This window comes from Sylvia atricapilla, chromosome 12 (assembly GCF_009819655.1).
Source record: "Sylvia atricapilla isolate bSylAtr1 chromosome 12, bSylAtr1.pri, whole genome shotgun sequence".
In the NCBI taxonomy this organism is placed as follows: Eukaryota; Metazoa; Chordata; class Aves; order Passeriformes; family Sylviidae; genus Sylvia; species Sylvia atricapilla.
Window position 1 is genome coordinate 8,961,462 of NC_089151.1, and position 282,921 is coordinate 9,244,382.

The window sequence follows — 282,921 nt, forward strand, 5'->3', positions numbered from 1 at the left end:
TCAGGGGTTTTGAGGGCCACTGCAGCTCTGACTCATCTCCCTTTAAATGGTAAAACCCCAAGCACCAGGGCTGGAGCAGGCTCGTCTAGGGGCCTGACCCTCCTTCTCATACCATGCCCCATGGCCTTTCCTAATCATCAGCTCTGACAATCAAATATCCCTTTTGGAAATATATCTGGGAGTGAAACAGCCCAGGTGAAAGCCCTGCCACATGTGCAGCACTCCAGGATCCGTAAACCCTGGATCCGTAAACACTTGCAATAAGGGGTACAGAATCCCCAAATCAAAAATATTTTTTAAAATAAAACCTGTGCTTTAAATCATTTTATTTTTACAGAATCCCTGTGCTTTTCCCCAGGGTAAATTTTCCCACCGGTTTTCAACGCACGATTAAAACCCCAAGTGCCTGGCTGTGCAGCAGCCGAAGGCAGGATGCAGCGGCCAGTGGCTCCTGGAAGGACAGACGGACGGTCCCTGGCAGCAGCTGATGCCGCCGTGGCTCCGTGCTGAGCGATCCGGGCAGGGACCGGATCCACCGGGACCATCCCCTGTGCCGGTGCCCGTGTCCTCCCTACCCGGCACCGCTTCGCGCCCTGCCCACGCCTGGCAAAGAGAAACCAGAGCATCTGTTTCTAATGAAGCCGAAGCCAGTTTAGATCTAGCCCTGCACGAATCGGAGCTTTAAAAACATATCTGGAGTTCTGTGAAATGCACGTAAAGCGTGCCGGGGCCGGGCGCGGGGCGATGCAGGGAGCTGCTGCCTTGTGGTGAGCAGCTCCTCCCGCGGCCAGCTTTTACTGCTGCTCCCTTTCCTTGCCGGGAGTGCTCCGTGCCCATCCACCCGGCCCTGCTGCTCAGCCCCAGCCCTGGGAAATGCCCTGTGCGGTGGGGCAGGGGCTGTGCCGGCTGTCCCTCTGCTTGGTCAGCGTTTAAGGTGCCATCTCAGCGCCCTCGGGTGAGCGCTGGGACGCTCCCGTTTGTGCCCATCTCCAGGCACCAAGCACGGTGTAAAAACTCAGGAGAGCTTTTGCAGCTGCCAGAAGCCCAAATGTGGGATGTGAGAAGTGATCACCGTGGTCCTGACTAAGGACGAGCTGGAGCGTTTCCATGCTCCCCACAGCCCATTCCAGGCACACGTCACCTCCCTGGGCAGGCACAGAATCACCTCCAGAATCTCTGTTGTCGGCGGGCTGCACAGCCGGCAGTCCAGCACGCCCAGCAGGGAGGGGGATGCTGTCCTGGGGCATGCGAACCGCAGCCCAGGGAGGCTCTGGACAAGGCTCAGGACAGGCTGCAGGCTGTGGGTGTGCAGGCAAGCGGCGCGGTAGGAAAAGGCACTTTGTGCCCCACCAGCCCTGGGGGTGCCGAGCAGCGGGGCCGCTCCCCGCACCGCGCTGGGTGCTGATGCTGCACGTCTGCCCGTGCTAACCCTGGCCCCAGCGGGGCTCAGGGTGGTTGAAAAGCATCTCGACAGAGCAGGGCAGGACGTGCTCAGCGCAGGCGAGGAGGGGAGAAATGCTGAGACAGGGAAGAAGGGAGCCAGCGGTCTCCCCTGGGAAGGTCCCTGCCCGCCCCGGCACCCCAACCTGGCAGTGATGGAGCACTGCCCACATCTCTGGGACACAGCACCCCTGGCTGTGGGATAAATCCATCCGAAGAGGTGCGATAATCCCTCCATTGGAGAGTGCAAGGTTCCCTCCTGGAGCTGCCAACCCTGTTTGGATCCATTCCGATCCATTCCGAAGTGCCAACCCGGAGCCCCGCAGCCGGAAAAGTGCCTCCGAGAAATCAGAGCAACTCCAGAGCTCTACAGCAAATATCTTTCCTCCAACTGAATCAGTGCTGCCAAGGCTGGGATCTGCTTCCAACCCATTTTTACGAGCAGCCACAGGGCAGATTTCCTTACAGAGCTGATCCGTGCTGCTCTTGAATGCGATCGGGAGAGGGCAGCTCTCCTTCGCTCAGCGTACGGCTGCATCCCACGCCCGCCAGCCCTGGGGAGTTTCTGTCCCTCCTGGTGCCTCGTGCAATTTTTTGCCCGGCTCTTCTCAGCCAACCTCTCCCCGCAGACGTGTTGAATTTAGAAAAAAACTTACATTAAAAAAAAATCAGAGAAATTTTAGAAAAAATCGGTAAAAATCCATTAATCCCCTACAGCTGCTGATCTCACGCCAAAATGTGATGGCATCACAAGGCTTTGGTAGAAGCATCTCCGATGGATGCACCCACTGCCATTCATTCAGTCAGAAACCTTAAAAACAGAGCCAGGCTTTAAAAAATGATTACGATTTTCAGAAAGCTGTGCCTTGCTTCCTGAGCCCTAGGGCTGAATTTTCCAAGTGCTCCATAATCTGGAGAGTAAGAAGGGTAATTTTATTCTTTTAAAATTTAAGTTTTGCGTGTCACAAGTGGTTGCCAAAATGATGGTGTTTTGTCCAATCTGCCTCAAAAAATCTGCCTCCACCTTGCCTGGAGTCACTGGGGAGCCCGAGGGGTTTGATTTCAGCTGCCCACATTGGTCACCCCTTTGGACCTTTAGCAGCCTGGTTTTGTGTTGAAGACACACAAAGAATCTCCATCCCAGCACCCCTGGATGGATACTGGCTGCTCCTGGGCCCTGTGTCTACGGAGGAAAACATCCCTGTGCCCATGAGCAGCTCATGGGGGCCTGCTGGATTTGGGGAAGAAGACATGTTGGGGGATCTGGGAATTTTCATAACTGGGAATTTTCATACCTGTTGGCTCAGCTGTGGAAAAAAAAAATAAAATCCAGCTTGTAGCTGGATTTCCAGGCAGGAGAGGTTCTCCAGGAGATAGGAGCAAGCCAGTGCTTAGTGGAGATGGGGCTGACTCTGGGCGTGTGCAGCTTCTCTCTGGAGCTGGTGATCACCTGTGTAAACCACTCACTGCTACTGAAGCCAGGGGCTCAGAAGCAACCCTGGAGCTGTTCTCCTTTGATACAACCAGACAGCAGCCATGCAAACAGCCTTGGGTGGGTTTTCTGCCTTCTGTGACTTGGGATTTGGTTTCTTCTTTACTTGTTTTGGCTGATAGAATGAGGAATGTGTTCTGAAAGGAAACCAGCTGCTCTGGGAATCCAGGGAGGATGCCTTAGGTGCACAGGGGAGTTTTTCTTCACGCAGAGAAGGAGAGGGTTTGGGCTCCGTGGTGGGCATGGGTGCAAGGAGGGGCTCCATCTCAGCTGTGCCTGCACTTGCCCTCCTTCAGGATGCTGTGGTGGGATTTTCAGCCAGCTGGGATTTATTGCTGGTCTGTGCTCCTCACCTTGGGGATCGCTGTACTTCACCAGAAAACACCCAGCCTTGTGGGGTGCCACTGCCCTTTCCTGCCCAGGGCAATTGTGCTCTGCCCTCCTGGGAATGTCAGGAGTGTGTTTAAAGCTCGGGGAGGAGGTGACAGCCCCTTGTTAATGCACTGCTGAATAGTTTAAAGGACAAAGTCCCAGATCCGGCAGAGCCCAGCCCTTCTGCACTTCGCCTGGAGTTTGTGTTGATGTGTGAAAACGAGTGGCAGAGTAGAGGTACACTCAGAAATAATTTCTTTTTTTTCTGCCATTATATTTGGACTTTATTCTCCTTGGTGAATTTGGCTTGTACTTGTGATACTCTCTTACAAGGGATGCTGAATCTTTTTTAATGAAAGCCCAGACTGTTGTATTCACCAGTTTGCAGCACTGGGCATTCAAAGGGAACCACCAAACACAAGAATGATGTGGAGAAGGGTTTCTGCAAAGCCCAATAGTATCTGTACCCACTTGTTTTCTACTCAGCACCTCAACGTGAGGGCTGCACATGCAATGGACCTGCTTAAAAGTAGGGGCTGTGCTTTGTGTTCTGTTAAGCGAATGAGGTATGCAAAATTTCTAGTGACATATTTATTCCCTCAAGTACCTTCCTTATGGATGTCACAATATGAATTTACACATAAATAATACACAAATAATACACAAATTTGTATATCTACAAATATATCTATATTTCATATATCTATAGTGAGCTGGAGAGAGGCAAGTGGCTCATAAGGATTAGCCCTGCTCCCAGGAGAGGAAAGGCTAATTTCTGTTTTTGAGCCAATAAAGATGTGTCAGAGGGCTGGAGTGAAGGGGAAACATTGGCAGCACCTCTGTGCTTTTCAGCATATTAAGATGTCACCATGCTTGGATTAAAAAAAAAAAAAAGCACGGCATGAATAATAAATAGAGCAACATGCAGCTGACTTCAAGGGAAAACTGATTTCCCTGGGGCTTGCTCCACGCCATATACATTAAAATCTCACCTGCTTTGACAGCTCTGTGACCTGAAGAGAGATGCTGAGAAATGTGGTGTTCAGAGCAGAGCCTGCCTGAGGTCCTGCTCCCAAACATGACTGAGACTTCTTTTTAGTGCTTTGATCCCTCCTGCCAGTGATGGCTTGCTCTGCCTGTGGGAAGGAGCCACAGTGCAAACCTAGCTGAAATTATGTTTGACTTTGTTTTTTTCAAAATATGCAACCTCCAATTTCTGTGTTGGGCTGCCTGAAGGGTGTGCTTTACCGATGTTTTCTGTCCTGCTGTGGGACAGTCCATGTGATGGGGCTGCCCTGCTGCAGACCTTGCTGGGACGTGGTGGGCACAGGGAAGGGGCCTGGGGTCAGGCTGGGACTGAGCATCACCACCTGGAGGGATGCAGCAGAGGGGAGGGGACAGAAGATGGATATCACCCAAGATGTTATTCTACTACCACCTTCAGATAAATATGGAAAAATGCATTTCTCCCCACTCTCTGCTCCCCTTGGAGCCTCAACCTGCCAACAGAAGGACTTACAGCTGCTTCCACATCCTTTGCACCCTCTTGAATTTCCATCACTTGTGTGGCCCAGCTCCAGAGGAGGTGTGAGCATGGCAAAGGTCCATATCCTTGGTTTTTCTCTTTTAGTTCTCTGCTTATTTGGGTAATGCTTGACCTGGTGCCTTTCATTTTGGATCGAGTTTCCACCATAAAAACGAGGGCTGCTCTGATGTGGGTTGTCCCAGGTGGTGGCACATCCTGGCATACGGGGAGAGCTCACTTTCCTCCTCAGCTCTGTGGATATTTCTGGCACTTCTGGTTCTGGGTGTAACCAAAGCAGGTTCCTGCGTGGTGAGCCCTGTCCCAAGGGAAATGTGGGCTTTCCTGGGGTCAGAACTCCTGGGTGGCAGCGCCCTGTTTGCTCAGACAACACTGCAAAGCCAATGACCTCGTTACTCCTTTCTTCCTTACTGAGTCACTCCCGAGCTCGTTCCGGTAACTTTGCTCGTGCCACTGACTAATTTCTCTTTAACTCTTCTTGCCTCCACTCTGGCCTTTCAACTGGAAAAACTGGATGGCCCTGGGTTGTGGTTTGGGCCGGTTATTCTGTTTTGCATCCCGAGGTTATCGCGTCGGCTGTAACTGGGGCTGCTGCTGTAGGTCCGCCGACCGGGCCGGGCCGAGACTCGAACCCGGATCTCTCCCACGCCAAGCCGCCGCCTTCCCGCTTCGCCCACGGCCGGGGGGCGGGGCGCACCGCCCTGGCCCCGCCCTGGCCCCGCCCCCGCGCGGGCGCGCCTGACGACAGCTGCAAAGCACTTTTTCAGCAGCCGCAAGTGAGGTGAGTCGCGGCCCCGCGGCGCGGGGGGGGTCGGAGCCCCCCCGTCCCCTCAGGCCGGGCCGGGGCCGCTCCCCTGCCCCGCCGGGGCCGCCCGCGCTCCGGGACCGGGCGGGGCGAGCGGGTGGGGGGCGCGGGCGGCGGGGCCGTGGGGCGGGGAGGGCGGCCGGTTGCTGTAGCGGCGGAGCCCGCGCCTCCCCCCTCGCAGCCCGGCGCGGGGGCCCCGCTGTGAGGCAGCGCTGCCCCCGGGGCTTGGGGCGGCGAGTCCCCTCAGGGGGCGGTGGCGGGGCCGGGCTCGGGCTGCGAGCTTCCCTCCCGCTTCCCTCCCGCTTCCCTCCCGCAGGGGTCCGGCGCAGCGACCCGGTGACCCGCCGTGCTAGCCCGCGGCCTCCGCGCTACCTGAGCCAATGCTAGATCTGGAGGTGGTGCCCGAGCGGTCTCTGGGGAACGAGCAATGGGAGTTCACCTTAGGTAAGTGTGTGCCTTCCCCCGGCCCTGGGCGTCAGCGGGGCGATGTGGGTCCGCTCGGCATCCGGCGTCCGTAGGCGCTCTCCCAGCGCTTTCGGGGAGTTGGAGAGAGAAAGGGAGCGAGAGCCAAAACTCACCTTTCGCTGTCGCTAAAGTACAAGTTTTTAAGGATTTCCTTGTAGCTTATAGTTTATCTTTAGCCTTTGAGTGCCAACTTGTGCTTTGTTTATCTGATTGTGTGCATTCATCTGCTCGTTTGCTTTCTTTTGTCTTGCCATCTAAGACTAGTCATTCTTTTAAATAACTTCTAAAAGAGGAAGCATGAATGTGCTGATTGTCACCTGAATATGTGTCAGGTGATATTGGCAGCTTCAGCTGTGCACTGATACTTACTAGAAATGCTGTGCTTTTCTGTACAAACCCTTCATAAATGTGAGTCGAGTTTCACAATTTCTTTGTGTTGCTGTTGGGTTGCGAAATAGGAGAGAAAGTAAACTTTGGAGATATTTTCTCAGGGTTAGATAACAAGTGTTTTTCTCCCCAATCATTTGTATTTTTCATCTCTCTGAGTAGTCCTTCCTTACCAGTTATTGCTCTACTTACTGTGACGAGAAAGAACTTTCCCCCAGCTGATGCAAATTTGGCTGGTGCTCGGGCAGGACACTTAAATGTGCAGTTGCAAGGAGATGTGGATTCTTCGGGTGACCTGCGCCTTCAAGCGGATACTGATAGTCCTTGAAACTCTCAGAAAATACTGTCGATGTCACCTTTGCTGAGTGGTTGTGTGACCTATCAGTGGTGGCCTCTTTTATTTCCATTCTCCGTGGTTGCTGTAGCTCTGTGTGAAGTTAATGGTGGTTGGAGTTCGGTAGATGTAAACAAGGCACTGTGTGTCAGCCCTCTGTGTCTGCCCGAACTTGAGTTACACTTGGGCTGCTGCTCTTGTCACCTGTGACAGCCAGGGGACAGACTGTTCCTAAAGACACCGTTACACAGTTGCCCTGAACTAGGTTGGACCTAAGGAGTGGTGCTGTGCCTTGGAGTTATTTATATGAAACCCATCAGACACAAAGGGCTGTTTTTGCTGCTGTGACTTCAGTCAAGTACAACTTGATGGTTACAGACGGGGCTAAATGGCTTTTGGAGGCTAATTATAGCACCTCAGGTCCCTCCCTTTGAAATCTTGGTGAACTCCTTGTACCCTAAATGTTCTGTGCTCTCAGCTTTGTGTGACCTTCTGCCATCCTTTAATGCTTGTGTTACCTGGGGAAAAGCAACCTCCAGCTGCATACACTGTCTTCATAAATACAGAGTACCAGCTCCCCTCCATTCTCCATATCAAAAACAAGAAAAGGAAAGAGAAAATGTTTTTCCTTTTCCCAAGGAAAGCCTGTTAAAGCAGTCTCGTGGCTAAAATTTTACAGTGTCTGTCTTTGTGCACGCACACACACATGCATAGATGTGAGAGGGAGGAAACTCAGCTGTATTTCTTGGAGTAAACATAGCCACCACGTGATGTGTCTAATATATAATTAGCATGACCTGCTGGTGCAGAGCAGGAGGCTGACTAGGTATTAGGATCCTTAACTTTGTCGTGCACCAGCAATGTTGTGTGAAGATTGTCCCTGCTGACAAAGCTGCTTCAGCTGTGTTAGTGGCAGCAGGGTTGGTAGTGCTGCTGTAAATGGGGCTCTCACTGCCAGCACTGTTCTACTCATTATTTGTTTAGCTCTGCTCTTAGCAGAACTAATGGCAGTATTCCTGAACTGCTGCTGACTCTGGCTTCCAGTGCTGTGCCCACAATGAAGATGACTGAGGGGAAATGCCAGGAAAATTTTGTACATGACTTTTTGGATTCTGTTTCTGGCTCCAGTGTTGACTCACTATGTGACTAGAGCATAAAAAATTTAACTGAGACTGAGTTTAGAGACCTGTGCCACTGCACCTCTCAGGCTACATTCCTGCTATTTTAAAGGAGAGCAATTAAATACTAATTCTGTACTGCCTATAGCTATATTGTTGGTGTTTGAGATGTGTAATTTCTAAGGAATACTTGCGTTTCTCTTGTGCTTTATTTTTCTTTTTCTACCAAGTTCCATGTATTTTTATTTAATACTTTATGATTCATCTTAGATTTTCTTGTATTTTTCTCCTAATCTTTATTCACTTCTGTGTCCCCATCCCTTCAAGCCACACAGTCTTAGCACAGGCTGATGCTTCAAGCCATGATGTTCCTGACCAGTGTATGTGAGAGAACTGCCTTGTGCTGTTTGTATCACTCCAGCATTTAGGAGAGGGAAAGGTCTGTGACAGAAGAGCCCTGGCACTGGTCTTTGTGGGCATTACTGCCATGGCTCAGTTTGGTTGACTGTCTGATGTGCTGGAAACCATGTTTGCTTCCCTGTTCCCCCTGACTGATGAGCAAAGGGAAAAAGAATTCTTTGTTTTCCCCTTTGACTGCAAAGGCTGACGAATGTTGAGGAAAAAGGGGATGTTGTGTGTGAGAAGACTGGAGAAAAATAACCCATTTTTTTATTCCTCCTTTGACTTTCTGCAAATGGAGGCAAAGGGAGGATCCTGGCTGTTCAACACATTTTGGGTCCTGTAAGCTGTTCTTGGAGAATTTGGGTTGCTCACTGTAGCTCTGCTAAGCAGCTGCATGGCCAAATCTGTTTGATTCTCAGTTGCTGAAAACTGAACCAAACCAGTCCATGTCCATTCGCTTGCAGCCTGAGAAAGCTGTGAGTAAGAGAGTCACATGAGGCATCTGTTTGCACACTTACCAGCTCAGGATTGCATCAGTTTACACGGAACTGCTCCCAGCTCCGTGTGTCTGCACTTCTTCAGCCGGGTGCTTTGTGCCCGAGTCCTCACGGGCTGCTGGCACTGTCAGCTCTGCTGGCTGGGCTTCAGCCTGTGCCACTGGTTGAGTTTTTTAAATGAGCTCATGGTCTTAGCTCTGCAAGTCTTTATGAGTGCTGACTTAGGACATGGGGTTTATATTCTTCAGTCAACCCTACTTTTTTTCAGGTTTCATACTTTTTACTAGGTTGAGAAATGTGGAACTTTTATAGCAGCATCTTTGATCTTAGCTTCTTTTCTGTTCCATTTTGAAAATATTATCTAATGCATAATAACTGTCATCTTCAAACTCTGCTGCCTAGACTACAAGGCAACTGCTATTTCCTAGATAATAGGAAACAGTGCTGCTTTATTGTGTGGTTCTGCATTTTAATTTCATTACTGTTATTAAAATAATAACTCTTCTTTTTTACTTAACATCATCTACTGATGTATAATCTTCAGCTGCAAACAAAATTGTCCCCAGGATTATGGGCTAAGGTGAAAACCAGTTTTGCAGACATGTTTGTATATGGTATTTGCAAATTGAATCACTGTAGTTTTAATCTGTACATCTATTTTGCCAAAACTTGATTTTGTCATTTCAGCAAAGCTGCAATATATGGGCACAGCAATGAGAATGATAATTTTGGGCTTTTTTTTAGTGTTATGCCATTATTACTTTAAAGCAGTACCCATGCTGAGCTGGGTGTGTATGTTATAGATAAATATATATGGAGGGAGAGAGGGTTTTCTCACTTTGATACTGTAGATAATGTCTAAAGGTGCTTTAAAACGTGACATACTGTCTGTGAGTTTGAGAGGTGTAGCTAGTAACTAGAAGTTTTGAAGCATAGGTTCTGAGGTAAATTATTCCTAATCAGGCCAACTTTCTTAACATTTAAAAACTAGAAATAGAAAAGGACAGGGCAAGGACTGGAAATAAAATGTCAGCTAACTAATCTAAATTGACTTGCAGCAGTTAGTAGAAAAATAAAACTTCACAATTATGAGCTCATAACCTCACTTTATAAATGCCTGCTTTGAATCCAGGAATGTGATCACATTTCATTTGGAAAGGCAACAAAGGTTTTTAATGTGATAAATGATGAGATGCTGTGGTGCTGGTTTTTTCTGCAGAATCAGCTGTTCCATTCTGCTTTCAAAAACATATAGTTGTAAAGATAAGATATACACTAAGGAAAGAAAAAAAGTCCTTGAAATTATATGAGAGGCTGGGTGACTGTAAGTGTATTGCCTCATTTGAACCGAATTTTTAGTATGTATATCCTCTCTGTAAACGAAGAAGATAAAGTTTCTTCCTTGTCACAAATAGAGCCATATCAGCAGCTAATGTGGCCTCTTAGGTCCAAGGAGAATCATTGCTCTGTGTTAGTATTTGTACGTGTCTGGTATGAATACCCAGCGCTTCATCAAGGTTAATAAAAAGTGTGTGCCGTAAAAAAGTGTTTCAGGAGCCTATTGAATGTGTATAGGAGTGCTCTAGGCAGCTCTGGAGGGGTTTGATATGGGCTGTTGGATCAGTTATTGGACTGATGACCCCAAAATCAGAAAATTTTGTGCATAGGCTGTGGCAAGCTCTTTGCTTTTTCTTCTTGAACTTTGCTGTTTAGAGATACTTTTTTCATATATGCCTAACAGCTGGTAGATAAACAAAGACATTTTTGTTTCCAAACACCAGGTCTGTGCTGATACCATGAGTCAAGTCACCTTGTTTGTTGACCACATACCTTTCTGTTGTAACTCAGTGTTTGCTGAGGGTGGTTTGGTTACCTCATGTGTAGCTTTGCTGTTAAAAATCTTTGTTAGCTGGTCTGTGCACTGAAGAAATCCCTGTTTTTATTTCCAGGAATGCCGTTGGCTCAGGCTGTAGCAATTCTTCAGAAACACTGTCGCATTATCAAAAACGTCCAGGTTCTCTACAGTGAGCAGGTGAGTCGTGCATGGGCTGGCCAGGAAATGCACCTCATGGTGAATTAAGGCATTGCTTTGTGCTCATGAACATATTGTGTGAGTTGTGGGGCTACTTGAAGTTGAGCTACACCAAATTATTGCCACCACATGAGAGATGCAGCTTTTATAAGTTTCATGACAGATGTAATAATCCTCAGCACAGCAGCACAGTGATTTAACATCTCTCAGTTGTGTATGTGCAGTGGAGGAGTGGCGTTGTTTTTCCTTTAGGAAGTGAAATGTTATGTAATTAGCTGGACAATTTAATTCTAGTCTATTTACTTTATCATTGTCAAGTGGTGTTGCAGTTTAAAGAACTGAATCACTCATTACTTTCTGCTTTTGTGTTTGCTCCAGTGGCGATGAACCCCACAAAAAGCCTTCTGCATCTGCAGGCTTGTCTGCAGAAAGTGGGTGCAGTCATTTAAGCCAGCTATAAATGTTTTAATCATTCTTCATAACTCAACATTAAATTCCTGATGTGTTTGGCTTCCATCAGAAAGGGGACTAGCAGTTAAACCGTTCTGCTAGATCAAGTAGAATGTGTTTTTCTGATGGAAGTGCAAGGGGAGATAGGACAAAAGAGTCTCAGATGTCTCAAAGGACTCTGCAGATGTTTTATGTGCAATGCACGTTAGTAAGAAGATGATATTCATATGGTGCAAATTACAGTTCTTTGCATCAGGAAAAAGAATGTTAGTTTGTATCAAAATAAGGATTCAGGCCTTGTGCATTTGTAGTGAATATTGAATATCTAAGAACAATGTTGGCTCTGGTGTTCAGTGCTGGATACATATTTCATGTCATTAAATGAATTATTTTTTCTCTTTATGTGGATTTATGGGTTTTCTGAGGACTGAATTGCAAATCTGGCTTCTTGTCATTAATGCATGGGAGCGTCCGCCTGGCAGTGAACACATTCCTTTTTTTTTTTTTGTATTCTTTGGAGGTTTTTAGTTTTTCTTACCACAGTGCATTTGAGTTATTTCTAGGGTTGTTTTAGACAAATGATGAGATTCCTGTTCCACTCAGATAGTAGAATCATGGAAGGATTAGTGGTCCACTGCTAGAGAGCAGAGGTGTAACTCACTTTGATTTTTTACAGCTCTTGCAAAGTTACATTGTTCTTGACTGCCTACACTGAACTTCTATTCTGGCTGCAGAGGGCAGGCTTAGTGCTTTGGGGTTTTTTTTCCCCCAAATGTAATAAATGTAAAGATGCTTTAGCATCTGCATAATCCAAGAAAATAGTTCTTCCCAACTTTTTGGAATAGTTCTGATGGTGTTTTTTTTCCTGTATATTATTGCAATTCAGTGCCTGATTTTTTTTTTTTTTTTCACACACCACTAAGGGCCTGCATTTGACTGTCTGGCTGTGTCCTCACCCTCATGCAGAGTGTCATGCATTTCATTAGCGGCTGAGCACAAAGAGCTCAGTTCTTAGAAGATGCAAAGCTTTAAATTAACTTTGCCATGCACAGCTTCCATCTAGAAAAACTGTACATGAACAGCCTTCATGTTTTCCCTCTTTGCCTTGTAAAAGAATGCCTTTGAGCACAGTGATCGTGTGTTATTTAAAGCTGTTGCGTCTAAAGCACTGAATTTCTGATCCTGGAACTCCAGCAGTGAGTATTTCCTTTCAAAAATTTATATGGCAATTAAATGCAATTAGATCTGCCCATGGTGCTCTCTTTAACTTGACATAAATGAGATGCCCAAACTGTGCCAAAAAACCTTGATGAATCCTTTTTTATGAATAAAAGAATTTTAACTCATTTTTGGTCAGTATAAGTGGGGTACTAATTGCCTTTGTTTTCCTGAGTTTCTTCCTCTGGATGTTGGTTGATGGGATTGTTCAGTGATAAGTTTTTGCTGCATCTTTATGTAGATTAGCAATATAACTGCACATCTGTGGTGCTTCCTTTAGGAAGATCTCTCCTGTTGCTTCTTGGCATCATCTTTCATACTTGAGGTTCTATTTTGTGTATTAAAAGTCACATGAGCTAAATTTGTGCCCTTGAATCTTTCCATGTATTAGAAAATATGCCAGCATAGAACAGAAGCTATTTGCTGTACTAATTATCAAGCTTTTTCTCAGATGTTTGGGGTTTTTTTTCCACCCACTCAAAAGTACTTGTAATGCTCTCATTAATTTTTGAAATAATCTTATGAAAACTGTTTAGAGACCAGTGAAATGCAGAGCATATCCCATAGCAGAACAACTCTGCTGGTGTATTTGAATGCCAGATTACAAAGGTTTTTTTGCTCTGTCTGTGGCCTTTCTAGATTGGATGTATAAGGGATTAGAAAAGGACTGATCAACATTAGGCCATCTTATCTCAAGCTCATAGTTCTGTTGCAATGCTGCTTCTGTTCTATGCAGAGCCATACAATTTTTCAGCAGGAGTGATGGCATTGTGTGAAATGTTGTCAAAGTTTCATTTAGGAGAGAATTGACACACCAGATCACTGGTGTTCAGAAAAGATGAGCACAAACTGGACCAGCTTTAGGAAAAGATGCTGCAGTGATCCAGAGGAACAGGAAATCTGCATCACAGGGGCTGGAAAGCCCCATGGCTTGTTTTGACCTCCTGATGTGAAGTCTGGGATCTGATTACTTGACTATATGGTTGGGAAGGGGTGGGACATGCACATGAAAATGCTCAGAAGGTATCAAGGCTCGAAGACAGTGCTGATGTGAGAAAATTGAGGATGAGAATTGGGCTTTTGGCAGTCAAACCCCAGAGCTCCTCTCAGTAAAGCAAAGTAAGATAGCTTATGCTTAATTCATGAAAGGGCTGTATGGTGTGGCTGTCCACTTTAGAAGCCTTTATTTGCCCCCAGCTGTCCATCCCCATTCTGTCTTTTGCTAGAAAACTGCCTGTTGTGGTTCTAAGGCACGAATCTTGCTGCCTGTCTGCCATTCAGCCTTTTTTGTCCTCTGAGGAGACAGCTGGGGGGGATAGAGCATTTTGAAGCAAATGTGCTTTAGATGGTACATGATCAAAAAGCTGAACTGGGGCCAAGTGACTGTCTCTGTGGATTGCACTGGTAGAGCAGAGAGCAGCTTCCCAGTGGCCCAGCAGCCTGAGAGGGCATAGAGCCTCTACAGACACTAGGAAAGCCAGTGGAATGTCTCCTATTGACTCCAGCAGACTGCAAATTAAGCCTTTAGTTGTTATGATTCACAGTAACTAAGGAAACCTAAATTCACAACATCAGTCTGAAGCCTTCCTTTTGAGGCCTGAAAAAGACTGACAGTTTGATTTTTGAAGTGGAAAACCATCTCTTTGTCAAGCACATGCCTGTTCTGATGTGAGACTTCGTATTTTTATGCACCAAGAATGCAACAGAGGCTGTCCCAAGATGAGACTTCTGATGCTAAACTGGGAATGTTAATTTTCAGGGTGGGGTTTTGTTGGTTTCTGTTTTGTTGGGGGTTTTTTGTTAGTTTTTTTTTTTGGGGGGGTTGGAGGTTATATTGTTTTGAGTTTTGTTTTTTGGTTTTCCCCCCCCCCCACTTACAGTAATGGGCAAAGTAGCCTTTTAGGAGTTTTTGCAGGGCACAAATATTATACAGGCACTTCTGTTTTTTTCATAAGGAAACTGAAGGGATTGAGAGGTTTGGCCAAATGTGTTTTAGTTATGCTTATTCATTGAACAAGTGATTGTTTTCTGAGGTGATTTTGTTTTCTTGAAGTAACCAATTCATACTTTTACAGTGATGTATATCTTAACAAAGTAGTCTTGAAATTAAAAGCCTAATGGTTTTTTTTTGTTTTACAGTCACCTCTTAGCCATGACCTCATCCTTAACCTGACTCAGGATGGAATCAAACTGCTGTTTGATGCTTTCAATCAGAGACTTAAGGTAATAAAACACCTCTCCTACAAACAGACAATGTACACCAAAACCCTGGGATCTCGTGATGCTTAACAGAGCATAAGTATGTGGCTCCTTTAGACATTTAATTTACTTACATAGAGTGCTCTCTTATGATTGTGAACTGTATTTCTTCAGTTTGGGATATAAATCTTTGTGGAAGTAAGACACCTTCCCTGTGTTCTGGGGACATACAGGTGCCACAGGAGTGTGATGATGCAGCTTGGCCTCACCCATCTTGTCTTGAGTGGCACACAAAGTGCACAAGGCCCTTATCAAAGCTAAGCCTTGGGTTTGAAATCAGATCATCATTAATGCAAACCAGACAGTGTTGTTTTCTGCCTAGGTTGTTCCTTTTTCTGGGCTGCCACTTTATTTATGAACTTAAACTTCCTCCTATTCATAGTCTTCATTTGAGCTAGCTTTGCAGAGTAGTTGTGTGGCTGTGTGTGAAAGCTAAATCCAGGGCTTCAGGAGCAGCTGGCTCCTGCACTGACTTCATTTTGTTCTGGATGAGTTTTGATTCTTGCAGTTGATGTATTCAATTTTGCTGTTGTGCAAAGAGCTTAGGTGACCAAGAGCTGATCTGCATCTCTCAAGGATGCTTAGTGTAATTAAGATGCAAAATAAAAGACAGTCACTGCCTTCCCATGGCATTTATCCTTGCAGAGTATCTGTAATGGAAGTGGTATTTTTTATTCATACAAAGTGGGCAACCGTGGTGCTGTAGAGGTAGGACTACATGAGTACAAAATTTTGAAAATCTCTTAACTGACACCTTTAAAATATCTGTGTGTAACTTCTTAGTTATTCAGAGTGATCCTTTCAGCCAGACCAGCTGTGCTGAACAATTGTCACTGATTCTCACCTGGTGGGTGTAAATTTCTCTGTGACAGAAGTGTTTAGGTGTTGATTTGGCTAATTGGGTGAAAGTGAACTGCTCTAACTGCTGTGCTGCTTAACATTTGAAAGCAGAAGTGTGGAGTTAAATGTGATACTAAAAAATTGAATGCTTACAGTTTAGGTAAGTCTGGAATATATTGCTCACATCTATACTTGCAGGGTTTGCAACAGTGGTAGGTGGAGCCCTCTGTGAGCCCTTTAACTCACATCTAAAATAAAACCAGTAGAAAAATACCACTGCAAAGTTCAGCCATTGCTTTATCCCAAAAATTACTGTAAGAGAGAAGCATGTGCTATCAGCTGAAACTCAAGCTCTTTGTGTACTTCATATATATGAAATTGTTGAATAGCAACCCAGATTAGTTGTTGGAAGTACTTATTTTTCTAAGAATACCCTGTAACACCATGGTATGGTAGTATTTTTTTTAAAAAATTTATATTAATTATAAAAATACACATTTTGAAGGAAATTTTCAGTTAAAATTGAGCTCAGCTGAGGGACAACTGAGCACTTTTTCCCCAGATTTCTGTTTGTAATTGCCTTATGGTAGTTTCTGTTCATGAAGTCATTCTATAACAATGGAATTCTTGTTTTTGATGAGTTTTTACTTACTCAGACTGTGTATGTGGATTTATAGTTTTTAAGAGGATATCTTTAAAGTTCTTTGTCTTCTGTATGAAACCTTTCTAACTGTATGTAATTCTGCAGGAGACTGAATTCAAAATTGGCATAATCATTTTAAGTACATGGCTTGCTGACTGACTTTTTTGGGGAATGTTGCAATCCTGTAGTGTTTTTGAGGTGCTGTAAGTAGTGTATATCCTGTTTCTGAGGGTTTGTTTTTTGTCACAGCCAGTGTGCTAAGAACCAAGCAAGAGCTTTTCTTGCTTTTCTGTACTTTTTGCTTTTCTGTATTTAAAACCAGTTTTAAAGAAAAAACCAAAACCCCCCCAAACTCTTCTGGTATGTGTTTCTAGGTTTGTTTCAAAAATAAAAAAAATACAGGAAAAACAATCTCTTCTGTTTTGTTGTGGTTCAGTGGTCTAGTGATACTTTTGTTTGTTTGAACTATGAATAGTTAAGCTGTGTAAACACATTCAGTGCTATGAAAACTTATACTTGTAAAAATGTTCAGAAAGCTTCCTAGAAGAAATTAGATGGGATCAGTTCAGAAGTGAGCAACAGGAGTTGTTAAAGGATATAGTAGGTGTAAAGGAATGCCTGTTTTTAAGATGGTGTGACTGTTTTCAGTGTTGCTCAGCAGCAGCAAAATTGGAAAAATCAGGAGACCTTTATTTTCTTTGTCTGTTTTTTTTTTTCAGTACACACTTGCTAATAAATTTGACTGTGAAAGAGATTGAAATACAGGCTACTAAGATGGAAATTCTTGACAATTCCAAGGAAGCTGGTGCAAGAATAAAGTCAGCAATAATTGTAAGAAGTTTCCTCCCTTTCTCAGGGAGAAGGAGGAGAGGCACCTTCAGTAGCCAAAGCATTGCAGGAGATGTTGCTGATGTGAATTGGTAGATCCTGGGCCAGGTTCTGAAAGCGATTTTAGCATTAACATCTCATTAAGGGAGCATTAAGCATGTGTGCTCCCTCTGAGGTGGAGAAAGAGTTGGGTTTCACAGCATTAGTCTGTTATTGCTGGTAATAGACATGTGAACATTTTTTAAAGTCTTAGTAGTAATTATCAAAACAGTGAGTGTGAGGAAACATCAGCTTTTACTCATTTAAAGCAACTGTCTTCTGACTGTGTGGTAAACCCATCACTAAGCAGTCCTTGGTCTTCTCAGGTTATGTTCTCTGCACGTAGAATCTCACTGATCCTTTTGTCAGTGGAGCTGCTGTAATTTAGAAAAAAAAAAAATTAAAGTGCCCTGGCCTATTCTTCATTATGACTTTCATGACTTATGAGATCCTTTGACTGCCATTAGTTTTTGCTAAGTTGCACTCATTTATTCCTACACTGTTGGTAAAAAGAAACGTTGACCTGAGTTGATCAGTTTGAGGCATGGGAAGAGGACTGTTGGCAAACTGCTGTCTGTTGGCTGCTGTCAGGGTGTTTCTCTTGGGGGGAACCACATCTGTGCCACTGCAATTCTTTGTGCACTGCCCCTGGTCGTTCAGCTCATCCTTTTGTTTTCTACTGTGCAGTTTCAGCAGAACTTCAGGAGGTGCCCAGTGCACACAGTAGTGGCTGCAAAACAAGGTCTGGGGTGGGGCTGATTCTCTCTATTTTCAGAAAAAATTTTGTGGAGGGAAAAGATGTGCAAGAGCATGAAAAAAATGGTAAAATAGTCCTAGCTTTTCATAAAAGTAGTCTTTGTTTTTTAATAGGCTTTAGCAGTAAGGGAAATCTGGGCATGCCAACTGCACTTGAATTAAAATACTAGATAACTAGATTTTTCCAAGAAGCATAATTCCAAGTGTGTTTAATAATACGTTTTATTAATGTTTGTTCTCTTGTTGGTTCTGCCAAAATGTTAATTGGTTACTTGCTTTGTGCCCTACTTGTTGCTTGTATTCTGAAATGTCATTAAATGTTGTTTTATTTTTTTTTTCCTAAATATATATTGAGCTAGTGGTTTAAACATTGCAAGTTGTTTTATTTAGGGTTATTTGCTGGGCATCTCCCAAAACCAAGATTTCCTTCTCAGCTGGTGATATTTTTAGGCTTTAAAGCCACACTTGGTAGCAAGCTCCCTGGGAAACTCTGCTTTATTCTCTTGCTAAAGAGTGCATCCTGTCAGAATCTGCCAATGTTGGAGGATTATGCAAAACAAAAAATGTGTTTTACCTTTGCTTTACAGCAGTTATGAGCTGTGTTTGTTTTGTTTTCCTGCTGACACAGGAACACATATGTAGAGTGGAAGAAGCTTGTGTTGGTCTGTGGCTACTTGCCAAAAATCATCTGCTTAAAGCCCAGTATAGTCTCAGAATCTGGTGACAGTCATAAAAATCATATGACATCAGTCTCAGCTGCATGTTTGCAGTAACGTATTCAGAACAAAGGATCCGTATCTAATATTTTCTGCAGAGTGGAAAGCTCCTTGGAATATTCAGTAAAGTCTAAAACATTTACCAAATACCAGAACTGAGTGTTAGGGTTTGCCCTGATTCCTTGTGGGCTGCTCTTCTGATTGTCTACTATAATGCTTGGCAAGGTTGCAAGATACCTTATGTATAATTGAAATGGGATATTACTGCTAAGTCTTGCCGTGTTTATCTTTTGCTTTAGAAGAGCTGGAAAGTTACAGCAGTTCAGTCAGTGTTGGGACTTTGTGCCCTGCACAGGCATTCTTCAGGATAATAGGAGCAACCCAAGGAATGGCCCATTGACATTCATCAGAGGATCCCCTAATTAGCTAATCCTTGCTGTTGCTTTCCTTTGAATTTGTTTGAGAGTAACCTTTGTAGAAATCAAGATGCTGATGTGTCAGTGACAGTATTTCTTCCTGCAGGCAGTACTGATGTACATGGGATATGGGGGTTCTCTCCTGAACCCAGAGTTGTTCAGTCCTTATTTCAGATGTGCAGTTGCTGAGTCAGTTTTTGGAGTTTGATCTCTGACACTGTGGTTTATCTTGGCAGAGTTCTGTAAGAAGGGGAGCAAGCAGTACTAGTCTTGCCTTTTGATAAGGATTTACCTCTGTAATGATTTTCAAGTGTCTGAACTGTGGCAATGTTTCTGGTGTTTCAGGTGATTGAAGTTTATGACTTGACTAAGGTGAAGTTAAAATATTGGTAAGTGATTTAAGACCTCCCATGATTTCCTCTTGGTTAAAGTGACTGGTTTTGCTCATCTTTTAAAATCCTGAATTCATTTTTTCAGTTGCTTGTTTTAAAAATCAAAAATAGCTGTCATAAAGGAGTGTGCATAATCATTGTTTCTTGATCATGGCACTCAGTTAAATTACCAGTTTGCTCTTTGGTCTTGGAGACTTCTTACAATTTAGATGTAGCATTGCCATTAGTAAATATTTGTAGCATCTGTTTGGTTTCCTTCAGGCAGATTAATTTTATTTTCTTTTTCAGTGGTGTCCATTTTAACTCTCAGGCAATTGCTCCAACCATAGAACAAATTGATCAGTCATTTGGAGCAACACATCCAGGAGGTAAGCCAAAAACTTTCTGAGAAGCACACCTAGCCTGACAGACTTCTTTCTAGGAAACCTTTCCAGTATGTCTGCCTAGAGCAATGTGTAGGCAGTTCAGTTGTCATATGATCTGGAGCTGTGCTCCAGAATGGTCATATTCTTACAGCTGGGAAATCATGTAAAATGTATTGTCAGTTCAATTGTGACTATTTTTTGAAAGTGAAATGATGAGGCAGAGAGTCACTGGCACAGACTGGTGTGTTCAGATGTCATTAATGATCTGTTTTGAGCTGTCAGTACCAGAAAACTGTGAGCTTTGTTGTTGATGCTGTTGTTGTTACAAGTCCTTATGCATGGTCAGCTCTCAAGCATCCTTAGGGATTGTGTACAGCATGAGCACAGAGATCTGGGCTGCTTTCTGTGCAGAGTCAGCTGGGGCTGTTTGCTCGATCTCGATGCCCTGTGAATGTGGTTGTACCCCTGCTGGGCCGGATCAAATAACTGGCTTACACCTCCCTGAGCCCCCCTCCTGTACTGGGAGCACTGGGGAGGTGTGAAGTCAGTCTACGTGCAGCATGAGCAGAACCAGGACAGGTTTGTTTAACCTGGCTGAACCCACTCTGACTCTTGCACAGCCGCTTGACTGTTCACCATCTCTGCAGCAGGAAAAAGACTATCTTTAAGCTCCTTGTTTATGTATGAAAATGAAAAGTGTGTTTCAGGGGGTTGTTAGGCTATGAAAATAAACCAGTAGTGGAACTTTGAAGAAGATATTTGTAATTAAAGTGCCCGGGAATGTTCAAGAAATGGAGCCACAAACTGGCACAACAAGGAAGAACATTAACTCCATGTAGTCAAGATACCATTTTCAGAGCCTCATTTTCTATTTTTAAATTAAGGCAGTCCATTTGCAGTAGTCAGGCTGATCCAAACAGGTGAGTGTTCTTTGTGATGGATGGTGATTGCATATCCAGCCTTTGTCTCTGCTCTCTGCAGACAATCTCTTCCTCATTACAGAACAGGATTTATTAACCAGGGAGGGCCATGTGGGTAGAGCAGTATCATTACATAAAAGCCTGCAGTAGTAGATGAATATCAGATTGAGATAAATGAAGCTTGGAGCATTTCTAGCCATAATACTCCAAGGATCAGAATTAGCCTTTTGAAATTTTGGTCCTGACACTAACAGTTCCTCTTAGGCAGAAGCTCTGAAATCTGTGGTTAGATCTATTATGGAAATGGTATGTACAAGAGACTGGGGAAGTAAAGAAAGGTAGAAGTGGGTGTCCTGGGTGGCTTATCATTTTTATTTGTTCTGTGATGATGGTTTATTTGCAAATATTTAGAGGTGGAGCATTTCCAAAATTGTGATAATATGAACTGTAAAAATACATACCTAGCCATAAGCATTGCCTGTGGAAGTGATAGCACGTTTTATTACTGCATAAAATTGTATGCAAGCACTTAAAAACATCATTTGGCACCACGTGTCCTTGTGCTGAATTGGCAGATCTTGTGCACCTGTCATATTCAATTAAGAAATCTTGCACAGTTGCTTCATCTGGTGATAGTTTTTTATAACCTCTTTTCATCTTATGACATGTAGATAAGAAAATGTATTTATTAAAATGCTTGCCTCTATTACTGTTTCACTGGAGCATTTGCTTATTCAAGTTTTCTCATTGGAAAAATACTTCTTCCATTAACAGCATTTACTTAGCAGAAGTAAATGCTCTGTATTAAGCTGCCTGTCACAAACAGCTTGAACTGTATTACGCAACACAAGTTTTTGATAACTCTTTATTTTCCTTTGTGTTTTCTGAAACAGAAAAGGTGAAGGACAAGAATGGTTTTTTCATCATGGGGGGAGGGATGGTGATGGTGTTTTCATGTCCCACAGAAATTGGGGCTGGAGTGGGAGGAAAACCCTTCCTCTTAATGTGACCAAATGCTAGTTTTTCATGAGGAAAGGAACATAACTATCCTTTTACTTCTCTGTGCTAATACTCCTCCAAACCCCCAGTGCAAACCCTTTAAATGTACTTTGTTTTCTATCTCTGTTAACCTCCACTAGAATTTCACTCAAAATGTCTTTCACTTAAAACCAAGGTGGTTGCAGAACCTTCCTGCAATGGGATACAGTGGTAGTTTCAAAATAAATTTTAAAAGGTTAGCAGCAGTTTTGTGTTGAAACCAACCTTCAGTGAGCATTTTTGGTTTTGCCAGAGCAGTGGTTTTAAAAAAGAAGAGTCATCAGAAAAATCAACCAGCTTCATTACTTTTTGGCTAATGTTAGTTTGAAACTGCAGTACCTTTGTCATGAGGCTTATTGAAATACAACCACTTTGGAGGTCAACAGCTTCATTGAAGCCAAGATTTTTATCCCACATATCCATGATTCTCTGACCTGACCTCCTGCTGGGAAGGGCTTGCTTTTTGCCAGTGGCTCTATTGAAACCACATCCTGTCCCGAGTCCTCATAGATGTGGCTTTGTGCCGAAGTGCCATTCAGCAAGGATCAGGGCTCTGGGGTTAAACTCAAGTCATAAGGTAGAAGAAAAAGTCCTCCTTCCCTCCTGCCACAGTGGCCTTGCAAGGGTGGATGGGGTTGCTGTGTTCTGGCTCTCTACCTCTCAGACTTCAGCAGGGGCCCACACTCCTCTAAGGTGCCAGAAAAGTTTTGTGCTTGATACCAGTTAGAATTGACTTTTGGATCTGCCTCTGCTTTTTACCAAAGCTGTGTCCATTTTGCAGCCTTGCTGGTGTTGGTGGCTTTGTCATGTCAGCTCTACAGAAATATTTCCCAGCTGGTCACACTCTGCTGCCTTCCTGGAAGGCAAACCTCCTCCCAGAGTGCAGCAGCAAAGAAGCAGTCTTTTTGCTCCTATCAGCATTTTTTAATGGAATTAGTAGGGTACCTGGGTGAAAAAAAAAATTAAAATAATAATTAAGAAATCCTTACCTTGTTCAGTCATGTGGTTGTGATCTATGGTTTTGAGAGAGACATGAGAGAATTTCCCAAGAATAAAAAAATTCCTTGCCCTTTAAACCTGAGCATCAACAAACATTGCAGGGGATGAGAACTGATGTGATTTGTATAATCAGATATCACACTTGGCATGACTAGGGGAAAAATAGTTCTCCAGCTGGCTGTGGGCTTTGGAAAAGATGTATCATAATTTATCACATGAGAGAGATTTGTGTAATTTTCCTGCCGATCAAAACATTTCCCTCTCTCCACACATTTTCCTTTCAGTGACAAGCGTGGAAAAGTCTCTTAACCAGCACATTCTGTAGAAAAGGCAAATGATGACTTTTGAAAGCTTAATGCTTACTGTTCAACTATTATTTTTCTATCCTGGGTGGCCTGGCATTGTCCAGCTACCTTGTGATATGTCTTTCAAGTTGAACATTTGAAAGACACTATGGGAGGGAGGGAATAAAATATTTCTTCATGTGCATTTTCTCTCTATGCTATGTCATTTTAAATACAACATGGTAAGAAAAAAGGGAATATTGAGCCTTTGGTATCCCTTTGGTAAAGTGGAAGAAAGCAACTTCTCCCATTAGAGGATTTCTTTATTGTTTTTAGACTCTGGTGTTTTCAAGCTGTCAGCTCCTGTGTGTTACTAGAACACTCTGTTCCCTCAGTGGCTACCGGGCACAGGTTGAAGTTTGTAAAATCAATCCCAAAACAGTTCCCAAGCTCTCAGTCTTCTGGGATTGTTTTTTTAATCTTTCCAGAGTCTCAGAAAACAGTATGTCTTGTTAGAGTAAGTACTGGGAGGGCATTTACTGTTGTTTGTAGTTGATGTTGTGCAATTGATTGCAATGAATCAGGACATCTCGTGATGTGGTGACAGCTGGAAGTCTGTGCCTGCTCTAATTTATTAGTGCTCTTTGTGGGAGCCGGCTGGTTGGCTGCTGTTTCTGGTGATGCTATTTTTAATTAGAATTGTAAATGGCCTAGGACCTGTGTGTCTGAAGCATTTCCTCCTTGGGCCGTGTTTCCTGGGAACACACGGAGCTGATCTGGGCACGGGAGCTCCTCTTGGGAGGAGAGGTGGAAGTGCAGGTCACAGAGTGAGCTCTCCTTGCAACTCCTGTTCCATGGTGTGAAAGAGGGAATTAGCAGTGTTCTGTGCACATCTCTCTCAAAGACTTTCTGGTTAATACTATAGAATGTTTTACATAACAATGAGAATTGTTTTATAGTAATAGTGGCTGTTTAAACTACTTTAGAGATATTAAGGTGTAATTGATTGTGTCATGTTGTATAATTGTATTGTTAGAGATGGGTTAGTGCCTGCAGGCTTGCAGGGGTAACTGTAATGAATCTATGATTTCTCTTATTGTTGTATTTTTACTGCATCAAATTAAAAGCAAAGCTGTTACAGTCCAGTGTAATTGTGTTCCTCCTGCATTCTGAGATGTAACAAATTCATTGAGGTGATGAAGTGCTGTTAGATATGAACTGGAGAATTCTTAGATTGTTTTGGTAACTCTGTTTTTACTTTTTTTTCCCTTTCAGTGTATAACTCAGCTGAGCAACTCTTTCACCTCAATTTCAGAGGACTGTCGTTTTCTTTTCAGTTAGACTCCTGGACTGAAACCCCGAAGTACGAGGTCAGCAATCATTCTTAGCTAATTGGATGGTCTTTTTGTCTCTATGGTACTTGCAAAGTTTCACTTTCATTGTGTCTTGCTGTCTTTTGCAAGCAAAAGAAACCAGTAATTCAGAAGGAATTGAACTCCTCAGTTGTGTTCTTATTAATGCTATGTAACCATGTCGAAGTTAAAAATTTACTTCCTGTTGACAAAAGGTGTGTGCTTAGGGATTTTGCTTACATCATGAGCTGGGGCTAGCAATTCTGATGGTGAAAGAAGTCTTCTAAAAATATCAGTTCTGTCTATGCAAATACATAAATATTAAGCAATCTATTGGGAGGCTGTTCTTTTGTCAGATATTTTTGAATCTCATCAAAGGGATTATGCAACTAAAGTAGGATAGACTTCATAAAATACATTTTCATCTTAAGTGTCCTTCAGTATGGGTCCTTTTAGCAAGCCAAATGAATGAGTTCTATATGTAATGCCTGTTTGCATATTCACCAAATGTTTGGATGAGTTACTGAATAATTAAATGCATTACTGCATTCTCTGAAATCTTTGGAAATCCCCGTCTAAAGTGGAAACTGGATCAGGTCCTCTGTGGTTTCCTTCTGTACTAACAAAAATCTATGTGTAACTTGTTTTGTGTGAGGAGGGAAATGCTCTCAGTTGTATTATCTGTCCTTACCAGTCAAAAAGCATTAAAATAAAGGAGCATATAAAGAGCCAAAACAAAGAAGAAATCAGCCAGCATGATGACACATGTTCTTTGTCACAGCCTAGTGCTTTAGTGGTTGTGGTTGACATGTCACAGGGGGTAGCCAGGGGAAGTTATTGTTTAGCATTAGTGAACGTCAGTTGGGTTTCAGATTGGAAGGTGAATAGAAACCTAATAAACCAAAGAAAAATAATGCCCCAACAAAGAATAGGGTTTTTTTCATGCAAGAGTTCCCAGGGCATTGATGAATGACATGGCCAGACTACTGAGGAAATTAATTGTTTTAACAAAGATTTGAAAAGATCATAAAATATCTCAAATTGGAAGGAATCTGTAGAGATCATTGAGACCAACTCCCTGCTCCTTGCAGGACTACCTGAAAGATGTTAAAATAAAACTGCTGGAACAGTGGAGAAAGTAATTTTGTATTCTCTAAGTGTCTCACTCGGTTGCTCTAGAGAGGTTAGTAAAATGTTCTTTGCACAGAGTATAATGCCATAGTCTCCCCAGGAACAGGTAGAAATAGGATTGTTTTGCAAGCAGAGTAGTATGAAACAGTCCACAGGGAAGACAAGTATTTGTGGAGATTTTTAGAGAGGAACATTGGAAAAGATTGTAGAGTGAAGTCAAATTTGAATCTGTCAAAATCTGTCAAGTTCAGGGAAGATTGTATAGGAATGCTAATTGACTTAGCAAAGCAGTGTATTCTGCTTATAGAAATGGAGAAGCTATGAAGAAAACTTTGGAGTTTATTGTGTAGCTAGAAACAAGCTGCTGGTGAAGATAACATGAAAACCTTTTCTCACTTCAATAATCTGAGGTCTGACTAAGAAGCAAAAGGTATTAATGTTCTAGGCAAGTTCAGGATGAGAATTGAAACTAGGTTATCTCTAGATTTGCTAAGTAGTGGAGGTTCCCTTCTTAATACCTGCAGCAGTGAAAGTCATTGTTCTAGGTTAATTTTTTTTCCTAAGAATTGTCTGTATGTGCTTACTTTATGTGATGTCCTGCTAAAGTAGACCAGGTAATAGTTTGCATATTGTGCATCTTGTTTTTGTTGACTGCTTGTGACAAATACAGGGTTTTTTTCTGTCTGGTGACAGCAAAGTGTATTACTGGTCTTGAATGTCCTGTCACATTCAGAATTGAAAGGAATTCCTTCTTCTAGTGCAGTAAGAGTCAATGTGACTTCCTCAGCATGCTTTCTATGTGATGAGAATGCTCCAATCCTTGTCAAAACAGTATGTGTAAGAATGTGGTGATAAGGAGAGCGGAAAATCCATTTAATGAACAAGTTTCTGTTCATCAGATAAAGCATCTTGGAAACCAGAAAAAATTTTAAAAGGCTGAAATTAAAACAGTGGGAGACAAAAAAGGGAAGACAGATGATTTCTTAAACCTTAAATACAGTGTATCAGTACAAATACTTGGGAATTGCTAGCTGCCAGTGGTCAAACCAAGGAAAAACTTGCATCCTCAGTACACACAGTAGCTAATTGTCAGACTAATGGCATCTTTGATGAACAAGCTTAATGAGTGTTTCACCCCAGCTCAGGAATCCAGGAGTAGTGGAATATAAAGAAACACCACCTTTAAGGTTGGGTTTTTCTGTTATTTTGCCCCCTTGTCTTTTGCTGGAGGCGTACTTGAATTGGTAAGCATATACTGCATCTCTAAAGCAGTTTCTAACCTTAAGCTGAAGTGTCTGCTGTGTTGTGTAACAAGGAGGATTTTGTGTTTCCACAGCCTAACTTTGCCCATGGTCTGGCCTCTCTTCAAATTCCGCATGGCGCGACTGTGAAACGCATGTACATCTACAATGGAAACAGTCTGCAGGACACCAAGTACGTACAGCTGCTCATGCTCTCCCATCGTTTATTTAGTGCTTTGCCATTGCTAAATAGAATTGTGTATTTTTTAGTTCAGTTTGGGTTTTCTATTAATTTGGTAGTATGCAGAATGCCTTTAGATACCAACCTCAGTCAGATTTCTGTAGGTGTTGTCCTCAGACCTTATAATCAAATGTTGGTTTGATTCATGTTGCTGTAAAACGAGCTTGGTTCAGCTGTAGTAAGCAAGTTCAATTGACCTGAAAATGAATTAATCAAAATAGGGAGCATTGTGAATTTAGTAACACATGTTTAGGCTATTCTTCCTCTAAATGTTTGTGCTGATAACCTCTTCCTAAGCAAATCAAGCTTGGTGTAGACAGTCAGTAAGCTTGTAGCATATTGATAATATGTATGTCATGGCAGGGCCCTTTCAAGGGTCTTAAACTCTCTTGCTAAACAAAACTAATAAAATATGCCATATGCATACTCTACCATATGTTCAGTGTATTTGCAGATACCTGACTGAACTTACTGTCTTAAAAGCCAGGCTGGATGAAGCTTTTGGCAACCTGGCCTAGTGGAAGGAGTCCCTGCTCTTGGCAGAGGGGCTGGAATTCGATGATCTTTAAGGTCCCTTCCAATCCAAACCCTTCTAGGATTCTGAGATACCTAATCTTAAAAATTCCCAAACTGATAAGATGGTATTTTTTGCAGAGACAGTTGAGTTTTAAGGCCAGGAGATAAACACATCCTTGGATTACTGCTCAGAAGGGAGGGAGCCTTGTTTATGCAGACATTGTCTCCTAATTAGAAATAAGTGCACTTGAGAAAAGTGCTGTTGTCTGTCCCCATCTGTGACATGGTGAGCTTTACTGAAAGCACTGATTGTTGCATGGGGCTCTGTTGTGTGTGAGAGAGAGAGCTGAAAGCCCAGTTTTCAGCTTGTTACTCACCCAGAGGAGGAACATAATAACATAAGAACAGGGAATTTTAGGGAGCATATACAAGCTGATACACAGAAAATATGCCTTACCATTAAAAATATCTCACTTGGGACTGTTACTATTTTCTGAAATAATATTGTTGTTGAAATAAATTGAGAACTTCCCCAGTAAAGCAGCACAGTTGCCTTTGGTGTACCCACACAAGCTGATTTCATGTTCTGGGCTATGAAGTAACTTCCCAAGAGCAGTGAAAGCATCACAGAGAAAGCTGTTCTGCTGCATTTGGGTGATATGTCTTGTTCACAGATTTAGTTAGCTCTAAAAACTCCACAACTTTTGTTTTCCCTGAGAGAAATCCGAGCTGACACGAGCTCATGTGAGATATCCAAAGGCTAGGTACTAGTTTCTGTAATTCCTTAATTCCTGGAGTCTTTGAAACTTGCTGGGTTTTTTTTTTCCTTAAATGGTAAAGATCTTGCATTTGAGTGCTGTTTTGTGCCTTTTCCCCCACGCTTTCTGATCCTTCTGTTTAATACAACTTTTAATCTTCAGTCACAGTTACATGCAGCTTTGTCAAAATTAATGCGCTCTGTTCCAGTGAACTGGTACCAGCTTATAACAGGAAAATTTGAAGGTGAAGCAAATCCTATGCCCATTTTGTGTGATTGGTTTCAGGGCTCCCTTGATGCCTCTCAGCTGTTTCCTTGGGAATGTGTACGCTGAGAACGTCGACGTTCTGCGAGATGGAACTGGACCCTCAGGTTTACGGCTTCGCCTCCTTACTGCAGGTATTGGAGACACTCAGAGCATTGCACTGGTTGTTGTCCTCGGGGGTAAACCTGTGAAAATTTAGCATAGGTTATATGTGATGATTTAATAAGTTATTTCAAAGTGTTCTATCTACCTTATTTTGAACTATTGGGAACAAAGCCCAGTTAAATCCTTTGGAAGGTGAACCTGCCTGTTACTGCATTTTCCTAACCCTGGAGAAATCACTGAGAACTGGAGCCCACACATGTTCCAAGTCTTTAGAATCTGTTTGCAGAAATGGAATTTGTCTTCAGGTGTATGTGTAGAAGAAAACAGATCACTGTTCTCAGTGCATCTCTAAAAAAAACCATGATAAGCTGAGAAACCTCATGTATGTAAGCATTTTCTGAGATTCCATGTAGCTGTATGATGTTGATATTTTTGTGATTAAATCTGGAAGGTTTTTGAAAATTCCAGCAAGTGACTACATTAATGCTGCAGCCTTAAACCACGCTTCCAATTCAGTTCTGTTTTTGTTTTCTGTAGGAGACAGTGGTGAAAGTGAAGAGAGGCTGATGAGTCTTTTTTTTGTATGTGCTTTTAGAGATGGGAGGGTGCTTAGAAATTAGGGAAATATATAACAACTGCAAAGGAGTATTGTTCACTCACCATAACTTAAGACTTGGCAACGTTTTTAAGAAATAATACTGAGTTGCTTTTAACAATTTTCGTTAGGAGGCTTATCTTTTGATCTGTCCTGATTGCTAGTTCTTTGTATACTGAGAAAACACTTGAAATACATTCACAATATGCAAAAGTTGAAAAAAAGAAAATTATAGATGAAGAATAAAAAAATATGAATAAAAATTGAGCAGATATTTTTAAGCTACTTTGCTTCTCTTATTACAGAGGAAGATAAGGTAGAGCTATGTAGTGCAGAGAACATATATCTCATGTACTGGGGAAAGACTTATCTATAGCATCATAGTTCTGTAAATGATTTTGAGAAATTGGACACTTCAAGTGTCAAGTTTTATTAAAAAGGTATATGCCTATGGCTTAAAGGAAATGTTGTCAGTGAGTAAAATAATTATTAAAATATCACTGATATTCAGACAGACTTGCAGGTAGGCAATCGGGACGTGTGCTGTTCTTATCTTGCAGAGTTTGTAGAAACTCATGTAGAATGTATTACACACCTGTTCTAGCTCAGGTTTCTCTGCCCATGTATTAATTTGAAATTACTGTTGCTTAAGAAATCAAGGCTGGCTGAACTGGATTTTTGAGTTATTTTAGTGGGTAACTAGCTACGTAAATAATGCATAGTGAGGAAAGCTAAGTATATATTTAGAGCACATCCTGTGTTTTGCAGTAACTGCTGCATATATGTACTTGCATTCTGGTAAATGTAAGATGCTGCTTTCCTGAAAGCAAATGTGCTCACACAGTGCAACGTCTTTCCATTTCCTAACGTCTGGTAACACGTGTCAGCAATTCATCTGTGTAACAGCTATTCAGTCAGATCTGGTTTTAACCTTGTTTGCACAGAGACGTACTTGCTATTGATTTAATAAGTTATGGGAATCATGAGTAAAGAATGTGTGTTTTGTGATACAGTTTGTGTGGATGAGGGATTTTACTTTATGTGCTTGATGTTTTTAGCTGGAGATAAATCTCTACCTGCTAAGGTAGAATATTCTAGGGATAGAAATAAGTTGTGGTATTTACTGCTAATAGCTACCTGATCAAACTGAGATGGGCTGGGAAACCAAGTCACATCCATGTGAAGTGAAGGTAGTATGGCTGAAAGTGGAGGCAAAAATGGGGAACCATGCAGCAGTCAGCACATGTACAGCTCTGATAAGAAATGTTTACAGTGCTGCAAAGTAAATGGTTAAATTTAGTTTGGCACTGTTGTCTGAGGAATGCAGCTGTTTGGTTTGTGATAAATAAAGGAATGCTAACCTTTTGGTGTTGATTTACTGATGTATTCTGTGATCAGGAAGGATGCATATAGAGTTGTTTTCCATTCCTCAGGCTGTGGCCCAGGTGTTTTAGCCGATGCCAAGATGCGGGTATTTGAGCGCTGTGTGTACTTCGGTGATTCCTGCCAGGATGTGCTCAGCACCTTGGGCTCTCCACACAAAGTCTTCTACAAGTCTGAAGACAAGGTAAGGGAATTCATTCAGGCACAGACTCTGTTCAGTGGTGCCTCAGTCTCACCATAGTGCTTGTGTTTGGCAAGGTCAGTGAAGTTGAACTGCCATGTAGCACAAATTACAAGTGCTCGATGTATTACTTCACATAATAGATGAGGCTGAACCATTATATAATAGCTTTTAAGAGGCTTTTTTAAAATCTAAATTGATGCAAATCTGTTTGAATTTATTAAAAAAATCGAATTGCATAATGTTAACTGTTTTTAGAATTGTTACAAAAGGGAGCACTTTTGTATCCAAATGTGCTGCCTTTTTTTTCTTTTTTCCACTTAGAGTGTATGTCAAATAACTTTAGCATATACTTTGATCTTTTCCTAATGTTTTTATACAGCATCATGTAAGTATCTAGGTAATTGGAATTTAAAGGTAAGTAAACCTTTAAATTCCAATTACTGAAAAAGCTGATGTGTCACTGTGCTGCTGCAAGCAGATGATGGTCCTGTCTTGAAGCACACTATCTTACGTAGTTGAACAAAGGGTTTAAATGAGATTCCATCAATTTGTTTGAATTAAGAGATGTTACTAGAGACATTTATCTTTGAGCATTATTGAATGCGTCTGAAAAGTGTGTTTCTTGCAGATGAAAATCCATTCACCCTCGCCCCACAAGCAGGTCCCATCAAAGTGCAATGACTACTTCTTCAATTATTTCACACTTGGAGTGGTGAGTGGGAAGCTTCCCTAAACAATTCCTGTAAACTTCTGATTTAGTTACACAGCAATCCTTTTGGGAGGCAAAAGGCTATGGGAAATGAGAGGCTACAAAATTCTTAATTGCTGCCTTAGGAATCTCCGGATATGAAAAGCTGCACTTGACTTTACTTTTAACGCTTGCAAATTTAATCAGCAGTGTTTTATCTCCACCAATGGATGAAGGGCTCTTAGCACTTTTGCAGTCTCAAGTTTTCTCCTTTTCCTGTTGTCCCTGATGCATAGGTAGCTAGTTCTTGTTCCTGAGATCATGCCACAGAACTGAGGCAGGTGTGCCATAACATTAGTTGTGGAAGTTTGCTGAGCTATGGGATATAGTTAAATCTTCATGTTCCTTCTTGCAGCTGTTTTGCTTTAGTCTACGTTACTGCAAATAATATGCAGAAAAACAAGACCTCCTTAGAAAACTTGCCAACATTAGCAAATGAAGCTGCAGTTGTGATTGAGTGCTGGAGGATGTGTTATTTGAATTTACAAGTAGTCTTATTTTCAAATGCTGCTTTTCATAGTTTGATTCAGTTCCAGAGAGATAAATATGTCACTCTATACAGGTGCTATTTTAAGTAATCTAGGGTTGGTTTGGGGAAGGCCACCTTCCTCTATTCAGATTGCTTCATCTGTCTTTTTTGTCTTCAACAGGATATTCTCTTTGATGCAAACACTCACAAGGTGAAGAAATTTGTCCTGCATACAAATTATCCTGGTCATTACAACTTCAACATGTGAGTGTACAGAGCTCATCTATTAAGGAGTACATTAAAACAACTGAAATCTCATGTTCTCTTTATAGATTTACTGTATTTCTTCATGAGTCTCTTTGATGTATCTAGTAACCTATGGAAGTTTCAGACAGCATTAGTAACATTTTCTCGTAATATTTTCTTTTTACTTTTAAATGCATTTATATATACTGGCAAATATGTCTTGGAGCAGTGAATGAGGTGAGGTAGTTCTTGGTCCAGGTATGATGTGCAAACTCATGATAGAGGCAAACTTTGTATTAGCAGGAGTGCCCATTTACTGGTAGCTATGTTGCTGGTTTTTTCCTAACACGATCTCAGTTAGCGGTTAAAAAACTCATGCTTCTGAACATGTTTTCAATACTTCCTAAGTGTAAACTCTTCAGAAGAGGAATATGAGTTAGTGATTGGATGTCTGATTAAAGCAGTTAGTAACAGAAGTCTGTAGTGCTGTTTCATAGCTAAATATTTCTCCATTCACTCTGTGTAGCAATAGAGTAATTTGTGCTGAAGGACTTCTTGTGTCCTCTAGAAAATTTTATTAGGACATTCCCAGGCTGCTGCCTTTTTTGATATGGAAAATCTAAGTGAGAACTTCATCTGCTATCATAGATTCTCACTTTCATTTTATTATTGATGTGACTTTTCATTAAAGGGCTTATTAAGAGCTGTCAGTCTGTGGCTGTGCAGTTTATCTTGGCTTCTCTGTTTTCTAATAGCTTTACGATTTCCACTTTCTAGTTACCATCGCTGTGAATTCAAGATTCCACTCGTCATTAAGAGAGGTGAGCATTTCCCTGCTGTCCTGCCTCAGGGGGCACAGAGTGCTCCAGGGGGAACTGGGAGCAGTTCTTATCTCTGTCCTTCATTATCAGAGGATGCTAACAGTGACAGTCATCGAGACAGAGAATAAATTTTGGGATTAGGTTTCTATTTAAGTGGAAAAGAGACTTCAGGGCAAGGTAGCAGTTCTCTGATTTTACTTGCACTACCTCTTCACTTACTTGGATCACACAAATACTTAGCTGCAATATCACAATACCCTGTAATACTACCACTCTGCTAAGATCAATTACCTTGTACCTGGAGGCTCAAAATCTGTAAGACAGTGTTAGTCTGAGCTCTTCTGTCCACTGGTATTTAATATAATCTGGTTTATCTGGGAATGAAAATAAACATCTAGAGTATGTTGGCTCTGTGTGCTACAGACAGAGTATGTCTGTTTGTGTTCACCTGAAAATCTCATACTTAGGAAAAAAAAAATCTATAATCACTAGGGCTGATTTGGCAAGGTAATACTAAGATATTCCCAGCTCTGTGCATGTAACTAATCTCAGCAAAGTAGGGTTTGTCTGAAGATCACAGTGATTGAAGTAGACTTCTTCAACCTAAGAAAAAATGTGTACTGGATTTGGATTATCCTGGGAATGCCAGATGCTGCTGAGGTTTTGGCCAGGGATGTTTTCCTCATTCTGATTGGTATTTACTGCAAGCATTTTGCTGTGTGAAGTGCAATCCTCCTGTGGCTGTCACAGCAGTTTGAGCATATGGAGGATTAAAAACCTGGAAAAACAATGTTTGGGTATACAGGCTTATATGAAAGTTGATTTGTACTTCAGCCCAGAGAAATGAGCATGAAATTCTCACTTCTAAAATTATTTTCCCTTAGGTTATTGTACTTCAAAGCATTAATTTATGATTAATTTTATTTACCTCAAGTAGAATTATGGATTTATTCTTAACGTGTCTGGTTTTTTGTTTATCTGGCATTTCTAACCAGCTTTACTGGTCTCTAGCTTATGTTCAAGACATGTAACAAGTTGTGAACAGATGTTATAACAGTTTTGAAGAGCCTGTCATCTTCCCTCTGGTGGCAGTGCCTGATACAGTTTTATTAGTTCCCCTTTGTAGTTCAAGTTCAGATGATAAATTAAGAGCCAGAGTTCAAGTTGCGCAGACACTGATCTCTCGGCACAGAGAGAGCATGTTTAGAGAGAAAAAATACAGAGGAGCAAATGGTCTTTAACTTTACTGAAAACTATGTTTGACATGTTTAGTGTCTAAATCCATTCCTACTGCTTTGGGAACATGCTTTCAGTATTTAGAGTACCCAAATATGTGTATGCAAGGATATATATGAAAGTACTTGAAACCACCAGCAAATAGTTTCTGTTTAAAGGCTGTAATTGTACATGCAATGCTGTCCTTTTATTATTTAATAGGTGGGCTGTGATTCCCAAGCTCTCTGCCATCTTTATTTTGGAAGTGATGTTTTAACTGATTTCAGGCCTGCCAGCTCCTGAGTCTCCAGATGTCAGTTTTAGCCATCTTTCCTTCCAAGTGCAGTGAAATGTTTTGGACTTAATGAGTGGCACATCATGTTACCTCCTCAAGTGGCTGTGCTAGGCCTGTTAGCTTAGTGCAGAGATGGAGTTTCTTTTACAGTGGTGTTCTTCCATCTAAGATTAAAGCTTTAAGCTTCTATGATTTTATCCTAAAGTTGGGAGTTCCTGTAAATAGGGATGTTTGCTTTATCACCTTAACTGGCATTTAGTCAGTGTTTACTGACAATTCTGATTGCTAGTGAATGCTGATGAATTTGTATACGACCTGATCTAATGCTCCTGTGTCTCCTGCTATCTGAATTAATGTGCCAAAATGCAGGACTATGTAGGGGACTGTTCAAGCTTGAGCTATAAAAGCTTTTCTGTTCCTGTTTCACAGATAGTGCTGACTCACAGACGGAAACATGTACAACATACAGCAAGGTAAGCCTGTGCAGATCTGAGTGTTTTCCTGATTTTCTTGAACCATCTAAATGATTCGTGCCAACTTTACAATACACTTCAAAGAAATTACAGCAGTGGTATCATGTTTTAAAGTGGAATAGTAGAAGGCCAACAGTTGGTGTGTATCTTGTTTTAAATATTTTGGTATGTTAAAAGATTGAATTCATTCGTAATAGCACATTTCAAGTAAATTAAATAGCTACATTATGGCATGGCTTGCATTTTAACACAGCTGCGGGTAGGAATAGTGAAATAAGTGATAGGGGAAAACAACAGCAGTTGTGGCTGAAGGTTAGCTGAAGACATCTCCCTAAACAAAATTCTCACAGAGCTATTGTACTAAACATAGCTCTTGAAGACATGTACTATTTAACAAGAGAATCCAGTGCCCTTCCACTTTCTTCTGAAGGGCACCAGTAATGGGATGTTTCTTTGGCAGCAGCCTTTCAAAAATGTCACTGCCAGTGTGACACCACCTGATGACAGCAGGCTCCTTAAAGACTCTACAGCCTTCCCACCTAAATGAACTTCCCAGCTGGGCAGTTGCTACTACATATTTGACAGCTGCATTAAGTTGAAAAACTTCTCAAAAACTGTTCATCAGTGTCTCTGCAGTCAACATTTAGCCAGTGTCAGTGCTGCTCTCTTGGTTCTTGTGGTGCCAAATGAAGGCATTCCTTGGTGAATTTGGAGTCCCATACTGGGAAGAAAAATTTGAGTCAGCAGTCTGGAAGATGCCATTCTATACTTTTTGATTTGAATTAACTTACTCCCTTCAGTGCTTTGATTTATTTCAGTCTTGTGTGTGAAACTGCAGTTTCTTGGAGTTTTGTTAAAGCGAGGAAAACTGTTGGACACTTTCCAGTCATTAAATAGTGCAGCTTTCCTCTTCTCCAATATTGTTGCTTAAATCAAAGAAAGACTTTTGGGAGAGGTAGCAGTGGGGCTATTTTTCCTCTCTGCAAAGATACATAAGAGGATATTTTGTTGAAGTTTCCCACAGCTGCTTTGGTCTTTGAGGTTCCCCTAAAATGCCACAGGACTTTCCAGCTACATTTTATCTGTAAGACCCCTAGAAATTTTTATATTAATAATTCTAATTCCAAACTATTTTTAGACAAAAATGAGACTATGCCTTAAGAGAACTTACTAGCCCTAGCAGTGGATAGTTCTATTACTGAGTATGGCTCCAGTCACAAAATACTTCTGTAAATACAACCTGAGGTTTATTTGACAAATAGGTTTATCACAAACAAATGTGCATGGCAGTCTTTCTAGATAAAAGGAGAGTTTTCTTCTGCCTCATTATAACACAAATTCACTCATGTATTTACAGTGGGACAGTATTCAGGATCTGCTGGGGCACCCTGTAGAGAAGCCAGTGGTACTTCACAGGTAAAAATCTCTTTATTTGCTCGGCAAGGATTGGGCTGACAACAGGGGGCAAGGAAGAGTGTTGATGGCACTGGTTACTTTTATACTGCTTTGCTGGTTAAAGTTTCAGGGTTTTTTGGCCACTAACAAGACCAGATAGCTGCTCTCAGAGGAAATAAACTGACATGCTAAGTGAAAGCATTTCCAAAATTCCTTGAAATGCAAAATCCAGAGAAGATCTCAGAGAAAACAGTGCCTTAAAAACTCTCTTTCTTCATGAGTAATAAATAGTGCAGAATTTTTTAAGAGTATTTCAATAACATGACACTATACAGCACAGTATATATGTATATGATGATATATATAGCAGCAGTCTGTCTGAACAAGCTTGTCTTTTATGAACATACATGGCTCTGCAGTTCCTTTGGGCTGACTGAATTAAGAAGAGCCCTTAAATTTGCTGTGTTTCTGCAGGCCTTGAGGTGGATACTGGGTTAAATGGGCATTATCTGTTTGCAGAGTTATAATTTTGTGCTAGGAAACCATGATTTTTATCTCGGAACAAGTGTAAGTGACAGGTACTTTGCAAATACCACAGCAATTTCAGATAAATTAATGTATTTTTATCGGACTTTCATGTGATTTTTGACTTTGATTTTTTTTCCCCCTTTAATCATTGTGCCCTGTGTTCTTTTTACTCCTGTGTTATACCAGTGAGATGATTAGAGCAGAAGCCATGTGAATGAAGTAAAGCTAAGGTGAAATAGTGATGACATAGAGCCCTTCTATTTTTTCCATCTGTGTTGTAGAGAGTAGTTCAACCAGAGAGCGCTTTACTGAGCACATCTCAAATGGCTCAGACATGCAATTTGAAAAACTGACCAGTTTACAAGAAAGGACAAAAGGTAAATATTCATTAAGGGTTTTTTTGGCTGTAATCTAAAATTCATTGCGGTCAACAGAAGTTGTCAATGTACAAGCCAAAAATACCAGAAATAACTGGAAGAAAAGTGGTACATAGATCTTGAAAAATACTGTTTAATAAAACTTAGATTGTTCTGTTCTAGCATCATACAGGTTAATCTTCCTAATACGCTAAATCCAGTTGGTTAATAGACAGTATATAGTAAATATAAATAACAGACTATTATTATAGTAAGTTATTATTATAGTAAATACATATGGTAGAGGTTGAGGCACAAAAGGAAGGGTCTTGCAAAGAATGATGTGTAGTAAGTAACATAGTGCTTCTCTCTTCCTGTGTATCTGGGGGTTTTTTAGGGTTCTTCCTGTTCAAGTTAAGTGCAGGAGAGTTTTCCTGTAGAGGTCACTAGTGGCTTTTTGATTACTTTATTCCCAAGTGTTATTAATGGCTTTGCTGTGCCAAGCAGAGTTTCCTTTGGCTCACTTGGAGTCTAGCAATGGTGTTGCATAATGTAGAGGTACTTTGTTTTGATGAAAGCCATGATAAAGATGCTGTAATTCACCTTATGTTGCTGAATAGTTATTCCTCCTTAAGATGTTCCTGATCCTCACATATCCATTAAAATTTTTTTCCCCTCTTTTCTGTTCAGGTCATCATCTCCGAACAACACTAACCCATTTGGGTCAACCTTTTGCTTTGGACTGCAGCGAATGATCTTTGAGGTTAGGGAAAAAAACCTTTTATTTTTATCTGAGCATGGGAAGATGAGAGTTTGCTTCTTACTTCCTATTGCATTAAAAGTCAGTGCTTGGGATGGGTATAATTTTATTGCCTGTTGGCAGAAAGAGGGAACTTTGCAACCTCTTCTTTGAAGTTGTACATTTGCATGTTAAAGCTGAAACTTCAAGTTTGTCACCTGGAACTCATGCTAGCAGGAGATACACTCACATGGCTGGTTGGAGCAGATGGTGTTGTATCATGGAAATCTAAGAGACTGTTTTTAGGAGCTAGCCAAGAGCTTGTTGCTGTCATTTGTTGTTGGGATTTCTTTCTTCAGGCAGATTACTTCTGTATTCACCATTCTAATACTTTTGATTTTCTGTTTAGTGAAGCACTTCTTTTAATTTCCCTTTTCCCTGCTGTGCTTTTGCAGGTGATGCAGAATAATCACATAGCTTCTGTTACCCTGTATGGCCCCACACGGCCCAGCAGCCAGTTGAGAACGTCGGACCTTCCCCAGTGAGCATCCCCTGCAAAGTCAGCTAATCTCAATGCTACAGAATTAGTACAGCGTGCCTTGATTTGCTGCCACTTATAATATGGAAAGCACGTTATGATTTTTTTTTTTTTCAATAAGCCTTTCCACCCAGGAGTGGTGTGGAGAGGAAATTCTCTCAACCCTTCATCATGGGGCATGGAACTGTTGATGGAGGAAAGCAGCTTAGGTGCCTGTGCCGTCATTTATTCCTCTCCGTTGCCCTCATCCTATGCAGCACAGACCTGAAGAGACTGTCCCTCCTTCTCAGCTGGCAGAAGGGGGAAATGGAAGAGGGGCACGTAATGACTGCAAGAATTAGAAGCACAAACTTTCTGAGCCTTGGAGCATCTGGAAGCAGGTATTGATTTTAGTCTGTTTGTGTTACTGTATTGATGTGGTGGTCACATTTTAAGAAAACGTGTGTGTATATATATATAGATCTAAACACCTCGGTATTTCTGTGGCTTAGGACATTGTACCAAGTGTGACAAGGATGTATATATGTCCATGATTTCAGGCACCACATCTTTATGTAACTTTAAACCAAGCAAGTAGCATGTGCATAATACTTGGTTGTAACATTTGCACTACATACACTTTAATTACTTGATAAACGTTTATCTTCACTGAGGAGCATCTGTGTACTGGGTGTGAGTGGGGTGTGGTGGTTATTTAATGTACACTGCGCATAAAGCTTATTTATACAGTGGATCAAATTTATCCACCTTCCTGCACTAATATGTACTTGATATGCTGATACAATTTTTTTCTGTCATGGCTGGTTTACTAATTTTTTTCATATGCAATTTCAAAAGAAAAAAATTCTGGAAGGGGTTATTTCTATGACTGAATTATGTTTTAATGAAAAGATTTGATACAATTTTTCATACTAGTGAAAAATTTAACGAAGAAATAATGTTGCCTCATTTGCCTCTGTTCCAAAATCCTTTATTCCTACTCTGTTTCCTCAGAGAAAGAAAAGCTGTATATAATGGTATCTCAGAAAGAAATTCTGGAATTCCGCCATCACCAAGATAACCTTTTCTGTAACTTTTGATGTGTGATTTTAATTTATGCCAAAGGTTTAGCCAAAGACATCCTCGTTGTAGTTCCACCATTTCTGTACATAAATGCTAACTGCACACCCCACCCCAGCAGACAGGATATAGGCTTCTTTCTAGTTGGGAGATGCTGCTCGCGACATTTTATCCCAGGAGGATACTTTAGGTTTCTAGTTCTCTTACCAGTCTTATTTGGGAGAAATAGGTGGTCTGTCTTTGAAATAATGAACCCTTTTTAAAAATGGACAAGAGAAATGTATAATTTTATCCCATTTTTAATATTTTGGTGTCGCAACTTGTGATACATAGATGACAATTTTGTGAGTTTTACTATGTGTGTACAGATTTTTGTAAATATGACATTTTTGTAATTTTAACTCCATGTACAGTGTAATCCTGTATAGTTTATCAATGAATGAGAGATAGGAAATCGAATGTTAACTGAAGTTTTGGATTCTGGACCAGTAGCAGGGATAAATGTGTGTGTGTGTGTGAGACGTTCTTTGCCATTTAGTCTTCCTGTATACTGTGATACTCTAAACTGTTTTGCTAAAACAAACAAAAAAGCCCCATGGAGAATCTAATGGATAAGGAAAAAGTTACTGTTTACCTTTATCCCTAGGTGTCACTCCTGTTGAATCCCTGTTCAATCTGTGCTGTCTCCTGTGATCGTTGCTTGCTAAGAAAATTCTATGCCTCAATCTTCCTTTTTGTTTCCTCTCTAATTTTAATTTCATTTTACATAGCCCTTCTGTAAATTAAATGGAATAATAATGAGCATGTACACTGAAAGAAAAATAAAAAGAGACTCTCAGTTACTGTTTTTGTGTTAAATACAGTTGCTGGGTGTTTTTATAATAAAATCATGGATGTTCTTGGTTTTTCTTTTCTTACCCATTACTTCTTTTTATTTTACTGGTTTTCAGGCATTGTATTTGAAGTACCTGACTAGTCTATAGTGACTTTATAGCCAGATCAGTATGTTCTCCAAAGAAACAGTAACTAACATAACTTGGTAGATACATTAAAGCATTTTGTAAGGTTTTGCCCTGAAGTGGAGGGGGGAATCTTTAAACTGTAGTGGATAGCACCGTGGGCTCTGCATTGTGCTCAGAAATGAGATTGTTATGCTCCTGTGGGCCCTTGGGGATCATGAAAATCGATGGAGCTTCAAAGAGGGGGAATATGACACAGCAGCAGGGAGGAAATGCCTGCAGTGAAAGCAGCAAATGTGAATTCTCTGCTGCGTTTGTGTGCCCCAAGGGACTTCACAGAAAAGCTTTGGGAGTCTCCCTACCCTGAAGCAGCTCCAATGTTAATGCAGGGCACCAGGAATGGGACTCATTTCCAGTTGAGCTTCTCCTGCACTGGCTGTGTGGGGCAGGCAGAGCACTCGGCCCTCCTGCAGCATCCCTCAGTGCTGGAGTACAAACTGACCTGCCTGCCTCAGTGTGCTCTTGCAGAATTTTATGATCTCTCAACTGAGATGCTGTGCATGCTGATTCTTGTTACTAAAATGTGACAGCAATCCTGATGCTAACTTCAATTAATTTTAATTCATCCTTTTCTAATAAAGGCTCCAGACAAGCTGCAAGAGGAGATAAATCCTTGATGGGATGATTTGAGTAATGGCTATGCAGATGCCACCAATATCCTGCTCTCAAGCATATTGAGCTGAATTTCTTCAGAAGAGTGAGGTCAGTCCTGCTCCTGTAGCATGAACCCTGAGACTTAGGACAGGAGCGGCAGCTAGCCAAAGATACTTAATAGCTACAGTGACTCCCAGCTTGAATTGTAAAGGTCTCCGAGTCCAAGTGACTAAAATAGTATTGGTAATTAACAGTTCTCTCTTAACAATGCATACACTTCTCTAGGTCATCCCCTTGACAGTGAAAAATTCTCTGCACAGGCAAAAAATTAAAGGCAATTTTGCATCTTGGCTGTTGCTGCTGGGCTGAGCTCAAAGCATGTGACTTTTGGGAGAGGCAGATCTGAAGAAGCACCGGGAGAGATAATGTGGAGCTGCTCTTAGGGGTTTCCTCACCCACCCTTTGTGAATGCAGCTGTTCACAACTCTCTTGTCTGAGATGTTTTGATTTGTTTGCTCCTATTCGGACCAAGCCACGCTGTTCCTGAGTTGATGCATTAGAGAAGCACTGTGGAGCATTTAAGGACTTGCTGGCATAAGAGGTTTAGGAATGGGTAAAGGGGACTGATGGTGGGTTTGAATCAGAAAGAAGAGAGGAAGGAGTAGAGGAGCTCTGGGGGACAAGGCAAGGATGGCAGTCAGGAAGGAAGGCTAAGATGAAACAGTTCATCTGAACCAAGAGCTGTTCTGTGCAAAGGGCTGCTCAGAGGGGAGCAAGGGCCCAGCTCTGCCACCCACTCCCAGTGGAACTGAGAGATTTGGGCTGCATCAGATCCCATTTTGCCAGGTGGCCTTGTTCCTTGTAATAATCCTGTGTGGTTTGATGCAGATCCTGCATGTTGGCAACATGTGCGTTGGTCCTTCATTTTGGTTTCATATGATAAAACTGTTTGATACAAAGATAAGTACAATTGCATTTTTAATAAAACATGTAGTGCGTATGATTCCCTTCCGATGTGTGCTGTTTTCCTTTGTAAAGAAATGAGAAGTTTGTGTGTGTGTGCTTAACTTGAATATTGCAGTACTGTCCACAGTATTTCATTTGTTTACACTTAATATAACTGATTGTTGTGCCCTTCTTTAAGGAGGTGAAGCTGACGTTTCTTCCCATATTCTTCAGGCCTTCAAGCAGTCCCTGGGCTCCTGTGATGGCTCCAGGCAGTGCTGTATAAATGAGTGCTGCTGTGTAATACTAGAACCCTCTGTTCCCCAAAATGCAGTTCCTGACAAGAAAAAGCAATCTTCTGTTGCCAGGAACAGTCACATTTTTAATTCTAAACAGATTTTTTTTTTTTTTTTTCTGAGAGTAATCATATGGTGTGTGAGAACTGATTCATGTGATCATGATCATTCATATTCCAGAGCTCCCATCCAACCTGTTTAAAACAAAACCTTTCAGCACTACAGGAAGATGGTGATTCATCATTGCTTTTGGGGCTGGCTGGAGGTTAGGGGCCAGCTGCTGTCTTCCAGAAGGAAAGCAAGGGTGTTGTTGTCCCCTTCACACTGACTGTCTGCCTGCTGTTAGAACTTGTTAGTCACTTAACCACTCTATGCCAGAACTCCTGTTAGGGTTTTGTGTTTGGCGGCTCAAAATGTACATTGAGAGTAAATCTGCATGTGTGAGTCAGTGTGGCTCTTACTTTGAAAGAAATGTTATGTCCAAGCCTCTCTGCTTTCTTTCTCCAGAGTATTTGGGCAAAGACCAAGTAGTCAGATTTGGCACAGTTTCACATGGACTGATGATGTTCAGAATAATTTTTGATGTTATGATGCAAGAAACATTATTCCATGCGAATTACGATTGTTCTGTGCCAACTTTTACCCGATAAACACCTTTTTTAAAAACCTTGATTACACCAGTGCAAAGCCCCCCCCTCTCTGCCTGACTCTGTCAGACACAATCTGACACAGCACATGTAGCCAAATAAATACCTCACTGTGTGTCTGGAGTTAAAATACTGGTAAGTTCTGGTTGGTTCTTTTCATGTGAAGTGTGAACCAGGTTGTTTCAGAGAGAAGGTAAGGCTGAAGTAATACAGGGGAAAATGAAAGATGGAGCTTACTGCAGATAAAACTCTTAAGCATTAAAAATAGGGTCAGTGAAGCAGAGCTCATGAAGGAATTGTTTTTGTGGGGAGTGTATGTGTTAGAGGGCTCAAGTGCAACTTAAATACCATATTCTTTGCCTATGTGAATTTTTGCTGTAACTAATAAAGTCACTGTTAAAATGTTTCTCTGCCAAAGCTTACATCCCATCTCTTGTTTGTGGGGATGTCTGTTTTTCCAACAGGTAAAATTATTTCTCCTCATTATCTGGAAAAGCTGAGTGCTTGAAACAGCAGGAAAGGTAAGCTGGAGTTTGCAGAGTAGGGCACTCTGTGTGGTGTAAGATACCATTATTACACTAATTTTTGTTCTGGACTAGCTGTAATGCTTTAATGTAATCTTTCCTATTTCTTACATTAGTGAGTTCCCCTTTAAATTTTACTCCTTTAGGTATTTTAAAATACTGCATATTGCAATTCTGGAAGCTGGTTTTAAGTGCCTTAATGCTTTACACCTACGCTACATATATATATATTTTTTTCTCCCTGAGTGCATAAGTTTCAATCTCCTATTACCCTTCAGAGAGACATTTAGTTTAAATACCAATCACTAAAACCCCTGCATGATTATGGAATGTGTAGTCTAATCAGCTAAATCATCAAGTCAGCCTGATTTTCTGTATTCCCTTTCCCCCTCTGCTCCTCTCAGAAGAACTGCAGCCCTGAAATCCTGAATTTACCCTGTCCCTTGCTGTGTAGCTCTGCTGCACCCACAAGTAAGGGAGGATACAGAGATTATTCCACCCTTTTCTGCTTCTATGGCTGAAGACACCATTTGTCTTATTACCACTCCTTGATTCCCAACCAGCTCAGGCAGCCCCCCTGGGACAAGGCTGTCACTGCAAACCTGTTTTATGTTTTTTCCAAGGTTTTAGCACATGGATTGTCAACAGATGGGCTGGGAAAGGGAGGGGGAGAGAGAAGATCCGTGAGCTGAGTCTGAATGGTTTGGCGAGCATTGGGCTGGCCAGGAATGGTGGGGGAGCTGTTAGCCACTCTGGAAGGAACACAGCTGCCCTCTGCTTTGGATTTACTTTCCTCTTTACTTTCCCTCCTCATTCCTCAGTATGGTTTCCTTACTGATCATAAATGTAGAAAGTAATGAAAAATTGTATTTAAAAGTTTTACTGGTATTTGAAACTGTCACTGCAGTTTGTAGCATCATTAGGGAAAACATGGTGGGCTGATTGTCTGGGCTGCTGGGTGCTGAGACCTGCAAGTCCGGCTGGAAGAGGTACAGCTCAGGAGATCAGCAGTTTTTCATGCTGGGCTTCGGGACAGACTTTTTTTCCTCTCTGATCTAACGGTCTTTCAGCATTCCCCAGGGAATGTTCTCAGTGCTGATATTTAGTGAAGGTTCTCAGAGCTGTTTGATTATTTTGTACTGTTTGAGTTTGCAGTTGAAGGTTTGCTTCTGAGAACCTGCTGTAGAAAGATGAATAATTAAGCTGCAGACAGGAAGCACAAGGTTTTAATACTGAATTGCTTCAGAGTCCTCTTTGGCTTTCTTTTTTATGATGTCTGAGTCTGCAGTGGCTTGACCAAATGATGGATCTTGGCATTCACTACCAGTTCATATGTCCAGAGATGCACTTGGAGATGCTGAATGTGAGGCTCAAGCCAGCTCTGCTCGTTATAGTGACCAAATCTGGCTACTTATGTACAGCAGGAACAAAACTTGACTCTGTGTGGATCCTTGGGACTCAATAAAACTTACTGTACTCTATTAGTTTCAGAAGTTTATACTGAGAAAGTCTGCTTGCCTTGTTTGCTACTGGTAGAACCCACTTAGGATGTTTTTATGATGTTTTCTTTTCTTGTCCTGGGTTAGTCATGAAAAAAATTGCCAAGCAAAGATTTATAGCAAGCATGACTGGTGCACTCAATTAGCCAGATAATAAAACCTACTCAGAATGTCATTCTGAAAAGGATGGGTTTGGGTTTCTGCGATGCATCACAAAGGTTGGTAGAGGGCCCTTCCTGCCAGTTCTCATACATATCTGGGAGTTTAAGATTTTCTTAAACCTCATCCTTAAGGAAACAATCTTCAGCTTGGGTGAAGTCAAAGCCTTTGCCTACTGTAAGTAGAATTCAATAGACTGCAGGGGTTGCAGCACAGCTCCTCAGCATTTCCCCAGAGCATTATGCTCACATATGGCATCTGTGAACTTCCAGCTCAACTGCAGAGGCAAATGGAAACTTAAAGCCAGGTCAAACAGGCCATGCAGCAGAGGCTGGAGAACAAAACCAGATGGATCTGTCATCAAGAGAGACTGGTATTCACTGGATAAAAGAAATGAGCTTTTCTATAGACTAAGATAATGGAGTTTACTCTAGTTCTCTTTCTGCCATCGGGGCATGTGCTGGCACAGACTGTGTCAACACAGATGTTGAACAACAACTTTGATCTGGGACAAAACACACTCATTAATGCGATGCTGTGGATAGACTGCAGATCTGAAGGCATTATAGAGGGAGGAGCCAATCTCTGCATCTTCAAGTGTAAAAGGAAACACTTAAAAGGACTGCTGAACCTGACTAGCTACCTTATAGAGAATTGCAAGGTAAACTCTGTTTATTTTTCTGTTGTTGCTATTAAATTAAGTCCAGCATGAGGAAAGACTTACCAAGTTATCCAAAATAATGAATAATGTATTTTTCATGTTACTGTCTTATGAAAAATTCCTGTGGTTTTAGACTTACAACATGTGTGCAGGTGTACTTGACAAACTCACTCTGACAACTAGAGGCACGTCCGCATGCTGTCTTTTAATGGTGGTATAAATAATTTCCCAAACTGTGAACTACTCACAGGTAATACACTTCTGTACAATATCATAAATACACAAATATCACACATGTTAGCTGACAGGGGTGGGGGTGACTGTCCTACCAGTGAGGCTTTGGCTTAGTTCCACACCCTGCAAAGCTCCTTGTGAAGCTCACGTGAATATTTTGTATTTCAGGATTGCATCCTGAAAATATCCCAAATGTAGAAATCTTTCAATTTCTATACAACTGACCTTATCTTGGAGATACATTATTGTAGGGCTTGAGCTGATGATGGAGATTACTGATGTGTAAGGCTGTTTGTAGTCTGCCACAGACACTCCCAGCCTGCAGTTTTCTCTGTGCATTGTTAGTACCAGTACTGAGCCCAAACTGCTGCAGGCTGGGAGGGAGCTTACACACGGATATGAAATGCAGCTGTGCTGCAGGCTTTGTGCAAAAGAAAGGAGCTTTAGGCTTTTATGACTGTAGTTTCCTTTGAAGCTGTGTGGATGTGCCATCCTGAGAGATTCTCTGAAGGACATGAGTTTTGTTGAGGGAGTAAAAAGTTGTAAAAGAATTAACAAATACAGTATCAGAGGTGAAATCAGGCTCTTTGCCCCATGAATTTCATAGCTTTTTAACCCTGATATAGAGGAATTTACTTCTGCTTTGGTGTCTGATAAAAGTATATTCTTCTAAGGTAGTCTGCTGTTGGGAAAAACAAAATGCATCAAAGTCTGGACTATACTTTGAAAAATTGAGCAATTCAGTGTTCTTGTCTGATGCTTAAAATACTTATAAAGTTCCCAAGTGAACCTTGGAAAGTCCAACAGAAAGATTGCTGTGTGGTTTTGATTTCTTGCAGTAAGTTTAGATGGACTTTTATTCTGAAGTCCTTTTGTCTGAAAACTTTCTCCCTTCACATGACACCCACAGCAGTATGAAAGTCCTGGCTGCTCTCTGCAGCTGATTGTGCTAAGCAAGAGCACCAAAGTCTGTAAAAACCAGCTCAGTCCACTCTTTGGTTTGAAGCAGCTCCCACGTGTGATGCAAGCAGCAGCTCTGTGTGGGGTTACACAAAGGCCAAAGGATCTCTCCAGATGCAAACCTTCTGAAAATCTGGGTCAGATCATGAGAGCGATCAAATACTGTTGACGACTTTTGAATTTTCCCTGAATGTTAGTCAGTGTAGTGCAGAGAGCCTGAGCTCAGGGAAGTGCCAAAACCTCCTCCATTTGGTCCCCTGAATCCTGAGCATGTCAATAGAGCAGATACTTGAACTGAGAAGAATGATGAAAAATCAAAACTCAAAGTGATCGACTCGACGTTCTTGTCCTTTCTCTAAAAGCCCTTTGTAAGTCTGCTCCTTTCTAGTTGTCTACTTACCTGTCCTTTGCTCCACCAGCCATGCCAGCCTCAGCTTCCAGTTTGATTTCTTGTAATCCGCCTGAACTGCAACTGCAGGAGCTCATTTCAACAGCTGTTTGTTGTTCTCTTCTTAGGAACTTTTCCTGTGGAAAACCAACCAGGCAGCAATGATGTGATCTGAGCAGACACTAACGGGACTTGATTTCCTGTACTCTAGTTACTGTTTGGTCATTTTTCAATGAGTCCAAGTCAAGCAGCAAGTTGACAATGTTCCCTGTGCTCCCCGGTGTCTGTTCTTATCCTATGTCTTCTTTCATTTCTCACTCTTCTAACAATGCTGAAAAATCTCCAAGGACCTCATTTTTCAATGTGCTTTTACACATTGTCCCACTAAGCACTACTATAATCCTAATAAATAATAATAAATTATATAGATGTTACAATTATTTGGACTCATTAGTACAGAAGGACCCATATGATATGTATGTGCAAGTGTGGAATTTGGGCAAATTCCTGTTATTGTTTATTGTCCTCTCTTAACGTTGTAAATAAGATGTGCTAAAATACTCAGGAAGTTGGTTTGTTGGGCTGCTTCAGTTCCAGGCTCCCTTTCTTGGCTGGTGTGCTGTGTGTGCTGCACTCTGCCTGCATTATCTGAGGGGTGATGCTGGTGGTGTTATCTGAGCTTTCCTCTTCCATTGGAAGGGCTTCCTCACCTGCTTCTTCTGAGTGCAGGAAAGCCGTGGGCTGTGGAGCAGGTTCCACATTAGCCAGACCTCAGCAACTTTGAGGCTATGAACTACCATGAGATCTTTGTAAAAACAAGGATCAAACGTCTGTAGGTGTGGGGCAGCAGAAGGCTTAACAATGCCAAAGGTCTTGAATCCTTCGTGTAAAATGGGCTTGAGGTTGATTCTCTGTAAGCACATGCCCAAAAAGACATCATCAATGGGGAACAGCTCCACCTCTCTGCAAGCCCTGGAAAGCTTCCTCATGGTGCAGCTGGACAGCAAAAACCCTCCTCCTCCAGCGTAGGCGGGGTAGATGCTCAGCCCATACATGGTCTCTGGGATGTAGTATTTGCTCTTCTGCACGCGGATGGGACGGGCATTGTAGATGATGTCCCCAACAAAGAGGTCTTCAGTGGGATCGTGTCTCTTGAGGAAATCTACAATGTTCTCGACATTGACAAAAACATCGGCGTCACCTTTAAAAATAAATTTCACGTTATGGCAGAATTCGGCAGCCCAGCTCAGGAAGTGGATCTCCTTCAGAGTCAGGTTGAAGAAAGTGTCCATGAAGTCCCAGAGTAAAATGTCCCGGTATGTCTGACTCTCCTGGTGCATCAGGGTCTCCCACGTTGCCAGCGCTGTCCTGTTCTTTGGTGTTCCTAGGAGGAACACTCGCTGGATCTGCTCCCCATTCACCAAACCCTCCCGGCCCCAAGTCTTCCGGACAATCTCACGCCTGTCAAAGTCTTCAACTACTGATTTGATAGCAATGAGCAGAAAGGGACCTCCTGGTGTTTTTTGGCATTTCCTGGGCTGGTTAATGAGGAGATTGAAGTTCCTGTTATCCTTGTTTAGGAGGTAGAGCTTGAAGTTAAAGGCAGAATCAGTCAGCGGGGGTGCAGTGGTAGTGTGGACCCTGGTTTTGGCCACTTCTGTTTGTCTCATGACAGGGGTGACTTGGGGTCTAGGTGCAGTTGCCTCTGCTGGCATCAGCCTCTGAGGTGCTCTGGGACTGGAGATTATTTTTGGTGCTACTTGAGGCTTGTTCTGTGTTGGCTCCTTCTTTCCTGCCGGGACTAAATGTTCCAGTTGGGAGAAGAGCAAAGAACAAAGCGCTACCAGCAAGAAGAGGGTACAGATCACATCCCCTTTGAGGCGAACTCTCATTGTCTCTGCGGTGTTCCTGGGACTGTTAAAAGCTGTGTTTGAGCTGCCTGGCACCACTGTCCATCTGTGAATAAACACAGAGTGAGGATTTGGAAGGTCTGAAGGAAGCAGGCAAGGCTAACCGAAACATCATTTAAAATCCCAGCAGCAAAGCACATTTTACTCACACAAGCACAGAGATTTTGAGGAACTTGCCAAAGGCCCACAGGGTTGCAAACTTACTGCTGATCCCAGTGCCAGCTCTGTGACTTGGTTAGTTCAGTCACTAAGCAGTCATCCATCATCCTGAAAACCACTCTCTAAGCACAAAATCCTGCATCCCTCACTGCTGAACGTGTTTTGTCATGTCAGAGATTTCGTTGGGAAAAGCAAAGTGGAAAATGATGAATGATGCCATTCTCCAATAAATAATCACCTTTTTTTTTCTAGCTTGACAACCATTACTTGCTGCTTTTACCCTTTTTGACTCAAACCAGGGAGGCCCAGAGCTGACTGCTGAAGGGCAGACTCTTCATGGCAGTTGGTGTTTCCCTGCACACGGAGCCAGCTTTTGTTAAAGCAACTGTGATTTGTATTCAAAATGAATACATTGGGTACAATCTAGAATTCACACAGGACCATTCTCCTGCCAGTATTCCTTATAAAATATTAAACCATTGTAAGTAACTTCCATTAATAAGGTTAGAAGGGGCCATGGGTGTTTTTTCCTCTGCCAAACCACCCTAATCCCTAAGTGAGAGGTAGGGAAATAAATCCCAATATGCAGAAGCAAAACAGAACATGGCGTTAGGAAAATTTTGTTCATGTATGATAGATGAAGCTGCCTTTTGAAATACAGGATTTTTCCTCACTTACACTTTTCCTGGAGATCTTCTGTCTTATTTGATCAGTTCTTCATCTGCAAACGAAATGAGAATGAAAGATTAGTAAGAAGGCAGGAAGCAGCAGGTAACCATAGCTCAGAGAAAGAGCTGGTTTGGTGTCTGCAGCTCCAGCAAAGGCAGGTTCTCCCTGTAGGTGCAGCCACTCCCTGCAGCAGAGCTGGACAGAGGGACCCCACAGCTGCTCCAGGAGGAGGTGAGTGACCATCACCATTCCTACTAACCTCAGCAAGAGGGAAGTTAAGCCCAACCCAAAAGTTTTCCCACAAGTGCACATAAGTATTTTGTACACCCACTAATAATGTATCATGTTCATATGTGATTTGTGGCTCTCTTTTGCCTGTGCTGTACTAATAGAAGTTACCTGTGAAGCATTACACTTTTCTGTCTTGGATTAGCTGAGATCATATCCCAAGATGACTTCTGGGATAAAAAAGCTGGAGAGGAACTTTTGACAAGGGCATAAGTGGTAGGACAAGTGCAAATGCTTGGTAAGAATTTGGTGGTATTTGTTTTCAGCAAACCTCATTTTACTGTTCTGGATGGGATCACCTGCTAATTGTTCATTAACCATCAATTCTGTATCAGCCATAATGTTAAATTTTCGAACTCAAAATTAGATTGATGAGTCTGTAACTATGAAGTAATAAACCAGTGGCACCTGTTGTATCTAAGCAATACTTCAAGACCTATGAGGAAGAAAAGTTATTACTTGAATTATTACCAGCTGATTTCTTGGCCAAACCCTTTAAAATTCTTAGATGCACATCATTTGGACATCGTTACTTAAATACTGTGCTTTTTCATTACTGCTTAACTTCACCTTCAGTTACTGTTGAGAGTATTTCATCATCATGTACTACTGCATATCTTTTTCCCAAGTACAGCTCCAAAATGTTTACTGACATCATCTGCTTTGTCTCCATTATTTATGAAATCATTATTTTGGAAAACAGCATATCCATACCTTGCTGTAAGGCTCTTTGCATTCCTGGTAGATTTAAAATCACTTTGGCCTTGTCCTAATGACCATGTTTTTTCCTTAGGCCCTGTTTCTTGCCTTTTTCTGCCCTCTGATAGAGGCTTTTCTTAATTTGTCAGCTTTTTTTGTTTACTTTTCACTCCTCGCCTAGGCGAGGCAGATGTTTTCACTGGCATAACTTTGATACTAATAGCAGGGTTGAACAATTTTCTCAGACTTGTAAATTTTTGTTCAAGTGTTTAGGACATTCAGGACCTGTTTTCTGTTTATGTTCTTTCTGCCACGTGGCTTGGCTCATAACTATGTTCAGCCTCATGAGACAGTCCCTCCTGACACGTATAGGATGTTGGTTTGCATTTTACATCTGAAGTCCCGTCTCTTTCTTCACAGTAATAGCAAATTTCTTTTTCCTTCTCTATGCAAAAGTTTGATCTCATTTCAACTGCCAGGCTCCAGATGGTAATTAAGGAGCTGGATGAAAATCCTGGCTTTTTTTCTGTGTTTAATGTTATCAACAAGGGTTTGGAATAAAATGCGTGTGTCATGAAACTTGTAATTTCCATGGCTTGCAGATTTATACTGCCAGCATCTCAGAATTTGGCAATAAGTGCCCTTGGAAAAGCCAAGAAAAACCCTGAACTGTTACAAGCCCGGGCTGATAGCCCAGATTTTCCTCTGTGTTTTCTTTTATTGAAAGTAAAAGATCCGAAAGAGTGATTTCCATGCTGAAATAAAACAGTTCAGTGCTGAATATAGACCTCTCATTTTCGAAAAAAGTTGCCAGCCCTTGAAGTGATTCCTTGACCTAATTATATGGATTTTCCAGTCTTTGTTAGGTATTTCCTTCTTTGGAAGGAAAATACCCTTGATTATTACAGTGGTGTAAGGTCTGTCCATGGATGTCAGTGTGGGAAAAGCTGTTCGGCTCTTAAATACAGAGGGACTGATGATTCTGGCAGACCCTCTGGTATGTCCTAGAGCCAAAAAGATTATTCATCCACCTTGACACCACGGGAAAAGAATTACAGGGCTATCAAAGTGAGCAGGAAATATCTGATGCCAAACGAAAGAGATGAGAGCACAGCAGTGTTTCTCAGCACAGCCCATCCCTGAGTGTCTGCATCTGAGGCACCTCTGCTTCCTACGCTGCGGTGGGGAGCCTCCATCCACCTGTGAAATGGAGCTGGGCTTGCAAACTGCTGCATCACTCAGTGCCTTGAGGAATGGCCTGGCTGCCAGCACTGCCTCTTGTGTCCTCCAAGCTTGGAAAATCAGGCAGCTGTCCCTCTTTGTGCTGGCTGGCTGGGGATGGATACAGAGTGGTGCTGAGTCTGGCTTGGCTTGTCTGAACGGGATAATGGCGTTTGTCTCCCCAGGACAGCAGGTCCTGGGGAAGGCTGGGGATGTTGCATCCTGGGCTGAGCACCAGTATGTTAGAGGGCTGAGATGGGCAGCAGGAAGAGGTTGACAGGTCCCATATCCATGAAGTGGCAAGATGAGGAGCTCACAAATGGGGAATGAGTTGGAAGAACCAAGGGGGCACAGCCTGCACAGCCCAAGAGACAGCAAAAGGCTGGAGGGCTGGAAGTGGCCAGAGCTGGGCATGGCACCCTGATGAGCATCCAGGAAGGGAATTTGACCTGTGCTGTTGCACACTTGGGCAGAGGGCCCAGTCCTCTGCCTGGTTTTCATTTATTTGAGAGAAGGATTCTGAAATATGGCCAAGAACAACTGCAATGAAAGCAGTCAAATGACGATTATAAAAAAAAATTGTTAGCCCTTCATTCCCAGTTGAATGATGTGAAGCCTTGAGCTCACCCTGGAAATCTTCTTTTGCAGTACTCATCACATCTCCATCACTTGGCACTTCTGCTCAGGGCCAAAGTGGGAAAAAGTTCTCTGGATCCTGTCCTCAGATTCAATCAAGAAGCCTTGGTGATTCTGGCATGCTGCTTTGTGCCTTGAGGAATGGTTATTCAATCCAGCCAGCCCTGGGAAAAGCAGCTGAGATAATCAAGCTGCAAACATGATGCACTGAGCACAGGGGCACAAAATCAGCAGAGAGCTCTGCTGCCCACTCATCCCGGCCTGGCTCACAGAAACATCCCTCCCCACCCAACACAGCTCTGGGGTGTCCTCAAATCAGCTGCTCCCTGCTGCATGGGAAGTGCCTCCAGCTCCCTCCTCACTCCCCTCCTCACTCCTGACACTGGAGCTGCCACTCCAGTGTGTAGTTCCTCTGCCTCAGAAGAGTCCTAACACTGTTCAAGAAACAATAATGATATACCCTATGCCCATGCTGCAGCTGGGGCTGTGTGAAACATTTGTGCAGGTGAGCTTTATTCCAGCAGAGCAGGATGCTGACTCCAAGAAGCCTGCACTGCCTGAAGCCCTGGAGGCTGCAACTCCCCCCTGACACCCTTGGTCCCATCGTCTGAGCCCCTGAGGGCTGGCTGTGTTTGACTACTGTGTCTGCACCAGTTTAGTTCAAACGTCTTGCTGAACACATGGACATGGGAAGTGTTGTTTTGGGTGAGGAATCACACATTTTGCCCTCTTCAATCTGCATTGAGCTGCCATCCTTCTCCTACCCTTCTACAGGAACCTCAAGTGAAGTGCAAAGGCTTCAAGTTCTCAATCTAGTGCTGGCAAAACCTCATCTGGGCTCTTTGGGATACCCACTGGGAAATGTGTCAACTTCCAGCACTGACATATGTGGGGTCATGTAGGTTGGGTTTGTTCTGCCCCACATACAAAAACTTGCATGTAAAAACTTGAGTTTAATCATTTAAGCTGGGTTTGAAGTGCTTGAAAGGGAAAAGTGTGTTGGAGCAGGGGAAGGAGCCATGTTCTATTTCTGTGTTTGGGTGTCATGTAATGGGTTTTATTCCTGCATGATTTTGAGCTTTCTCTCTTTCTCTCTCTCTCTTTCCTCTATCTGCCCCCTCTAGGCAAAGCCAATAACCTCATCAAAGTTATGGCTTTAAGTGGCCCTGGTGAATGAACAACTCCTCTCTGCATTTCAGGGTATTTGTGAAGAGGTCTCAGTTGGAGTTAGAGGATTCTAAAGTGATGCTGAATTATTTGATCATCCTGATTAGAATTCAGAGGTGGCTGAAATAGAAAGACCCCTTTTGGCATGTGGGTAAGTGCAAAGCCCTAGAAAAATGAAGTAACCAGAAAACTCGCTGCGCTGCCTTACCAGGTAAAAACTCATCCTATTTAGCTGCTAACAAGTTCTGAAGTCTATAAAAAAACCGAGAGCAGGCTGTAGGATTTAATTAGCTGAGTGTCTTGAGAGCTATCCCAGGAACTGGGTTCATGAACCAGAACCAGGGGCCACAGTGAGAGAGGCAGAGGTGATGGCACAGCTCGGACACGGCTGGCCAGTGCCACAGTCACAGCACTGCAGCATCACTGCTGCTGTTATTTGCTGTAGCACCTGGAGGCAAAAGCTCTGTTGAGTCAAATACTGAGGAAGCAGGTAACAAAAATGCAGGCCCGGCTCCAAAGACAATTTCCAACTTTTCCTGTCACAGCTGCTTTTCATGGCATTTTAAATTTTTTTTTCAGGCCAGAGCAAACGAATGAATGAGATCCATGCAGTTACAGGACAGGGTGCCTTATTTATCTGCTTGCCTCAGTACTCAAATACGTGGCTTGATCAGCTTCCCAGCTGCCTGGTTCCATTTTATTGCAGTTTCTTCTGTTGGCACTGCCAGCTTTCCTTTTGCAATGCCAGTCACGTTGGATAACTGCTTGCAAATGGCTGCTGCGGTTGCCTTCTTTCACCTTCCACCCCAGTCATGAAGCTTTTATGAAATGTACAAACTTAAGCATAGAGGAACTGCGGAGCTGCTGTGTGAAGGCTGCTGAGATGGCTGTTCCCATGTGCACAGGTCCCAGAAAGGAACTTGCCCCTCCTCGCTGGGGACTGGTGCGGTCCCAGGGCAGCTGAGCAAGGGAGCCCTGCTGATGCTGGGCAGGACCAGCTGCCTGCAGGACTGAGATCCAGAAAGGCTGGCTGCCAGCACTCTGCTCCCCCTGCCCTGCTGGCCCAGTGTAAGTCACTCAGGCACAGTTTGGGGGCTGCAGCTCGTTTAAGCTTTCTGTCCCTTTTGGGGCAGCAGCCGTGGGGGCAGTGCCTGCGCAGGACTGGGCTGTGCCAGGCACCAGGGCTGGGCCCAGCAAACAGGGAAAATCCAGCTCCCCCAGAGCACAGCACCACATCTCTAACCAGAGTGCTCAGCCCCCTGCAAGGTAGGAGAAGGTAATGCTCAATGACCTTCTGCAGGCTCAAAAGCCTCCAGAGGTACTTTCCTACCGAGATGCAGTCTTGGTCATTAGGAGTCTGATTTTCAGAAAGGCAAAGGGCTCAGCAGCTCAGCTCACACCCTGAGTGCTTTGGGGGAGACAGGCCCCTTCTGAGTAGACACGGTGAGGAACCTGCCATCTCTCTTCCAAATATTAATTTCTCTGGGCCCCAGGAGGGGAATAAAGCCCTGTGAGGGGGTAAGTAACAGTCCCACTGAAACGAACACCTTCCTTTCCCAGCCCTCCCCAGGCTGCAGTGCTTGCCACCTCTTCAGCTCCCAGACCCTCTTCTGATAAATAATTGGCCCAATGCACCCCCAAACCCAAGCAATTGCAGTGCAGTAGCATGGATGTATTGTTACACCCAGGCTCACATGTGAGAGGAAGTACATGTTAATGTGCCCCACTAATTTCAAGATTATGCCTAACACATAAGTTTCTCAGAATCTGCCCAAAAGCTATTAAAAAATATGATCAGTAACTGCCTGTTTCACAGGGGCTAAATTATTTTCAATCCTTGTGGTGCTAGAGAGCTTGAAAATTCCCATGTTTTGCTCAAAGCATACCACAGCGTAACATGGGGAAGATCCATGTCCTTTTACTGATGAAAAATAGCTCGTAAATGTAACATCCCACCACTGGAACATGTTTGTGGTTGGGAGGAAACCCTGTCTCAGAGCACTGCAGGCATTGTCTGAAGAAGCCCCACACTTCTGTAAAAACAACCTGAACATTCAAAGAAAGTTCTTTGGAAAGTGAAGTGTAAAGTAGATGTTTCAGGGCTGGAGCCTGCGTGTTCAGAGCCTGCAGCCGCCCCTGCTGCGTGTTAACCATCACGGTCCAGGTTGCTGCATGTAGCAACATTCAAGAGCAACAAGGCAAAAAGAAAAGCTGGGAGAAAAGGGAAGCAGTAAGGACAGACTCCAGTCCACCCTGCTCGCTGCACAGCTCTCCCCAACCCACCCAGATCAAACACACTTAAAAGATACTTACATCCCATTTGATAGCGCTGATCCTGTGTCCCCTCGGTAATGTCTGTGCAGCGGGCTGCCAAGTAGGCACATCTGGATGTAGTTAGCGAGAGACATTCCTCAGCCTTCCAGCGAAGCCGAGGGAACCCTGGGGGCGCGGAGCAGCGCCGGCGGCTCGGGGCCCTTCCCCAATGGCAGCGAGCGGGGCTGGGAGCGGGCTGGAACTGGGCTGGAACAGGGATGGAACGGGACCGGGAGCCGGCTTGGGAACGGGGCTGGGAGCGGGCTGGAGCGGGCTGGAACTGGGCTGGGTGCAGGCTGGAACTGGGCTGGAACAGGGATGGAACGGGACCGGGAGCCGGCTTGGGAACGGGACTGGGTGCGGGGCTGGGAGCGGGCTGGAACTGGGCTGGATGCAGGCTGGAACTGGGCTGGAACAGGGATGGAACGGGATGGGAGCCGGCTTGGGAACGGGACTGGGTGCGAGCTGGAGCGGGGCTGGGTGCGGGCTGGAGCGGGGCTGGGAGCGGGCCGGAATTTGGCTGGGTGCGGGCTGGGAGCGGGCTGGTCCCCCGTGCGCGGCCCCGATCCCCGTGCGCGGCCCCGATCCCCCCGTGCGCGGCCCCGATCCCCCCGTGCGCGGCCCCGGTCCCCGTGCGCGGCCCCGGTCCCCGTGCGCGGCCCCGATCCCCCCGTGCGCGGCCCCGGTCCCCGTGCGCGGCCCCGGTCCCCGTGCGCGGCCCCGGTCCCCGTGCGCGGCCCCGATCCCCGTGCGCGGCCCCGGTCCCCGTGCGCGGCCCCGGGCCGCAGGCAGGGCAGCACGGCGGGCAGGGGAAGGAGCCGTGTCCCGTCCAAGCCCCGACACGTGATGGTGTCCCGCTCCAGCGGGACGGGGCGGAGGTGTCGAGAGAGACACCGCTCAGCCAGGTCGGGGACTGCACCATTTCTGCAAAAAGGCTGGTTTTTCCTTTTCCGTCCCCCGTAACTTTTTTCAATAGGAAATGTACTAATTTTTCTGAGTTTCTTTTTCTTTTCCTTTTATATCTTGGCTTTTTTCTTATAATTCCCTTGTGAGCATTTACCTCTGCAGAGAGTCAAATTGAAAACTAGAGGTTGGTTCCGAAGTTAAATCCACTTGGGGTGTTTTGTTTGGTTGGTTTTTGTTTTTTGGGTTTTTGGTTTGTTTTTGTTTTCCCTAGGAAAATGATGGGAGGAGGTGTGAGCCTAGCAGTGCAGACAGATTCAAGGGCCCCTCCAAAACCTGAAACAAACAAACAACAACAAAAAAAAAACAACCCACCCAAAACCCACTTTTTAAAAAATTTAATTTGAAATACTTCAAAACAATTTTTATTTGGAGCCAAATCTAACGTGCCATCAGTACTGATCTCCAGCTGCATGCAGCCATAGCACTTCCCATCCCCGCGGCTGTTTCTTTGTCTGTGCATTGGAAACAATGACCCTCATTCCTCTAGCAGAGGCCGAGCGCATGGAGAGTGCGCAGACCATGGCCACTTTAGGAAGCAAAGCTTTTCATTTACTCATCATAAGAGCAGGTTTTGATCTACTCTGTTGTTTTCACAAACACCTCTTTTTAAAACATAATATAAAAAAGCCCTTTTTGTAACCATCTGTGCTTTTTTTGATGTATTTTTTTATTTCAGCTCAAATATTGTGCTTTACTGAACATACTGTCTCATGAAGAGTGGGTTCTTGATGGGCCACCCTCGGACCCTGCACTCAGGTGCTGCAGGCTGGGAAAGTGCTTTCCTCATGATCAGGAGCTGCCTGAGCCACAGCAGGTCCCTTCTGAGCAGCACAGCTGATCAGACACCTCAGCCATAAACGTTACTTGCCTTCAGCTTTCCCTGTGCCAGCCCAAGGCACCTCTTCCTTTTCTTCTGCAGCAGCAGCCCCAGGTTATTTATCATCCCTGCCCTGTAAGGAGGCAGTTGATGGTCACAGAGGCAAGGACCAGCTCCTGCCTTTGCTCAGCAGGGCTGGTTGTGGAGGGAGGAGGACTGCTCCCTGAAACCACCTGGGACTCACAGTAGTTTTTCCACCGCAATCCCTCACCCAGGTTTTGGGACCTGCCACCCTGCCTCCCTTTTTGCTTGCTGTCATGGGGTGAGAGTGAAAACAGAGGCTTTCACTGATGTGTGGTGCCTTTGTGGCTGCCAGGGCTTGGAGAGTCACGCAGGGAGCTTGGAGGTGGAGGAGTTTCTCCATGGGTGCTTCTACTAGGTGGTTGTCTGATGTGGACCTTGCTCCCTGGGCACTGATCCATGGCTGGTTTATTCTTCTCACTGCCAGCAAAGGTGGCCTTGGTCCATCCTGTGCTGTGTCACTTAGAAGATTGGCTCAGTGACCTCACTGACCCTCCTCAGGTAAGCCCTGTTGACCCCAGGCTTGTGTGCCCTTCCAGCTGCTGTAGGGCAGAGCCCTGCTCTCCTCACTGTGCTCCTGCAGGCATCAACCCCTGCAGTTGGGAATACAGCTTTGTGGTAGATAAAGAAGGGCTGATCTTGTGATTTTCAAACAGTGTTTGAGATTTAAGGGATTCAGGGTAAAATACATCTCTGCTCAACTTCACGGCAAAAGGAATTCCCCTGGATTCAGCTGTCAGGTCAGCCTGTGGCTTCCTGTGCAAAGCTGCTGGAGATTTTACATCCCAGCTCCTTGTCTCTCCACCTTTGGGGCAGCCTTGTGAGAGAGCTCACTGGTGGTGAGGCACCTGGGATTACAGTGGTGCTGTGGCCTTAGAGGAGTCTCAGATACCCAACAGCACTGACAGAAACACCGTGAGCCCCTCCAGGTGCCAGGCGTGGGACAAACCTCCCCTTCTGGCTGTGCTGGCTGAAAAAGGCTCATCAAAGCACTAACTGGAAACTGAACAAACACAGAGGCTTGGCTGGGTTTTGTAATCAGAGCCATTCCCTTGAAGGTGGGACACCAGCCTTGGCACGTCAGGGGAAACGTGTGACTTTGGGCAGAACCCTGCTGTCCATCCACCCTCAGGCTGGATACTCCTCTGGAGCTGGTGATCACCAAATGTGGCCAGAACTGCAGTGACCCCTGTTCTTACTACTGCAGTTAAGTGTTCAGTGAATGTCTGAGGCAGTATTCATCAAAAGTATATATTTATTTATAAAAACAAATGGAGGAAAAAAATATACTTTAAAGCTTTTTTTTTGTAAAAGACAATTCGTTGGAGGCTGAATCTCCTAGACCCAAGTATGCCTGGCATTGCAGTCCATAGCTGTAGATGGCTGATCCAGATCTGATGCTGAATATCACGGGAATTTGGAATTAGAAGGTCAGCAAGGGATTTTTCCACTGAAAACTGAGACATTAACCACACATCTCATACAGGTTTTTGTCAGAGGTGTACAGCCAGCTCCCTTCAGTGGGTTTAAAATTCAATCCAGAATAGAAAAAAACCCCATATTTTTTTACTCTAGGCCTTAAATTGCTTCACTGTTTGAGTCCATCTCCATACAAAAGACACATAGCCAGTCTTCTGTCCAGTGTAAAGCACCAGTGCCATGCACACAGTCCAATATGTGGGTTAGACTCAACAAACCCTCTTGACTCCTCTTCATCCACATCCTTGGCTTAAGGATCCCAGGTACAATACCAGAGGTTCACCAGAATTTTCAGTTAAACTAAATCAGCAATTTAAGTGAATTTGAGGCTCCTTATTCTGCCCATGCTCACTTCTGGTTTCAGTCTGTGGGTAGCTGCTGGGGTGTGGTTCCTTTGAGAACAACAGAGGGAGGACAGTGACCCAGACAGCAGGACAGCTCCTCAATGCTGAACCTGGCTTTGAAATGAAGGGCAAAATAAACAGATCTTTTCCTGTCAGGTTTGCTTTATCAGACGCCTCATGTCAAAGTATATCAGGTGAGCATTTTAACTTCACTCTCCTTTTTGTTATCATCTGTTTGACCACTGTAGGTCAGCTATGCCAAAACAAATCATTCAGATTCTCCTTTGGATGCATCTTTTATTCCTTCTGGCAGACTGAATGGAGACTCCTTAAAATCTGAAACATGGTTAAAACTACAAAAACAATCTGTATCAGAATAAAAGCCCTCTTGGATCTCTTCCTGTAAGCCCATTTTGGCCTGATTTCTGCTGCTTGTTTTATGGTTTTTTCTGTTTTAGATTTTATATGCCACTGGTTAGCACCTTTATTTGCTTTTAATATTGCGTTTGATTCTGAAACACTACCATCACCCCTGAATTTTTCTTTTTCACAGATATATCTCAGTATATGGAGAAGAGCAGTTACTGCTATAAGGCAAATTTCTCCAGCAGCAGCACTGCCCATGGCTTATCTCCCACCATGATGATGATTGGTCATGGGAAAGGAGGTATGAAACAGCCACTGCTATGTCCTAAACCATGCCATGTGCTCGAGACAATGTCACCATGGAATATCACTGAAAAAACCTTTTCCTTCAAGTCTCTGCAATGAAGGCACCTGTGAATGCTGTTGGACATTATGATATTCCAGAAGGGTTGCCAGGGGCTCCAACACTTAATGGCACTTCTGACAGGGAATATGTGAGTAAGAGGAAATACATGTGCCAGTTACTGGCAGAAGGAAAACGCACAACGCTTGCATTCAGAAGAAAGCATTCATGGTTAGTCCTCAGTAAAAGAGTAACAGCAGCAAAAAAGTTCTCTGGACTTGAAGTAGATGCTGAATAATAAGACTTTCTCATTTTGAGCATTAACAGCTGCTACAAAAACTAGTAATTCTCACTACTTAGTGGCTGCCTTATAACTATATGTGCAAGTTGTGCACATGAATAGCTGGTCTGAAAGCTTAGAAAAATTCCTTGCAAATGAGACAGCAGGCTATGCATATGACCTTGTTTTCTTAAAAAAGTCATTTCTGCAAAATCAAGAGCAAACTCTCTTGCTTCTAAAGTAATTTTCAAGTTTCTGATTTTTTCATTTTTTAAAATGCAGTTTGTCAAGTGGATTTCTGCCAAACAGAGTTCCCCATCTGGAATTTGGCAGGAAAGTTAAATGCTTTGAGGTATGGTTCCACAGCAGCCTAAATTAGCTAAGATCAGCACCGTGTTGGTCCCAAAAGCAAAACTATCAGAGAGGTAATTGCTTCATTTTGGGAAAAGCACTGGTACTACTGGAAGGGAGAGGGTAGGATGTGGAGCAGGAATGGAAAAGAAGAAACTGCAATGGCACTGATATAAAATGGCTTAATAAAAGGTGATGGAGCCAATCTTTGCAGAGATTGTGCCTGCATGAAGTCCTGCTTCCCTGGAAGCTAAGGGCAAGATGAAAACAGATTCACTCACCCCTGAAAACCTTCTCTCCACACTTGACACCCTTCCTTTCCTTTCCTTTTCTGGCTCTGTATGTAACCTTGGGGGTTCACAATCTGTAGAAAACAAGTCCTGTTTCTCTGGCTTACATTAAGGATGTGATACTCAGCTCATCTGAGGCATGTGGATCCCAGCTGGCTCCAAACAGGCCATCTAAATCCTGCCCATCCAGGTCTCCAGTGACCGATGCTCAGGTGTTCCAGCAGAAGGTACAGGAACATCTCCAGCCTCAGGAACTTGCATCTGAGCCAACACCTGAATCTGAGGTTATGTTCCTCTTTACAAATTACAGCTTTGACTCCAGGGAAGGAGTAAGATGTGAGTTGTGGTTTAAAAGGCCATCAGGCTCTGACTCAGAGTTGTTCCCACCACGACTGCTAGCAGCCTGATATTCACATGCACAGACTTTGTGTGTGTGGCCAGAGTCCCCCTCTGCATCTGAAAACATTTTCATGGCCCACTGGCTATTCGCACAGATGGGAAGGGCAAAGAAGGATAGAAACAATGGAAAAGTATTAGTAAAAACCTATCAGGAAAGCACTGGGAATATGTCAAAGGTAACTGAGCTGCTGTTGTGCTTCATGGGACCCATGTCATGGCAGACACTCGTTGCTCTGTGCTTTTTTATGACAAAAGTGCAGCTGCTCTGTTGCAGTCTGCATCAGCCATACCAGGAGACACTCAGCTTCTCCCACAAGAACTGAAAGCAGAAGTCAGCCCTGGGAGTTGGGAGATTTGTCTCTTAAATCACTTTTACCCTAAAAATCAGTGCAGGGAAATCCAGGCACAGTGGCAGCTGATGCTTGATTGTCACACAGTGATAGCAGTGCCAGGGAAAGGCTCTCTGGAGATCCTGACACCTGTGGGACACAGCAGGGTGAGCTGTCCCCTCCAGGGACCCAGCAGGCTGAGGGTGGGAGGTTAGGTAGTGAGTGAAGGCACGAGCAGCCAGCTGGGTCTGGTGATTGCTCAGCTCTGTGGTCTGAGGACAGCATTTGATGCTGCAATGCACCTGAGGGCAGCAGTTCCAGTCCATGCTCCATAGGTAACTTGCTGATGAGGAGACTCTTCCTTCCAGCACTTTGTTTTGCTTTCTATAGCTGCAGGCTCCCTCAGGCTGGCAGGGAAGAGCTAATTAATATATTACTGTCTATCACACATGAGAAAATGTTGACAATCATTGTCTGAATTTGAATTTGTCCATATTGCTTGTTCAGTGCCTGCCATTTGTTGTACAGCAGCAATCTTTTTCCCCTGTGGAAGATTATGGCCGTCCCAGGTAGAAGGAAAGTCTTCAGGTGGTGAGAGGTGGGAAGGAGCTATAACAGAGCAGGGTGGAACAGATACTCTTGCATGGATGTTCTTTGTTCTTCAAACAAAGGAAGAAAATACTGTAAAATTGACACTTTCCCCTTTGTCTTTACTTGATGTATTGGCTGAGGGCAAAAATGTTTTCAATATAAAAATATATTTTTATATTGCAGCTATCCAGGTGATGGCCCTGGACACAGCCTGAGAAGCAGTGGCATGGTCTACTTCCCAGAGAAATTTTATGGGAAGTCTTGCTTGCTTTTCTCCCTCATTCTCCCTTAGGGCTCTCTGTCTGGCTGCTTCCCTGTCACAGCCCTGAAGGAAGACAGGGTAAGAGCCTCTCACCAGTTCACAAGAAGGTAGTGCACTATTTCTGGAAACACAATGAAATAAGCAAAGTCAGAGGTCCATGCTGGCTTCTGCAAACACAGAACCTCTCCCCTGAGCATTTCCACCTAGATGGAAACCTGTAATGAAATTCAGGACTTTACACTCCCAGACACTGGCAGCCATTTCATACAGTAGCTAAAGCAGGAAAGCCCTTAGCAATGGCAGTGTCCTTTGGGCTCTAGGAGCAGTCCTCACTGGAGTGGAGGCCCAGGAGCTCCTCAGCCAAGCTGACAAGGCCGTTCTCCTCCAGGGCTGCGATCAGCCGTGCTATTGTGGCCTTCTTGCCCTCGGACTGGAGGAACCTGAGGAGCATCTGATAGGCCTGTTCATAGAGTCCCTCCCGGTCGTACTCCAGCGCCAGGTTGTCGATGGCAGGGTCCCGCAGGGCCCGGCAGGATTTCTGCAGAGAGCGACCCACTTGCTTCCACTTCTTGGACACGGACTTGGCAAACTTCTGGTGGTCGTCTGGTGTGATTGTTCTGTTGTCTGAAAGGGGCAGAGGCCAGGTAAGACATAGAAGTTTCATGGCTGATGTGATACAGCTTGGGCCAGTTCAAGGTTTGGTCAATATTCTGTGGAGCAGGGAGTCTGAGCTCCCTGCCTTGCCCAGCCTACAGAAATCCTCCACAACAACAAAGCAGCTGGGCTTGCCCCTACCCTGCAAGCTTGGCAATGCCTGGTTTCTTTTCTTCTCCCTCAGAATGGTCCTGTGGTTTGCCAGACCTGTTTTTCTTTTTTTTTTTTTGGATGGCCACCCTCTTAATTTGTTGTAGCCTTTCAAAGGCAACTTGGTAAGGCCTTTCTGACAAAGCCCCCTGTTCCCTACCTACACATCCTCAAAACACTGAAATGCTGACAGGAGCTCTCTCTTTAGCTGTTTAGCACTGGAGACTGTACACAACTTAAGCAAGCTCAGAAATTATCTAGCTTATCTGATATTGCTATGTGAGACTCTGAAAGCTCTCTGTAGGGGCAGACCCCAAAGCCAGCTGGTGAACTGAGGGAGCCTGGACAAATCCTGTCTGAGTGTGCCCACAGTAACTTCCCCACTCTGATCCAACCTACACTATTAACTCACCTCAACCAAGTGACATGGAAGAAGAGAAAAATACGCTATATTCTTCCTTTCACTATTAACTATAAAATGTGAAGAACATGGAAGAGACATAGATTCTGAAACATCTGGTTCTGTGCCACCCCAGAAAAGAAAACAGGTTAAGGCCTGATCTGAAGCACCACAGCAATATGTTAGGACTACTGTAATTCCTTTCTTATGGAATGCTGGGAAATCCTTGGTTTATCTGAGGTAGAACCCAATATGTAGCCATGATAATTCTCCCTCCTGGGCTGTGAGGCAAACCAAGGGCTCTGTTGGTCAACTCTAGCTACTCACCAAACTGTTGTCCCTGAAAGATGAAGGTGAGTTGTGTGGGAAGGGAGCTGCCTTGAGGAGGATAAGGCCGAGACAGGGACTTCAGAGACAAGCAGTCTTTTCCAGCCACATTGTTGTTGGTGCTCTGGTGAAGCATCAGGCTCTTGAGGTCTTCCTCCAGCTCCCTGATCTCCTCATCTGGCAGGCGGTCAGGCTGTAATGCAAACAGCATCAGTGACTCCTGCCAGGGCCACCACCCTGCAAAGCTGTGGTTGCTGGTGTCAAGGGAGGAGCAAAGAGATAGAGCATGAGCTGTCAACCAGCCAAATGAGGTGGTCTAATGGAGTTCTGGCTGTAAATGTGTGGATTTGAATCTATAAAACGATATGAAATAGACAATCTTTCACCCTGGGGTTTCTCACCTGCAGCAGTGATGTTACAAGTTGCACAAAACTGCTACTGGCCCATGTTCATTTCCAGCAGCCTTCTGCAAGAATTAGGGTGCACTGCAGGCAGCAAGGCTTCTCCCAACACCCCATGAGGTTCAGACCCACACATCAGGGTGATCTGATCCAACAGCTCATGGCCACCCAAGCAGGCAGCTCCTGTTACCTACCTTTCCCTCTCTCTCTCTCTGTCTCTGCCCCTCTGTTCTCTAAGGTTTGTTGCTCCTGGGTCCTCACCAAGCCAGTTTTTTCCACTAGCCAAGAAAAAATTAGTCTGACCTCGAAAAACCAGGTAATGAGAAAAGGAGCAAAGAAGGCAAAGCACATGGGAAGAGTCAAACCTGGCAGTGCTGTGCCACAGTCAGAGGCAAACACTAGTTTAGCTCACTTACAGCAGGTGCCCAGCATTGCTCTCAGCTGCTGAAGGCTGTCCCCCAGTCCCATCTTTCTGCCTGTTGCACTGTTAGGCAGCGGTCAGACCGAATCACTTTTGGGGAACTGAGAATAAGTCCATTTTTTGTCCAGTCAGCTAGTTCAGCACAGGGAGGGAGCAGCAAGTCACAGTTCACAGGGTACAAAATACCACATGTTGTTTGGTTTGGAGATGAAAGGTTTGAGTTTCATTCTATCTGCTAACAGAAAAGCAACCTGGCAAAACATACTCTTGTGCCTAATATTCCTGAGTAGATAGTGAGTGCCTCTTTCCAGGACCACTTAGAAGAGCCAGAGCTAAAGTTCTAGATGGAAAAAAAAAGAGGAGGGGAACAAGTCAGTGAGTTTAATCATGTTAAGTGCCTTGTAGTGAGATGACAAGATCTCACTGCTCTTGCAAGAAGGATTAGAGTGCCAGTGCCAAAGTGTGTAATGAGGCAGATGTCAGATGAGAATTTGCCTTCAGAAGGGCAGCTGACTCCCACTGGCAGCAGATGCTGTGTGTCCCCACTCTGACACAAGTTTTTGGTGTGATATGCAGTGTTTGCACTCACTTCCACTGCTCATTGCCAGGTGCAGTTACCTTTGCCACTCTGGGAGGAGGTGGTGTGTGAGGCAGGGGAGGGAGGTGTAGAGCAGAGGAGCAGGACTGCTCCTCTCTGTCTGCTCACAGCTGTACTTGGGCACACTTATGCTGTCAGCTGCACTGTCTAGAACGCCTTGTCTTGGTAGGGATAACAGCCACAGTAGCTGTTATACACAGAAGCCATAGTGAGTTAGCAGGATCTTTGCAGGCTGATTTAGGTAACTCTATTGCCCTTCCAGGAAAATGCACAGCTCTTTTCTGAAGGACAGAGAGCTATTTCTCCACATTAGAGTGAAGAGCTGAAGGACAGAGAAGTTTGTTAACCCAACATGCTGCATCAGAACAAGACTTGCAGCCACCTTTGCAAGCCTTGTGACACCCCTCCTCATTGCTGTCCAGCCTCCCTCCCTCTCCTGCTCACCTTTTCCCTGTAGATGCACTCCAGGCAGTGATCCTCATCCTTCAGCATCTTGTCAAGGTGCTCACTGCCAGCCTTCAGCTCCACTTCGAGAGGCACCGTGGTGGTGGCCAAGGAGAGCTGGAGGTGACTCTGGAGGGATTTCTGGAGCGCTCCTTCCCGGTAGCTGCGCAGGAAGCGGCGGCAGTTCTCCTGCTTGCAGAACTTGAGCTGCACTATCAGGTGTGGGTGGCTGCAGTGCACCTTGAGCATGTCCACACCATTCACGCTGCCGGTGGAGTCTGGCAGGGAGGAGGGAGCACAGTTACAATCCAGGTATGAGCCAGCCCACCCAGACCCGCACTGATCCACAGCAAGCCTACATCCAACATCCTCCTGCAATGGAGGAGCTTTAGAATTCTCTGTGATAAAGTCCTCTGGGATGGAAACGTGTGTTAAACCAAGAGAAAAGGATTAAGTTCATGCTGCCCTGCCACCACTGATCTCTGTAAAGTAGTGATCTTCAGTCCAACTGAAGATGTATGGAACTACATCCCAGGTAATTATATCAACACTGGTTATTAGGGCAAGTTTTAAATTTGAGATTCCATTTCCAGGGCAGAGATGGTTATGATAAACTGGTAGCACAGCCAAGTTTTATAGATGAAAGCTCAGTTCAGCTCAGTCAGCCTTCAGTCCTTGTGAGTGGAGTTTTACACAGTGATGAAGGTCCTGGAAAGAAACCCAGTGTTTCCTCTACAGCCTGTGCCTAGAGGTAACTTTTGTCTCTCTAAGCCTTTAAAACATCTCACAAATGGCAAATGACAGATTCAGCCACAGGGATTATGTTGCTTGAGATTGGGCCTTGACTTGTTATTTTGCACAGAGAATTAATTCATGGTAAAATCTAACAAGGAGAAGCCAAGGATGTACCCTCTAACATTAGCGTAGGAGGAGCAAGAGCGATGTGCAAACAGAAAATACCAGGACTTCATTCTTCCTTCTCCCAGTAGAATTTAGTTTTTATTAGCTGTGCTCATTATCCTTGTCTACACAGGATTTTATATGCTGATGATGAGTTCTAAGTATGTGTTTTTCTCCTTTTTTGCAGCAGAGGCCTATGTGAGGCTGCTGTACTGCTCCCAGACCTGACTGAACCTCGTGGGCTGTCACTGCACAGGGCTGTATGGAGACACCAGCTCACACTGGCACTACATCAGCTATTTCTAAACCTCCATGGCATGGAGGATAATCCTAAGGCAGGAAAAATCGCGTGCTCCATATTAAGCAAGACAAGTGACCTTGCATTTAGAAGTCTACTATCTAACAGTGGGTTCACATGTTTACTATGTCCTGTTTGCAGGTGGTCTAGTTTGGATCAGATATGTAACTGACACATGAGTTTAGGCACCTAGAAAAGACATTTTAATTCACTGTGGATGATTTTTTGATCACTTCCTTCATGCTTTGCTTTTTATGAGTGCTTATTAAACAAAATTTCTATAATAGGGCAAGAGGGCTGGGGAGGGAAAACTGCACAGGCATGGAAACCTTAATGAAGAGTGTACAAGACAGCTGTAAAGCTGCCTCAAAAGACAGGACTTTGCAAGCATTTCTGCATGAAACTCCAGACAGCTTAGGATTTCATGTTCTTTTCAGGTCTGAATAAGCATGGTAGGATTTCAGTTTTGTGAGCTGTCTCTGAAATGTGTGAGCAGATTGACATTCCAGTGCCACAAAGCAGCCATAAATCAAGCCTAACTGGACAACTGTGTTAGGCTGCCTGCTTCCTGATTCCCATATTTGGACTGAGCTGCAAGATTAGCAAGCTTGTACTGGATAAACTGACTTGGCATCATTTCCAGAAGAAATTGCAGAATAGTTAGACAAGCCCAACTAAACAACAGAGTCTCAGCTGTGTGACAGGTAAAGGACACCACGAGAGTCTTTCTAGGTAAGTGTGATAAACTCTTCAAATTACTATTACCCTGCAGTGTGCTTGGTGCAAAGCTGGATAGAGAAATACATAGTTTTATGGCTATTTGCATCTCAAGTAATTTTTTGATGTAAATCGGGTTACATACAGCTCAAGCTAATGTAAGTGTGTTTGTTTATATCAAAATTTGAATTTGAGTTATATAAAAATTTGAATAGAGATGAATTTATACTGGCTATCACTTGATTTAAAAAACATTTTCTCAAAGCAGAAATCATGTTTCTGTGGTGGTATAAAGGCAGCAATTAAATCTTCTTTCATAGCAATTGCAATCTTTTCCCCTCTTACATAAATGGGTTTAAGCAAACATTCATAAAGTTGGATAATTCATAGGATGGTTCAAGTTGGAAGGAAGCCCAGGCAGTGTCTAGCCCAACCTCCCATGCAAAGCAGGGTCAGCTCTGAGGTCAGAACCAGTTGCTCAGGGCTTTAGCCAGTCCCATTTTGAAAGCCCCTGAGGAGGGAGAATACACAGTCACTCTGGGAAACTGCTTGACTGCCTCAATGGAGAAAACTTTTGTCCTTCTATCTGATGTCTGCCTCTCATTTCAATTTGTGCCTGTTGCCTCTCATTCCCCATGCACCACTATGAACAGTGTGGCTCCATCTCTTTCTCCCACAGGTATCAGCAGGCTGTTGGTAGGTCCCCTGAAACCTTCTCTTCCCCAGGATCAAGAGGTCCAACTCCCTCAGCCTGTCCTCACAGCCTCTCCTCCAGCCCCAAACCATCTTAGTGATCCTCTGCTGAGCTTGCTCCACTTTACTGCCTTTCCTAAACAGAGTGAGCTTTCTTTATGAGGGCAAGATTAAAGAAAGGTGTGGGACTGCACACCAAGACACCAGAGGATGGGTACCTGCTAATGCCAGCTTCAGGGCCTTGAACACACAAGGCTTCTTCTGGGAGCTCTCGTAGAGGGCCGGCAGAGCAATGGTCTTGCAGGTCGACTGAAGGAAGAGATAAGCACTGCCAATCCAAGGAGTGGAGCTGCCTGCCATCTTCAGCACCCTACAAAAACACACAGGCAAGTGCATGAGGGAAATTGGCCTGATGCCAGGGGAGTGCTACAGCACAAACACAACAGATTTATAGGGATTTACTCTTATTTCTTAGAGGAGTGCTGATGTTGCTAAAGCAAGTGTAACCTTTGAGTAGTTTACTGTTACTCTGTAAAGCAAACCCACAGTGGGACACCTTATCCCAAAACCAGCAGCTCACAAAGCTTTGCTTTCATTTTCCACCGGAGTCCATTCATTTTATAGTCCAAAGATATCCTGAAGCAGAGTTTCAGTCCCTAATTCCTCTGACTGACTAGCCAATCTGGCAAAATGTGACATGACTGAAGTGCTCCAGGGACCACCCAGCAGTCCTGGCTCTGGCACTTTCCCATGGTCCAAAGCCCTACTGCAACTAGAGACATTCTCCTTAACACATTCTCCTGGTCACTTACAGGGCCCAGAGCTCTTGTAATAGGACACAGACAGGACAAGGGTGATAGTTTTAAACTAAGAGGGTAGATTTAGATTAGATATCAGGAAGAATTTTTTTACAGTGAGGGTGGCAAGGCACTGGCACAGAGAGGTGGTGGATGCCTCATTTACGAAAATATTCAAGGCCAGGTTGGACTGGGCTCTGAGAGACCTGACCTAGTTGAAGATGTCCATGATGAACCACAGAGGAGTTGAACTCGATGGCCTTGGAAAGGTCCGTTCCAACCCAAACCATTCGGTGATTCTGTGACTCAGGGGTACTTTGTTCACGCCCTGTGCTCTTGTGCCCCCGCAGTGTTAGCCCAGCGGGTGAATCTTCCCGTTCAGTGAGCACTGCCCCGTCCCAGTCCCTGCTCCGCGGCCAAACCGCTTTAAAAAGCAGCCCCAGACGCTAAGTCCCATTTGTGATCATGGTCATTGCCTTCTCGCTGACTTCTGCAGGCGTTAGGCCGCTGCAGCTCAACTCCGGTCACAGCCTCCCTGCCGGGGGCTGTCCCTAAGGGAAAAGCGCAGGAGCAGCCGCCAGCCCCGTCCCGCCGCGCTGTGCCGCCCGGCTGTCCGCTCGGTGCCCGGTGTCCGCTCGGTGCCCGGTGTCCGCTCGGTGCCCGGTGTCCGCTCGGTGTCCGGGAGTGTCCGCTCGGTGCCCGGGAGTGTCCGCTCGGTGCCCGGCTGTCCGCTCGGTGCCCGGTGTCCGCTCGGTGCCCGGTGTCCGCTCGGTGCCCGGTGTCCGCTCGGTGTCCGCTCAGTGTCCGGGAGTGTCCGCTCGGTGCCCGGTGTCCGCTCGGTGTCCGCTCAGTGTCCGGGAGTGTCCGCTCGGTGCCCGGTGTCCGCTCGGTGCCCAGGGGTCCGCTCGGTGCCCAGGGGTCCACTCAGTGTCCGGGAGTGTCCGCTCGGTGTCCAGGAGTGCTGGCTCGGTGCCCGGCTGTCCGCTCGGTGTCCGGGAGTGTCCGCTCGGTGCCCGGTGTCCGCTCGGTGCCCGGTGTCCGCTCGGTGCCAGGTGTCCGCTCGGTGTCCGGCTGTCCGCTCGGTGTCCGGCTGTCCGCTCGGTGTCCAGGAGTGCCGGCTCGGTGCCCGGTGTCCGCTCGGTGTCCGGGAGTGTCCGCTCGGTGCCCGGTGTCCGCTCGGTGCCCAGGAGTGTCCGCTCGGTGCCCAGGTGTCCGCTCGGTGTCCAGGAGTGCCAGCTCGGTGCCCGGCTGTCCGCTCGGTGCCCGGGAGTGTCCGCTCGGTGCCCAGGTGTCCGCTCGGTGTCCAGGAGTGCCGGCTCGGTGCCCAGGTGTCCGCTCGGTGTCCAGGAGTGCCGGCTCGGTGACCAGGTGTCCGCTCGGTGCCCGGTGTCCGCTCGGTGTCCAGGAGTGTCCGCTCGGTGCCCGGTGTCCGCTCGGTGTCCAGGAGTGCCGGCTCGGTGCCCGGCTGTCCGCTCGGTGCCCGGCTGTCCGCTCGGTGCCCGGCTGTCCCCCGGCCCGGCCCCGCGGGGCCCGGAGCGCGGCCCCTCCAGCCCGGCCCGGCCCTGCGCTGCCCCGGCGGGACGCCCTGCCCCGGCCCCGGCCCCGCGTCCCCCGCCCGCGGCGGCCCCGGCCCGGCGGCCCCGGGCGGCGTTACCTCCTCAGCGCCGGCCTCGGCCCCGACACTTCCGCACTGGCGCTGCGCCGCTCGGCACCGCGCTGCGGGCGGGGAAACGGGAAGGTGAAAATAATCCCAACAGGCCCCTGGAATGGCCGGCGGCATGGCGCTTCCCTGTGATCCCTTGTTTGTCCAGGCCCCGAGGCCTGCGCGGGGGCAGGGGCTGCTGGGGGCGAGCCCCGGCCGGGGTTTATCGGGCCTTGGCACGCCGCGGTGTCCCCGCCGCAAGGCCCCCGGCCAGCTCGTCCCTTGGTGTGTCGTGTAGGTGAGGATGTGTCAGAAATGCTCTGTGCAGGCGGCTCCGGAGCTGCCTGAGGGCTGGCCTCTATATCTCCGGACCATTAGGGATGGATGGCTTGAAGCCCCCGCATGGCCTGTGGCTGACACAGGCGAGGCCGGTGGGTCCCGGCTGGCACTTGTCAGCTTTTCCCCGTGGTGCTGCCAATGAGAGCTTGGACAGGTAGAGGGAATGAACCAGCATTTCCTGAGACCACGAGAGGGTCTGTGCCAATCAAAGCATGATTCGGGTCTCCATTGCTCAACCTCAGGTAGCAGCTCCTGCCCAGGCTCCATCTGCCTTGCAGAGGTGCCCCGTGAGCTGGAGGGTAACAGCAGCGCCCTTGTTTGTCTCCAGCTGGTGAAAACCTGGCATGGGTCTGGGGCCAGATTTTGGGTGCATGTGCAAGCTGCAATCACTCTGGCTTGGCAGTGGTTTGTGCAAACTGGGGGACTGAACTGCAAAAAAAAAAAAAAAAAGCAGGAAGCATTTTCAAACACTAAAAATGCCTATTTATCTGGTGCTATTTTACAACAGTATTTTAACAATATAAACTTAATTTGTTTGTTAAAGGGAGGATGTGATTCAAAAATATCCATAAAGGGGTTAATGTGATCTGTATGTCCTGGGTGCTGTGGTTCACAGGTCAGACCTAGGGGAGCAGGCAGTGTCCACAGACTCCTCCTGGGTTAGCAGGCCTGATGGTGCCAATGCTTCTGCAAACAAAGCATTTACTTGCTAACAGTTTGAGCAAGTGAGTTCATACATTTAAGGTCTGATGGGGCTAAATGAAGCTGGCCATCCCAATAATTCACTACAAAAGCCAAACCTGAAGCAATGCTGGCTCCCAGAACCAGGTGAGAACCACAGTGTCATTACTGTGGACAGCATCACTCACCCATGTCCTCTTTTCTCCTTGAAGCCAATCCACCTGCTGTATATTGTGGGGGTAATAAAAATAATGGGTAGCTGAGCCACAAGTTTCTCCTCTGCTGACCCTTGCTCTGTGTGTGCCTTCTGGGAGCATCCCATGGGGCAAAATCAAAGTGCTTAATGAGCACTTGGAGTTTCATCTTCTTGGTTCCCACTTGGAAAGTAAAGATGGCAGTGAAGGGAGAGGCTGTGGTTCAGCTGACACAAAATTGGGGTGTCAGGGTTCAATGGCAAGTCTGCCTGGGGGGCTGGGATAGGACAGGCTGCCCTGGGCTGGCAGCAGTTGTAAGGCTAAAAGCACACTCTTACTGTCTGTGAGGCTCACGGATCCTTCTTAATGGCTCCAAAGGCTTTAGGGAAATCATAAAACAAAAGGAGCTGTGCACATGAGATCTCATTTTGCCTTAACACTTTGGCAGATAGAATATTAGAGACAGTACTAAAAGCAGCTAAAAGTAGAAAAGCGATGTCCGAGCTGTCAAAGTGATTGTCAGAGAAAATGGCAAAAGCTGCTGAGCTCCCAGGAAGGAAGCAGGACCGTGTCACTAGGCTGCTGTAGCAGGGCAGGGTGGGAAGGGGGTTGTTGCTGATATGATGGCAGATAAGATAGCACAGCTGCTGTGCTGTTGCCACTTCACGCTCAAAGTAAGGAGTCACACGTAAAGCAGTACAATCTAGAAAAAGGTGCAGTGGTGTTCCCCTCTGCATTACGCTTTTGGCATTGCTGCTCCATATTGGCTTCATGGGCTTCACCTCTCACCCTACTTTGAGGCTCTCTTGGTGCATAAGTTTTCATTTAAATGAAACCTGCAGTGCTGAGGTACTGCTGTGACTCTGGGACCTGGGGCTTCCCCAGCAAGAGGGCATGCCTTGAATTTCAGGGTGAGATTGTGAGACTTGGCCCACACTACAGTGCTGGCCTGTGAAGGGGAATGTTTGCTTCTAAAAATCTCTTGCTTGGTTATGAGAGGGCTGAAAAAACACATCATGGTGGTAGTTTTGTTTGTGTAGAAATCTAGAAGAGAGGTGCAATTTGGAAGAAGGCAAATGGAAAAGTTAGGTAATGATCTGATGCTCTAAACCTTCTTCCCAGGCACTTATTCTTCTGCACTGTAGTTCCAAAAGGAAAGGTTGGTTAAAATACACCTTTCCCTTACTATGTCAGGCATTGTAAGTGCAGTTTCTGCAAACTGGAGTTAAAGGCAAAAAAGGGTTTTTTTCCAAGCTGCAGCATCTCATCACAGGCAAAGAGCACTGTCATTAAGCCACTGGTTTCTACTCTAGGCCTTCTGTTGCACTATCAGTAAAAAATGGATATGTGAGGCTGTTTTCTGTGCAGAGCTTCTGCTTGCAAAGAGTTTTTTCCCCCACAGTTTGAGAAATCTGTCTCAGCTTTTTAAATACCAGTCCAGCAGTACCAGAAAATTCCCTTGCATTTTTATTACTCAGAGTAGCAAAACCTCACTGTAGGAAAAAAGATCTTTTTTTCCCAGAAAAGCTTTGATCTGACATTTTTAACTCTTGAAAAGTATCACTCAGCTTCTTAGGATTGATTGAATAAAAGTGTGAAACAACTGACGAAGAGATTTTTATAATTTTTCAAGTTCACATTCAAAATATGGTGAAATTTCAAGTTTGATTTTTTTTACCTCCTCTGTAGTACAGTTTAATTTGTTAGTTAAATCCTAATGTGTGTCTCTGTCCCTTTTTTTTTTTTTTTTTTTTTTTTTTGTTGCTGTTTTATTATTATAAACAGGGATTCTTGAGAATTAATTGCAGTTTTGGAAGTTTTCCCGTGTTTAAACCTGACTGAATTGGTAAAATGTCTGCTGCAGTGCCAGAACTGTGGCATTACATCCCAGAGGAAGTCCTTGTCTGAATATTGCAATATCTTTCTCTTTGAGATGGACACAGAGTCTTCCAGGTATGCAGACAAGGGGCTGCAGCTGCTCCTTCCAGCTCTGTCTGGCACTTCACAGATAAGAGGAATGGGATCCTCTGTCCAAGCAGGAATAACCTGATGGTTGTGTCCAGTGCATTTCAAACATCTACTCCACTCTGCTGTGGCACTATTGACCTTGTGACTTTTGTGGGTGATGATTTTTCTGGCATGACTGGCACCTGCTTATATAAAATTTGTGTTGCTTGCTGGGTTTTGTCAGTCACTGATGCTGATTTGGGTTTTAGGGGAAATACCACATTCTTAAGTACACTGTTCTAAGTTGCCCTTTGAAAAGGGCAAGAAAAAAATTAACGCATTGTTATCCTTATCGTGACACTTATTTATCTTGTCTCTTCTCACCTTATGACTCTTTCAGTGTTTGGCCTTAAAGCACTCTGTAGGCATCAGAACTCTGTTTCCTTTTTTAGCAGGAGTGTTGAGCTTTGCAAGTTTTTGCTAAGGACCTCAGGAAAATTTAATGTTGTTTTTATGTTTTATTGTGTTATTTAAAGAGCAGTTTCTGAGTTGAAATGACCCTGGCATTAAGCCACACATTTTATATTAATGATAAAACCATATTGTCTAATAGATTCTATGTGTAGCTGTTTTTTAGCATCCTCTTTTCTCATGCAAGAACTAAATAATAGTACAAATAAAAAACAAATAACATAGTAGCTAAACCTGCTTACAGTTTTGACATTTCAAAGTCTTGCTGAAGATGTACAGCCCTGAGTCTGGCCAGCTTTCATTCGTCTGTGCCTGCCAAAGTTTAGGACAAGGAAATTCCAAAATAACAACTGAAGCGCCTTCACAAACGTGGGATTTCTGTGCCTGGGTGTCCCACAGACTGTGGGCAGGTGGGTTTGCTCTGGTGACTTGCTCACCTCCCAGCATAAGGTGGGCAGCACGTGTTCCCTTTGCATGACGCTGCGTATTTATTCACAGCTCTGCGAGATCGGCTGCAGTGCATTTTCATTCTGTGTATTGTTCTCTGGGGCTGGTGATGCCATCCCATTGTGCTGAGTTTTTAAGAGTGCGAGCAGCACTGCTGATGTGACTCCCTGGACGCCTACTTTCCACTGGCCTGGGATAAAATTGGGAGGCTCATTCTCTGCGGGACGCAGGCGCGTGCAGGGAAGCAGGCGCGCCCAGGGCGATGGGGTCAGTTTAGCTGGGACACTGCAAAGCTATGCAGGATTCACCCAGCTCTCTGGTGATGGATGGATACTCCAGCAATGTCCCAGCCTTCCTAACAAAACTCTGGACGCTGGTGGAAGACCCTGAAACGAACCATCTCATCTGCTGGAGTTCTGTAAGTACAACGGATGTTGGGTGTCACTAATGCCTCCAACAACAGGGAGAACCCAGGTGTGAGGCCTGAGAACTGCACAGGAGCTGCCTTTTGCTTGGGAGGTGCTGCCCAGCCACTGGCAGAGTGCAAAAACAAGGATTCAAATATAGGCTCTTTTGGATATACTTGGTATCATTTATCTGAAATATTGTGGCTTTTCTGTTTCAGAGGGACAACTGTTTAGTGTGTGTTTTAATGATAGTATTTACATATTTCACTTGAAACATCCTAAAAAGTGTCTAATGTTCTAATTCTAAGAATTCCATATGCTTTGAGAGAAATATTTTCACCTTGCTTGAATCTGCAGTTCCCTAACCTTTTCTAGGAAATGTGCAAAGCCCTTAAAAAGTTTCACTGCTGCTTGGTATTATCTCACGTGTGTTTCTTAGCAGCCTCTCACAAATGCCTAGGTAGAAGGCAGCAGATAAACAACACTAAGAACTCAGACTCAAACCTATGATTTAAACAGATCTCAAACTGGCATCCTAAATCGTTTTGGAAGTGCTTTACTTGATTTTTCAATGAGTCTGTGTGATGATCATGATGATGTGGGTATATATTGTCTGTACAGCTTTACAGGGATAGATTGCTTTGCTTTGGCTTCTTATTTGTCACAGAGGCTTTAATATACTAAGTTCAAACACAGAAATAAAATTATTTGTCCCCTTTATACAACACTTTGATACCACATTTCACTTTTGACCTAAGAATTGCTGCAAATAACATGATTTGTTTTCAGCAGGGAGTTACTAGATAAGCTGTGTGCATAAACTTGTTCTCCAAAGTCAAGAATCTCTAACACAAGCAAATTTAAAGGAGGGTAGTAAAAAAAGTCTAAAGCAGCCTTTCTTATATATACTTTGTGTCCAGTAGAGTCTTCATTCAAAATCTGAGACAGGATTTGAGCTACATTGATATCTGTGACCATGGTTGCTTGATGCTGGTATTACATGGCCATACATCTGAGAACCACCAAGTTTTGGTATCGTATGTTTCAAATAAGGATTTTAAAGCTAGAAATTATTTTCTATCCTGTGTAAATAGTCTCCTCTCTGTCAGACTTAGAACACTGTGATTTTTGACTGACCACCACCATGCTCTGCTTTCCTGCAAACTAACATAGGTTGCAACTACATCCTTGGAGGTTTTGGTAAGGCTTTTAGGTGTCGAATTTTCCTGTTGTTGCAGATATCCATGTTTCTCAGATAATTCAGCTTCTATACATTGGTGATGTTGGAGCTGAGAGATTGTGTGCATACCTAAGATTTCTGGGTCTAATCAGTACTTCTAGAAAATAGGACCCATAAGGACCCGTGAACTGTTTCTTAGCATGAAGAAGAGATGGAAAGGAAATGCAGTAATGGTTTATATATACACTAAAGTCTGTTGTAAAGTGGAAAAGAAAAGTCTGCTCTCTATGTCTGTGGTACATTGGGCAAGAAATAATTCAATTAATTTTTTAAATGGAAGATGCAGTAAGGGAGAACTGAAATTCCTGAATTCATACTTGTCTTGTCAGAGCACATGTCTGTCCTGGTGGTTCTGTCAAAAGCAGTTAAGATAAGCATCTGCCACGATTGTCTTGCTGCAGAGTCAGTTTTGCTTTGGGCAGAGAAGACTTTCGGAGGTTCTCCCAGCTTATGCTCCCATGGTATGAAACAGCCAAGGCACAGCTGCAGAGTGGGAACAAACTGACATGTGCACAGTTCATCAGTGGACACGCAGTAACCTCAAAGTCTTTTGTGTCTATAGGAGCCTTTCTGACCGTGCCACCTTAGGAGAACATTGTGGCCCTGAATTCAAGGGAATGGCCTCTCATGAGAGGCCATAAGGAGTTGTTGAGGTATACAAAACTCTCGTGCTTCTCATTTTCCATCAGTGGGTCCAGCCTGGGACACACAGCCTTATCCCATAGTAAGGGAGCAAAGGCACAAGGGAAGCAGAATAAACCAGCTCTGTCCCCAGGACATTGTCTGCAGTGTTGGGAAACTGTGGTCCCTGACCCTGATGTCCCGTCTGCAAACTCTGAGGAAAATTGCAGCATGCAGGTTGTCACTACGTTTTTTAAGTACTTGATCAGCCGTTGCTTCTGCTGCATGGGATAAGGAATGATAGGAAAGACCCCAAAAATGGTCAAAGGGCACTGTTGAGGCACAGTCATGTCCAGTATTTGTAGCAGTAAGCAAGGAGCAAGAAATGCAGCTGACCCAAAGTCCCGTGTTTGTGGGTGTTAATTGTTGGAGCTGAAAATGCGCCTGAGCAGAGGCAACTGGCACCATTTGGTGATGGAAATGTAGTGTAGGGCAGCAGGGCTTGCCAGCTGACTGGTTTCTGGTCGCCATGGGCAGGCTGCAGGCACACCAGCCCCTCTTTAGTCACTGAGGTATCTCATAGTCCTGATTGCACCCTCTGTTTCAGAGACTTCCAGACTTCCCTGAGTGCACTCTTGCAGCTGCAGACTGCCTGATGGGTGTGAGGTGGGAGTCACTGGTACCCTCCTACTGCACACAGTGCCTGAGGGTTCTTAAAAACCACTGTCCTGTGTCACAAACCAGCCCCTGTGGAATACCCACCCAGGCTGACACACCTCTGACTGCTGGTGATAGCGCTGAACAGGGCAGGAGGATGACTGTGGTGGGCTGGTCTCAGACCCCTCCCTGCCAGCATGGTGCAGGCTCTGGTGTCTTTAGCTCCTGTCCCTTGAAACTTGGCTGCAGCTGAGGCAAGTCCCTAATATCTGCTGATGTCATTGCATTGGTGTAGCTGTCAGCAGGTAGAAGGCCAGGCAGGGAAAGCACATGGCCTGCAGTGCATATTCTCTGCCAGCAATCCCAGGCAGTTTGCCTTGTTTGGCATTCATGGATCTTTGCAATGCAACCCCACAAATGGAAGATTTATCTGATGAACATGTGTGTTGTTAGTTTGGATTGCAAAGCATGACTGTCAACATTTTGTGGGTTGCCCTTGTGGCTGTTTACTATTAAAAATAATCAATAAAAGGTGTGTAGAACTTCTGGGCAAGTGTGGTGTCTCCAGAGATGATTTGCTTCTTGCCTTGCTGTGTTTCTTGTGCCATGTCTCCAGGCAGTGCTCCCTCCAGGACTGCTGTGCTCTGGAGAAGACAGATTTGGGTTAGATCTGAACAAGTAGGTTGTAATGGCCGGGGTTATAATGGCAATTCCCACTTTCAGGGCCTTCTTAATACTTGAGTCTTCCTGTGAAGTCCATGCAAGAGGGGATGATCACAGACTACCTACCAGCTATTTGGGCACAAAAGTCAGTGGTTTCTTTCCCACGTCCAGGACTCTGAACTAAGCAGCAACAAAAAGAAAAGGATCAAACCTGCAGCCACAGAGGCCTGACTGCACCGAACTGAAAGGAGCACATCTGTCATTGAGGGCTGTTGTCACTCTTCTTAGCTTCAAGCTGACAGTTCAGAGAACAAGATGCCCCCTGCTGCAGGACTCCTCCTGGGCCCTTCCTGTGGTGAGGGACACTCCCCTGACCTTTGTCTTTATCTCCTTTGCAGAATGGCACCAGCTTCCATGTGTTTGACCAAGGGCGCTTTGCCAAAGAGGTGCTGCCCAAGTATTTCAAGCACAACAACATGGCCAGCTTCGTCCGGCAGCTGAACATGTGTAAGTGCAGCTTCCCAGGGCCAGGACGTGTGGGCCCACAGATCTGGGGGGTGACAGGAGGTGCCAGTGGAACAGGAGACATGGGAGAGAATTGTTCAGAGAAGAGTTTGGGGTCTCATGTGTGTGACTTGTTGTGACGTTATTGATTTCGCCAAAGAGAATCTGCCTCTCAGATCCCAGAGTAGCGATCTCCTTGGTTACCTTAAATTCCAGCATGGAATTTCTGTTAGATTACATTTCAGGATGTGAGCTAAGAACTTTCACCTACACGTGTTCTGCTTCTCTTGCATTGATTTGATGACCTATTATTATTCATTTCCCATTTTATTCATATTCCATTTATCCAGCTGCCAACTGTGACACCTCCCCCAGAATGTGCTGCTCCTGTAGGTCTTGTGCCTTATCCCTTTCACCAGCCATATCACTGAACTAGTAACAGATAGTTCTTCTCCCTGCAAACCTTGTCTTGCTGATCAGACATTTCTACCCCTTAAAGGAGGTTTAGGTGTAATTTTCAGCCACTTCGACATGACTGTTCCAATAGTTCTTGGAATTTTTTCAATGAGTAATTAAGTTCCTTAGTCAAGTTTTAACTTTGCTATTTCACTCTGTAGTAGCGTTTTTGTAAATTTTAGGCCAGTCCTTAAATACAGCAACAGGTTGCTTAGAAACCTTTTGAAGACTTCAAAGAAGTATTCAAAGCAGATTTCCAAATGTGCATGTGACCCTTTTTTTCAAAAATGGCACCTGTTCATGGTCTGTGCCTTTGAAAAACCTTCCCCTGAATCCCTGTGGCTTGCAAACTGTGACAGGAATTGCCTAAGAGCTGGAATTTCAGCTCCTGGCAGACCAACGTGCCCGTGGCAGAAAGGCTTTCATGGCATAGGCTGCAGCAGGGGTGGACAGTGGGATGTACAGAGCTCCCCCTTGCCCTGGGTTTCTGGTGGATATGGCCCAAAGGCACGTTCAGGTGTGAGCCCTGGCAGCTCAAAAAGTGTGGAGAGTGGTCAGAAATGTCCTCAAGAGTGATGAGGATGGAAGGTGGAGGGACTACTGGGTCCTGCTGGTCCATCAGCTGTGTCCTCTCTGTGCAGATGGTTTCAGGAAGGTGGTGAACATCGAGCAGGGGGGGCTTGTCAAGCCTGAGCGGGACGACACTGAGTTCCAGCACCTCTGCTTCCTGCAGGGCCATGAGCACCTCCTGGAGCACATCAAGAGGAAGGTGAGGGGCACTGTGTGGGAGGGGGGAACAGGCACCTGCCAGATCCTGCTCAGCACAACTCCAGCATTGCCCAGGTCTTGTTCCTGTCCTCCCCACACACGTGCACCTGGGCTTGGGGTTCTTGGTTTGCAGGGCTTGGTTTGCATCACAGTTTTGTCTGTGTTTTTCTGCTCTGTTGCTCTGTATCACAAGATGTTTGTGTAGTGCTGCAGGGCCAGGCTTGCTTCCCACCCCCCTGCCTTTGAATTGCTTGCTTTCCTAGAGATATAGGGCATAAGACCTGCAAGGTTCTCAACAGCCATATTTTTTTTTATACAAGAGACAATCTACTCCTGCCCTTTGTTTTCTGTCTTTTAACCTATTATTAATACCCTCAAAGTGTTGTTCTCTTACTGAATTAGCATAGCAACTTCTGAAAAGGGAGTTGAGCAAAAGCCTTTTGGAAATCCAAATGTAGTATGTCAATTTGAATTATTATGTCAGACTCATCCCTGTAAAACCTGAGGCTTGACTGGGTATCTCTGTAGTTGAAGTAGAAAGATTAAATCAATCTAAATCAATTCCTCCCTGATACTCAAAATAGTTTTGTTTTCCCCCCAAGCTGATTTGAAATAGGTCCCCACTCTGACAGGGAATGTAATTCTGCCAGCAGACCCTCTGTATGAATAGATTTGTCCTGCACTTTGCTCTGTTTGGCTCTTGCAATAGTACCCCTAGGATAGTTCAGACTCTTTGGCATGTGGCCTGTCCTGGTGTTTCAGCTGATGACAGTCCTGCACCTGAGCCACCACAATGACTCTCTCTGTCCATGGCCCTTCCTGCACAGGTGAAATCTCCCTTTGATTTTTTTCTCCTCAGGTGTCAGTAGTGAAAAGCGAGGAGACCAAGATGCGCCAGGAGGACCTCAGCAGGTTGCTATACGAGGTACAGATACTGAGAAGTCAGCAGGAGAACATGGAGTGTCAAGTGCAGGACATGAAGCAGTGAGTTGAATCCTACTCAGGCTGCTTCTAATGGGCATTTGCTTCTCTGGAGTGGTGCATGGGGGGAATGAGTGAAAGGAGGAGCCTTGCACACTTCCCTCCCCAGGGAGCACTGACCAGAGATCTGTTGAGACAACAATATGTAGGATTTCTATGCACACCTGATCTACAAAATATGGATTAATGCTCAGCCTCTCTGTCTTGTTTGGTTTCCCTTCACAGATGAGCAAAGCACAGAGAAGGTCAGACAGGAAATATGTGCATAACCTGGGGACTTAGATAACTGTTTCCTCCAGATGGAAATGGTGATAAAGATGTAACTCTCTCACACATAAAAGAGCCCTTGGCAGAAATGTGGTGGAGTCCACTCCAGCTATTAAGAAATTACCTTTCTGCCATCCATCACCTCCAGAATTTATGACTGGCTTAACTATATAGTATGTTATAACATATAATATAAGAACTTCTGTATCATTTAGTCCATGGACTCATCTCCCAGAGACTGTGTCTTCTGACATGGCCAGAATTGTTGGGTAAGAGCAAACCAAGATGATGCAATGCTTCCTGCATATGGTTGCCTGACCTCCAGCTGTCTGAGACTCTGGGATTTTCTGACTCAGACATGGTCACTGAAACACTAGGAAGTGGATATGGTTTTATAATTCATGTACATGAATTATAAAACTATGGTTTTATAATTCATGTATTTGCCTCCAGACATCTAATCTGTAAAGAGAGCTTTGTTTAAAAAGCACTTGAATAATCAAATAGATCCAGCCCCTTTATTTTATAATAGAGCTGATATTCATACACCACCAGATGACACTGTCATACTGGGCCTTGAGAGAACACTGCCTACTGGTAAACTTTATTCCAGCCCAGCACCTTATGTGCAGTGGATACATATTTTTATCTTACATCACTTTTTAATGACTCCAACTCTTAGCACATGCATGAGTTTGCACTGTGAAATCCAGATACAGCAGCAATGAGTTTCTGGGCTTGCATTTGATTTAATTTTTAAGGAGTTCCAGTATTAATGGTTTGGCCTTGATTCTAATTTGTTCTCCCTTTTGATTTGCTTACTCCCTCCCTCCATCTGGCAAACTTGCATTCAGCTGATGAAAAGAATCTGATTTTTATAAACTAAGACAGAGGAGAAATCCCGAGTTGAATCCATGTTAAGAAATTTACACTGCTGAAGAACAATTAGGACATACATCCAGTACAAGCTGTCAGACTAAGGAATATTGCTTTGCTGAGAATCCTGTCAGTACCAGTACAGAAAGTTCACTGCAGAGATTCTTGCTGTACAAGCTGTTCTACTGTGCTCTTCAGATCTCTGGACTTTACCTTCCCAGTTCTAGCATCCATCCACACTAGAAAGACTAAAAAGCAAGAGGATTTATCAGTTTCACCTGTATGATAGGTTTTGCTGGCCTGACAGTTTAGGTATATCCATATACTCTAGAGATAAATTGGCTGGCAAAACCTTTTGCAGCATGGACTTGGCTGGCATCCAGACTCGAAGGCAGCACAGTAAATAAACTCTGCATCTCTCCATCCCACCTAGTGGGGCTGACTGCTAGAGGAAGCCTGTAAGCTCCCCTCTGTGCTGCTTCATTTACAGACAAAATAGATTTTCTTTATGCAAGCTGGACACAGGTCTCTGGTCTCTGCTGGGTTAAATCAGTGGCTCCCACTGATAAAATCATTACAGTCCTCCCAGTTCAAGGCCCTGAAATGCAGGAGCATCTTTTATCTGCTCCAGTCACTACCAAACATGCATTTGAACCACCACTTTTATGAGTTTTAAGCAGGTAGAATACACAGGGTCTCTGTTCATAGGGTCGTGTCTTTGGGAGCACTGGTGCAATTTGGAGAGGTTGGGCTTTCTTGGCTCCATTGGAAGGACAGTCTGGGTGATCCAAATAACTCACAGTCACAAATCAGACCTTGCTGAAATTCTGAGTTTGGCCCAAATGTTCCACAAAAACATATGTCCTCTTGTTACATTCCCGTATAAATGCTGGCTTCTCTTTATTTGGTTTTCCTTCATGCTTTGGTCTATAGTTCTTTTGAGATTAAGGAAGAAAAAGGAAGACAATTGTGTGACCTTGTTTGGGACACCTGAAAAGAGCCAAACACTGCAAGAACCCGAAAGTGAGACAGACTTTGCACAGTTGAATGGTACTGTGCGTCATGGCAGCATCATGGCTGTTGATGTTTCTGTTCTCATGGAAAATTTCTGTTTCATTTTCAGGCAAAATGAAGTTCTTTGGCGGGAAGTTGTTTCTCTCCGGCAGAACCACTCACAGCAACAGAAAGTCATCAACAAGGTAGTGATCATATAAACTCCAGACTTGTTTGTGCTGCCTGGTCTATGTCCTCCTCTGATTTTTTTCTTGTCCCATAATCTGTGATATTGCAGTGTAATTATTTTCCCTTTCTTTTAAGTGGTGTGATGCTTTTATGTGTCTTATGGAAACAGGTCATTAACAAAGCACGGACTGTGCCCTTAAGCAAAAGATTTTAATTTCTCTGTCACTCCTTTCTCTGATATTAGAAACCACTTTTCTGTTGAAATCCAGAGCAAGAGAGCACAACTCTCACTAATTGCCCTCTGTTGGCTGTGTTTGGTTTGTACCAATGCCTTTGGGCTTCCCAAATCTTCCATTTGTTCATGAGAGGAGCCCCACTCCTGCCAGCACCAGTGGGAAGCTGGAGGTGGCAGAATTGGCCACCCATTGCCCCTCTGGGGGAATGTAAGAGTAGCTATTACATTTTCTGGTGTTACCAGTACAGTAGAGGAATTACTGCGCAACCTTTTAGGCCGCAGAACCATTTCCCTTAAAATCTAGCATGACCAGTATAGAAAAGGTCTCTCCAGTGATTCCTGGATGGTGCTGACATGACTGAGCACATCACATATCCCAGTCCCCATGTTCCGACCCTCATGTGACATCATGGAGTCATAGGACTGGACAGAAATGCACGAGGCTATCAAGCCTTCCTCCAGCTCTGAGGCTGGGCCAGCCACATGCTTCACTGTAGAGGCTTTTATGCAACTCTATTTTGTTATATTGAGCAATGAGTAAGAGCCAGCTGTGATATATAATAATAATGCTCTCTTTGTTTGGAGGTCAAAGCAGAGCATTAAGTTCAAGCTGACCTGGGAATATGTTGCTAAGTGATTCCTCTCCAGAGCTACTCTGCTTCCTTTTTAGTGTCCTGTTATATCAACACTGACATTCACAGAGCTGGAAAAGTCAACTGAAAGAGCTCAGACCTCCATCCAGGCTCTCCATGAGGAGTTGCCTCTTTCACTTGCAAAGTCCTTGTCAGACTTTACAGCACCTCTTCTAAAAGCCTCTGAAAACTTTAATGGATCCAGGTCTAACTCCAGGCCTGGGAATGTTTGCATGTGCACTTCACAGGTCTGTTAGGACCAGCTGAAGTTCTTCATGCGCAAAGTGGAGAGAGAAAGTGCTGAGCACATGCATCCAGCAACCTTTGCACAAAGCAAGCACCTGGCTGTGTGTCCCTTAAAAGCCTTTTGAGTTCTTGGACAGCTCATTTCTGTTTCAGGCTCCAATGTCTCATGCAATTTGACTCCTATATTCTGTGGCTGCTCCCAGCTTTGGGGTGCTGTTGGGAGGGAGGAATGGCTGTGAGAGCAGGGAGTGCTGAATCACTCTGCTGATTAACACCGGATTTTGATCTCTCCTGACAGCTGATTCAGTTTCTGTTTGGCCAGCTCCAATCAAGCCCCAGCAGCACTGGGATAAAGAGGAAGCTGTAAGTACCCGTGTGTGGTGCACACGCTCACGGGTGCATAATGCTGCCCCCTCACTAAAAGCACAAGCTCAGCTCGCCCAGGCAGGCGGTCACCGGACCAGGGCTCCATGGTGATGGGAAATGAATGGGCTGAAGTGCAGAGTCAGACCTGCTGACAGGCCCCATTCACTGCTCTTTAGAGAAGCACCGTGTCAGCTCGTGACCTTTATTTGGGGAACACAGCACGCAGTGGGACATGGGAGTGCTAACTAGGGGGAGGCTAAAGGGCAAGACCCCACTGCTGGTCCTACAGTTCCAGTTTTGCCACTTGTCATCAGTAGGAGCAGGGCTGGGCCCAGCCAGCCCCCAGACACCTTCAGTTTGACCCACAGTCACTGCACGTGGTGTGCATCCAACACTGGCTTGGTGGTGTTAACCTGCAGGCCTTACAAAGAAGAAGGTGGGGGAAAATTTTAGCTGAGGGGTATCTTAGATAGGCTCTTCAAGGCAAGTGAATAGAGTGACTTGAATTAGGAAGCTTAGTGCCTTTCTTGCCCTTGGTGCTTGTGATTTAAAGAAGGGGAAGAGACTATTGAGTGGAATTACCTGAGGACAGGTACCTGCCTCCAGTTCTCACCTTTATTACCTTGTGGCCTTTGGCAATTTAGAAACTTCTCCATACTACAGAGAAAGGAGCCAGACCTCCCACGAGTAGCTCAAAGGAGTCAATTTTCATTAAGTCAGTGTCCTTGTTATAGACTGACTCCTCTTGTGAGGATTGTAAAGGCAACACAGGATTGAATGAAGGAGCCCATAATCTGTGCAAGTCATCAGGGTACGTGCACCTCTGCCTACCCCCTCTGCTGAGCCTCTTGGAAGAGCAAAACGCTTCAGATAGCAAAGAAAAGGGCTCAAGGGTAGAATAGCAGCTGCTGAGTTGCTGAGGTTCATGGCACAGGAAGTTTTCTTCCAGCAGAATGGGGAAGCAGAGAAATGAGATGCCAGATCTGACCTCTAATTTTCATGGTCACAGCTGTGTCCTCCCTGTAAAAGCTTAGCAGCCCAAGAAATGTCTTAGACCACTGCTTTTTTTTTTTTTTTTTTTTTTTTTTTTAAAAAAAAAAAAAAAAAGGCAAATTATTAGTGAGAAACTGTGCTGAAAAGGGCAGAAGAGCACACAACTACCTGCACAGCAAATGTACTGACTCCCTTATGAAGAGAAATAATCACACTCTATACAATCCAGCTGCAATTTAAATAGTGTTGTGCAAGGTAATTCAAGTTCCTGCTTCCTTGGAAACATAAAGGTCTGTCTTCCAGAAACCTCAGCTCTTGTGTGTATGTCTTAGGGTTTTTATCTTTCATGGTTGTGCTTTCACACCTCTCTTCTAAGTGGTGGCAGGAAGGGATGGTGTGCAACCTGGAGCTACTTGGTGCAGAACAGAGTGCTGCCTGGGGGCTCTGGGTAGGTTTGGGCAGGATGGGGAGGTCTGCATCCTTCCCTTCTCTGTTTGGTTAATGCTCTTTTTTAATGGTGGGCTCCTCCAAAACTGATTTGGGCTTTCCTTGCCCATAACACCAGGCAAGAAAGACTCTTACAGCTAAGGAAAACCAGAGTACACAGGGGAGAAGAGCTCTTGGCTGAGGGATGTTTTGTGTATGAGCAGCCAGGAGCCAGTCTGTACCTGCTGGAAGACAAAACTGTTTCTCCTCACAGACCTCTGATGCTTGACAACGGGATCTCGGCTCCACCCGTGTCCAAGTTCAGCCGGCATTTGTCTGCAGAGCCCCTCCACGACCCCTATTTCATCCAGTCGGTGGGTTCAGCCCAGCCTCTCAGCTCTGGGGCGTGGCTTGGCCTGGGAGGGGGGCAATGTTTGAACCAATAATAGAGATTATGGAGTAGGTAATTTGGCAAGAGTTTGGCAATGAAGAAGAAATGAGGTTTGCTAAGCTGGGAACATTTTGAACTCCTTCAGCTCCCCAGTTGCATGGATGCCTTCATGAAGGAGGCCATGGGCTGTGGTGGGGAAAGGCAGACCCTGCACTCTGAGCTCTCCATATTGTTACCCCAGCCTGGTTCACCTCGAGGGAAGAGAGAGAAGAAGTGAGTTCTAAAGTGGGATTTTTGTAGCCTCTGAGGGATCCCCACCATCATCAGAGCAGACAGCAGACACTTCTGTCATGCAGTTAAAATATGTGAGCTGGCATGAGAGGCTCATATGGTCCTGTTGGGCTGTGTTGGATCTTTCCCTCCAGAGGAAGCTGAGCAGTCTAGCCAAAATATCAGCGGTAAAACTTGGTTGCTGACATTTCACAGCGTTTATTTCACACCTGTACCTCTGTGTGGTTGGAAGAAAAGTGAGAGGAAATTGTAATGTTGCATAGTAGGTAAAAGCTTTCTTGATTTCCATACAGGGGGGAATCTAAGTCACAGTGAATAAAACATAACCATCTCAGATGGGGCCTGGGACTTGTTTTGGGGTCAGAGGGATAAACCTATATGACTTTTGCTCTCCTCTTAGCCATCAACAGAGCCTGCCTCTTGCTTAAACAGCCCTGCAATTGCTGGAGGACCCATCATATCTGATGTTACTGAAGCATCACCATCCAACATCATGAATATGCAATCCTCTCCTGAAAATGACAGGTAAACGTGTTTGTGATTAATAATAGGGAGAGTTGGGTATAAACATGCTTAATCAACTCTTCTCAAGTGTTTTTTGTGGCTGTAATTCTACCAAAGTTCCTCTCTGATTCACAAATCTCTGTAGAGATATGGGATGGAATACTTTTTTCCAGTTTGCAAAGTGGGTCAGATTTTCAGAATTAGAGGGGCATAATAACAGCATAACTTTCAAAACAAAGTCCTGACTTTTATGCTGAGAACTTCCACTCCCCTCTTTGAGAAATATTCCACATTTCTTTGTATTTTGTCTACAAGACAGTGACTGTCTCAGACTTAATCAAATAATGAGATACTAACAGTTGTTGGGCTTGTTGAGAGAGAGAAAGGAGAGTTTCCTTTTGGCGTTGGCAAAGAAGAAACAATCAAATTGTACATCTAACAGCTAATGAGAACAGTAAGGTTGCATCACAATAACTTCCGATGTTTGACAGCTTTTCTGTGAAAAGGCCCCAGTAACTTAAGAACTGAATGCAGAGGTATTTTAATGCTTATCTCTTCCTGCCACAGACATGCAGTGTATTTAGGGCTAGTAGCAGAATAGCTAAAGCTATGTCAGTGGAAAGTAAGTAGACAGATGAATCATGGAAACAGTTTCTCGGGCTTAGAGGCAAGGCTGTTATACTCTAGAAATTGCCTGTAAATCTGTTGCATAATTGAAACCATAGCCATAAAATTAACTAGAAGCATGTAAAGAGCTTCAGATAAAAAAAAAAAAAAACTCAAACCTGGAAGCCATTTCTAAAGCAGAAAGTCTTTAATATAACCTTCAAGTTAAGTTGCTTATTTCTACTAATTACTGAGTGCCATCTGGTGGCTTCTGATCTGTGCTGTGTCTGTATGACTTTAGCATCTGAGCCAGCCATAGCCCCAATCAGTTCAGGTGTGGTACCTCCTAAAACAACTGAACTTCTGGTGGGAATTTAGGCCCCACAAGATGAGAAGATGATCTGAAAGGAATGTTGAGGAAAGCTCTGTAGTGTCACACACTATCCCTGTTATCTCTGTGCCTTTGTCACTTTGGCTCCAGCTGTGCAGGTTCACAGGGAGCTCTGAAGTCTCCTACAAGTAACACAGAGTAGGTTTTTACACAAAAAATTCTTCTAAACAGAACTTCATTGTCATTTGTCCATTTGGAAATAATGTGGAGTGCCTCTCCTATTGGAAAAGGCAAACCTCTGCCTCCAACCAAGTAAAACATCTGACTATGACTGTCAGATCTCAACAGCTTCTGTTCAAGTCCTGCAGGGCCACAAGATCCTGACCTATGTCATTGGGATCTCTAAAGTGCTTGCTGATCCCATCCTAACTCCTGCATGAGATGGTCTTACTGATCTCATTCCTATCTCTAGGATGGAGACTTTTCTTTTTCACAGGAATCTCTGTAGCCCAATGTCCCTTTAACCTGTCCCAACACTCACCCAAGAAATGATCAGTACACAGAAATTTATTTTCTGTATTTGTGAAACAATTGAGTGGGGCAGATTCATTATAGCTGTGACTGATGAAGTGACTGCAAGATATTCCAGCTGAGCATGTTTCTGGAGCTTGCTGAAAAGAAAAAGAGGCTGCTGACCCATCTGAGGAAATGGAAAGGCCTTCTGGGGCAGTTTGATGGGGAGTGGAAGCAATGCCTTGTGCTCCTGCCCTTTGCAGTAGCACGGGCCTTTGCAGAGCAGCAGTGTGTGGTGCTCAGTGGTGTCTCTGATGCAGGGAGAAGTGCCTCATGCTGATCAAGGAAGAGCCAGTGAGCCCTGGAGTGAAATCCAGCGCGGAGCCCGAGGTGCCCCTGCCCGGCTGCCGAGGCTGCTCCGAGCCCCCGGTGCTGCCCGTGGCCATGGTTCAGTCTGTCCTGGAGGGCAAAGGCAGCTGTGGTGCAGCCCCGCCAGGCACCTCCCAGCCACCCGAGAGGAGAGGCAGGAGGGCACTGCTGGACAGGTGAGGAGAGCCAGGGAGAGCCGAGGCCCTGCCTGCTCATGGCCCTCTCCTCCCGTTCCCAGGGTGGGGAGGGAGGGTGACTTCCAAGTGCAGCCTGGTGAGCTCCATCCTGTACCTGTGGCACCTGCTAGAGGACCCCCGAATCCCAGGGGACAGTTCACAGAGATAGGGGGCATGTGGATCATTTGCTTGAAGGACACAGCAGAGGAAGAGCTGTCAGAGGATGTGCATCAGAGCTGTGGGAGCAGGAAGAGACTTTGTGCATTGAGAGGGATTTGCCCAAGGTCCAGGGGAAAGCTGGAGCCAGAGCAGCACCTCTGTCTGCAGGCCTGCACTGGACTAGGCTATAGCCCTGCCCAGGGGATTGGCACTGTGAATTAGGCTCAGCCCCAGGGTGATCCCAATGAGCCACTTGTGGGGCTGTGCTCTGAGACTGAAATCCCAACAGCACCCATGTCATGGGGGAGTGTCCAGGAGGCCTCACCAGCAGAAGGAAAGCATGGTGCAGCTGGGTGGATGATGTGGAACTTAACTGAAGTTCATTCTTGATAGCAACTGCAGCAATGTAAGGAAGACTGTGAGGGAGGAGAACCCAAAACACTCAATAAGGTTATCAGAAATGCTTCCATTTTCCTTTAAGTTCTTACAGAGAATTAAATTCCTCCTTCTGAACCCACTGGATGCTTAAAACATATTGCTAGAAGAAATAGAACCCTTTTTTAAAGACCTGTTTTTAAGAGAAAGTTTTTCTAGCTTTTGAGGGGTTTAATCACAGCAGGGCCTCACTGTTGCTCATTTAGCTGAATGTCTCTAGTAAATGCAACCTGCTGGGTAAATGCCTGCAGCTAAAATTCACTCCTTTAAAGAGCATTAGTTAACAGTAATTCAGGCATCATGGACCAAGGAGAATGGCAATGCAGCCTGTTCTGGTTCCAAGTGCATCTCCAAAAGGATTTCTTCTAAGGAAAGCTTTAATTTTCCCAGTGTTGAGGAGATGGGCACAGACTATCCATCCCCAAACCACGTGTCACCCAGGAGAGGGATTGTGTCATTTGTTTTACCATCTGCCCAGTCCCTGTGTGCTCTGCTGAGTTGTACTCAGGGATTAAACCAAGCTTTATGGCATAAACCCAGGCTGACAGTGGGCTCTTGGTTTTCAAAATGAGATTTAAACATAAACATCCTTTTGGAAGGCTGCTCAGTCCTGCTTTCTGTAGGTATCTATGCAAGTTTCCTTTGCGGCAATATTTCCCCTTGTGTTTTCTCAGAACAGATATTTCAGACCCGTTGGAGGGCACCGACTGGAGCCTGGAGGGGCTGCAGCTGCTGCTGAGGAGCCAGCAGTACAGCCTGGAGCCTGCCAGCCTCTTGGATGTGAGTGTTGCTGGGAAGGCTGCAGCAAACAGAGCTGTGAAGTTCACAGAGGTTCCTTTGGGCTGTGAATCAGGTCATGCTGCTTGTTCCCGTGTGGCATTTTATCTGCCACGTGTAGCCTGTGGATTCACAGCTCTGTTTTAGCCTGCTTATAAGATTATAGCTTTAAATTGTGCCTTTTTTTTTTTTTTTTTAAATATGCAAATTTGAACTTCTAGGAGCACAAACCCCTGCATTTGGTAAAAAAATCAACGTGAAACCTGACACATTTGTGTAAAATACATTTAATATGACTCTCCAGCTAGTTTGGTAATTGCTTTGTAGGAGTTAACTTATTTTCTGCATATGCTACATCTTAGATATCTCTAGACAGTGTTTAGCTTTTCCTACCTTCCCCTCTTCCTCCTATTCTGGGAAGTGTAGCCAATGTAAAATCCTCTGTCTGCTGAGGTATTTATTAGTCTCAGTTCTTAGATCACCTTTCTTTAGAAATGGATGGTGGCTTTTTCTTAAGCAGACATGCAGAAATAGGAGGGTTTGTTTATTTCTCTGCTGTACATATAGTTGGTATATGAAAGGGTTTTGCCAATAATCAAATACCTCTGTATGTAAGAAAAAAATCCATATGTCAAATATATGCCCCCTTGAGGAGGTACTTCAGATAAAGGCACGTAAACTTGCATGAATAAACCAAATGAAAAGTCATTAAAAAAAAAAATCGATCTTACTCTTTTCAAGTCAGTTCCCAAGTGTCTGTGCTTGATTCTGACTTTACAGCGAGCTTTTCTGATGGTCTGCTCTATCACTGACTATTGGTTTCTGTTTCTTCTTTCTCTTTAGGAGGTGTCTTCCTGTTACTGACACACTTCTCTCTGTGTGCAAATAATGCCACAAGAATAAGAATGAATCACAAAATTGGCCCCAGATCAACAGCTCCTTTTCCCAAATTGCTCAGACTTCTCAAGAAATGGCACCAAAGCCCTGATGCAACAGCAACCTGTCCTCTGCTACTAAATTTTGGAATGCTTTCAAAAGTCATAGCAATCTGGGTGTGTCCTAAGACTCAAAAGCAGCAGGAAAGGGCCTTGATTTGTGTGTACAGCTGCCCTGGTTTGTGACAGGACAGTGGCATGGGGTGTCTGTGCTGTCCCTCCCCCGGCAGGCAGCGGGGCTCATGGATCAGCACAAGTGCCCACAGCCCAGCCCAGCTGTGCCACAGGTCAGCACAGGAGCCTTTGTCTGCAGCCTCAGTTAGTGCAGGGCTGCACCCTCCAGCAGGCAGGGGAGGGCATGAGAACCTCAAACCATTACACCTTTCAGAGCTCTAACTGTGCTTTTGTCCCAACAGGTCTTTAATCCCAATTTATCTCTGAGTGAGTGGAATTTGACTGAAATGGAAGCCAGTCTGTCCCCGGTAAGAGATGTGTATTTCTGAGAGGTGATAATAACAATCATAGAACCCCAGAAAGGCCGAGTTGGGAGCGACCTTAATGTTCATCCTGTTCCAACCCCACTGCAGGGGCACCTTCCCTTACATCTCCTTGCCTAGATAATAATGGGACTATGAAGCAGAGCTTGTGCAGAACTGAGGTTATTTCATAACCAGAGGGGAGAGTGGGCTAAAGCACAGCACGTAGGCATCTCCTGGGGCAGCATGAGAGTGCTGTATTATACTCTTGACCTGTTTTTCCCACTCAGCCAGGCTTTGTCTGGAGACAAGCTCTGACTGACTGTTGGTGTCCTGGCTGCTCTAAACTTTCCCTAAGTGAGAATGTCACATCCTACTAATACCATAGATTCATAAAGTGTCTTTGTGCCAAAGCTCTTTATAAAATACGCCTTTACAAAGTGCAGCCATCCCTGATGTTTCAGGAGCAGTAAAATACCATCCGATTACAACAGAGGTTCCTGCATGCCTCTACACGAAGAAACAAGTAGAAACTGTTTGGCAGCATTTGTTTGGAATTGATACTTACACAGACATTTCTGCAGTGCAGAAAGAGCAGGCTTAATAAACAGGGAAGGAAACCACAGACTCACAGAAGCATTAAGGCTGGAAATATATTGCTTGGCTGGGTTCCTTTTCCTGCATGATGGAGAGTGAATATTCACAACCCTCGCTGACAATCAAGTTGGATTAAGGCTTGGATGGTTCTGCCAGATATCTTTACAGATGTACAAGTAGAGTGTTATCTACTCTAATGAAATGCAAAAGGTCTCTAAGCCTTCTTCATGGTATCAACATCCTTTTTAGGTTTTAATAATTTTGAATTTACTAGATAATTCCACTTCCTGAGTGTTAGGAAGGAGAGTGTCTAAGAGATAGTTAATATTAATTGGTAAGTCTTGGAAGCAAAGGCTGCAGCCTTTTAAAAAGAATTGCATGAGAGAAAAGGCCAGGAAAGGAGACTGCAGTGTTCAACAGTTCACTCCTTGAGCTTACTAAATTTCCTGGGAGCTCTTGCTTGTCCTACAGAAAGTCATGAGTATGGAGGAGCTCCTGCAATATGTGCAGGAGCTCTGTGCCTAGAGCACTGTGTAAGCAAAAACTAGTTTCACTTTAAAGATGGTCCTAGGAAAATGGAAAGAAAATCTCTTTCCTCTTTGTTACTGGCTGCAGACGACTGTGGGTTTGCTTTGTATGGCAGCCACAGTGACACCACCCTGGCCCCTCATGTGACATGAGCTTCACACCATATTAACCAGTGCTGAATAGGGGATTGCACCTCCCACAGCCCTGTCCTTTGGACAGATCTGCCCTTGAGCACATGGTGTGGCTGTTTTAGTGGAGTGCAGTGAGGCTGGGAGGAGAGGCTGGGCAGGGAGGATGGCTTGTGTTACTGGTGGGTGTTGTGCAGTGGGGTGAAGCACCGGTGCTCAGACATGGTCTAGTTCTAACAAGCTCCCCTGTCTTTGTATAATTGTACATTGTAGTTTATATTTTTGCATCAAGATGCAGCGACTCACAGTGGATCTGGAGAAGAGTGCAACTGAGCTGCCCCCAAAAGTGTTCAACCCACCATTCAACAACACCTGCCCAGGTAGGAGCACCAGCAGCTCTGTGGACTTGGCAGTGGGATGTTGTTCAGGCAGCCAGATTTGATGTCCAGCATTGACAGGTTGCCATTTGAGGGAGCAAACCACGTCTGTCATTTTACTTTCATGGTTGTCAATCAGCAGTGTTTCCACAGCAGCTGCTAAGCCAGTTCCTGAGCTGTGGGAAAAGGGTGGGGGATAAACTGAGGTGTAAATGGAATTGAACTGGTTTAGCAGTGGATCCCCATCATGACTTTCAGTGCTCCCACTATTTTCTCTGCCTGTTCATTGCCACCTCAGAGCAATGTGTGGATCTCAGTGAGTAGGGGTGGTAACAGCTGTACAGTCCTGGGTTTCCTCTGGTTCCTGCTGCAGAGGAGGTGCCCCAGTAGCTGCTGGCAGCCAGAGGCACAGGTTGTGTGTCTTCTTCTCCAGACCTTTTCGCAGACCTCAGGGGAACAGTCCAGCTGATCCACTTGCTGATTCTGATAAAGTGTGTCATTGACCTTAGATATGAATCCAGGAGTGTTGCCCTGGCTGTGGAATTGTGATGTATGTTCATGTGTGTTCAGCTGGGACAGACCTGAAAGAGAAGCTCTTGTGAGCCCCTCTTTGGTGCTGTAGCCACCTGAGCCTGCCTCAATGTGATTCATTGTGTGTCATTCAAGGACTTCCAGCCTCAGCCTTTTTCATGAGCACCTCATGGTATTAAAGGCATTAAAAGCCCAGGTACACTGAAGAGAGTCCTTGAGCTTTCCTTGTTGGCAAAGCCTTTCTGGTCCTTCTACAAAGAGGGAGAAAGACACATCTTGAGTGAAGGAGAAGAGCAGCTGCTCTCATCCTCTTCTCAGTGTCTCCAACATTCAGTCATGCCTTTTTCACTTATGAGGCATCTCAACTTTCAGGCAGAACCCACCTAGTAACCTGTAGAGACTCCCCTTAATTTTAATGGGCTTTGGAGTGAGCCCACGTTCTGCTCAGGTGTTTCCAAACAATTTTGCTGAAGTGAGGCTCCTCAGTTGCTGCTGCCATTGGGATTTGTCACTCTTCAGTTCTACTTACTTAAAACCAGGCAACCTGTCTTCCAGAAGCTGAATTTTCTGCTTCCATTCCTAGGGAAAGATGTCATTCTTGAAAGTGCCCAGCAGTTCCTCCTTGACCGTCAGTCCATCTTTGGGAATGACCTCATCAGCTTGCCTGAAAATTCATCACTTTATATTCCTTCTGAAAACATGGCTTCCTACGTGTCCTCTGTGGGTGTCCAGGGGGATATCCCCCTAAACCTGAGCTCTTCAATGGACAACAGCCAGTGATTTATCTTCCAAGAGACAACAAAGACAACAACTCCTTCCCACCCATCCAAGCATCCACAGGTTTGAATGTAAAGAAACAAAACTGACTCAGAAACCTGCAAGAGAGTTTCTTTTTGTGTCCTTTTTTTTTTTTTTTTTTTTCTTTTTGAGTAGATGGAAATGGTCAGTAGCTGTTGCATTACCCTCCCTGCACCTGGATTTCAGTGTTTTTTAAAACAAAATACTACTTTTGGTCTGTGCTCTGAGGGGGAGAAAGAACTTACCAGGATTTTTTTTCCCTTGAAAATGCTTTAGAAATTTCAAATCTTTTAATAAAATTTAAGTGAAGAGTAGCTTGAAAGTCCATCTGAGACTTCATAAAATAGTGGTCCTGAGTAGTGCCTGCAATGGCAAACTGTTGGATTTTATTGGGACAGCACAGATTAGCTAAGATGCCTGACCCTTGTTGATGCTGTTTTTTAAATAGGAAAATAGTTCTACATGCCAGTCCAGTGGTCTAAAAAGACTTTTTATCCATTTTCTGGGTTTAATGGGATGCACCCATTTCTCCTAGGGTGAGTAGGAAAAAGATCTCTTGGGGTGTGTAGAAGCTTGTTTTCTGAGTGACCCCACCAAGAATGTGCCTCTGGCTCAGGGAGCTACAGACCATCACAGGCTGCAAAACATCCCATGCTGAGTTGAGAGCTTTTGTTGTTTGGGATTTGTTTTGCCCTAAATTCATTTTCTCTTACATAAAGGCAGGGCACTCCATACTTAAAAAATAGAAAAGGGATAGACTTTTCTGCACACACAAGTTTCCATGTGCAGAGAGGGCTGAGGGAGTACACTCTGGGTTTTGGTGCTGGCTAAGTATTCCATGTCCAGTCCAATGTTTTTTTTTTCCTTGGCTTTGACCTGAAGATGTGTCTGTTGGTTTATTGATGTATAAAATCTGATTAAACAGTTTAATTTATTGCATCCCCTTTTTAGAAGGACTCTCAGCTGCTCAGTGTAAGAGAGAGGCAGAATGGTTAGTCCACCATGTCCCACAAACTTCTCTTCTGTCCTTTGTGCATCTGAGACCAGCCTCAAAGGCTGAACGAACCTTCCCCATCCATGTGGTTTCTGACAACTGAGTTTCTTAACAAAGCACAGCTTTGTTTTTTATGCTGTAGTTCTAATGAGAACGTATTATTTATCTCAGTATCTTCTACCTGAGTTGCTGTTCCTCAGGAAGGTTACCCAAATGCAGTAGGACAGACCCAGGAAATTCAATTAACTCAGGCCTCCTAAGGGCTTAGACAGGGAGGTTTAAGCTGTGCTAATATCATTTGAAGAAATGCTCTGCCTGCCTTCAATTGCCATGACAATTCTTGGTTATGAACTGTATTTCTCAGCAGCATCCCAAAGTGTAGCTCATCAGTCAGATGAGTGCAGGCCAAAAATTCCCTCAATAGGATGAGCATTTTTAAAATGGACCTTCCTGTCACAGCCCTTTCCTCCATCCATTTATCACTATGTGAACAAACGTGTTAGTTCAGAAACATTCACTTTTGAGCACATTTTTTCCCAGCTGATTCCTGTGCTGGGAGCTCTGTCACTGCCTTGGTGGTGTGGTCTGTGCAGGAGTGAGGTTATGAGAGCTCCTGAATTAATCCTGGCCATTGATTTTGTGTTCAGGACTAAGGGAAAATTCCAGCAGCCCCCATGGGCCTGGTGTTTAGATGATGTGCTTGAGTGTATCCTGGACAAGATATTTCTTTTTGACAGATTTGTGCTTAGAAATTGCACCTAGCTCAGCCCATTTCCACCCTATTTTGCCCTTTCCAGCAATGGAAAGTCATTGAGTTGCACTCTGTTTACTTCTTTTCTCATAGGTAATTGAAAACTGCCTGGTGTCTCCTGACACTGACAGTGAATGTTCAAGTTTTACACCCTTCTCTGAACTTCCACACTCTAGGCTGCTGTCATGTTAACACTGAATGTATTGATGCAACAAGCACATGCTTAACTTCAAGCTCCTGAGTAGTTTTCCTGTATTTTTATGGAGCCTGTCACATGCTTGAGGCTGGGCATACGCTTGTGTCTGAGTGGATTGTCTGGCTGGGGTTGAGAAATGAAGCCCCTGGGGAGAGTTGCCCGTGGGCACAGCCAGGTGCAGCTGGGCCCTGACTCCGGCTCAGGCTGTGTCCTGCAGGGCAAACTCCAGCCTGTGCTCGTGGGGAGCAGCCTCTCAGGAGGGTTCGTGGGGTTTTCTTTAGGCTTTTTGCTCTACTATAAACATGAGATTGGAGCTTGATGGTGAGAGAGGAACCTCCAGGAAGAGCACTCGGGAGCCATTCCTGTGAAGAAGGAAGCTTGTGTTCCTCGGCTTTTTACATTGTTAATTTTACTTGAAGGTGATGTGCTGAGACTGCGTTTTTGCACTATGCTGTACATTTGTAAAGTTTTACAGAAGACACTAATTAAACATGTTTCCTTTTTCTCATTTAGTCTTGTTTTGGCATTTCTCTCACTCCTTTCGTGTGTCCCTTACTCCTTTTCTCCTTCCCAAGTCCTCAGTGCCAAGGGAAAATTGCTTGTAAGCGTTCAGAGATTCCCTAGTGAGGCCCCTGGTGGGTTGTGGTCACTGTGTGAACACGCAAGGGCTGGAGAATCCTCCCATGAAAAATGTGGCAAAGTAAACACAGCTTGGAAAGCTGCTGAATTCTTCAAACTAAAATGCAACTCAGAGTGGATATAGCTGGTAAAATCAGAATCACAGTAAAAAAATCTACAGTTCTTGAAACTATTTGCTGCTTTTGCTTTTTTTTCCTATTTGTCCTATTTTTCTCACTTTCAGTGATAACAGAGCTCAAACTTCACACTTGAAATTATTTTTTAAACCTTTTGTTTGCAAACATAATGTGATCCTTTCTGCTTAATTGTTTTTAGTGTAGTAAGTGGATACCAGGACAGGCACCAAAACACAGCATGGAAAATGCAAAACCCAAAGTCCTCAAAATAGTCCTTATCCAACTTTCTGTCAGAAAAAGGAAGCAGCTACTCTTTTAGTATGGAGCTCATACAGGTTGGTGGCAGATTCCTGGGCTGGTGCTTCCAGGTAACCCTGTGCTCCACAGGCCCTTGGCTTGCCCCCACCCTGTTCTGGAGGCCAAGGCTTTTGCCAGCATGTTTTAACTCATGCAAGGTAGAAAATGGATGAAACTTAAAGCAATTGTACTGTCCTCTCTGAGGACTTTCACAATTATTTCGTGTTACTGTGAGGCCTGGTTCTCTTGCCACCAGATGGCACCTAAGCCCAGGTGATAGGAAATGCATCTTTTCAACAAGCCCAAAATAATATTTTATTTCTTTAAATTTGCACACCTACAAGACTACAAGAACTGTTCAGTTAATTTATTACAAATTATTAGAGGTATACAGAAATATGAAAAAAGACATTCACCTAAACTTAGTTATACTCAAAATCCAGATCTGGAGACACATCTCAATGAAAAACAATAAAAGCAGCAGATACAAGTGTATGCTTCATTACAGATGCCCTAAAAGGTAAAACCAGATTCTCTGTGCATGGATGCTATTTCTGCATCTTTTTAGGCATAAACCATCATCATGTCAGGGAATATTAGATCAGTAAAATATCCCTTCAAGAAGCAATCTCCATTTGCCATTGGAGTCCATCTGCTATGATGTACACTGGTATGGACCTAAAATATGAATCACCAAGTGAAAATATATGGGATTACAAATAGAATTTTTATTTACTCAAAGGACAGACACACTGAATTATGCTTGAAACTACATCTGTAATGAAACTGATATATAAACATGTAACTAAGGCATTTCTAGAAGGGTGCAAAGGCACAAATAACACAGGATTGCAATAACACAGGATTGCAATAACACAAATAATCTCAAAACAGTAGTTTTCAAAGCAGTGCACAGGCAGCTGCCCTGAGGAGCTTGGAGCCAAGGGCAGTGAGTTTTGCTATCACAGTGTTACCTCACTTTTAACCAAAGGTCCCATTGCTGCCCTCCATGTTCTGGGAATGTTTCCATGCAGTCAGACACTGTGCTCCAGGTTTGGTCTGTTTTCTTTGAAGTGATTAATCCAATCCACTCTCACCATACTTGTCACCTTGTGCTTTATGAGGACATCCTTCCCCCTCAGCCAGGCCCTGTGCCTCTCCATCACTGCAATTCCCTGATAGAAGCACAAAGGCAAAGGGCAAATGAAACTCACTCGTGGTCTTTAATACTGAAAAAAGAAATATAGAGCCCAAATTTTTAAAACCATTTAAATGAAACTCATAAGAAATCCTCTGTAGAAAATGAAAATATTTTCATTCCTAATTTATTAGGATTCCCACATAAATAAAAGGAAGAAGTGATTGTGACTAACAACCTTCAACAGGAGCTGAACAGATCCTTAGTGTGTCTGTGCCAGCCCTGTTTTCTCTGTGATTAATAATGTCACTGTAATCTTACCATCCTCATCCCATGAGCTTGGGTCATCTGGTTGATGACAGACTGGTGACAACAGCAGATGATCCTTGGGCTCAGTGATTACCTCTTGTATCAAGGGTTTCAAAGGGGCTACCTCCTTATCTTTGATCTCCAGGTATCTTTCTGAATTATCAGGCTCTGTAAAGAAGCTTTTGAGAAGGGGTCTTAAGTGGTCCTTTTCATGCTCTTTATGGTTCTGACATACATTTGAAAAAATTCCTGTTGGAACTTCTTCTACTGAATTCTCAACCATGCTTTTATTGTTTTCCTCTAAAGCAGAACTGCTGTCATTTGTCACTTCAGAAATTATTTCAATCTTTGGGTGATAGTCCTGCTGTAAAGGTAGAAATGTAATTGAAAAATTATTCTTAGATATAAAAGCTAAAGGATGGGTAAATATATCTTGGATCCATGTAACAGTTACCAGCTTTAATGTGCTGCTCTCATAAATTATATGGAATATATGCTTTACCCATAGTTTCGCTGCTTTGTGAATGAATCTTAGGTTAGCAATTTCTCAGGCATCTCCAATGAACTGACCATAAACTAATTAACAGTTCATAAAAAGAGCAGCGTGTGTGTGTGGGCTGGGTTCTAATATTTTATTCCAAACAGAGGAACCTGACCAACATCTTCATCTGCCTCCAGCTGAGAACTGAGCAGCCTTTGGAGCAGGGCAGCTGCTAACACATCCTCCTTTCCTAATCCTCTTTCCTTGCCTTCTTTGAATTGGAAGCTTTGCTGGATAAGACATTTTGCAACCCTGTAATGAGTCTGTGATCAAAAGGGCAAGTCAATGCCATGCCTTATGCTGACTGTAGGAACAGTTGGCATTATCTTGGAAAGACTTGTAAGAGCATGTACTGTACCAGCCTCTGTCTCCAGCAAGGCCAGTATGATTCTATGATCAGCATGAAAATCAAAACTGCTTTTAAACTTTGATGTCTTTTTTTTTTCCTCTTCTATTTATTCTTATAGGCTTGTGCCTAAAAGATTAGTTTGAGCAAAGCAGAACTCTATGATGGAGACAAGGACTGGTCTGCATTAGAGAGGAGGAGTTTCAACTTCTCTGTGATTTCAGTTGAAAAGTCAGATTTTATTCAGCAGCAGGCAATTTGCACCATATTAATACTGGTACAGTGTATTTTAAGACTAATCTTCAGTATAAAATTAAACCTTATTATGAAATCAAACTTAGGTAACTGTTGCATTATTGATTATAAATTTTTATTCTATTTTTTCTACATGAGAATATTAAAAATTCAGATTTAAACAAAGGAAGATTTACATGTTGATATGAACTGCTGAAACCATCCATTTTAGTTTCTAAATGCATAAGTGATTGCATCTCCCAAACCAGAATTTCACAACTTTCCAAAAGTTCCAAAATCCTCATTTTACAAAGCGTTTGTAAAATGTGTTTGGGGAGGTTTCTTTACTGGAATTAATGAAAATGTTACCTTTTGAACAAAGATTTCTTCTTCTGGGGGAAACTCACTTATAACTACATCTTCTAAATCAGGCAGTTCCTGAAAACAATCACAGATCAATAATTAGTGGGAAGAGCTACTGTGACCCATGAAAAATGACATCTCTTGGCTCATTGGACAACTTCTTCAAAGCAGTGCTCATCAGGGAGCAAGGCCACAGCCAGCAGGACCCCACGGCCATCCTCTCATGGGCACAGTTTGCTTTTAAGCACGTGTGGGAAAGGGAAAATTCATCTGTCTCCAGAAAAAGCAAATGGCAAAGCAATAGCCCTGATGTCCAACCAAATGCTGTTTTCTACTGTGCTGTGTGATTATGAAGGAAAACAGGATAAAGAGTAAGGCACTACCAGGATTTTAAAAGCAAACATGGTTTATTCTCTGAGCTGTTTCCTGTCTATTCAATAGACTTAATCCCAACTGCAGCCCATCTGTATGTGTAAGTGCCAAATCCAGACCTGCAGTCTTCCTGAAACTGCCTGTCAGCTAAGCTCTGTTAACCTCAACACACCTAATAAACCACTGTTTTACTGTGAATGCCTCATAATTAAGACACAGAACAGCAAACTTGCTGAGAACTATTTTTCCTCAGACAGGTCTGGTCATTTCAGCTTTCTACCAGAAAATATTATCTCATACAACTATCATTTGCTGACATAAAAGGAAATATAGAAGGTGGGAATGCAAAATTGCAGGTAGTAACTATAACTTTTTTGACTTTTTTTTTTTTTTTTTTTTTACTGTAGGTCAATACTGGGATAAACATCTCCTTTAGTTTTTAGATATTTTTAGCAGTTAAGGACTTCATAGCAGACTGCTTGGCATGGTAGCATCAGGAACATCTGTATTGTCTTGTGTGGTGAAGATTATTACAAAATTAAAATCAAGAAAGAAAATTTTTCCTTCCTGATATGGTTGCAGCTAGTGCAGCATGTCCTGAAGTCACAGAGTTTTATAAAAATTGCATTAAAAATGTACAAATTAAGATCTAAGGCTACTGTGGAGTTTGATATCAATAGGGAGATGAAATAGTTGCTAGTGTTGTTTCAGTCATCAGGGTGCATTTGCAGATCAACTACTAATTAACCCACTTTAGGTACATGGGAATGTGGCTCCCACACTGCCAAGGCATGTGCAGCAATAGGAGCTTGTTTCTGCTTGACACGGGGATGTCACAACCACCCATTGCAAATCCTCCTCCACTCTCCTCCTTTATATTCCTCCTGAGAGCATCTCGAGACTCAGGATGTGAATAAAGACAACGGTGCTGCTCCAGAGCCTCTCACCATCAACATCTTTCCAGCCATTCCCTGCTATGTCAGCACTAAGATTCTTTGGAATATCTGCAATAGGGTAAGTGCTGGAGGCTGTTGGGAGAGGCTTTTCTTAGAGAATAAGTAGCATAGAACACTGAAATGTGCATTAGTGTGTGATTTGGGTTTGGTTTTCCTTCTGGAGAACTAAAGTAGTCCCGCTTTTTACATCTCTAAAACCCCACAATGTGTGCTTAAGAGTTACTTTTATACTGCCTTGAAGTTTGTGCACAGGATCTTCCTGTGGTGCCATAGAGCATCCAGGGGAAAACAAACACTGAATCAAGGAGATCTTCACATTGTGGGTATCTGCAGTGTCACTACATATTTAAAACCTTTCCTTCAGACACTTCAAGACCTACTTTTAAGAACAATATTGTGCATACTTTAATTGCTGCCCATTCTCTCCACTACCATTTTTAAAGCTGTGATTAAAAACAGCTAAACAGGAGGCAGCAGCAAACCCTTTACCAAAGCAGTGGCTGAGCCCTTCAATAACAACGTGGAATTTTTGCCTAGGAAATTAAGAGCATGGCAAAGTATGAGGCTTTTCTGCCAGTAGTTAACAATGGCAGTATAGGGTATCACAGAGTGTATGTATTAAGTGGTCTGGGAAATCATCAGCTCAGAAGTTTTTACTGCTGATTATATCATAGTCTGACACTGTCAGTTTTTCAACAGTGTTCCAATTAGGACATATTGAACAATTCTCCTTTGAAGTGAAGTTGTATTTTTCAGTGGTATCTATGTCCTCCTCATGGTTAAATGTGATAACCATGTTTAAATGTTTCATCAGATAGACATTTTAGATAATAGAAGACCAGACTACAAATGTCAATCACTTATTATATATCTGAATAATGTACATTCTGTTCTTCTTGGAAACAGACATCAAAGATCTATTTTGAGAATTAATTTATAGTATCTAATACTGCTGGGTAACATTTACAACTATGAGGGTGCTATTTCTTCCCTATGGTTTTTCTGCAACAGCTGACATTTTCAACTGCATACTTCATTTGAGTTTTGATTAAGAGAACAAATGTGTCTACTGGATTCTTTACATTGTAATTTCTGTTTTTATATGAGAGCCCTCATTAGCTTCTCCAGAGAAATCACAGAGATAGCAGGTGAACTTCAGGTGATTTACAGGACAAAAGGATTTATAGGAGAAAAAAATTAATGACAAAATAAACTTTGGAAGTATTCTTCATAAATGCTCTACTGAAGAGAATACTCCTGCAACTTTACTTTTTGGGTTTTTTTTCTTTCTTTCTTTCTTTTAATTTTTCCTAACAGTAGACCTTTCTTAACCTGTCCATTTAGTTTTATTAGCCAGAATGTTACAAGAATTAACTTGGAGAAGACCATACCCATGTGAACTTCTCAAAGTCTGAATCCAATACATACATCAAGAGAAAGTGTCTCCAGTGTCTCCAGTTTGAACTGTTCAATTTCAGCATATTCCTCCCTCTCAGGAAGCAAGGCCTTGTCAGTAGCTGCCTCCTGTCCAGGTAGATCTACAGAATAATCAATAGTCAGTTGCAGAGAACTAACTGAATAAAAAAATGTCAACATTGCAACAGCAAGCCCTGCAGAACTAGACGGCTGGGGACTGACTACCACTGCAGAATTACAGCTCAATCCAACACTTTGTTTTTCTATTATATTCTGGGTCTCTCTTTGTGTCGTATAAATTAATATTTGCATTTTGCAATAACGTGTTCCCCAAATCAATAAAAGCATTTCTTCATGTGTGAGACACACAAAGGTACAAAACCATCTCTGGAGTGATGACCAGCTTCTGTTGGCAGACAGACTGCCCAGTTTCTGTGGGAGTGAGGGAAGTCCATAAACTCTCCTGGCCCTTCACTAAACCTGGCATGTTTGAGAAGTGAACTTCCATCTTTAAGTTGCAGAAGTTGCTGGTTAAGCCTTAAGAAATTTACTATTCATTGTCTTTAAAGAATATTTTACCCAGTATTCCTTGATTTCACCTAGGCACTGTGGAAATCTAATGGAATGTTTTTATGTATGAATTAGTTGGCTTGAGCCACAGCAGAGGCAGTGCTCCACTAAGAGGTTGGCTCATCATCTCTGCATGTTCAGTTTGGTTTGGCTCTTGGCTGTGTATGTTACCATCCATCTCCTTGTTGAAATTTGCACATTTGAAAGCGTCTGGTTCCTGTGCATCCTCTTGAACTTTATCAGGTGTATTTCCAGATGTGAAATCTCTGTTGTCTCCTATATTTGGTACAAGTGTTATCACTTCATCACAAACATCAAAACCCTCATTTTTTAATTTCTCAGTCTTTTCTTGAGCTGCTTCTTCTGATCTATTTGAAGTTTCTGATGCATTAGAATTTCCATCACCATCTTTTGAATTTGCAGGTGCTCCTGCAGAGGAAATAATTTCATTAGAATTGCTGAGCTAATCTACCACTGTTCATTTTAAATACCCAAACACTATTACAATGGCTTAGAATATGCATCAGAAGCTCCTACTTTGAGCAGCTATTCATGGATGAATAGTCCTCCCAAGACTGCAGCAATGCTGTTTTCCCATTTCAACTCCCCAGCAAGCAGAAGTTCCCCAGGGAAAAAAATCAGAAAATGCTTAAATAATAAATGTCTGGCATTTCTAATACTTAGAAAAGGCTCAAAAGTGATGACTACATCTTTAAATACATCCTTGAGGATTTTGATGAATCAGCAACAAGTGCTGGTTACCCTCTCCTTTGTGCAATCCTCTTGCTTGAAGAAAAACTTTTACTAGTTAGTCAATCCAAAGATGTATCAGATAAAGACTCCTCTACACATTGAAATTGAAGTGGTCACAGACATCTTCCAAAACAGTAAGCACAAACCTTCTTGGGTATCTGTTGCAACTCCTTCCGTGCACTTTTGTCTCCTCTGTTCCTTTGCTCTTTGCCTAATTGTTGCTAATGCATCAATACTATCTTGGATTTTTTTTCTCTCTCTGGTTTCCCATTTTTCCCTTTCTGCTTTCTCAGCTTCAAGCCCTCCAACAGCCCAGGCTTCTGCACAGGCTCTAATGAAAACACAAAAGCTCACCGTAACACAGCTACAAAAGCCCACCTTTGCAATGAGAGAGAAATTTAAAATAGCTTACAACAGCACAAAATAGCTGCAAGAGAAAAAAGCAGACAGCAGTGATAATGCCTTATGCAACAGAGATGTACATTTATCTCACAAAAGAAACAGAGATATCCAAATGCTGATTGGTGATTACACCACCAGAGATTGGTCTGATCTTGGCTCAGCTGTTCCAGACACCCACCCAGTTTCTGTTGAAATCAGGATTTGCATCTGGTCTACAGACCTGGCGTGAGACAATTCTGTTCAAGAACTATTTTTTGAAGAAATCCATTGCTTTTTTTCTAAGTATGTTAGATGTAGATCTCTGTAGTACAATACTCTTCTCCTCAAAGTCATCCACCTTCAATAATTATACTGGTCAATCTTCCTTCCAGGGCAGTATTGACAAAAAATGGATGAGTGATTGTTAGCACTTGATTCTTCCTGCTGTGTGAAGAAGATGGCTGTTTCTTACCTGTCCTTTGGGAAAACTGGTCTGTCATCCAGATATGTCAGCTGCTTTAGTCGAACAGTGAGTGTTTTTCTATAATTAGCAATTTTCTTTATCACCTCGTTTCCCATCAGATTCAGCACATGCTAGAAAAACAAGGGAAACAATTTTTAAGCTTGAGCAGCAAAAGCCCCAGCCTGGATATGCATTTCCCCTGTCATTTCAAAAGCAAGAAATGAATAAAGCATCCAAGGTGTTAGAGGTGATGTACCAGAAACAAAATCTTGTTTAATAATGTTTTAGACTGATACTTACTGTTCACTGAACTACCCAACAAAGCCACCTGATGGGGTTCACCCACACCCAACACAAACCCTCAGCTATTTTTGGCTTACCAGATTGGGCATGGTCTCCAGAATAGCTACAATACTTGGATCATTTAGATTGTTGTGGGAAAGATCAAGAACACAGATACTTGGGCATTCCTGCAAGTGCTGGATGTCTTCCACTGTTTGTAACTTATTGTGAGAAATCTGCAGAGTCTGCAGGACTTTCAGACAAGCTGCCAGACAAGAACAGAACAATGAAAGGAAAAGTAAGAGTTGTGGCTTCACAGAAGGTTTTTTTAGCAAGTAAAAAACTCCACTGTCAAATTAATAGTTTATATTTGGGGATTTTTCTAAATTTGTTATTCTGCTATATATACTTTTTGGCCAGGCCTCCAAAGCTGCTTTCTTCACCCCAGGGAAAAACAGGTGCTTAGCTTTAGGACGGTGGTTGTTTTAAATTCACATTTCAAACTAATCTGTTACACAAAAGCAAGAGCTTGTGTTTCAAAATTCTCTAATGTATGCAAGTAGTAATGTACAGAAACAGTTTTTTATTTTCTGCTGAAGACAGGATCAATCTTTTAGCAGATATAAAAGATTTGGTAATTGTGTCTGCAACTGCCAAAGCACATCTTAACTGTAAAGTAAATGGTGAAAGCTGGATTGTCACCCTGTCTGCAACACAGATAAGTACTGAGATAGTATTAAGAAGTGAGGAAAAACTACATAATTATCCTAGGTATCCACATGAAAGTAGTTTCTACATATTTTCTGTTTCTCAACATAGGTTTTATTTCTCCACAGAAACCCTGTGGGCTTTGGTATGGATATTGTGCAAAATTCTAACACAAATTTTAAAAATCCTTGAAACTAGTGCCACTAACAAAAGCTTAGTCAGAACTTAGGAAATAGGGGCTTGCTAGAGGCTAAAACCTGTTGCACCAACAGTTCTTACAGAGATTCTCAATGGTCCTGATGTAGTTGTTGCTGATATTGAGGGAATCCAGCTTTTGTAAGGGTTCAAGGTTTTCGATTTTCTCAATTAAATTGAGTTGCAAGTAGAGGGAACGCAACTCTGTCTGAGCCTCCAAATTCTCAATTTTTCTTAAGCCATTGCATTGCAGCCACAAACACTTCAGTCCAGTATATTCCTCAAGATTCTCCAGTCGGTCAAATCCTGCAGAGAAAAAAACATGTTTCAAAATGAAATGGCATTGGCTAAAAATGGCTCTTTGGATGAGGAAATTCCATTAAACCAGAGCAGCTGAAACAGCCTGAGAGAACACTGGTACTGAAGTAACTGCAATATTTCCACTGAGTTCATGGTTCTGGCCCATAAAGGGCAAAACCAATTGGTACCTATTCTGGTCTGTATCTCAGCAGCCCTTTAGATGCTAAATAATACACAGCAAAACCAAGGCTGAATGTAGAAGGTAGCATATCTTATTTATTTGGAAGAATTCTTAGGCTGATTTGAACCAGGTAACTGCATCATGCAAAAATCTTCTCAGAAATCACCAGTGGATGAATAATGTTCATTCTGAAGATATTTTTTCTTTCAGTAGTGTTTGCAAATATGCAGCAAGTCTTTACTGTTTATTTTCCTCTTGACCATTTTTATTTGGCAGTAAAAAAGTTCCACAAGCTGGAAAAAGCTCTTTATACAAACAATTTCAGGAAAAATATGTATATTTTCCTCTGACTGCAACCCAACCCAGTGCATTTTGAGACATTTCTCAGAGGCTCCTGTTTCAGTAAAAGAAACCAAAAGTATGTCCCTTGGCTCCTACTGATCCTTTGGATGGCTCCACAAAGTGAGGTAGATGTACAGTTTACTTCTCTACCTTCGTATTGACTCATTTTGCTTCCCAAGTCCAGTATTACATAAAATCGTGTTTCTAATTTAGAAGAACGACTAGATACCTTACTTCAGTGAGCCATGAGCTGCTAAAATGCTACTTAGAATGATCAAGCTAGGCAGCCATGTCACATCTTACCTTTATAATGCAAGTACAGTGTATCATTTAAGTATGGGGTCCAGTATAATTTCTGCTGTTTACAGATGTCTAGCAGAATCTTTTTTGTCATTCTGAAATAGTACAGGAAACAGAAGCAAAATAAAAAATGTATTTCAGTGCACATTCTGAGATCTTTGGTTTCCTTACAGCCTCCATTGCAACACAATTAACAATTCTTTCATTCAAGAGAAATAGCTACAGCTTTCAAAATTATAATCCAAAAATAAGAGTGCTGGGTTTTTTAGTGCGGCTTTTCATTTCTACCTCTGAAGTGAGTTACTGGGCCCTTCTGCTAAAAACCAGAGAGTTCATAGGAAAGCAGGCAGGGAATTAGAGAGTCCATCTTCTTGGAAAAGGGCATGATTTTATGTTAGCTTCTGGTTCCAATGTAAGCCTCTTCTCCAATTCTTCCCCCCATTCCTCGTTGCTTTGGTACAGGACCTTTCGTGGCAGAGCCAAAATGCAACATTTTTCTCAGACTAGAAAAATCAATATTCAATAATCAATAATCAGACTAGAAAAATCAAACCCAGTATTTTATTGAAATGCTGACTCCAAAACAGCACTCAAGAAAGTTTTCATATACAGCTGTTGGTTGGCTGGGAATGCCACAAGGAATTAACAGAATGCTTTGTGGGAACTGATGCAGAGAAATGGTTAAATCTATTGGCTCAACTTCCACAGGAGTTTGCACAATTTTCTGCAGATCCATTAAATGATTTCATTATGTGGTCAGAATGTAGTTTGCTACTGTGGCCATAAACCCCAAACATCTGTACAGAGGCTGGAAATATCACTAATACCTGATTTAGCCATTATTGTCAAGTTCATCTTAAAAATTGTTCTCCAGAACTGAGATGAACACATAGAATAGCAAAACTCCTGATGATGCCAACACATCCACAGACAATGTATTACCTTACAGAGCCCCTCTTTCCTTCTCTCTTTTGACTGGATGAGCTGGTTCCAGACTTCTCATCAATACCTGATTTTTGTTCATTCTGTTGATCTGCTCTGGACATACAAGTGACTTCTTTCTCTTGAGTTTTAACAGCTTTATAAATAAGAAAATTAGTTGCAATTTAACAGCAAGGGTGGGGAAAATGTGTCATGTTGACAATTACTTTAGAGAAATATTGAAGAGCACTTGAATACGAATTTCAAGAAGAGAGTATTTTAACCAGGATTTCTGCTGACATTTTTAATGAAACTTAACTTTTTTTACACAGCATCATAATATAAATAGTAGTAATTAATTGTTGAAATCTGCCTTTTTTAATTTATTTTTTTTTTTTAAGATCTGGAAATCAGATAGTACCCATTATTCTTAATATTCTTATAATGTACGGTGCCACTAAAATACTGACACCAATGTTCTTATGGTGTTAAACATTTAATATCTATTACATTGAATTAACACTAATCTGAGTGTACTGTAAAGACACTACAGCAATGGTGTATCAGAGTCATCCCAAGCACTGTTAGTTTGTGTCAGTCATGTTACCCATGACATTCTTCTACAAATTTACCCTTTTGCACTCCTTGGAAGGTGTCTTTACACTGCCTTTAATTAATTGCAATTTCAGTATTTGTCTCTTCAGATACTTGCCCCGAACCTTCTACTTGCACTTGTAGTTCATCCATTTAAAGAGAAAGTGCAGACAGATTGTACCAGGTTGACGCTGTAGTACACCACAACGACACAAAGACTCCAACTTCAGAAGGCTGAAAAAGTGATTCCTTCATTCTCGAGAGGCGTCTCCCCTTTTACACTATTCTACACAGACCAATTCGATTGGTGACAAGAAGACAAACCTCTTCAATCACATTGGTCAGACCAGAGGGACATCAAGAAGAAATCCCCCCTAGGGAAAGATATGTGAACCATTTTGCCATTACAAAAACATGTCTATTGTTTACAGAAAATTCCCTGGGAAAGGAATTTCAGAAAACCAAACATCTCAGGCATGAACCAGGGCTACACCAGCTTACGTAAATACGACTGTAATTAAAACGTGATTATCAGACATATTTAGCAACTCAAGAGGCAATGGGCTGAAACTGATGCACAGAACCTGAACATAAGAACTTCTTTACTGCGCAGGTGACCATGCACTGGAAGTCTTTGCCCAGAGAGAGTGTGGAGTGTCTCTGACTGGAGATATTCCAGAAGCATCTGGACACAATCCTGTGCCCTGGGACAACCCTGCTCGAGCAGGGAGGTCGGACCAATGACCCGCTGTGGTCCCTTCAAACCTGACCCATCGTGTGACTCTGTGATTTAGAGGTCAGGCTAGCTGTGTGATCGCAACACTGGAAGAAATACTTCTCCGGCAACAGGAAAGTAATGTCGGAAAAAATCCAACAACACCACAACTGAGTATGCCTCAGTTATGTCAGGATTTGCAGTGACTTTGCTGGCAGAAAGCACACACTCGTACTTGCATCCAATGGAGTATAACCAGCCGTGATGTGCAGGCTTTGTGCGCTGCCGTGAGCCGGAGGGGCTCACCTGTGCTCCCAGCGCTGCCCTCAGGCTCCGTGCGGCCACCTCCGCTCCGGGGGTCGCCCAAGGGCGCCTCTGACGCCTCAGGCGCCGGGACCTCCCCTCCGAGGCCGCTGCCCGGGTCTCCAGCGGGCGCCGCCTGCATCCTAACACCCCCCGAGCCGGTAGGGGATTTACGCTCTGCCTTTTTCAGACAAACCGCCCGCAGGCTTTCGGCGGCAGCAGGCGGAGCGCAGCCCGGGCCCCGGCGGCCGGCCCAGCCGTGGCCATGGCGACGCCGCGCGCGGCCCCACAAGGCCCCGCGGCCGCTCCCGGCGCCCCGCGCGGTGCGGGCGGTGCGGGCGGCGCGGAGAGCCCGGGCCGGCCCGGCGGGTGAGGCGCCGGCGGTCAGCGCTGCAGCAGGGCTGGGCTCCCACCGGGACGGCCCGGGACAGGGTGTTTCAGGGCCGGGGCTGGGCGAGGGGCCGAGGCGCCGGGCCGGCTTGCCGGGGCTGCGCGGGCAGGGCGCGCCCGGAGCCCCTTGTCCCGCCCTGGGCGAGAGGCGGGCGGGGTGTGGCGGTGCCCGGTGGCGCGTCGGGTCCTGCCGAGGAGAGGACCATTTGTGCTTGTTCAAAAAATGTATTAACCAGTGAAAGCTGTGTGAGGCACAGCAAACGCGGTGTGCTGATGTGCTGCACCGTGCCGTGTTCAAGGACAGTGGCAGATGCGGTGCTTTTGACAGCGCTGGGGACTGACGCTCTGTCTCTGAGCCTGCTTTGTCTCTCATGTGGCTTTTTGTCCTTGAAAGGGCCCGTTGTTTCTTTGTGTCTCAGCTCTCTCGTGCTAGTTACACTTGACTCTGTTGTAGGTAGTTTTTAATCTTCCAAAATCGGTCTTCACCTGTTCATCTTCCGCTTGAATTGTTTTATTTACAGAACTGTTGATCGTTGTTGTTGCAGTTTAACTGATTAATAGCTCAACCCTAGTCAAAAGGGCTAAATAGTACCTAAACCAGTGAGGATGATGGTAGGTGACGCCCAAATTTTAGCAGACTGACTTACGGCTTTTCTGCATCAAAACAGTGCTCAAACTGTAAAATGCTGAATCTCAAAAGTTATCCGTACAGTCTGATAAGTTTGTGATCCTAGAGGCAATTGTAATTGCCTGTGTTTTTTGGTTTTTTTTTCAGGCTCGTGGTCACCATGGCTGCAGTGGATCGGTTCTCCCTCTTGTACAGAGAAATCAGTCGCTCATGCAGTTTCTATATGGAAGCCCTGGCTATTGTTGGAGCTTGGTACACAGTCAGAAAGTGTGTGTCCCTGGCCTTGGACACTTACAGCGTGCTCAGGCTGCATGTTATTCCAAAGCTGAGTGGGAACACTGATCTTGTCAAGAAGTACGGGAAATGGGCCGTGGTCACGGGTAAGAGATGAAGTAGTGAATTTGCTTGTGTTTATGTAACATACTGTGCCAGTACTGTGAATCTTGGTGGCTCGTGGCGCCGGGTGAGCTTTATGTCACAGGCTGGGGGCTGTATTATCTCTGGTTGCAGGTTAATCTGCCTGAGGAGTTGTTCAATGCCTTCGTAAACTAATTCCTCAGGAGATGGGCAAGGTGAGTGAGTTGACTCACTGCTGAGAAAGAATCACAGCAACTGTTGTGCAAACTTGCAAGGTACATCTTGATCACTTGCAAGTGTAGACAGAGATGAAAACAATATCCTTTTTTTGCTGTGGGGTGTTCATATGTGCCCTAGGTCTTCAGCAAGTTTGAGTCCTGTACCTCTGACATCCCTGCCTTTCATTAAGGTTCTCCTTTGAGCTCTCTCTTGTCATAGAAGATATAAAACTCCTATGAGGGGAATTGTAGAAGGTGATTGACAGTGTTACCTTTACTGTTGTAATTCAAACTGTCTTTGAATTCAATATATTTAGTGCCACATCTTGGAAAAGAGAAAAATCTATAATTGAAAGAGCTGTCAAAAGTAGAAGGCTGGTGGTGTTGCTCTGTTTTTCACTTGTGTGTTCTATTGCTGTTTTCTCTTGCAGGTAGCACAGATGGTATTGGGAAGGCTTATGCTGAAGAGCTGGCAAAGCGTGGTGTCAACATCATCTTAGTCAGCCGAAGCAAAGAGAAGCTGGAGGCTGTGTCCAGGAGCATATCTCAAACCTATAAAGTGGAAACAGATTTCATAGTAGCTGATTTCAGCAAGGGTCGGGAGCTTTACCCAGCCATTAAGGAGGCTCTGAAAGACAGAGAAATTGGGATCTTGGTGAATAATGTAGGAATATTTTATGACTACTCAGACTTTTTTACTAATCTGTCTGAGGATATGCTATGGGACTTGATGCATATAAATATTGCTTCTGCTACCATGATGACACATATTGTGCTGCCAGGCATGGTAAAGAAGAAGAAAGGGGCAATTGTGAACCTTTCTTCAGCAATCTGTTGTCACCCATCGCCGATGTATACAGTCTATGGAGCCACTAAAGTAAGTCGGGGTGTAGTGTTAAAGGGCATGCACTGGAAAGTACATACAAAGGTTGGTTGTTATGAGGGGTTTTTTTTAACATATTCAGCAAGGATGTCAAAATACTTGAATGTTTTCTAGGGATTTCTTTAAATATTGGAGGAGAATGATACATGTGTTATGTAGTTAACTCTTCATCCTCACCAGTGCTGGGCTTTGAACCAAAATCAGTGCTCTTGGATTTTGTGTGAACTGTGACATAACAGTAATTCTAGGAGAAATGTTGTCTTTCTTAGATGCACAAAGCAGAGAGACAATTCTGTGGGCCCCATAGAAAGGGTCAAGAATTTAATCTCTCTTTTCGGCTGAACTGTGCACATACCTCAGGCCTCTTGCATACCAGTATTTGGTAGCAAAAAAGGCCATGCTCATGCCACCACTGTGACACAGAGTGTGGCCAAATCTAGCTACTGCTTCATGTAATACCAAGGAGTGTTGTGGCATGTTTGGGGACAAGTGAAAAGAACTCCTCTATAATTGTCGTTCCTGAAGAGATCCAGCCAGTGATTAATAGGACTGGGCAGCTGGGCGATGCTGGAAGAAAGAATGCTCATGGTGATGTGGATTTACACTGGATGACATGCCGCTGAATCCACAAAAACAACTGGGATTGTGGGAGGATCTCACCTAGATGCAGTGTCTAAACACAAGTGGTTATTGCTCCCAGCTGTTGTTGCCTTGCTCCTGACATAGCTCTTTTATTTCCTTTGGCCTGGAGCAAAACCAGCTCTTACTACCCCAAGGTGTAAAACGTCTTGCAGACTTCTTCAGTGTGGAAACTGGCTTATGATTACTGTTCCTGTGCAGAGTATCTGCCCCTTTGATTATGCTAAGTGTATGTAAAACTGCACTCTCAATTATAACAGTTAAAAGGCTTGAATGAAAAAGAACAAACACGAATGTACCAAGTTTCTTCATGTAACTGAAATAATTAATCAAAATCCTAGATCAGCAATCCATCCTTAAGCCTGGCCTCAGAACACAGAAGTGAGAACAAGCTGCTATGACATCCTGAGCTGCTTTGTGCAGTAACAGTGAATAATGCTTGAAGTGGTTGCTATAGTTTTCCTAAAGCAGCTGTAAGAGCATTTGTACAAGTTGCTTTCCCAACAAACTGTTAGGAAAACCTTTTGCAAGGCTGGTTGGGATGGAAGGATATCTGCTCTTTCTCAGGGAGAACAGGCTGTGTGGCTACAGTAGTAGCTTCAGAAGGGAAGGCATCAGTGTTGCTGCCCAGATAAGACTGAGCCAGGCTCATTTTTCTGTCTGATTCCAGCAGTCCCAGTTATCAGCCCTGTGCTTTTCTTGGGCTGTAAAAGTAAAATGAGCTGAAGGAGGTAGTGCAGATCCACGTTAATAAATACTTTTGCATAAGAGACTCCCAGGAAATACCTAACCTGGCTTCTAGAGAAGACAGTTGAATGCAAAATTCATCTGTAAATGTATTAATGGGACTTTGTTTTCTTCTTCTGACAGTAGTAGGTAGAGCTGACTGTAGAGTGTCCTTGCAATGCCCCCAGACCAAATAAGGTGTTTGTTTTAGGTGAAATAAATGTTTTTGTATTATTTTTATGCAGAACTTGTCAAATTGTGATAAGCAGTCACTTTGTTCTGCAAGTTACTGTACCATGGCAGGTTTATAACAACAACCAGAAATGTTGATAATACTTCAGAAAATCTTATTTTTATACTATTTAATAATATTTATTGAGCTGGTGCATAAAATATGTTAAAACTTTTCTGTAATTTTAATAAAACTTTACCTTGAGATTTTATTGTTTAAAAAAAAAGAGAAAAAAATACTCTTTCTGCTTTTGTCTTTCTAGAGCTACTTGGACTATTTCAGTAGAGCACTATATTATGAGTATGCCTCTAAAGGAATTTTTGTTCAGAGTCTAATGCCATTTGTAACTACTACAAAAATGGTAGCATTCAACAGCACTGTGTCAAAGGCATCTATCCTTTTTCCTTCTGCTGAAGAATATGCAAGTCATGCTGTTTCTACTCTTGGGTTATCCATAAGGACCACTGGTTACTGGAAGCATGCAATACTGGTAATGGAATTCTTTAAACTATTTCACATTTGTCAGTAGAAGTAAATCAACTGTTTACTTTCTTAGGAGTCTGAATGAAAACTGCTCATTCTGAAAAAATGCAATATATATTGTAGACTTTAAGGCATTGTGCCATTTTTTTCTCACTAGTTCTGCTTTAGAGACTTATGCTTGTTTTTAAGATCAGAGAGTGAATCTCATTTTCCCTTGAAATGCGCTGCAGAAATGGGAAAGAGACAACTTTTTACTGAAAAGCAGAGTATTTCATTTCTCTTGGGGTATTGCTGACTGGGCAAGTGTTTCACTGTCTTCTGTAAACCGAAATAACTTTTTTCAGTCTTAATATATTCAGCATATTTGTGCTTTGGGGAAGAGTGGATAGGGAGGATGGAATAATAGGAGGAAAAAAAACCCTGTATTTTTATTCTAAGCTACCTGGAAGCAGGTCCTTCATTTGTTAGGGTTTTCATTTTTGGTGCAGACTGTTTTATGTATGTTGGTCACATCTCATGTACCCTACCCAGTGGCCTCCTATTGCACTGGGTTGAGTAGATGGAAATGAATGAGTGGGGATTAGTCCCAAAGGAATAAAAGAGACAGGATGCATTCTGGCAAAATGTGCCAATTAAAGGAAGTGAACAGAATTGCTGTTGTGTACTTGATCAAATCAGGATTCAGGATTTTTTTGCAGAATTTAACTGCTCAGCTGTGGGCACCACATCTGAGACAGCTGAGTATGTGTGCTTCCAAGGGCTTGAATTTAAGGCTTACTTGATGATGTTCAAGCACTTTTTGCCTTGCTTTAGTAGTGATTTGAGAAACTGTTTACTTTAATGGAGTATCTATTAATCTGTGCCTTTCTTTTTTTTTCTGTTTTTTTTTGTCTCCCTGTGCCTCTCTGCAGTTCACACTGAGCCAGTGCCTGCCTGAATGGATGTGGGCATGGTTTACACTGTATGTGAGCAGAATTATGCGCAAGCAAGCTCTGGCAGCCAAAGTGAAATAGGAGTAGCTCGATGGCCCATGAGACAGTTCTGATCAGAGTGCTGCAAAAATATTAACCCTGGAGGACTTACTGTAACTTATGCATACCTTGTTAAGCAAGCTATGTAACCTAGACATAGACAACAGAAGTCTGGAATCCCTCTGTATCCTTGTATTAAATAGCTCCTCTGCTGCTTTCCTTTATGACAGAGTGTTGATGTACTTGATGTTTATCTCTATTCTAGGTGATTGGGCAGGAGCAGCTACAGTGTAATTTCTAACAGTAAGTGACAGTGCCTCACACAGTGCTACATGATGTCCATTTGTAAAGCTGAGAGAATTTGAGACTCCTCCAACTCCATCAGAAACGGGACCCCAGGAAAGTCAAGCCGTTCGAAACGACAGCTATGAAGTTGTGGAGAAGATGGGGAAGAGCTGGGGGAGTATCAGGGTCAGGGACCCATGACAAGAGCCTGTCTACAGCCTCAGCTGGCCCTCAAAGCCATTTGCTTCAATTGCGGGATAAAACTTGGATTGATTGCCAGGAACACCTTCTGCTCATGGGCAAAGGGGCTTTAAACCCAAACATTTAATGTGAGCTTGAGAGGAATGACAGACTCGTCTTTACAAACAGGCAGTGGGTCTGCTGGTAGGCAAAACTAGCACTGAGAGGCAAGAGAAACAATGGAAAGGATTCCAGTGATCGATGAATGGAAAAAAAGAGATTTGCCTTTACAAACTGTAGGTTTGCTGATAAATGAAATTGGGTATTGAAAGATGAAAGAAACAATGGGGGAAACCAATAAATTCTGTAAGAATTAAAAATTAAAAGGGGGTTATACATTAAAGGGGTATCTTAGGTATTAGGCACTCCAGGCACTCTGTACCTGTCAAGTACCTCAGCCACTGGGAAAAGAGAGAGGGAAATGCGGCCGGGAAATTAGGATAAATAGGAGGCTGCGTCCTCCAAAATTTGAGACCCCAGGGGCAATGCCCCATGCCTTTCCCTTTATTCAAATAAAGTAAAAGGACTCCTCTGTCTCCTTTTTAGACATAAACCTCTGGCGTTTGTGGATTAATTTTCCTAAAAGGGTTAAATGCAACGTGCTGGCGGCGCGGTGCCGGCGCCATTCCCTGTGGATAACGGGCCCCCGCCCGCCTCCTCCCGGGGCCCGGCCTCGCATGCGCGGCCCGCGCGGCTCTCGCGAGAGCGCGGCAGTAAACAGCGCTCAAGATGGCGGCGGGCCGGGCGGCGGCGGCGCGGTGAGCACGGGGCGGGCGGGACGGGCCGGGCCGGGAGCACCGCGGCTCCCTCAGGCTCTGGGGCGCGGGCGGGGCGGCGCTCGCTGCCCCTCGTCTCCGGGGCTGCCTCGCCCGCCGCCGCGGCGTGGGGCGCTCCCCGCCGGGCTGTCACTTCTCCGCTCTGCCCGGGCCGGGGGCGGCGGCGCTGCCCCGTACGGTGCCCGGCCGCGCTCACTGCGGCTTTAGTCCGGCCGGGGCGGTACCGGGCCCGGGCTCGCTGGCGGTACTGGCAGAGCTCCCCGGACGGGACGGTGCTGCTGCCGCCGATCCTTGCGGCGTGCCCAGCCCGCGGGACGGAGAGCCCTCGCTTCGGCAGAAGCAGGGAGTGACTCCAGGCATAGTTCTTTTAGGGCAGGGGCAAGTTGGCAAGTGTGGCACCCGTCCAGCCCCTCATGGTGTGGGTGTTAAACAGAATAACTCTGTGGGTGTGCTGCTCCTTTGCTCTTAGTGTCTATCCATCGTACTTTGTTATCGTGCTTACATACAACCTGTTATCAGCCATAAGGGTGCTTATTTTGCTCATTTTTGTGGTTGTTTTATATTATTGCTATCAGGGGTTTTTAACTGATGAAGTGATAAGGCAGGCGGAGCACAGCCAAGGCCAGAAGTCAGTGCACTCTAACTGGGTTGAGTTGGGAATGAAAGGGAAACTTTATAATCACAAGCAGTTCGCAGTGTGTCATGCTGTTGTCAGTCAAATAAAAATAGAGGTAATTTCTGTCCCTGTTACTAAGTAATACTTGATAATGCTAAATAAAGTTAAATAAAAATGAAGTAACAGCTGTCGCATTCAGGCTCGATTCATTTGTTGTGCTGTGAGGTCAGCATCGTTCTCCTAAATCATGTGAATCCCCTAATAAGGCTCCTACTTTCCAGTCACAGCTGCAATATACAGTTCGGTTCTGCTTCTCCAGGTGCTGTGACAAACCAGACATAAATGTTTCTCTTTTGTTATCTTTTAATGGCCTTTTATCTCTCAGTCACTGGTTGAGTGTTTGGAATTCAGAAGAATGCTAGCGTTGCAATTTTTCTTGAGTGTATTATGCACTTCTGAACGTAAGGGGAAGAGGCTGTTCCTCCATGTGGAAAACACTTTTAAGACCTTCCTTTAACTTCATGTGCTGTAATCCGCTCTTCCTTTCTCAGGTGCCCGTGTTTTTAGTAACACACACCCCAGCTCAAAAAGCTTTTGAAAGACTTTTCTTCATGCAGATTTTCAGGCACAGTCACTGCAGCTTTTTACCTCTTCTGATATCTCTTGTCACTACCTGACTTTGGCATAGAGTTTGAATCTGCTTCTCCATGTGTAAAATGAAGTTCTGTGCATTATTTCTATTTGCCATGTTCCTGATTGGAAAAAAAACATGCTTTTTTAAAGTTTCCATGCACATTTTTATCATTTTAGTATTTTATTTTGCACTTTTTCCCTGCCATGGGACTTGCATGTCTTTATTAGCTCTTTGCTCCCTTTACATGAAGTATGGTCAAGTTGGTGTTCCTTGTTGCCTCTTCTCTTTTTTAACCTGTCAGGTGAATACCCGAGTATTTCACATCTGCTCTGGTCTGAATAAGGAAAAAAAACTTGAGTGTTGGTGAAAAATTGTAAATTAAATATGAGAAATACTATTTCTAAAACAAACTACAAAAGGTGGGGTTTTTTTGGTGATTTTCAGACTATCCAGATGCACAGATTATTGTTATTATTGTTGTTGTTGTTGTTAATATTATTGTTATTATTGCATCTAATTATTTTCTCTGTTGCCCTGCCTTACAGGTTGGCTTGCAATCAACTTTGCTAATTCTTCTAGGGAGTTAACTTTGCCATCAAATATGGAGTACAGGACTCAGCTGCCACATCCTGAGTGACTGAATCATTTAATGCAAAATGGAGAAGAAGCGGAGAAAGAAATGAGCCTGTTCACTGGGCTTGACCTGAAAAGACCATGAAATCTCTACTTATTTTGGATCCAGCTTTCAGAATATCCAGTTGATCAGCACAGTGAAAGCAACGTTTACTGAAACAAAAATGAACTAGTTTATAAAGAAGAAAATTGTGATTTGAATATATGGAATTTTTGGAATGAAACCATTTTCTGCTATGACCATGAAGTTTGCAAACATCTGGCTTGTTCTGTTTGTTATTTTACTCTGTGGCAAAAAACACTTTGGTACCAGAGTAGGGAATTCCTCTCATGAGGCTCACGTATGTCCTGGATGTTCTCGTCTTACTTTGAAAGTGGAGTTCACTTCAACAGTTGTGGAGCATGGTAATAAGGAGTTAAGCAGTAAAAAAAAATCTTATGTCATGTTCATGTGTGTGTTACTGGTTTGTGCTGTTTGTGCCAGTGTAACACTCCAGTCCTCTGCTAAATTCTTTATATTTGAAAAGAGGAGCACTTTTTCAAAAGTTCTTTGTTTAGCTGGAGACGGTGTTCCAACAAGAGAAGGGAGAGGGAAATCCAGAGGACTTTAAAAGTGAAAATGGAATGTGAAGGCTCAGGTGGGCAAGTGTGGTGTGTTTAGTGCTGTTTGTTTTGACTTGGCCAGTGGTGTACTTGAGGCTCTTTTATGAAATGTAACCACACAGATGGGCCTTAAAGAGGAGAGAAAAGCAAAGAGTCTCTGGGGATTTGTTAAAGAAACAGTTTGGAAGTGATACTTGCATGGAAAAATGGCAGATAATAGTGAAGGGAGCAGATGAAAGGCAGAGTGAGGCAGATGCTGCTGCTGGGATGGCAGAGGACACCTTGACCCTGCGTCCTGTGCTGTCTCAGGAGCCTGCAGTATTCCTGCAGTGAAGCTGTGCTGTGCCTGGGTGTGTGCAGGAGGGTGGCAGAAGTGACATTCCTGTGCATGGCTGGCCACAGCCTTAACACAGTGAGTGTGGTGGTGTGAGCTGGGGCTGAGCCACTGACAATTCACTGGTGCAGATCAAGGACTGGACTGTTGAGTCCAACTTTGCTTTCTGAGCTTGTCATAGTTGGTGTCAGTAATTTGCACTAAAACTCAGTATCATAAAGAGTCTTTAAACCATCCCTGTCAAGAAACACACTGAATTGGTGGATCAGTTTGTAACAATAAATCTGTTCCCTCACCTCTGCTCTTCTCATGTCATTTTGCCTTTCCCTGGTATTTACAATTCTACCTTCCTTTCAAAGGTCTGTCATATTTCTTACATTTCCTGATTCAACACCCCCACCCCTTTACACAGTGCAGAAATAATTTGCAAACTTGTAGAAGTAACAAAGAGCCTCGAATTGTGGTTATTTTTTCTGAGTAAAGAAAAAAAAATCAGACTTTGCAATTCTTTTCACTTTCTTGCGAATTCTTGCATCAGCTGCTTAAACACCAGTTCTGATAAAGTTGTGCTCTTGTTCCAGAGTATATTGTGGCTTTTAATGGATACTTCACAGCTAAAGCTCGAAGTAAATTTATTTCAAGTGCGCTAAAAAGTAGTGATATTGAGAACTGGAGGATTGTACCTCGCAACAACCCGGCCAGTGACTATCCGAGCGATTTTGAAGTTATTCAGATCAATGAGAAGCAGAAGGATGGAGTCCTCACACTGGAAGATCATCCCAACATCAAGCGTGTGACACCCCAGAGAAAGGTCTTTCGGTCACTCAAGTATTCGGAGTGTAAGTTATTTTCTGTGTGGCTGCATGAGGTCTGCTTTGGAAGAGTGTTCTTAAACTTATTTCAGGCCATCAGCTTAGCATTACACTGATGAGAAGTGCCCTGCAGTTTTTCTTTAATGAACAGAAATCTCTTCTTTTGGTTATAAAATTATAAGAGTCTTGTCATATGTTTGCTGAAGCGTGCTGTATTTCCACCCACAATGTAGAAACTGCAGTCAGTTACCTGAGAATAGGGATCTCTGTGTCTAGTAGATAAACCAGCAGCTTTTACTGATGCTGATTTGAGAAAATTGATCCTCAATAATCTAAAACTTCTATTGTATCAGTATGATGTCTTAAGCTTGCATAAGAATCAGTTCTACTATAGTTTTCCTCATGCTGATTTTAATTTTCTTCATCCAAATTCTGCCTAGCGGATCCAATGCTGCACTGTAATGAAACCAGGTGGACCCAGAAGTGGCAGTCATCCCGGCCCTTGAGAAGAGCAAGTCTTTCTTTGGGCTCTGGCTTCTGGCACGCCACAGGCCGACACTCCAGCAGGCGCCTGCTCAGAGCCATCCCTCGCCAGGTTGCTCAGACCCTGCAGGCAGATGTCCTCTGGCAGATGGGTTACACAGGTATGCTTTTGCTTGTTGCCTGAGAACAATAACCTTCTTGGAAAAACAAGTGAAGTGTAAGGAGAGGCTAATTGACTCGTGTGTTAACCTCTCGCTGGCTGCCAGGTTGTAAAGATTGAGAAATAATTTGGTTTGGAAAGCATTGTATATTTATGGAGTGCTTGTTTGTATGTGTGTGCTTTAGGGGAAGCTGGTCGTGTTTATGATCTTTGAATTTCTGAGTTGGAATAAGAGTTTATTTGTTATCTGTAACTGACTTGGATTATAAATTACTTATTATATTAAACAAGAGTTCTCTTTTAACTTGATAGAATAGATTTGCTGTGGAGATGAATCAGAAAAAGCAATGGTTTTCTCTTTAATAGGTGCTGGTGTGAGAGTAGCAGTGTTTGACACTGGTCTGAGTGAGAAACATCCACATTTCAAAAATGTAAAGGAGAGAACAAACTGGACTAATGAGAGAACCTTGGATGATGGTGAGTTACTGTGCAGTTTTCCAACTATTCCTGACACTGATATGTTTTGTGCTTGCTGCTGTGCTAACATCTGTTCAAACTGTGTATCTTGATATTTAAAGCTTAATTTCACAGTGTCCCAAGCACTTTGTACTCATACCATGTTCAGCAGAGAGTATTAAGGTTCCAAGAGGGTGCTGCATAAGAGGGTGCTGTGAATACGTTGTCAGAGAAAGTGGCAGTTAGAACAAACCCAACAAAGGTGTTTTCTTTATTGCTCCTTTTCCTGTTGCTCTTTCACAGTGGTACATATTTCCATAGCTCTGAGGAACAATATTTCCCTTCCTTACTGTGCAGTCCTAAACTGAGCAGAGTTTGGCACCTTCCTCTAAAGTTTTTCTATGCTATATAACTGAACCTTTTATTTTCTACACTATGTTTGTGTTCCTTGTTCATATGTTGACCCTGACTTGCCCTGACCACGTACTTTTGTAGGTTACTAACTTCATGCAGTTTGGGTCAGTGAGTCAGTTGGCCACTGAATCTCCCTAGAGTTCAAGGTAGATGTTTGTGTTGCTCAGTCTTGTGTGCACCTCCATAGTTTTGTTCAGATAGAAATTACTTTACATTGCAGCACCTGCTTTTGGGTAGCTCTTTCTGTAAGTTCTTGTCCAGAGGGTTGCTGGACAGGTAGATTTGGAGTACAAAAATATAATGTGGGCAGTCCAGTACAGCAAAAGCTAAAGGATTTTTTGAGGAGAAGAGAAAAAGGTGTTTTCTTGTCTCCTTGAACATGCTTAACAAAATTTGGTTATTGCAGACTCAGGATAAAAATCCTCTAAGAAGTCTGCATTAAAATACATTGACTTGGAAATGAGCTGCATTTTCCAAAATAGTTGGTTTTTTCATGATTTCGCTGGTAGCAATCAGGAGCGGATGGACTTGGAGAATGAATCACAAGTTTCATCAGCTGCTTGTCTGGCATGCTGCAAATTCTGTCCCCACTGGACCTGATAGCAAAATATGGTTCAAAAAGGCTAGGACTGAACCCAGCACTTGTGGTTTGTTGTAAAGTCTGTTAAATTGATGTGATTTTTGCTATAGGTGATGGTAATACAATTGTTTGTCTTCTAATGTTTTGTTTTGTTTCCTTCTCATGCTCATAGGTTTAGGCCATGGGACTTTTGTAGCAGGTGTGATAGCCAGCATGAGGGAATGCCAGGGGTTTGCTCCAAATGCTGAACTGCACATTTTCAGAGTGTTCACCAATAATCAGGTAGCTGTTTTACATGTGTTTGAATTCCTGCCTTTCCAGGTTAATGCTTTAATAATCCTTTCCTGTTGGGAGTATTGCATACACTCGTAAATGTAGACAATGATAAGTGGAAAGGATGCAGCTTTCTGTTTATAAGAGACTTACTACAAGACTTCTGTCAGTTTCCAAATCAGGTATATTTTTCAGAAAAAGTGTATGGAAGTCTCACATGTATAATGGAGCAGTCACTCAAATGGACTGAGTGCTAGAAATTTAAGACCATTGTCACTTTTGTGCATTATTTTGGTGGTGTTTTTCCTCTCTATCTAAAGTCTGTATTATCATGAAATCACTGGATTTTTTTATGGTAACTTTTTCCCCTCTTTCTTACATAGGTCTCGTATACATCTTGGTTTCTGGATGCTTTTAATTATGCAATTTTAAAGAAGATAGATGTACTGAATCTAAGTATTGGTGGGCCAGACTTCATGGATCATCCGTTTGTTGACAAAGTTAGTATAAGGAAATGAAGTAGGCAAAATGTTTATATCTCTCCCACAAATACTGGACTGGGAGAGCTACTTGTTTCTGTCTGGGGCTGCTGACAGTTTCTGTGTTTCATTTGTGTGACAGAAATTTTGTACAGTGTGCAGGCTTTTAGGAATATATATAAGGAATAAGTTAAAAAGCCCCAAGCACAACCCAGATGTTCAGAGTTATGGAAAATGCCCTTTAACAAAATGCTTGATAATCTGCTAGAAAATTACTCCCAAGCAGACAACTAAAAGGACCTTTAATAGGAGACACTTAACTGAAATCCACTCTTGGGGCTTTTTTTAAATCTCTGCATGGTTAATTTATTTCATGGCGTGATTTTAATGAATTTAAGAACAAACAGGTAAAAAGTGCAGGTAGTTGTTTTAGCTGTGTGCCAAGAGATTTGGTTAAGGTTGAGACTGAATTAGGTTTTTGTCTTTGTAAATGTCATAGTTCCCTGCATTTTTGGCCTGGCCTTCAAAAGCATTAAGTAAATTAATTTACTTTTCAATTAAAGGATATAGTCGTTCTCTGTAAGGGCCAATTAAGGGGTTTGAAGTGTATGCATTCTTCCTTTTTTTTTATGATAGCCTGCATTGAAATTTAGTTTGACAGTGACTTCACTGTACTCCCTAGAGCACTACTGGAGGGGATTCATAGTAACTGCTTGTCTTTGCTTTGTTACGGATAAGAGTTTTTCCTTTGGGGTAAGAAGATTTTGTCAGCAGTGTTGCTATCAAGGCTGGGTTATTGCTCAGGTCATCTTAAGAAAGTTCAGAGCTTAATACTGGATATACAGTGAGATGTATCTTGTAAGGCTCAGAAGGAGGTTATGTCTGTTAGAAAAGTGTCTTTTTTGGTGGCAGAACCTTACTGTAAACTTCTGTTTTTGTAGGTTTGGGAGCTGACTGCCAACAATGTCATCATGGTCTCTGCTATTGGCAACGATGGCCCTTTATATGGGTGAGTGTCAGTGACCGCTTCAAAAAGAACCAACCATGTTGTTATGTGGGTTTGGGAGTATTTGTGCTTGGTCAGGAAGTTTTTTCTCCTTTTTTTCCTCTAATCTTAGAAAGTGACTCAAGTTAAACTCTTTTTCTTGTCCTTATTACTTGCATTTTGTGAAGTACTTAACCAAATGTTTTTCTTTGAAACACTGGAAAGTCAGCAGAAGAAGAGTGGCAGTGCTTCCAGCTGACATTTCCCTGTTAGTGTGACCAGACAGCCTTGGGTACTGATCTTGGACTTAAGGAATATAGAATGGATCAACCCAGAACAATTTGTGGTTTATTTCTAAAATAAAAGCCTAAAAATAGATTTTGTTTTGTCTTCAAGGTGCATGGTTTGATAGTTACTGAGTTAGTAACAGCCTGGTAAGTTGCTGTCACCTGTGAAGTATAAGTATGTGACAAAAATCTGATGGCATCACTTCTGTTACCAGCATAAACTTATAGCTGTATCTTGGTTTTTTGGGTATTGTTTTAATTTTTTTTTTATTCCTGTCTCCCAACTTATTCTAGGACTCTCAATAATCCTGCTGACCAGATGGATGTGATTGGAGTAGGTGGCATTGACTTTGAAGATAACATAGCTCGCTTTTCATCTAGGGGAATGACCACTTGGGTAAGATATTTTCATGGTGGCTGCTCACATTTGCAGCCAAAATAAGGGCCTTGGAAGGGCAGCCTTTTCTGAATGGGCAATCCTGTGTAGATGTGTGTTGGAGAAGAGATTTCATCAGAGATCAGAATAGTTAAAAGTTTTAAGTTTTTAAGCAAGAAGCTTAATGTTCATTTCAGGGTTTCTCATTGTTAGTTCTGACTACTGTTGACATTTTTTATGAGTTTATAAAACATCCGCTTCCTTTTGTTTGATGGTGAAGACTTGTCTGTGTGGTTAAATCTGCAAACACGAAGGCCTGCTTTTGTCTTTTAGTTTAAAAATCCTGGGATTTCCAGGTGCTGCATATGAAATTGTACTTACTTGCCTATGGAGCTGAGGTGGTGGTTGCGGCACACATGATGTCAGATGAGCTTACACAGCAATCTTGATGCAGGAGTCTGTCACATGTTTCTGTTTGTGTAGCCAGTAGCAGTGTGGTTCTCATTTTGTCAGTGGTTTCCTGCTTAGGAGAAATGCTGATCAGCAGTAACCTTGAAAAGTTGGGAACTTGTCCTAAACAGCTTGAGTCCTTCTTTGGCTCTTAGTTGCTATTCTGTGATACTGAACCTCAGACAGTTTGGTTGCTAATTTTACTTCTGAATGACCTGCAGTTAATTTAAGTGCCCAGATGAAGCCATCTGTGCTCATTTTACATCAGGGCAATAATCCATTTTTTTTCTTCCACAGGAGCTGCCTGGGGGTTATGGCAGAGTGAAGCCTGATATTGTTACCTACGGCTCTGGAGTGAGAGGGTCTGGTATGAAGGGTGGATGCCGCTCCCTCTCTGGGACAAGTGTGGCATCTCCTGTGGTGGCAGGTGCTGTCACTCTTCTAGTGAGGTAAGTCTTAAGTAAGAATCTCTAGAAGGATACCAATGAGGAGAGTCATAAAATTCGCTATGAAGGAATCCATCAAATAAAACTAAATTGTGTTTAGATGTAGGAAAATAAACTTGGAGAATTAAATCGCTGTTGTTCTGCTTGAGACATTGCCTTATCTGGCTACCTCTGTGTTTCATGAAAAAACTTGAGAACTGTTTTGAGTAATAGTTAGGTCTTTGAGAATATAGTTAGGGAGAACTGTACTATGAGACAATTTTGTCACATTTTTTTAATAATTTGGAATTGCTGTGCTTCTGTCAACTTGTAAAAGTGCAGCTGCTCAAAGTAGGCACCTTTAACAGGTAGTTATCTATGTACTTGTAAATTTTATAGGATGCAGGGTTTTATGGCCATTATCCCGTTGCATAGGTCAGCTGTTGCTCACTGAGGAATTTGAAAGTGGGAACTGCAAGTCCCTACCCTGTGTTTGTCATAGCTATTCCGTATGGATGAGACAAACCTTTATTTGAGAAACATGCAGAAAATTCGAAGTCACCATCCTATTCCCTCCAAAAAATGGTGCACTTTAGTTTGAACAACAGAGGTATTTTTCCTCCTTGGAAGACAGATATTTTATTTAGTATATAAAGGTACTGCCCTGATTGTAATGACTGCTAGTCTTGGAGCACATTGTAAGGAGAAAAATTCGTATATTATTAGTTTCTAAGAAATATGTCACAAACTTCTCTCTTCTGCATTTGTATCGTGAGAAATCAAGCAATAATAGACAAATATGAACAGAGAATGTTGCAGCTAACTGATTTTATGGTCTGTTTTTTCCTGTTCCAGCACAGTTCAGAAGCGTGAAATGGTGAATCCAGCAAGTATGAAGCAGGCCCTTATTGCATCAGCACGGAGACTTCCCGGAGTCAACATGTTTGAACAAGGACATGGCAAACTGGATCTTCTAAGAGCTTATCAGATCCTCAACAGCTATAAACCACAAGCCAGGTTAATTTTAATCCTTAATGAATCAGTGGTACAATACAATTTGCTCTTTTGTTGAAGAGAGCAGGTGGTGCATGTGTAGCTCAGTTGAGCAATCTGTGCTTGTGCAACAGTGAGGACTTGCACAGATCTTGCGTAATCTCAAGCATGAATTTTGACCAGAGAATGGATGAAAAGTCCCCCAGCAATGTAGGGGATGATCTTTTCCTCTTACAGCCTTAGATGTTATGAATAATGTAAGAACACAGTGGAAAAGTACTTAAATTTTAACTTTTGAAAAGGATCTTCTCCCTGTACTGAGATGTTTTATTTTTTGTGTGTGAAAATCTTTTCACAAAGCTTAAAAAAACCCCCAAACATAGGAAGGGAAGAAGATTTTGGGGCATATTTGGGAAGTATGGGGCAAGCTTGGTAAACTATAACTGGCATGGCTTATTTGAAACTTTTTGTAGTTGTGTGTAGTGGCACATTCTTCTGTTTATTGCTAATTTTTTCCTCTTTAAATTTTCCCTCCTCTGTCCTGCTGCAGTTTGAGTCCAAGCTATATTGACTTGACTGAATGTCCCTACATGTGGCCCTATTGTTCTCAGCCCATATATTATGGAGGGATGCCAACTATTGTTAATGTTACTATCCTTAATGGCATGGGAGTCACTGGAAGAATTGTAGACAAGGTAAGAATTAACACTGTTCCGAATTCTGACCGGTAGTATTGCCAAAATCTTCCCAGAAAATACTACTTTAGCTATGAATTTCATAGAACAAACCTCTCTGCTGGGAGTAAGAGATGCAAAATGTTTGATTAAGGGGTGCACCCACATTGGAAGATTTGTCAACACAAGCTGTCTACTAGTTTTCAAGTAGTACGTTGGTTTCAGGGTGTGTAACATTTTATCTTTGCTAAACCAGTTTGAATTAAGATGTACTTAGAGATTTCTTTGTATTCTCTAATGGCATTTAAAATCTTCTGGACAGACCTTCTTAATTTTTTTTTTTTTTTCATCCTGGAACATAAATGATCTCAGTAGAGAATCCTGACACTAAAATTAAGCCTTTTCCATGGGTCAGAGTGCCCTGACTATATCAGTTTAACTAGACTCAGCTGCCAAACCTGTTCTTTCATACCAGAGATGTTTAGTGTGTTGGTTGGCCAGGGAGGCTTTTAATTAAGTAAGTTGAAATGTAGAATAGATTTGAGAATTGATACAAGTTAAAAAGACACCTGTTCGATAACTGCAGCTAATGTAAATGAGTCTAATTTCAACATTTTAGTGTGACTCTTGAGGTCTGTTTTAGATTCAAGCTTACATTAAAGGGCATTGAAGCTCTTACCCGAGTCATTAGGTAACAAAACAGCTGATGTAATTGGCCTGTATCGAAGGGAAATCTTGTGTTCTCACCAATAAATTTTTGCACATGATTTCAGAATGTTAAAGCAAGTTCACTTGGGCAGCTTTTCACAGTTCTGTCTCTGAAAAGCCTCAGGTCTGGGTGGTTGAGGCTGTCATGATTGGGTTGATTCACTGACACAACACCAAACTTCTGGGCTTGGAGGGCATTTTTAAATCTGATATGATCTTCAGAAGAGCTAATACTTGTTACTTCATGCAGAGGAGAAGAGACTATGTGTGCAGAAAGTAGTGATTGCAAATACTGTGTTACCAGTGTTGTGTATTGTTCATTTCACAGCCAGACTGGCAACCCTATCTCCCCCAAAATGGAGATAACATCGAAGTGGCTTTCTCCTATTCCCCAGTCTTGTGGCCTTGGTCTGGGTACTTGGCAATTTCCATCTCTGTAGCAAAGAAAGCAGCATCTTGGGAAGGCATTGCTCAGGGCCACGTTATGATCACTGTATCATCCCCTGCAGAAAATGAAGTGAGTTCTGTGCATTTTGAATTTTCTGGGTGAAGAGTTATCAAAACTGCTTTCTGATATACAGATACCTTGGTTTTAAGGGTTTGCTCCAGCCCTGTCATTTGAAGCATAAGTTAAATTTGGGTCAGAAAAAAAAGAGTAAAGAGTACAAATAATGTTCTTTATAATTAAGAACAAATTGCATATAATTTAGATTCAGGAAACCTCTATTTGGGACCAACATCATCATTTCATTTGTTTATTGTGGATTTTAAGTAATGTGTTTTGAGGAAGATTGCCTAAATATGTTTCATCTAGAACCATGCTTAATTGTTCCTAAGAAACTTTTAAGGTTTTGAACAATTGAACCAGATCACAGTTGTAACATGTGTTAAGTATTTTACATTCTGAGCATAATTATAGACTGTTGAGTACAGAAAAATATACTGCAGCAGTTTGGGGTAAAAGTAATCTCTTTGTCTTTGGAGCTGGTACCAGTGACAAAAAGTAGATTTGGTACCACCAGTTTTTTGGTCTTTTACAATCCATGGTTAAGTGATTCCTGTGGGGAGAAAGGATTTCACTGTAGTTTGTTCTGTCCTTCAGTCTAAGAATGGTGCAGAGCAGACTTCAACGGTGAAGCTTCCAATAAAAGTGAAGATTATTCCTACTCCACCTCGTAGTAAGAGAGTCCTTTGGGATCAATATCATAACCTCCGTTATCCACCAGGATACTTCCCCAGGGATAATCTGAGGATGAAGAATGATCCATTAGATTGGTATTTATCTCAGGTTCTATTAAATCAGTATTTCTTGATTGTGTGTTAATGATCCGGGATAACTTTAATGAATACCGTAGTTCTGGCCTTTTTCAGAGGGGCATGGGATTATCTTTTGTAAGAAATCCATGAAAAGCACTTGGACTCTATGCTTTTGCTGCAGGATTTTTTTTTTTGAGCTCTATGCTCTTATTCACACAAAATGAAAAGTTTTTAAAATGCTCATTTAGGATACTGACATATTTGTTCAGCTTTTCTAGTCTGAACTAATTTGTCACAGGAAGTTAAAGGGGACGCTTTATTAACTGCTTCAGCATTCACTTATCAAACAAACTTGACAATTTAAAAGACAAGAAGAGACCCCTTGTCTTTTAAGGGAGATTGTCTTCAAAGAGCAGGGAGAGACTTTTCTGACCTTTCATAGATGGAGCAGGGAAGCATCCATAGGAAAAATCATGCAACAGTATCTCAGTGAGGATTAACTGGGTCAGTGACCAGGACACAGGGTTTTGGAAAGCTTCTTGGAGTATGCAGAGGTGGCAGTTGGGCAGGATTTCAGAAAATCAAACAGGTGGAAGTCAGATTTCTGCATGCCAGATCTAAATGTTTTCAACACTCTTCTCTTTCTAAGGAATGGTGACCATATCCACACAAACTTCAGGGACATGTACCAGCACCTCAGGAGCATGGGGTACTTTGTTGAGGTTCTGGGTTCCCCGTTTACATGTTTTGATGCAAGTCAGTATGGTAAGCATGAGTTAATTGCCTTGTTCTCCATACTGTTAACTTTTTCCTGAAATGACCTTTTGTTGGAAGACCAAAAATGTTTTGAGGGTACAAATAAAAATTCTAGTGGTAGTAGAAAAATATTTTGGCATTGGGAGTATTTATTATTTATGGGCTGATACTTAATTGTGTGGAGTATTGCTGGAGAAGCTTGCTTGGGAGTTTAGTAGAATGAGTGCAGTTCTCTGTCCTTACCATGAAAAAAAGAGAAGGAAAGGCAGTCTCTGAGTAGGTTAAAAGCCCTTCAGTATTTGGTCCCACAAAGGCAGAACTGTATTTGCCAAAGGGTTTTGGCATAGTCAAAACGAAGCATGACCTGTTTAACAGACTAAAATCAAAGGTGTCCATCCTGGTTCTTTTTATGTTTAGTGATCTTTGATTAGATAAAAAAGTGAGTGAAGTGTTCATTCCAACGTATGCAATAGCAGAGCAGAAACACAGTTTGTTTCTGTGTTCATCAGGAAGGAAATTGGATAGGTTGGCCTGGCAGAGGACAGAGAAAGCTGTCTGTGCTCTTTTCTGCTCCTTTTCTGCTCCTTTTCTGCTCCTTGTTTAACCATGGCATGCTCCAAACAACCCTCTTCTGTTTTGGGCTGGGATGTTTCTCAGTGCACAGTAAGGTTGAGGGTTCATTCTCCTGAGTTTGCCACTTCTGGAACTGTTACCAGTAGTAATCTTTTCTTTATCTGGATTCTTCGGTGAATTTCTCACCACTACGTTTAGAGTTCAGTGGATGTACACATGGATGCATAAATGTTAGCCCTTAAAAAGTAGCAAAATAGTATTCTGAGATCACTAGTTTTATAATTGATAGAGAGAGCAGCATTAGGGGATTTCTCTCTCTTCTGATTTGCCATTGTGTTGTACCTCATTTGATTGTAGTTTGTTGGACTTTCAGAATTTCCTGCAGAAGAAATGAGGGGAATAAAGCTCGATGATCTGTGGTCCATCTTCCACTTGTCCCTAGCTTGTATTGCTTTCACACTTGGTGAAGGTGCACTCTGTCCCATTTCTACAGGATCATTATCAGAAGGCTTTCCAAAGGCAGACTGCCTGGACTTGTGGAATTGGCTTAGTTTCAAGGAACTTTGAGACATAGGGCTCACAGTGGTTTATCAGATTGCTCAGTGTATCATCCTGTCAAGATCTGTGTTGTCTCTGAGGATGGATATTTCACCACCTCTCTGGGCAATCAGGAAGTGAAGAAGCAAAAGGGTTTGGTATATAGAAGAGACCTAAAAGCATAAGCATGTTTTGAGGGAATAAAAGTATATTTTTCTGGTTGTGGGGTTTTTTCAGTGATGCAGAGAAGGTTGTGCTTGCTTGTTAACAGGAGTGGGAGAGGGTTATGTGAAAGTGGCAGGGGCACTTCAGTCAAGCCTATCAGAATGCAGCTGTAGTTTTCAAGGGGTGACTCAAACCATGTTTCAGAGTAATTGCTGTCTACCTGGCTGCCAGTCTGCAGTAGTGAGGGGAGTACTGTTAGAGCTGGAGCAGTGAAAAACCTCCTAACCATGCTGCATCTGCGTTAGCACTCCAGTGTGGATCAGTGGTGAATCCCCTCATTGTCCAGCTGTGCCACAGTTTGGCTCAGTTTGTGGAGCATTTGGGTGACACCAAACTGCAGAACACGCACCTGACACATGTGGGCATTCAGTTCTTGAGACCACACAAGCAGGAGTCAAAAGTAACACCCTAAAAATTTCCTGTGCTGCCAAACTAATTTTGGGATACATTTGTCTTATATTTGCTGTTCTTAAATATGACTTTATTAGATGAGCTGCCAGAGCAGGGCACATGGACCAGATGATGTGAAAATGTGCACTTGTGTTGGCTTCTGTGTGGGTTGTGAGATGTTACCAGTGACACGACTCATGGTTACATCATGGTAACATGATGTTACCGCTGCCAGGACAGTCTGGAGAACTCCTGTTTCTGCTTTTACACACAGGGACTTTACTGATGGTGGACAGTGAGGAAGAGTATTTCCCTGAAGAGATCACCAAGCTGAGGAGGGATGTTGATAATGGGCTTTCACTGATAGTCTTCAGTGACTGGTACAACACATCTGTGATGAGAAAAGTCAAGTTTTATGATGAAAACACAAGGTACTGACTTATTTCCAAGTGCTTTGGAAAACAAAATGCCATAGAATTGCACATTATACCCTAAAAATCCCGGATCTGATGCACTGCACTTGGATGTTACCTGTAAAAAGGTGCTTCTTAAGCAGCAGAACTGACCTTAGGCTACAGCTTAAGGAACATAGCTACCCATTTTATCATGATTGTGGAGGTCTCTTTGGTACTCCTTTCTACTTTTAATGCCAAGAAAAACATTTACAATGAAAAGAAATAAATTGGAGATGAGACCAACAAATAAAAATGGATGTGTTTTTACTTTAGAGGAGCAGAACAGAAAGAAAATGTGCATTGCAAAAGTATTACCAGATCATGTACCTGTTACTGAAATTATTGCATGTTTATATTGCATATAAAGAAAAAACACATGACATTTTGCTTCATTATAAAAATGAGAAGCAAGACATTACAGTAATTTCTGTCTCAGCTTAGCCAGACAACGAGCATAAAACTGAATTTCTTTCTAGTAAATAGAACTTTTTCGTACAGCTGAAATGCACTGAAAACTTTACATGAGTATTATTTAACCATGACTCAAAAGCAGTGTTGTCAGAGACAGCTGCTCAGATGCCCGTGGAGTTAAAGAAGGCTTTAAGATGTAGTTCATTATTTAAATGGCTTTGAAAAGTCTGTATGCAGGAGGACTTGTGACATTGTGTTATCCAACCTCTAGGAGTATATTCTGTATACTAATAAACAGTGTTACACTGTAATTTTTACAGGCAGTGGTGGATGCCTGATACTGGAGGTGCTAATATCCCAGCTCTCAATGATCTGCTTTCTGTCTGGAATATGGCCTTTAGTGATGGGCTGTATGAAGGAGATTTTACCATGGCAAGTCATGAAAGTGAGTACTGGAGTCCATTGCCTACACGGGCTACAGTGGGATGTTTGGAAAATGGTTTTCTACAAGTTTGAGGTTGAGCAAGAGACAAGAGAACAACTCAGATTCAGTGAAAAGAGTCTCGTAAATGATTTCCTAAATTATTTCTTCCTTTGTAGACTTTTTCATGATATTTGAATTAGTGTTTCAGTTTTAAAAAAAACTCCAAAATTGAAAGATTTGGAGAGTGTGTAAAGGTGACCCTGTGAAAGCTGTTCTTAGCAAGGCTTTCTCTGCAAATACACACATTGGTCCAAATATGCAAAATCAGTGCAATGTTCCTGGGAATGTTTTCTGCTGGGCTTGTTGGGTAGGAAAGGGAAGGAGTGTAAATTTTGGTCTAAACAGCAGTTTTGTGATGTCTTGCAGTGAATTACGCATCAGGGTGCAGTATTGCAAAGTTCCCAGAAGATGGCATCGTCATTGCACAGACTTTCAAGGATCAAGGTATGAGCTTCCCGGTCCTTTCCTCTGTGTTTTGAGCAGAGCTTTGGGGTCAGTGCCCAAGCAAAGCTGCGAAGTCTAAAGGTTTAAAAATAATAAATGCAAAACCACATTGACAAGGTTTATATTTTTACATTTTCTCATTTTGCCTAGAACATGTAGCTGATGCCTAACAGAGAGATGCAGTGTGACTCTGTGTACAATTATTAATAATACAATATCCAAGTGTTACATGCAGCCCTGTATTGTCATTGCTATATGGAAACACATCTGCATGTACATGTGTCTCTGGAAGGGGAGGAATTGTGTTGTAATTGTGTTACTTGTTCCCGTTTCTCATAAATTGCAAATGCTACTGAAATATATCCCCTGATCATTGCTATATTTAGCATGAGTGTTGTGGGAGCTGTGGTGATCTAAGGATATAAATGAGGAAAATTTTAGTAGACAAAATGTCACCAGAGAAACTCTCATAAAGGAAAATTTTATGCATACAGGATGCCTGTGGTCTCAGACTTGAGTGCTCTGTTCTCTATGCATTTCCATTTTCTTTTATCATAATATCTTTTCATTTGGAAGGGGTAGTTCAGAACTGTAATGGCAGCAGGCAGTTTCAAAAATAAATCTTGGATTTGATGAGCTTTTAGGAAGTGCTGTGGAGGAGCAAATGGCCAGAGCTCTTAGAGTGTTGCAGGTCATGTTTGTGCAGATGGGTGTAGAGTGTTTGAGTGTGAGAGCAGAAGCACATGCAGTGCTTCTGGTAAAACTCAGCAACTGCCAGAGAAGATCAGTGATTTCGTTGTATTTTTGACTTAGGGTGTGCAGCAGAGGTGATTTCCTAGTAGAGAAACTTTCTGGAACAGTAGAACTCATCTGTGTAGCCTTTAGAGGAAAGACAATATCCCTGTATGCTGGTGACTTATGTATTTCCTTATGCGAGAAAGTGTCAATTTGACAAGTAGCCTGCTAGACCTGCTTTTTCTGTTGAATTCTTTTCATTGCAATTCCTGAGGCAGAAAAGCTCTCTGGTTTGCTTCTGCTGTCTGAACAGTGTCTCAAGTAAAGGGGATAAACTTAAAATACAAGTATGAAATTTGTCTTTTTTTTTTTTTTTCCTAATGGGTATAATTTTAGGAAGGAAAGGTAGGAAATCCTCAACCTAAAACCAGCTTTCTGTAGAATTCTACAGAAGGATGGAAACAGCATAAAGAGCAGAACATTTTGATTTTAAACCTTTTGCTGGAGATACTAGAACTTTTTATTCAAGGTTGTTGAAGATAATCCAGGTTGTGAGCTCTTTTCTTCTTCTCCACCAAAGAAAGAAAAAAAAATTATTATCAGTAGGAACCTTTACTATCAGGATCTTGGAGCAGTTTCATTTTTATCATAGCATCATAGAGTTTTGAAAGCTTCTTGCAGTAATGTGTGATGTAGTGTGGGACATTGTTGCATTTGTCAGTTGGAAATATGGGCTGTGCTGTTTCATGGCTAGATTGATATGATGCTCTGCAGGCTATGAAATTTATTTGTGCTTTGCTTTTAGGTCTTGAAGTTTTAAAACAGGAGACTGCTGTGATTGAGAACGTCCCTATTTTGGGGCTTTACCAAGTTCCCTCAGAAGGCGGTGGCAGGATAGTTCTGTATGGTGACTCCAACTGCCTGGATGACAGCCACCGGCAGAAAGGTGCGTCAGCCCGGCACACAGGGACAGCCACTGGCCTGTCTGACACCTGGCCTCGGGGGTTACAGCCCCCTCCAGGAGCAGGTGGCTTTTAGGGACTCTAAATAGTCCTTACTGGGGATTGATCTCGGTTCTGTAGACCTCTCCTGGAATGCTGTGAGGTGCATTTACAGCAAAAGAGCACCCTACATTAGGTAACCCTCTGTTAAATGGGGCTGTTTCCCACACATGCTTAGTTTTCTGTTCCACAAGCTTTGGGGGCTGATTTTTGGGGTGGGCTGTTTCGCAAGGGGGGTTGGTTTGTGGGGTTTTTTTTTTTAATTTTTGGAGTGTTTCTGTTTGCAGAAGGCACTAACAGTTACACATTCTTGATCTGAAGTTGTGAAGAGGCCATTAGGAGATCCTTCTACTTTTTCCCTAGTTACATCCTCAGAATGTTTATATAGAACAGTGGATTTTATCTTTTGAATTTGTTTCAGCCTGCCTTGTTCCCTTTGCAATGTTTCCTGTGGGGATTTATGGTTATGTTTAGTGTTTCAGTTGTGCATTACTATTTTCAGGTTATCCTACTTTGACACAAACCAGCTGGTGTACACAGCTGTCAGAAACATGTCAGAAAGTAGGAATTTCCATTTGTTGTCAAAGTTGTGTGAGGTGTGTGTGTGTTTTCTGTGGCTCTCAGAGAAGCCATGCTCTCTGCCTATGGCTGATTCTTATAAAATCTTTTTTCTAGGAGTTTGTTTGATCTGACTTTGCACATTTTTAAGAGCTTGCTTAGGTTTCTCATGACATGTGAAGCACAAGCTGGTAGATCTGTGGCTTGAGGGAAGGAAGATAATCCAATATGTGAAGTCTTTTTCTGCATTTCCACTGAACACAACTGAATTTTCCTTTTGTGATGAAAAGTACCTCTGTAATTTTTTAAGCTTTTGGCACTGACATTTTAAAACACTACATTATGTAATCCATCCCTTGCCTAATTTATTTAAGTTTAAATCAACTTGCTGCCTAAGGGGGCTCTCCATCTGTAGCTCATTTCTTTCTCTGCCATACATTTTGGGACTTTTAAAGAGTTCTCTGATTTTTCCTTATCTGCCTTTGGGTTGTTCCTTGTGAGTTGCCGTAACACCTGCATATTGGTGCCTTAGTGCTTGCTGCAGGTTATTGAAAGCCCGTTAACAAAAGAAAAGATACATAACTTTAAATTAAGTAATAGAAAATAATACTCTGTGACCTCCCTAATGTGTTACATTCAGTGTGACATATGAAGCAAAAAAGAGTGGAATGCTCTAAAGAAATCCTTTAAAATTAGCTTTTAAATTGTGAACCAGGAGCTATTTCTCCTGCAGAGACATCGGTGGCTTTAACTGAGGAAAATTCCTAACATTTGTGAATATAAATCCTTAAAATCTGTTTGACCTCTTTGAAAAATCAAAGGTGAGGGTTTAAGGGACACTGGGATTATGAAGATTAGCTCCCTTTCCCAGCCAACTGTTCCTAGGGGCAGAAGTTCTGAGAAGTGCTGTGTGGTGGAAGTAGCTGATAAGGCATTGTCCTACTCCTGCAAAGGGAAGCTTTAGAATTGTGATGTGAACTAGCTGGAGTGTTTGTTCCTTAGGGGTAGCTCTGGATTAAGGTACTAATAATTCAGGAGAGAATCAAAGCGAGGGATCATGAGCTTTTGAAGTGCAAAGTAAAACCATGATCATGTGTATTGTGATGTTGATTCCCAGCCTGGTCTGTACCACAGCTGCTGTTGGTTATGCTTGTACCTTTAGCTGGGATGTAGCCAGGATGTTTCTCCTTTGTTTGTTTGGTTTTTTTAAGCTTGAGAAAGCAAATGAGTCATATGCTTGCACTGTAAACACTACCTTGTTCTTACTTTTCTTTGCAAGCTATTTATTTTGTCCTTTCAAAAAAATAGTTGGTTTTCCATTTCCCTGGTAAAAATTATACCAAAAAATCAGAGCTTTCTTCATTTCTACTGAAGAACCTCATGATTTTTGTCAGAACTTGGGTGGCCTTGTGCAAACTGGAATTCTGGAATTCCTGTATTCAGAATTTTTTTTTTTTTTTTTTTAATGTTCTGCTCCCCAAAAGAGCCGGGCTTGGTACACAAGGGATGATATTTTAAGATGAACAGTTAATGTTGTGTTTGTGTGTTGTAGGGGAATGTGGGTTGTGTGCTGAAAGTTGCATCTTTCTGAAAGCAAGCCTAGAACTTCAGGAGAAAAGCAAGAGCCAGCAAAATGGATTGTAATTCTAAATGTCACTAAATCCTTCTTAGCAGAAAGATAAGCCATTTTAAATGTGGCATAATGCATGTCCTGTTTTGGGGCTCGGGGCTGTGAAACCCACAGATTGCTTTTGGCTCCTGGATTCCCTGCTGCAGTACACGTCCTACGGGGTGATGCCGCCCAGCCTCAGCCATTCCGAGAACCGGCAGCGGCCGCCGTCGGGAGCCGGCTTCTCCCTCCCCGAGCGCATGGAAGGTGAGACAGCCTCAATGGCCAGCACAGCCCAAAGCTCAGCGACTCTCAGGGCAGGAAGGCTGGGGCAGATCCCTTGAGTTACGTGCCAGTAAGGTTAGTTTGCTGTGAGCTCTGCAAGGTTCGGCTGTTTTACTGGAAGAGAGCACATTTAGCGGGGTTTTGGTGTGGATATAGTTGAGATTAGACTGAAGAAAACATTCTTTTCATAGAGTAGGAATGTTGAGATGCCTGGTTCTGCAGGGGGGCTTTCTAGTTACTAGCTACAGAGCATTATAAAGCATTCAGTCTTATCTCACATGCTGCCAAAAAAACTTGGATGAACTGCTGTGGTAGGTGCAGACTCTTACTGTTGTGTAAGGTACCCTTAGGTTTATTCTGGTATTTAGCTGTGAGTCCTCATTACTGTAAACAGCTCCTGGGTTTGCAGCAGCACTGTTTAGCTCAGGATCAGTGCTGGTAACTTCTGTTCTTGCCTGTCTTTGGGTAAGCCAGTCTCTCCTGTGAGTTGCAGGTAACCATTTGCATCGATACTCAAAGGTGCTCGAGGCTCACTTGGGAGACCCTAAACCCCGGTCCCTTCCTGCTTGTCCTCACCTGTCCTGGGCCAAACCACAGCCTTTGAATGAAACTGCCCCCAGGTTAGTATATGTCTTTCTTACACAAGAAGTCTCACTTTTAAGTTCAGCTGAAAAATTACTTCTTCTTTTGCTTTTGAAAGGGACAGCTGTAATGCCTTTTCCTAGAAAAATACCAGATTGCAAAGAGGAAATAATGCTTAATGTCTCTTCAGTGAATAACTCTGACTCACCTAATAGCTACACTATGAAACTGGGATTTTAAAAATAACTTCACAAGTCACTGTTGTGATTGAGTGATTCCAACTCTTAAGTGAACAGTCTTGATGAAACCCATCATTATTGTGTGCCTTGGAAAGAGTTTTCTGAAGCATCTTCTTGGACAGCTCTCCTAGTGCTGCCTTCTCTTGTGCCATTGTCAGTCTCTTGAAGGGACTGCTGGTGGTTACTTTTGGAAGTCTGTGTGCAAGAAAGGGAGTAGTTGGTAAATAGTTGGTAATCTAGGTTGTGTCCCTGTGGTGTCTGAATTTAAGTTTGGGAGCCTGCAACCTGCAGAAGGATTGGGTCATCATTTGGATCCAGAGTAGTGAGTTATACATAGGTTTTATGTGTACTGTCGCTTTCTCTGTATGTTGCTACAAAATTCCTTGCATTAAAGAAGTAAGTGGGCAGACACCTCTTGTCTTTAAATTTCTTCTAGCAACCTTTGGAAACATCAAAAATTACTGTCAATTGACCTTGATAAAGTGGCACTGCCCAGTTTTCGACAGAACCGACCCCAAGTGAGACCCTTGTCCCCTGGAGAAAGTGGAGCATGGGACATTCCTGGAGGTAAATACTGAAAAGTTTGAAAGTTGATGTTTTGGTTTTGCTTTTTGCATAAGCTTTGGAAAAAAACCAAATACAATACAGCCATATGAGAGGACACTGTTTATTTTCAGCTGTGAAAAATGTGCATATAATGGTATGGCTGTGTTATAAAAGATTCTCTGAGGAAGGTTTTTTGTTTTTTGTTTTTTTTTTTGCGTATAAATAATTTGTTCAATAGAAAGTGTGCATGACATACTGGGAGGAAGATCTTGGTGAGTGCATTTTGATAGTTGAGATTTGTTGGATGCTGTTCAGACTGATCGGTCAGCAGCAGCCCCTGTCTTTGGGAGCTGTGACCACATACCTACTGCTAATTGAAATTCCTTCTGTGAGTGCGCAAAAGCAGAGTGCAGAAGAGTTTGTCAGAATGGTGCCTTGAGTGAGCTGTTACACTAACAAATGATGTCTAGCACTCAAAGCAGCTTTCAGGTGGACAGCTCTCCTGTGCAAGCTTGGCACTGCAGGCCGAGCTAGAAGCAGATGGACAGCCTCATATATGCTCTTTTCCCAGTGTGAGCTGCTAGACCAGAGACACCTGTAAAAATGAAGGGTTTGTTTCTCTAGCTCATCCTCACTGTGTGCAGTCTGTGGAGCAAGCAAGCGTGAAATCACTTGCTTCGTTCCATCAGGATCTGAATTACAGCAATTACTTAGTAGTAAGATTATGGTCAAGTGTCTGCATCTCTCTTCTAATGCAAAACAGAAGATTGTTGTTACAGTGGAAATCTGGGCTATGCTTTCACGTGCCCACATAGGTCAAGGTGGAAATGCTGGTGCTTTTCTGTAAAGTTAGCATCCCATCTGATTTTTGCTAATCGGTCTGCAGCTGTTAATCTTCCTGTCTGAAGTGTAATCTGATTAACGGCTGCCTGGGCTTTGAACAAGAGTTAGCGGCAGATCCTTTTGGTCAATGGCATTAGCACCACAAAGCCATCGTGGCTCACGTGGTAACTGCTGGCTTCCAAACCTCTTTGCCTTTCTAGGTATAATGCCGGGCCGGTACAACCAGGATGTGGGCCAGACCATTCCTGTCTTTGCCTTTCTGGGTGCCATGGTGGTCCTGGCGTTCTTTGTGGTGCAGATCAACAAAGCGAAGAGCAGGCCAAAGAGACGGAAACCGCGCGTGAAACGACCGCAGCTGATGCAGCAGGTTCATCCACCAAAGACACCTTCTGTGTGAAAGCTCTGCCTTGCCAAAGATCACCTGGGACTGCTTGCTTGCTTTCCAGGGCGATGGGTCGCCCCCAGCGGAGGTGGGGCCAGTGTGCACCTCACATCATCTCATAGTCTTTGGTTTCTGGAGAGAAAAAGGAACCTCAGTTGATCATCTGTACATAAAACTGCAGCTTTAAGCAGCTGAAGCCACCAAAGACTTGAATACTGTTTAAATGGCTGCTTAGTCACTACATATCCCAAGAGGGGGAAAATGGACCTTTTTTTTAAGCTGACCAAACTAAAATTTATTTGTTTAGAGGCTATTTTCTATATTTATTGTTGGGGAGGGCGGGGGAAAAGTCACTTTAAGGACCTCTGCTAAGGAAAAACAAGTGCATTTTTTTGGATGGAATGCAATTTTCTAGAGCGGTATTATGCTGAAGAGTATAACGTGCACCATTAAAGGAGGAAGGGACTGAGAGAGACCAGTACAAATCAGTGAGGCATACTCCTGCAGTTTATTTTTATAAAGCCAACTATCATGATGTTTTGTAATTTTTGGTCACAATTTCACCGTTGTTGGTGAAGCAGATTTTTCAATAAATATGTTATCTATATGAAGCAAAGACAGCATACTAAGTGGCTCTTCTTTCCACTTGCAGTCAAAGAGAGCAAATTGTTGGGTAGAGAAGACTTTCATGTCACCTCTCTTCCCACCAAATCTTTGTCCTTACCAGTGGTATCCCAAGCTGCAGACTTTCCTTAGGAGCACCAACTGGGCAGTCATACAAACAGTGCTTGCTCTGAGTGAGCACAGAGTTCTGGAAACCTTCAAAGCTCAGCAGCGCAGGATAAGAAGAGAGCTCTCAAAGAGCTGTACAGAAAACTGTTGTGGGGATGGCACCTAACAGCACTATGTGGTGTGACACAGATGAAAACCCAGTCTCCTTTGGTTTGTCCTGCTTGAAAACCTGTGAATTGTCACTGGCTTAAATAAGGATGCAGGCACAAGTTTTCCCTGTCCGTTTGTTGCCAGTTAATTTGCCATAACTGGAAAAGCTTATCTCTTTCATAGTGAAGCTGTGAGCTTTTCCCTCCCAACTGCTTTCATGATTGCTCCTTTTCCTAGGAAGCGCCAGGAGCTGGTGGCTGCCTGTATTTGTGAATGGAATGGCAGCCTGGGCAGGTGAGCAGTGTGCACTGGTGAACAGTCCTGGGTGAATTAGTGGGCCGCTCTGGGCATGGCCGGAGAAAAAGGAGACACAGACACCAATGCTGGGCAGTGTGCACCCAGCCTCTTAGGGCTTACCAGCAGGGGTGGGGCTGGGCTGTGGGAAGGGCACTGCAGGAGAGAACTTTGCTCCATGTAGTCTAGGACAAGCCTATCCAGGTAGCCATGCAGTGCATGAGTGTCCTGCAGAAAAGATTGGGCAAACCAGTTTTCCCTAACTTGAAGAGTGGTAGCCTTTTTTCCAATAATTCACTTCTGGAGGATGCAGTGGAAGAGGCAACATCCTGTTGCCATGGCAGAGAAGGCACTGAGCTTTGCTTTGGAGCCATTAGTGAAGTTTGTTAGGGCTGAGAAGACGGTCCCAAGGTTAGGCTGCTTGTGCCATCCCAGTGGGGCTGGAGCCTCTTGCTCCTCCCTTTCTGAACACAGATCCATAAGGATAGGGAGGGGATTTTCAGCATCTCTCCTGTGGCATTAGGGTCTCTCACAGGATGAGCTAGCAGCAGCTGTGCAATTTGTCCAGGTTGTAAAAAATCTATCAGTAGAGTTGTGAAATCTCAAGGGCCAGACCTCAGAAGGGATTGCAGGTAGCAAAGCATAATTGTGATCGGTGCTTTTATTTGTATGAAACAAGGACTGTCCATCTGCATTTTTGTACCTTCTACAGTCATCAAAGATAATAACGTGGAAAACGTTAACAGCCCTTTTTCCACCTGCCAAGGAGACACAGCAGCAGGTAAAGCTGCCAACCCACAGGGACCCTCAGGTTATGGCTTGCAACCTGCAGGCTGGAGCACCCGGATAAACGGGAGAAAGGAAGGAAAATATAAGGGATGGGACACAGGGCGACTGAGCAGAGAAGCTGTCTGAAGCTGCTGTGTTGGTGTGGGAGATGATCTGCACCTTTTTGGTTTTGAGGTTCTTCCATCAGAGGAAGACTGGAAAGCTTTGTTGCCACTTCTCAGGTCAGTGCTAATGAGACTTGCTCCTCATCACAGCGCTAATGAGAGATTAGAGCTCCACTGCAGCCTTGAAACCAGAATCAAGCTGTATCAAAGCACCAGTCCGAATTAAGAGCCTTTCCCGGTGGCTGGTATTTTACAGCCCAGTGGCCAATTTCTAAGTTGTAGAGGCCAATTATTTCCGAAGCCTTTGGTGTGCAGCTAATGAAGGCTTGGAAGGGCCTTTCTAAGTGTTTATAAGCCCTGTAGGCGGCAGAGATGTAATGGAGGTGGCAGGCACAATTAGCCATCCATAATTCCTCCTAGCAGCTGATTAAAGTCTCTTTATCCTTCTTAGCACGATCAGAAGGGCACATATTTGGGAAATCAAAAATGCATTAGGGGCTGTCAGCCAACGCCAGGGCCTGTGTGCTGAGCCCTGGGGCAGTGGCGTGAGCCAGGAGTGGCACAGAGCTGCTGTGTGTCCCATGTAGGGAATGGGCGCCTCATTGCTGTGGCGTGCAGCCTCCTCTGTGCAGGTCTTCTGCAGCATCCGTCACCCCATCCTGTTAACCTGGCATCCCCTTCGCCGGGGTGGAGCAAGGGGTGGGATGGCTCCTCTCCAAAGTCTCCCAGTGCAGGAAAGCACCCGGTGAGCTTTTGGCTGCTGCAGAAACACGCAGGGCTGCCCGCCTCATCCTGCACCCAACGAGTTATGAGGGGTATGAGCTGCAGCTCCCGGGGCACTCCCTAATGCCCTTTGGTGGCAGTTTCATGCCTGGGTGAACAGAGCAGCGTGAGGGATGCCTCAACCCGCCCAGCCCTGTGGTGATGATGCTGGGGATAGTGAGAACAGGAGCCCCCAGCCCAGCTGCCCCGCGGCGGGAGCTGAAGGGGCTGCCGTGTTCCGTCGGAGCGCTCTGAGAGCCGGGGGTGCCGCGGGGGCTGTGAGCGGGGTGGGTCAGCTCCTGCCAGGGCTGCCCGCGGCCGCCTCCCGCCCGTCCCCCGGCGCCCCCTCCCCACGGCCCGCGGGGGCGGGGGGTCCGCGGCGCTCCGCTCCCGCCCCCGGGGCCCCGCGGAGGGGCCGCGCTCCCCCGCCCGCCCTGCCACAGCGCAGCCGGGACGATGGAGCGGGCGGCGGGCGAGGGCCGGCCCCTGCTGCCGGCGGCGGGCCGCTCCGCACGGCTCTCCTCGCCGGGGCTCTCCTCGCCGGGGCTCTCCTCCGCCGGCGCCGTCTTCATCCTGCTCAAGTCTGCGCTGGGCGCGGGGCTGCTCAGCTTCCCCTGGGCCTTCGGCAGGGCGGGCGGGGCCGTCCCCGCGCTCCTGGTGGAGCTGGTAAGGGCGGACACGGGGCGGGGGACACGGCGGCGAGGGGCTGCGGCAGCCCCAGCGGGAGCCGAGGGGCGCCGCTCGGGGGAGGGAGAGGACGCACCTGCTCTGGTGCGTGGGGAGCTGGCGGGGACCCCCTTGGCACGGCACCTCTCTCCCGACCCCGGTAACATCCTTAGGTTTGTTGCGGTGCCACCTTAGGGACGGCACCAGCTTGTAGCTGGCTTGTAGCTCAACTCAGAGTAAATGGATGTCTGCTCCCGTATATGCCCCCAAATCTAAACCCCAAAGTATCACATAAGGCTGTGTCTCCATCCTTTTGCTGACCTTTGTTACCCAGGGCCACGACGTGGTCTGGCCGGTAACCCGGTCCCCGGCCGTGGGCCTGCTGGGTCCCCTCCTGGTCTGGGGGTGATGGAGGGTTGGCGTGGCGCTTCTTGCTGGCTGTGTCCCCGCAGGGCTCGCTGGTGTTCCTGGTGAGCGGGCTGGCCGTGCTGGGCTATGCCGCGGCCCTCAGCGCCCAGCCCACCTACCAGGGCGTGGTGCGGGCCGTGTGCGGGGCGGCCGTGGGGAAGCTCTGTGAGGTCTGCTTCCTCCTCAACCTCTTCATGATCTCCGTGGCCCTCCTCAGGGTGGTGGGCGACCAGCTGGAGAAACGTGAGTTGTTTCCCCACTCTGTGTTTAGGGCTTGCTTGGGGCTGGCAGGTCCCACATGGGCTGGGGTCACCCCTAGGGTTTTCCTGGGAATTCTAAGGACATGGGGCTCCCTGGTTCTGCTATGGTGTGATGCTCCCGAACTCCTTGGGCCATCTTTCAGGGCTCAGCTGACCCCCTGCTGCCCCCCACAGTGTGTGACTCCCTGTACCCCAATGGGACACTGAGTGAGGCCCCCCAGCTGCCCCCCTGGTACGTGGACCAGCGCTTCACCCTCTCGGCTCTCTGTGTCCTCGTCATCTTCCCCCTCTCTGTCCCCAGGGAGATCGGCTTCCAGAAGTACTCCAGGTACCACCTGGGCTATCCCTGTGGTGGCCCACCCCTAGGTACCCTGTACCCCAGGTTACCTCCTCCCTGTTGGGCCATGGGAACCCCCCTCCTCCCTTCCTCCTAGCTGTGTGCTGATGCTGTCCCATGCCCTGACAGCATCCTGGGCACACTGGCTGCCTGCTACCTCACTCTGGTCATCATCCTGAAATACTACCTGCAGGCGGAGAGCCTGCGTTTGACTGAGCCCCCCCAGTCCTCCAGGTAGGAGGGTCAGCCCCATGTCTCTCCTGCCCTGAGAACCCCATGGCATGAGCAGTGACATGGGGGCAGGGCTGGAGGCAGGGCAGGGGTGTGTTGGGGGCTGTGTGCGCTGGGGGTGAGCTGGGAACAGCTCACAGTGGATGGTAGCTCCCAGCCCCAGCTTTCACCCCAGCAATATCCCTTTCTCCCAGAATCACTGGGTAAGAGATTCCCATAGTGGCATCCAGGCTGCGCAGTTTATGACAGGAGGGTTTCTTCTCCATGAGAGCCTCATGCCCTTTGCTCTGTGCTTCCTCCCGACATGCCAGATCCTCCTCCTGGACCTCCATCTTCAGTGTCATTCCCACCATCTGCTTTGGCTTCCAGGTAGGTCTCCCTGGCCCCTCTGGCCACAGCTGCCAGGGCAGTGCTGGCAGCCCCCTGTGGCATCCCAGACCATGGGGATGCCATCCCTTGAAGGGCAAGTTGCAGGAAAGGGGACCCATGGCTGTCACCAGAGGTGGCTGTAGGGCACGACACAAGTGCTTGGGAATGGGGCAGAGCAGGACAGGGCACCCATAGGTTGGAGAGAGGATGCTGGGGGTGGGGGCTGTCCCTGCATGGGGCCCCAGTGCTGTTCCCCCTTGCCTTGCAGTGCCACGAGGCATGTGTGGCCATCTACAGCAGCATGCGCAACCAGAGCTTCTCCCACTGGGTCACCGTCTCTGTGCTCTCCATGCTCATTTGCCTGCTCATCTACTCCCTCACTGGTAACCCCAGTACCAAACCCTTCCCTCCTTCTTGCCCCGGGTGTCCCCTGTCCCCTTGGCTCATCCATCCTGCTCAGAATTCCTCTGTCGTGCTCACTGCACAGCCACCCACCCCCACCTCCCTGTCGGCAGGGCTCTATGGCTACCTGACCTTCGGCAAGGCCGTGGCGTCCGATGTCCTGATGTCCTACCCAGGGAATGACCCGGTTGTCATTGTCGCCCGCCTGCTCTTTGGCGTCTCCATTGTCACCATTTACCCCATTGTGGTGCTGCTGGGCAGGTGAGGGGAGTGGTGACAAGCCAGGCGTCCCCCCAGCCGGTGCAGCTCCCCTGGGTGCCATCAGCCCCCGCAATCCTCCCTCCCAGATCCGTGGTGAAGGACTTGTGGGCAGCCCCGAAGCGCGGGGCCGTGGCGGTGTCTGAGGCACAGGAGCGGCGCAGCCGGGTGGCGCTGACGGTCACCTGGATGGCTGCCACCCTGGGCATCGCCCTCTTTGTCCCCGACATTGGCAAAGTCATCGAACTCATCGGGGGCATCAGCGCCTTCTTCATCTTCATCTTCCCAGGCAAGAGGAGGCACGGGGAGGGAGGAAGGTGGAGTGGGGGGGGGGTCACTGGTGCCAAGGGCTGCAGTGGCAAGTGGCCTGTCCTGGCCCCATTTTGGGGGTGCAGGGCTGTGCTCATGGGGGACAATGCAGTGGGGCTGGGTGAGGGGTGTGTGCTGGGGCTGAGCTTCTGCCCTGACAGCAGGGCTGTGCCTCGTGTGCATGACTGGGACCTGCAGCCTTGGGCCGCGCAAAAAGTGAGTGTCTGTGTGCTCAGCAGCAGTGGGGGCAAGGGAAGGGGCAGGGTGTGGTACCCCATGGGCCACCGCCATGTGACCCTGGGGGTCACTCTGGTCCGGGTGGGAACCCTGCAAGGAGGGGGATTTGGGTGTGGAGGGAAGTGCTCTACTGGGGCTGTGCCTGGAAATGTGCCTGGATACCAGGGCTGTGTCCAGGCATCAGGGCGCCCAGGTACCAGAGCAGCTTTAGGGACAGAAGGGGGGTTTGGTGGCACTGGGGCACATGGTGGGGGCCGGGGTGGAGTCCAGGTTGGGGGTCAGATGGACAGGGTGCCCCAAGAAAGGAGGCCGTCAGGTGTTTGGTGTCTGTTGTGCCAGGGTGGTGTGTCCTGTCACCACTCCTCTCTGGAGGGGCTGGTCATGTCCATGTCAGCGGGACCTGGTGAGGTTTGGGATAAGTGCATACTTAAGCATGTCTGTGGTGTCCCTGGGGGAGCAGCAGTGTCTGAGTGAGGATGGAGGTGTGTGATGGGTGGAGGGAGCACCCCAGGACATCGAGGTCTTGGTCAGGACGGTGCTCTGGGGAGGGGTGAGGGTGCCCCAAAGGGTGCCGAAGTGCTGGAGGGGCCAAGGCAGAAGGTGAGCAGGGGTACCTGGGTGGGTGACAAAGACCTGGAGAGGTCCCTTGGGGAGACCTGCCAGAGCAGGAGCCCTTCATGAGGAGAAGGCACAACACGAGTTGGGGCGATGGATGCTGCAAGGGGAGAGTCGCAGCCTGCCCAGGACAGTCTGGGAAGGAGCACGGTGCTGAGGACACTCTGACAGAGCAGCAGCTGGGTTTAGGGTGAGTGCTGCATCCCAGGGGCTTAGTATGGGGCCGAGGGGGACTGTGTGCCCGGGGAGGAGGGAACAGGGAGCTACAGACCCAGGGCTCCGGGGTTGGGGCTGGTGATGGGAAGGGCTGGAAGCATGTGGTGATAGGATGGAGTTGGGGGTGTGTGGGAGTGGCTGTGCCCGAGCACAGGTGTGTGGATGTGGGTCTCTGCTCCTTCAGCAGGGCCACTGGGCACAAGGCAGAAGTGGGAGTGATCTCGTAGTGGCATCTGCCAGCTTTTTGACCAAGGTTTGTGTGCCATTGCAGTGGAGACTGGGGTTGGCCCAGAGGGACTGCTGGGCTCTTCAGCCATCGAGTGGGAGTGATGCAGAGGAGCAAGGCAGAGGAGGCTGACCCTGCAGAGAGCTCCACAGCCAGAGGAGCTGGGGTACAGGGTGGCCCGTTCCTGAGGTCAGCTCTACCCCGGTGCCTCTGCTCATGTCGCTGCAGGGCTGCTCTCATCGCCTGGGGGGTTCTCTCTGTTCTGGGCGGTGCCTTTGTCTGCGGGCAGAGTGCTGCCCTGGCCGTGCTGGGGCTGCTGCACTGAGGGAGCACCGAGCCCACCGTGACCCCCCCTCCGCCCCCGGACAGATGCCCTGAACACAGCCACACCGCTGGATCCCATGGCGGGTTTATTTGGCATCGCCGTCCCCGTTGTACAGTGGCTAATAAAGACAGGAGAGGGTATTGGCAAGGGTCCTGTGCCACACACCCTGAGGGAGCCCCACACACGGCGGGGTGGGTGTGGGATTGGCACAGACAGACAGACACACAGACGAAGTACAGACCCCAGGAAGGAGAGGAGGCAGCCACCCTCATGCCTGCAAGGCACCAGCTGCAACTGTGCACATGCAAAGGAAACCCCTTGGGACCCACCCACAGCTGGAAAGTACTAAGGGGCACCTTGGGACCAGGGAAACCCCCCTCTGCCACCACCCTGACTCCCCCCTGGGACACGGGTCCCCATCCCTGCAGGCACAGACACACTGCGCCAGGCACAGCTTCAACCCCCCCCAGTCTCCTCCCTGGGTGGCCCCTGGGGACTTGCACAGACCCCCAGCCTAAACTCTGCTCTCAGGGGGGACTCCAGCCTCCCACTCCCATTCCTGCTTCCTAGTGTCTGCACCCACTGCCCCCCTCCCTGCCTACCTCTGTCTGAGGGATGTCCCCTTCCCCAAACCCTGCCAGCCCCTCCCCGGCTGTCCTTCTTTCCCCCGAGGCCACCCCACGCCAGGGAGAGATGGCCCAGGTGATGGGGTAGCTGAGGGAGGACTCTCGGGGGGGACACACACACACGGGAGTTTCCTTCACTGCAGCCAGGTGACGCCGACACCTCCCCGAGTCACGGCCACCCCGCAGAGGGGACAGGTGCTGGCGGGCCCTGGCACCGACGGTCACTCTCTGCTCAGGGTGCACCAGGCAGCTGCAGGGGAACATCACTGGGAGGTCACCCCCGCCCAGCCCCATGTCACCCTGACCCCCAGCCAGCCAGCTCGGCTCATGCTGTGATTTACACCATGCCACCCTTGCTCCCCAGCAACTCGAGAGGTGCTGGCTGCCCAGGGCTCCCTGTCCCCCACCCTCTGGGGTGGCTGCCCTCCTACCTGGCACGGACACACTGGAGATGGCCTCAGGCTGGCTGAGGGTGTCCACCTTGACGTGCTGGAAGGCCTTGGAGGTGGCACTCTGCAGGTGCCTGTGGCCGGGTGGGAGAGAGCAGGTGACACCCAGCCTCCCCCGAAACACCATGCCAGCCCCCCACAGCACCACGGGCTCTGGCAGGGCTGGCTGCCAGCAATCCTGCTCACTTCCCCTTGTGCAGAGCACCCTGCCTTGGTTCAGGACACTGACCGCCTCCCATCACCACATCCAAAGGCACTCCCAGGTGGGAGGTGTAGAGAGACCCACCTCAACCTCCCTGTCCTGTTTACAGGGACAGCCCTAGGACAGACAGACAGCTCCTCAGTCCTGCCATCAGACAGGGGACAGAGCTTGGGGCTCAGCTGCTCAAGCAATCCTCCACACCCAAGCATCCCAAAATGGGCTTTTTCATCCCCTCCCCTACCTCTTCCAGTCCTCCTCGGTCTCCCAGAACTCATAGACGATGAAGGTGACCCCATCAGGCAGCTTCACCGCGGTGACACTGGCAGAGACAGGGAGAGGGGTGAGCCCCCAACATGGGGCATCCCTCCCCCCTGTGCAGCCACAGGCGTGCTCTAGGGTGGGCTACCAAGGGGGGACCCAGCCCCAGCAGCCCAGGTAGGGGTAGCCCCCCCAGTCCCAGCACTCCCCAGCAGTGTTGGTGGCTGAGCATGACTACGTCCCAAATCCTGGCTGTTTTGCCTCAGTCCTTCCCTTGTTCCTCACTCCAGCCCACACCAAGCCCCCCATCTCCCCAGCCCCCTGACATGCAGCTGCTGAGGGTACCCACTGGAAGCAGTCCCGCTCCCCGGCCACGCTCTTCAGGTACTGCTTCAGGGAGCTGCAGAACTCGCCCAGGTGCTTGTGTGACACGGTCATCTCGTTCCTCACCAGGAGCAGGTACTGCCGGGCCCCCAAACACAGTGTGTGAGACCCACAGAAACACAGTGACCCCCTCCCCACGTGTGCTGCAGGGGTACCCCAGCACCCACGGGTGGTGGTGGGGCACACTCACCGTGCAAGCCGTGCTCTCACTGTCTGACAGCCGCTGGTGCAGGTCAAACCAGAGGGTCTGGGAAAAGGGGAATAAGCAGCAGAGGGGGTGGTGGATTGGCTGAGGCTGCCTGTCCCTCCCTGCTGGGTAGGTGTCTGTCCCCAGCATTTGCAATGACTGTGCCCCCTTCTCTACACGCCATGGGCTCTGGAGCCGCTTGCACCTCCAGTCAGGACTCTTCACAAAAATTCCCTGTGCTCCCATTGCAGCCGACATCCCCAACACCATGTCCTCATCCCTGCCCCAAAACAGCTGGGGAAAGGTCCCTGCATTGTCCCTAGGAAGGAAGGGCAGCCTCACACAGGGAAACACTGGCTCTTACCTTGTCCTCCAGCTTTCCAATCAGCTTGGCCAGCCTGTTGATCTGCCCCTCCAGCCCCTCTGCCTTGGTGTCGGGGGAACCTGCACAGAGCCAGGAGAAAGTGTTGGAGTCAGGGACACTTACAGGCACCCCCTGAGAGCCCTGTGCTGCTGCTGGGACCGGAGTGCTCCAAGCCACCCCAGGCAGCCAGCACTTACCAGTCTGGAAGCTCTTTCCTTGCTCCCTGGGGACCATCCAGGTGGTGGGAGGGTAGCTGGGCGTGGGGTTGTCATACCAGGTGTCACTCAGGCCGTGACCATCCTTGCTGGGGTAGTGCCTGCAACCAGAGAGCACACAGGGTGTCAGGACAGCAGAGCTGGGCATGCACAGGGTGCCACGAGCCGGCTCTGGGCAGCCAGCACTGGACTGTCCTTTCTGGCACCTCTGCCAATGATGCCAGACCCCTTGGAGTGCAACAGCGCCCACTGTGCCCAGGCAGTGCAGGAGTCCTTCCTGCACCATCATTTGGCACCAGCCAGTGGGTCAGAGACACAGGAATGTCAGTGGGCTGCTCCAGCAGCCATCACTTTTTTTCCTGCTTGTGGAACAACACAGCCCCCCTGGCACGACCAGCAGCCTTCAGGGACTTTTTCTGTCCTAGACAGACACCTGCAACATGGGACATTTAGGTTCCTGAAGCTGTGCCCAGCCCGCTGCACTTTACTTCGGCTGGTTTTGCAGTCCAATGGCTTTGGTAACTTTCAGACAGGAAAAGCTGCTGTCACCCAGGCTGCTCATGCCCAAGTGGCTGCCTGTGAGCAAAGGCTGGGTACCCACTAACAGACTACAGCTGCAGTTCTCCTGGAGAATGGAAATACATCCACTGTAGCATTTCTTCCATCCTGCTTTTTTTGTCTGGGTCTACAAAGCCCATTTGGCCTGGAGGCTGCTGAAAGATCAAAAAAACTGTCCTGAAACACTTCCCCAGATGGAGCATCCACAATCACCATCCAGCACCAGATCCTCCCACGACCTCGTTTATTTGCAAGCCGCAGAGAATGCTAAGACCTGCCATCCTCATAAGGGCTTGCAGCTGCCATCCTTGTGTGTGAGATGGGAATGGGTTTGAGGAAGGATGATCCTCTCCTTCCTCCTCCACCAACAGGAAGCCTGCGCCACAGAGGGAGAGGCTGAGCAGCTCAAAGGATTTCCAGTGTTTCCTTCCAGCAAGAGCAGCTCTGTGCCAGCTGACTGTTGACAGAGCTGCCTGGGAGCCCTGGCTCCTTTTGGCGTCTTTTGTTAGTCATGCAGCTCCCAGCTGGAGACATGAATGCCCTGGAGCCAATGGGCACCACACCAGCCAGCATCTCCCTGCCCTCCTGTCCCTCCCCTGGCACCTGGCTCCTCCAAAGCACAATTGCTGCTTTGTCTGTCCCCATCTACCCCGAAAATCGGCCAGTGTGGGCTCCACCATACACAGGAACACGATGTGCGGATCTCTCCCAAAGAACATCTCCAAGATAAGGAGGCAGGAACAACAATAAACGTTGCAGGAGCATCCCTTTGCTACCAACCGTGCGATTATACCACTGCTGGTCCTGGACAATCCCCTGTCAATAGACAGGAAATTAGGCAAAAACAGAGAGAGATTTATTTTAATCACAATTTAATGAGGTGTCTCCATCTTGGACCTCTGCCTTCGCACCTTATTCTACAGCCCTTTATTTTTTGTACTTTTTAGGCTACCTCTTTGTCTTCATGTGGACGCAGGAGATAATTTTTTGTGGGATTTATTTTTCTTTTTAGCTATTCATGAGAAAACAACTACAATACTCCCCATTATGAGGGCTCGCACATCAGCAAATAAAAGCCAGCAAAGTCTTTCATGGGCTCTAATTGCTCTGCCTGATGTTGGGTTTGTTTCCTCTCCATTGTTTTTCAGGAGCTCCTACTTCTTTTTGTACAAGGTTTGCCACAAAACAAAGAGCAGAAAGAGACGTGAGATGATGAAAGCCGCAGCATTTCTGCTGGGAAAGCTGGTGGGATGGTGGCAGGGCTGCCCAGGTCTCACTGTGTGACAGAGTCTGCATTAGGAAGGAGCTGGGATTTTCATTCTCCATGTGCCCCTCTGCCCACTCATGGCTTGGGGAAGCCCAGACATCCCCAGGAAAGCGGCCCGAGCCTCCTGGTTGGAAGGAATGGCAGAAGAGTTCGTTCCATGAGCGTCCCGCAAACAGAAGGGTTTCCATGGCACCCCGGGAGCTGCGGGACACGGACACCGAGGCGGCTGTGCTGAGGTTTGACCTCTGCTGCCGGCAGCTCCTTACAGCTTAGTCCTGGCAGCATTTGGGAGATCTGAACCGTCCCCTCTGTAGTGCCCAGGCTCAGGGGGGGCATGTGCTGGGCTGCCGGGATGGGGACGGCCCCTCAAGACACCCGGGGACAGCGCTGCCTGTCCTCATCCCTTGTCCCTCTGGATGATTCCGGCCGCTGAGCGCTCTGGCAGCAGAGGCAGCGTCCCTGGCACGGGAAGCTGTCCCTGTGGGCTGTGCCCGGCTCACCTCAGGCACAGCCACCCCTCTGCAGGTGCCGCTGTTCTGCCCCGGCTGGGAGCGGTGTGTTTGCTCAGAGAGCGCTGCCCAGCGCTGTGCCAGGCTGCTGCCCTGGGGACTGCAGGAGAGGAAGGGACAGTGCAGGACAGAGCAGGGGAGAAAAGCGCCCAGAGCTCAGCAAAAGGGAAGGGAGGCAAAAAGAAAGACAGGCGGTCGCCCAGCTCCGCTTTGCCTCCTGCACGATGTGTGCTGCGTGTTCCTCACCCCGCAAAAGCATCCTCCTCCTCCTCCTCCTCCTCCTCCCCCTCCACGCCCCTGCACCAGAGGAGGGCAGGAGCGCTGCAGACCTGGCCGGGTTGGTTTGCTCGTCGATGGCGTCCACAGCACTCTCCACGGAGCTCAGCAGTGACTGGGTCTGGTTGGCCGTCTCCTTCAGCAGGAAGCGGGTCACGAACTGGTCCACGTTGCTGCCGCTCTCGTACACCTGCCGAGGCACACGGGGGACACGGTGAGCGCAGCGCCTGCCCAGCAGCCCACACACAGGCTGGGCTCCGTGTCCCTGCCGTGAGAAGAGGTCTTACCCAAAGCCCGTAGCTGCTCTCTTTAGCATGATCTCAAATAACTTTCCTATTGCCTTGCAGCCAGTGGGTGCAGGTATGAAAAGTGCATCCTGTGCTTTGGAGATCCCCGCGTGGAGAGCTCAGTGTGTTGTACAGTGCCCTCAGCCCACAACAGCACGGCCAACCCAGCACTAAAGGTAAAGGGCTCTGGGATGATTTACACGGCTCAATGTGCTGTTTGGCTGACAGAAACTCCCAAGGTAATAAAAACTTTTTCAAGACGAAGAACATGTGAAAATACTTTCATAAAACAGCTGATCTGCATGAAGCACCCAGGGCCGCTTTCCCAGCACAGCCTTGCTGATCCCTGCCCATGGCACAGCCCTGTTCCTACACCCCTGACAGTCAGAGCACAGGTGGGACACTGGCACAGACTGTCCAACACTGACACAACCAATCCAGCATTGGTTCAACACCACTCCAACCAGCTCAACACCAGCCCAAACAGCCCAAGGCCAGCTCAGTGGCCACTGGCCTTACCAGCCACTCAGCATCACAGCTGAAAATATTTGCAGGGAAAAAAATGCTCCCCTAAACCCAAGCTCATCAGCACCACTTTTTCATAGACCCTTTCCCACCCATCAGTGCCTGCTGGGACAGCACATTGCCCAGGAAAACCCTGCTGGGCATTCTGTCCCTGTGTGCTCACACCTCCTGGCATGGGACTCCTCTGGGAGGAATTTTTGGAGCCATGAGACAGGGATGGATGCTCGTGGCTCCCTGCACTTCATCAGCAGTGCCCACACTCAGGGGACTGGAGTCCACTGCTGGTTATCTGAACATGCAGCAGCACAACATGAGCACCCCAAGCTCCCCAAAGCAAATTATTCCTGTTTTATGGTGAAGCTGTTAACAAGGGTTATTTCCATGGCAACTGGAGCAGCTCTGCAAGAACCCAGAGGGCCTTCATCTCTGCCTTTATCTCCCATATTAAATCATAAAAGAAGAATGAGCTGATGGAAAAAACCCTTTGGGGAAACTGATCACAGAGCTGATTTCTCACCCCTGGTTAGGTATGGAAGCACTAGTTTCTTGACAGCTTCTTGAGCATCAATTAGCAACAGTTAATGACTTTTGTCTAACACAAGAAAACTTGCTCCTTTCCCTGTTGCAGCCACGGTGTTTCTAGAGGATGTGCATGACATGGTGACCCTCAGCAGATGGTGGTGCACAATGAGGTGATGGTGGTGCTGAAGCTGTTAGAGAACATATAGTTAAATGTTGGATTTTTTATTACCTAACCACAGCCTATAATCTTGGTTCAGCTTTAGGAAAAATCAAACAGGTGATTCCCTGTTTAAATATTCGTTTAAATCAGTGTAACTCCCTACATACAGATTCAGTGGATGGATGGATGGAGGGATGGATGGATGGATGTTGGACACAAAGCTATTCCAGCCAGTAAAGACAAAATTGGGGTGTTTGTGAAGATCTGATGCTTTTTGACAGGCCAGTAAGTCAAACAGATCTGAAATCAAAGCAAGTGATTTTTTTCTCTCATTTAACTAACTGGCCATTTGCCAGCCCAGCTGTGACATTTGCTCTCAGGAGCTGAATCAGAAATGCATGTGCTTAGAGGTTTTTTCCAGCAATCCCTCAGGCTCTCCTCTAGCTCATGTCTTCTTCAGGGCTGCAAAAACAAACTGTTAAAAGGACCAGCCACAAAGGGATCCTTCCCATTGTCTTATTAAAACATTTGTCAGACTATCCTAGAGAGATTTAATGAGATTTGGTCTTATTAATTCCACCCTGAAGAGTTATTTCTTCCTTGCTTAGCTTGAGAAGCTAAAATATTTATGGGGATCATATAATAATTGCTGCTCAATGAGGCTGCTTTTTGCCAGAAACTCTTGCACATCTCCAAGCCTGCTCTTTTCCATCCATCATTTCCAGGCAAGCTCTTTGCTGAACTGCATGGCCTTGACCTCTGCTGCTGCAAACAGGTAGCTGTGAGTGTTTGCAATGAGCAGCAGGTGTAAAAACATCATTGAAAGGATGGCCTTGAGATTTTTGTGTTGGTGGCTCTCAGGAGAGCCTCAGAAAGCATCATGATTTGACAAAGCAGGAAATGAAACAGAGATGTTCAAAAATGAGAGAAGAGTGGGAAAAGGACAGCTTGCATTATTGGGGAAATATTGCCCAGGGCTGGGTCTCTGGTCAGTTGGCTGAGGTCCAAGCCCCAAATCCACCCTCCTCCTTCACATCAGAGGCTTTTCCTGTGTCTGTGGCGCCTTCCCACACACTGTGGCAGCCAACACAGGGGCATAGGCTGCTCAAAGCCCCACCACAGCTCTTCCAGCTTTTCATTTCCACGTGCACCCATCCAAAATTGCCCAAATTCTGGAAACGATTAATGAAAACACCCCTGGATGTATTACTTGTGAAAAGCTTGACTGGGATTTTGATGCTGTTGAGTGTTTGCATTTTGCCAACCAGTGCCAAGTTTCCCTCTCCAGACATGCAAAAGGAAACAGAAAATGGGCTCTCATGGCCATGTCCATCAAATACTGTGGAATGAGAGTTTTAATGTTGTTGAACATCTCAAAGCTTCTTCGCTGGCATTTTTAAAGGTCACTATTCAGCTCATTAAGACTACAGGATGTAAAATACAGATTATTTTGCACCACCCACGAACTCGGAGACCCACTGTGACCTCCCCACATCTTCTCTTTGCCTCACAGGGTTACAACCTGACCATCAAGGCTTCCCAGTGCTGGCTTTCAGCAACACTGGGCAAATTGGCTGACAATTACCACGCCTGGGGACGCTGATGACTTTTTCCAAATGTTAATAACCACAATCCAAGCACACCCACAGAGTGATGCCGCCAAACTGAGAAAGCTTTTCGGTTGGGAACCAAAGGCAACTCTGTTTCACCCACACTTTTCCTCCAGTTAAAAACACAAAACCCAACAACAAACCTATTGCCATGCCATAAAACACCCAGCAAGCCTCGCCCTGGTATGATGGAGAGGTTATCTCCCACCCACCCAGCCCTTTAAAAACCAGGCATGTGTTGCACTGTAATTTCTGAGTGGCTGATTTAAATTCGTTGCTCATAATTGCCTGTTTGCTTCCAAGAGATATTTTCTTATAATTAAAATAACACTCAGACCTGCCTCTTTCTCCTTTCCCTCCCCCCCGACTTTGAAATCCCTTCCAAAGCAGAGACCCAAAACTGATTGCCTGGCACATAATCAGTAGGAGAAACCTGAAGAGAACAGGCATTTAAATAGTTGATAAATGAAAGCATTACCATATGAAAGACCCTCAGCCTTCCTGAAACAGCTTTAAAAAACCAAATGAGACACCTGTTCAGATTTAAAAAATGACAACAGCATCATATGGATTTGGAAAGTTTTTGCTGTAAAGTCCTCCTTTCGCAAATCTCAGTGTTGGGCTCATCTCGTGCTTACCTTGTCTGGTCTTCCAGCCATGGACCATTCCCAAGCAATTTATCACAGGATTTCTCTAGTCTCACTCTCACAGAACCTCCCTCCTTCACTGGAATCCCATCATTTCTCGTGCAGCTGCAGGGATGTGAAGGGCAGGTATCTGCTGGCTCACAATGGGTTGTGCTGCACATCCCCAAGGTCACCTGTGGATCCAGAGGCTCCTGGGCCCTTTGCACTCCTGTGCACTCACCCAGCAGCCAAAGAACAGGCTTGGAAGTGTGACCTCCTACTTCTCAACACCTTGGCTATAATCAGCATTTTGCTTCACACACAGTCCTAATTAGCTGTATTTAATACCCACAAGGCAGCAATTTCATACATATTTTATTTCAGTTTTCTAAGGAAGGCGCAGATTTTGTTTTCCAAACAGGACCTACTCAAAGGACCCTGCAGATGTAGCAGTGTGGGATGGTCAAGCTGCTGAACACTCAGCCTGGCTTGTGCCACATGCTTATGCTTTGACTTGTTCCCTGCCTTTCCTTCCTTCAAAGCTGTTCTCAGACTGCTTGGCAAGACAACGGCACTGACACCTTCACCATACAAATCATCTAAATCCCAGGATCAATAGACTTGAAATGGGAAGGAAGAGGAGGAAAACCAGGAGGTCCATGAGAGCTGGAACCAGCACAAGCAAGACCTCCAGAGAAGATGCTCTTCCTTTTCAGAGAGAATGGAGGGACATGAACTTTGCCACAACAGACAAGCAGAAGAGCAGTGAATGAGGATCTTAATCTAAAAATAAGTTCCGAGACCTTAAGATTCATCTCCCTGCCAGCCCCTGCTCCCCACAGTCTGGCAGCCCAGCTGGATCTCATGCACAGCCCCGTGGAGCTGGCAAGAAAATCGCTCCGGATGGCATCACATGGAGAAGAGGCTTTCTGGTCTGGAGTCTGAACAGAAAAGGTGGGGGAAATTCAGTTCTTGCAGAACTGAACCAGCACATTTTGTTTTAATTTGTGGTGCAATATTTTCTGAAATCAGTTTCAGAGAAGAGTTGCAGAAATACTTTCTGAGAAGTTAAACAAGATCACCTCCTTTCCTTTCAGATTGTTTTTCAACTATAAAATTCCATAACTTTCCCAGAGATCACCATCTGGTTTTTGCTATAGAAATTGATACAGAAATTGTTCCAAAATGTGTTATTCAAAACACAGGGAGAGTTGACTCATCTTTTACCAATTTACTGACCCATCACCATGCTTTTCTTTTTTCAGCCACAGTCATTTACCATGATTACATCTTTAAGTGCATCATAGGAGTGTTTCAGACCTGGCTGTGCTGCACTGCAGGGGCACCCCATGGACTTCATACCCAGACCAGAAGTCTTCAGCTTTGCTCATTTAACCACCATGAGGCAAGGGCAGAACAAGAAGTCTGTGAGAAGCCTTGAGCAACTCACATTTTCTGGGCTAGGCTGGGCCCAGGAGTGCCACCACTGTGCTGCTGTTCCACCCTGACACGGGTCCATCACCTGACAGGGCACAGCCCTGCCCCGGGAACCTGACACCCTCAGTGTGAGCACCAAATCCATTCAGCACAGCAGGAGAAAACCTGCTCAAGTTAAGTGAAAGGCTGAGATAAAGGATTAGCTGGAGGATGGGTGGAAAAGTTTCTTTTTGAGGATTATTTCTAGTGACTATTTTATCTCGAGGTGTCATCATTCAAAAAAGAGCAGTATCATTTTGGCAAGCTTAAGTTTGGCAGGTAAGAATGCAAATAAGAGCACTCTATACTGCTGATCTGGGCTGTGCTGTAAAACAAAAAAATATCATCCACCATTTTTAGCATCCAAGACTGCTGGCAGATGGTTCTTGCTCTTGGGCTGTAACTGAGCTGCTCAAAGAAGTTTGCAGTTTGCAGTTTGCTGCTGGGGGCTGAAAACTGGGGGAGACCCATGGTCAGCCTGGCACCAGCAGCAGGGAGAGGACATCTGCTGCAGCACCTCCTCTGAGCCCCAGGAACCCAACATCTCCTGTTTACTGCAATTACTTCCCATAAGGCAGAGACAAGAAGGGTGGATTGCTGCAGGATCGATTTAACCACAAATAACATGCAAACCTATTCACCTGTATGTAGATACCTCTGGGCTCCCCACTGCTGCTGGAGCGGCAGCAGCTGGTATTGAAGGTCAGTGCACTCAGTTTTCCCTTTATGATTTACCTATTCTCACATCTAAGTCATTAATTTTAAGGGGAAAATGCATTTGCAGATGCTTTGGGTACAGTGCTGGTCCATGAGACGTGGGGTGTTAGGCTCTCTGACACGAGAAGGCTCTCAGGGGGTGTGTGCTGTGTCACCACTTGGTCATATTTCCTCTCCAGGTTCATTAAATGAGGTAACTGAGACACTGGCAGTGGAGCTGTCAGTGAGCAAGCAACGAGTAAAACACTGTCTTTCACATCTCTTTGCTCTCTCTCCAGGACCAAAGGTGATGCTGAACACCAAGCAGCAGCTGGTCCAGAGCCATCCTCAGATCCCCAGGGCTGCTCCATAAATCCTTCCTGCTCTTCCCTGAAGCCAATCTCATTCTGGCAAGTGCATGGGCGGTTGCAATTTCAGCTCCAGTTTTGGGTAATTCTGCTTTCCTAGCACTCTCCTTCCATCTGGGATAGGGCACGCACCAAGGTCAGTCACCAGTGAGTCTTGGAACAGGAACATCCCCAGGAAGGGATGATTTGACATTAAATCTGATCTGCTTCATCCTTGAAAATGTTCATCACTCAGCTTTTTTTTTTTTTAATTATTTCTTTGCAGCTTGCCTTTAAAGTTTGCCTCACCACTTAAGGTCAGCCTTGCTGATGCTTCCATGGTCAGTCCTGCAAAATGCTTAATTGGCAGAAGCTGGAAGCAGGAGCAATCCCAGTGCAGCTGGCAAAGGAACTTGGATGTGACAGGAGCAAGGCTAATTGAGCCTCTCAGGCTCAAAATCCCACACAGTTTTCCCACCAAGCTAAGTCACATTTCCCGGGGTGTCTGGGTGAGGCTGTGCAGGGGTAACCCCCTGTCCATGGCTGGGCACTGCCCTGTCACCCCAGAGCTGACAGGGATGGTGGAGGCACTGGGTGGGCACTGTCCCCTAAGGCAGGGGACTCAGTGGCCGAGGTGGGGGACAGCACCAACCTGCCTCTGCTCCCCCAGCTCCCAGCACACCCCACACACGTGCCCTCTGACACTGGACCCAAACCACATCCTTCCCAGCCAATTTGGCTTTGCTATTTACTGACTGCACTACACAACAGTAAAAGAGAATTATATAGGAACATCTCCTGCTGTCAGCTTTATTTAGAACCCAAAAGTTCATTTCCTTTCTCTCCAATTTAACTTTGTATTTCCAATTGTCACCGGCAGTCATTTCAGTGAGGCACGGACATCACTGTATTGGAAAATAATTACAATGACAGATTTTGTTTTGCTGTGTGAGACCTTCCACTGCTGAATCTAATTACTGCTGATACTTTATCTCCTACAGCACGAGATAATTGCTGCTTTCTCTTTTTATGAGCAAGAAATAATCAGTTGTCTTTTAAGGTGAGAAATATAAACAGCAATTAAGTACCATAGTTCTCTGTGCCCTCTTGTCAGCTGGCACCTCTCAGAAAGACAACACAGAAAAAGGTTAGGCTTCATTTATTGTTTGCCCCAAATACATTGTTTGAAAAGCAGGGAATAGGAACGCTCCTAAATGATGGATAGTTTTCTCCAGCTTAGGAAATGTGTATTTTATTCTGGAGAAGCAGGAGCAGCTCACAAGCAAAGCAGTTTTCTCAACTCCCAATGCTCAGCATCATCACCCAGCCCTTTGCAGGATTTGGCCACAAGAAAAGGTGTAGGGACAGCAACAGGCTCAAGCATCAGGGGACACAAAACCACACTTAACCAAAACTTGCTGCTTTGGCCACCTTTCACCTCTTCCAGTGTTTCTAAGAATATACATGAAATGTATGAATCTTTTAAACACCCTGCTACCCCATCAGCATGGGACCCTTGGTTACAGCACCACATGGGGAGAAGATGGAGCAGAAGGAAATTACCCCATCTCTGAAAGTCCCCAGGGCCAGGCTGGATGGGGCTTTGTACTCCACTGGTCTAGTGGAAGGTGTCCCTGCCCATGGCAAAGTGGTGGAACCTGACAGGGTTTAAATTCCTTCCAAACCAAGTATATCCTGTTTGAACACTGGAAACAGGTTTCTCTACAACCCACAACAGCTGCTTCCCTGCTGGATTTTCTTTTCCCCTTCTTCTTTACCTGAACAAAGCACCTGCCTTTGAATAATTCATTGATGAGGTTTGTACCACTTTGTTCACAAAATCACAGTGGGGAACAGTGTTTTTCATTAAATACTTCTTTTCCAGCTCCTATCTGTGATGGAGTCTTGCTCTGTTTGCTCCCTTGCCAAAAATCTGCCAGGCAGTGAAGAGCAGCACACCCACGGGCTGAAAAAATGAGGGGATGGGAGGATGCTGGGGCAGCACTCCCTCACCTGGCTTGGGAAGTGTCTGCATTTGAGATCAAGGATCCTGTGATCCTTCAGTCACAGGAGGAAGGTGCTCCAGATCTCCCTGTTTCTCTCCACAAAATCATGATGGAAGTGACCAGCTCAGGTTTAGGTAAATAACCTTGAGCTGTTGCAATTAAGGCAGGTGAATCCTGCCACAATTTGCTGAATCAAGGAGTGAGAAAGGTGTTCTTATGAGTGGATTTGGGTTATGAATATCCATCCTACTTCTGCTGCAGCTGTCTCATGCAAAGTAATATCCAAATGCTTAGATGCCTAATTTATAAGCAGAGAATTGACCATCTTCTTCTTGCAAAATATTAGGAAGAATTAGTCATATATATTCACATCACATTGGAAAAGCAGTGGTGGAAGGCATCACGAACAGCAAGCTGAAATGAATTACTAAGATCTCTATTTGCGTGTTAACATTTATTTAAAATACATAGTTGGCAAGCCTGATGGTCATGAAAATTGCTAAAAATGAATATAAACGAGACATGAAACTTAATAATAAAAACTTAATAATAAAAAATGAACTATTAGTGTTGCCCTGATTTTTTTAACCCTTTCATAATATTGATAAAAAATCTCTAACACTTCAGACAGATCAGTGCTTGGCCAAAAATTTTGCCTTTAATTTATTATGGCAAGACATCAACATGTTAAATATGTGCCTTCACTTTGCATTCTGTCTTCCTCACAAACATCAAAATGGATGGATTTTGATCAAGCAAGGAAATCAAGCTCTTTACTCAGCAGCAAGAAGGGAGAGAAATTTGCCATTTCTCATTCTAATTCCTGAAACTTCTTATCACTGTCACTTCTTTAATTTGGAGTAATTTGAGTCTCTCTTTTAGCTTCAAAGATAGATGGAAGGGAGATTTCAATTTGGATTGCTTGCAGGAGGACTGTAGGTGGATTGGGAAGTACTTACAAGTGCTTGGAAAAGGCAAAACCTTCCTCCCTGGCTTGGCCCACAGTGTACTGCCTTACTGCTCACCAGTGAGGAAGAAAAATACTTTTTATTCATTGTGGCACAAAAGGACAATGCAAATATGGTTAAAGGTGGAAGTTGGAGAAAAGATTGATTATCCTGAATAAATAGATATCACTGATACATCCCAGTTGCACTATTAAGTGGTGTGGAGGGACAGGAAAATAATTTCAAAGGAGCTAAAGCTCTATGAACACCTCTCTCAGCCTGGTAAGACAACAAATGAGTGGTGCACCACTCAGCAGAGATGTTTATATGGTGCATCAGCTCAGATTTTATAGATACTTGTAAATGAACATCAATTATGCTTCTTGATCAGTGTCACTGTCTATTACAGTCCAGTATCATTAACATACATGATGGATTTATAAGGACTTTGGGCTACTTTGCACATATAAACCAGGCCATTATGTCTTGGTTTTGGTGCCTGCATGATTCCTCTGCAGTCCTTCAAACACACAGCCCTCTGGTTTCTAATATTGCAGCTTCACACACGAGCAACTGTATTTGGAAAGCAGGATGCCTCCCAAGGTGGAAGCTGGATTTAAAGGCAGCTCTATAATATGAAGTTTCCAAAAGCCCTCTCAGTGCTGCTAACAACTCATGCATCCAAAATCCCACCCAAGAGACCCAGAGGCTGTGCTGTCTGCAGAGCAGGAGGACACAGCACTGCTGAAGAGGATGAGGACCTCTCAGATTTATGTGCTCTGTTAATGCAATGTTTGAGCCTGTGAAACGAGAGGTGCAGGAAGGAGCACTCACCCGTTTGGTGTAGTCCATGGCCTTCAGGATGGAGAGGTTCAGCATCTCCAGGGAGGCCAAAACATCTTCATAGTCTCCCATGTGGTCAGCAAAATAGTCTGGGAAAACCAAGAAAAATGTGATGGGAACATGTCAATGTAACTTGAGGCTACTTGGCACACAAGATCTGTTGTTAGTGGTAACATAAACCTGAGAGAATGGTTCCATTTTTATACTCTGTATCCTCAGCTAAAGTCACAATTTGTCCTGCAGGGATAGGAAGTGGTGTGATTCCCATGAAGATTGGGACCATTGTGAAAAGGAGATGTAAGACCCCGTAGCTCCCACTGAAAATAACTTGTCAGATTCTTTATTTCTATGACTACTTCTGCATTTGGTTGTATATGGTCTCTCTCCCTACTGCTGGCATGGAGGAAAAGGTCTCAAAAGAAATATTCTTTCCATTCCCTTGACATTCTTTGCCACTAAAAACATCCAGATATCTTCCAGTTCACCCCAGTTTATATGAGCTGAGACTGGCCTTACATCTTTCCCTACATTCCTATCACATTTACACCTCAGCCCACAGTCACAGGTTGAACAAGCTTTTGAGAGTAAAATAGGCCTTGAAAAGAACAGAGCAGAGCTGCAGGCTGGGTCCAGAATCATGTGTTCTCCACAGAGAGGGAGCCAGACTTTCCCTGTGCCATCCTTGTCCTTTCCCTGTTTCTGGAGACTGACACAGAGCACAGCAAAAATCTGTTCCTTAAAAAGCCGCCGGTGCCGTTCCTCAGCACTAGGACAGGGAATTTCACACTGAGGTGACATCTCTGTGGAGAGCAGCAAGACATTAAACTTCAGGAAACAATCCCACTAATCAGGTTTTCTTGGCTTAATTAGAAGTGCCTGTAGCTATTTACAGTCTGAGAACATATCCAAAGGGAAGAAGATTTTGGCAGGAACCGGAATGTCACAGCATGACTGACAGCAGCTGTTCCACGATAAGTGAACAGCTTACTCTCATTGCACTGTGTTTGTTTGTTTGTTCCCTTCCTACTCAGGAAAGAAAAATTGAGCAGATCTGATAGGTAAAGACTTTTCCTGAGTCCTGAAATAGAAAGCCGGACCCATCCATTTCAGGAGAAATGAGCTGTTGTGGGCACAGCACAGCCCTCGAGACTGACCGAAGAGCACCTGGGAGAACAGAGTTGACTTTAACAAAGTATTCAGCTCTGCTGGTTTAGTGTTATTTATTCATGTGAAGCTGCAGGGCTCAAGAAATAACTTTTAAGATGCTCTCAACGTTTTATAACACACAACCCATTTCAAGAGAGGCACCACAGCTCCCATTTAGACAAACTGAGGGTTTATGCTTAATACTTAGAAGAGAAGCAAGCAAATAAATCACAGGCAAGGGCAGGTATTCAGCAGATAACAGATCTAGGCAGGAACTTGTGCTGATCGATCCTTTCTCTGGCTTCCCCAGGAGGTGATGGGTTTATCTCCCTTCTCTCCTGGCAGCTGCACCCCAGGAGAGGCAGCGAGATGGGATCACACTGGGTGACAGCCATGTAATTTCCTGATCTTATCAGAGTGATGGAGAAAGCTGTGCGGGGTCAAACAATGCCATTGTTACCTCTGGGTTTCCTGCCAAGTTGATGGAACAGCCTGTGGGGGTTTGGTTTCTCGGGTCAGCTGGCAAGGAGAGAAACCTAATACAGTAAGAATGGAGGGATGGGAGCAAGCCCACCACATCCCCAGCAAACCAAAAGGATTTTATGGAAGTCTTTGTTTCTTGCACCAAAGCACGGACAAGCAGGAATAACCATTGGAAAGGGGAAATTCTGCTTTTGCTGCCAGCTTGGATGCTCAAAATGGGGTGGGCAGGGGTTGAGTACACCAGGAGAGAAAAACCCTGGACAATATCCTGGTGCAGGCACATCCATGGTCATAGAAGTCTTTAGGGCATCAGGAACAAGGAGTAACTGCCCGGTGCTGGCACAGGCACCCAGTAACCCCATCTCTGTCTGCACAACCCACTCTCAGCCAGACTTCCAAAGGCTGTAATTAGTGGCAAAGTAATGAAGGTAAACGGTGAAGACCTGCTGAGGTGGCTTCATACGTTCTTCTGCATCCTGGCACAGGAGGGGAGGAGAAGAGATGGATGAGCTCTCTCCAAGGCCACAAAATCTCTCTTTCCATCTCCTCCCAGTAAGCTGGGGTGCAGGAAACATTTCCCAATATCAAGCATCCGTAGAAAAATACACCTGAGTGAGCAGTTTGAGTCACCTCCTATTGAAGCAATGCCCTTCAGAAATCCCAGCAGGGAACATTCTATTTCTGGTCAAGGTGTGGAACAAAATATTATCACAGATTTTCTGTTCAGCCTTTAATTTTGGCAAGCTGTGGGAGGTACAGCAGAGGTAGTGCACCCCTCAGGCAGCCTGCTGGGAAACACGAAGGCTGGCCTGGGGAGAAACATGTTACAGGTATTGCAGAAGGATCTGGGTTTATTGAACTTCAGAGCAAAGCTGGAAGTCACAACATCTCCAGAAATTAAACTCCAGCTTGTTATTGAACGGGGTCCATGTGCTTTGCTTAGCTCTGACCCCATTTGTGTTGCAAGGGAATGAAAATGTCCTGCCAATTTTGCTGTGGGATAAGGAGCAGAGCAGCAGCAGGGCCGAGATGCCCCAGCTCCTGAGCACTGCAATCTCTGCTGGGATTCATGCAACCTTCGAAGGCCCTCATGCACACAATGATTGCTTTTGCCCAAAAGGAGGGACTACACTCACCACACAGCTCCTTGGTGTCCACATTGCTGGAAGAGGGGGAGAACGAGGCAGGGGAGGAAGCAGGAAAAAAGAGAAAGAAAGACAACTTTAATGTAAAGGACAGATGAAGGCCACAGTTAGAATTCCAGCAGGCTTAACTCCAGATGCCCTCCTGCAACATCACCCACCCCTTCAGCATCCCCCAGCCACCAGTGGGGATAGCCTGTGGAAGAGAAAAGGGTTGGTGTCACTCAGGGAATCTTCAGCATCTGTGTAGCTGGAGCAGATTCATAAATTATTTTGGATATTACCCGAGAGGGAAATGGGCACTTGTACATGTCCCCTGAGGGGGTACCATTGTCCAAGTGGGACCTGGCACATCAACCCCTCTGACTTCCTTACAAACATCCAGGCTGGCAACACTGTGGTGAGACACTCGATATGGCACAGCAATGTGTTTGTTCCCATTTACTCTGAATAAAAATCTGCAAAATATACTTTTCTCCATGGACCAATTCTCTTAGTTCTGCCCTTATGAAGCAGCACTTGCCCAGGACTCCCTCCAGACAAAATTGCACAATTACTTCTTAACACTTGAACATTTAGTTTACGTAACCACACCTCAACAGACAACCTGCTTGGGAAATAAAGATTTCTGCTAATCTCTTTGTGCTCCCTATTCCCACACAATCATTAGTGCCATTCGAGGACTGGAACGATCCCTTAATAGAATTATATTTTATCCGTCCATTTATATCCTGGAAAGTTATTTCTTTAACCAAACTCATCCCTGCTCTGTCTAACCTGCCAGCATAAGTGGATTAGAGCTTTCACTGACAGCATCCTCCTGCAGCCCTGCCTTGATGCCCAGATCAAGGCAAACACAAATGTCTCGAGCTGACAGAAGTGAGCCACCTGCCTTGTCTCCTGCTCAAAAGGCTCGTGGTACTGAATCACAGCCCCTTTTGGGTAGTGGTGCCTGCCATGGAGTAAAGAAGTCACCTCTTGTCTCTCACTTCATGTGCAGGACACATCTGCAGGTGCCTGGCACAAGCTGCAGCCAGCAGGGTGGGCAGCATGCACCTCTCTCTGCAAAATGAGCTTTTGCACTACTTTATCTTCATTCTCTTGGAGGCTTATCTTCCTCAAACCCTGGAATTACTTCCCTGAATCCTACAACACCCCCTGGGAATGCTGGAGGCTCAACTTCCCTGACTAGATGTTCTCATGGCCAAATCCACTGAATACACAGACACAAAGCACTGTGCCACTCCTGATCCCAGGAGCTCTGGCAATGCACAGCACTTTGGCAGAGAGAGGCTTCCAACACGGAGCTCCAGCAATGCAGCAGCAGAGGAATTCAGGTGGGACCCCAGCAGATGCATTTCCAACACTGGCACAGCCCCATGCCAGTCCCAGGGCTAAAGCTCCCTCCTGCACACAGCCTGGGAAGTCAAATGCTGCTCTCAGGCACATGCATCAGAGTAGTTTTGACATCAGCATCACCCACAAAGTGTTTCAATAACATTTTTCAGAAGACAGTTATTGTTTATAAACATCTGCTGACGTGGTTTTGGGTTTGCAGCTCAGGCACGCCGCTCAGAAAAAACTTCTATTATTGTATTCCATGTGATTTTGCATTGTAATAATTGATTTGCTGCTGCCAAAATTGGTCTTTTATTCCCTCACATCTTGCCGTTGTATGATTTAACTTAATTGTGCTTGAACGTTAACTTGGCTGAGAAGCTGCTTTTAATTTTAAGCCATCTTGCCTTCAGAATAAGCCTAATGAAAGAAATTACTGAAGTCACAAGCTGACTTAATAAAAAAATATGATAATGCTCAGTTGAAAAACCGTAAGGAGGAATCAATGGGTACTTGAGCAGGCTGTTTCCATCCCCCAGGAATTTGCCTGCTGGGAACATTGCTGACACAGAGCCACATCCCCACCACTCTTACAGGGGGGCTCTGGCCCAGTTGGGAGCTGCACAGCAACAGCCGTGTGCAATACCCAGCTACAAAACAATTTACAAGCTGATCTGGTGGTTTAATACTTCAGTAGCGAAGCTCCACCCTGGGTTATGCCAGCAGGGATTTTTATTATGCAAATATTCAGGATTTGGGGTTCAGGCCCTGTGAAATGGAAGGTGGCAACTCCTGACTTGCTCCCTTGTCATCTCTGACCCTTCACCCCTGAGCTTCTCTTCAGAGGGTGTTTTTGGAGCAATCACTTATCACAGATCCCTCCAGCAGCAGAAAAACATTGAGGTGAGAGTTAGTTGCCAATTTTTTTCAGATGCCAAACATGTAACACTCCTGTAAACAACAATAAGCTAACAAGAAAAATCGTGACAAGTTGTTCTCATGTTTTCAGGAAAAATTTTAAAAAGTCTTTCAAGTACCAGAATACTTGGCTGTAAATTAGCTTTCAATTTTTATTACATTAATAATATGACTAATTCAAGGGCTTATTGAAGCCATAACCCAGCTAACTAAGCAGAATATAATGAATTCTAAGTAGAAATGAAGGAATAATAAAAAATTTCTGTCATACAATTTTTTCTGCATAGTAGAGACCACGTCTGTCTGATCTTGTTCCAAAACAAAAGTCTTTTTTTCAAAGGAGAAAAAAATCAAGAAAATCCAAGCCTTTTTGAAAATCCAGGCCTTTTCTTTGTTTTCCAGCCAATGAGGCTGTAGCATGGAGCAGCACAACCCCACATCCCCATTGCTGGGACTGTGCACCCCTCGAGGTTACTTTCCAAGGCAAAGATACATTTTGGAGACTCTGCATTTGCCATGTGGGACCCAACTGGTCAAACAGAAGTAGGAGGCAAACACGAGAGCCCAGATTTCAGCCCTGATCATCTTCTGAAAAGGCAGAGCCCAGACCCTGAACTACTTGGGCCACAAAAAAGGAGTTTATTGCTCACCACTCCCCCCCATTTTAAAGACACTGGGATCATTTGGCCGGATAAATGTATTGGCAGCAGGGAAGTTGTTTTCTCTCCCGGTTCACATCCAACTATTACCAAGAAAAAGAAAAGACCTCTAAGTGTGACGGTCCTTCTGTATATGTGGGAGTTTGGAGAGCAATGACCATGCTGGAGAGCATCCCCTCAGTGGGCTTAATTAAGTGAACTTGCCCAGGGAGTAATTACTGATGTATGACTTGTACAAGCAAGAGGCTGCTCAGAGTAATGGCTTTGCCTTCTGTAAACTCCAGAAAGAATTATATTTGTCCCCATAAAGCCCCACCCAGCGTTAAACTGTGGTTTGATGAGCACCTGAGCTAATGAGGATCCCTGGGAAGTCACATCTCTCTCTTGCTGTGCCCCTGATTGCAGATTGTCCATGGACAGGCTTTTATCAGAACACTGATTCTGCTGCTTTTCCATTGGTTTATAAGCTTTTTTGTTGTTGTTGTTTCTGTAAATGCCTTTCTTAAAACATGCTGCCGTCTGTGAGACTTTATCCCAGGAAGAATGCCCCATCAGACAGAGGACATGTTGCATCAGGATGTCCAAGAGCCCAGGGATTATGGCCTCAAGGTGTAATCCCAGCAGCCAGACCTCTGGGTGGGTGATGGCATCATGCAGCCTCCAGGTCCTGGGTCAGAACCTCCAGCTCACTGACCCAGATCAGCCTGCAGCTTTGTTAAAGCAAATCAATGTTTTCCACCAGGAAAAAAAAAAAAATCTGGAAATTCCCCAGGACGATTATTTGCATTAGCTCTTAATAAGGCAGCCCAGGGGAGCACAGCACAGGAGGGGATTACCCAGAGACATCCCAGGAGGTCTCAGCACGGCAAGGCCAGGGATGTCCTGGTCCAGGGCTGCTGCAGACCTGCAGAGGTTCCTCCCAACAAACACAGCCAGCAGTCTGCAATCCAGCCTCTCTGCCTCCTTTCCCAGCATCTCCCTGCCTCCCTAAGGCAAGGCTGACAGCTTCTGTCTTGCTGTCATTAACATATTTTTCCGGACTTCAGCTAAAGAGAGGAGAGGAAAAGTTATCTCAGAACGAAAGAGATAATGTGGAGGAGCAGAGCATGAAATTCCTTTCCTGGGTTACAGCTTAGCCAAAGGAAAGGTGTCCCAGGCACTCCCAAGGGGCAGTACAATCAAAAACATAATGGGAATTCAGAAGTTGCAAATACATCAAAGTCTCATCTTCACGTTTCTCATGCAAATATCTGCCTGGGTGTGCTGCTCAAATGCTGCTCGGTGCCCCATCAGCTTCAGCTGAAGATAATCACCCTTTTCCTTGGGCAGATGAAAGGTTTGCATCAGCAGCCACACGGCTTAGTCACTTCACCAGCACAGAAAATGGAGGGTTTTTTCCTGAAATCACGTTCTACTTTTATTTCCATCTTTTATTCACAGCTTTGGGTTTGCTACAAGGCTTCAAACGAGCACGGAAACAAATTATCCTCTAGCATTAGCCACCTGCAGAACTCATTTTCATTTAGGAAAGACTAAAAAACAACAAGTGCAGCTGGAAAGTATTATTATATCTGATGATAAGGCTTCTAGTCCCATCAGCAACAGCGCTGTGTTATCTCAACACCTCAGAAGTGGCAAATATGCATCCAGATGCCTACTAAGGGGTCACAGATGGTCACTTCTCATCATTAGTTTCTGAACTCAATGAAACATTTTTTACACAAACCCCAGAGTGAGAGAAATTATTCCAGGCAGAGCAAGGGAAATACTGGATGCCAGTCAGGAGCTGAATAATTCTAAAGAATTAAACAACTTTCCAAGCCCATCATTGTATCTTCTGGTGAATCCTGGGAAATCCTTCCCAAGACCTATCCAAGTACCTCCCCTTTACACACCTGCTTGCTTAAGAAAAAACCCCAAACCACTCTTACGGTATTACTTAAAAAACAAATCCAAAATCTGGTGTTCCACATACAAAGAAACAGCAGAAACCATATGCTGAGGCTGTCCACAGCCCCCAGGGCATCCTGCAGCTCAAATGATGTGGTCAGAGAAGGATTCAGAGCATATATCAGTTTTGGCTTTAATTTCTTTAACTGCAGCACACTGGCAATTAGGGCTCTGGTGCCCACCCGGCTTTACTGTAAGGGATGTTCTTTACCTGCTGCCAAATGTCCCTGCTTCTTTCATTACATAAATCTGTGGTGTGCTCCACAGGAATAATCCAAGGTGCACAGCCTGCTGCAGGCACAATTGCCCTGCTCCCTATTCTGTACAACAATTAAGAGAGTGAACAGTGAGACTGAAACAATCCAGCAGATATCTGTTTTTTTCCAGTGGGACAGAAAGTACCACATATGGAGAGTCATGAGGCATGAGCTGACACAGGGTTCATCGTTCCCCCCAGACAGACGTTTCTCCCAAAATCCGTATTCTATGAAGGAGAAGAAGTTTTGCAGAGTGCAAATGAATCACCACCTAACTGGAACATGTCCAGCACAGAGGCACAATGATTTAGATTAACACACCTATGGAGAGGGGCTCCCATGGGGGCTCCTGAAGGGGAGAAAAATGCTGCCTTCTCCAAAGCAAAACTAGTAACTTCATCCTTCCCTTGGCATGTGCTCCATCACTGAGCACCTGGTGAGCACAGCAACAAAACAAGTTTTTCTCCAAAGCCCTGGTAACATAGAGAAAAAAAATATAGGGACAAAGAATTGCCCAGAAATCAAGAGAAACAAAAGGAGGATTCTGTATGAAGTTTTCACATATTAATTTTGTATTACAGTCTCATCACCTGTGGTGCATGATTGGGGTTTATATCACACTCTATGTACTTTGAGAAATGGTCTCTTTCATCCTATTTGTCCCTGCCATCAACAGGATTTTCACTCACCAGCTGGAAGGCTGAAGTCCAGTACCCCCCAAGGATGTTCTGCCCACCCAAACCTGGGGTTTGGCCTCTTCCTGCTCCTTGCACCTCTTTCCTTGGGATTTAGGCAGATGATGACCAAGATGGGCAGTTTTGTTTCTTTCCACACCCTGTGGCAGAGGTGGCTCTGTGCTCAGCAGGATGGAAGGTTGAGCAGGGCTGGGGCTGCACAGCACACCTGCATTCAGGCCCACGGGATAGCCATGTTTCAGTATTTAATACACTTCAATAGTAATATTTTCACATGGTTTTCTCTGCAGCTCTTTGCCTTTTTAAGCCACTTAAGTTCTCATTAGCTCAGCTGCTGCCCAGATCCAGTTTCCAAACCGTACACCCACGTTCCCTGGAAATGCTGGTGCCCAAAGCTGTGAGCTCTGCACTTTGTGCTTTCCTCTGGAGCACCAGGGCAGCAGAGTCCTCATTAAAAACCAGTAATCTGGAAAACACTGATTTTTCAAGGTAAACTGAACTGACCTTCTGTACAAACAAGCACAGTAAATCTGGTAGGCTCAGGATAAAACACACTCCTTTATTCATCCTGCTCCCAGGCTGTTCCCTCCCTGCACAACAAGACCCTGTGAAGCTGCTGCACAGTCACACAGGGAGTCCACAGTGGACTTGCTCTGCTATAGAAGCACAGAGAGAAAGCAGGAGGTCCCAGTTCCCTGCAGACTGGGCTCCCCCTGCCCAAGCCAGACAAAAAGCACCTCAGATAGTCACCTCTGTGGTTTCAACATCTCCAAAGATGCTCTTTTAGGTGACCTTGTGTTATGATGGGGAAGATCAGCAGAAGACCTTCACTACCTTCTCCTCCTTGATGTGAAAGCCCCATGGCAGACCCCTGAGTGTGTCTGGTGGCTCTCCCAGGGACAGTCACACCCTCAGCCAAGTGCCTACAGCCACTGCCCAGCCCAGCCTGCAGGGTTTACAGGCAGAGCTGCCCACTGGCATCCTCCCCACCATGCCAGAGCCTGAGCTTAGCTCAGAACAGCTTTCATACACCTACAGTAAGATGTCTGTGTTACAAATCCTGTTCCAGATCTGACTGGAAAAGAAAAGGACAAAGGAGAAAAACCAGGGTGGTTACCACTGAACACTGACCCCTGATTGATACATCAGAGGCTGAACACCCCCAGATGGGTGACACAGATCCAAAAATGCCTGGACTTGCTCCAAAAAGCCTGTGATACTGGAATGCAGATGCCCTGCAAAAAGGCAGTTGCCATAGCACTTCACGAGCAGTAATTAGGGATGTGATGGGGAGATGTCTCTTCTCCAGCCATTGACCTGCAATACAGTTGCATTCATCTTGTAGCAGTAATAAACATTATAAAAATGACAGGAGGAGGCTGTTGAACTTGCTAAACACAATCCCTAAAGTCCCAAACCATCTGAGTGCAGACGTGGATGCAGCAGCTGAAGGGCCCACTGTGACCCCATCAGCTCAGCTGGTCTGAGCACGGTGCTGAAACCACCAAGCTTGAATTTGATCCCATAGGGATCATTCACACAGGAGCTGGACCCAGTAATCCTTGTGGATCCTTTCCAGTGCAGAATATCCCGTGAAATCTCGGGAGCTGATCTTCTTTTGGATTCATCCCCACCTCTCCTGGCAGAGGTCCTTACCTCCACCACAGTTTTACACTCATCACAGTCTTCAAGGCAAGAGTTTTGGTGTGGGTTTTCCTGGCTTTGAAAAACGGGGAAACTCTCCTGCAATGGCAGCTCATGCTCCCTCAGAGGCTCCCAGGGGTGACCCTGCTGCCCCCATGGACATGGACTGTGTCCCTGCTCCTCTCCCCATGGGGAGGGCGCAGGGTGTGAGGAGCAGTGAGCAGGTCCCTGCCCCACTGGGCTGGGTTTGCCTGTGCTGTGCTAACAGGAACACTCCTGCTCCTGCTTGTGCAGCTGATACAACCAGAATGGGCACTTGGTCAGGGGGAAGGGGGAGGATTAAACACTGCTTTTTGCAGCACAACTTGTTTCATTTCCTTTCAGGGACTCTGTATTTACCATAAAGATGAAGACCATCACAACATTATTTGCTAGTTTCTCATTTTCAAAGGTTGTTGCTGTATTTTAAGGCTGGTTCAGCTCCTCACTCCTTTGGCATACCGATGCATTCTGCAGCTACAGACACTTGTGAAACTGGTCGTAGCTAAGCCAAGCCCTCACATAACCCAATTCTCCCTGTACAGCCACAGGTAGGTGTCAGAAATGGCACAGTGAAGACCCCAGCTGCCTCTAGACCATCCTCAGATAGTCCCAAACTTCAAACCATCCCTGACACAGACCAGATGCTTTCTTTCATCAGTAGTTTCAAGACAACCAAAACAACATTTTCTCTGTGGTGAAGTGTTTGACAGAACAAAACACCCAGCTCTAATTACCAAGGGCAGCAGGAAAAGTGACTGAATATGGATAAAAATGAAACAATGGTCTGGATGCTGTTGAACAATATGCTCAAAGTTCTCAGTAGTTAAAAGAGAAATAAATGTCACTTTAAAAAAAGGCAGGAGCAATAAACTGGCACCTGTGAAGTAGCAGACATTTGTTAGTTCATTCATGTTCAGCTGCAATATGGCACTGCAGGCTCCTGCTTTACCACACAGCTCGGGGCTGGAGTTTGGTTACTGCAAAGAACCAGGCTCAGCACCCACGAGGCTCTGCCCTTCCTGCCCTATGGATTCTGGAAAATAACATCCAAAATGCAGCATAAAGGGGCAATTTTCCACAAAGGGCTGATCATGAACCCAAATCCCAGGACTCTGGGGAGTGGAGGAGAAGCCCAAGGCAGAGCAGCCCCACTGCTGCCCTGCACAAAGCCCTGCATCTCGCTGCCTTCTGCAACTCCACTGTGGGCAAGGGGAGGGGTTTTCCCCCTTCCACATCCAGTTGGGACCACCCAGGATCTGTGTGTTAAGAGCAAAGATTGCTGGAGCTGTTCCTGCCCAAGGAAGAATATTCTGGGAGATTAAGGCAATGTCCTCTCGGATCATTCCTTGTATCTTATAAAACCATTTCATGGTTTATTGTCACAGTTGGCCAGAACCTCTAACCACTCACTCACAAAAGAAGAATCTCTTGAAAAGCTCTCAAAAACTCTAAACCAGATGATAACACAAAACCCCTCCTGCTAACAGCACAGTTTAATATCCTGAAAAATGTATCAATGCAGCACACTAATTTACTAAGTTTAATCCAACAGTTTCTAAGCATAGTCACCACCTTAAGCAAAACAGACATTTAGTGCAGTATGAAACATTTTCAAATCTCTGCATGTGCCAAATTCCTAATAAATTATATCAAAACCCTTCTTTTTTTTTGCAGTTTTTTTGATGGATGACTTTTTCTTGAAAAATATCACTCTGCCCACAAGTGCATCAAAGAAAAGAGAAGACAGATCTAATTACAGCCTACAAGTATCTTAACCTCTAGGAGGGATGGCACTTCCAAATTTGTTAAATGGATGATTGCTGTATTGATTATATTCATCACCTGGCAGTACCAGGCAAAACTGGGACCGTAGCCCTTGGAATGATGGGCTGGTCATGCCATGGTCAGCACAGAGGCAGCACAAGCAAATTCTTTACTCTCAGGGTCCCCACCAGCTCCACTTTATAAATATACCATGGTTTTCTGTGATACTATCATCACGTTGCATTGAGACAGCTGATTATTTAATTTTGACCTCCTGGTCCCATGCAGTGTCTTCAGCCCTCATCCTGCAGCAGAGTCTGTGGCTCTTCACCTCCCAGATGCATTCCCGGAGCAGTAAATAAATACAGCAGTTACCGGCACATCAGTTTTGCTGTCAGGCTCGTTCAAAGTGATCAGCCCGGAGACAGAATTTGAAACGCCAGCTGTTTGCGGTGCGCTTGGACTGCTGTGAATGTAAACTCCTCCACAGGGATAGCTGCAGTGACTATTTTGGTTTTGTGCAATACGGACTCCCCATTTGCAGAAAAATGTAAAACAAGTACCAGGAAGGCAAAGCGCGGTTTCAGCCTATGATGCTCATGATGCTCATTCACAAAACCGTGACGCAGCCTCCTGCTGTGGAGTGTTCAGTAAAGCGCTTTAAAAAGAGAGGTTTTTAAGCTCTCATTATATATTTTAGCTCAGCTTTGAAAGGAAACCACTAAAACAAATAAATACTCTTTTTGGAGGAAGGAGAGGATCTCATGTTTCTGCGCACAAACTGTCAACAGTATGAAACAGTCAGAAATTCCCTTTTCTGATTAGTGAATATTTAACATTTTGTCTATTTCTACTTGATATGGAAGCCTGGGCTAATCCAATTTCTGTTTGTAACCTCTGTAATATTGAACTGCAAAAGACAGAGGGATTGTTCAGAGCTCAGCTGAACGGGTTGCTAATTGCCAGAAGGAAATAACAAGATATTGAGAGCATGAGGTAAAATTAAATCAGCCTTCTCCTCCTTTTAGATATTGCAGGTATCTTGTTTATTACCGAAGTTATTTGTAGGAGGGAAAGAAATTAGAGCAGCAAATGGGCAGGTTTGGATATGTAACACACAACTGGCAGGGAACAAGTAAAAGAACAGTAAAGCAAGAATTCTCTAGACCCTGTTGCTGTATTTTTCCCAATATCTTTGTTTCCCATGAATGCTTTTCTTCTGTCAGTGAAAAATTATCTGAAATCCTCCTCCCAAACCCAGTCCCAAGGGAGACAGCTTGCTCTGCCCACCAAAGAGCAGCTGGACACATCTGCTGCGTGCCCTAAGCACATTTACCCAGAAAAAACCCTCGATAAATTTGCAAGATTGGAGCTGCAAACAAAGTCTACAATCTCTTTGAATGCCTCAAACACGACTCAAACACAACTGGCTGGTTAAAAATAAATATCTCAGTCACTTTTATGGTTTTAATGCAAGATCTTGATATCTTTCCATTCCCTAGAATGGAAAGCTGATGATGCAGAATGGCCCCACACAATCCAAAAACTCAGGTGCTGAGCCCCTTTCTCAGCTAGAAGAGTCTCTGATGTGATAATTCTTCACTCCATTTGCACAGATAAACCTCTCCAATCCTCACACTCTGCAGTAAACACCAGCCTGCTGCTCCCAGAGCCAATCTGCCTCAGTACAAGACAGGTTCTCCCCAGGGACCCGGCAGAGAGCCTGCCTGGGAAAACACCTGGGAGATAGGATTAGAAATAGAAAAATGTTCTCAGATGTTAGTTCAAACAAGATTCTGTGCAGTTTTTCATCTTTGTGTTTCTTGCAGTGACCTTCCCACTGGGCAATTTGTTTTTAAAGCTCCTTTTCTTTGGTGAGACTGAGACGTTCTGTGTCTGTATCAGCACACAGATGCTGAGCACCAGCCCTGGCACCACGTATTTCTTCACTTAAATATAAAATAGAGCATGGTATAGTTTAAATGATGTGTTTAGAGAAGAATAAGCTAGGACTCAAAAACATCTTCCACATAAATGAAATCCACCAAATGCCTGTGCTGTTGAGAGCCAGAAATTAGAGCAAGACATGTAATTTTTTGTGCAATCATTTTGTCCCTTTCAGAAGAGACGAGAACTGTCTCTTGAATCAGTTAATCAAAATCTTGGCTGATTAAACCATCCGTAGTTTATTTCCCAGGGAGTTAATTGAGAACGTTCCATATTCAGAAATGGAGCTGGTTTCAATGGGCACAGCCATGTCTGTAGCGCAGGCTTCAGACAAACCCAGCACTCCACTGAATCAGGTTTGCAATGCAAATAGCCAAGATTAGGGAGGGGGAGAAAAAAAAAACCAACAGGAAGAAAGTACTCAATCATAATCATCATTGTTCTTGCCCAAGAAGCAGAACTTTCTGTTCAAATTTGAGAGGAGTGGACTGCAGAAACCCAGAGAAAAGCACAGGCAGCAGAGCACTGCTCCTGTCACTGGGGATTCTCTCAGATGGAGATGTCTCACAGCAAAGGACACTAGACCTGGGGTGGGGAGTGGGAAGGCAAAGCACCTCACAGTAGTGCCTGGAGGGACTGTGGCATCCAAATAAAGCAGTAACAACAGACCTTTCCTACCAGAGGAGAATAAGGACCGGAGCAGAAGGACAGCAGGCTGCTGCCTAGAAGATGTCCAGCTCTGGAGCAGGCCTATGTGCTGGAAGGAGGGTGTTGAGAAACTCATCTTCACCTTTGGGTATTGATGCATTCAAAGCAACAGGGAATTAAAATCAATCTGTGGAAAGTATAAGACCCATTTTGAGTGCTTCTGGTCCTGCAGTTGATGATGCCAGTAAAAGCAGGGGCAGTCCAAAGCTTCCACCCTGTCCTCAGGGGCACTGTGGGTCCCTCCAAGTGCTGGAGCTGAGTGCACTGCTGGAAGCAGCACAGCTGTGCTGGCAGAGTGCTCTTCGGGCCTGACATGCTCTGCTCCAGTGTGGGACTAATTAGTGCAGGCAGAGAAGCTCATCAGCATCATTACCTGCTTCTGAGGTGGCGCTGCACCTGTCCCCCAGCCCTGGAACTGAACCGACCATACCTGCCTCTCTGCAGCCTGAGGTGACCCCAGATTACTGCGACTCTCAAACAGCTCCCTGGGGGACCTGAGCAGCTGAGGGCTCAGAGCAGGAAGGTGTTCTCCTGTTCTCAGGAAGGAGTGTTGTTCAGTGCCCCAAAGGTGCTGATCAGTTTTCCCCTGCATCCTCTGCAATCCCCCTCTGGACCACACCCCGCCCCGGGTCAGTGTCCCCAAGGGTGGGAGGTGGCACTGCCAGGTACAGCTCAGGCTGGAGCACTCAGGGGCTTCAGTTCTCCGCTTGTCACAGTCCTCTGGCAAAAGTGACAGTCTGGGGAAGCTGCAAAGGCTTCTGAGAAGCTTCTGTTAATTATCCTACATGCACACTCCAGCCTTTTCTAGTGTTTGCCACTGGAGAGAAGAGCTCATTTAGACCGGGGAGAGGGGGAGAATAAAGCCATTAAAAGAATAGCTGTAAGCCTAGCGAAGAGATAACAAATGACAGAGCAGCAGAATGCTAATGCCATGTCCTTGTCTCCTCGTGAATGGACCTGTACAGCTCATCTGAGCAGCGCTGCTCCAGTGAGCAGACCTCTCCCCAAAGGATTGTCTCTGCAGCTATGAAAAATGGACGAGATAGAAGAGGAATTTTTAAAATCCCCTGCAAGGACTGCACTTGTTTGGTGAACAGCCACGTGTAACATCCCTGTGCTTTCCCAAGGGCTGAGAGGTGCTTCTTCCTTCCAAGGGGATGCAGAGTGGGAGTTAGTGCCAGCCCAGGGAGCTGGCAGAAGATGGGAGCTGTGAGTCAGACAAAACAAGCTTTGTCCACTATCACAGTAATACCTTTAAAGGGTTTTGTCTGTTCATTTGTGACCCTAAAACTTGTTTGACTTTACATCTGCAATGACTTTTTCCTTTTAAAATTGATACATCTTGTTAGAAAAAGTAAGGAATTGTGGAGAAAACTCTGCAAATGTGTCTGGATTTCCCAGGTAACCATTAACCCAACGTTTTCTAAAGCCCATTTCTACCACTAAACAAAAAGTATATATTTAGTTACGTGTGTCCCTACATCAGATGCACACATATTACACATTATTTGTGCCGTTCCAGTAGCCTTGGTATTAATAGTAACACATCATTATCTCTCCAGTAATCTTCAGGCGGCTCCCCAAAGAGCACTGCTGAAACCTCCTGAAATAACAGCTAAAACCAGTGGTGAGAAACCAGCCAGCAGTGCCTTGTTCTTGCCCCCCAGCTGTAGCTGGGAGGAGAGAAGGAAGGCAGACAGTGTGAGCATCAGAGAGAAAAATGCTGCTTTTTTGTTGTTTTTAAGCAATAGCAGCTTTATGAATATAATTTTGCCCAAAAAATGCCAAAAGAAACTCATGACACATTTTACACATTCCTGCTGCCAGGTGAATTATTTGGTGATGATGGAATCTACAGCACAGTTCTTGTGTGGAAATACCTGGTGATCAAACCAGGGGTGGGTGTTTGAAGCCCATGCCCAGCACCTCACACCATGAATGCCCTAGAGACACTCCCCAGGCAGTCAAGAAGAATGGAAAAAGGTCATTAAAAACGCTGGGTTATTTTGGAATCTCTCTTTCCAGTTCAGCATCCCCACTGCTGTCAGTGGGGTCCCTCTGGGCTCTGGGATAGAAGCACAGACTCCTCCAGCCACAGCACCTCAGGACTGACTCTCCAGAGCAGCTCAACAACTCCTTCATCCACAACCCACCTCATCCTCCCACTCTTCTGCCCAGCTCTTCTCCACTGTCTCCCAACTAATCCCAGTCAAGAAACTGGTACTGACATTCATTTTATCTACTCTAGTAAGGCAGCTCTCTGATTCTAAAAATACTCCAGGAAATTAAATCAACATTTTGCAATTGGCTGGTAGCAGCAATTACTAATAATCAGCAGGAACACAAGTTTCTTCATTTTCTACTCTTGCTGTAATGTAATCTTAAAAGCAATCTTGGTTTTGCACACTGAACAAACACAATGGCCAATATGAGAAAAGCAGGGAGATAAAAGCAGAGTTTCAAAAAAAATTAAAAATAAATAAACTTCCATCAAATAACAAAAAACTGTCATTCAAACAGCCTTTGGGAAAGAGAAAGGTAATATTGTTCCTAAGTTCCCTTGTAAAATGGAAAAGTGAAAGCTCCACTGCACTTCTCTGAGTCAGTGGCAGCAGCACTGAGGATCCAGCCCCAGTGCCTGGAGGCAGCACCCTGCCCAGGCTCCCACAGAGCTGCCAGTTCACTGGAGGGGAGCAAAAGGCACAGCAAGGTGAAGAGCACACATGACTTGGACCTGAAGGACTGTACTGGACACAAGACTGCAGTCAAGCAAACTACTCAGGTCATAGTGAAAAACACTTTTTGCAGAAGGAAGCTTGGCTCTGAATAGGTTTTCTGAAGACTGAGACAGCTCTTGCAGATTAAAAGCAAGGAATATTTTCCTTCCCCAGCTTGATAAATTTGCTGTAGATATTTGTGCTTTCTAAATCGATAAACAAGTGCCAATTCATGCAAGGATTTAACTTGGAAGCGTGACCAACTCGTTGCTTTTCCTTCAGCCAAGAACAGCAGATGCTCTGCTGCTCTCTGCAAGTATCAGTCCCTAACAGGTATTGATGACTGTATCAAGCCAGCTTGGCTAAAGACAAATCCTCCTGGATTGTGGGAGCTCTTGTCACGCTTGGGAACTGCTCAGCAAGGCTCCTTGCCAGCAGCACTGTACCATGGCATTTACAAACGGCACATTTTCTCTCTGTCCAGTTCAGAAGACACCCCAGACTCAGGCTGGGAGCAAACTGCAAATTCCCTACAATCCCCAAGCAGAAATGGGTTACAATCCAATTTCCCGTTTCAAGGAGACTCAAAGAAACATCCCCACACTCATCCCCACGTGCCCTGGACTGCACATGAACCATCTGCATCCTCCCAAAGGCCAGGTGGGCACTGATAAGCTCAGGCAACGCCATAAATTATTTCACAACAGGGGCAGGTGAGCACTCAAGGCCCAGAGTCTGCTGAGAACCCACCTGGGAGCATCACTGGAGCTCCATAAAGACACCACAAAGCATGAGGCAGCACCAGTTCAGTGCCTGTGGGAGAAGAGCCTTTAGAAAGGATGGATCATTCCCAGACAGTTTTAGTAATGAGATCACTAAACTTACTTTGGTTCAGGGAAAGGTAAATATCAAGGTGGTGTTTGGTATCTTCAGCCTTGGAATAAACTTTGGGAAGTACACACATTGGAATGACATGATTTTGAGAAACCTCTCATTTACTTTGCTCTTGGAAATTCTTCAGCAGTCCCTGTACTGTGTTAATGAGCTTTACAGCTGCTGCTTTGGTGCTGGTGCCCTCCAGCACAATCACTGCTTTCCAGGGGATCTTTTGCATGAGTGGCAAAAAATGCACCACTCACATGGGCAAAACTCCATCTCCCTGCTGCCAGAAGGCTTTATAATTAACCATATATTATTTTTCAGTCACTTTCTTCAAGACTTCTCATTTGAAATTGGATTCTCTTCTCTCTGGCTTTTTGGAGAGATTTTTTTCTCTTCAGAGGAATAGGAATCACACTGGAATATGGCTCAAAGCTGGTTTTCATTTGTATTTTCAAATAGACAAAAACACTCAGGCTTTTGCAGACAGATTCCTCTTGGAAAGGGAAACCCCACCAGTGGGTTGTGTCCTTTGTGCCGGTGCCCAGTGCTGCTGTTACCTGCTGGCAGGGGGCTCCTGCTGGAAAACCATGGCTTTGGGCTGATCCTAAATGCTGCTGGCACCAGACACTGTCAGGGGGCTCACAAACACCTCAGAGCCCACCAAAGGCAGGCAGAGGGAGCACTGAGGAGAGACAGCAAAGACAGAGGAGGGGATGGAAACACCAGCTGCTAATGAGTCTGTCAGCTGAATTTGAGAGCCTGGCACAGCCTGCAGACGCCTGAGCTCAGGGAGGGCAGGCAGGTGCCACATTTAGCTCCAGTTCTGATGTTATGTCACACTGAGGGCACACCCAGAGCCCTCCTCTGCCATCACTGGTCTCTGCTCCTGGTCCAGCCCTCGCTGCCTTGGCCAGGTTTGTGTGGCCAGAACAGCCACAACTCTGCCGGTGGGGACCAGAGCAGAGCCAAAGCATCCACAACAGTGGCTACAGGGCTTGGGAAGAACCTCACCTTGAAGATAAAGGGGCTTCTTTCTTTAACTGCTAGAACAATCACTGCATTCCAGGGGATTTTTTGGGGGTTGGAAATGAAGTAGGCATGGTCCAGGTGCAGGGGATATAGAGACATCACAGAGACAGGACAGATCTATGCTTAGAGAGTTTCACACCGCTGCCTTTTATAGCACAACAAAGCTTTTAGATAAAGTGAAAGAGGTATTTAAGTGCCACATTAAACTAAGCATCATTTCAGGTGCTGTAAAGATCAGGTTGCACTCCAGGAAATGTCCTGAAAAAACCACCAGGACAAAAGAAGTCATAGTGGCTGTCAGGGTGAGACACAAGCCAGGCAGAAATGGAGATTTTGCAAGGTTTTGCAAAGCAAATTGCACTCCTGCAGCCTGTGCAGAGGTGAAGCACTGCTGCTGCAGACCCCTGCCATGCTCCAAACACTCTGTGAAATAAAAGGGTGTCAGCACAGGACTTACTTAGTGTTGTCTGAATCGATGGTATGAAAGAGCTTCTCAAGTTCTTCTTCGTTGAGTGTCCCATCAGAAAAGAAGGCCTGGAACTCCTCCAGGGACAGCTTCCCATCATCTGCAAACAGCAACACAGCTGCCATTAGGGAACAGCAAAGTGAGGGGGGCAAGGCTGAAAAACAAGAGTTATTTACTGATTTAAAGATTCACACCAAAATTATCTCCAAATGCTTCTGCAGAACTGGCCCTCAGCCCATGCAGAGCTCACAGGCCCCAGGGCAGGACCCTGCAGCTCTGGCTGGCCCAGGAGCAGGTGAAGATGCTTCTGGGTATGGATGCACTGGCCACTGGCAACTAATTGGGCTATTAACCCAAAACATGGCTCAAACCCAAAGAGGAGAAACTGGTGAGCTTCGTCCTAAAACTGAATTACATTCAAGAAATTATGCAGTGTTTTGCCTACCCTATGTTCAAATGACACTGGGACACTCATTAAGGGACATTTACGAGATAGGAAAAGACCCTGGGCTGGAATGATAACAGACCCAGCAGGATCTTTTGCCATCCAGCTGCATCCTCTCCAGCACAGTCCATCTCCCTGCTCTGGACAGGGAGAAATGTTAAATGGAAGCTACTCCAGGGGTGTGGATATGTGGCCATACACTTTCTATGTTATTTTAGATACTGGTCCCAGTGTTAATTTAATACTAGGGCTACTATGGACTCCTTAAATGACCAAGAAGAAAAAGAAATTTGTATACAAGGGGCTGAAAGAAGGACTCCTTTCACAAGTTTGACTGATGAGGTGACAGAGGCTTACATTAAACTGATAACTTGTGCTCTGCAGACAGGAGCAGAGCTGGCTGTGAGAAAGCTCCTGTGAAGTTCAGCAGTAGAGCAACAGGAGAGAGACAAAAGAAACTCTAAAGAAACTTTAATTTACCATTTCTTGTCTAGGCTGCTGACACTACACTCTGGTATGCAGCAGTGCCTGGAGGGGGGAAAAACTACCCCAGGTCACATATTATTTAAAATCTTTCCATTCATATCCACAGAAGAGTCACAGACTGGAAATGCTGCCTACTTTGTGGTGGGGGAAGGTATCATTTATTATTTAATCAAATCAATAATAAACCCTGTTGTTTCTTTTTCAGGAAATGATGCTAGAGGACAAAATTAGCCAACTCTCCATACACGCATCAATATTTCTTCCCCAAAGTAATTCTGCTGCTACTAAAATGTACCTGCATTGCCAAATGCTAACCCAGTTTCCCTTGCCTGGCACAGACAAATTTAGAACAGTGATAAACTGAGTCTAAGATGCCCATTTAATTGGCAATTATGAAAGGAACACAGCAGGAGAATAGTCTACAGCAACACTGGGTGAAGAGGGCACCATTTCCAGAGCACAACAATGGCTAGAGAGAGGGTCCAGCTGCCTTTATTGTTTTTCTGCATTCCTTCCCCAAAACTTGACCTTTTTGCAGCAGGCAGGGTGCAGAAAACCAACGCACAGCTCAGGGAATGGGTCCCAAATCTGCTCTCTATTTCTGATTACAGAGCACTAAAGCACCTGTACTTCAGCAAGAACCTACTGCTTGAAGCATCCCACCAGTGTCACCTGGAGGTTAACCCAGTGGTGACATCCTGCCCCTGAAGGAGATGAAAAGATTGTCCAGAGCAGGGACAATCCACACCATTCATCTCCACCTCTCCCTGTTGCACAACTGGATAAGGAGCTTTTCCCCCTCAGTGCTCCTCTTTATGCAGTATCCTAGCCAAGATCAAGGTTTGGTTCCTTCTGATCCTCCCTGGCAATGAATGCACATCTTCAAGCACCAAGATCAAAAGGATGACAGTGTTTCTATCCCACAAGGGCTAAACAATTTTTTATATATGGAACACTTTACCTGTAAGCCATAAATCAGTGCTTGTTCACCTTCAAACTGTCCTTCCACACAGAGGGCAGCAGAAATAAATTCCCAGGAAAGTCACATAAATCAACTTGCTGGGAAAGAGAAACTGTAAAGTGAAGTGGATTTTTTTTTTTTCAGGAGAGTACTTTGATCTGAATTTACAGTTTGCTTAACTCTGAAAAATACAAAGGTGTTTCTAAGTTTAGGGCAAAAAATCCACACCCTTTATCTAGTTTATATCTCATAGTTTCTTTCATTTTTGTCTTGCTTGTTTTTTTTTCTCTTGGTTTTTTGAGGGTTTTTATAGTAATATGCTCCAGGATTCATTTTTGCTGTAGCCTCTGAAATATCTGTGTTCAAAATCCGTGCCAAGGCACTTCTCTGACTCCTGTCTCAGAGTCTCCAGAGAGAACAGGTAGACAGATACCAGCTACCACGACAGGTCAGATCACTGGAAACCAACATGTACTGAATTTTTGTTGGCATTTAACAGCCTGAAGTAATGCAAATTTTTATTGTCTTGAGACCCCACAGAACTACTTGAACGAAAGTATTCTGACCCAACAGAATTTGAATAAAAGTACCAATTTTATTTGCAAGCAGTGCTCAGGGCTTTCATCTTTCCTCCAGCCACCAGCACCAAGTACCAGTCAGCTTAAAGCTGATCGTTATTTAATATAAAATGGAATACTTCTCTGCAAACACACAAAGCAAAAGCCTTTCTGAGTAACGAGATAATCCTTGAGCTGCATATCTATAATTGTGGAACAGCCTGAGAGCCTGGGTTTCTGGAGCCCAGCAGGCAAAGATGCCTTCAGGGAACTTTAGGGTGATAAGAGGAAGCAGACTGGGCTGGGATTTGCCAGTTCAAATTAAACTGTTAAAAAACCCTGGGTGAGGAGGATGGACCACAGTGACACTGACACCAGGTCCCCTGGCTGGCAGTAGCTGTGATAAGTAAGAGCTGATGGGACACTGTGGTCCAGGAGGAGCCTTATCAGGGCAGTCCCAGCTTTTTATGACAGCAGAAGTGTCTACACTCAGTAGGGAATGGATAAAACTTCCAGAAAGCAGCTTTTTGCAGAAAGCTGCTGGATTCAAGAGGTACAAATTCTCCAAAGGGTCTGGCAGAGTCTCAGTTGGCTCAGCCTCACCCATGCCCAGCCCTGCAGAGCTGCTCGGGGATCTATCAGCCCTTGGGAGCTACTTGTGACAGGAAGCATAATGGAAAAATTGAGATTCTTTACCAATTCTTACAAAACCAAATAAAGTTTCTATAATTTTTAAGAACTGGAGATCTCAAAGACATCTAGATCATAAAGATCTTAAGATCTAGAGATCTAGATCTACACGAATATTTGTGATTTTTTTATCTGAGCAACCGTACTAAAGGCAGGCAACCTATTTCCACTGACTCCCTCCCTTCCCTTTAAGCCCAGCACTTGAAGTTAACACCTAGCTGCCAGCAAGGACAAGTGGCACTAACTAGAAATTGTCTCCCTCAGCTGAGAAAAGAGATAATCAGGCCACAGCTATCCTGCCATCATTTCTTCCTGAGGGAGCAATCTTCATTTTACCCTAGCTTTTCAAAATAATTCAATCAGAGGCAAAGACCAAAGCAAATTACCAGCCCAACAGAGTTATCAAAGTTAAAACTAATAGAAGAGAGAAGGCCATAAGAGAGAGAATCAGAAAGCCTCATCTGGGATGTTACAGCTCCATTTGCCATCATGAAAAGGTGAGGAGTCCAGAAGTGGCTTTTACACCTTCTAACTCACAAAATCAAGCTGTTCTCACCCACTAACACAGCCCAGGGAAAAATCAAGCTGAGACCATACATCGTCCAAAGTATAGGAAATCTGATGGCCGAGTTTCTGGAAATTCACTCAGTGATACAAATGGCTTAAAGCAGCTACAAAATAAGGTCACTGTTCTGAGCCTGAATTTGCTAAATCTGTTTTCAATTACATGAGGTTGAGAATGTTCATATATTTTCCAGATATATTATGAATATATTTTCTAGCCATTATTATGGCTATACTTCATTACTTACTTTTATTACTCTGCGAGTTTTAAAATGCTCTAAGCTCCGCTTACTTGCAAGTGCCTAACAGCTATGGGTATAAGTAAATTGGATTTTATCGGAGCCTGTGAATAAAAATAATAACTCTATTTTTTTCTTCTTTCTTGGGGGTATGCATGTGCAGATACATGAGCCAGCAAGAACAGGGGTTGGCTTCCACCCTGACCCCTTCCCCCAGCTCCCTCGGAGGCTAGGAGAAGGAACTTAATTCGTTTAAACAAAGGGGAATATGGACTTGAGCTTTCCATCCTGGGCTGTTAGGGAAAATTACCTCCAGCCCCACAGATCTGACCTGTGATGAACCTTTCCACTGGGCAAAGAAGGGCTGTGTCCTCTGCATCACCCAGCCCGCTCTGAAAATCATCTGCAGCTCCCCACCAGTGACTCAGGCACAGAGCAGCCAGCAAAAAAATTACCCACCCACTTCAATTGCAGCCTCACAGTGTTCTGCTGGGGGCAATTGCATTTAGCTGGAAGCAGGGCTGGTGATTCACCTCCAGACCTGGCTGAGCTGTGCAGGAGCAGCACAGCCACGTTTGGGTGCCTCTGCGCAAGGATAGTGCCTTTGCCACTGGAACACAGCCCCTGCAAATGCCTTTGCCAATGAGATGTAACACACATCATTACAAGGAAATTACTACAATTACAGTCATTTTCTAGTGAAAGAAATTTTACAGAATGACTCTCAAATTTTGTAACTTAACTAATGCCCAGCACAGCTGTTTTCACAAGGGTCAGTACCACAGCAAGCAATCTGCACAGATAACCTGGGAGATTGATGTTTCCAATAGAGTGAATAATCTCTGTTTGAAACCCTCCTGTGCATTTCTAATGCCAGCTGGGAATGCTGCTGGGACCTACTGGGTGATGCTGGCACAGGAATGCAAAGGCTGGCACAGAAGAAGACAGTTTCAGATACAAAGCAAAGAATTGAACTTAAAGATCTGGGGTTTGCTCACCCAACTCATTGAAAAAAAACCCTTGATAAATGCTTTTCTGTGTACTGGGTATGATCCCCTCCTTTGCCTGCTTGCCATGAGCACAGTTTTGAGGTTTCACCCTCTGCCAGTGACCCCAGGACAGCTCCTGTGGGCACAACCCACAGCCCTGCTGCCTGGGGCAGGCTGGGCACACACCAAAGCTCCCTGGAAAAGGCCACACACAGCTCTACTTCCAGCATCACCGTCTTCTTTGTGCCATGTGTTAACGAAAATCTTTGGGATTTTTATCTTCCCAGAATGTCTTTCCTTGCTATGCCTGCATGAGGCCTTGGAGGAACATTGGATGCACAAAGCAAATGAAGGAACATCCCACAAGAAGTCAGACAACACCCCTCCCTACTCATTCACCCCATCTCTTCTTTAGGAATTTAGCTAACTTTTGTCTCCATCAAAGCACAGACTGCATCAAACACAATATTTTGCCAATTTTACACTTCTCCTTTCTTCTCTGCAGCACAGGATGAAATTCTGTGGTACAACTGAAACTCTGACATACCCAAAATCTGTGAATGGCACTTGATAGGAGGACTGAGGATCCTTTTTGTGACTGGATTGGCCTTTTCATTTCCATTAAAATAGGGGAAAAGTGACTTCCATTTCGAAATTGCCACATCAGTCAGTATAGGATATTGAGGAATGACATAAAGCCTGATTCCTGTTTAGAATGATGGGTAATGTTGCATGCACCAAGCAGACAATGGCTGGGAATCTTCCCTGTAGGACTTGGACTGGAGAAAAATGGGATTTCCATTGTAGTCAGAAAACTGCACCTCATTCCCATCATAAATAGCCTGGGCATTTAGCAGTGTCCATTAGCATGCCAGAATTTTCCCCAATCTGCTCAGCTTTTATTATGAAATCAAGCCTTTTGTCATCCTAGAGTTAGAAGTAATTTTGAAATTATTTTTAATGCAGCTATAGGTGGTTATCAAATGTAAGCTGGTCGGTAGGGAGACAGGCAGGGCTGATATAACACATTTTCTCTCACTATCTTTTGTGAAGACTGTACTTTTTTCCCACATAATTCTCACTCTGCTGTAATGACCTGATTTTAATGTGTATGTGTGAGGGGTGGTGGTTTCTGTGCTCACCCATTATATTGAATTTGGGCTTTTCATCACAGGGATCTAGGAATGCCTTCCAAAGAAATTCCTAGTTGTTTATAAATTAAGTGATGGCATTAGACTTCCCCAGGGTGTAAATTGCCTGGCTAGGTTCAATGCAATTCCTGCTCAATAGAGATTATGGCAAAAATCACCCAAACAGTTAGAAGAGGATTCAGACAGAAAGGCCTGTGGTCCACAAGCTTTCTCCAGCCACCATTATTTTCCAGAAAACAGGAGGTAACTTGTTTTCCTCTCACTATGCAAGTTATTTGCTCTCAGTTTAAAAAGAAAATGGAAGTCAGTAGCTGATTTCAATGCATTTGCTTCACATCTGTAGCAGCACAAGGAAAGCACTGAATCAGCCCCTCCATGTGCTGGAGCTCTGGAGTAATTTATGGGAATGCAGGTGATCTGACCCCTGGGACCCTGTGGACACGAACATATCGGCCTGGCTTAGGGGAGAGCACTGGGAAAACACTCAGGAAAGGAAACCAGAGCTTGCATTTTGAGAAGAATTCAATGTGAATTCTCAATGGGTTCCTTGGGGTCCAGCCTGGGCAGCCAAGAGGGGCTGGAGGGGAGGCACCCTGGATGGCTGTGCCCACCCTGGATGGCTGTGCCCACCCTGGATGGCTGTGAACTCCCTGGATGGCAGTGCCCACCCTGGATGGCAGTGCCCACCCTGGATGGCAGTGCCCACCCTGGATGGCTGTGAACTCCCTGGATGGCTGTGCCCACCCTGGATGGCTGTGCCCACCCTGGATTGCTGTGAACTCCCTGGATGGCTGTGCCCACCCTGGATGGCTGTGCCCACTCTGGATGGCTGTGCCCACTCTGGATGGCTGTGAACTCCCTGGATGGCTGTGCCCACTCTGGATGGCAGTGCCCACCCTGGATGGCTGTGCCCACTCTGGATGGCTGTGAACTCCCTGGATGGCTGTGCCCACTCTGGATGGCAGTGCCCACCCTGGATGGCTGTGCCCACTCTGGATGGCTGTGAACTCCCTGGATGGCTGTGCCCACTCTGGATGGCAGTGCCCACCCTGGATGGCTGTGCCCACTCTGGATGGCTGTGAACACCCTGGATGGCTGTGAACTCCCTGGATGGCTGTGCCCACTCTGGATGGCTGTGAACTCCCTGGATGGCTGTGAACTCCCTGGATGGCTGTGCCCACCCTGGATGGCTGTGAACTCCCTGGATGGCTGTGAACTCCCTGGATGGCTGTGCCCACCCTGGATGGCTGTGCCCACTCTGGATGGCTGTGCCCACTCTGGATGGCTGTGAACACCCTGGATGGCTGTGAACACTCTGGATGGCTGTGCCCACTCTGGATGGCTGTGAACACTCTGGATGGCTGTGAACTCCATGGATGGCTGTGCCCACCCTGGATGGCTGTGAACACTCTGGATGGCTGTGAACTCCCTGGATGGCTGTGCTCACCCTGGATGGCTGTGCCCACTCTGGATGGCTGTGAACTCCCTGGATGGCTGTGAACTCCCTGGATGGCTGTGCCCACCCTGGATGGCAGTGCCCACCCTGGATGGCAGTGCCCACCCTGGATTGCTGTGAACTCCCTGGATGGCTGTGCCCACCCTGGATGGCTGTGAACTCCCTGGATGGCTGTGCCCACCCTGGATTGCTGTGAACTCCCTGGATGGCTGTGCCCACTCTGGATGGCTGTGCCCACTCTGGATGGCTGTGAACTCCCTGGGTGGCTGTGCCCACTCTGGATGGCTGTGAACTCCCTGGATGGCTGTGCCCACCCTGGATGGCTGTGCCCACTCTGGATGGCTGTGAACTCCCTGGGTGGCTGTGCCCACTCTGGATGGCTGTGCACCAGGGTCAGTGTCATAGCACAGAGCAGACCTCTGGGCTATGTACCATAAATTCACAGTATTAACTAAACAGATAAACAGAGTGTCCTGGTTTTGGCTAGGATAGAGTTAATCTTCTTCCTAGAGGCTGGTACAGTGCTGTGCTCTGGATGTAGATGAGAATAATGCTGATAACACACTGCTGTTGTAGTGGCTGCTGAAGGGATTGGGGATGTACCTTCACCTCTGCTCCCTCACTCTCCCCCATCAGGAAATCTGTTTCCAAGCTGTTGCAGCCATCAGCAGACCCAGCTTAGCTCCAGACACACACGTGCCACCCACTGCCTCTCAGTTATTTTTCATCTTAGTTGACCTGAAACTGCCTTTTTATATTGGGTGCTATTAAATGGTTGACTGACTTCGAACAACCGTAGAATTTTAGCACCTTTGATTTATTTACTCATTTAAAGTCTCTGCCCTGTGAGTTCCACAAGCACAGACCAACACAGCAAAGCAGCAGGTTCCTGTGCAGAGTTTGCAGCCTCCTGACCCAGCCTCACTCTCTCTCCCAAAGGCTTTGGTTCTCCACATACCCAAACAGCTACCTTGCTCTCTCTCCACTGCTACTCAGTCTCATTCCCTCTCTGCCATCCTGAACATCTACTTCCTTCTTCATTAAACTGCCTTCAGTACCTCCCCTCCCCACTCATCCCACCTTCTTTTCAAATTTGAACTCCTAGGAGTAACATGACATTGTAGACACAGCTATACAAAATTAGAATTTCTGTTTTAGAGGAGATTGTGCAGAGACAAGTGGTTGAAACATCATCAACCTTTGATCTCTACCACTTGATCCCCAAAATTTCTGTTTATTGCCCAGGCAGCCTTGCTGCACATCCCTTCTTCTGTCATCTTCCTGAAACACGTTGCAGATTGGACATTAGGAAGAATTTCTTTACTGAAGGGTGGTCAAACATTGGAACAGATTGTCCAGGAAAGTGGTGGGATCACCATCTCTGAAGGTATTTAAAAGACTTGTAGATGTGGCACTTGGGGGCTCAGTGATAGACTCCAAGGGCACTCTGTGATCTTAGAGGGCTTTTTCAACTTTAATCATCCTGTGATTTAAAAAACATCAGCAAACTTTCCTCTACCAAACCCCTGTCAAAGCCCATGAGCTACTAGCAGCCTCTATAAATGTTTGATCTAAAGTGAAAATGAAACACAAAGACAGCTCAGCTTGTTGTTAATATGAGATTACTCTGTGCTTCAACCATCCCAAAGCACTAAATCCTGACTTCAAAACTTCCTCCTTGCATTTAAGGCAAAATTCTTTCAAGGAGACCTTGTTAAAAGAGACCAGAACCTGCCTCCTGCAGTGCCCTAAAAACAACTATTCTGGACAGGAATTACTACAGACAATGAAAAGTACAATAAAATAAATAGTAGGAGGAAAAACTGATATTTGGATACTCATGCTAAATTATTAAATAGCATAGCTGCTATGTTCCTGTGCAAAAAATAGTTAACTTTTATGCATCAGCAAACTGCAGTGTGATACATAATTCCCTGCAAGGTTAAGCATTTCTTTGTGTGCAGAATAGAGGTGGCCTGGGAATCACAGAGAGATATTTAAATCTGCTCCTGAGCCCTGCCACATCAAAGCAGAGCAGTGGGTATATTTGGGAGACTTTTTTGCAATTCCCCACTCCCACATCCAAAGCTGTGCATAGTTTCAAGCTGTTGCAAGGCTCTTACTCCTGCCATGCCGTGGTGATCCTCCAGGTGCATCCCACTGCATGAGATTCCTGCTGAGAGCAGAAGTCTTGGGGTGATGGGCTGAGATGTAAAACCACTGCAGCACTTGGTGTGCTCTCCTTCAGGCCTCCTACCAGAATTACATGGGATGTGAGGGAGCTCATGCCTTTCTGAACTCCCAGTGACTTTCACCATATTTGAAGAAAAAGCCCCTGAGAAGCTGCCACGGGTGACAACTGCCAGAGTCCCTGTGCCCAGGCTGGCTGAGGACAGGACACACACACACCCCAGTGCCTGGCCTTCAGCAGCAAGGAAGGAAACTTGGGTTTCTCTGTAGGGACAAGTCAAAATATCACTTCTGAAGCTTATCAGGTCACTTCCCATCCCTGGAAGTGCTCAGTGCAAGGCTGGATGGGGCTTTGAGTAGCCTGGTCCAGTGCAAGGTGTCCCTGCCCATGCCACGGGATTGGAACTAGATGAGCTTTAAGGTACCTGCCAACCCAAACCATTCTGTGATTCTATAACTTACTTTATTTCCATCTCTGGGCAGCCAAAAACTTCATTTTGCTGGAAATCAGACCCTGAAGCTGCAGTTCCCTCCTGCACTCAGACAGACCAGGAGAGTACAACAGAAATTCTCAGGAAATCACTGGAACAGCCACAGCAAGAGCACAGCTGCCCTGCTGCTGGAGCACAGGTCGGATGTTCTGTGCATCTCACAGAGTTTAAGGACCAGCTCAGTGCTCTGACAGCAGCAAACCCAGACCATGGGGCTCACACGGCTCCCAGACTCCCTGGGGAGCAGCAGTGGGTGCAAGACCATGGCAAACAAGAAAGAGAGGAAGAAGAAAATTTTACATAGCAGATGCTACATCTTAAGACGTGGGGAAACCATTACTCCCTGCAACCTCATGCATTCTTAGAACACACTGGAACCTACACAGGGCCCTCACTGCCCCCTGCCAAATTAATGTCCCCACTTCTGACTGAGAACAGCTCAGAAGCAAGATTTGGAAAGGCAGTGTATGTAGTTCTGTGTCATGCCCAAGTGAGAATGTGTGAGCTGAAATATTCTTGAACCATCAGCTTCAGGCAGACTGCCAGCTCCAAAGTTTTCAAACTTTATTATTAAAATTTGGCAGAAACATGAAAAAAAAAAAAAAAAAAAAAAAAGAGTAAACCTGGAATGATTGATCAGGAAGTTTCAATCAAGCTGAAGCAGAAGCCAACACTCCCAACCTCAGTACACCCTGCAACAGCATGTGAAATCCAGATTTCTTGGAAAGCTCAGAAACAGGCACCAAACAGCCCTGATTCCCCTCTGTTCCTCATTAACCAGCCTTTTCACTTGCTTTTTTAATGTGCAGATAGATTAATATTTCAGAGGGCCAAAGCAGGATTTGCACTATTCTGAGCTCATTATACCCAACATTCAGCTTCAAAATGAGGAAGAGGCCAGTGTTTGAGCAAAACCTTATGAAAATGCATGGTACTGCCTCTCAAAAGTGTGGTCCTGGTGTGCTCAGGGCATGGCAGGGAGAGAACCTCCCTGGGGCAGTTCTTGGCTGGGCTTGCAGCACCACCTTGGATCTGGGCACAGCCTGGTGATGCTGCCAGAGGCTGCTCTGTGAGCAGCTCAGCTGGAATCACTGCTGCCATCTCCCTGGGATCTGCTCATGGGGATGGATCAGTGCTGCCAGCTCCCTGGGATCTGCTCATGGGGATGGATCAGTGCTGCCAGCTCCCTGGGATCTGTTCATGGGGATGGATCAGTGCTGCCAGCTCCCAGGGATCTGCTCGTGGGGACAGCTGCTGCCATGCCACAAGAGCAGCCTCTCCCAGGGACAGCCTGGACTGGAGCCAGGGGTAGTGTTTCAACTGCTGCTCTACCCAGGGAAGCACCGTGCTCATCTAAGGGAATTGCTGCAGGAAAAACTATAGCACCTGGTTTGATTTCCTGATCTCTGACAGCAGAAGCTGCATCTCAGCCTAACTGAGGAATTCAGTACAACAGCCAAAAGCAGTGCCCAGCGTGCAATGACTGTGTGATGGTGGCGTGTAGGAATGAGCTGTGGGCAATCTGAAAACTCACCCGGGTTGTGTCACTGCAACAGCTCCCCTGTGATTTTGTTTCCCCCTTGTAAAACAAGCCTTATTCCGTGCTTAGTAAAACCCTCCAGAGGATGGGAAGCAGTGCTCTAGGTGCTCTAAGACCTTTCACTGACACTGACCAGAGGAAGGCAGCAGGGCTGTTTCCATGTGGTAGCCACTGGAGTTGTTGACTGTTGACAAATTAGCAGCAAATTACTGCAGATTAGAAAGCTACAAACTCATCGCTTTCTGCAGTCCCATGAAACAATATCCAGATTGCATTGGCAGCATCAACAGTTTTCCATTCAGCAAACAAGCTGTGCAGAGATGAAGACAGCAAATTAAACTAACACGAAAAGCAGATTCCTCATTTGCATTCTCAGAAGGCAGAAGAAGTTTCCACACTGCTTTATCATCTGCAGCGTACAGGACATCCAGCTCCCTGTGCCAGGGCTCAATAGGTGCTTGAATATCAAATGCAGAACCTGCATAATTAATTGCTTTCTTCCTCATGTTAACTTCTGAACCGTGAAGTCCAGGTATAAACCTACAATACTGACCTCCTGCAACACTAAGATTTCATTTCTTGAAACACAATGGTCTTGAAATCCCTGTTAAAAAAGAATTTCATGTTGCTCATGTTCGATGGTTGCTCATGTTTGATGGTCCCTCTCTGAGAATTTTCTTTGCCAAAAGCTGATTTTCTCGGGGCAATCTTTGCTTCAGTATAATGAGAGCCAAAGTGTTCCCTCCCCACGGGACATCCTTGCAGGTCTCCAGCACGGTCTATCCAGGCAGAGCAGCCAAGCCAAACCTCACCCAATCCACCACAGTTGCCCTTATTTTTATGCTTCCACTTAATAAGCTTCTGCATTTCCCGTTTATTTTCACAGTGAAAATGTGAGCCCTATGCTCAGTGTCTCCAGCTATTTGTCCAGGGCAGGATGGGTGTCTCAGCCCTGTCAGAGATATTTAACATCTCTAAGGCAAACAATGCAGATCTTTTCTACACTCTTTCATCCTTCTGCTCCAGCAAAGCGTCTGAGCAGCACAGAACAGAGCAGTCCTGCAGGGAAGGCACATCTGCTCCGAAAAGATTGCAAAGAAAAAAAACAAAACCTAAATACGTTATTCTGCTCCAGCAAATTAAGCTAGCACCTCTTTAATCACAGATTTCTACTTTTAACAAAGCTGCAGCGTTAATATCTTCTCTGTTTATTTTTTTGCGGTTTGTTCTTTTCAAAAGTAGGTTACAAAACCCTCAGAACTCAGCTAGTCGTTTAAGGGAGGAGAAAGATAAGACATTTTTCTGTCTTTTCTGCAATGACCCATGTAGTAGAGACTACAGCACAGATAAAAGGCACACATTTAATCAGCTGATGAACACAATGAGAACAAGAACCACCGCAGCGGGTTCTCCCCGGACCCGCACCCCGCGGCCCCGATGTCACGAGTAGGTCAGGGCTGGCACTGCCAAAGGCAGAGCATCCCCCGGTGTGTGCTCCGCCCCACGCTGAACTGCTAAAGAGGGCAAACCCCGTGGTACCGGCACAGAAGGCAGAGGGGGACTCTGTGCCAACTCAAGATCCCTGTGGTGAAACCCCCCGGCCCCCGCCCGTCTCAGCATCTCCCGTGGGTTCCTTCCATCCTCAGAGCCCAGCCACTGACCCGCGGCTTCTGTGATCCAACCCAGCCTGCTTCCGTCCGGCTGCAGCTGAGAGGAGGGAAAAAAGGGTATCTGAAGGACAAAGTCACTGGAAAAATGCCTACAAGTTGGTTTGTTTGTTGTTTTGTTGTTTTTTTTTTTTTTTTCCCCCCAGGGAAAAATGGGGTCATCTGGCTTTTCTTCTTAAATAAAGCTTTCAAAGAAACATTTGAAAATCCCAGACCTGAAGTATTTCAAGTTTTGTTTCAGTTTAATCCTTATATCTTTTCCTGAATGCTGACAAGAGCCTCTCAATTTTTGGTTTACTTTTCCACAGCAAACCTTAACAAGTTGTCACTGAGTTCCTAAATAGGAAAAGAAGAGGAAAAAAAAAACCCTGCTGCAGTTTTTCATTGAAAATTGAGAACCACAAAGCACTGAGGTGAGCTGTGCATAGGACTGTTTCCTAACACAGTGCTGGGGAAGGGTCTCCCCGCTCACTCTCCCAGCCCTGCTGCAGCTCATCAGAATGCTTCCTTGGGAGACTGTGTTTCAGAGAAGCCTTTGTGAATTTTTAATGCCCTGTGCTACTTAGCGTTTGCTGAATTCACAATTTTTCCACGCCACCTCAGCAGCATCTGCTGCAGCCATGAGACCTGGAGCAACACTCAGCCTTTCCCAGCACAACTGAGAACCTGGGAGCAGATGGATCCCAAGGAGAGGCCCATGGCCAGTGCAGGGAGAAGCTTCCAGAGCCTTCTGCAGAACCTTGTGATGCAAAACTTCCTCGAGCCACCATCCAGGTTTAAGCTGGATTCGAGCGGTGTGCTCATGATGACACAGAGCAGCACTGCTCACATTGGCATGCTGAAACGCAGCAGAAGAGCACTGCCTGCAGCCTCTGCACAGGGAACTCTGCTCTCATCTCTTCTTTTCTCTTTCAGGTCTTACGAAGCCCAAAGGTGAGGCCTGGAGAGGGGAAGTGCTGGATGCTGGTGTGAAAAACCAGCTGGGAAACCAATGCATTGTGCAGAAGGAGGAGAAAAGGGGGAATGTGGCCCATGAAAGTGAAGACACACAATGTGTCTGACGTAAGGGAGGAGCATGACCCTTCTGCTTTTGGCAGAACTGAGTTTACACGGGAGAGCAGTGGCACTGAGGGCCTCCAGCCCTTTGGGTGATGCTTAACAGTTTTCAAGATAAGCCACACTCATATGAGCTCTCTTCTGCTTCCCTAGGCTCTGGTAAGCAAATCACTGGAGCCCTTTTATAGTTTTTTAAAAAGAAACAACACCAAGAAACCTCCTACCAGAACCCCAAAGCATCTAGATTTCACAGGAGTGCCATGCCAGGAAATTCTATACAAGCTACTCACAGGAAATCCAAATTGCTAATTTTTTTTTTCCTTTTTTTCTTTTTTATTCTTTCCTTCCCCAAAGCTGAGGAGCCCTAAGTTGGGAGCACAGCCCTGCTCTATTCTGCTCAGGAGTGCTGAGGTAGTAAAGATACCTCATCAGGAGTAAAGATAACCCAGTAACCAAGAAAGAAAACTCAGGAGCCACTCTGCACATGGACACTCACTGTGGGTTGCCTGGCTTGGCAATAGGAATGCTTTAGGGAACTCTGTTCTTTGATGCACTGAGCATTATGAGCTTTAGGTAATGGAATAGAAAATGGTATGTTTAGCCCTTGATGATATCTCCTGTGATGTTTGATCAAACCCTCCTCGTGTGGAGGAGGTGATTTATTAGCAGAGATTGGACCCATTTGAAGAAAGAAGCATCCTGGTGCAGGAGAAGGCTCATCTGAGAACTTCATCAAAGCAGCTGTTTACAGAGAGGTTTTCTGTCACCCAGCACCACCAGCTCATGTGTCAGTGCCAAACCTGCCATGAAAAAGCTTTCCAGAAAGCAGAGAAGCATCATCACAGCCTTGGAGGAGCTCAGCTCTCTGCAGGCTCTCCTTTGCCTGCAGGAAATGCACTAGAATTTCCTGCCTTCCCAAGCTATTAGCACAGGGTGGGTTTCTAGACTGGTTCAATGCACAAAGCCATGGGTGAATTCAGCAGGATTTAGCATCCTTCTCATGAGGGACCTGTTTGCCTCTTTGTACACATGTGAGCCTGAAACTTCTGCGTTTCATTTACATACCAAAAAGGAAAGGACAGAATAAGCCAGGAGATAGGAAACAGAACAGTCCTGGTAGATCCAGTGGAGTTGGTGAGGGCCAGGGGGCTGCTCAGGCCACGCTGTGGGACCTGCTCAGAGGATATACCTGACTGAAGCCTTGGTGACACTTGCTGTGGGAGATAACATTTGCTGTTTCCTTCTATGTCCACCCTAATTAAAGAGAAGCTAATTCCAAATTCCAATTGCTTGTCTGTCTCATGGAGCACATGGATGTGCTTTTGCAAAGAGAAGGGAGATGGAGATGGGCTCATTGGTTTCCCACCTGCCCAAGCCCAAGGGATGTCTGTGCTACACAACAGCGTGGCTCCTGATGTAAGACCAGCCTCTGTGAATCTGCCCTGAGTGCTGCTGCAATGGCCGTGCACTGAGGAGCATTTAATCCTCCTTTTTGTTTTATAAAGGGATCAAAATGCTCAGCATGCTGACAATTCAAAGGTTTAGCAGACCAGCATAGGAAATACGTACTGCTGGCTCAAAACCTGAATACTAAAGTTCTAGAAGACAGACGGTAAAAAGAAAAAAAAAATAAATCTACTCATATTGTGCTGCAATGGCCCAGTCCTGCTCTGTACTGACTTATGAATATAACAAAACTGTTTCTTTTACACTGCCTTGGTTATCCAGTCACTTGCTGTGTGAATACACCTGCTCAGGTTGGTGTGGGGCTCTCAGATAAAGCACATGGGAAGGGGGCAAGTGGCTCCAGTGATCCAGAGTTTAAGGCTCTTGATACTGAAACACTCATGGATCTGTTTGCCCTGCTGAATCTTTCCTCCAGCTGCAGCCAGCCCTCAGCCGGGTTTTGCTGTGAGCAACTGGAGCCTTTGACCAGGGAATGCTGTGTCTGGAGAGGGCACACCCTGCCAGGAGGGAGCAGGGACAAGCTGAGGGGCTGCAGGTGACAGCCCAGGACCCCAGCTGTCAGCAGGGCAGGTGTCTGTGCTCTCCGCTGGTGCCCTGGTCTGCCAACAGCCACTTTCTTCTTCCACCTCCTCTACCCAAATCCACCCTCAACCTCCCATCTGTCTTTCTTTGCCCACTTGGCCCCTTACTATCCCCCTGGAGGGAGGAGAAAAGGGAAATGGGACAAGAATCAGATGGTCTTCTTCGTTTGGGTGTTGCAAATCTGTCTCTTTGGGGAACATGTAGAGAAACTGTCTTTGCAGGCAATCAGCAGCCCCAGTGTGATGTGAAGGGCAGGGCAAGGCAGCGAGCACAGCCGATTGCATTTGCTGAGCAGCAAATGGTCACCCTCTCCCTGGCTGCTGACCTTTCAAATGTCAGGCCCCTCATTTAGAGAGCAACAATTGGGCTTGAGGAGTTTTAAGGCTCTGTGTCCTGCTCCAGCCAATTTTGCAGATAGTGCTCTGCAAAAATGTCTCCTACAGCTTGGTTTTTCCTTTCCCCTTCATCTCCCCAGGATTTCAGCATTTAACACCTCGTTCTCTCATGCTGCTCTTGTTATGGGAGGATTTAATATTCCTGACTATGGACAGCCCCACTTTTATAACTTTTTTTCAGTTAATTCTTCCTCCAGTTAAATGCTACAAAACCATTTCTCCCTCTGATTTCCAGCTTAGGAAAACTTTTTGCAAGATCTAAACTCAGCTGTTTTCCTACAGCTAGATTACAGGATGCAGGAGAGAGGAAAACAGTTCCTTTCTTCAAAAAGTATAAATATTTTATCTTGTTTTTACAGTCTTATGCAAGTACTTCCATTTATAGCACACTTTTTCCCCACTGTTTGACACATACCAAGCGTATGAATTGATACCACTATCACTCCAGCTACAAATGGATAACGAGACAATTCTGCACATGGTTGTGATTGCATATACCCAAAGCCTGAGCTCCATAAAACCCAGGGACAGTCCTGCATTCCCCATTCCCTACCTCTGGTCTCCAGCCTGGCATCCAGACAGACAAGTTTTGTCTTCCTACCACTCAGCTTTCCAGGCAGAAGCATCTCAGATTAATTCATGGTCCCTTCCTGCCCCTCCGTGCTTCCTTTCCTCTTATCCCACCCCACAGGGATGTCACAGGGGTTAATGAGTGCTGCACCTTTGCTCTCTGCAGATGGTGCTGGTGCCAAGGAAGGTGGCAGTGTGGTGCCATGGCAGTCCTGCCTGCCAGGGTGCAGATTTCCCCTTATTATTATTATTATTATTATTATTATTATTATTATTATTATTATTATTATTATTATATACTGCAGAGCCTATTAATGTGAATACACTGGGAAAGATTTTGATGAATCTTGAACATTTTGCCAGTATCAATTCAACCTTTTTTTAGAAGGTGGGGAGGGATGTATAAAGAAAGAAACAAAGCAACTGATGGCGCTATAAAGGTGAGGAAGGAAAAGCAGACTTGCTTAACAAAGTGTAGCATGTTCAAAAGCCAGCAAACCAGCCAGCTGGAAAAGTAACATCCCCACGATGAGCAGAAAATCCTTTGGAAAGGAAAATGAGTCTCAGTGCACTTATTTTCATTAGCAAACCAGGCACAAGCCTGTGCTTTGGTGCTGGCACAGCAGAACAATGCACAGCCAAATCACCATGTGCCTAAACAGAGGTTCTGTGTGCTCCTGGAGTCAGCACTGAGGCTTACAGAAAAGAACCCCCATGTGCATGTGCAAAGCACCCAAAAGCCACATTCAGCAAAGCCTTAAAACCTTGCTGCCCTTACAGACTGAGGACACAAAGCCATGAGTGACCAGGGGCTGAAGCCACCCACACCTGCCCCGAGTCAGGCTGCGGCCTCAGTACCTCACCCAACTAAGGCAGAGACTTGGCAGCAGGATCTGATCTTGGATCCAGACGCCAAGTTCAGGCTGAGCTGCTGCTTGAACCCAAGCCCAGCTGTGCCAGGATTTAAAGTCCTTCTGAGGGGCAGCTGGAGTGTGGCAAGAGCATCTCCCTTTGCAGCTGACACTCGGCTCTGCTGTGGCACTTGGCCAGCACAGGCAGGTTTCACCTCTGCACTGAGGCTGCAGCAGGATCACAGAAAACTAACTTCCACTCAAAAAAAGAATTGAAAATTATTTCCACCTCTAAAACTTTCTGAAATCTTGCAGACTTTTCCCAGAGCAGCTTCCCATGGTGCAGACAGGCAGCCGTGAAACTAAAGACACTCAGGCTCCTGCTTCTCAGTCCATCAACATCCATCTTCACCCTTTGCTAACACATCCTCCCATGAAAAAAGACTGACTGTTCCTGCCCCTCAGATTATCCTTGCTGGGAGTTACAGGTGTGGATGTATCATTGTTTCAGCTTCAGATATGCCTTTCCCCACTGCAGGTCAGTAAGATACACCTTTCTCTCACACGTATGTTATCTGGTATTTTCAAATAGAGAGAAAGATAAGAAGAAGAAAAAGATACACATGATTTATAGCTGTTCCTGGCCAATTGCCTGAACACAGGGTGCCAGAGCATATTTTCTCACAATTGTCTGGCAAAAATTGCTAGCACATTATGAGGATAACTTGCAGCAGTGTATTTGTTCTGGATTCAATTTTTGCCTTATTTAATTTTAATAGCTATAATAAAAAAAATCTTCAATAAATACAGCTGATCTGCAGAAGATACCTAATTAAAAAGGATGCCAGAGCCCAGTGCTGTCCCTTGTTCCCACAGCAACAAGAGCAGAGGAGAGCAGGCAAGCAAAGAGGCAGAAGGAATGATTTTCCTCCACTAAGGATCTGCTCCACTTCCCCTGAGGGACCTTCCCAGGGATTAAACTTAAAGGCAAACATAGGATAGCCCTGAGAAAGAGAGGTAGCAATAGAAGCTCTTAGGGAGATTTAGGTGGTGTGGCAAGAGAAATATGTGATCTGGGGGTCACACAAGGAGCCTGTGGTGGTGGCAAAGGCATTTTAAGGAGTCCCCACACTCATCACCTCGACCTGGGTGTGTATTGTCACCTTGCACCCTGCCACTCCTCAGTAACACCCTGGGAGCACACAAAGCACGCCACTGCTCCGGCTCAAGACAGCGGACAACACCCAGGCTGGAGCATCCCTCCACCAAAGGCAGCATCCTGCAGCAGCCCTGAGGGAGAGCCACTGAACACTAATTGAAACTTCACATAAAGTCATCTCACAGCCCCTCCATGCCTTTGAATGCAGATTGGGAAACGTGGCACTGACACTCCCACCAAGGGAGCAGGACAAAACCAGGCCTTTTTTAATCTCAGTTATGGCATATGTTTAATCTGTCAGGATACTGTATCCAGTCGAGCTGCAAAAATCCTTTCTGAGCACTTTAAAATTGCTTGTCTCTAAAAAGAAAACCCAAAGACCCCCCACCAAACCAAAACTTAACAAAACAAAAAAAGCCAACAAAATTAGCAGGAGAAATATTGATTTGCTGTATCTACATTGAAAATTTCCCAGACACAGACGAGATATTCTAGCAAGGTAGATCCAAAATCATTAAATCCTCAACGTCCATCACTTTCCTGGCTTGTTACTAGAGTCAAAGCTTTTCCTTTCCCTTCTGCAGTCATTTCCATGCAGAACAGACCTTCCTGCAGACACCCTCCTCTCCTGAAATCAGAGCATGACACTGGGATAAGGTTGGGCCAACACTCAAGGCTACATCTCATCCCCATAAGCTCCTGGCTTCCCTGTGACAGAAGTGCCCCATTCCTCAGCAAACCTTCACTATTTTGTCCCTGTCCACAAGTATCAGGTGCTCCTGGTGCAGCCCCACAAAGTGCAGGTGGCTGTCCCCTCTTGAGGGTGCCCAGCCGCTTTGCCTTTATCTGCCCTTTGATGTTTGCTACCCACCAGCCTGAGCCAGGGACATCCCCAGGACCTGGCCCGGACAAAGAGCTGGAATCAGTTCAGGGTTTGTGTCATGAACCCAGCAGAGATGTCAGGGCAGATTTCCATTGACAAGGAAAATACATGAATATAATGTTTCAACCGAAATTGCTGTCAGGGTACCTCCAGCTGTGTCTCTCCAGGTTAACAATCCTCATACTCCAGAAAAAACAGGGGAAGAACCATCACTTTTAGGACACCATCAATGAAGCTTACATTTTTTGGGTCGGGTTTACAAGTAGGTAATAGCTCCTTAAGTGTTTTATCATGCCCTTACACTGGTTGTCATTGTGCCTTGTACACACGTTTGCTCTGCAGCCCCCAATTAAATCTCTCAACTTCGGCTCTGGAAAGATACATCTTTAAAAATCTTCTCAGCTAATTGAGCAGCTTTTCAAAGTCTCCTCAATAAACCACAGTCCCTTATTCCCACTCTCCACAACTTGCAACATGGTCATTAAATCTTTTACAGTAATATATCCCGTTCACTCCTGTCCAGCTGAAGCCTCTAATGAGGCTTGCAGAAGAAAACCCACATCTCCCAATCCACAAAGAGAAGAAGAAAATAAACTCCATCTTCTTTGGGCTGCACTGTGCGTCAGACCTTAATGGGCACACTTCAAACCAGAAGGGGCTTTTGGAAATGCTGCCCTCCAGATCAAATGCTCAGCCCCAAATTGCCAGGCTAAAGCAGCAGCCCCTGCTCCACATCCCCTCCCTGCATCTCTTGGGGATGCTCACGGCTGCTGCTTGTCTCCAACCCTCTGCACTGAGGGAGTAAAAAGGAGGAGCTGAGAGAGGGGATGGACAGAGCACAGAAAGAGCATTGCTGTGAAAATGCCCAGGCTGTCCCACACACAGAACCCACCCCAGAGGCTGAGCACAGCTGCCCTGCCCCACTGCCCAGGCCATGGAGTGCAGCCCAAACACAGGTATCTCTTTGCCCTGCCAGATCAGCACTTACTGAGCACCGGGAGCAGCAGCCCCTGAGGGCAAGAGGTTTGATGAGCCACAGGAAGAGGCTCATGGGCAGGGAGGTTTGGACCTCTAACAGGGACAAACACAGACAGCAAGAAGGCTGAGCTGATGGATCAGACTGGAAAACCGTGTGTGAGGCAGACTGGTGAGTGGTTTCCAATGCAAAAGCTCTGATCTAGCCTGCTCCTGCACTCCTGAGCACTGTGGATGTGGTCCAGCAGAGAGCACAGGTCAGCAGTGGCCCAAGGGCTGATACTTCTGCCCAGACAGTCTCACAGGAAGATGACCCTTCAGGTAAGCAGCATCATCTGAGTTTTTAATGGACTGAGGTGTAGCATAATAGGAAAGCGTAAAAGTCTGTGTATTTGGGTGTCTGACTGATTCTGAGGTTTAAATCCATTTATTGCTGGTGCAGAAATGTCAGGAAGCCTTGAAGGTTACAGCACTTAATGACTTTTACCATGGGTTTCACTCAGCAGCTGAATTTTTGAGAAAGAGTGGAAAGAAAGGCTCAGCAGCCATGGGAAGGGATGGTGCTGGGCACAAAGGGCAGCCAGGAGCTGCCAGCACAGCCCTGGAGTGGAGCAACATGTGGTTGAATATATTTTACAGGCACAAGGCAGCAAGCACCACAGGCAGCAAGCACCCCTGAAGGAGGCCAAATATGAGGTAAAGCTGATTTTCTAAGTTTTTCTTTGAGACAGGTTTGATATTCTAGCTGCAGCTTTTACAGCAAAAGGGCAAGGACACGGGAGATGGCCACCTGCACTGCAAAGTACCTTGAATAATGAGGAAAAGACATTCTGCACAATGTCAGTCAGGCACCTGGGCTGTCAGAGATCAGCTGAAGTGTCAGCAAGCCAGCTGCACTCTGTTTAAACAGAGGAATCTTCCCAGCTCCTTACAAGCCCACCAATCCCATTCCCTGCTCAGGGTGGTCAGGCTGGGACCAACAATGCCTCCACTGCCCATGAAAGATCTCACAGTGCTTTGCATTTTGGCTGCCTGTTCTCTCATCAGGAAAAGGCTTTAGGAACAGGAAATAACAAATTGCGACAGTAATGGGCCATAAATTGATGCTGTGCAGAAATAGGTGGAACATGGGAATTTTTGTTGTGGAAATAGAAGTTTATGTGCTGTCACATCAGTGACTTGAGTTCTTGGGGGAGTTTCTGGGTTGAGTCCAAACCTTGCTCAACTCAAACCTCCTCTGGCTTAAGCCTGGCACTAAGCAAACCACGTGTGGGCCCTGATTAAAGCCAGGCTGCTGCATAACTCAGCCTGTGGCACATGAGGGTGCAATTGTTAACTAATATTTAAGTCCTAACCCAGTGCACCCAATTCAAGGTCTGCTCTGCAGAATTAAGGTAATCCAGAAAAAAATAAATCCACTGCCTGATACTAACATGGATTTGCTAACAAGTGACAAGTGACATGAGAAGAAAAACAGGTCCTAAAAATCTCCCAGCTCTTCAGTTCTGCTGCATACAGCAGGCACCAGGTACCCTCACATCTTTGAAGGATGAAAAAGGCAGCCCTGAATGGGCATGAGCAGCTGGGAAAGTGCCCTTTCATGCCAGTCAATGATGAAAATCAAATCACAGAACCTTTTCCTAGGTTCATAGTGACAAAGGGTCAATAGAAGCACTGGACACATCTAACAATGGCCAGCAGCCACCTTTCACAACTCCTACATTATCTCAAAATTCATCATCTGGTGGATAGGTTTGTTTATTGTTTTGGGAACAGCATGTCCCAATTTAAACAGAAGTTGTCCCTTCCAAACCATGTGCTGTGAACTTTTCAAGGACTTGGAAGGGTAACTGAGAGAACCTGGGAATGATACAGAAGTACAAATAACTGAAAACAGATTCAAACTTTCTCCTTGTAAATAAAGGTCATTGCACAGTCTTACAAGGTGCTTTTTGATTGTTACATGAAATCTAGACTATCTAAATGCAAATCTTTTCTTATTTACTTAAAAGACAAAGAGAAACACATTTAGGCTGGTCATCTGGTCATGGAAGAACCTATCAGATTTATCCACAGTTACAAAGCCTGATTCACCACTGAATTTTTCTACTTATATGTGGGTGGCTGCTAATACTGATTTTGTTATGCAAGAATTATAAATATTCTCCCTGAGAACTAATGACTTAATTTAGATGCACCAGCAGGATAGGAATAACTCAAGGTTTTCCCAGCACACGAGGAGCAGTGGCCATGCAGAAGGTAATTACCTGGGTCTAGAAATAAGTGGTTTTGAAGAGTGATAGCCCATTAAGGCAGGGACTGCAAAACACCCAAGAGCTCACAGTTAAAGCACAACTCACCACTGGGGAAGACTTGTGACTGTGGAAGGAAGGGTTATGTGTGCAACCAGAAGCTTATTAGGTGTTCAGGGTCTTTTTATTCTGATACTATTTATATATGTCTGGAGTTCTCTGTGCCCTAACTTGGCATCTTTTCAAGATCAAATAAAAGCACCCGAATGTTACGGTGCCTAATTTTTCTTCCTTGATGCCTTGAAAGCCATGTTACTGAAGTCCAAGTTGCTCACCACCATTCAAGTCCTGTGAAGTGTATTTCCTAAAAGGGCCTCAGATTAATGGGGAAATGGGGGAAGATAAGTATTTCAAGTCTAAAAAGCAATTTGTGGACAATTACCAAGCTAAAAATGAAGTCTTTGGACCATCTGCCCATCAGTGATAATTTTCTCCATCCCTCTCTGTGAATTTCCCTATGTTTCCATACCACCTGAATTGAAGGGGCATTTTCACTCCATTTTGCCCCAATTTCTGTACTAATAACTCGAGATCAGCAATGGGCACTCTCAGAGGGAAGGGAAGAAAAGGAAGCATTTACACAGTAACCTGTGTCTGGTTGCATTTGTGAATTTGAGCTCCAAGAACATCCACAGACAAACACATATTTCTTCTACTTCAGGCTCACTGGAGGGGATCAAAATAATTTCTCCAAGCAGGGTCTGGAAAAGGTGGGTGAGACTTTGAGAGCTATTACCACCAAACATCTGCAAATTCCCCCGATCTGTGAAGTCCTCAGAGGAGCTGTCTCTGCTCACAAACACGGCACTGAGGACAGGCTCACAGCATTTGTGAAGGGCTGGGAATTGCTGGTGGCTTCACCCATGTGTTCCTTTGGAGACCCACTACACCAGGGTTCATTCAGCCTTCTCCCCTTGCTGAAGGCCCAGGACTCTCCCTGCTCTCCCACCACCATCCTTTCATCAAGAAACACGATCCATGGGAGAAACCTCACTCTCTTCCTTCGTGTACTGCTGTTAAACGAGACTGATTTCTACTCAGGTGACACTTAGGACATGCCTTCTTGAACATTGTGAAGAACTTGAGTTATCAAACATCTCAAGCTGGGGCTGAGAGATGTGCCTGAGGCTTTTCATTTGCTTGGTTTTGTTTTTCTGCCTTTTTCCAGCTTTTGGAGCCTGTGACCTCCCCATACCAGGGTGTCAGCAGTGGCATCACAGCCACAAAGCCACCAGGCAGGGCAGCACTGCCAGTGTGTGTGTGGGCAGCAGAGCTCACTCTCCTCACAGGGGCACAACCCCCCTGGCAGCTGACCAGGCTCCTTGGCCAGTTTGTTGTAATGCTGATGTGCAAAGCTGTTTGTGTCCACCTCTTGTCGGGAGCTCTCTGTGAGCCCCAGTGGTCTGTAGTTTAATTTGCCATGAGACTTGTAACACTGGGATGTGCAGACCTTTCCTTACACAGAATAGCAGCATAAATCTCATTTAATGAGCTCTTAAGTGACTAACAGATATCCGTGAGCAGCTATTTAAAGGACAAGCCCTACTGGGATAGGAATGGGCACAGTGCCATTGCCCTCATGGCTCTTAACCAAAAAGCCCTTTCCAAACACCAATTTCTGCTTCATTCATGCCTCCTTTTTTTTTTCCTTTATTAGCTCTGCTACGTCCTCTACAGGCCTTCAGCTGATCATTCAGATCAACTGAAAACTGAAGCCTCTTCTCAGCAATTGTACTCTGGATTTCTTCACACTTCGTTCTATTTCATTTTGTATAACAGAAGCTGTTCAGGACAGCATGCACTGAATGGCTTCGTTCCCATCCACACTTTCTCGAGATATAATTTGAAGGGAGAACCAGAATGGTTTGGGCTTGTTCTTGGTACAGAATTCACAAGGACAGCAGCAGGAGGAAGATGCCAGGTTGACTGAACCACAACACCAACTCATCACTGGCCACTATCAGGTGAAACACTGCACCACTGACAGCTCCTCCTGCCATTTTCTGTAGGTGTTTTATAACCATAGGCCAACTTTTTGGCATATTTCCTTTTGCATCTCTCCTCTTCCAGGGCAGGGTCCAGGGGAAACCACCTTAAAGCCCATTTCCTGGGCAGTCAGACCCGTGGATGGCTCAGACTGATGGCCATTTCCATGAACAGGATCTAATAATTACAGCAAACCTCACCAAACCAAACCAAACCATAGATTAAAGCTGGATGCACTTTGCATTTAGTTACACTCAAGGCATGGGGGCTGGGTAGTTGCAGTTAATCGGAGATTTCCAGATAAAAGCCCCGTTTTTGGGAAGATGCATATCTATAATGAATTGTTAGCAGTTAGGCTGTTCTGTCAAAATAGAACTCTTTTAATCTTTCAAAGAGAATCCTGGGCTATTTAATTGATTAGCAGCTTTCTAATGGGGGGATTAAGTACACAGAAGATAACTCAGATGATTGACAGCTCCACTGCACCAGCCTAAAACAAGAGGCCTCCGTTTTCCCAGCACACGCCAATTAAATGATTAACTATTGTTTACTGGGACTGGGAGGATTACAAGACAGTAGGTGGATTTATTAGCAGAGAAAGGAAAAACACTCCTACACAAAAGAAAAAGATTATTTTGAATGACTAACAGCCATGCCCCTGCAAAGCACGACTAGAGCTAACTGAGTTATTCACTCTCGGGTTACACTCCAGCCCTTCTCCCTTTATCAGACCATTTGTCAGTTTATCCAGTTATCTCCAATGTTCTCATCATTTCCAGGTGTCTTTCACAGACCATTCTATGAGTTTATCATGTAGATAGTTATAAAACTGCTTGACATTATCACTGAGGAAAAGGTCGTTAGCTCATATTATAGACAGAATCTCACTTCTCTGGAGCAGGAGACCAAGATGTCTTTTAACAAGCTGGAGCTGCTTCATTAGCATCTTTTAGTACAAGTAGACATTGAATCAAATCACCTAAATACAAGTACCTGAACATGGCAGGGGCAATAATATGATTTAGCATCTTGCAGCAGGAATATCCAATTTTACATGAATTAACAATTTATGGCAGAAAGTTTGGAAGAAAGGGGGAGGAGGGAGATGTTCTTCAATTCATGCTATCAGGCTCCATAGTTACCATGACTGAACCAGCCATTCTGCTTTAACACAGTATGTGTGTTTTTTACCAGGCTGGGGGGAAAAAATCAAGATACTGAAAAGATTTCCAAATTTATGATTTCTTGACTGGACATTACATGAGACTACTTAATCTTACAATCCCTTCCCTTACCTTTTAGGTAACCCTCTAACCATCTGATCTCTGCATGGAAAACATTAAATGAGATGTTGTCGTTAAACCAGATGTCAAGAGCCAAAGTTTTGTTCAGATTTTCCCCTGTTTCCATGGGGTTCCTGCACAGGTCTGTAAGAGTGGCTTTAGCACAGCTGGGGAAAGCAAGGGCTGCCAGTTCTGGGTAAAGCTGCCAGCAGTCCCTGCCCTGGGAGCTGTGTCCCCAGTGTGCCACCATCACACAGCACTGGGTAATGATCCATCTCTGCTGGTTCATTGGAAGGTCCAAGTCCCTGCCAGCCAGGAACCTCTGCAGGTGTGGAGACCACAGAAGCATGTTAGCACAGTAAAATATTTTGGCAATCTGTGGGCTTGTGTTTTTAACAGCCTGTCCAGGGCTCAGGGCCCCATCCTGGGATTCTGACAAAAATGAAGTGTGAGATTGTCATTTTTTTTCTCAGAGGGCTGTGCACAGCACCTGCTGTGAGACATAAAAGCAGCAGGCTGACGTTTCCACTGTTCCTTGGAGCTGTAACAGGTAAAGCCATGAATAGGCTGAATTTCAACAAATCAATAAATTAAAGTCCAGAATGTCAAAGGGAAAACTGTGAAAAAGAGATCCCCAGGGATATGAAATACAAAGATATTACCTCTGGCTCTGGAAACCTCTGAGCCCTAGTTTTCAGAGAGGCTGTACTAATGGAAATATTCTTGCACATCTCCTGCAGCAGCTGCTGTGAGCTGCAGGAGGCTGGAGAGGGGCTGTGGGGAGCTGTGATCCCAAAAGGCTGCAGAGGAACACACTGAGCTAATTATAATGAGTGGCAAACACTGTTATCCAGGGCTCATCAAATATGAATGGCTGGTGAAACTGGTCATCGTGGCTAGCAAGTGTTGTGTCAGGACAAAAGCAGCATCTAAATACATGAAAGGAGAACCACTGGAGGATGTACATCCTTCAGAGGACAGCCCCAGGCTCACAGAGAGCCCTGCTCCATGGAGCTGCAGAGCAGGGATGCCCACATGTGCTCCAGTGTGTCACCTTGCAGGAGCCAGCCTGGGGGAGAGGTGCCACTTAACTCCAGCCTGCTTTGTGCCAGCCTGCTCTCCAGGGAAAGGGAGGGGCAGCTTTAGTGCCACGGAGAGCCCCCACTGTGCTGCCCAAATGCTGCAGTGTAGGTGCCTTGCACTGCAAGCAACAGGAGTGGAAGCAGAGCTGGAGATAGCTCCTTCATCAAAGAGCATCTGCCCTCCTTCAGAGGTGCAGCTATTCTCTCTGCAGTGCCCGTGAGGGGTAGGAGAGGCAGGACAAATTACCTTCTCTGCCTGTGCTCAGTGGCGTTGGTCTCCTCACCCCCTGCAAGTGCAGCCCCTGCTGAACCCTTGGCAGTTCACACACCTGCCCAGCACCCTCTCTGAAGTCAGTCAGTCTGGTGCCAAGAGCATAAACTCGTTTTTCTCCTCTCCACTCTCTTTGCATTACACAACTGCTCAGCTTTTCTAAGCAACAAACTTCAATATCTCATTACTCTGTCAGTTGCCATAACCAAGTGCCCACAGTTAGATGGCATTTACTGATTATTTATGGGCCAGCTGACAGCACACTCCTTACCCAGGGCAGTGAGGATACGCATCTCTGAGCACAGCAGAAATCAGGTATCTCCCTTTCAAGGCTGCAAGAGAACAACCAAACTCTCCCCTGTGCTCCTCTGCACAGCCCTCCCACATGTGTACTGCAAACACTCAGAGTTTTGATGCATGTTTAATTTTCTTCTTGTACAACAGGGAAAGAATAGATACCAGCTCCTAGGATTTTATCTAGGAGCTAAAATAAAACTGCTTTTCAGGGTGTGGAAAGATCCTGGGATTTGGCCCACTGACTCTTCTTTCCTTAAGCTTGTTATCTTACCAGTTCTCTCTTTCCAAGTCATTTAATGAAGACTAATCCACGTTATTCCAAATGTAAAGACCTGGCTGTGCTCAGTGCAGGTTCAGCTTTCCACAGGCACAGGCTGAAAACACACATCAATGTGTGTTGCTCTTTGATGTGTGGCTCCAGTCCCCCAGGAACCAAACTCCCAACATTCACAAGTTAGGTGTGCTTTGCAAAGCTGCTTCAAGATTACCAAGGAGTGGATCCTCACTTATCACTTACCTGTGATTTATTTTTATACTGTTTTTTGTGAAATTGCTCTTCATCTGGTGGATTCTGCCATGCCAACTTGCATTCCAGTATTATTTCTGCTGTAAGAATATCTTTTCCGAAAAAAAAAACCCAACAAAATTTTTTCTGATGTTCTGAGTGTATCAGTGTCTGACCCAGTAAACTGGACAACATTTAAACACTTGGATGTTACTATCAGGAAAAATGGTGATACTGACAATAGTGCAAACAAGAAATGTGAAGTGTGAATTCATAGACTTACCATTTTTGTCAGCTCTTCTGAAAATCTAGAATAGAAAGAGAGAGAGAAATGTGTTTACTGTGTTGTCCAGCGTGGGGAGGTGCAGCCCTTTGCACCAGGACCACGTTCAGCCCCACACACAGGGCAGGCTCAAGTGCTCCAACCCCTCAAAACCCAATTCAGGCTTTACTCAGTTCACTCTCCCCAAGACTCAGCTCATCTCCCCCACAGCAACATCACTGGAATAACTGGTGCAAACGCTTTCAGCCCTTCCAGCACCTCCTTCATTTAAGAAAGCTGAAACCATGAATCCAACACCCGAAAAATACACACTAAAAAAAAAATTACAACTGCCGTGCAGCCAGTCCAGACAATTTCTCTAGAGTCAATAAAATCTCTTAAACCAAGTTTCACAGCTCTGCACTTCTGAAAAAATAAATGTATTTACAACTTTTTTTTTTTAAGCAAGTCTCCTGCGTGGGAAGGAGATTATATTTAGACTTAAAACTATAGTGTGGAGGAATAGCCCACTGGGAGGAATCAAATAGCCATTTCAGAAGGAAAAAAATTGCAATAATGTGTAGTACTGTAGAACTTGCTAGGGAGAAAGAGAGCAGAAACAACTGCTATTTTTCTCATTTGGCATCATCTGAGGAATATTCCCCCAATACTGATACCAAAATGTGATTACACATTCATTAGCTATCCTCACTTCCTTGATGAGTATGTATTATTTTACTTCACATAGTCACATCCCTTATCAGAAATCCTCTTATTGATCCTTGGGGTCCATCTTCAACATCTGGTGTCTCTTTTATGTGGCTGTTCCTTGACCCCCACTTTTCAGTAAGCCAAATATCTTTGTTTCCCATAACTTCTACTTTGCCACCCTTGCACAGCTGAGCTGGCATCCTGCTTGTGTTTTGCATGACTTCTGCATCCCTAAGTTACATCCTTCATCTACTTCTCTAGGGCTGTGCTCTTTTGCTCTACTGTCCTTGCCAACAAAATTCAATTTATAGCAAAAGGCTTGTGCAGAGGCTGGAAACTTACAGGTTCCTGCCAATAGCAAAAAATGCCAAATTGAGGTTTCTGCCAAAAATGGCCATAAATTACCAAAAAATTAACATGGGCAGAAAAGGTAAAATATTCTCATCATCTCTTCAGGCCTGACCCTATTAATTTGAGCAAGAGCAGAGATTTTAGTTGTACAAAGAAATTTCCCTGAGGAGGGAATAAAAGCACCAGCAAGACAGATCAGAGTCAGCCATAAAATAGAATTTCATATTTTCTGGGTCACAAAACCATTAAAAAAATAAAATATCAGAAGAGAAACTGCTGCACAAAACAAGAACCCCAAGAGACAAATTGAATTGCAGAATATGCTATTTCACTGAATATGGCTTAATTAAGGAACATTAATCATTCTTTTGTCCGAAGTCCTTGTGAGGCTGTGCAGCCTGGGGCAGAGTCAACCAGGATTTTCTGGTGAGCTTCAGCAGAGGCAAAACCTCTCTGCCTGAGCCAAACCAAAGTGTTGGAAGTCACAGAAACTGCCTACAAGGATTACAGCTTGTGTCCACATCAAGACTCCCCTTGTGCTCACCTCCAGTTTTTAGAGCAATTAGAAACTTTAGGAGGGAAAATCCTATCTCTCTCTACATTTACAAATTTTGTTGAAGTTAAAAATGGGTTTTGAAAGGGCACCCAGCAATGGCTTGTCTGTGAGAAGAAGGAATAAATCCCAGCAGGACCCCAGCAAGCTGCATGGCTTCAGCACACATCCCTCACGTGTGCTCAGCATACCCTGCCCACTGTATGAAATATTCCTCTTTTCAAGTCTTGGACACCCCAAATCCTCATCCCCCAAGAGCACCTCTAGACGAGGCCAGTCTCTTCCTGGATGCTGATTATTTCTGGGCTTTTTGTTTTGTCAATACATCCTTCTGTTGCTCTTCCCACTGCTTTGAAAGCAAGGTATTGCAGCCAGCCTAACACAGAAGGAGCAATGCCTGTCTTAAGGTCCCATGGGAGACCATCCCACTAAGGACAGCTGCCAGAGGGAGAATGGGAAGGCAAAAGCAATAGGTAAAATATAGACTGAAATGGGAGAAAGGCTCAATCTGCAGTGCTCAGCTCCATGGAGCTGTTTACCTTGCAAGGAATACTTGGAGCAACTTTGGGAAAAAAAATTAAGAAATTGAAGAAATGTTTAGAAATTGAAGTGTTTATATCCAGCTTCACTAAGTGAATATTTTAGGGCTTTAACTCTCCCAGATACTCCCCAAAGTATGACTATTTGTAAATGAATGTGTTGATGAAAGATTAGTTGGGCTGTGTTACTTATCAAAGTTTATTTTTCAGGACCAAGCTGCCTGTAAAATTTGTTGCTAATGAGCAGGATTTATTCCTTCAACTAAATTGAACCACCTGAAATTTGCACACATTTAAAAAAATTAAACTGGGACACCCGGAGGGAAAAAACAATGTAAGACAAAGTCATCTGTCAGCACAGGCAGGCACTGCATCAAGGTATGAACACTGGAATGAGCACCGGGAGGCTGATAAAGATGTAATACAGTCTGTGATGGCTTGGCAGTGCTGCCAAAACTGCCGCTGCTGTGAAGACCCAGGATTTATGTTCTAGCTCAGCAGAGTGCCCTCCCCCACACAGACCAGAGATGTGCTCAAGTCTTGGCTTAGTTGTTCCACCGTGGTGGGATTTCCACAAGGGACAGGTGTAAGATCTGGGGATGGCAGGGCAGCCACAGCCCCTCGCAGCTTCCCTACGGACCAGAGAGCACACCCATAAAGGTGCCAGGCTCCAGGGAGCCGGACAGCTCCGGAAGAAGCGAGTAGGAGCGAGGATGCTGTGTCATCTCGGAGGCAGAGCCCGCAGCCCGCAGCCGCAGCGCTGACATCCCCGCTCGGCAGCCGAGTCACTCACACACGGCCGAGGCAGCAGCCGGCAGGTCAGCCAGAGAGGAGGCAATGAAATATGGATGGAGAAGTGCCCTGTCCTGCCGGGCCCTCGGCAGCAATTGGCTTCCCGTGCCCGCAGCGCTGCTGGGAGCATCCCACGGGCCAGGGCTGCCCGGGGATGCTCTTTCCTCTCCATCGCCCCCGCTCTCCATCGGCCGTGCGCCGGTTCCGGGCGGTGAACCGGAGATTATCCGCTCCGAGCACCGCAGCAGCCACCTCCCCCAGCAGCTGAGCTTTGAAGCTAGTAAGCAAAATTCCTGAAGCAAAGGCTAAGTCACATAGTGAGCCCTCAGGATGCCCACAATATGGGCATTAACCCGTTTTATCGGATTTATACAGGCAATGCATACAGTTTGCTGTCTGTGGCACACTTAACCCCTTTACCAGCGCTTTAGATGAATATAAACACTGTTTTCTCTAGAGCACAGAACTTTTGTCAAGATTTCCAATAGGTTTTCTCTAAATATATGTTTTTGCTATACTCTCAAACGGCTACTATGGATATTTGGCTGCCAGAAGTAAGCAATTCCAAACCCTGGTGGTAATAATAAACTTGAAAAAAAAATGATGGCTTTAAATTTAAACATTTAGTTCTGCCTCCTCAAAGCTCCTGGGTGAGAACATGCCACACTTAGGCTGCTTAATGAAAGTTTTCTCACGAATTTTATTACATTCACAATAGCACTCCCCTAAGAAGCCCAAGAATTATTGCAGGTTTGTTGAGTTTATAATCTCTTCACCAGGTTATTATGATGCTGATTTAAAATAGAATGCGGCTGAGCTGAAATGTTGTTTTCCATCATAATCTGGGTGCAGAATCAAGGACAAACATAATCTTGTCTCATGCTTGAGGAAGGCCTAGGGATGGGAAGGCATCCAGAGACCCAAAAAAGACCTAAAAAATTTATTGATCCTCGTACTGTGTTCCTGCATTGCTCTTCTGGCTTTCTGTTCCTCTCCTACAGTCTTGACACTTCCTTTGGAGTTCAGGCAAGGTTTTATATCAAGGTTTTATATATATATATATATGTATGTATGTATATGCATATGTATATGTATATGTATATGTATAAAGGCTTTTAGTTCTCAAACCTGAGGCACCAGTAGGAATTTCCTCTCCTTCAGCCTTACTCTCTTGCTCTTTCTAGTGAAAATGTGAGAAAATAATGACCTGAAGCTTTGACACTTTGGACTACATCTTCAGACATCCTCAGGCTAATGAGCATTCCTCATGCAAGGAGAAAGGTTTTATTTTGGTGTTCCAGTAAGGAATATGCCATTGGTGTAGAAATACTGTTCCATTTGCAGTGGTTTCCCACAAAACAAGGCTGCTGCAGAGCTCCAGGTTTCTGGGCATTTTCCCACTTCAAAGCAGATCCTTTTTCTTTTTCCCTTCCTCCCCAAGAGAAGAGCAGCTGACACCATGTCCCAACCTCTGCTTTCACTCTTACCTTCTCTTTAGACTTTACCTAGCTGTCCCAAATTAAAGTTGCATGAGAAAGGTAAGAGTTGCATCTGATGTTCTGACCTGCTGACGTTCAGCACTGGAAGTTACTTTTCTGTTCAGCTTCATTTCAAGCACCCTCTTCCAAAGCCCTGAAGATCAGAGGAGAACGGCTGGGCCCTCCTGTGTGACTGTGTACCTTGCAGTGAGCAGCTCCTGAGCAAAGACAGCCTGGCCTGCCCTGCCTTCCTCTCCAGCTGTGCCTGCAGGTACAGTCAAGGCAACGATATCAAACCATGGATTTCACAAAGGGAGGATTAAGGAGGAGGAAAATTGCCCTCCCAGTTCACTCACAGTGAGAAGGTAAACAAGGACAAAAGGGGAATGAACCAACCTCGAAAAAAACCTCCAAGAAACAGAAAGAAAACAGAAGGAAAAAGGTCAAAACAAAAGAGGACTGAGAAGAGGTTCCTGGGATTCTTGTGGTTGCAAAAGCCTTGCTATTAAAGGCTGCACTGGAAATCATGCCATTGACAGACTGGTTGGAAAACTGGCAGTTCTGGATCTACATTTGGAAATGCACCATCGGCACAACCCAAATTCTCTGTATCTTCTGTTCAGACATCTCACTCAATGCCATGGGGCTGAAGAAGCACAAACCAGATTTGGCCACAGAAGTGAGGTTGCAAGAGGAGCCATGAGAATGAGAGATGGATTTGAAATTATCTTTCTGTCATAGAATAAAATATCAGATAAGGGTCAAAATCAGTTTTCAACAAAAGACAGGGTAGATAAAACAGAAAGCTTCATCTGACCTGGAATGAATGGAACTGTGCTTAAAATAAAGCCAAAAATCAATGCATTTAGTCCCCATTGGCAAGAAAGGAAGCAGGGAGGCCAGTGCTGCTTGGGGCTCATACCCCTGCCATGGGGATGCTCATTCCTAACCAAGGCTGACCCTTATTTTAGATGCCAAGCAGGAGATGAGCCATGGATCACATGGATCATCTTCAGCTGCAGCTGCTGAGACTGACCAGGCCTCACATGCTCTGGAGTTCACACCTCTGCTGCCAACACAAGCTTCTGGCAATGACAGGAAGGCAGGAGGAGAGGAGCAAGGACAAGTGGAGCAGCCAGCTCTAGAGCTACACCTGCCTAGACATTTCCTACACCTCAAGAACCATCCACCTCAGCTCTGCATTGCACGTGCACTCATTCACACTCAGCAAATACAACCTCACACTGGCTTACCCACAGAGAATACACACCCACACAATAGATCCTCCTTTCCATAAGCATTGTGACATTGAGGATTTGCTCTTGACTGGAAATGCCACCATCTCCTTGTGTGGGTTGGAGCAGTGCTGTGACAGTCTCTATGAAAGGGGGTTTGTCCTTGTGGGTGCAGAAAGCATTAGATACCCCGTGTCCATCCACAGCTTGTGGTGTGAGTGGGAATACTGCTGCAGGTTGCACATGCTCCAGCCCTGAGCTTGGTCTCCTGCACCTGGAGCAGACCCAGAGAAGGCACCCAAGGGTGGGCACAGGCTGGGGACAGAGCCCTTGCTCAATCTCAACCCCTCATGATGATTTGACCAATGTTGCAAGAGCTGAGCATTCATTCATGAATTCAAGCTGAACTAGTAAACATTATACAACCTTTTTTAATCCTTTACCTGAAAAGGCCAGAGGCAAAATAAAATAAAAACCCTGGAGCCAGCCCAAAGTTAAGATTCATCCCCCAAGTGGCAGTAGCCACGCTGATGGCAGAAGACATCTTACCCCCTTGTTGCATTTTGTTCCTCTTCTGCCCTCAATTTTGTCCCACGACAACACAGTTGTGTTTCTTTGGTGCAAAGAGCACGGGGAAGTTTGTTCTGACACACCAGATACCCTCATGGAGGAGTCAGAACAAGAACACTGGGGATGGATGAATTAAAAGAAAGCCAGAAGAGGAAGAAGAAGTGACTAAGGAACTATTAGTGCCAGAGCAATTTTATTTAATTCATAACCAAGCCTAAGCTTTTCCCTCCTCCCCCAGCCCCCAAGAAACTGCCTACATAGAACACCAGCTCATGAAAACGTGTTAGCTAAACATAAAATCTTACAGGTCTTTTACTTCATCCTCCCCCATGGAGAAGCAGCACTGCTGCATGGCTGGGACTCGCTGCTTCCCCAGCACATCCATCAGCAAAAACGTGAAGGAGTTAAATGGAAAACAGGTTATCATCCCTGAGCATTCAGTGGGATGCTTGTTACTTTCATGCTAATGTGTGAAAATTAAGCTAAATACCTGTTCCCGGTGTTTAAACCCTTTGTATGAAAGGGGGGTCTCGCAGTGCACTTGAAGAGCCCATTACTGCGAAGCCACTGCTTCAATTGGCTTTGCTATTGTGACTGGAGAAAAAGGAGAAAATCAAGTTCCAAGGAAGGAAGAGGAAAAAAAACCCCTAAGCCCTCAAATCTTACATTTCCAGAATTCATTTCTACTTTCAGCAGGTGAGAAAGTGCTCCCAGCACCATTGTGAGAGGGAAAAATGATCTGGAGCTGCACACCCAGCTCTATTGTACTTCCCACTGAAATAATACAATGCTCTACTGTGCTTCCCATTCTGCAAGTTCATGGCTCTTTTCCTAAGCTCAAACCTCAAAGTGGAAAAAAAAATCACTTAAAGACAGTAAAACTGAATGGATAGGATACCATTTTGGTGGCAAAGCACTCCTAACTCAAGGAAACTCTTACATAAATTCAATGTTGGTTCCTAATTGCATTTGTGCTCTGAAACTCAGATATCAAATTATTGTAAAATTTTGTCAATTTCGAGGCAGATTAAAAAACAAAACAAGCCAAACCCAAAACAATCCAACAGAAGTAGAAAAAACCCCAACCAACCCAGGAATTCCTCCCTAAACAGGTTAACTTCAAAGACATAAGGGTGTGAGTTGCACTTGTCTTTCTGTTTCCCCTGGAAGCTCATTCCCCCGGCCTGCAGCTGCCCAGCTGCCAGCTCCTGCCACCGGGCACCGTCATCCATCAGGTGCTCTGCTCTCCGAGCTGCTTTTGGCAGCCCACTAGAAACAAAAGAAAGTTCCTCAGGGAACCGAAATGCCTTTCAGCTCAGGGTGCTCAGAGATGGAATGAGGTTTGGACCCTCCAGCCACGCCAATGCCTACAGGGTTCAGCAAATTATTTACAAAATGTAAGGGTTTGCCTTGAAGAGCTACTACTGCTATCTTATCTCCAAGGAGAGCGTGAGTTATCCTTTACTACAGCCAATGCCTCAGTAGCTTATTTCTGCATTCACTACTTTTTTTTTTTTTTTTTTTTTTTTTTTTTTTTTTTTTTTTTTTTTTTTTTTTTTTTTTTTTTTTTTTTATGCTAGGAGATAGCAAAACAGAGGATCTGTGTGTTTAATTACTAGACGCTGCAGAAAGGCTGTAATTACACCATTTGCACTCCGGCTGATTCCACCCCATTCTCCCAATTCATTTAAGTGCAAACAGCCTCGTTAGCTCCCTAATCAGAAAGTCTATAAATACAGCAATCGAGGCGCCGAGAGCATCCCTACCAGCCCCCCGCCCAAACCAGGGTTAAGGACCTACAGTGCATCCTCATCCCAGCTGGTCGGGGGGATGCAGGAGCTGGGACAAAGGCTGCAGAAGCTGGGGTGCACACCCACGCTCAGCCCTTCCTGAGGTGCAGGAAACAGGGCACCCCAATGCCCAGCCAGCGCAGAGTTCAGAATCCTGGCAAGGAGGAGGATACAAGCTCCATGCCCATCCGGCAAATAAAAGCGGTGCAGGGCTCAGGAGAGGAGGTGCAGAGCCCAGCAGTATCCGCCTCATGCCCAGCCGAGTGCAGAAGATGCAGAACCAGGGTGCACCTTTCCCCAGCTGTCCCAGAGCGTGCAGGGCGAGGGGACAGGGGACCCAGGCTGCCCCGGCAATCCTGGAGGTGCAGCACCGCCACAAGTGGGGGAAGACCCGGGCTGCAAACCCGTACCCCGGGCAGTCCGGGGGCACAGGACTCCTTAAATCTGGGCTCCCCTACACCCGACCAGCCCGGGAGATGCAGGACTTGGGCTGCATCCCATCCCATTCGGCCGGGGATGGAGGATCCCAGGAACACCCCTGATGCCCAAGCCCCTGGCGGGGTGCGGGATCCGGGCTGTCCCCGGTGCCCGCGCAGCATCCCGGTGAGCCGAGAAGCCGGGCTGCAGCCTCTCGCCCCGCCGCTCCAGGAGATGCTGGACCCGGGAATAACGGCGATCCCGAGGGGCTCGAGTGGGTGCAGGACACGGGCAGGAGGACGCGGGACACCCACTGCCACCCAGCCGGGGACCGCAGCAGCCGGCGCGGGGAGCGCGGGACGGGAGGAACATCCCCGCTGCCGAGGCGGCGCGGGACGCGGGCGGGAGGAGGCAGGAGCCGGGATGCGGGATGCAGGGAGCACTCACATCGAGGATGACGGAGGTGCCCTTCCTCTGGGCGGCGGCGGCGCCCGGGGCGAGCAGCTCCCTCTCGGCGAGGCCCTTGTCGCCCATCCTGCCGGCCGCCCAGCGCAGCAGCCCGTCCAGCCCGCGCAGCGCCGGCGCCGGCTTCCGCAGCAGCTTCTGCACCCCGGCCCGGCAGTACCGCGCTGCCTGCTCGCACATCGCTCAGCCCGGCCTCATCCCGCCGCCGGGGCTTCCCCTCCTTCTCCTCCTCCTCCTTCTCCTCCTCCCACAGGCGCTCGGCGGGCAGCGGGCGGGTCCGCGGGGGGACCGCGGGGGATGCTGCCCGAAGAGCAAGGGGAGAGTTTTGGGGTGCGGTAGGTCAGACTCCTGAGCTCCCACACAAACCCCTCTCTTAGGGGTTTTATGTCTAAAAACACTATATCATGTTCTCTCCCCTCCACACCTCCTCTACACTCACAACAGGTTTTAGAAGCTCCTCGTGAGGGCAAAAGAGAACAAAATCGTTGCTAGTAAATAAAACTTGCCCCTGAACCCCTAGCCCTCCTCCAAAAACTCTACTCTGTGAATAGTCAGCGATTCCAGGTAGGGTATTGCAGCATCTGTGGCTACAGCACTAATGACAGTGCTCAGCTGGAAAACACTTCTGACCCTGTAATTCTATATTGTGAGGATATTTCTTTGAGACATTCCTGTGCTCAGCTTCATAGGTCAAGATTTAGACTTGCAGTGGAGGCAATAAATCTTCTGGACAAAATGGCACTAAATAATTTCATTTCCTACCCCACACCTGCTGGTGCTCCCAGTCTAAACTCTAACCCAGAAAGGCACCAAAACAGGAGAGCTCAGACCCAGAAACTTGGAGGTTTCCCCGGCGTTCTGGAGTAGCCACAGGCTCCAAATGGTGTTTCCCACATGCAGCAGCCAGACCCTCTCAGAGGCAGCTCTAGAGGACTTCATGACCCACCAGGGCCGTGTCCCCAGACCTGAACGCCTCTGTCCCCAGAGCCAGCACACCCAGCACCCCTTGCAAGAACTGCACACTTCCCACACTGCATCCTGTGCCTGACCAACCACTGCTTTAAGTGAAACAAACAGCAGTAATTTATTTCTTCCAACAGAGCTTACACATTGCAGGTCACCAGATTCCAGACCCTCACAAAAGCCTACCTCCAGGAATTATTTAGCTGCTTCTTCTGATCACCCATCTATATTCAGGTAAATTGGGGTGAATTTTCTGTGTTTGAGGTAACAGGTGAGGAATGTGCATTTTCCTCTCAGAAAAGAAAAGTGAGTGGGAGCCCAGTTCTTTCTGCTGGAGTACATGGAAAATAGCTGGAAGTGCTTAAAAGCCTTTTAAAGGAAGGAGACACAGAGAAGCCTAGCAGTAGGTCAGGACACCCAGGGGCTGAGCCCCTCTTTCACCAAGCTCTTGCCTTTCAAGGTTTTCTTCTCTAGCGGTACAAAAACAGGGGAACTTCAGGGGTTTATGACGGCTTGTGGGAACTGTGTTGAGCAATTCAATGGCTCTGTGTTCTTTCACAGGAGTACAACACAACCATTACTCAATTCCCAATCACATCTCACAGCAAAGCCAGGCCAAGCCAAGACACATCTTGTCCTCCTTGCCATGAGCTGGTGCCAGTCTCCTGTGCCCCTCATGGTCAGAGCTACTCTGCTCTTCTGTACTTGTACAATGCTCAGATTATTCACATCCTTCTTTCTCCTTTAGACATCCCTCCACTAAATGAAATGGCTGATTCAGACTCTATTGATCACACCCAGGTTAGGATTACTACATATGCTCATTAATTAAAACTATTGACTGAATAAATTTAGAAATACGGTTCTTTGAATTCTCCTTTCTATTTGTCATGAAGATTCATTACTTGGATTTGAAGTTTGAGGTTATTTCTGTGCTTTTGTCAAAAACAGTTCTTGCAAGTGTCAAAACCAGCTCTGTGGCATTTAAATACTCATTTTTTCTACTGAACAGATCTAGACAGAAAAAAATTCTGCCATTCAGACATCAGGAAGAAGCCAACCATTTGTACTGGGCTGTGTTACTAGGGACTATTCCCTAGTTCCTGTGAGGCTGAAGTCTCTCCGAGGAAAAAAGTGGGAAGATTGTTACTACTTATCTGAGCCAGGTGAGGAAATGGAGAACTCTCAAGGCATGTGCTGGCCCATGTCACACCACAGCCAGGGGTGGGGACAGAGGCACAGACCTCACGTTGAGCTCTGCGTGCCAAATTAATCCCTGCTTCCTGCCAAGGGAGAAGGACACTGCCTGTGCTGTGCAAATAAACACAACTGCAGCCAAGGTGTCAGGGCTCTGCCAGCCTCTCCCACCATCCTTGCTGCTGGTCATGGCACTGACCCCGGGGAGCAGCCAGGAAAAGGAACCAAAAACCAAACTAGTGATGGACAGGTGGAGACAGCAGCGTTTACTTGCTTCTTCAGCTGCAGCTCCTGGGCATCCAGCACACTTAGTGCATTTCATTAAAGGTGGAGAGAGCAGGACCACCAGCAGCCACTGACTGCCCTGAAAGCTTTATCCATAATGGAGATGCTGAGTGGCATAGGAATAAATTGGAGAGAAGAGAAAGAATGCAATTTAAAAGCACTGTTAAATGCAGGCAAAGTGCATCCCCGGGAAAGCAGCAAGCATTAATTACAGGTTCTTGTAGGCTTAGTGTGGTCAGGCCATGAAATGCCCAGGGGCAGCAGAGCCCAGCGTGCAGCACAGCCCCTGACCTGCTGGCATTTTGCTTCCCACGCTGTTCTGCAGGCAGAGAGCTCCAGCCCTGCCCGGCAGAGGAAGGGAGAGCTGCAGGGAAAGGCGGCAGCTGCTGCTCCACCTTCTCCACCCTGACATTTAACACCGAGCCTCCCACTGCTGCGCTGGCCGGGCACACGCCTTGTTCCAGACCCCTACAGGATTATAAATGATGGATCAGTTGGGCAGGAAGGTTGTTGAAGGCTGTTAGAGATCAGACCTAGTCTCCCTCACTCCCAGCTCCAAGTCCAGGAACTCTGAGATCTCAAAAAAAGAGTGTTGTCCAGTTTCAAGCCTGATCCTGACCTGCCAATGGTTTTTGCCTGGTGCATTTGGAGCTCAGCACAAAGCACAGGTTTACTTCTACCACTGACAATGTTTGCTCCACCAACTCTCATATGGGGCTTTTTCAGGTGCTACATCCAGTATTTGCCAGAAAGTCTTGGAGCAGGAGCACAAACCATTTGCTGTAATTTCAGGTGAGAGGCCATCTGAAAAACACAAAGGCTTCTCTGAAGGAAGGTCCGAGAGGAGCAGAGTCCTGCCCACACCCGGCATGGCAGGCAGAGGCAGTGGCTTTCATCTCCCCTCTGAGTTCTGCCTTCTCCCCCCGTCCATCTGCACACAGCAGGCAGCTTTATTTAATTAAAAACTTCCAACAGGCAGGACCTGCAGCCTTGCTTGGTGCAAAAGGTCACCTATGACTTACTAATATTTGCTAATGACTGAGGGACTGAGGTTAATGCAACAGTTCAATGGCAGGAAGAGGAAATGGCAACCCTGTCACAGAGATGGGAATTTAGCAGAGCAGCCTTGCCTGCCCTGCTTGGAAGCAGAAATGACACTTTAGTCCCTCTCTTAACTTATGTTTATTATAATGCAGCATGTAATCACCCGGTGACTCTACCAGAAAATGTATGTCCCAGCTTGAGGATGCCACACTGCCAAGAGCACCATGGTAACTCACCAGCCTGAGCTGAAGAGGATCCAGGGAGACTGTGCTCATGTTAGTGTGTTCACTCCTAAAAACACAACAAACCCCCTCCCCTCTCCAAGCTGAAGGGACCAGAGCTCATGGTTTGGGAACCTCTTGCCCACGCCACTAATGTGGTGTCAAACCCACCTCAATCTCTGGGATCACAGGTTTCTGATCCAGGCCCTGCAATCAGGGACAATAAAAGCTTCAAATGCACCATTTTATGTTGGGTTGATCTTACATAGCTAAATTCTTGTTTAAGACAAGATGTAGGCTTGCACTTTGAATAACTCCAGTGCATCTTCCACCCATAGGTACCTTAACAAGACAGAAACCTACCACCATTCAGTGGAAACTTCAAAATCCGAAAGAATATTGCCTTTTAGTTATTCTGAGGTGCAGGATTGTAGGCAAACAGTGGGCCAAATCCTTCTGCTGATGGCTGCTAAATAAATTCAGAGGGTGTTGGCTGTTAAGGGATGATACCTACCTCTGTTGTTTTGGTGATGAAGGAAATGAACATTTAACACCCAAACTAACACACACTTGATTGAAGTTAAAGGCCACTGACTCACAGACCTTGTGATTGTGGATTTGTAGGGAAGATCTACAGTAATGTTTTTCTTGCATGTTTATCTCTTACAATGATGTTCAGGTAAAGCAGACCAAAATATTTTTGCCTTCAATATGCAGCTGAGGTCAGAACTATTGAGGATCCTGGAACAATGTTATCCACTTCTGATGACCTTTCAAAATTACATTTTGTTTCTTGTGCCCAGTACACCTCATTTCAGATCATATATAACAGTGTGAAAAACATGGAAATGGAGAATTACAGACTTTCAGGTCTCTAAGCCTGTGTGTGAGCATGACCACCAATTAAAAAAAAGTTTAAGTTATTGCAGCTAAATAAAATATTGTCTCTTCATGACTGACCTCCCCAATTACAACATAAAAACGATAATTTGCACTGTCTTAATAATCAAAATGTGTCTGAGAATGTGTTGAGAACAGCGCTATCAAGCTTCTTCATAACAAGAGTGGGGAGAGAGGGACTGGCACTTTTCCCATTGTGTATACCCTTTGTAATTAATTTCTAAAGTAATTTCCTTCTTTGCTCGGCAGATATCATCTCTGACTGCATTTGTGAGAGGAAAGAAGATCTCCCCAGTTTATTTCTGACAATAAATACAGTTAATTAGTTCTCAGTAAGTAAAATCTGACAGCTTTCAAAGGAAGTGGGACTCCCTCTGGGGTTCCCAGCACAGGCACGGTGGCAAAGCCCAGGCACGGGGAGAGGCACAGGGAGCAACCAGGGCATGGGCAGGACACCGGCCAGGAGCTGCCTCATCCCTGGGGGATGGACAGTTTAGGTAGATAAAATACAAACATTTCTTATTCTTAGCATGTTTAGCCTGCGGCTACAGCTGTGAACACCTGGAGGCTGTTCAGGAGGGCTCAGAGCTTGCCGGAGGATTCCTTTGCCTGCGGCATCGCTCTCTGTCCTCAAAGTGATGCTGAAACCGCAGGGCAGGAGCGATTTTGGCACAGAACCCGTGCCCAGAGGGACTGATCCCACAAGCCAGGCTGGTTTCACACAGCCCAGCTCCTCACTGGAGCCGAGAGTGGGACCGGAGGAAGGCTGGGATGGGAGAGGGGGAAGGCTGGGATGGGAGAGGGGGAAGGCTGGGATGGGAGAGGGGGAAGGCTGGGATGGGAGAGGGGGAAGGCTGGGATGGGAGAGGGGGAAGGCTGGGATGGGAGAGGGGGAAGGCTGGGATGGGAGAGGGGGAAGGCTGGGATGGGAGAGGGGGAAGGCTGGGATGGGAGAGGAGGAAGGCTGGGATGGGAGAGGGGGAAGGCTGGGATGGGAGAGGAGGAAGGCTGGGATGGGAGAGGGGGAAGGCTGGGATGGGAGAGGAGGAAGGCTGGGATGGGAGAGGGGGAAGGCTGGGATGGGAGAGGAGGAAGGCTGGGATGGGAGAGGGGGAAGGCTGGGATGGGAGAGGGGGTAGGCTGGGATGGGAGAGGGGGAAGGCTGGGATGGGAGAGGGGGTAGGCTGGGATGGGAGAGGGGGTAGGCTGGGATGGGAGAGGAGGAAGGCTGGGATGGGAGAGGGGGAAGGCTGGGATGCTCTGCTGGCACTGGGGGCTGCAGGAGCAGCTGCTGGGTGCCGCTGGTTTGCCCTCAGGGGACACCCAGGAGCAGAAGTTTCGGGGTTTGCTGGTGGCCGGGCTCCTGGATGCCATCCCCAGGGCAGGGCACGGGATCTCTGCCACAGGCACGAGTGGTAAATGAGACTGGGGACAAACACTGTGACAGCCACGGGGAGAGAGCTCCAAAGGATACTCACTGCAGCCCCAGCAGAGAGCTGGCCTTTAGGTGCAGACCATCAGTTTAGCAGCACACTCAGAGCTGCTCTTTACTGCTCAAGCACCGGGCATGTTCATTTTTCCTCCAGCATTTTATTTGTCCTTATTTGCTGCCCTCAAAGTGACAGACCTGGGGAAATTATTTATATCTTACACTGCTCCTGTAGTTATTCACCAAGAGTTTGGGACACTCAGTGCTGGACACATACAGACACACAAAATCACTTCATGGGCATGTTATTGGGTTTCCTGGCTGTGGAGCTATTTTAAAATGCTGCTGTGTTTGCCACTTTGGGATCAAACTCATGTAATTTAATGGGTTTCACTGAGACATCAACAGGCCCTCAAGGCAGATATCGATTTCCAACAACAAAGGGTTGCTCTTGAAATAATTTAATGAGATCACCAAGAAGTGACTTTGAGCTGCTTATGGATGTGATCTTGCTGGGATGTCATGGAAAATGATGTCCAAAAGCAAGGCAGCTCCTGATCCAGCATTCCCAGGGGAGCATGAAGATGGGAAGTGAAGCAAGTGCCTTTGCTCCATAACTTTCCTTCTGTCCCACAAAGCCAGAGCTGGAAAAGGGGCACCTTCATCCAGTGGTTGTCACCCTCATGGAAATGTCCCACCAGCAGCCTGTGCAGCACTGGAGGCTGCACATCTACAGCATGGCATGCAAGGACATCTAGTGCCTGATGCTGAGGCTGCAGGGAGGCTCTGGGCTCCAGCAGAGTGAGGTTTTCTGGTGGCTCAGCCCCTCCCAGAAGAAGCCCCCCTTGGAGCCAGTGCCAGCAGTGCTCTGGAGAATGGGAACCCAGCAGGAGGGTCACTGTGGGGCTCTGACAGGAGTCTCATCTGTCTGCAGTATCTGGGGCTGTGTCTGTGAGCTGGAGCTCCCCAGGAACCCTTGGCCCCATGCCTGGGGCAGTTCCTTGGCCCATCCAGTGTGGGAGCTTTGGGTGTTTTCCCAGCTGGGCTTTGGCACACGTGGCTCCCCGGCAGTGCAGGGAATGCAGCAGGGCTGATGAGCACGGGACAGTTGTGTCTTCATCTACTCACAGTGCCCACCTTTCTATTCCTCTGTCGGTTCTGTGACCTTCTCAAAGTCTGGCACAGATCCAGGGTCCCACCTGCCTGCTGCACTTGGGGATGGAGCTGACCACACAGTTTGCAGTGTGAGAAACCAATCTTGTTTTCAAAGGGAATACTCCTGTCCAAAGCTATGCACAGACAAGCTGGTGAGTTAAACCTGCTTGGGCAACACAGACAGGACTTGTCAAGCCCTTGTACAAGCAGCAACACCAAATATCTGGGGATAATCTGAGCTGTTAACAGTTGAGGAAGGTGGACAATGAAGATGTCAAAACAATCTCACGGGGGCAAAAGGTCAGAGCATTGCAGACTGACACCCGGGTGTATCAGCAGTTTGGGCACGGTGTGTTTGCATGGCACCTGCACTGCTGATGTCCCTGCAGAGCCCTGGGACACGGGATGGCAGCAGGGAGGGCGGGCACCCAGCCACAGGCTGTGCCAAGGCCACAAACTTATCACACCGAGGCGCTGCCAGCAGATGCTCCTACCCACTAACCACTCCTTAGGCAGCAGCCCTCACGCTGGAAAACAGATTTTCTCTAAATGAGAATTGGAGAAGGCAATAGAGATAGGGGAGGTCCCACTGGGCCCTGCACTTCAACAGAGAACCGGCAATTATTATAGATTTAAAATGTCTGAATCTAGCACGTCCCCACAGGCAGGGATGGATCCTTTCGTGCTTTAAAGGACATTTACACTGCCCAATAACCCCTCATCTTGGGAATACTGAACTCTGCAGTCAGGAGAGGGAGCTGTGCTGCTGTGGGACGGACACACGGCCACCACAGGGAGGGTTGCAAACCTGTTTCCAACCAGTCCTCGCAGCATAATGTTCTTTAAATATTGCTTTAAAGAGATCTTAATTAATGTACCACCTTTTTTTAAAGTTGTCTTCCCTTCTGTCTTTGGAAGTGCCAGCTCTGCCAGGTGCACACTCTGAGTCACAGCAGATTTACTGCTTCACTTTTGCCTCCAGGATTATGGCAAGTAATTCCAGGAGCCTGTTCTATATCTGAAAACCATTCCAGCAGACAGACTACCAGGTCAGTGCTCCTGTCCTGCTAGATATCCTTTATGGCTGTGGAGCGTTCCCACCTGTTAGTACCCAACTTGTAAAAAAAACTCCTGAGCTGTTTGTTTTATAGCATTCCAGGGCACACCTTAATGGCCCATTGTAAACATCAAGGACATCAAGAATTTGATTGCAGCAGAGAGACAAGTCTCCCAACAGCCACTCCCGGGAGGAGCAGGCGTGTTTGGTCCCAAAGAACCAGCAGGCTGGAGGACTCTTGGCTTGGGGACAGGTAGAGTGGCACTGGGAGAGGTCACAAAGGCTGGTGACAAGCACCAGGCACCTGTGGGGCCCCTGAGCCAGGCCAGCTGGGCTGGCCAACAATTCACTCCCTGTGTGTTGCTGGGACTAATCTCGTTGCTAGGAAATTCAGGGGCTGGGGAGATAATTTAGCAATAGGTGCTGGAGACATTTGGTTGCAAAGTCCCTGCAGGCAGTGGGGCCCCCAGTCCTCAAGAAGGATGTGGAGCTGCTGGAGCCCATCCAGAGGAGACAACAAAGATCAGAGGCTGGAGCACCTCTGCCATGGAGACAGGCTGAGAGAGTTGGGGTTGTGCAGCCTGGAGAAGGGAAGGCTCCAGGGAGACCTTAGAGCCCCTTCCAGCTCCTAAAGATGGTCTAAGATAAGAGAGTTGGAGAAGGGCTTCAGACAAGGGCCTGGAGTGACAAGATAAAGGGAAAAGGCTTCAAACTGACAGAGGGAAGGATTAGATTGGACACGAGAAAGAAACTCTCCCCTGTGAGGGTGGTGAGGCCCTGACACAGGCTGGGAATATCTCATCTCTGGAAGTGTTTGGCCAATTTGATGGGACTTTGAGTAAACTCGTCCAGTGGAAGGTGTTCCTGCCCAAGGATGGGCTTTGGTACTTAGGTGATCTTTAAGATCACTTCCAATCCAAGCCATCCAAGGATTCTGTGGTGATTCTATAGTTCTGTAAAATGGCTATATGGGTCTTGCTGGGTTATTGATCCATCCCCTTACTCAGTCCTCTTTTAGGGCATACTCTGTTGTGCTGGCAAGATCTGTGCTGGCAGCCCTGGCATCCTGGCAGCAGAGCTGCCTCCTACACCCACAAAGCAGACACCAGTGCTCATCTCCTCTGGCAGGCTGCAAAAAAAGCATTGCATGCTCCATTTTTAAGGCAAAATACCAAAGCTTTGGCTAACAGAATAGTCCCATATGTTTCTGGATGCACCTGCCAAGGGATGTTTTCTCAAACACTTGTAGGGATGGGTTTTTGGCAGGGTAATGCCATTGTGTATCCATCTTCCCCTGAGCTGCAGGCTGTCCGTGTCCAGTCCTGTGGTGGTTCACATGCCAACAGCCCTCACAATAGCATCTGCTTGGGTGACAGCCTTGCCCAGGATCAACCACAAAATGCTCAGAGAATGGGCAGAGCCCAGCTCTGGCAGTGGATTAGGTACTGCCAGGAGGCTGGATTTGGGGCTGTCCCTTACACAAATAAATAGTGATTGCTTTAATATTCACTGAAATACAGGCAGCAGCTTGCACCAGGGCATATTTACATTTGCTGTCAGGTAAGGAGCTGAGCTGGCCAGGGCTGGGGCTCAGCACTCCCACCTTGGGCAAGGAGACTGCCATAAATACCATCCTGTGCTTCCTAACCCAGCACAAGATGCTCATCTGTGCCCTGCACTGAGGGGTTCTTGGTGTAACTAAGGTTCACAATAGCTGAAAACAGAGAGAAGAAAAAGGCACCTGTGCCTTCCACAAAGGTCTTTTTGAACCCACCATCTTTATATGTCAGCAAAGCACTGCCCTTCCAGCAGCTACTTCCCAAAATATCTGCCCCTCCCAGACTAACAACACAGCAGGGATCAGCTTCATCCAAGGGCCTTGTGGAATTGGTGGAGGGCAGTTAAACATCCCTAAAAAAATGTCCACCTTAATTAAAAGTAACATTATTTCCCATCTCCCTGTAATAATATCACTCCTCTGCCTCCATGTGTGTGCTGCATTTCTTATCCAAAGGAGAGCAAGAAAAATGCAGTCCATGTCCATGTTTCTGCCTCAGCAGCAGCAGAACTGGACATGGAAGCAGCCTCTAAGGAGCTTTCAGCACTGCAGGGCTGCTCAGATGCTCCAGCCTAAATCCAAGGAATTTCCTCAAATAGTTCATTTTCTTCAGCCTTGTCATCTTTTGGCCTCTTATATCTTTACTGCCCTATTACAGGTTTTCCTTCAATCCCCTGTGCTGGACAGCCCTATTTGCTGAACCAGGCACTGCCATCCCTGGGACACATGGAATCCTAGCTGGGCTGCCTACCTGTGCAAGGATTTCTAAGTCAGTCTTGGTTTGAGTCAGGTTTCCTAGGATGGACTGTTTATTGAGAATATTGTTATTTTTTACTGTAAGAGCTGTCAGAAGAGATAAAAACCCCAACACATCCAGGTGAGTTTCAAGTCATGATACAAACGGACTGAGTCTTCCCTGTGTCATATAAACTTCAAACCAGGAGATAATTAGTAAAATATCATCCCGACAAATCGGAGTGTTAGGGAATCAGAGGAATATGAAAATTATATTTCAGTATTAAAAATGCTTAGTATTGAACTAGTATTAATTCTTTTACCAAGTCATTCAGCCCCTACCTAACAGAACAAACACTTTTATCCTGTGCATTTCTGCTTCCCTTCTCAGTGCAGCATTCAAAGGCTATTGGAACCACACATGAGGGAAGGGACAAAGGTGGTTCATCTGTGATGACATTTGACCAGAGCCAGACTTTACTGTTTTAGCTGTGGGATTGCTTTTAAATTCCCACAGTTTTCCTGCCCTAACTCTGGGAAAGTGTCACATGCTCCACTTGCAAACGGGGATTTGCTCCAGCAGGGCTGCAGCCATTTCTCTGCAATGAGCCTTTCCCCAGAAGAACAGAGGGATATTCACTACATTGTTTAAAGGAAGAGGAAATTTTTGGTGGAAATGGACGTAACAGAGCACAAGGAAGGTCACAGGGAAGCCTGGGAATGGGCAATTCTACCTCCCTTTGATGTATTTTCCTTTGTTTCAGGATGAGAACAAGTCACTTGGCCCGCTCTCATCCAGCTCCCCTGTTATGTCATATCCAGATTACTCAGTAGATGAGGTATGTCGAGTGTTACATCAGACAGATAATATTTGTTTATATAACTCGATTTTTTTCTCAGGCTCTTGCTTCTCCAACTCCCTGAAAACATATTTATATAAATATTTATGTTTTCATGAATGAGAACTGATATCAACATCAGGAGGACTGTCATCCTCACTATAAATCAGTACAAGTGGATGCTGCAGAGCCAACATGGCCTGGAAACCTCTTCTGTTTCTTATAAACATCAGTTCACCAAACTTAGAATTATGCAGAGGAAGAAATCAGTTCTGGTGCAACCCAATCCTGAAATTTCTCCCAGCCTTGAGATGGAGCACTAGCCCAAAAGGGGACAAGAAATCCACCATAAAATGGCAAAGGTTACAGCATTCACTGCAATGTCTGAGGCTCTGCTGTAAGCCCCTGATGGAATGCTGCTCTCTGCCTCTGCTTTTAGTGAAACTTTTCTAAAGGTCTTATTTTCCATCAATGTAAAACAGAAGAAGGATTTTAAAGATTTTCTTTTCAGAGGAGAAAAGTTTACTACTACACATTTGATCAGGTCAATATACTGCAGAGGTGGCATCCTGCATGTTTAACGTGCTGCCCCAAGCCATCCTAGTTGTACTCCAGCCAGCAAAAACAATGCCAGTTATTCATCCTCCTGAGAAATCTCTTGCTCAAGCTTCATGAAGGTGTAACATGGGACATGAAAGATGTTTTTGCGAGTATGGTACTTCAGGCAGTGCCCGTCACCTGTAACTCATTCACATGAAATGCCACCCTTCTCTCACACTGCTCATGTGTCTTGCTGTTTATTATCACCCTGATTTCCTGGGCAGAGATTCTGTGACAAGAGCAGCATTTACAGGAAAGCTGCTTCAGCAACTTCAAAGGGAGTTTGGCAAACAGGTGCTGGAAAGGGCTAAGGGAAAACTTCAGTTGCAATCTCTGAGCTTGGAATCCTGCTCCCAAAACAGTGCTCAGGACTGGCTCTGCCCTCCTGGCCATGCTGACACCGTCCTTCCCAAGCAGCTGTGGGAAAACTGCTGAGGAGTGGATACCCTGCGTATCCAGTTTCCCTTCCCTCGGATTTTCTACTTGCAGAGTCAGAGCCTGCCAAACCTCTCCCATCTGCACTGCCCCAGTCCCAGGCAGGCACCCCACACGCCCTGCTGAGGGCTGCCAGCTCCAGGCAGGGCTGTCACTCACCCCCTCGTGGCAGTGAGCCCACAGCATGTCCCACCCTCAGAGCTGTTCGGCACCATCAGCTGTGAGACCCCTCCAGCCCCGAGCCACGACACGTCAGCATCTGCCAGTGCTGCTCCTTTTCCCAGGCTGTGGTTTGATAAAAGAGTAAATCCACCCCTGGCATCCCAGCAACCAGATTAGAAAAAAAAAAAAAAAGAAGCAAAAGAAAACTCAGCTGCACAGCATGAGGTATTCACATGGCGTAAACTTTCCACCAATTCAGGTTTGCTTAGAAACAACACTGCTATGTTGACCTTGTGCAACTTGACTCATCCATCTTTTTTGCAGCTTGGGAAGACAAAGATCTCTCACTGTCACAGTGTCCATCACACACACCCCTGTTCCTCCCAGCTGGACAAGGCCTGGCAGCCCCTGTGTCCCCGTTGGTCCCAAGCAGGATGCCTGGATGAGGGGTGGGATGAACCTGGCATAGAGCAGGGCACTGCAGCCACTGGGGCACCTGCACTCAGCATCCACCACTTTGCCATTTGCTTGGTTTTGCTAGATCATAATGTTTAAAATGAAAAGTCCATTTATTACCCCAGGAAAATACCAAAGATTTTTTTTTTCTGGCATACAAATTCCCTGGCTTTTTCAGTAGAAAGATCTATTGGTTGGTTTATTAGCTTTGAAAGCCCTCTGTGCCTCTGAGACCTCTGCTGACTCCGAGTTACGGTAATGCTGGATAACTCGGGTATTAATGCCAAGTTGCAAATGAGGTTTGCTCCACTGGGCTGGCTCTCGAAAAGAATGAATGTTTTAGGCCTAAAACTGCCTGTGGTCGCATTAAAAAAATGCAGCTGTCCTGGTTTTCTATTTATTTGCCATTATAGGAACAATTTCATCCTGTCCTTTCCTTGTCCTCTGGTTAAAGTTTGCCTTTAACTCCAGCAAAAGGTTCAGTGGGTTACAAAAGCACAACTCAAATTTGGAAATTTTTCCAATACAGAATCCAGAGTTCATCACCAGCAGTGACTTTCCATGCCCACAAGCCCTGCCGAACTTAATTCCCAGTTTGCATTCCCAGCTCTCTCACTGAGCAGAGCCCCTCCTGAGCTGGCCCTGTTCTAACATCGCCCATCCTGCCTCTACCCTGGGCAGAGCTGGGCTCTGCCCCAACACCACCACCACCACCAGCACAACAACAGCAGAGCTGGGCTCTGCCCCAACAGCCTGGCCACAGGCACAGCCCCTGCAGCTGTGTCCCCATCCCTAAAGGTGGTTCCTGCAGGTATTTTCCCAGCCCCTTCACCTCCAGTGAGACTGAGACATGGAAATTCACCTGCTGGGTAAATATCTTAAGTAAATAGCCCTGTCAGCTTCCAGAGCAGTTTTCCCAGCTGGCAGTGATGCTGGTTGTGGAGCAGGGCCATGCTGCCTGTGCATGGTTGTTGCCTGGCTCAGGATTCCCCTCCTTTCCCTTGTTTCCAGCTTGCTGCGGTGTAGATGTAAAACAAAGCAGAGCTGTTGACAGTGTTTCCAAGAAATGAATGCAACCAGAAAAAATTGGCCTGGAAAACAAAACCCATTCTGCCTCCTTTGCAAAAAGTTCATGAGGGCTGCCTGCTCTGCTCCTGTAAATCAATATACTTGTAGATCCTCCTTTCTGAGCCAAGCTGTGTAACGTGGGTGCCCATATGGAGCAGAAGGGCACATTCATGCAAGAGGCAGAACACCTGTGAGATGTTTTCCTTCCCAGCCCAGAGCAGAATCTCTCAGAATCTCCCTGAGCTGCACATCAAACAACTCAGGTTTTGTTCTGGCCTTAAGGGCTTGCCCCCAGGAATGTCAAAGGAAACTTCCTGGACAGCGGATCCATGCAGCTTTCCAGGCTCTGGCAGAAGGCAGGAGCCAGCCAACAATAGCAACAAAATTTGTGCTCCTTTTTTTGCTTCCTCACTTCTCTCTAGCCAGGAGCTTTCTTCCACCTTCATGGCTTACATAAGAGCCATAGAAGTCAGATATTTTGCCCTGGAGCCTCCAGTGCTGGTTCCACCTTGTAACCTCTTCTGCTAGAAGACTCTCACACACCATCCCCTCCCCAAGTGCCCGCAGTGACAAGGAGCTTAGCCTGACCCCAGGAGCTGTCAGTCAGCAGGGATGTGTTGGCTGCTGGCCTGCCCACAAATATCTGTATTTCACAAATAAAACAGGTTAATTTAAACCACTACATCTGCAACAGCTTGACAGCTCCCTAAGGGCCCTTATAAAGCTAAGACTTTAGGCAATCATTGGACTTGCAATGTATCCTAATGCTCTGTAGACATTTTAAATAGAGTGGTCTGGCCAAGATGTGGCTGGATTTAAGTGCTCAAAGGCAGAAGTGCTGCCAAAAAAGTGAAGGCTGAACAATCAAAGGAGGTACCAAGACTATTTTACTGAAGTTATTTCAATTCAGGTAATACATAAGAGGTGGCTCCTTTTTAAAAGAGGCTACCCTTCTCTTCATTTAAGAAGCAGAAGTTCTCAATGAACATGTTCTGGCATCTTAAAAGATCTTAAAAGACCTTAAAAGGCATCTTTTGCTTTGCTAGGCATCAAAGCAAAAAGCAGAAGCAGTAAGTTTGTATTTTAATTGCATAATAAATGTACCTGAGTTCAGACTTGTAGAGTCAGTTCTGCCACACTCACAGGTGAGTTTAAAATACATCACCCTGACTGCAGTACTCACAAATACTATAAAATAAGAAAACCATAATTCTGGGGTTTGCCTTGTTGGTAAACTTGAAATCTTCATTTGGGTTCTGAAGGCATAATTTTCCATTGTTCCTGGCAAGTACCAGCAGGCCTCAGGAGCCTGTTCTGCAGGGATACAACTGTGGACCAAAGGAGGCTGAGGAGCCCTGAAGAAGGAAAAATGAATCCCTGACATAGAGCCTTTGTTGTGGCAGGATGAAGAACCCTTCTTAGCTGCAGCCAGAGCTCTATATGGAAAAACCAATCTACTCTATCCCAACTGAGCTGAGCAGGGAGCTGCATGAGGCTTCCCTGGTGGACCTGCTCTGGTCACTGCGGCTGTTCCCCAGAGGGCAGCAGGGAGAGAACACCGAATGCCTTGCAGGGGACAGAAGAGAGGCAGGGTGGTCTCTGATGATAAGTACCCCACTGGCTCACCAGGCCAAGCTCTGGGCTGGCCTGAGCAGCAGCAGGGGCAATGGGGCTGAAGCCTTCAGGGGCCACCATGGTGGGCAGAGCGTGGCTGTGCAGAGGGCCCAGGGGGAGAGTGGTTTTATTGCTGCTCCTGTCACATGCTGCAGGTCAAGGTTATAATGCTTGAGTGGATTCCACTCGTAACAAAGCCGGTATCTGTTGACTCTCACAGCTGATTGTTTTGGAACAATAATTCACAGTTGCCTTCCTGGATACAGAGAACTGAATGACAACGTGGATTAGAAGCACACAGCCTTGCCCTGAGGACCTGCAGTTGATGACTAAACCTCCAATTCTGCTATTGAGATCCTCCACTTTGACATCCCTCGTGGGCAGAATGTAGGATATTTTCTAAGCATCGGTTGTGGAAACACACTTCCCTTTCTGTCCTGCACGGGGTAGGCAATTAGCTCGTCCCTCCTGGGCAGGAAAGGAGGTTATTTAAAACACACACTGGAGCTCCCCTGATGGAGGCTCAGGCTGCTGACCTAGTTAGGAGCTCTCCCGTGCAGAGCAAATTAGTTCAGCATAATGCAATATGGGATGCCGGAATGATCAGCATGAACACTGTGACTTTGATCCTGGTGATGGGAAGGGCAGCATTTCACTTGACACCAATCTTATGACCTTTTGCCCAGAACACTCCAATGCCCCTTGTTTTTTTTAAAATGCTCTTTGGTTTTTGTTCTCCTCCTTATCTGCTTTTGAGATGAGAAGATGTAGCCAAAGCCAGCATTTTCAGAGAGGTGAACATGGATCACTGAACTTTTTTCTAGCAAAAGTCAGCTGCAGAAGATCACAGAACCACATTATCCTTTCTTTGGAATGCCCACATTGCCAGGATAACAGAACTGGGAAAGTACCAGCTCATGTAGAGTAATGCTGCTGAAGAGAGCCCTGGGGGTATTGCCACTCCTCTGGCCAGACCAGGAAACCCATTCCCTCCACTTTTCTGTGGTCACAAAATACTGAAGGCACTTCAGTCTCAGCCTGCAGAGTGAGTATTGATATTTTAACGCACTGAACCAGACTCCTGTCAGACCTGTGCAGTGAAAAAAGCCAAACCACCAAACCTAGAGGCAGTAGATAAGCTGCAATATGGACAATGCAACTAGGAAAGCAAATACCCTACAATTCCCAACAACAAAGGTGGTAAAATATTGAACAGGACAATCAAATGTTGATAGTGCAATCTCTATCCTGGAAATATTCAAAGCTTTCCCCAACAAGGCACTGAGCAACCAGGTCTGACTGAGCAACTTCTAACTTTAGTGGGGTTGGACCACAGACCTTCCAATGTCCGTTCTGATCTAAACTGTCTTAACTGACTCACTGGTCTAGGTTGTAATCTGGGGTTATTTTGCAGATAGGAGGAGAGAGCAGGTGAACAGGAAAGAGATGTAAGATCCCCCAGGCAACAACAGGCTTGGCAAATAACCTGATTTGACATTGTCTTGGCCTCACTAGAGACAGGCATGGCACTTTACAAGGGTTCTTCATCCTGCTGGAGAGACAAAATACATATGGAGAAAATTGACAGTGGGGTCCTCCTAGGGAACAGAGGGATGAAGGATTTAGCAGGCACAAATCATGCCCTGGTACTCACCAGGAAGATGATGGTGATGAACAGTTCATTCATTAGGTCTTCTCTGGGTCAGAGATTCAGAGTTAAAACTAACACAAGGTAAGTCTGAAATCACTTTATTGGAAAGTTTCATACAGGAATAGTCAGTCAGAAAAACGATTCAAGTGTGATACAGTAACATCACAGACAAGCCCCTCCCACATCTCAACTTGAGGCCAATTCATTTACAGATGTCTCATCCCACTCAGTTTTTCAGAGACTTGTGATGTCAGTGAGCCTCAGTGCAGCACAGGAGCAGAGACTGTCTTTACATCAAATTAAATCAGCTATGACTGCAATTTTTCCTGTGAAATCTCTGAAAAGCCCTGCAGGTCTGTTGAGAATGCTCCTTACAACATAAGGTATCATTGCCATCCACCCCAGCTCATTCAGAGCAGACTGAAGGGCTGTAACAAGATATTCTGCCAATAAAAATATTTTTGAAAAACAGCATAAAAAGTTGAGATATATATCTATATCTATAGCATAAAGGTACCAAAAAGTGACTGTGCCATTTTCCCTCTTATACAAATAATATCTTTTTTTAAAAATTATAATACATTAGTAATTCACCCAGTATATAACATATTGCACCTTTCCAGAATACTCCATGCAGCAGAAGCCCCATACAGTAGGTGGGCAGTTCCAAGACAGACCTGTTGCTCCTGCTTGTCTCTAAATCAGCTGCCACGAGTTTGGCTATCACAGGTTTAGGATTTAGAAAGCAGGAAGCTGCAAGATGGCAAACCAAGTATTTGCAAATCAGTACCACTTCTTCTCAGGAAGGAGAAGAACCCATCCCAGGAATTTATTGATTTTTTTAAAAAAAAATCATATATTACTTGTTGCTGGTGTCAGTGAGACAATACAGTTTTGAATGTTTGTATGTCAGTTTTTACTTGCAGAGTACCTCTCCATGTGCCAAAGAGATACCTGCAGCACCTGGCACTGATTTCTGGCCTAACAAGAACATACAGCCAAACCACAGGAGTGAACAAAACCAGGTCAATTTGCTTTGTTTGATGACAAAACACTGTAAGACACCAACAGACACAGTACTGTGTGCCTGCTATCTGAAAATAATTAACATTAATTCCTGAATCCAATTTTCAGTCACCCAGAGTGTTTTAAATAGACGAGCAATTCCTATCTTGCCCCTTCCTTTTCCAGGCACAAGCTTCAGTCCCAGTAACCATGCACAGCTATGCAGAAAAGGAGGTGAATTCTCAGGAACTGAAGATATTGCTGTGTATGGAACCCACCCTGTATTTGGTCACTTAATCTTCTCAAATAACTCAGCAAGGACTTACTAACTCTCCGTATAACCTTGGAGAATACCAGGAACAGCCTTTAGATTTGGGGATATACAAATCACATGATTTGCTGCTCCATGGCAGGATCACTAACCCATCCACGTACAGGTAGTACAGGGATGGGGTTTTTTGTTAGGGGGGATTTTTGTTGGCTTTCTTTACCAGAGAGCTGGCAGCAGCCAGAGCCCCTCCCTGCACAAAGCGTACAAAGTTATCTCCTGCTAGAGGTCCCAGAGCATAGAGCCCCTTCTCCTGAGTGCATTCATAGGTGAATGGATCAACATCTATGGGATTCCTCTTCGAACTGACTGGCTGGTCACTGTCTATTGCCAAGTCAATGCCATTATTTGGCAGAAAGGAGAGGTTGGGGTTTGAGCCAGTTAGAACAAGAGCCATGGAAATTTTATAAGCTTTCTGACAGCCATTCTTGTCTTGCAAGATGCATTTCTTGTCCTTGCCAAAGGAGAGCACGTGATGTTCAGGGAGGCTGATGTAGCACTCATAGGGCCCAGCACAGGCAGCTGTCTGTTCTTTCATCATCTGATGGACTTTGTGGTATTCAGGGTACATCATTTTGGGGAGCTGGTTAAAAATAAGACCTGGATCAGTGACTCGTCTCCGAAAAACGTGGATTACTGGAATATTGCAATGGTGAGCAAAGAGAATTGCATCAGCAGCTGTCAGACCAGCACCTACAATCAAGACTGGATCTGACATGATGCCAACACTGTTGCTCTTCACTGCTTCCTCTAGGGCAGACAGCTGGTGGTGGACATAGGAAAGGTTTTCTCCCTTGACCCCAAGCCAGGTAGGATTGTCATATGTTCCTGTAGCCAAAACCACGTTCTCTGCATAGATGGAGAAGGGCTCTTTATCACCTTCCACAGTTTTGAAAAATCCATCCACCTGAAAGACCTCTGTGCTTTTTTCATTAGAGTTCCAGAGTGAGTCACTGTCTTCCTGCAGATCTTTCTGGGTGTGGCTGGAGATGTTCTCTGCACTCACTTTCCTCACAGAGGTCACAACAGTGCCACATCTGAAATTCTTCTGCAGTCCTTTCTTCATCACATAGTGTTGGTAATATTGAGCAATGTCCTCTGCAGTGGCTCTATTGTTTCTGAGGCCTCTGTAATAAAGTACAAACAAAGGTCTAGCAGCAGTTAAGTAAGAGACTGGAATTTGTCCCCTCTTGCCCTGAATGTATCCTAGAGCCGTCTATTTTGGCACTACCAGAGAAGACTGATCTAGTTTCCGTGTCTTCAGCAAAGTTATTCTTTACATATAGAGCTAACAGTCAGGTCCAGAAGCTGTTGGATAGAGGCAGCTTTCTCTAGCTTTAATCCCAACCCCAAGAAGATGGTTGGTTATTTAAGCCTTCCTCTAATATCTTGCTTCCATTCAATTTTTAGCTCATGGACTTCATAAGATTAATTGTGACACATGTCAAGAGAAGCAGCACCTCAGAGAATGCAGAGTAGCTGAACTGATTACACTTGTCATCAGGGGCAGCAGCAGTAGAAGCCAGGTGACCATGCTTTCAAGCTTTACTCAGAACTCATGGTCATGAATTCATCTCCCCAGTGGGTGTGGAGGACACATTCCAAGCATCACTGTAATTTATCTGAATCACTCAATGTAGAATGGACTGTTGTGGGGTGTAGAAGGGTGTCCTTTCTCTCACTAAAATCATCCATAACAAATGAGTAGCTACATTCAAGAAGTCCAGGTTCTGTAAAAATCTCCAGATGTTTGCAAATTCACACATGGATATCTCACCTTCTCTTTTGCTTTAACCATTCTTTGAAAGGGAGATCTGGGAGTCCCATCCAATCCCCTTTGCTCAGGGTAACCATAGAGCCCTCTATAGACTGGAACAAGAAACAGAGCAAAATTACTTTAACTTTTTTAATGTAAAAAGTGAAAGGCAACTTTTCCATGTTTCAATATGGCACAGATCATGAAATCGGTAATTCTCTCTGATCTGCAGTCATGGATGAAGCCATCCATGTTCTCCAAAAAGAACAAGAAATGGAGAATATAAAGGCCTCTCCTGCTTGTTTTCCTTTTAAACTTTCATTTGTCTATATATATATAAAATATAACACAGCTGACTTGCATTATATGTACATATAAAATATAACACAGTCTGACTTGCAGACTGTTGCATTATAGGGGAGCTTTTCTCTCTCCAGTCAACACATTTGGCTACCACACAACACACAGACCCAGCTGGCTCCAGTTCACTTACATGCCAGGCACCTCCAGGAGCATTTCTGCCAAGGACCAGGTGGGGGATGGCTCTGTCAGGCTCATGCCACCAAGTGAGCACAGATTCTGCTGTCCCACCAAAGTCTGTGTCTGGACGCTGCAGAGTATCAAACAGAAGAGCCACAGGGCTGTGGGATCGTCCCTCCAAGCCTTCAGACAGATACTCCAAATCCTACAGAAAGAAAGACCAGATGCTCAAAGTGCATGTACTGCCAGGCAGCAGACTGCTCGTTACTCCAGCATCTCTGATCAGTGTTTTTGGTGTGCTTGGGCAGCTCATTTATTGGCACACAGGTCTGTTCTTGCCCGAGGGCTGCCTCGAGTATCTTAGCAGCCATGCTGGCATTTCACACAAGAGAGATCTGGATTACAAAGCAAAGTTTGCTTAAGGCTCATTCTGTCTGTGTACCTTGAAAATCCAAACAAGGAAATCACTTATGATACACCCCTAGGATGCTTTACTGGGATGTTATACTGTTCATCTTTACACGAACCTGGTCCAAAACAGAAACTTCTGGTGCCTCTTCCAGTTTTCTCTGAAGAATAGGATGAGGATGATGAGAGTGTCTTTTGAAGTAAGGGGTGTAACCTGACAGCAAATATGAGAGACAGATTCCTGAAGGTCCATTCCCTGAAAGAAAAAAAATGGAGAAGAATTTATACTTCTGGAGATAGAGCAGTTCTTTGATAACTGTTTCTAATATGCAGACCAATTCAAAAGATATGACACCGCTATGGATACAGGGGATGTTCTGCTCCAGCATGGACTTATTGGATGGAGCTGGGGAAGTCACTTTACCCTTCACCTCACCTGCTCCTATTTGCATTGCAAGGTCCCTAGAACTTGCTGAAAAGACACAGGGTTAAATAAATCAGAGGCTGTCCTCACCTGAAGCTTGAAGTCTCCAGCATGGTGATGAATGGAGTTATTTCTCTAAAATTAGAGGTTTAGAAGCTGACCACATCCTGACCAGGGGCCTCAGCTCTCCTGGAAGCACATTTCACACCAGTGCAGAGTAGTTCACTGTGCACAGGATACAAGATCCAGAAAAGAGAGTGACTATTGAAGTGAAGAGGAACCAGCTCTTCTCAGTCAGAAATTCCATCTTTTAAGGGATATTTGGCAATAGCATCTTTGACTAATGGGTCTTGAGGACACTTTCAAATGGGAACCAGCCCTACTGTGGTACTGCAGCGTGTTAAGGAAAAAGTCTCTCTGCCATGCCAAGCCCTCAGAATACAGCATTTTGAACAGGTTGCTGGATGGCTGAACGCCTCTGCTGACCACCTAGCAGCCAGTGGAAAAACTAGATTATGTGACTCCAAAGCCCAGTGAGAGTAGTCTGTGGGAAGTTTACACATGGCTGTTCTCCAGCATGTTTAATATTTTACAGTGTCTGTATGATTGTCAGCCTGTCTGGCTGCCCAGGCTTTGCTGCTGTGTGACCAACAACCATGACAGCGCAGTGACAAGGATGGGAGGAGAACCCAAGTGACATCAACCTGTTGACACAGTGCCAATGCTGCAAGGATGACTGGAGCAGAGGCTGATCCTTGAGGATTCCAGAAAGAATGAGCTCAGGGCTGTGAAGCCAACTCCAAGGGTGAGCTCTGTGAAGGGCAGTACATGTCACAGCTGAGGGCAAAGGCTGCTGCACTGAGCACGGACCAGCAGCTGCAGGTCAGTGTTTGGAATATTCCACTTGCAGGGAAGTTAGCCAAAACCAACAGCAACAGATACTAAAACAAACTAAACTGCAGCTATAGTAAAATATAACAAGTTTCAGGTTACTACTTTGCTTTGGGAAGTTCGAGGAGGTACCTAAGCCAAACTTCACCACCTGAGTGCACAACAGCAACTACACACAGGGGATTTATTCTGAACTACATCTAAGTTTGACGTGGATGGTCACAGGAACATCTGGGGCTCAAGGCATTTTACAATGCAACTGCTTCCATGAGGCTGCCAGCACAGCTGAGGGAGCACAAAGTCTTCCTGGAGCAAGGTGTGAGGAAGTTGCTGGAACCTCCATGCAGTGTTGTCCAGCTGCAGTGAAACAGCTGGGCTGCTTCAGTCCAACAGCCTCCTCAGAGGGCGTATCTTCACACTGCTTCTTCTGAGGCTTTAGTGGCATCTCCACCCTGGGCCCCTGTACAGGTGCACTAGGGAAGTACTAAAATATCCTCCTTCCCATCTGGAGACTTGTACATCTGAGCAGCATGAAGTCATTCTCAGACAAAAACTTTCTGGTAGTAGTATCTTTGTCAAACTTGCTGTTAGCAAGGATTAGGGGTGATTTATGCAGTGCTCTGACTTTGGAGCAGCTCCCTCGGGTGCTTTGAATTCAGTGCCAGATAAGGAGGGAAGCCAGCTCTGCTCAGATGAACAAGGTCCAACACCTACACAGCTCATGGCTGGTCAGAGGGGAAGGCACTGATGTCATTACTTTGCTCCAAGAATCACCTCACACTGCAAAGCTCCCTCTTGCAAGGGAGGCAAAACAGTTACTATATAACCTGTTTGTTTTTGTTTTTTTTTTTAACTGGTAGAGAACTGCATTTATAAGTCTATTAAATCTGTACAAAATCCGTGTAGCTCACTCATGCTTTAAAAGAAATCTGTGAAAAATTTCCAGAAACCTTAACAGCATGTGGAGTACTTTCTAAACAGAAATAATGGTGAAAAAACTTGCACAAACTTACCTTCAACTCAAGCACTACAGATAATCAGAGCAAGCTGATTAACTACCTGTACTGAAAAGGTTTCAAATCTTTCTAAATATCCAACAGACAAAGAGCAGGCTCAGATGAACTGATGTTCAAAAGGTTACCAATTTTACCATTAAAAATAGGTATGTGTTGTAATTTGTAAAATATCTTGTTCCTTACTTCTCATGACTCTTAGAAATCTCTCTCTTAGTATTATAGGAAGTTTGGCTGTCTGGGAAAGGATGCAGAAACAGTAGTCAGGATTTCTGGTTTGAGTGAGAACATATGGAACTGGAACAGAAGTTAAAGATATCAAGCCCAAAGCAACAACAGCACGAGAGAACACAGAAGTGCTGGCAGGAGAAGGCTCACCTATGATCACAACAGGCAGTGTCTTGGGCCCACTCTTATTTGAGGGTCTGGTCACTAATGGACACATCTTCCCGTCTGGAAGCATTTATGCTCTGGATTCTACCTGCTGAAATAAATATGTTTTGAATTATTTGCATTTTTTGACAAAAAACCACAAACAAACAAACAAACAAGAAGAACCCAACAAGATTTTCTCCAGCCCACAGACTCAGGGTAAAGTATTACCCTTGCATTGCAGACTGTCGCATTACACTTCCACACTCAGGACAGACTTCCTTATCTTTTTCTTGTCCTGACATCAAAATCAAAGGATGATTCTCTGATTATGCACCACAAAAGAGGGAGAGAAGAGCCACCTTGCTTTTTCAGACATAAATTCCAATTACTCCAGGACAGTTGGCAATTTTAGTAACCCTCTGACTACATAAATGAAGTGTTGCAGCTCACTAATAAAAACTTCACTTCTGACCACACTTTGTAGAAAATTGTGTCGTTATCAGAAACACCTTTTATAGTAACTTGTGCTTTTACTGATAAGTAAAGTAAACCTGACTCAAGACTTCTGCCCAAAGGCTAGAAATCTCCCGGCTGCATTTTCAAATAAGTACCATTCTATCATTATAGGGTTTTTTGAGAAGTGCTAGTTTAGTTTGGAACCTTCTTTCATAATTTTCCAGAAAATGGAGAGTTCTAGGTCTGAACAAGTAAATAGCAAGTCTTAGAACAAAATATGCATCATAATTATCTTGGAGAGTAAGGCATAATTATAGTGGAATCTACAAAACTAATCTAATCATTATGCAGATATCCAATGAACAGTGAATGTTTTTGCCATTCATCATCAAACGACTTCTTTAGTTTTTCATGGAATTCAACTCTACTCTCACTAACCTAGAGAAGTTATTTTTAACACAATAAACATGAGATTTCTGAAGTTTAGCATAACCCTTTAAGTTATTCTACAGAAAATACCCTCCTTTATAAAAACTTTATTCTCATTTTGGAAAGCTAAGCAAAAATCCACTGAATGGCACAACTTTGTCCTGTAGGGCACACTCTCCACACCCTTTCCAAATGCAGAAGGATCTTTGGAAAGTGCAGTACACACTCCCATAAGGCCTGGCACATCACTGCCTTTGACACAGGTATTGCAGCAAATGTCTTCCTACAAGTGTAATGCCCCTCTTTAATCCTGACATTTACGTCAGAGCAGCTCCAGCAAAGTGTAGGACCCTGGTGACTGAATGGGCAGCCAGGAAACCACTAGTGAGTTTAGTTTGCAAATTCCAGGCTCCAGCAGGAGTCTTGTGAGTGCATTTGCTTGCAAGGATGTGGCAGTTCTCATACACACCCATGTACTGCCATGGCTGGGCTCGACAGCTCTATCCCAGGAGGACCGGATTCATCACATAAGGCTTACCAGATGAATTCAAAACTAAAAGCAAATTGTCCAAATTTTTGGATCACAGTTTAGTTGCCTGCTATCACTTAACTAGACATTAGTCTAAGATTCTCATGCATTTTGCCTGACAGGGCATGAAGCGCTAAAAAGACATTATAGTTGTGCTTTCTAATTTAAGTAATTTGAAGCATATAGCTTTGAAGAGAGTTGGATCTCAATGAAACTGATGTTCCCAATTTAATTGAGCCTCAAAGGTAGTTGCATTCACTACAGAAGATGAAGTCCCCTTAAGACATCCCCACAGCCCTGGAAGCTGTGGGAACACCAAGGACCTTCCTAGACATTTGGATAGCTTCTGCCACATTAACCAAAACCTGCACCACCTTCAGCAGACTGTGGTGTAAGTTTACCCCCAAATATTTCCTTCCCACAAAGCTCCAGAGCTACAATTGGTAGAATTCAGCACTAGCACCTGGGACTGCCAGAGACCAAAGGAACAGGACACTGGTGTGACCAGTCAGGTAATCCCCTCAAACCAGTAAACTACAGTATCTAACTGAGGTTAGCAGAAGTTTCTTCTCCATGATAACAAATCACCCCCCTCCACGATTGTATTACACAAGAGGAGAAGTTCTTATTCATTTTTCCTAACACAGAGTACACATCTTACTTCTGTGAAACCACTGGCAGCCTGGAATAGGAAAACAAGATCTCTGGAAGCAATCTTCCAGGTTTCTGCTCCAAAGCTCCCTGCAGCAGCATGCATGGGAAAATTGCATGCACTTTGTAGACAGTGGTAACCCAGCAACATCCGTGGGATTTTCTGACTGCTGAACCAACCCAACAGAGCACATGGCAGCAGCTCCAGGGCAGCAGCAGAGCCAGCACATAAATAAGGAGCCTGCAAGCCTGTTTGTAAGGTGTGAACACAAAGTCATGACGCTGTATGCCAGCATTTTTCTGGGGGAGCCTGAAGGGAACAAAAAAGGCACAAGCCAGGAGAAGACAGCCTGGCAGTCCTGTTTACTTTAGAGGAAGGTTGCCTTGGCTCCTGGCCATTGTACTGTGCCACCCTTCTCCACCCTGATAAAGCACAGAGCCAGCGGCCGCCAGCTCAGTGATAACTCCCTCCTCCTTTCACCCTCCCCCTCCATTCTGTACCTTTTGACACAAGAAAGAGAAGCATTTTCTGGAATTAAACCAAACCTTAATAACTAGAGGAGCACAATTGTTAGTCTGATGAAATTACTGGATCTGTGCATAAATGTGACCATTTAAAACCATGGATTTATTCAGTGCCTGGGTTCACAAAATGCCCAATGACCTTTTACTGCTACACACTTTGTTTCCTGAAGATTTGATGACGACAATTCTATCAACACAAGATTAACCATCCTAGCATCTCTCTACAAATGGAAGAATTCCCTTTCACATCCTATGGCTGCCACCTCTATAATCCATAGTTACTAATTCTTCTTTTTAAGTAGAAAGTGAATCAGGTGCTGAACCTTTTTATAGCTATTCCCATCCTGTAGGGTAAAGGTTTGACTTCTTGCAGTAAAACTGATCTCAGAACATCTCAGGCATTTTAGTTTCAGGCCAGATATTCACCTTTCCTGCCATTAGATGTTAAGGTGGATTATTTTAATTACCTTTTTTCCCCCCAGTCTTAGACTCCTATACCTCAAAACCTGGGAAGATAATACAGTATAGCAGAGGAAAGCTTGTTCTTGCAGAGGCTATGGGAAAGCAACAGGACACTGAAGTTAATTGCAAATCTTTACTGAACTACTTAGCACCAGGAAAAAGCCTGAGCTAGAAAGAAACCTAAAACTACTCTTCTCACCCTCCTTTTAGGTAGTGTAGGCTGCTGGGCACTCACACTTAGTCAGCTTAGTGACTCTGAGTTTGGCTCCTGCTTTGAGCTTCCTACTTTAAATGGATGGCCCTTTCCTCCTCTTCATTTGGGAGAATGCAGAGAGTTTCACAACTTGGCTTCTTGCTGCTTCCAAAGCATTCCAGTGCCTGTGTGATGTTACATAATTGTTTCTGGCTGAAAAGCACCCAGCTCATTCTGGGCCAAGCTCTGCATACCTTCCTGACACAGCCTCATGTCTAGAGGGACTATAACTCACAAACTCAGTCAGTGTGGCTCTTACTAGTTCCAGGCTGCAAGGCTGAAACAGGTTTTAAGTGAGCAAATGGAAAAGCAAAGAAAAATTTAGCAAGACAAGGACACTTTGTGGTCCTTGGAGAAATAAAAAGCCAGGTTACATCAGCCATATGCAGATAACTCTCCCTGTAACAACCATGAGATTTGCTAAAGTAAGAATCACCAAGTGTGGCCTGAACAGCACATGGGGAGAGTTCAAGAGAGCAATGCAGTTGGGGTATAAACACTGGGGGAGATGAAAAGAGGTATCACAACACTCAGTTTTAAAGAACAATTCTAACACAGATGCAATAATAGTTTTCTTCAGCTTTATTTCATTATCAACTCACTTGTTTCACCAGTTTAATATTTAAGTAATTAGCACTTTTTTAGAAAAAGCAAAGATCTTGACAACTTCTACATTTTACACTTCCCTACAAGTTTCAGAAGTTGTTCTCTCCTTGCATCATCACTCTTACATGTCAGGCCAGTTACCCCCCAAACACAATTAAACTTTGTGGAGAAAAATTCAACTTTGTGCTGTGTAATTACACCTTTCTAAAAGCACCCCTGTGACACTCAGAAACTGGAGTTAGGGTACACCAGACAGAGTTCTCTGTACTTATTTGAGCATTCTTACCTTTAGCAGCAGGTCTGATGAGAGGTGGGATCTTTATGGAAGTGACTGTACAGTCAGCAGAGCCAACCAAACTACAAGCCTGGAATCCTCTCTCTGCTCTAAGACAGCTGTTTAAATATAGTAGCAACGAGCAGCAAGAGAAGAGAGGAGGAGCCAAAAAGACTGGAGGTGGAGCAAGGAAAATAGTAATAAGCATGAGTCAGCGGGAATATTTCCCTTCCCAGCTCCTGAATGACCGATGTGGAGAAAGTTCCTTAGTAATGTTCAGCTGACTACGTGACTACAGCAAAAGGAGGCTTACAGGACCCAGGCCTGTCAGAAGTCCTGCACTTGAATATTTCAATTTTAACCCTCAGGACCCCAGAGATATATAGTGGGTCTGAAAATATTGGTTTCAGTTTGGATTTCTTTTTCTTCAGTGAGATAAAGTGTTATAAGCCTTTTGCACAGTAGCAGTAAAATGAGTCAAACTGCTTCTATAAAACTTAAAATCCACCAGGGGTTTCATCCAAGGTGTCTTACTCAACTCAGTGAATAATCGATCTGGCTTGCTAAATTTAAAGTGCCCTTCACAAATTAAATACCTTTATGCCAAAGTGTTCAGTTCAAGTAGTAAATGCAGCACACGTTTATCTCTGAGGCCATCTGTTTGGAAACTACAATTTCCAGGAAATCAGGACTGCTGATGCAGTTAAGATGCATACTTTCATTCATGTGATCTAAAAGATAAAAGCAGTTCATGAGAAGGATTTCTCTACTCTCACAACCTCCATCTGAGCAGAATACTTAATATAATACTCTATTTTAATTCCATCAGAATAAGCTGTTTTAATAAATGTGAAACCATTGTTTCGCTCAAAGTTTAGTTACCATCCAATCCTTTGAAACACTGGACTCAGTAAATGCTGTCAGACTGAAGGGGGGTGAGGGGGGAGAGGGGTAAGGACTCTTTCAAGTTTCCTGGGCCTTTATCCAAGGTAGCATTTGCACGGAGCTCTTAAATAACTCATACCGATTTTTTGACAGCAAAGGCTTTTATAGGCATTATTCAGATATTTACTGGCATGTAACCAAAGTGTCCATGTCAATCACAGAAAAATTAAGCTTTCAAAGAAAATAAGGCATTTGTTTGCTTAGGTGATTTAAGACTGCCCTGTTACTTGGTTTTTCAAATCTGTCTTCAATATATTGCAGCGTTGCGTGTCAAACATTGTAGAACAAAGATGTTCAAGTCCATGCTTGCCGATACCACAGACACAAGACAAAACCATATATGAGGCTTTGGCTGGCTTTGTAATAAGTAAAATAAGGAATATTTCCTATGTGTGCAACTCTGCAGAAATAAAGTTGCCTTCTCTGTAAAAAAATACCAGATCCTGTCCATTTGCTTCTAGAATTTATAAAACTAGAATCTTTATTACCTTAGCAAATAAAGCCAGGATGTCTTTCCAAAACCACAAGCCCTGTCATAGCTTTGTGCACAGTACAATTTAGAGGAAAACGTTCATGTACAACAACCAACTGTCCTTTATTTGCTTGTACAGTAAGACCTCTGAACATAGCAATTTGGAGGCTTCTTTTTTATTGATATCCCAAGAAAGATATCACATGGAATAGACACATATCAAAGTTAACAGTTTTCTCCTTGTGTACCTTGACCACAAACAAATGATTCATCCCAACACTTTGGATAAACTTTCCAGAAGCAGAAGTAATTGAGCAATCTGTAGTTGGCCTTGCAGCCAGCCCTTGACCTACAAACTCATGCAATTCACTTCTATTTTTTTCCTGAACTGACAAAGCCGTTTTTTGGTGAACAAATTTAAGGACAAAGCCATAACACTGGGGAATACTTTGCACCTGAATCAACCCCTATTTCCTTAGAAAGAAATTTCCTTGTTACTTATTGACTTTTCACCTCAGGTTATGTAAGTTCTACCTCCATCTCCTACTCATGAAACCTGTCAGATTCTGCTGACTCCTGATTTGGGGGAGCTTAAGCTGTGGTGTCAGAATTCATTGCTGCTGACAGGTCATGGCAGAACCTTTCCTACAGCACCTCTCCAGCATCCACCCTTCCCTCTAGCCAGCCTTAAGGTGTACCAGACTCTGCGCTAAATCATCCTGACAAACCACATTGTTTCACTCATTAGAACTTCATGTTCTGTTGGTTTTTCATAATGAGAGGAACACTCCCAGTGTGATCCTCCATAAGCCACAGTAGTGCTTTGTTGTTCCTCTCAATTATGGTGAAACAGAAATCTAAAATTCTGCATGTTTTCTGCCTAAGAGAATATTAAGTGTTCCGTTCACTCACTCACACACAGAATGCACATCATTTAATCTAAGACAGAATACAAAATCAAGTATGGGAAAATATGATCAAGTATTTTGGTTCCATATGGTCTCTGTGCAGAACCTAAAACACAGCCTCACTTTGTTGCTGCCTAAGGCATCTCCACCTTTATTGCCTGGAAAAGGTTACACTTAGAGCTATATGTCAGCTTATGTACCAAAACTAAGACCCATATATGTAATGATAATAAATGATTTGACATCAATACTGCGACAGTTTACCTGGTTTCTTTTTGCTTCAACTAAGAAAACCTACATTTGTCACCAAGACCACAACCCAGACCACATCAGCAAGATGTTCCTGGTAAATGTCGTGGCACTCCTCAGTCAGAAGCAGCAAGTTGTGGCCATACCCCCTCTGAAAGCAGTTGGATGTCTGAGGTATGTGACTTGCTCTGCTAAATGACAGAGGTAAAAAAGCTTGGGAAATCCCAGACAGTCGCTAGGTCTGACAGAAAAAGCAGCTTAGGCAACTCTGCACGTATGAAACCCAGTTCTGCTCTCAGTTAAACTTGTGACTTCCTACATGTGTTTGTGCTTTCACATGGTTTCCTCTAAAGAAAGATCTGGCCCAAACCACATGTCCAAACTTTCCCATGTCCCTGCCAAGGCCATATCTGTTCTGTGTTCATACCTCTTTTTGCACTGTTTAGGCAGCTGGGTCCAAAGGAAGAGAAGTAAAGGTTCACTGCACCCTTTTGTTGTTCACAGGAGCATTGACCTCCCAATCACATAAATGATTGAAACAGTTTTGTCTTAGTAACTTACAAAATTGTTTCGAGAAAGTAAAAAGAAAGCCTTACATTTTGCTGGAACTATTTTAAGATGGTGATTTTTGCTTTTCCCTGCTTTCAATTCATTATCTTGAAATCATTCCCCATGTGTTCGAAGAGGGGTGTCTCCCTAAAGCAATGAGATGAAACCAAAGATTTTCACCACCTTTCACTGGCCAGAGGCATCAGCCACTTCCACCACTTTGTCTTAAAAACAACTGTTAAGAAATAAACTCGGGAAGGTGACAATCAATCACACAACCCAGGAGGGCTGTGAAGCTCTACTGTCTGCATTCAGTCCTACCCTTGGCTACCCTGCAGCCAGGGCCTGTGCACACAGTGTGTGCTCCAATGCCAGTGCCAGCGCCTTACTGTCTCTCCAGGCTTACAGAGCAAAAAGAGAGCGTTGGCAGTGGCCAAGAGAGTTGTAAGCACACTCTGAAAGACACATTCCCAGTCCAACACTGGGAGGCAACGGGATATTTTGCAGGAATAGTTTACAAGCGAAGTATCCGTGTAGAGAAGCAGTGGAGTGCCAAGTGGCCGTGCAGGCATTTCCTTAGAAGACGGGCCAGGATCACCATTTCCCTCCTCAGATGCTGGATGATAGCCAAATCTAGGGTGCTTTCTACTTCCAAGCACACAGGCTTCCTTTCAAAAACTAGTAGGATGCAAAGAGGTGCAGTCCTTAGGCTCCAGGGACTACAGCCATGCACGTTTCCCAGGACTGGATCTTTGCAGATTCTTCATTCCCCAAATGCCACGTGCAGAGGAAAGCTCAGCTCATGAGCTCTGCCCTCAGACCTCCATCATGAGCTCAACATCGATGTTTTGGGGAAAAAGTAAACACAGGCACTTTCATGTCAAGAAAACAGCAGCCATGACCTAGTCAAAGATTAAACTCCGCATGAAACTGGTTGGGAATTTTCCTCTTATCCAAATGTCAATATATTCAAAATATTTACATGAGTTCTGGAGAGCTGCATCATTTGAAGATACAGCCTTTAGCTTCTACAGTCTTACAGTCATTGTTTAGTTATGTTCTTTTAGTCTACACAGGCATTTAGGAACTGATTAATTTAATAAACTGCTGTAGAACACTACAGTGTGTGCACATGTCCCAAAGCACAAAATATCCTACAAAAGTTAATGTTCATCTTTTCTTCAGTGGAATAACTAACAGAGAAGAAAACTGGAAGTAGTAGGTACAGCTGAACTGTGAGCACTGAGCATCTTCTCTGTACATACCTTCCCTTAGGGCAAAACTGTAGTTTCCAAATACAAGTGAGTAATTCAAAGATGGAAAAGGAGCATGTGATGCTATGAACTCGTTTAACTCAGTAACACAAACGTTCATAAACAGGGTCGCAGCAAGCCTTTGGAGTTTCTTGGATTCATTTCTTTGCCACAGCTTAAGCCATTTTGCAGCTCTTTAACCCACCTTTAGTTTTCTCTACCTTACCAAGAATCACTTAATCAAGATAAAGGATTTTGTAGCATTCGTGAAAGGCTTTGAAACATATACAGCTAAGGGCACCCTGAGCTACCCAGTCAGCATGTTCAATTTTATCAAAGAAAAATAAGATTTTCTGCACCAGACCACAAAAGTTTTTAGCTGTGAAGGTTTAGAAAAGGACTGGGCTAGAACTATCCTGCAGCTTCCTACCCTCAGGTTGTATTTTCATCTTCCTCTTAAGCACCTGATTCTATCAGACGTAACAGCTGCTTGGATCCAGGTTAGTCTATCTGATATTCCTGACTTGCAACTTTTCCTTTCTGCCATAACTTTAAGAGTGTAAGTGCTTTTTGCACGCAAGTCCTTTCTTCCTAAGAGTCCTTTCATGCATGCTAAAAGGTCGGTTGAAGTGATATTTTCATAGACCCCAATTTCCCTTTACAGTAGCTCCAACACTGATTGCCAAGAGTGAAATTTAAAGTCTCCTGGGATTATTCTAGATAAAACTAGGTGGACCAATGTCTTTTATGAAGACAATCTTATCTCTTAGTCACAATATAACAGTAATGCATTGAAGTGTAACAAAATTATTTCAGAGGTCAAGGTTTCTCACCTGTAATTGACAGCTGTTTCTAGACTAGCTTAAGGTAGATGGAACATGAAATGAGCTGTTACTTCCTGTAAAACAAAATGTCCTACTTTGAAACACATGCATATATTCTGGGGTAATTTCTGTGTCTTAGGAACATAAAAAATATTCACTATGAGGTCTGAAAAGATTTTGCACCGTGGATTTACAGGTAAGAAAGAGGCAGGATTTCTGCAGAAGAATAAAGGCATTCAGTGACTAATTCCCTAAAACATTTGGTTTAGAAATACATTGCAATTTGTGTAATTCCACATTTAACTGACGGACACTCATTTTTCACGTGTCAAAGCTTAAAACTGAACATAGGTCAGTGAAACAAGTGTGCAGTGCTGTCAATATACATACTCAGCTTGAACCAGATTAAAATCCAATTTCCCCAAAATCTTTTTCAAGCTGTACTTCAGTTTTTGGAGAAATTTCACTAGAGATATCTTCCTTGTTTCCCATCCCCATCTACTCTAGAAAAAACTTACAATTTCTGTTTCAGGTGTATTTTTGCTTGAATTACTTTAGTTCATATTCTATTCTTACCATTCTGCGGGGTTGTTGGTTGGTTGGTAGGGGAATTTTTGAGGTGCCTTTTTTTTTTTTTTTTTAGTATGCTTTATATTTTGTCCATCAAGCAGCTATATCTAGAGTGGAGATGAGAGACTCTGGACAATTCTTATACCCTTGCCAATAATTATTTTATCAAGAGAAATAACTTATTTTTAATCCACTCACATTTTTGGCAGCTGTCAGGCCAGCTGCAGTTCTTATTTTTTCCACAGAGGAGTCCTCCCAAGCACAGATGAAAAGGAGCAGGTGTTTCTCTGTTGCCCGGTCAATATTTGTCTTGATTGTGAAAATGCTAAGTTTGAATCATCAAGCAAAACCTCTGCCAAAATACCCGGGGATTGTAATGTTAGGTGACCCTTTACCTCAAGGCTGAAGCCGCAGCAGGGCTGTGCCAGAGAACCTGACTGGCTCTGCTTATCAGCCCAGCCTGGGATGTGCCCGCAGGGCACAGTGATGTGGCACCAAGGTGACCAACGCGTGGACTATCTTTGGTGTCTGTCCCTGGGAGCCCTGACCGGGGCATGATCTAAAGCCCTTTTTTTTCACTCCTGCCACCCTGCAGGGTAACACTCAGGGCTGTCAGCAATAACTGCAGATCAGAGCTATTCTGCCCTGTCACAGGAAACTTATGGCCTTGTCTCTGCTGCTGCAGTTCACTGTGCCTGAACGAGTGCCTGAGCTGCCACACTGTGTAACCAGAGCTCACTGCACCTGCTCTGCCTCTTGGGACACGCACAGGTCAGGCCAGAAGGACCCAAAAGGTCCATCCAGCCTCATATCCCACCCTCAGCAGTGGCCATTCGCAGTCACCCCCAGGAGAGAGCAGGACAAGTATGTGATGCTTGCCTTTTGTCTTCCCCTGCCTCCAGGTATTTGCAGCTGAGCCAGCTGGCTGAAGTCTGATGAGGTTTCTTCTCTTGGTAGTTCCTTCCATGTATTTTCATCTTGTTCCCAGTAGTTTCACATGTGGCCTCTAGTACCTGCACTAAAGGGAGATTACACAACTGAGCCCTGTCCACATCATATTTATACATTTCTATTATATTTCTCTCATCTTCTGACTTATTCCCAATACAGAAATTGTTCCACACCCTATATCAAGCTGTTTTACCTTCTCCAGATGCTCATCTCATATGTTGAGATGAGAAAAACAGCATGTAATCCAGCAATCTAAGCACAAATGCACCATTGGTTTACACATCAACTGTCTGGTTTGGCCTTCAGCATTTCCTAGCACTTAATTTGCTTCACCATCAGTTAGCACTGGGCTAACAGTCTCACAGGACTATGTATCTTGAGCTTAGATTCAAGTTCAGGCTTGTCCCTACTCTGACAGAGCTTCCTTGCCGGGACCTGTGCCAGAGCATGAGAAAATACATAGGAATTGGGCAAAAACGTGAAGTAATAGGACAGTAGAGAAGCATTGCACAGACTTTTCTTCAAACCAATGCAGTCAGCCACTGCCTGATAAAAAGCAAAGTGACAAGCCTTTGAGACTTTCTGGGTACTCCTTGTTCACAAAGAAACCTCAACAAAATAACTGAAGGGCATACATATAGGGCAAAGCATGTTCTCACCTGGCACCTCAGGAGGGAGGTGGCATTACATAAACACAGAGCATTACATAAACTCAAAGAGCTCTTATTGCTCTCCATCCCCTGGCCTGATCTTGATCTGCTCTTATCCTTTCACCTGAATAAAGCATTAATGAGGTGCTTATGCAAAGTCTCTTCTAGGTTTGCCTCAGGAGTTATTCACACACATCTGAAAGAGACAAAGTACAGACACCACCAGCGAGTGCACTGAACCCTTCCCTCACCTGGAATGGATATAAAGCAGCACAAAGATAATGTCCAGGACTTCTAGAAGACTCTGTATGCTTATTGTACCTGGGAAACATAGACAAGACTTGGGCCTGGGGGAGCAAAGCTTCTCTGTCTGTTACCCACACTGCAGTGCTAACCCCTCTTGATGCTCGACCACTGAGTACCTGAGTATGCCTGACACTTCATTCAACTCATGAGTTCAGCCTGTGAATAAAAATACCAACCGTGAGGTCAGTTATTATGCTAGTCATTGGTCTCAAGAGAGAATGAGAAAAAAGTAACTTTAGAAAATAATTTTAGTTGCATTTATTTATAGAATTATGCCAGCTTGCCATACATACCTCAATTTTTGTTCTGAAATTTTTCACCTTTGAATGTGTTATTAATACAAACTATTACAATGGGACACAGTTTTAGAAAATGCCTTTATTTTTTTTTTTTCAGTTTTCCATAAAGCCTTGCTAGAGGACTTTGAGTCCCACTCAGCTTTGCAGTGCTTTCATATTTTGCAAATGACGTGCACTCAGTCTAAAGCCTTGATGGCTTTCTCCTTGTTCTGACATTTGGGAAAGCGTAAACAAACTTGCCCAGCTGTCACCATACTGCTGTTAGTCTTGGAACACAGTAAAAGCCAGAGTATCATTACTGAGCTGCATCCTGAGAGTGCACTCGGCTTTCACCTTTCCCTCAAATACACAAAAACGTAGCAAAAAAGAAAAACATGCAGTCAAATAGCCACAAAGTGGCACACAAATGAACATGTAATGGCAGAAATCCTCGTGTAAAACAATAAGAGAATTCAATAATATAAGGAACGGCTCTAATCTTAACAGGGTGTCAATCTGTCCCATCTGACTCACACCTAGGTGTGACTGGTTATCAAACAGTTACTTTTAATCATTTAAAGAAACAGTTTAGAGATTAAATGTCTGTTTATTAATTGCCATAACAGAGGCAAGAAACGAACCCTTATCTCCTGGTCTGTGCTTCACCCACAGGGCTGCTCTAGGACAAAAAATTATCCATATTTCTTACTGTGCTACAGGCGACCAACCTGTGTCACATCTTTCTGTTCTTGGTCACAAGTACTGACCCTCTCATTAAAAAGTGCTAATCTTTCTAATTCAATAGACTAAGCGATTTATATGTAGTTATTTACAATGCAGATTCATTTTTTTAGTTATAGCACATGATCCCCCAGGAATTAATTCACATTTGCAAGCCCTCAGTGGGTTCATCCTGGGCCGAGACATCTGTCAGTCCCCTCAGCCATGCGGCACCCTGGAACACACCCAAGCTCTGTTCAGGCATGTTCTGTAAATGGGCATCTCTTCTGCACTGGCTAAAGCCTCCAGCATCACCAGGCTAGAGTGCACCTCAGAGCATTCAGTCATTCTTGCCAAAACCCCCAACAAGCCCTGTTCTTCCATAGGCACGGTCTGTGACACAGATATTCCTCCATCTTTGTATCTACATTGTTTCTCAGTTTCAGGTCTCTCCAAGATGTTGCAATTTCCTACAGAATTGCAGTTTCTGAAGAAAATTTGTATATTTTCCTACTGACAAGCATTTATTTCCTAGTATATATGTGAATAGCTAAAACAAGTAGTCTGTTTCGTATTTATTGGACTTTGTGTTAAAACTTTTTGTATGCTCCATTTATTCTAGAGGCATGCTTGTCTCTCAGTTTCTGATCTTATCTTCAGCCTCCAGTGAGAAATTACTTCCATGAACTTTGGAAGGTCAACTTGTTAAACATCTATCCACTCTCCCCTACTCTTTCTAGTCATTTAGAAATAATAATTAACTTAATTTTCTGAGATGGGGATGACTACTTTACTACCCAATTTGTGTTATATGTTCCAGATGACTCATGTAGGCCAACTATGCTGCCTCCGAGGGCTTTTCGCTACAAAAATTCCTCACTGAAACTTGCCAATTTTTTTTTTTTTAATTGTTCCTTATTTCTTCATCCAAGAGGCAACATTCTTTTCTAAAACTTGCAAAAGATGGCTTCACGCCGTGGTACAGGTATAAGCTCGTCAAAAGTAACACAGCACAAAGCAGAGAGCTTGCATTTGGGACTCTGCTGGGAAATGAAACAACTGAGTCAGGCAAAACTTCATGTCAAACCTTTCCTGCCTGACATCAGCTCCAGTTTTCTATAGATTCTGCCAAAGTCTTTGGAAATCAGTTGCCCAACACCTCTTTGGGAATAATACTGGCATATCCACTGGCGTAGAACGGATATTTCAGCAACTGGCTGAAGGAGTGTTTGGTGCATCACAAGAATGTGCCTGCACAGGAAGGCAGCTTCACAAGGTACAGCTGGCAGAGGGAGAAAAAGAACCTGAGGGGAAACAAACTCATCTCTCCAGATGATTAGGTGCAATAACTCCTTGGAGGAAACTTGCTGGTTTCAGCAGCAACCAACTTCCACCAGTAGACAGAGGTGCCACACAGCCCATACTGGTCCACAGGACACTGCTCACCACAGAGTCACTCTAAATCTGGGAAACACAGATCATGCTGCCTTGCATTTGAATGGCACCACCCCACATCTCCAGAGATGCCTTCCTGTCTGCTGAGGAAATCACCTGCTGGGAGACCAGCATGTCCCACCTCCCTCTAATTCATACAAAACCTTGCTGGTTTATGTAACCTTAGAAACATGAGGCTGCTTTGAAAGAACTTCAAAACATACAAGAAGTGTCTGAGCAATACATGGAAACAAGCCTGAATTTCAACTTTATAGAGTTTCATTGAAACATTCTAGTATCAGGTATCCCAAAGGAGCTCATTCTGGCTGAGTATCAGTGATGGATGAAAGGGAATTTGTTTGCTGAGATACCATAAGATAGTTGCCAGGATTGCATACAACCATACCCAGTTAGTTCCTTACATTTGTCACAAAAACTAGGATCATTTTCTTACAGGTTTCATTCACTGTTGAGCAAGGCAGTCAGTCTTATTTAAGGGATAAAACAATAAATTTTTTCAGCTTGTAAATACAGCTCATACATGTTAATTACTCACCTCAATCTCCTCATCTGAAACCCCAACAAGAGGGAGGTTGTTGGTGGGTAAGGTGCCTGTCAACATCACCAAAACCTTACTTTTGGAACATCTTGTGGCTTTTGCTTTTAAAAGGGGTCTGAGCCAAATCATGCCACACTAAACAGAAAGGCCTGTTGAAGCAAAGGTTAACATTCCAACCAGCTTCAAGGGCATGTGGATTAGCCTTCCTGGATATGTCATGATGTTTTTGTAATACAGGAAAAGGCACAATATTTTTCTATACACCAAGGCAGTAATCTCATAGTTTTAGGAAGAAACCTGGTAAAGTGAAGATTAATCAAACTAGAATCCGATTGCTGCTTTTATAGTAGGACTTTACGTTTTCCTAAATAACATACTTGAGCTTCTAAGCATGGAAAAAAAATCAAATTAATAATAAAAATGGGCACAAGTCTTTTCTAGAGCTTTAAGCTAGACTAGCTTCTCTCCATCCTACATCTATCAAAGGAATGCCCAAAAACTTTATAAGCCCAAGTACAGAGGTAAAACACAGTAATACTAACCAGTTAAAGAAAGTACAACCTACACCTCTGTGGACTGCCAGTTCCTCTGCATTTCTTATGGATGCACCCCTAGCCTGTCCTGAAATAACCTCTTCAGACTCTTAGAAAACAAGAGAACTAAAACAAGGTGCACAACTGCTCACACAGTAAACAAACACCCTACATGATGCAAGAGTATTAAATGTTTGTGCAAAACATTGAGTTAATAAATAAAACCAAACAGATTATAAAAACCTCAATGTGCCTGCAGCTGTATTTATGGTAGCAGCTTCTTTAAGTTAGAGCTGCAAGTCTTTTCTTCCTCTGGCTCACAGCAGCAGCCTGCACAAATAATTCAGAGTTGATCTGAACAGTCTGCTTCAGTCCACCACATGCTGTGTCCATTTATGTGCAAACAGACATTCAGAGATCCTTTTCTTGCTTTCAAAACATCTTCAGCTGCTCTTTAAATTCCCTAACTGCTGCTGAGAGCAGCACAGATGGACTCTAATTTCTCCACTTTAGCACCTGCACGTTTTTAGCCCCTTACAAAAGAAGGGCAGGCAACTTCTGAGATGCCAGTTTGAGACTGGCAGGTACATTTTTAACCTTTCAGCTCCAGGGTTCTATTAATGCTGACAAAACTGGGATGTTGCCCTCACCCATGCTGATAAGAACATACTGATCAGTTATGTTCTGTCTGGCTTACTCCTCCCTAACTCATTAAATGTCTGCCAGTAAGACATTTTGTCTTTACCCTTATTCTAGTTGCCCCATTCAGGGTGTTTTATTAGCTTAAAAAAAAAAAATTAAAAATGGTGTGCAAAAAATGCGCGGAAAAAACTTGTGTAAGGCAAGTCAGATAAGAAGCACAGCTGCAAGTAATGCTGAACTCAATAAAGACAATAGTATTCCCAGTTTTGCAATCACATTCCCCTCATGTCCAAGTTCAGTTTCACTACGTAATCCAAGATGAAAAGCTCCTATCCAAGATTTCAAAAATGGAACGGGTCTGTTCCTTCACAAATTTCCAAGACAGTGAACATTATTAGAGCAAAAATATGAGCACCTGGTCTGCCCAGGGCCCTGGTCTCTTACTGCTCTGTGCACCCTCAGTAAGATCAGCACTAAGTAATGGGAGGGATAAAAAGGCTTTTGGCCTTGTCAGGGGTTAGCTCATTATAACTCTGAATATTTTCTACTCACTGTCCAGCCCTCAAACACTACCACAGTCACCTTACAGTAGCAGAAGGAGCTTTGCTTCTGTCTGTCGTGTCCTCCTGAGCACTTTTCAGCTATACCTAGATATTTAAAGTGTTAAGCTCTGAATGTCATTTTAAAAGCAATGGGAAGAGAGGTTTAGAAGTCCTATGTCCTGACAAAAGCACTCTAGCATAAAGAGTTGCTTCCTGATCTCTTTCTACAACCAGTGGAAAGATGCAGAGAAGTAACAGGAGGCTATTGAATCTTTGTGAAAGGGAGAGTTTACATTGTTAGTTAGCAAAAGCATTACCTGACAGATAAAAAAACAACCTAGATGGTTATTTCCAGACTTGAATGGCATTTTATAAGTCACTTGAATTCTCTGAATTTCCTGTGCTCTGATTGCAGTTCTATTGCAAGGGCAGGGAATATTTTTCAAAGCATGTTTGTACAGCACTGAGAAAAACGATCACAACCCCTTTTACAGCTTCAAGAGCTAACACAAACAGTTTAAGCAAATCATTTCTACAGACATAAAATGAAGAACATCTGATATTTTTACCATATAATTAGAGGCCTTTTTCAAAAATTACTCATTCCTCTGGATGAATTATCTGAAAATCTCAGCACTTGGTATATTAACACCACAAAAGAAATTGAGCATATTCCAGAATTATATATTCATGGTTTCTTGAGGGCTTTTAAAGTTATATACAGTTACATTAGTATTGCATCAATAAGATATATAACCCTCCATAAAAATGCTGCCTCTCTTTCAGTGGTGTTTAATTGTCATTCCTCTAAACCCAGCATGGTCCTCGTGAACTCCAGCTGGCACACTCAGAAGAATGATATGTGTGTTGAGTGGCCTGCAGCCATACCTCCTGAAGCTTTCATCTCATACAGCTTCACAACAGGACTGACCAAGCCTTATCTAGCTGCAATTTCCAAGAAAAACAGCATCACATGCATAAAAGCTGAGCAGGATGAGATCACAGAGTGTGACTGCATTCAGAGGGTTGGTACCTGGGGATGCAGATGTCCATCCTGATTCCAAACTTTAAAACACTGAAATACCAAAGGCAGCACATTACAAATGGAGCTGTAGAATGCATCTGGTTTTAAGTAGTGAAGAGATTCTATGAGGAAGAGGAAGGTCATCTTGTGGAAGGTCAGTCTGAGCTCCTGGGAGACACTGGCAACCAAAAGAACCAGTGAAGGCATCCTGAGTCCAGTTACAAGAGGAACTCAGATATAGTATCATGGTCCAATTCAGATTTTCTCATTACAGCCTGAGGAATTAGCAAAATATAGCAACATTCAACAAGATGCTGGCTCTCAGTCCAGTGTTGTTTGCATTATAGATACATAAATATTGTGAAGATAGTTTACTGAGCCCAACTTAATCAGAAACCATTCCACTGCAACCAAAAGAGCTAAACACCCACCCCAAAAGAATAGATGGTGTGAGAAAAGAGTTCTAGACTGCTATGGGTTACTTTCTGGATGACAGGTACTACGTAGGAGAATTTGCATTTGAAATAATATAAATAATATAGCATCAGCTACAGCAGACAGAAAAGATCTTGTGCCCACACTACATCACAATGTTCCCAAGAAAGCACCAGTGCAGGACCTGACTCCATAACTACAACACAACTTCAGTCCATACAGCATAAATTCAAGCAAGAAAAGCAATTAAATCTACAATTTAAAAAGCACACAGACACAACAGTAATGTTCCAGAATTTATTTTTTTTTTACCACATCTGCTTTTCTGTACTACAGGAAAACCCCTTTGTAACATTCCAGTCCAATATCAGGAATGTTCATTTCAAAGTGATATCACTGTTGTTTTTGCACAGTAGTAATGCTGTTATGATTCCCAAATATAAATATTCACACACCAGTCCAAACATAATTAACTAGTTTACCTCAGCCATTAAGGCAATACTAGAAAGATCAGCATGTTTTACACTACAGCATCTTTGTATTTTCTCACATTTCACTTCTTAGCTACCAGAAATCCTTTGCTTTTTGTCATTACTAAGTGCATAGAGACATTATTAAAGATGTGATTTCAAATCACCTAATTGGGAAAATCCTCAGCTGGTTTCAGAGATTACACATTGGCAGATGTTATGGATTCCAGTATAATCAGTACTTTGAGAATCACTAAACAAATTGCTTTTAAAAATAGCCCAAAAGCAAACTTGAGTGCTGTCATAAGGCATTCTCAGTCAAAAACACAGGCAAGAGTTTCAAGTTCCTAACACTTCACACTTCTAGGTTTTTGGCAGAATGATACAATTATAAAATCAAAATTTTGTTCACAACAGCTGCCTAACATTGCTTCAAAGATTACCTGGAGTGTTCACAAAGAAATAAGGGTTTGTCTCACCTATGTTAATAATAGAACACTTAGTGCAACTGACAGCTAGATGTTATTGCAACTCTAACACTGCTATCTAAAACCTGATTTCAGCTCCTGTGATCTGAAATAAAAGCTTATTTATAGAGAAGATCACTCAGCAGAAGATTCAGATCCAATTACACTGTCACAGATTATGTCACTACTGTACAATTCCAGATGAATTTCAAGAGTTATTTGACATAAATTTATTTGACCTATATTTGATCTTGTACTATAATGCTATAAAAATCCTATTAAAGTAATTTGCTTTTAATTTATGTTTATATTTAAAAATCAAGTGAGCACTGCAGTTAAAATGAAGAAGTCTTGGCACTGAGAGGAAGCAACAACCTCCCCGTGCTCCTGCAGTGAATTTAATCTCATTGTACATGTTCATACCCACTGTGAACAACCTTAAAATCCCAACCCAGAAATCATTTCTACAAACTGTGTTCCACTGTAACCCCCAAAGCTGGGCTGAAATTAAGAAAAGGATTTTCAGAAAATGATTTAATAAAGCAAACCATCCGCAACAGAAAAAGCTAAGACATTCTATTTGTTCACCTTTCCTGACAGTGGTTTTGCATCCTACCTGCTCTCTGCCTCCAGTTGTAGGAACACACTGTTTCTTGTGACAGTCAATCAGAATCAGGAGCAAGTACCTTTTTAAAAAGAAAACTTCACTTGCATCTTCTCTAAGGCAGTGAACAGCAATTAACTTTATTCTGTGGCTCCAATGACAGAATTAGTCATCCTAGCACAAGCTGGGGTTTTACTTCACTTTGTATCTCATGATTAATGCTTCATTGACTCCAGCCTGAGCGAGAACAGTAAAATATCAAGGATGTTCAAGAAAATCACTAGTTAGCTGTAAAAACGGTATGAAACTTTGCCCGAAGGCCCCTGTGAGCAGGTCAAGGGAGGACAGGCAGGGCCATCTGAGAGCCCAGACCACGAGAAAGGCTCATGGCAACGAGGCCACTCAGAGGTCAAGCTCAGAATTCAATATGCAGGTCAGCTCTAGTGAGGATAACCAAGGTCAGGTGCAGGCCAGTGACTGATGAACAGAGCCACAGTGACAAAGTCAGGGTGAAAAAATATTAGTCCCCAGGTCAGGAGCAGCAGCACCAGTGACAGGCGCAGAAAATAGCACATCCACACCTCAGGCAGGGACCAGAGGCCCAGGACTGAGCTTAAATGGGTTCCTGGTCCCATAGAGATCCCAGGTGAGGCTGCCCAGGGCCATTAAATCCTGCCTCCAGGTTCTCACAGTTATAAAAGTAAGCCCCATCAAGACACCTATCAGTCTGTCCAGGAAGGCAAAGAAATAAATCACTTTAGTAAGAGCATCCTAATACTCTAAAAATAATTTTTCCATGCCAAAAATAAGCACATTCAGGAGAATGTGGCTAACTTTTCCTCATTTTGCTGTGTGCTGTATGGATAAACAGATGATTTCCATTTCCGTGGTTATTAATGTACTGCCTAAGCTTTTGGTTTTATAAATGCACACACATCTATACATATATCCATTTAGAAAGACTGGCATCTGGCTCTCAGACCCTAACTGAAAGGCCAATAAAATCAGCAAAAATGCTTTTATCCATTTCATTCTGAATCATGCCTCAGAACTCTACGTGAAGCTAAAAGGAAGAATGAAAGAAAGAGAAGATATGTTGTATAAGATTTTCTTGAGTAACAGTCTCTAAAAAATTCATAGCATGAGATAAATAAAAAAATTTGGGGTTTAACAGTGTGGAATTGAGTATTGATTGCTGTCCCTTGAAAGCAGCACAGACAACGTGGTTTTCAGGAGCAAAAGAAGTTGTTGAAGGAATAATTGTGGCAGAGACTAAGAGCATGCTGGAGGTGGATTCGGGAGCAACTTAGGATTTTTAAAATTTCTTTCAGTTCATACAGATTTATCTGTCTCCAGAACAGCTCTAGATCTAAAGGAAAAAATTGGTTATAACAATACGCATAAAGATCAGCTTATCCCATGTAAGTCAAACATAAAGTCAATTTTCTTCTGTGTGAAATAAGATCTCCAGTCAGTCCTTCCTGCTGTTCTGCCAATGCTCTGAACAACGTAATAACTGTAACTTTGGGTTTAAAAACTTGAAACATAAACTTGACACGGAAGTTTTGAAGTCAGGATTCTGGGACAGGAAAAACAGGTCCCTGAATTTCAGGAGCAGGTTAACATTCATTACCTCATCACATCACTCTCCTAAAGCTGACAACAGAAAGGCAGAAAACTGGCCAGCTTGGCAGAGCAGAACATGGCATCATTCTCTGGGCAAGAGGAGACTGAATTTGGCTGTACAGCTTCCTGTAATAAAATATATAGAATTCAGTTCTCACGGGTTTTCCACTGACATGTCCTCTGGGCAAAGCAGAGAGCACATGACAAAGTCAACCAAGCACTAAGATGATCTCAATTATTCTCAAGAGACAGAAAATGCCTCAAGCCTCATGTGATGATGAGCTGTTCCCTATCACCTTGTCTGACCCTCTAAACCTCTTCTGGTACTATGAGTTCCTAAGACTCCTTCACTGGCACCTCCAATAATTTCCTTTCTTCCAGCTGCTATACACAGAGGGCAAAAATTAGGGGTAGGAGCAGCAGTGCCCAGGTTCCAAGGGAAGCTGTCTGTGGACAGCAACTTCCATAGCCTGGAGTTCCAGGCAAGTCTCACAGGCACTGACTGGCAAACTCGAAGGTTTCAAGGTGCCCAGAAGTATTTCTGTTCCTTCTGAGAATTTTCTGCCCATTTAAACCATCTTTTGCTCTTCTGAAGCCTTAAATAGGCCGTATATCCATTGTTAAGAAATACTTCCTACTTTGATTTGCTGTGGAGTTTCTCCTTACAACCTCATAATTTGCTTCCATTCATAACAGCAAGGTATATGCAAATATCTTACTGTATTATTTTAATTTGATTTTACTGACATGGAAGAAAAAAAGCAAAACCTTTCTGACTAAAGATCAACCAGCATATAGGAACTTTACCCAACCTTACTCAGCTTTATCTTCATCAGTGGGTTTGTAACCTGCGTCTATCAGTTGCCAGAGTAAAAATTTGGACTCTTTGTGGAGACAAAGTCCAACAGGGGTTTGCAAGTCTCTGCTCTCAGCTGCACAATGTACTCACAAGGAGAACACTCCTCCAGGTCCACCAGAACATCCTCAGAGAGCTTAGATCTCTGCTTACCTTCAGAAAGAAAACGAAAGATAATAAGAAAATTCATATTCCTAGAAAGTCCAAAGACTAGTAAAAAAGGATCTGTTTGTCAAGATTTACACATTCACTATATCTTATGAGAGAAAGAAGTTTCATTCTATCATTTATATTTCTATGCCAGTGTTACAGGCAGAAGGGGCTGCAAGTAGATAACTTCTTTCCACCAGATTTTTTAACCACAATTCATAGAACAATACTGCTGCCAGGCACATGTTTCAATAGAAATTGAGGACAAATTAGCTTGAGAATGGCTGTCACTCTGTATTCAAATAAGTTAAAGTGGCTTTTCTTCACAGAGTAGTTTTGAAATTATCTCTGCCTTTTGTTTTGGGGAAAATAATAGCCAGCTCTTTAACTTCTAGTCTACTAACTTGAGCACAGTACTACAAGGAGATGTGTTTGTACCCTCCAGTAACTCATGAAATCGTGGATTGTTTTATATCAAAGAAGTTTCATATTCATTCTAAATGAGACAAGAGTATGCACAGATATTTTGAGAAACAAAATTTGTTAGATCAAGAAATGGTTCTCCATTTCTCACAAAAACATTTAAATAACTGACATTCCTGTTTCAGCTCATATTGGATCCTTATCCTTCTACATCCTCTTAATTGCAAGGATTTGTTTAGTTAGTAATATTATTTACTATCCATGAAATACTTACCATAGTGGAAGATAAAATACACCCGGATTAGTATACTGTGCTAAATAACAATTAATGTCCTTTATTCAAAGACCAGTGTCCAAGTAAAAGTATAGTGGAGTTAAGCTGAAGACATATTTATAATAATGTAAATATGTAGCAAAAAGGGAAATGTAGATAAAAAAAACCTTCCTGCAGAAATTTAGATAGTGAAAAACGTAATTTAAGTTTGCCTACCCAAGATAGTGTTAGGTAACTGGAGGGAAGGAAAGAAATCCTGCAAAACACAAAACCACCACAGAGAAAAATAACTTTTTTTTCTTCTTCCAAAGCATTCCAAAACTATGTGTCCTTGGAACATTCCAGATTACAAATCCCCCTTCCACAAAACTTTTCTGGCACCATGGACTAGATTTGGTTCTGCTCTCTCAGCTAATGCTGCATCCACATTCCTTTAGACCATTGCTAAACACATGACTTCCATTTACAAAAGTAAAACCCTTTTTTGTGCAAGTTTTTCCTACCTGCTGGAATGGGTCAGGCTCCTGAGAGCACCAACAGGTCCTAATTTCCCTCATCAACATCATCTGGGGAGTCCATCCAGGTGCTGTCTGTCCACTGGCCCAGGAACTGCATTTAAGCTCCAGACCTTGCTGTCAGCCCTTGCCTGAGCTGTGCACAGCCTAGTCCTCACTGCTCCGACCCCGTTCTCTCCACCCTTCTGCTTGGGACTTTGGTCCAGAATCAGATTCGGGATATGTATTCTAGATGCCATACTGCTTGGATTTAAAAATGCCTTTTAGTCACTAAAAATATGTAGCACTTTGTAGACAACAGGCAAACCAACATTAAACTTGTCCAGAGAAACTTAAATAAATCTGCCCATGGATGTACCTTGTTATTAGTGCTTATAGCTCATGACATGAATTTGGCATTTAAATACACAAATTATCTCATTCACATGCCAGTGCAAGCTTTTTCCATCCAGTATGATATGCACAGAATACCACAAAGACTTAAGTATATGCTGATTTCAAAGTTTATAAAACACCACAGACTTCCAGTAGGAACGAAAAGGTCAGTTCTGCTCTAGATATCAACAGTGATAATCTCGAATAGTTGGGGTGCTTAGTGCAGAACAAAGAATAATGAAATGGTCCTCCAAACTTCACCCTAAGAACTTCCATTATATAATTTCTTATGGTTTCTTGAAGTTGCCTTCAGATCCTGTCCAGTCCATCCAGAAAACATGAGACAAATCAGTGATTTATCCCCACTTCGAAGAACCAAGCTACATGCTGTTCCTACACCATAAATATACAGAAAATAAAGTATGGTCATGGAGAAGGGAAACTGAGAATAGCATGACACTGGTAATGACTGAAAGAATTAGGATTGCTCATTCCAGAGAGGAAGGGGCTGAGGCATGAAAATGAGTTTTAAAACACTAAAGGCTGTTGCAGAGCTCTGTGGAGACCAGATAGGACAATGCTGTAAAATCACAGCTTCTTGATCTGGCTCTTTATTCTGAAGTTTTTCTGAGGCAGACACGAGTTGGGAACTGACAGAAAAGAGTAAGACTAAGCTAATGTAGCAGGCTGGGAAGACTTTAAAAGAAACACACTTCCATAAACCATTCTGGATTGCCCAGCCTACTTTTATCAGGGAAAAGCATGGAAATATCTCAGTCTAAGAATTCAGTTGGACAATAAGTCTTGGTGAAGACTTAGCTCTTCTATTTGTCCTTGCAGCAAGAATGAGTGAGAACCTAGAGACCAAGTCTAAACCCAAAGTGAGCTCTTTGAGACGCAGGACAACAAACTCAACAGGGACCTGAATAAACCTACTTGCAGAAGGTGGGAGAAAGTTGAGCCCCGCTTTTATGGTAAAGGTGGCTGAACACTGGAATAGGTTTTGTAGACTATTTTTGTATATATTTAAAGCCAAACTGCTCATGGCCCTGTGTAACCTGCTCTAGCTGACCCTGCTTTAAGCAGGGGGTTGGAGTAGATGGTCTCCAGAGGGCCCTTTCAAACTGCACTATTTTGTTCAGCCATGTTGAATTTCACACCTGGTTAAATTATTCACAGGTATAACTTTTTAGCTAAGGCTCTCTTCTGGATAGAAGGCAGAAATTAAATGGTAGCTTTCTTAGTCCTCAACAAGTGACGGTGGATAATTTTGTATATGAATCACAGCAAAAACACAGAGCAGAAAAGCATCTGGGCCTCTCACACACAGAAAACTGGAGAAAGGATTTGGAAGAACTACTAAAGATACACCAAGGGGAAAGATCAGAAGGAGGGTGAACAAGCAGGAAAACACCACAGGCAGGGGAGCAGGAGGTTTTAAAACTATTTCAGTATGGTCACGGATCATGAGGATGAAGTACCAGTCTTGACTGAGTGCTGATTGTAGCCTTTGGCAAGAAGAACTATTGACTCAGGAAATATCTCACATTTTTTGCTGTACTTAAGAGCTAACTGAAATATTAAAGCCATGTTTTGGTTTGTTTGTTTGTTTTCACATCACTAATCATCTTTTATAGCTCAAGTGTTTCCTACACACAGAAGTTTCTGGGTAAGGTCTCAGAAAGCACACGAGTCCTTTGGATACTTCTAGAAAAGTTAATCTCTGTTGTTTGCAGGGTCAGTGTTGCAGACAGCTGAACACTTCGTCTGCTCCAGACATTCCTGGCTAACTGGAATTGTGATTGCAGCACATCTCTAGTGCAACTCACTTGAATCACCAACATATTTTTGTACTTATTCCCATTCTTGATTACAACTCTTACTCTGCTCTCCAGCCCCTGCTGCTAATGGTTTGCTGTCGTTCACAGCTGAAGGACAGTTATATAAAGGTCTCCACAGCCCTTGCCTGATAGCATCAGGTGGGAATTTATCCAAGGTGCTTCATTTCTTAAATAATTAGGAACAGAACAGACTATAATGGAACAGTATAAAGAATTTTTAAGGCTAGGGACAAGTGCCAAAATCACTCTGGAACAGTGCTTATGTTATGATTTCCTGGGACATTTTGGTTTTATTTATTAACTGTAGGAATTTTTATCTCATGCCAACACTTATGTGTGATCCTAGTATGCAAAAATCTACTTTCTAGAATCTGGTCAACTTCCAGGAAAGAGTTATACAAGCTCCATGTATAAACTGATGATGGAATCTACATTCAATCCTGCTTTAACAATGTTCAGCTAGAACTGAAACCAGCAAGATCCGTAATCACTGGAGGTCTATCCTCTGTATCCATTGCAGAACTAACAGTGATATGGACAGATACCCATTTGTTAGAGTTTTATGGTTATACTTTTCTCTGTTTGTGCTGGTGGCTCATTTGTAAATAACTTGAAGTGGCTTTTCAGAGAGCCTGATTCCTCAGTTCCAAACAGAGCTGTAAATTGTTAAAGAGAAGACAAGAGAAAGCTTGTGACTTGCATTGAAGGGCTAAGGGTCCAATAATCCAGAACTTCCTGTTGGAAAATACTGCCCAAAGGTATAATTTTATTAACCAGAAGTTAAGTAGAATCTGTCACATGAGGAAAGTCTTCTTGGAGAACTGAGCATGGGATACAGAAAGGCAGATTTGGTCATGCCTCTCTTGAGAAATTAACTCTTCATCTCACAATGCACCTCCTGAATTCTTCAACCATCCTCAGGGAGATTAGAGACACACTTAAATAACCACCCAGACTGGAGCCAGACCTGTGTAATGAAGCCCAGAAATTTACTTTAATACTAACCTGGCTCAGCAGTGATTGGAAATAATCTCTATGCAATTACCATTCGCAAATGGTTTGGGCACTGCCAGCTCTTGGTAAGAGGTGAAACTCTTCAATCTATACAACCCCTTTCATTTCAGTGAGGCTTTGTCACTTAGGTTTGCCACAACCCAAATTGTGGAGGTAAATCTTTTTTCAATTGCTCTCTGGGAACAAAGGAGGTTAACAAAATTCTTTTTCCTCCTACCTGTGCTATGTTCTTATAGGATTATGCTTGGGAACAGAGAGAACTGATGCTCTGCTTAATTATTGTTAATTAAGGCAATGAAAAAAGGCAATTCATTCAATTTCTCTATTGAGGAAGTTAATCACATTTCCAAACACCCTCTAAATCCACGATTAAGTTGGTAAATAAGCCCTGATAACAGTAAAAAAAACCCCAACTATTAAAGTGCGACAGGCTCACTGTTCTTAGCATTGCCTAAAAATGTTAATTTACATACTTGAATTTAAAGTTAGAAATAGTTCTTTCTTTCTTAAATGAGGAAAATGAAAGTACTGGCATAATACTATATTCTTTATCTTTCTTCCAGGTTCTTTATTCTGTGCAGGGTAAAATATTGGGAGGAATTAATTCTCATCAAGACAAGCATCCTGAAAAAAATGTTTAGGTGCCTGATGCTATTGAGTTAACATCAGATTTGACACCACAGCTTAATACTCTTCTATCCTAATTTAATTCAAAATGGTGCTAAAGTGTAGCAGAGGTCTATAAGATAATCAGTCAATAAGTACTGCTCTTAATATATTCTTAAATAGCTGTTATTAAGGTACAATGCATAAGGAGTAAATGAACTGCAAATTGATGGCACATGAGATGTTTTGTATTAATATGTTATTTGACTGTGTATACATTGAGAAAAAGATCACAGAATGGTTTGGGTTGGAAGGGACCTTAAAGACCATCTAGTTCCATTCCCCCTTTCCACTAGACCAGGTTGCTCAGAGCCCCATCCATCCCAGCCTTGAACAGTCCCAGGGATGGGCCCTTTCACATTATCCATAATAATATTTACAACATTTTTCACATTCAGAATTGTTTAATTTGAAAGGAAAAATATTATGAGGATAGCTTTCTGGTTGTTTGGGGTTTTTTTAATTGCTCAAAGGATATTACTCATCTGTCTCTTTTCCATTCTTTTCTTTCCCAGCTGCTTACTTCTGTGGTAGACTCCTAAATGTGCTCCAACTTATTGTCTCCAGAACAGACATAGACACAGACACAGACACAGACACAGACACAGACACAGACACAGACCTCGTCTGACTTCTCTAAAGCTGATTCATGTCAATTCTCTGTCTGTTAACAGTAAAAGACTTGATGTGAAAATATCTGCCCGTGTTATATCTGCCTGTGAGCATTCCTTACATGTCTGTGTACTGTACAGGGGATTTCAAATACCTGCAAAATCCTGGGAGTACAAGTTCTATATATGTAGCTCACCTGGTGCTTATTCTCTGTTTCAAATAAATAAAAATTTCAAGGAAACATTAATTTCATTAAAATCCAAATATTTCTTGAAAATTAGAAATCCTTTTGATCAGGCCTATCAGGCACATGGTACAATTTATTCAAGTAATGCAGCAGTGACCTCTGCTGGTACTTCATAGCTAAACTAAACCCTCTGTTGGTACTCTTTCAGATAAGATAAAACTATAATTCTTTTCAAAAACAAGCATACTTGCCTCAAGTTAAGAACATTCCTCCTCTTCTTCCTCCTCCTAAAGAGGAGGGCTTCAAATCCCAGGAGATTGTTTTTGAAATTACTGGCATGAAGATACCACAACTAATTTTGAATGTTTTCACTGATTATCAAGGATAGTATTAGCATTAAATGAACCCTGAACTACCCTCATAAAAACATTTCTGTTAATTCTACTAGGAAGGAACCTGAGGCACAAACCACTGGGTGCTCTGCCCACAATCACACCCAAAGTCTATGGCAGAGGCATCAGTTTAGGGGACATAATGATTTCAAGCCCCATTCTTTAGCCACAGGATGACACTTTCCCTTTCCTGTGCCAGATCAGAAGAATATCAACCAACTGCATAAAGCAGAATGCCTGTGCATTATGCTCCACGCCATCCATGAGGCAAGGAAAAGCAATACAAACTGGAAAAGCAGAATGCTTGTTTTCAGCTTGTGACTCTGCTTGATCATGTAAGAATACAAATGTCATAAAGCATCTTCATGAAGTCCTGAGAAATCAGAAATTCTGCTAAGTCAGCAGAGGCAACATGGAAAATGTTCCTTCTCCTTCCCTCCCATGACTAAATCTTCTCTTTCCATTCAGTCCTACAAGGGACAATATATTTCATGACAAGGAATTTGAGTCTGCCCCCTGCACTGGCTCAGCATTACTGCCCTCTGTTCAAAAACTCATAGCTGGCACAGAGCAAAGCTGTGTGATCTCACACTGACCCTGTGTGGTGAAACAAGGCTGCAGCAAGCAGCCAACTTTCACTCAAACCCTCCAGCCACAAGAAACAAAACGAAGCAGGTTCCTATAATCAATCACACAGTGTTAAAATTGTGTGTCTCTATTTCACGATGTGTTTCTGTCTCAGGCATTTGATCATTACTGTGTTCTTACTTTTTTTGTCCAAGTCCCATTTTCCTTTCTCATGGAAGAGTTCAAATCCCCTAAACAAGCTATTTCTTGTTCTCTTTTTGATAAATGAAACATAACATTCTCCAGTGTCTTGTGAAGTGTTTTTGCTGAACCTGAACGATCCTGGGTAAACATTTTTTGCTTTATTCAGTTTTTTGACATTCTTTTCAGAGACGTGCTGGAGCTGTGTATGGCCATCCACCTTGCTGGTGCTCTCTACACAAACATCACCACCCTGTTTCTATCTCTCTTGCCTTCATTTCATTTCATTTCAGTTTTGGAGGTACTAACTTCCAGGATAAGCCTTATTATCCAGGCAAGCCCACATTTTTATTTGCTACATGATGGAGTAGCTTCATTTACGACAAATGCCTTTTGCCAGAATGAGCCCAGAAAGCAAACAACCTAGTTCTCTTCTGTATTGCCTTTTAATATTTCACCACTTTTTTGAATCAGTCAAAAATTTTTATCAGCTTCCACATTCACTCTCAGATTAGAGAGGACAGAGATATTAAATCTTCTACAAACCAGTGTGAAGCCCTACTAGTGACAAATCCAATAAAGGGCAGTTCTATCCAACACCTGCTTTCTTAGCTTTCCCTGCAAACTAGCTCATCCTCCACTTCATGTCTGCTTGATGTTTGTAAAGGGCCTCTTTAATTTTGTAAAATCTTTTATTTGAAATGTCATGGCACAGGAGAAGTTTTAACAATGTTTATCTGTGCAGCTACTCTGTGAATATATATACTGATTACTTCTCGGCTGAATCCTTTTCTCACTTTCCTATGTTTTTTTCAAAACTTACATCAACAAAACTCTCCTTTGTAGTCAGATTTTCTCTTTGAATCCTGGCAGCCAGGATTCACCTTTTGTAAATCTTGGCACCAACACTCTTCTGATTTCACAAAATTCTGGAAGTATTACAAAACAATTAATGCTTGCAACATACTTCATGGTTGAGCCAAGTAATAATCTGGATTTATACGTTCAGAATGCTTTGTACTTCTGCCATACTGGCACAGCATTTGTAACATTCCATGGAGCTAAGTATAAAAATAACCCAGAAATATGGGATAAATATATTATTTTAAGAATATCAAGCATATACTCTGTACCAGTAAGTATGTTCACTTAGCATTCCTAAATGCTGTCCTCTAAGTGAGTTTCAAATATGCCTAATAAGCTTGCTAGATGCATGGTCTCCTTCATGCCAGGTGTCAGTGTGGTGTTCATAGCAGAAATTGTGATACCATCCCTCCTCCAGGACTAATAGGTAAATTTGTGGCTTTTCAGCTTATATCGTTCATCTAGGAACTCAGTAAATAGCTGCTTGACTTTTTGAAACAACAAAAAATTATACTAAATCTTTCTTAGATAACAAATGCATCATCACCAGTATTCTAAGATTTGGGAAAATGGAGTATCTGGAGATTCAAGGTCTCTTCAGCAACTTTTTTGAGAACTTTTGATTGCAAAGGATTCATAGTCAAATAGAAATGTTACTTACAGCTGACATTGTTTAGGAATCTCTATGGTTACTTCAAGATTAATGTGTTTTTTCATCCTCAGCTGATACAGGCAACCACATTGATTCCTCCTTTTGCAATCAAGGCACAATACTTGATTTGTACAGAGGTTTTAGTACTCATTTCTGAATTACAAATAAGTTTACCCCCACCATTTAAGAACAAGCCATTGCCATGACTAAAATGAGACAGGCGTGCTCTTTTTCCACCTAAGTTTTTTTTCAGTTTTGCGCTCTGGATCACACAAAGTAATGCACCATTCTCATCCTCAGTGTCCATCACAACCATTGAGGTTGAAGCTGCCCACTCCAGCAGCCTTATCCAAACCCTCCAGCACATGGAGGGTATTCTAAGCAGCATGAAAGCAGTCCTTTCAGATCGAGGCACAGCAGAGTCCCCAAGACAATCAGCACCTCTTGTGGTGGGCACAGGGGGATAATTTCCATCCTTACACTGGGAAGGGCACTTTGTGAGATCTGTGTAACACACAGGCAGAGGCTGTGACTGACAGAAACCTGGAGAGAGCACTGGAAGCTTGTTCTAAAATTCAGCCAAGGGAAGGACATAATCTCTTCATAATCCTTCATGCCTATGCTGATCTTACAGTTTGCAGTCCCTGAAGGCTCCTGCTGTTGTGCAGCCCCTTGCTCACACCCAGCACCCTCCCGGTGCCTGCTGGAATCCTCTAACCCTTCTGCCTCCTACAGCCTTAAAGAATGATCACTTCTGACCTTGGAAGCGATGATTTCTGCTCATTTCCTTACCAACCAGCTCTGCTGTGAGCTCAAAATCCAGTTCACATGTGCCTCCCTCCTGGAATATCTCCTTAGATAATGTTAGAAAACACCATATTCTTGTTTACCATGTCACTTCCATTCCCCTACAAATCTCGCTTTTGTTACCATTATTAGTAGTTTCTTCCACTTTGTGTATCTCTGTCATTTCCTTTTTAACCCACCTGTTCAGCACTGCTGCAGTGACTCTGATCTCTGATCCGAACCTTTCTGTGCTAAGCACTGTAAATGCAGATCAGCCTTGCTCCAGCTACAGTTTATAATCTTCCCAAGAAATGAGGTAAAGCCAGGGAAGAGAAAGCAAATTTGTGGAAAGCAAGAGAAAACAGCAGCTACACAACACAGCCCAGAAAGGGAGACACTGTTCTTAACATGTGAACTGCTCCAGAGCCTAAAACAAACTAAAAGTTTTCCAACCCAATGTTTTAAATTGCAAGAGTCCTTATTTTCCTCCTTACATGAGCAACACTGCCAAGTATCTTGAGATTCAACTTGTAAGCGGAACTGGTAAAAAGGAAAAGAAGTTATGTTCCCCTATGCTGAAAGGGAGAGCTTTCCCGACGAAGTGAAACTAAAATTAGCTCCTCCATGCTCAGAATGAAAGTGGATGTTTTGCAAGTCAGGCTACAAAAATTCACCCAAAAACCCCACTTATGAAGTAGCAGAAAATAAAAACGCAACCACATTTTTCCCAGTACTCAAAGGATGAGAGAGAAGTCGTAGTAATGTGGCAGCAGGACAAAAATAAATTATATGAAGTGGCAAGGAGGTAAAATAAATTTCATTTAACACCTTTTATTCTTGTGGACTACAGCACTGTCAACTCAGTGACTTGAAAATAAGCAAAGTTTTAAAATTCTCAAATTGACACATGTGACCTCATGAAACTAAAGCACTGCTGTCCTTGAGAACCAGAATCTACACTGATTTTTCAAAGTATGCACAGTATTTTCTTGAAGACAAAACAGAGTAGCAAATGGAACATAATGTGTCTAAACCTCAATGTAGTATATCCATATGACAAGGTTAATTTATTTTTTAGCATCTTTATTTATCTGTAAGTATTTATTTTCATTTCATTATACTCATCCTGTACAGGGAGTATTTAACTTCCAGCACCACAGGTAGTGGCCAGGAGGCTCTAGTGAGTGGCCACTGTGTCTGCACAGAAAGGTTCCTGAATAGGGGAATGCTTCAGTCCTTCTGCATCTGCCAAGCAGCACTGAAGTCTAAAGATAGCTTGGGTAAACAGTCATGTGAAGAGTTTTCTAGACCCCATTCTCATATCGAAGCTGATCCTAGGTGTGGTTTTTGTGATTTCACACACTGACCAGACCTACTCTCATGCACAAGAACAAAATCTTCATCTCCTGGTCTCCAGGAGACTTAACTCCCACTTTGGGAAGAAGCTAGCTCATACAAAGCCTATTAGAAACTTTCTTTGGAGAAACTTGTTTTCTCTGATGCTTTCCTCATGGTTTTCTACCAGCTGATGAAGTTCCTCTAAATAAATCACAACTGTTTGCTCTAGAAGGAAATTACAGACATGAAACTTCCAATGTCTGTGAAACACTCCCTGTTTTGGAAAAGGAACAAAACTTATTCACTAATGTGTCAAAATATACATTTTTAGGCTTATCACCAAAAAGAGAAGGGAGAAGACTAAAATTAGAAACTTTTTCAGAAGTGATAACAGTATTCAGTTCTGTAGGTTTGGCCAACATCTAATGAGAACTGCAAGGAAGCAGCATTATGGTTTACAATGCTATTGAAATTATTCTTTTCAAGATTAGTGTTAGACATTCAGGAACAGATCCTACCAAAGCCTACTGAACAATGACAGATGAAAAATTCATTGCAGCCTAGTAAATCTACATTAAGCCTTTTAATACAAAATACAGTATTTTTTAAAGTATTTTAATACAGTATTTTCAAAGAGCCTACCTTTAAGGGAAGATAAGCTGTGACTACTGGGGTCATCAGCCCCAGCTGAGACCTTCACCCATGTACTATGCTCACATTTAAGCTCTCCTGAGCTTAAATGGCTCAGGACCATTTAAGATCAAACCCTCAGCTGTGTTTCTTCTGTAAGTTGCTTTGTTGGTGTGTCAAGACTTAATATTTCTGTCTGTTCTTATTGTTACTACTTTTGATAGCTTTACTCCCCTTTATTCCACTGCAGAGAAAACCTACTGCACACTTTGAAAGTATCGGGAACTGAGTTTTTACAGTTACAGTAGCACAGCAAAGTCATCAGTTCCATTGCTAAGTAAGACTAGGTATAGCCCAAGTCAAATAATTTTTGACCCTATTAGAGATATAGGACAGGAAAATTAAGCAATTGTTTTCTGCAGGCAAGCAAGAAAAAGTTGTGATGAAACCCACGAGGCTCTCACCCAAATTTCCTCATAGTGTCATGGGGCAGGAAAAAATATTTTTAAAGCTGTTAGGTAAGCTAATTTTGGTTTTCTGATGGAGCCCTATGTACAAACTCAAGTCAATTTGGGTTAACAGATCCAGTGGAGGTTTTTCCTAATTGTTCAATGCTAAAAATAATGTTGAACAATTGAACGTCTTTGATGTCACATCCTTTCTCAGAGCACCATTTCACAGTTATTTTGCAGAAAGTTGTTTTTAAACAAACCCAAAGCATTCAATCAATCTGTGCTTATAGGATCATGCCCAGCTGGATTTTAAACACCTCTAAAGAGGGAGACTTCCACCTCTCTGGACAACCTGTTTAACTATGCAATCAGCTTTACAGTGTTTTCCTACGTTTAAACAGTTTCATGTACTTCAATTTCTTCTTGCTGTTTTTTGGCATCCACGGGAACATTGAGACTTGCTCCATCTTTGCTTCCTCCCATCAGATGTTTATATACATCAGAAAGATCCCTCTGAGCTTTATAGTGAAGCTAAGCAATCTATTCTCTCAGCCTCTCCTCCCATGTTAGATAATCCAATTATCTGATTAATTTTGTGACCCTTTGCTAAACTTACTCCATGTCCATTATGCACAGGGAAGCCCAGAGCAGGAGATGCATCTCCAGATGTGGTCTCACCAGTGCTGTATTACTGACATCTCCAGATGTGGTCTCACCAGTGCTGAGCAAGATCTCTCTTGACTTACTGGCGGTGTTTTTCCAAACAGGGCCCAGGGTGCTTGTCATCTGCCACAAAGGCTCCTTGCTGCTCACATTTAGCTGCTAACCTACTAAGGACCCCAAAGCTCTGTCCTGCAGAGCTGGAATGTACTGGTGCCTGGGGTTATTCCCACACCCTCTGGGCTGTGGCACTGGACATTCCCCTCTGATCTTCATGCGAATTCTCTTTGTGCCTTCCATCATCCTCTTGAGCTGTTTCTGAGGGGCAGCACAACCACTGACTATTAATCCTGAGAGTCTCTGAGTTTGATGTACACACAGTCAGATGTCTGCTGCTGT

General features: G+C 44.8%; 10 protein-coding genes across 21 annotated transcripts; 5 read left to right on the forward strand and 5 right to left on the reverse strand.

Annotated features, from left to right (window-relative positions):
• The first annotated feature begins 5,567 nt into the window (after window positions 1-5,567).
• On the forward strand, window positions 5,568-42,318 carry PHAF1 (phagosome assembly factor 1). Of its 5 annotated transcripts, none has more exons than XR_010744542.1 (19): window positions 5,568-5,628; window positions 5,969-6,096; window positions 10,805-10,887; window positions 14,695-14,778; window positions 19,398-19,441; window positions 19,733-19,812; window positions 24,326-24,420; window positions 26,870-26,967; window positions 28,575-28,687; window positions 30,687-30,820; window positions 31,449-31,532; window positions 32,219-32,301; window positions 33,061-33,104; window positions 35,044-35,087; window positions 36,445-36,503; window positions 38,057-38,129; window positions 38,561-38,646; window positions 38,765-39,023; window positions 41,303-42,318. XR_010744542.1 is itself a non-coding variant. In XM_066327800.1 (18 exons), exons 2-18 carry the CDS (start codon window positions 6,033-6,035, stop codon window positions 38,832-38,834), a joined length of 1,338 nt encoding a protein of 445 aa, XP_066183897.1. In that variant the 5' UTR covers window positions 5,568-5,628; window positions 5,969-6,032; the 3' UTR covers window positions 38,835-40,592. The 5 variants fall into 5 exon arrangements, 2 of the variants coding, with proteins under 2 accessions (XP_066183897.1, XP_066183898.1); XR_010744541.1 differs by lacking the exon at window positions 41,303-42,318 and adding an exon at window positions 40,349-40,592; XM_066327800.1 differs by lacking the exon at window positions 41,303-42,318 and having other exon boundaries at window positions 38,765-40,592.
• Window positions 42,319-46,232: 3,914 nt separating this feature from the next.
• B3GNT9 (UDP-GlcNAc:betaGal beta-1,3-N-acetylglucosaminyltransferase 9) lies at window positions 46,233-56,785 on the reverse strand. Of its 2 annotated transcripts, none has more exons than XM_066327803.1 (2): window positions 56,691-56,785; window positions 46,233-49,584 (listed from the first exon to the last, which is right to left on the reverse strand). In XM_066327803.1, exons 1-2 carry the CDS (start codon window positions 56,783-56,785, stop codon window positions 48,273-48,275), a joined length of 1,407 nt encoding a protein of 468 aa, XP_066183900.1. In that variant the 3' UTR covers window positions 46,233-48,272. The 2 variants fall into 2 exon arrangements, with proteins under 2 accessions (XP_066183900.1, XP_066183899.1); XM_066327802.1 differs by lacking the exon at window positions 56,691-56,785 and adding an exon at window positions 50,376-50,405.
• Window positions 56,786-59,791: 3,006 nt separating this feature from the next.
• On the reverse strand, window positions 59,792-72,142 carry TRADD (TNFRSF1A associated via death domain). Its single transcript, XM_066327804.1, has 5 exons — window positions 72,043-72,142; window positions 69,810-69,961; window positions 66,984-67,261; window positions 65,120-65,312; window positions 59,792-64,212 (listed from the first exon to the last, which is right to left on the reverse strand). Exons 2-5 carry the CDS (start codon window positions 69,949-69,951, stop codon window positions 63,905-63,907), a joined length of 921 nt encoding a protein of 306 aa, XP_066183901.1. The 5' UTR covers window positions 69,952-69,961; window positions 72,043-72,142; the 3' UTR covers window positions 59,792-63,904.
• A 4,258-nt stretch (window positions 72,143-76,400) lies between these two features.
• Window positions 76,401-96,634, forward strand: HSF4 (heat shock transcription factor 4). Its single transcript, XM_066327806.1, has 13 exons — window positions 76,401-76,527; window positions 80,096-80,204; window positions 81,299-81,426; window positions 82,285-82,409; window positions 84,673-84,748; window positions 86,143-86,207; window positions 87,904-88,003; window positions 88,712-88,836; window positions 90,586-90,810; window positions 92,079-92,184; window positions 93,533-93,598; window positions 95,138-95,225; window positions 96,337-96,634. The coding sequence occupies exons 1-13, from the start codon at window positions 76,405-76,407 to the stop codon at window positions 96,531-96,533; spliced, it is 1,533 nt and encodes a 510-aa protein (XP_066183903.1). The 5' UTR covers window positions 76,401-76,404; the 3' UTR covers window positions 96,534-96,634.
• A 3,808-nt stretch (window positions 96,635-100,442) lies between these two features.
• Window positions 100,443-112,409, reverse strand: DNAAF1 (dynein axonemal assembly factor 1). Its single transcript, XM_066327813.1, has 12 exons — window positions 112,231-112,409; window positions 110,637-110,772; window positions 109,698-109,789; window positions 108,656-108,877; window positions 107,767-107,933; window positions 107,396-107,517; window positions 106,689-106,873; window positions 105,961-106,218; window positions 105,232-105,341; window positions 102,482-102,550; window positions 101,004-101,355; window positions 100,443-100,719 (listed from the first exon to the last, which is right to left on the reverse strand). Exons 1-12 carry the CDS (start codon window positions 112,367-112,369, stop codon window positions 100,622-100,624), a joined length of 1,950 nt encoding a protein of 649 aa, XP_066183910.1. The 5' UTR covers window positions 112,370-112,409; the 3' UTR covers window positions 100,443-100,621.
• Window positions 112,410-113,187: 778 nt separating this feature from the next.
• On the forward strand, window positions 113,188-117,978 carry HSDL1 (hydroxysteroid dehydrogenase like 1). The gene is made up of 4 exons (XM_066327812.1): window positions 113,188-113,625; window positions 114,252-114,697; window positions 116,563-116,790; window positions 117,695-117,978. Exons 1-4 carry the CDS (start codon window positions 113,406-113,408, stop codon window positions 117,794-117,796), a joined length of 996 nt encoding a protein of 331 aa, XP_066183909.1. The 5' UTR covers window positions 113,188-113,405; the 3' UTR covers window positions 117,797-117,978.
• A 1,025-nt stretch (window positions 117,979-119,003) lies between these two features.
• Window positions 119,004-143,358, forward strand: MBTPS1 (membrane bound transcription factor peptidase, site 1). Of its 5 annotated transcripts, none has more exons than XM_066327807.1 (23): window positions 119,004-119,037; window positions 120,851-121,343; window positions 122,457-122,714; window positions 123,128-123,331; window positions 123,697-123,807; window positions 124,953-125,062; window positions 125,437-125,553; window positions 126,474-126,541; window positions 127,099-127,201; window positions 127,928-128,079; window positions 128,911-129,072; window positions 129,599-129,743; window positions 130,759-130,947; window positions 131,533-131,705; window positions 132,337-132,452; window positions 134,443-134,599; window positions 135,355-135,479; window positions 135,885-135,962; window positions 137,503-137,643; window positions 140,001-140,132; window positions 140,644-140,770; window positions 141,408-141,538; window positions 142,561-143,358. In XM_066327807.1, the coding sequence occupies exons 2-23, from the start codon at window positions 121,157-121,159 to the stop codon at window positions 142,755-142,757; spliced, it is 3,183 nt and encodes a 1,060-aa protein (XP_066183904.1). In that variant the 5' UTR covers window positions 119,004-119,037; window positions 120,851-121,156; the 3' UTR covers window positions 142,758-143,358. The 5 variants fall into 5 exon arrangements, with proteins under 5 accessions (XP_066183904.1, XP_066183907.1, XP_066183908.1 ...); XM_066327808.1 differs by lacking the exon at window positions 119,004-119,037 and adding an exon at window positions 119,118-119,473; XM_066327809.1 differs by lacking the exon at window positions 119,004-119,037 and adding an exon at window positions 120,609-120,724.
• A 2,671-nt stretch (window positions 143,359-146,029) lies between these two features.
• Window positions 146,030-150,432, forward strand: SLC38A8 (solute carrier family 38 member 8). The gene is made up of 11 exons (XM_066327327.1): window positions 146,030-146,239; window positions 146,574-146,594; window positions 146,692-146,890; window positions 147,082-147,235; window positions 147,374-147,478; window positions 147,787-147,844; window positions 148,113-148,227; window positions 148,360-148,507; window positions 148,594-148,793; window positions 148,975-149,029; window positions 150,336-150,432. The coding sequence occupies exons 1-11, from the start codon at window positions 146,030-146,032 to the stop codon at window positions 150,430-150,432; spliced, it is 1,362 nt and encodes a 453-aa protein (XP_066183424.1).
• Window positions 150,433-150,500: 68 nt separating this feature from the next.
• NECAB2 (N-terminal EF-hand calcium binding protein 2) lies at window positions 150,501-225,076 on the reverse strand. Its single transcript, XM_066327814.1, has 13 exons — window positions 223,805-225,076; window positions 214,943-214,967; window positions 185,551-185,659; window positions 168,538-168,563; window positions 165,764-165,861; window positions 155,781-155,917; window positions 153,100-153,218; window positions 152,903-152,982; window positions 152,542-152,598; window positions 152,317-152,429; window positions 151,951-152,028; window positions 151,490-151,581; window positions 150,501-151,308 (listed from the first exon to the last, which is right to left on the reverse strand). The coding sequence occupies exons 1-13, from the start codon at window positions 224,000-224,002 to the stop codon at window positions 151,280-151,282; spliced, it is 1,161 nt and encodes a 386-aa protein (XP_066183911.1). The 5' UTR covers window positions 224,003-225,076; the 3' UTR covers window positions 150,501-151,279.
• Window positions 225,077-241,273: 16,197 nt separating this feature from the next.
• Window positions 241,274-252,615, reverse strand: OSGIN1 (oxidative stress induced growth inhibitor 1). 3 transcript variants are annotated; one of them, XM_066327816.1, is made up of 6 exons: window positions 252,069-252,615; window positions 247,875-247,977; window positions 245,288-245,424; window positions 244,774-244,965; window positions 244,302-244,393; window positions 241,274-243,675 (listed from the first exon to the last, which is right to left on the reverse strand). In XM_066327816.1, the coding sequence occupies exons 2-6, from the start codon at window positions 247,957-247,959 to the stop codon at window positions 242,658-242,660; spliced, it is 1,524 nt and encodes a 507-aa protein (XP_066183913.1). In that variant the 5' UTR covers window positions 247,960-247,977; window positions 252,069-252,615; the 3' UTR covers window positions 241,274-242,657. The 3 variants fall into 3 exon arrangements, with proteins under 3 accessions (XP_066183913.1, XP_066183912.1, XP_066183914.1); XM_066327815.1 differs by having other exon boundaries at window positions 247,875-247,980; window positions 252,069-252,614; XM_066327817.1 differs by having other exon boundaries at window positions 241,274-243,651; window positions 247,875-247,980; window positions 252,069-252,608.
• Between the last annotated feature and the right edge of the window lie 30,306 nt (window positions 252,616-282,921).

What these genes read in the sequence shown, in the direction of transcription:
- PHAF1 (XM_066327800.1), top strand. Translation starts at nt 6,033, where the DNA reads ATGCTAGATCTGGAGGTGGTGCCCGAGCGGTCTCTGGGGAACGAGCAA. An exon ending in AACAGTCTGCAGGACACCAA is followed by an intron (nt 26,968 to 28,574) that starts GTACGTACAGCT and finishes GATTGGTTTCAG; the next exon opens with GGCTCCCTTGATGCCTCTCA. An exon ending in TGCAGCGAATGATCTTTGAG is followed by an intron (nt 38,130 to 38,560) that starts GTTAGGGAAAAA and finishes GTGCTTTTGCAG; the next exon opens with GTGATGCAGAATAATCACAT.
- B3GNT9 (XM_066327803.1), bottom strand. Translation starts at nt 56,785, where the DNA reads ATGTCTCTCGCTAACTACATCCAGATGTGCCTACTTGGCAGCCCGCTG. An exon ending in TCAGCGCTATCAAATGGGAT is followed by an intron (nt 49,585 to 56,690) that starts GTAAGTATCTTT and finishes GTTTATTCACAG; the next exon opens with ATGGACAGTGGTGCCAGGCA.
- TRADD (XM_066327804.1), bottom strand. Translation starts at nt 69,951, where the DNA reads ATGGCAGGCAGCTCCACTCCTTGGATTGGCAGTGCTTATCTCTTCCTT. An exon ending in CCTGAAGCTGGCATTAGCAG is followed by an intron (nt 67,262 to 69,809) that starts GTACCCATCCTC and finishes CCTCCCTGCCAG; the next exon opens with ACTCCACCGGCAGCGTGAAT. An exon ending in CTTTCAGGGACAACAGTTTG is followed by an intron (nt 64,213 to 65,119) that starts GTGAGTAGCTAG and finishes TGCCCCTTTCAG; the next exon opens with ACAACAGAACAATCACACCA.
- HSF4 (XM_066327806.1), top strand. Translation starts at nt 76,405, where the DNA reads ATGCAGGATTCACCCAGCTCTCTGGTGATGGATGGATACTCCAGCAAT. An exon ending in AGGAGGGCACTGCTGGACAG is followed by an intron (nt 90,811 to 92,078) that starts GTGAGGAGAGCC and finishes GTGTTTTCTCAG; the next exon opens with AACAGATATTTCAGACCCGT. An exon ending in ATTCAACAACACCTGCCCAG is followed by an intron (nt 95,226 to 96,336) that starts GTAGGAGCACCA and finishes TTCCATTCCTAG; the next exon opens with GGAAAGATGTCATTCTTGAA.
- DNAAF1 (XM_066327813.1), bottom strand. Translation starts at nt 112,369, where the DNA reads ATGCAGGCGGCGCCCGCTGGAGACCCGGGCAGCGGCCTCGGAGGGGAG. An exon ending in GGAAAGAGGGGCTCTGTAAG is followed by an intron (nt 109,790 to 110,636) that starts GTAATACATTGT and finishes GTACTATTTCAG; the next exon opens with AATGACAAAAAAGATTCTGC. An exon ending in AAGCTCATGGGATGAGGATG is followed by an intron (nt 100,720 to 101,003) that starts GTAAGATTACAG and finishes TGCTTCTATCAG; the next exon opens with GGAATTGCAGTGATGGAGAG.
- HSDL1 (XM_066327812.1), top strand. Translation starts at nt 113,406, where the DNA reads ATGGCTGCAGTGGATCGGTTCTCCCTCTTGTACAGAGAAATCAGTCGC. An exon ending in CAGTCTATGGAGCCACTAAA is followed by an intron (nt 114,698 to 116,562) that starts GTAAGTCGGGGT and finishes TTGTCTTTCTAG; the next exon opens with AGCTACTTGGACTATTTCAG. An exon ending in ACTGGAAGCATGCAATACTG is followed by an intron (nt 116,791 to 117,694) that starts GTAATGGAATTC and finishes GCCTCTCTGCAG; the next exon opens with TTCACACTGAGCCAGTGCCT.
- MBTPS1 (XM_066327807.1), top strand. Translation starts at nt 121,157, where the DNA reads ATGAAACCATTTTCTGCTATGACCATGAAGTTTGCAAACATCTGGCTT. An exon ending in CTGGCAGATGGGTTACACAG is followed by an intron (nt 123,332 to 123,696) that starts GTATGCTTTTGC and finishes TCTCTTTAATAG; the next exon opens with GTGCTGGTGTGAGAGTAGCA. An exon ending in TACCATGGCAAGTCATGAAA is followed by an intron (nt 135,480 to 135,884) that starts GTGAGTACTGGA and finishes GATGTCTTGCAG; the next exon opens with TGAATTACGCATCAGGGTGC.
- SLC38A8 (XM_066327327.1), top strand. Translation starts at nt 146,030, where the DNA reads ATGGAGCGGGCGGCGGGCGAGGGCCGGCCCCTGCTGCCGGCGGCGGGC. An exon ending in GCCACGACGTGGTCTGGCCG is followed by an intron (nt 146,595 to 146,691) that starts GTAACCCGGTCC and finishes GTGTCCCCGCAG; the next exon opens with GGCTCGCTGGTGTTCCTGGT. An exon ending in GCTCATCTACTCCCTCACTG is followed by an intron (nt 148,228 to 148,359) that starts GTAACCCCAGTA and finishes CCCTGTCGGCAG; the next exon opens with GGCTCTATGGCTACCTGACC.
- NECAB2 (XM_066327814.1), bottom strand. Translation starts at nt 224,002, where the DNA reads ATGTGCGAGCAGGCAGCGCGGTACTGCCGGGCCGGGGTGCAGAAGCTG. An exon ending in CCATGGACTACACCAAACGG is followed by an intron (nt 155,918 to 165,763) that starts GTGAGTGCTCCT and finishes GTGCCTCGGCAG; the next exon opens with GTGTACGAGAGCGGCAGCAA. An exon ending in TTGGAAAGCTGGAGGACAAG is followed by an intron (nt 152,599 to 152,902) that starts GTAAGAGCCAGT and finishes CCCTTTTCCCAG; the next exon opens with ACCCTCTGGTTTGACCTGCA.
- OSGIN1 (XM_066327816.1), bottom strand. Translation starts at nt 247,959, where the DNA reads ATGCTTCCAGACGGGAAGATGTGTCCATTAGTGACCAGACCCTCAAAT. An exon ending in CTCCTGGAGGTGCCTGGCAT is followed by an intron (nt 244,394 to 244,773) that starts GTAAGTGAACTG and finishes TTCTTGTTCCAG; the next exon opens with TCTATAGAGGGCTCTATGGT. An exon ending in TGGTTAAAGCAAAAGAGAAG is followed by an intron (nt 243,676 to 244,301) that starts GTGAGATATCCA and finishes AACTGCTGCTAG; the next exon opens with ACCTTTGTTTGTACTTTATT.